The sequence below is a fragment of the Poromitra crassiceps genome (assembly GCF_964638095.1).
Source record: "Poromitra crassiceps genome assembly, chromosome: 13".
In the NCBI taxonomy this organism is placed as follows: Eukaryota; Metazoa; Chordata; class Actinopteri; order Beryciformes; family Melamphaidae; genus Poromitra; species Poromitra crassiceps.
Window position 1 is genome coordinate 17,076,445 of NC_139644.1, and position 288,358 is coordinate 17,364,802.

General features: G+C 44.8%; 17 protein-coding genes and 2 pseudogenes across 38 annotated transcripts in view; 11 read left to right on the forward strand and 8 right to left on the reverse strand.

Moving 5' to 3' along the window:
* Positions 1–15,959, reverse strand: part of slc16a5b (solute carrier family 16 member 5b) — a 20,675-nt gene extending 4,716 nt beyond the window's left edge. For 3 of the 4 annotated variants that reach the window (XR_014553284.1, XM_083649567.1, XM_083649569.1), the window contains exons 1-5: positions 15,829–15,959; positions 6,167–6,658; positions 2,796–2,936; positions 1,615–1,916; positions 48–600 (exon numbers count right to left, since the gene is read on the reverse strand). Coding sequence is in view for 3 of the 4 variants with exons in the window: in XM_083649567.1 (XP_083505693.1) it covers positions 48–600; positions 1,615–1,916; positions 2,796–2,936; positions 6,167–6,626 (1,456 nt within the window). In the remaining variant the exon portion in view is untranslated. The remainder of the gene's footprint in view (positions 1–47; positions 601–1,614; positions 1,917–2,795; positions 2,937–6,166; positions 6,659–15,828) is intronic. The other variant, XM_083649568.1, reaches the window with a different exon arrangement.
* atp5pd (ATP synthase peripheral stalk subunit d) lies at positions 13,406–28,908 on the forward strand. Of its 5 annotated transcripts, XM_083649571.1 has the most exons (7): positions 13,406–13,469; positions 13,552–13,622; positions 17,725–17,861; positions 17,975–18,071; positions 19,548–19,619; positions 21,971–22,033; positions 28,620–28,908. In XM_083649571.1, the coding sequence occupies exons 3-7, from the start codon at positions 17,740–17,742 to the stop codon at positions 28,749–28,751; spliced, it is 486 nt and encodes a 161-aa protein (XP_083505697.1). In that variant the 5' UTR covers positions 13,406–13,469; positions 13,552–13,622; positions 17,725–17,739; the 3' UTR covers positions 28,752–28,908. The 5 variants fall into 5 exon arrangements, with proteins under 5 accessions (XP_083505697.1, XP_083505699.1, XP_083505698.1 ...); XM_083649573.1 differs by lacking the exons at positions 13,406–13,469; positions 13,552–13,622 and adding an exon at positions 14,307–14,325; XM_083649572.1 differs by lacking the exons at positions 13,406–13,469; positions 13,552–13,622 and adding an exon at positions 15,859–16,001.
* A 12,773-nt stretch (positions 28,909–41,681) lies between these two features.
* On the reverse strand, positions 41,682–51,433 carry metrnla (meteorin like, glial cell differentiation regulator a). Its single transcript, XM_083649211.1, has 4 exons — positions 51,105–51,433; positions 48,638–49,026; positions 44,763–44,822; positions 41,682–42,517 (listed from the first exon to the last, which is right to left on the reverse strand). The coding sequence occupies exons 1-4, from the start codon at positions 51,200–51,202 to the stop codon at positions 42,204–42,206; spliced, it is 861 nt and encodes a 286-aa protein (XP_083505337.1). The 5' UTR covers positions 51,203–51,433; the 3' UTR covers positions 41,682–42,203.
* A 40,248-nt stretch (positions 51,434–91,681) lies between these two features.
* Positions 91,682–126,307, reverse strand: tbcd (tubulin folding cofactor D). Its single transcript, XM_083648637.1, has 39 exons — positions 125,771–126,307; positions 125,605–125,655; positions 125,412–125,509; positions 125,206–125,307; positions 124,910–125,056; positions 124,114–124,169; positions 122,394–122,526; positions 121,449–121,494; positions 120,080–120,212; positions 119,553–119,695; positions 119,393–119,453; positions 119,183–119,257; positions 118,936–119,030; positions 113,724–113,880; positions 109,745–109,802; positions 109,623–109,652; positions 109,156–109,241; positions 105,403–105,483; positions 105,219–105,292; positions 104,958–105,075; positions 104,108–104,168; positions 103,995–104,017; positions 103,823–103,854; positions 103,603–103,665; positions 103,313–103,389; positions 102,877–102,958; positions 102,659–102,777; positions 102,409–102,500; positions 101,909–102,049; positions 100,836–100,919; positions 98,600–98,758; positions 98,245–98,383; positions 95,643–95,764; positions 94,880–94,957; positions 94,689–94,775; positions 94,507–94,594; positions 93,939–94,048; positions 93,713–93,797; positions 91,682–91,919 (listed from the first exon to the last, which is right to left on the reverse strand). The coding sequence occupies exons 1-39, from the start codon at positions 125,955–125,957 to the stop codon at positions 91,905–91,907; spliced, it is 3,588 nt and encodes a 1,195-aa protein (XP_083504763.1). The 5' UTR covers positions 125,958–126,307; the 3' UTR covers positions 91,682–91,904.
* znf750 (zinc finger protein 750) lies at positions 114,423–118,885 on the forward strand. Its single transcript, XM_083648642.1, has 3 exons — positions 114,423–114,589; positions 116,107–117,411; positions 117,527–118,885. Exons 2-3 carry the CDS (start codon positions 116,129–116,131, stop codon positions 118,128–118,130), a joined length of 1,887 nt encoding a protein of 628 aa, XP_083504768.1. The 5' UTR covers positions 114,423–114,589; positions 116,107–116,128; the 3' UTR covers positions 118,131–118,885.
* A 1,105-nt stretch (positions 126,308–127,412) lies between the features above and the next one.
* fn3krp (fructosamine 3 kinase related protein) lies at positions 127,413–129,584 on the reverse strand (the record flags this gene model as incomplete). The annotated part of the gene is made up of 6 exons (XM_083649464.1): positions 127,413–128,282; positions 128,388–128,510; positions 128,629–128,711; positions 128,833–128,924; positions 129,071–129,222; positions 129,444–129,584. The coding sequence occupies 6 exons, from the start codon at positions 129,582–129,584 to the stop codon at positions 127,944–127,946; spliced, it is 930 nt and encodes a 309-aa protein (XP_083505590.1). The 3' UTR covers positions 127,413–127,943.
* Positions 129,585–129,868: 284 nt separating this feature from the next.
* arl16 (ADP-ribosylation factor-like 16) lies at positions 129,869–132,212 on the forward strand (the record flags this gene model as incomplete). Its single annotated transcript, XM_083648761.1, has 5 exons — positions 129,869–129,949; positions 130,139–130,189; positions 130,267–130,383; positions 130,842–130,957; positions 131,111–132,212. The coding sequence occupies 5 exons, from the start codon at positions 129,869–129,871 to the stop codon at positions 131,274–131,276; spliced, it is 531 nt and encodes a 176-aa protein (XP_083504887.1). The 3' UTR covers positions 131,277–132,212.
* Positions 132,213–134,361: 2,149 nt separating this feature from the next.
* epn3a (epsin 3a) lies at positions 134,362–150,661 on the reverse strand. Of its 4 annotated transcripts, none has more exons than XM_083648967.1 (10): positions 150,410–150,661; positions 144,386–145,160; positions 141,108–141,226; positions 140,290–140,367; positions 139,350–139,430; positions 138,662–138,745; positions 138,346–138,475; positions 137,266–137,361; positions 136,936–137,172; positions 134,362–136,048 (listed from the first exon to the last, which is right to left on the reverse strand). In XM_083648967.1, exons 2-10 carry the CDS (start codon positions 144,981–144,983, stop codon positions 135,747–135,749), a joined length of 1,725 nt encoding a protein of 574 aa, XP_083505093.1. In that variant the 5' UTR covers positions 144,984–145,160; positions 150,410–150,661; the 3' UTR covers positions 134,362–135,746. The 4 variants fall into 4 exon arrangements, with proteins under 4 accessions (XP_083505093.1, XP_083505092.1, XP_083505094.1 ...); XM_083648966.1 differs by having other exon boundaries at positions 139,338–139,430; XM_083648968.1 differs by lacking the exon at positions 140,290–140,367 and having other exon boundaries at positions 139,338–139,430.
* A 5,127-nt stretch (positions 150,662–155,788) lies between these two features.
* rasd2a (RASD family member 2a) lies at positions 155,789–157,161 on the forward strand (the record flags this gene model as incomplete). The annotated part of the gene is made up of 2 exons (XM_083649945.1): positions 155,789–156,308; positions 156,644–157,161. The coding sequence occupies 2 exons, from the start codon at positions 155,789–155,791 to the stop codon at positions 157,159–157,161; spliced, it is 1,038 nt and encodes a 345-aa protein (XP_083506071.1).
* A 1,987-nt stretch (positions 157,162–159,148) lies between these two features.
* Positions 159,149–163,260, reverse strand: rsad1 (radical S-adenosyl methionine domain containing 1; the record flags this gene model as incomplete). The annotated part of the gene is made up of 9 exons (XM_083649946.1): positions 163,147–163,260; positions 162,834–162,967; positions 162,502–162,706; positions 161,642–162,007; positions 160,554–160,617; positions 160,019–160,166; positions 159,660–159,714; positions 159,417–159,520; positions 159,149–159,296 (listed from the first exon to the last, which is right to left on the reverse strand). The coding sequence occupies exons 1-9, from the start codon at positions 163,210–163,212 to the stop codon at positions 159,149–159,151; spliced, it is 1,290 nt and encodes a 429-aa protein (XP_083506072.1). The 5' UTR covers positions 163,213–163,260.
* Positions 163,261–164,144: 884 nt separating this feature from the next.
* LOC310788387 (GTPase IMAP family member 4-like) lies at positions 164,145–165,076 on the forward strand (annotated as a pseudogene). Its single transcript has one exon. The product of its transcript is annotated as a GTPase IMAP family member 4-like (transcript).
* Positions 165,077–169,053: 3,977 nt separating this feature from the next.
* btr02 (bloodthirsty-related gene family, member 2) lies at positions 169,054–172,274 on the forward strand (the record flags this gene model as incomplete). Its single annotated transcript, XM_083649015.1, has 7 exons — positions 169,054–169,102; positions 170,143–170,415; positions 170,529–170,606; positions 170,712–170,948; positions 171,058–171,205; positions 171,606–171,632; positions 171,730–172,274. The coding sequence occupies exons 2-7, from the start codon at positions 170,146–170,148 to the stop codon at positions 172,272–172,274; spliced, it is 1,305 nt and encodes a 434-aa protein (XP_083505141.1). The 5' UTR covers positions 169,054–169,102; positions 170,143–170,145.
* A 435-nt stretch (positions 172,275–172,709) lies between these two features.
* On the forward strand, positions 172,710–175,225 carry cldnk (claudin k). Its single transcript, XM_083648518.1, has 2 exons — positions 172,710–173,133; positions 174,287–175,225. The coding sequence occupies exon 2, from the start codon at positions 174,499–174,501 to the stop codon at positions 175,144–175,146; it is 648 nt and encodes a 215-aa protein (XP_083504644.1). The 5' UTR covers positions 172,710–173,133; positions 174,287–174,498; the 3' UTR covers positions 175,147–175,225.
* Positions 175,226–183,331: 8,106 nt separating this feature from the next.
* Positions 183,332–184,317, forward strand: LOC310788389 (P2Y purinoceptor 1 pseudogene; annotated as a pseudogene). Its single transcript has one exon. The product of its transcript is annotated as a P2Y purinoceptor 1 pseudogene (transcript).
* A 1,094-nt stretch (positions 184,318–185,411) lies between these two features.
* hgs (hepatocyte growth factor-regulated tyrosine kinase substrate) lies at positions 185,412–198,122 on the forward strand. 10 transcript variants are annotated; one of them, XM_083649079.1, is made up of 20 exons: positions 185,412–185,546; positions 187,108–187,192; positions 187,377–187,452; positions 187,676–187,768; positions 188,585–188,705; positions 190,140–190,192; positions 190,290–190,358; positions 190,503–190,627; positions 191,131–191,266; positions 192,077–192,175; positions 192,264–192,362; positions 192,564–192,602; positions 192,708–192,896; positions 192,993–193,206; positions 193,295–193,467; positions 193,570–193,710; positions 195,531–195,750; positions 195,971–196,104; positions 196,241–196,426; positions 196,660–198,122. In XM_083649079.1, the coding sequence occupies exons 1-20, from the start codon at positions 185,510–185,512 to the stop codon at positions 196,765–196,767; spliced, it is 2,397 nt and encodes a 798-aa protein (XP_083505205.1). In that variant the 5' UTR covers positions 185,412–185,509; the 3' UTR covers positions 196,768–198,122. The 10 variants fall into 10 exon arrangements, with proteins under 10 accessions (XP_083505205.1, XP_083505207.1, XP_083505208.1 ...); XM_083649081.1 differs by having other exon boundaries at positions 196,663–198,122; XM_083649082.1 differs by having other exon boundaries at positions 192,996–193,206.
* A 242-nt stretch (positions 198,123–198,364) lies between these two features.
* Positions 198,365–199,945, reverse strand: LOC310787374 (methyltransferase-like 26 B; the record flags this gene model as incomplete). The annotated part of the gene is made up of 6 exons (XM_083648773.1): positions 199,743–199,945; positions 199,319–199,481; positions 198,997–199,056; positions 198,778–198,845; positions 198,500–198,578; positions 198,365–198,412 (listed from the first exon to the last, which is right to left on the reverse strand). The coding sequence occupies exons 1-6, from the start codon at positions 199,940–199,942 to the stop codon at positions 198,365–198,367; spliced, it is 618 nt and encodes a 205-aa protein (XP_083504899.1). The 5' UTR covers positions 199,943–199,945.
* Positions 199,946–200,689: 744 nt separating this feature from the next.
* On the forward strand, positions 200,690–204,378 carry mrpl12 (mitochondrial ribosomal protein L12). Its single transcript, XM_083649906.1, has 5 exons — positions 200,690–200,859; positions 201,878–202,076; positions 202,195–202,266; positions 203,024–203,161; positions 203,383–204,378. The coding sequence occupies exons 1-5, from the start codon at positions 200,801–200,803 to the stop codon at positions 203,497–203,499; spliced, it is 585 nt and encodes a 194-aa protein (XP_083506032.1). The 5' UTR covers positions 200,690–200,800; the 3' UTR covers positions 203,500–204,378.
* Positions 204,379–213,891: 9,513 nt separating this feature from the next.
* Positions 213,892–219,041, forward strand: slc25a10a (solute carrier family 25 member 10a; the record flags this gene model as incomplete). Its single annotated transcript, XM_083649948.1, has 11 exons — positions 213,892–213,981; positions 214,655–214,774; positions 215,274–215,388; positions 215,478–215,526; positions 216,500–216,541; positions 216,664–216,707; positions 216,795–216,865; positions 216,956–217,048; positions 217,150–217,227; positions 218,743–218,799; positions 218,940–219,041. 11 exons carry the CDS (start codon positions 213,892–213,894, stop codon positions 219,039–219,041), a joined length of 861 nt encoding a protein of 286 aa, XP_083506074.1.
* Positions 219,042–274,603: 55,562 nt separating this feature from the next.
* Positions 274,604–287,186, reverse strand: gcgra (glucagon receptor a; the record flags this gene model as incomplete). Its single annotated transcript, XM_083649949.1, has 13 exons — positions 274,604–274,918; positions 275,009–275,050; positions 276,052–276,196; positions 276,659–276,747; positions 279,834–279,903; positions 280,822–280,885; positions 281,590–281,749; positions 282,217–282,415; positions 282,784–282,890; positions 282,983–283,077; positions 284,457–284,564; positions 286,386–286,482; positions 287,133–287,186. The coding sequence occupies 13 exons, from the start codon at positions 287,184–287,186 to the stop codon at positions 274,604–274,606; spliced, it is 1,545 nt and encodes a 514-aa protein (XP_083506075.1).
* Positions 287,187–288,358: the final 1,172 nt, after the last annotated feature.

Consider the following 288,358-nt stretch of genomic DNA (forward strand, 5'->3'; position numbering starts at 1 on the left):
TGTGTGTGTGTGTGTGTGTGCGTGCACGACTGTGCGTGTGCGCGTACCTGCGAGGGGCGGCCCGATAAGCATGGTCCCACTCTCCATCATGCTGATGAGGCCCAGCGCCGAGAGGAAGCGGCTCATCTCCACCGTCTCCATCAGCACGGTGATGAGCAGCGAGCCCAACATGCTCATGGACAGGCCGAACGTCACCACGTACAGCAGCAGCACCTGGAAGGAGGCCGACGTCCCGCAGATGGCGTTACTCAGCCCGTTCACCAGCACGGCGCCGGAAAACATGTACACGAAGCGGCCGCTGTCTCTGAAGCGCGGCATGCCGAAGATCAGGGCCGCCACGGGCCGCACAGCCAGGTTCACCAGGCCCAGGATGGACATGAGCAAGGCGGCGCGGTCCAGCTCCATGTGGTGGGCGGTAGCGTAAGGCACCAGGTAGACCAGCGGCACCATGAACCCCAGCATCATCCAGGTTATCCCCATGGCATAGGCGCGGTAGCGAGCGTTGCTGACCAGCAGGTCGAACGCCATGTGTCTGCGCAGGAAGGCGGCTAAGCCAAAGAGAAACGTCCTGACGCGGGCTTTCAGCCCCTCTCTCTCCTGCTGATAGAGATGAAAATTTGAATCAATTTCCTTAATCGATTAATTGGTCATGTTAACGATCAATCAATCATTATATTAAAAAAACAGCTTTTGACATACAAAGTAGAAAATAGAAAATGCTGATACACCTGTCTTTAGGCCTACGTAACAAGTTAATCAACGAAACATCCTGCACTAGCTGTCATTGTGCTTGTAGATGTGCTGTATTCAACATTGTATCACAATGTTTACAATGAATACTGTTGTCTTTTTGGGTGTAATTCTCCCACACTGGACTTTTTGCATGCTTGCTTGGCTTTCTTCTTCCTCTGTATAGGTGGCATTGTGGTGTTAAATCATTTTCAGAAAAAAAGGGAGATTAGCACATTTTCGATTAATTGGTTAAAGCAGCTACGAGCAAGATTTTCGATTGTTATTAAACAGTCTAAATGTAATATTGATGCATCACATCTTACCTATAATAGTAGCTGAGACCAAAGCCATGTGAATCGGAGATTGCTTTCTTGATGATTTTAGAGTCTGTGTCTGTCTTCCGGCGGGCCGGATAGACCAGGAAGTGAAACGAAACGGTTTACGGCAGCTGCCTGCCTTCAACCGTTTCGCTCTGCCTAGCAGCAGACCATAAACAAGGAGAACGCCATGCTCGCTACATCCAGGGGCTTGCTACTCTCGCGAACATCTCTCGTTATATTCTAACAGTTTGTTTGGAAGTTATTTTGTTATTTTGTGGTTATGGCCGAAGTGGCTGCCGCAAACCGTTTCATTTCACTTCCTGATCTTCCCCGGCCGCAGACAGGCTAATCATCAAGACAACACTGGCCGATTCACTCGGGGTTCAAGCGAGACTACTCAGCGTTGGTCTCGTCTACTATTAGAGGTAAGATGTGAGGCATCGATATTCAATTTTAGACTGTTTAATAACAATCTAAAATCTTTTTCGTAGCTGCTTTAATATATGTTTGATCGATCAAATTCTTATCTAATCGATTGTTGATTAATCTTTAACATCCTTACCTGTTGCTGATGCAGGTTGTTTGGTTTACTGAAGGTCTGCTTGGCGCTGTTTGGTCCCGATGCGGGGCCCAGGGGCCTCATCAGCGCGCCGCACACGCAGCAGTTGAGCAGCAGCCCCCCCATCACCAGGAAGCTGCCGCGCCAGCCGAACTGTCTGAGCAGGAAGTTGGCGATCAGCGGCCACGTGGTCAGGCCCAGAGCCGTGCCGCTGGTCGCCAAGGCGTTAGCGAAGGCACGGCGGCGGACAAAGTAGTGGCCGATCATGGTCACGGATGGCTGGAAAGAAAAGCAGAATCCCAGTCCTGAGGGAGAGAGCACAGAGTTTCTGATGACCAGGGCAGGGATGTAACGATACACTCAACTCATGACGATTCAATACGATTCACGATTCAATACGATTTTATTATTTGTTGGTATGGCAACTTTTGTATCAAAGAGAAGAATTCCCTCGAAAAGATTGCCGGAGTACAATTCAGCAGTTTGGATCCCATCTTAACAAACAGGTATTTAAAAGAAGCTGTGTCCATCCGTTCAGATGGTGCCAATCCTCTTAGCTCAGAGTACAAGCTGCTACGTCTAAGTCTCCCTTTGGCCACGAAAAACAGGTACAAAAACTCCTTTGTCCCCGTCTCCATTCGAGCCTTAAATGCTGTTGGGAGGAGGAAGTAATATGTTGCTGTTGCCGTTTGTCATTGGTCGACCTCGGTGATGAGGTGTCAATTTAATTAGAGGAATGCCAATGTCTGTGACATTTACTAACTTATTAATATTGAGATACAATAGTACTATTGTAGCACTGATTAGTATGAAATGCCGATGTACTGAGCGGTTACGGTGGACACTTAGCCTATTGTACAGTAAACTGTTGTATGTCTATTTGTATTGTTCTTATGTTTTGTCCATGTTTTGCTATGTGGTTTTTATGCTTGTTGCAGTACAAATCATCCTTTAATTATTACTTAGACAAAAACCACAAAATACTGTATTTTTTCCACATCTTTTCTTTATTAAAAAAAACTTTATTTCAGGGGGTTTATAACTGCAAACCGCGAATTTTGCAATGAATCCTTTTCTTTGTAAAGAAAAGGAAATGAATCTTCACACATCTGTTCTGAATGCATGAAGGACAGGACGTGTGTGTGTTTGTGCGGACGTGTGTGTGTGTTTGTGCAGCCGCTGACCTGTGATGACGCTGGTGATGTACAGGTCAGTGATGGTCCGGGCCAAGGCGGCGGCTGACATGCCCAGTCCGCTCAGGACGCCGCCCACCATCACCGTTGCCCGGCAACCAAAGCGCTCCACTAACACACTGCATAACGGACCTAGGGAGAGAAACGGAATCAAACGTTTCAATCCAGCCTACTATTCACAAATACCAATCCTCAAACCAGTAACCACATTCACACACAGAAAGCAACGCAGTGCAGACAATGCACTTTAGCACAACAAATCAAGCTGATTTGCATTTGAGCATTGTTTCAAACAGGGCTAAATTAATTTCCGCTTGGCTCTAATGGATTCTACAAAACACTAAACCACTGATAAATATCTGTGGGCTTTCTACTCTTGGCAAGATGAAAAATGAGCTGTGAAAGTGAATTAGAAACACCCATTTCCCAACTCTCCAAACATGACCAACGCCAAATAGATTACTTATCAGTCTTATCAAATAAAATTAACAGAAATCTGCTTAGTGTGCCTCTTAGTTCCTTTGTGCACACAATTAAGTTTGTTATTATGGCTTGTTTTGACATATATTACTAAATGTTTTTTTTAGTGTAAACAGACAGGAATGAAACATTATAATCATGCATAAAGTATGCATGGGATACCATGATACTGAAATCCATAGTTCAACAAATTCAGAGAAAGCAGACACAGAGACACGAGTACAAAGAACAGGAAAAATAAACACACACATGTATAAACAGTAAACACAAAAGGAAAGGGGAGATGAGGGTAATCACAGACAGATCAAGTCCAAGTTACTGCATGCTACAAAAAAGATGTATTGTGCTGTCATGAGTCTTTGCTCCCATTATGTCTGCCAGAGTCATGTGGACCAGAGAGTCCTCTCAGTCTGAACCCGACCTGTTGAACTGCAAGCACCAGCTTCAGAGTCAGTCAACATCTCCTGGATAAACCAGCAGCTTCACAGTCAGTCAATGTCTCCTTGATAAACCAGCAGCTTCACAGTCTGTCAACGTCTCCTGGATAAACCTCATTATTCTCTCTATCTCATGAAAGCCATCCAACAAGAGCCAAGAGCAGCCAATCCTGCCAAAAAACGCCTCTTAATCCAATATCAGTCAAATGTTTGGACACACCTGTTTGAATGGAATATTTTTGCATAGCTCGAGAACCGTTCGTTAGATCAACTTCAAACTCAGGGAGTGCGCTCAGGCGGACCCCGACGGCGTGCAGTGCCGAATTTCGGACACGCACATAATAATAGCGCCACCTACGTACTGGCAACACAAAAAGTGCTTTATCTCGAGAACCGTTCGTCTGATCGATTTCAAACTTAGTGGGTGCACTGCTGGGGACCCGACACAGTGCAATGCCGAATTTCACGTGCAATTCGTACATGCGCGTAGTCACGCACAAGCAGGGGGAGGATGGGGGGGGTGAAGAATGGGAGGGCATGATGTGGGAATGCGGGGAAGGGGAGGGAGGAGCACTGAACTAGTTTTGTTTTTAGAATATAAATAGTGAAGTTGATGCCAATGTATTCATTTCTTTCCAAAGCCTTTGCCTATCATATCATCTATCATCTCTAAATGTTTGTCCAGCTTGACATTATGATAACTGGCCTCCTTAAGCTAATTCTGGTTTTGTCCAAAACAAATATTTGACCTCTTGGGTAGAGTCCTATAGCTATATTTGTATGATATTCACTGCATGATGATAGTGTGTTGCAGATGATCAATCTCCTTGGTTCAATTGTTGCCCTTGGTTTGAGTTTCCTCAATAGAGAGGGAGGCGAACGCATGAAAGACAAACAAACTCTCCTGCACAAGAACAATGGACGGCCCGCTGACTTGGAGCAATGAACTCTAGTCTAGATCACTGAGGGCTGAAGCCTGACTCACTGGTGCCTGTCTCTGTAAAGAGACTATTCTCACAGGACTGAGGGAAGTACAGTATGAGTTCCAGTATGAGACTCGTCTCACGCCCATCATTTCTGTAAATGATCAAAACGGACCAGAAACCCCCTCTTCTGTGTGTGTGTGTGTGTGTGTGTGTGCGCGTGCGTATGTGTGTGTGTGTGTGTGTGTGCAACAAGGAGTAACTAATGAGCAGTGCAGGAAGGACGCAGGGTCATACTGTTCGAGTGAATGAAAATTTGAGAGAAATGTTCTATACCCTTCATCTCCTTCATGCTCTTATGCAGACACACATCTACACACATTCACACAACGCTTACACACACACACACACACACACACACACATCACTCACTGACACACACACCCACACGCGTCACACACTGACACACACACACACACACTGGTTCAGCGTGGGATCTGGCCGCTCACATTCCCTCGACAAGCAGCTTTGACTGTAAGCAGTGAAGTGTAAGGGCGGGCGGGCGGGCGGGTCAGTGAAGTGTGAGGGCGGGCGGGTCAGTGAAGTGTAAGGGTGGGCGGGTCAGTGAAGTGTAAGGGCGAGCGGGCGGGTCAGTGAAGTGTAAGGGTGGGCGGGTCAGTGAAGTGTAAGGGCGAGCGGGCGGGTCAGTGAAGTGTAAGGGCGGGCGGGTCAGTGAAGTGTGAGGGCGGGCGGGTCAGTGAAGTGTAAGGGCGGGCGGGTCAGTGAAGTGTGAGGGCGGGCGGGTCAGTGAAGTGTGAGGGCGAGCGGGTCAGTGAAGTGTAAGGGCGGGCGGGCGGGTCAGTGAAGTGTAAGGGCGAGCGGGCGGGTCAGTGAAGTGTAAGGGCGAGCGGGCGGGTCAGTGAAGTGTAAGGGCGGGCGGGCGGGTCAGTTAGGGTTAGGGTGAGGGGGTCAGTGAAGTGTGAGGGTGGGCGGGCGGGTCAGTGAAGTGTAAGGGCGGACGGGCGGGTCAGTGAAGTGTAAGGGCGGACGGGCGGGTCAGTGAAGTGTGAGGGCGGGCGGGTCAGTGAAGTGTGAGGGCGGACGGGCGGGTCAGTGAAGTGTGAGGGCGGGCGGGTCAGTGAAGTGTAAGGGCGGACGGGCGGGTCAGTGAAGTGTAAGGGCGGACGGGCAGGTCAGTGAAGTGTGAGGGCGGGCGGGTCAGTGAAGTGTAAGGGCGGACGGGCGGGTCAGTGAAGTGTAAGGGCGGACGGGCGGGTCAGTGAAGTGTAAGGGCGGACGGGCGGGTCAGTGAAGTGTAAGGGTGGACGGGCGGGTCAGTGAAGTGTAAGGGCGGACGGGCGGGTCAGTGAAGTGTAAGGGCGGACGGGCGGGTCAGTGAAGTGTAAGGGCGGGCGGGCGGGTCAGTGAAGTGTGAGGGCGGGCGGGCGGGTCAGTGAAGTGTGAGGGCGGGCGGGTCAGTGAAGTGTGAGGGCGGGCGGGCGGGTCAGCGGTATGTGCCTACCCCCAGCGTGCAGCACGGCCGTCATGATGGCCGGCACCCAGGAGGTTTCTGTGTTGCTGGTGTTGAACTCTGTCTGCAGCTCTGTGTAGAAAATGCCAATGCATGCGGGGAAGGCCAGTGTTAGAGCCAGAACCAAGATGGTGGCTACCAGCACCACCCAGGCCCAGCCTCCGTCAGGCGCCGCCTGTTGCCTGCAGCGCCCGGCGAGGGCACCCACCTGCCCATCATCGACGCCCGGGGTGGTGAGGCGGCAGGCTGGCTCCTGCAGCTCCTCTTCCTCGTTTTGCTCCTCGGAGTCGCTGCGGTCGACCCCTGACTCCGGAGCGCACCCCGACCCCGCTTCCCCGGGACCTTGAGTCGCGTCTGGGATGTCCCGCCGGAGAAGAGGGTGATCCCCGTGGCTGTGCCTGTTCCTCGGGGTCACCGGCTGGCCCTGGCCCTCCTCCGCCCCCTCGGTCATTCTGCCCGCTGCTTCCGTCAGTGCTGCTTCCTCTGGATAAGAGAGGGATGTTGTTAAACAAGCACAGAACCTGTACAACAGGGCTTCCCAAACTTTTTGCTGATCTATAAATAAATATAATAATCTAAATAATATAAGGCTACTAGCAGGTTCAAAACAGACACACACGGACACTCACACACACACACACACACACACACACACACACACACACACACACACACACACACACACACACACACACACACACACACACACACACACACACACACACACACACACACACACACACACCTGCCAACATTAGGCTGTGAAAAAGAGGACCCCTTTGAAAATGTTTTTTTCCCTCACCAAAATGTTGCCTAACTTTGGAGTGTTATTTAACTACCTTCCTGACAAGCTAGCATGACATGGTTGGTACAAATCGATTGCTTAGGTCTTCTCGTTTCATATGATACCAGAATCCCAATACACACACACACACACACACACACACACACACACACACACACACACACACACACACACATGCAGAGGTCCACAGGGGCAGATGCTCAAATGGGAAAAGGGGTGTGTACTGTGTCAACAGTCTTTGGTCAGCTGGCTGGATGTTCATATCACAGGCTTTAACTTTAGTGCTGGCGTGTTTTCACCATAAACCAGTGGTGTAGTGGAGGGTAGACGCAGGTAGACGGAGTCTACCCACTTATTTTTCAGATAGTTTTCAGTCTACCCACTTCCAATCTGGGAACTCATCAGTAAAAAAAAAAGTATAAATCTGTCTTGAGAGATTAACCCACTTCTAGCGGCAGATTGAGATTCCACCACGAAACGTTGCCTTATGACCGCGAGGTGGGACACCGGAGCTGGTCGCAGCCTGTCTAGTGCCTGTGTCCACCATGACGCGTCCCTGAAGCGGCTCTACGCTCTGCTCCACTAAACAAATCGGCCTGTGTATTTTCACTTCTCTCTTTGAGTTGCGTCAAGCAGCACAGAGCAGATCGAGCTGGGCAGGAATTCACGAGAATAATAAAATAAAACATCCTGTCGATTTTCAAAATAAAACATGTTATTGTATGTCAAGAGAGAAATTTAAGCAATTTAGCCTGCTTTCTATCATGCATCCCTCAATTACTTGAATGCTTCCATTATTTTTGACAGCTACTTGGGTTCAAATTAACTTAGTGAGTTGGTTTGAAATGTTTGTATCAATGAACTAAATTCAGTAATGTTCAGGTTATGGTAGCCTAATAATTGTTTTCATTGTTACATTGTAGCCTATAATTCAATCACAATGATGACTGCCCAGCAAAAGTAGTTTAAACTAGTAAGTATAGTTAAGTGTGTATATATATATACAATCAGGGACCACTACACCTCTGCCATAAACCATTATTTATGTAGCCTAAACATTAACAAACAAAGGTTATTATATTCAGCCGTTTTCACATGTCAGGTTTGAGCTATGTTTTGTTTCAATTCCATCAAAATAATTAATATAGGTAAGTTGCAATGTCTGAATATAGTCTATATATATTTACTCAATCTGCTAAAGTAACAGCTAATGACAATTTGAAAATGTAGCCAACATTACAATAACCAATGCTGAAGATCTGTTTTGACTAAAAGATTAATTTCACTACTATGCAGTATAAGGATGTTCCTTCCTTTCCTCCCTGAGGTCTGTGTCATTTCCTTCCTCCTGCCTGCTTTTCTGTGGCAGCTCAGAGTTACCCTGCTCTCTTTCACAACAGCAGCAGTGGAGAAGCAAAGATGTGTTCACAACAACGAAACGTAGGCTTGCACAGACAGACAGTGCTACTCCTTGATGAAACGTAGGCTTGCACAGACAGACAGTGCTACTCCTTGATGAAACGTAGGCTTGCACAGACAGACAGTGCTACTCCTTGATGAAACGTAGGCTTGCACAGACAGACAGTGCTACTCCTTGATGAAACGTAGGCTTGCACAGACAGACAGTGCTACTCCTTGATGAAACGTAGGCTTGCACAGACAGACAGTGCTACTCCTTGATGAAACGTAGGCTTGCACAGAGAGACAGTGCTACTCATTGATGAAATGGGTAGGCTGCAATATAAAAGAGAGAAACTGAAACTGGTAGAAGCGAACAACGAGATGTATTGTAGTATAAATTTACCTTGCGTCACCAGGCTCTCTCTCAAAGGAGATATATTGTGAGCGAGCCGTACACCCGTACACAGCAGAGCCGAGGAAAATTATCCAATCCAGTCTGTCCAAATCTGATCTCAATCTGATCTCATGACATGCAGGGAAATATATCCAGATGGGAAAAATACACACATTCTTTACTTAAGTAGAAGTACAGTTACTTGTGTAAAAAAAAAAGATTTGGGTAAAAGTAGAAGTACTGATTCAACTTGTTTTAGTCAAGTCAAGTCAAGTCAACTTTATTTATAGAGCACATTTACAACGACAAGTAGTCAACCAAAGTGCTTCACAGATAAAAACAAGTATAGAGACAACAAGTACAAAATACACTGCTACCAAGCAAAGTGCAATACAAAGTGCAACAAATACAAGTGATAAAATAAACCAAAATAACAGCAATTAGGTTGCCAGGAGGCAGGCTCAACTCAGGTCGAAGGCCAGGGAGAAAAGGTGCGTCTGGAGCAGGGATTTAAAAGCCATGAGGCTCTGGGCTGATCTGATGTGGAAGGGGGAGGCTATTCCAGAGCCTGGGGGCTGCTATCGCAAAGGCTCTGTCCCCTCTGGTCTTGAGCCTGGTCCTGGGCACCTCCAGCAGCAGCTGGTCAGCTGACCTCAAGGCTCTGGATGGGGTGGTGGCGCAGGAGCTCGGCAAGGTACGGTGGTGCCAAGTCCAACCCGTTTAGTGCTTTAAAAACAGTCAGCAGTCATTTAAAATCAATGCGGAAACGGACGGGGAGCCAGTGAAGTGAGGCCAGGGTTGGTGTGATGTGGTCGCGCTTTTTGGTGCTGGTGAGGAGATGAGCAGCCGCATTTTGAACAAGCTGTAAGCGGCGGAGCAACGACTGATTGATGCCAACATACAAGTTGCAATAGTCAAGCCGTCCAATAGTCTTAGGCTGAGCGTTGCTTCTGCGTATTTTGTGAATGGCCACTAAGAACTAGGCTACATAGGTAACAGAATACACTCAAAAATACATAGGTAACAGAATACACTCAAAAATACAAAGAAGCCAGAACATATTGCAAGTGTCCACATGTCTGGTTGGGTTTCAACCATTGTTTGAGTTTACTTCTAAAAGTGGCACGGGTGGGGCTTTCCCGTAGAGAAACTGGGAGACTGGGATATTAGTTGTCAAAAGGAGATCACATAGAATAGGCTAAATGTGTGTGATTTGGTTAAAGATATAGTTCAGAGATACAGTTTTCCCACTTTCCCAGAGTTGGAAACTAATAAATGCCTTCATGCCTTTTTTTACTGCCTTTTTTATGTATTACGCATCTCCCGCGCTACGCGCGCTTGAGTGTAACCAAAAACCACAGGTCAAGTGACACGTCACCAGTGCCTATGACATCATCAGTCATGTCATAAGATGATTTTGGTCAATAATGATGTCACTGATGACATCACTGATGATGCCATAGACATTGTGACATTATCAGTGGGACAAAAATTGAAACAAACAGTGCCCACTTGAGCAAGCTCGAACGCTGTGCAGGCTCATGCGCTCTTATGACTCACTGATGATGTCACAACTTCAGATCACTGATGACATCACAATTGCTCTTATGACATCATCAACTTCACATCACTGATGACATCACAACTAATCTTATGACATCACTGATGACATCATCAGTCTCATGACATCACTGATGACATCATCAGTGATGTCACAATGCAGTGGGACAAACATTTAAACAGAGATCAGACAGAGAACAAACATTGCCCACTCGCTCCCTTTTAATATAAAAGAAGATTTGGTGTAATCTGAAGTCAGTCAAACAGCAATATCAGGCTATCTTGACTCATTGTTTACTGTCTACTGGATCAAATAACATACCTGTAAGCATGATCCCATAGGCCTTTATCCAAGCTCAGGAGGAGGCCCACAGTCTCAAACTTTGAAAAGACCTGGTCTAAGCTCTCCTGCGCTGCAATTCAATGATATTGACTGTCTGAGTATGTGACTGAGTCGGCTATGTTGTCCGCATAACTTGTGAACCGTTCGTCGGATCAACAACTTCAAACCTGTTCAAAGTAAACATGTTTTTTTCCCTTTCTTCACTGAACGAGCTTGTTTTTATCACTGACGGGATCCGATTATTTCATCATGACATTATTATAAAGAGATAGAATGTACCTTCTGCTAGATCCAAGTCTCATGAGAGTCTCGCCCCATCTTTCTTGTTTTGGAGTAACAGTGATTTCGTAAGTTGTGGCGGAATATTTATCTGATTTCGAGAATATGGACGAGGCATTTGAATTCGACGGTCACCCATATTGAGCCGGACTAACGTTATACGGATACAAACTGAAGATCGGGGGCATGATACCAATGTGACACAGAGAGGAGGCAGAGAGAGGGTGAACACGCTGCTGCAAGGGCGCTACTACAAGCGCTCATTTTCTCTCTCTCTTTTACAATAACAATCTGAGCCTGTGTCTGTTGCAAAAACAAGCTTGTTTAGGCCAGTAGGGGCATGTGGGCAAAATGGCTGCCAACTGAAGCGATCTTGGTCAACTACCCCCTTCCTTACATGTCACTGTTGACATTGTTACATCATATTGAAGGTTATAAGAATCAGCTCTGCCAGCGTCATGCTGTCAGCAAGTCAGTCCATGTCTAGCCTCTTCCTCTTTGTACGTTTGTCCGGTTTATCCTCTTTGTCCTGTTTATCCTGATCCCGACCCTGAATCTCTGTTGGCTTGTTTCGGCCTCCAGCCTGCTGGTGTCTGCACGTGAGTCCACTAGTTTGCGCATCTAAGTAACACTGATAGTGCATGATAGGACTCAATGGCAAACATGAACAATTTCTTTTTGAAAAAAATCTAATCCATCGATTAAAACTGTATAGGTGGAATTGGGTGCATGCTTTTGACAACACATTGGTATTTAAAAAAAGGAAATAACACTAATTACAACAGAAACAGAAAACAATGATATGAAGTCATTAGGAACAAATTGATGGACAAAAGTCATAAACAATTTGAATGATAGATTAAAGCACCTATGATATACGACAATATCAGCCAGCCAGTCACTGTATGACTTTACACAAAATATGGAGAAACATAACTTAGCTGTTGTATTATGCATAATAAATCACCACAATTATGGGGAGGGGGGGGGTCATTATTTTAATTTGTTTGGCTGCGGGGCCAGTGAAAATAATAATCTCTCTGGCCGTTTCACACCGGTGCGGATTTTCGCGCGAATATTCGGCACGGAGATTCGCAACAAAATGTTTTAATGAGTTGCAATTGAACCTTGCACACCGAGGCGGAACATTCGTGCGGGGGTTTATTTTTCCGCACGGACTTTGACTTCCGCGGATTTTCGGATGCGGCAAGATACGTTTGACCAATGAAATCCTTTATTTACAACTGACGTCACATTGTAGTATGGAGCTGCGCTGCTGTTTGGCATGGTGATGATTCAATTTGTGTTCATACTGTAACGTTACAGGATATCTATAGCCTTCCTAGCGTGAACGTCCCCCCCAGTTTCGCCGTTTGTTTACAAACACTGATCCCTCGTATATCGTGATTTTTTTTTAAAGCAAAAGACGGTAAACAAAATAAATTACATGAAAATGCTCACCTCAAACACACTGCCAGTCGTTGTTCAGGGTCGATAGGTTTGCGGTAGTTTGTGTGTTTCCTCATTATGTGAGGGGCTATCATCCCCAACAGAGCCTCAAATTGCTCAACTCTCATTCTGAAATAGACTGCCTGAAGCGACTGTGATACAGGCGCTCCTCGACCAGCTGATGAAACTCGCCATGTTCTGTGCGCCTCTCTCAAATTGGGTGAACCCAGAACCTTCTTTTCCTCTTTCTCATTTGTTTTCTCAGCAAAATGAGGAGCAGGTCGTCATCACTGCTACTACTACTGCTTGACTGCATTGTGGTCTCTGCTCACTGTTTTTCCGCAGACGGAAAATGAACGTGGGAATGCGAATAATTCGCACCCGGACCTGTGTGTATAGTTTGCAATGCGGAAAATCTGCACGAAATTTCGCATCGCATATCGCAACGCATTCCGCACCGCACCAGTGAGAAACGGCCTCTCTCTCTCTCTCTCTCTCTCTCTCTCTCTCTCTCTCTCACACACACACACACACACACACACACACACACACACACACACACACACACACACACACACACACACACACACACACACACACACACACACATTTAAATGATTGATTTATGTCCACATAGATAAGGAGTACAAAGGACATAAACACTACTAATGCAATCAGATGTTGGGAGTTGGTCAGATACAAAAGTGCCTAATTGGCGACCACAATAATGCATATGTAGTGGGAACACTTGTGTTCATATTGGGAGACATTCCCTCAGTCTTGAACGCACCCCTGCAGGACTCAGGTTGACTCCTCCCTAGCCCAACCCCCCTAATTAGTGAGGGTATTTAAGAAACCTGTGGCATCATGGCCGTCTCTCTGCCTGGTTGCCATGCTGTGTGGGTTTCACTGCTCTTACTCTGAGGTAGGTGATGAAATCCCAAGGTTTTCAATGCTTTGTTGTTTATCCAGTGACTGACTCTATTTGTGTCACAGTCCCCTGTGTTCATCTACCTGGCCGTACTGGTGTCTGCTAGGCCTGACTTGATGTATCTTCCTTGAGGTATGTTTGCCAACTGTGGTATGTTCACCATACATGTGAAGTGTATTGGCACTGCAACTGACACTTGTATTTTGTCTTTTAGTTCCTGTCTACCCGTTTGTGTTGTGGATCGTAATCGTAACCTGAGTCCAAGACAATACACTTTGTGTCCAGGTAATGGTCACTGCGGTATAATATATATACCTGAGGTAATGGTGACGTGGTAGACCTGGCTAATGTGTGGTTTTGTATTTTAGGTCTTAAGGTCTCATTATGCTTTCCGCATCAGCGAGGAACGCGAGTGTCCGTGCGGAAAAGTGACGTCAAATCAGCAGACACGCCCCTCTGCAAGGCTCCGTGCGGACGGTTTTCGAGCGGCCGTGCGCACGCCGAAATTTGTAACTACGCGGACGGGCGGCCAAAGTGGAGTTTTCAAGACTCGCGCTCAATTCCGCCTGCAGAAACCCACACAGAGTATACAAGCTCCACACGTTTCCTCGTCGGATTCCGTGTCTCATTTCCGTGCGGCCGGCCAAAGCGTCAAGCATAATCCAGGCTTTAATCAGCTGCAGTTTTGCCTTAGTGTTTTGCTTATATTGTGTTGATTAATTACTGTTTTAGCCTTGTTCACTTTTACTATCACGAGTCCCACTTGTATTGGGTAACTGGTTTTAGATTGAACCAACTGGCTTTAACTTTTGTACTTTGTCTTTTATTGCTGCTTCTTTTAATTGATTACCCCCCCCCCCCCCTCCTTAGTGGAGCATTGGCTGGTGGAGGCTAGGCACTCTAGTGTGGTCCCCTTCACCAGATTGTAGTGTTAAGCGCACTGGGACACACCATATATTTCACCTGTTTGCAGTGATTGCCGTTTGCTGTGAGTACACGAGTGGTGGATAAGTTGTGGCACTCCTGGAACACACCCTTATGTAGGCTGCCTCCCCACTGCTGGTCTTTGCCCACATTCCCCCTCCCTCCTTTTGTAGTTTGGTTTTTAAGTATTGGAAGTGTTATTAAAGAGTTAATCTACTGTTATCTAAACTATTGTAATAAACCTATTGCTAAACATTGAGATTTTCTCTACTTCTCTACTAACCTCTATTTCCTCCACAGACACTTCCAGTCATCATTCATTCAATACATTTACTTTTGGAACCACGTCTCTGTCTTGCTTAAAGGTGTTGAACTTGTGTAGCCTATGAGACTTGTATTTCATTTAGCCTAGGTTTCCATCTTATAGTTCCTGCCTGGGGTGAAATTCCCCAGGTGGCGTTGTCGGGTCATTTATATCTTCTGGTTTAATTACACCACCACCTTGCCACACATACAAAGAAGATATAATACCGCACAGGGTGATGACAAAGGCAGATTGACATACAGTTATACTGTAATACAAGATAAGGGACAGTATCCAATTTCATGGGTACAAAAAGCAGCGCCTTCTCCATATTGAGCGACTGCCAATAATAGCAGATACTGAACAATACCTTGCTAACTGTTTGGCCCTTCTCTTAGGTAGACCAGCCATCTGAAGGCCTCTCACAACCAGCTTATGGACATGACCCAGGCTACCAAATATGAAAACTATAAGTTTACACCTGTAGCCCAGCTGTGAAATGGTCTGCTCCAGCTGTTGATATTTTAGCATCTTGGTTATAAAGGCCTCCTCTAGGCTGTGGTCAAAGGTACAGCCAACCTCAAGAACAAACACCTCTTTTTTTTCTTTTTCATTCACGACAACATCAGGAGTGTTAGCTGGAATATTAGAACACATCAGAGTCGTCACTACACAGACTGAACATGCTCGGCTTCACGGTGGAATGCTTATAGAGTGAAATAGAAGATCTAAAAATAGAGGAGATATCTTTTGATATCAAATCCACTATTCTATCGTGCCTACATATGTAAAGCCCTTTGTATGCAAAGGGAATACACACACACACACACACACTTCCCATCTTATTGTAACGTTAAATAGGCTATTGATATTCAGTTAGGCCTATTTACATTAAGCACTCCTCTTGGACAAAAACCTCACCATCCACATTCCACACATGGATGAGCCCCGCCCCCATCCCCACCCCCCCACACACACGTGACTCATGCAAAGCCATGTCAGCTCTGAACAGATATTTACAAGCAGCTGAAGTTTTTTATATTACTTTTTGTTTGTTTTTGTTTTTGTTTTGGGAGGGAGGGGGGTGTAGTTTAGGAGGAAAAAAGGCTGCTTCCCCAATCTTTTGTTTTGAGTGTACTTTTCTAAGCAACTAGAATACCTACATTCCATCCCATCCCTCGAACATAAAATAGTCAACTTGATGAGGCAGTAGAATGCTGCCTCATCATCAAGTTGTTCGTTCTCTCTCTCAGGTGACCTTACCTTTTTTGGCTCCTCTGTTCTCAGCCTTTTCTTCTAATCTTCGTGTTGAGCCACATCTCTGCGTGCTGGGTAAACAGCTTTCTTTGACACTGACAGCTAGCCTGTGGTCTGCACTCTCCCCGCGCTGACCTCTCGATCGACTGGACCGACCGACGGCTGGCTGGAGCGGAGCGGTCAGTCAGTTTCATCAGGCTAGCCATATATAGGCAGAGTCATACCGGGTGTTTGGCGATTTTACCTTCAAAATAAAAGCCCCCTGCTTACTCCAACCATTGACTGTTGCAACACAGAGATGTCCGCCAGTCAGAGTTTTATTTTTGGAAAATGCTTACCGGGAGTTACATTTGTTTATTCCCACAACTTTGACATTTGGGTGATGCTTACTGCATATCGGATTGCATCTCACACGACACGAGTGTTGAAGGAGTTTTGTGTGCAATTGATCTCGTGACCACAAGGGGCTCGTGGTAGGTCAGTCACCGCTGTGATTCACATGATGAAACTACCGATGGTACTGATTCAATCAGTAGTCTACCATCGGTGGCAATCAGCTCTGCATTTTGCCAATGCAATCGAACTAAAGTTAACTAAATAAATAAATAGCCTAAATAAATAGCCTAAATAAATAATATAAATGAAGAATCAGGTTTGAAATGTATTCCAAGGGTAATATCTATGTACAACTTTCGAGTGAGATTCTTTTATTTTATTTGGAATCAGAAATGTATTAGGCTCTGACCATATTATTTCTGTTAAGATTTCTGGGTTAGTTTCCATAAAATAATCGTTTTGGAAACGCAACTTAGTTTGACCCCACCCCCAGTTCTAAAGTCATTTTAAGCTTCTTCTTTTTTCATTTGTTTATTAATTAATTAATTAATTAGCTTTTCATAACTTTTGAGGTCCAGACCCTTCTTCTCTAAGTTACTTCTTCTCCCCCAGCCAGGCTGTCCAATGACAAACACCCAGCAGGCAGGGGGCAGCAGCGTGTCACACGCGCCGTTAATGTTGCCCATTTCCGTCTCCGGTCAGACGTCAACACACCAGAGTCCGCGGCTGCCAGACGGTATGGCATGTTGCACAAATTATCAACGCTAGCAAAACCTAAAGACTTATTAATCTTAGTAATCGTTTTTATAGTTCGGTTCAAACGCAGTGTATTCACGATCACATGTTTACAAATGACAGTAAAATGTTACTTTATTTTATTTTATTCCTGCCTCTAGTCGTGTCCTGACCTTGCTAGCTATGTTTGCTATGCGAGCTGACATTAGCCAGCAGTTAGCTGTGTGGCTCGAGCTCTGTGTTAGTAGCTGCCTGTTGAGGTGGGAGCGTACCTATGTTCCCCGGGTCCTATATTCCCCGTTTTTGCAGCGTGTCGGTGGACCGCTGCCTGGAGCTAACCTCTCCCAGCCCCCACGCCAAACCTAACCTCCCCCAGACCCTAACCCAAAACCTAACCTCTCCCACCCCTCACGCCTAAACCTAAGGTCGGCATTGCGGATCACAAAAACGGGGAACATAGGACCCGGGGAACATAGGGATGACCCCGTTGAGGTAACTGCAAGAAAGAAAGATGGAACAGTTTGTAGTGAGAGAGCAGGTTGGCCTAGTACCGTATTTCTCGCTCTCTCATTCTCTCTCTCACACACACCCTCCTACAATTCATGCATTCAGCTGCTACAGGTTTTATTAATAGGATAGTTATGGTTTGTTGTGAAATACAGACACTGCTTAACTCCTAATCTGAAGGGCAGGCACTAAAATATGAAGCATGGCCGCTATGTAGCAGGTGCATGAGATCTCTTTTCCCCCCCTTAGAACAAATGGAGTGATTAGAGGAGAGAGGACATGCACCAGCAAAGTGTCAATCTGAGGTGTTTCTGTCATCCTTAGCAAACAAACTGAAACATGGCTGGGCGACGTGCTGCTTTGAAGGCCATTGACTGGGTGGCCTTTGCAGAGAGGGTGCCACCCAATCAGAGGACCATGTTCAACAACTTGAAGACACGCAGTGATGCTGTCGCTGCCAAGTTAGTACTTTGTGCTCGCACAGCATCTTTATCACATATCTGGGCCTTGTATCTAACTTGGCATTATTAAGACTATATTTGTTTATCGTAACCCGCTGAATCTGTGTACACAGGCTGGCATCTTTGCCGGAGAAGCCCGTCACCATTGACTGGAGCTACTACAGGTCTGCTGTGGCCAAAGCAGGCATGGTCGATGAGTTTGAAAAGAAGGTAAGTGCATTGACAATTAAAGGGCAACTTTGGTGATTTTTTTCAACCAGCATTGTCTCATCACAATGAGGGTAGTATAAATGCAAATGAACAATGTTTAACTTCCCTCCATGTTGCCTGCACCCAGAGCCCCCGGCTCATTTGTGTGCAAAAGCGGACTTTGGAGATCGGCCCTACAAACTAAGTTTTCGCATTTTCTGTAGTGGTGTGTTCAAGGACGGTAAAATGTGGGTCTCCCAAAACACTCGCGTCCCATGCTAAGCTTGCGACAGAGAAAAGCAGACATTAAAATATCATACTACAAAATACTTTAAAATATCAGTATATTTGGAAGAAAACTAGTTTCATGCTGAGGCCGATTATCGCGCTGTTGAATCAGACACAACAGTCTGGAAGAGGAAGAGACTGCCGGACCGGAGCAACGTTTCAGCTGGGACCTGTAACAGGGTCAGCTGAGAGAGACACACGTCTGCAGCCTGCTGCTGCTGACAGAATGTTATATCAGACTTTGCCAACTCTGCATACAGAACAACAGCGAACAGCAACTGTACCTGTAACTTGCGGCTACATCCAGCCAGCCTTTCAGCACGGTAAGTTGGTCCACATAATGTAACTGACTCCAGCGTGCTGGTTTGTTTTATGATCCACTGAAAATGGGTGTGATGAGGAAAAAACATTTTGTAAATTAAAATAAGCCTCAGTAAAGAGATATAATGCTGCTTTGTCATTGCTACTTTGTCTGTGGTGCTGCATGGTCCATGAACACACCGCCAGTCTCAGTGATGTGCGCAATGCATTCTGGTTGTTGTAGGATTCCCCCTTAGGAGCGATATGGGGAATGCACAGCCGTTTTCTCAGTTTTCTACACTCATAGGGCTCCAATTTCAAAAATAATTGCACATTTCTACTACATAAGTGACTTAGTTAATATACATCATATTCACAATCACAGCAGTAAAATAGGTCTTAAAGTCAGGCTCTTGTGATAATGTGATTTGAATCTTGTGACAGACGTTTGATTATGGAAAATTAAACGATATTGTGAATCATCTGCCTTGTTTATTGGAACAACCTATAAGCCTATTCTATGTGTGAGCTGTATGTTAACATAGACACACAAGTGACCCAGATAACTTGGAGTAAATCCAAAACACAGGCAATACAAAAATGTGCATGAATGACAATAGAGTGCCACAGTCACGCCCTCTTCCGGGTTAGGCATACGAACCAAGGGATTTAACCCACCGTTCATTTTTCCATCTACATTTCGGAAAATGCTTATAAAAATAGTTGTTTTATTTTTGGTCAGAGTGAAATGTTATATGGTTTCTCCTTTTGTCACAAATTATTTCTCTCATAACCATTAGCTTCAATACCAAGCTATGCCAGAGAGACTACAATCACCATAGAGATCAAATCAGAGCATCTTGAGTATTTTATCATCTTAACGATTTTTTTTTCTTTGTTTCCCCTCAGTTCAGCGCCCTGAGTATTCCTGAGCCTGCAGACACTCAGACGTCCCTCATTAACGCCCAGGAAGCTGAAGCGGTGAGTGCCAGCTGTGCCCGCACACTAATCATGCTGTGCCTGTGGAGCCTCACTGTGCCCGCACACTAATCATGCTGTGCCTGTGGAGCCTCACTGTGCCCGCACTAATCATGCTGTGCCTGTGGAGCCTCACTGTGCCCACACTAATCATGCTGTGCCTGTGGAGCCTCACTGTGCCCGCACTAATCATGCTGTGCCTGTGGAGCCTCACTGTGCCCACACTAATCATGCTGTGCCTGTGGAGCCTCACTGTGCCCGCACTAATCATGCTGTGCCTGTGGAGCCTCACTGTGCCCGCACTAATCATGCTGTGCCTGTGGAGCCTCACTGTGCCCGCACACTAATCATGCTGTGCCTGTGGAGCCTCACTGTGCCCACACTAATCATGCTGTGCCTGTGGAGCCTCACTGTGCCCGCACACTAATCATGCTGTGCCTGTGGAGCCTCACTGTGCCCACACTAATCATGCTGTGCCTGTGGAGCCTCACTGTGCCCGCACACTAATCATGCTGTGCCTGTGGAGCCTCACTGTGCCCACACACTAATCATGCTGTGCCTGTGGAGCCTCACTGTGCCCACACTAATCATGCTGTGCCTGTGGAGCCTCACTGTGCCCGCACACTAATCATGCTGTGCCTGTGGAGCCTCACTGTGCCCGCACACTAATCATGCTGTGCCTGTGGAGCCTCACTGTGCCCGCACTAATCATGCTGTGCCTGTGGAGCCTCACTGTGCCCACACTAATGATGCTGTGCCTGTGGAGCCTCACTGTGCCCACACTAATCATGCTGTGCCTGTGGAGCCTCACTGTGCCCACACTAATCATTAGGGGTGGGGGAAAAAATCGATACACCACAGTATCGCGATATTTTGCCTGACGATATTGTATCGATATTTGGACGCCAAGTATCGATATTGAATTTTTTTTTTTTCTTTTTTTCTTTTTTTGCAGGCCATGCCAGGCCACCGGGCTACTATAAACTTTAGTTCCAAGGCCAGCAGTAAACAAACGGTAGCATATTTTCATTTTGTTTTAACAGTAACAGTTTTGTCATAACAGTAATTTACAAATTCCCCAGTTACTGAATGGGCTGCACAAGATGTTTTGTGTAAGTGAAGTGAAGTTGCAAAAACTACATAAGTACAGTAGTCCACACACACATCCAGTTAAGGTGGACTGTAAGTAGACTGTAACAAACAGTTCAGTTTGTCAGGTGCATGCAACTATGACATGACTTTATGAAAGTTGTTGGTCTGTCTACTTGACAATGTTGCTGCAATAAAATGGTTGAAGTTGGATGTACAGACTGAAAAATTGTTCTTATATGAACCAGATGTTGACAACGTTTTCCTTTGGGGACATCATTTGCAGTTGAAAAAGTAAGAAATCGCAATATATCGAAATATCGCAATATTCAATATATCGCAATATCGAGATATCGCAATATCGAAAATATCGCAGTATCGCAATACTATCGTATCGTGACTCAAGTATCGTTTCAGTATCGTATCGTGGGCATCTGGTGATTCCCACCCCTACTAATCATGCTGTGCCTGTGGAGCCTCACTGTTTTGGGATTGCACTCACATGCCCGTGTAGAGCTCCCATCACAAACCATAGGACACAAGCATGTGAGAGAAGAACGCTCTTGGAAATCAGGTTGCACCAAATTCATTTTGACACCATTTTACTCACAACATACACAGCTGTCATACTTTGAGTGATTTAGTATAGGCAGAACAAAGCCTGGAGAACCATCGAATTAAAATAAAAAACATACTGATACGGATTATCTACTTCTATCCGCAAGATTTGGCATTAACGATGAATTGGTTATTTCATAATCACAGCAAGTGGCTGTTATCTAACAGCAGGAATTGAGATATTGTTTGTAGGTCATGCTAGCTCTTTATGCCTCCCATCAGCATTTACATTTAAAGATCAGTGTTGTTCAGTGTTGGTCAGTGTTGTTCAGTGTTGGCAAGCTTAAACGTTGTGAATATGTGGCTTCACTCGCAATCACAGCAAACGATGCCCCCATGCCTTAGTGCTTTCGTTTTGGAGGTTTTTCTTTCAAAGGATCTTGAATTTTCTCTCCACTGTGCTGGAAATTACATTTAACTTCTTGGTCTGTGAATTCTCGGTTGATGTTAAGCTGCAGACAAGAGAAATACACTCATTGGAAAGTATGGTATGAATTGAGAGGGAACTGGGAAAGCATATGGGACTAACTATAGTGGCAATTTTGTGTGTGTAATGTGCACAAGTTACAATGCAGCATTTGAAACTCCTACAAATTAGACCCTTTTTTCATGCAGAAATGTTGCTTTTGTCCTTTTTGTTTTTCCAGAACACATCAGCAGCCGCCTACATCGAGGGATCCAAAGCTCGTATTGCCCAGTATGAAAAAAAGGTGGGAACTGTTTCATACTTTTTATGGGCTAGTGGGCTTAAATAAGGGAAAAAGAGAGGATGTTGATTAAGTAGCACTCTTCCAATGATGTATCTTGAATACACACTACAGAAACATCAGGTTGTCTCACACATTGACTGTGTATGTGGACGTAGCCTACTACCATTGTTTTTTGGACTTCTGTGTTGAAGCACATCCATGGTTGAAGTGGCCTGTGTCCATCTTGGGGTTTTTGCGCAGCTCACGCCATACTGCACGAGACGAGGGGTTTCCCAGAGCTGCAGCTCCGCCTACTATTGGTCTGTGATCGGCAAGCTGCACGATCACTGGACAGGCGACCTGTCAATCACCCACAAAACTAGTAGGCCAAAACCGTGTTTCGGTCCATTCTGTAAACATGCTTAATCACTGTTAAAGTGGGGCATTTTAACGTGGGGGAAAAGGGGAACGACTCCCTTCCGGGTCCAGCCTCATGTGGCCATTCGAGGAACTACAGATTTCAGGATCACTTCCGCAGCTTCCTCTGTAAATCCTCGAGCTAGCCCAATGGTCTCACAGGAAATGTCTGATTTAAATTAAGGCCTCAATGTGTAACTTTGTGCTGAGCAACAGCAACACCGGCCTCTGCTGCCATAACTGGTAAATACAGATACTAATAAATGCTACACTTCCCTGTTTGTATGTTAAGAGACATTGCTAACCTCTCTACAGTATAACTGATTTGCTGGGGGGGGGATTGCTTAAAATATCCCCAAATGGTGTTGTCAATTCAATTGTTTCAATAAATTGTGCCATAATCAAGCTAGCAAGCAATAAAGACATCTCACTTCCCTCCTATACATACACTTTACAATAAATCACAGCAGGGGTTGTAGCCATTTCAGTGGTCTGTACAGACCATTGGTCTGTACCACTAGGGGGCGCTAAAGCGAATGGTCCGGACCAGTTGGTGTGGTCCGTCACTGTACCACGGACCACTGGTGTGTGGTCGGTCAGTTGGTCAGTGTGGTCTGTCACGTGGTCCGTCAGTGTTCCTTCTCATTTTAATGCATGGTCAGTCAGCACAGACACTCTGACCATGGTCCGGACCACTTAGTGTGTGGTCGGTCAGCTGGTCAGTGTGGTCTGTCACGTAGGCTACGTGGTCTGTCAGTGTTCCTTCTTGTCACAATGCATTAGTCAGCGTACAGACGCTCTGACCATGGTCCGGACCACTTAGTGTGTGGTCGATCAGGTGGTCAGTGTGGTCTGTCACGTGGTCCGTCAGTGTTCCTTCTCGTCAAAATGCATCAGTCAGCGTACAGACGCTCAGACCATGGTCCGGACCACTTAGTGTGTGGTCCGTCAGTGTTCCTTCTCGTCACAATGCATCAGTCAGCGTACAGGTGCTCTGACCATGGTCCGGACCACTTAGTGTGTGGTCGGTCACCTGGTCAGTGTGGTCTGTCACGTAGGCTACGTGGTCTGTCAGTGTTCCTTCTTGTCACAATGCATCAGTCAGCGTACAGACGCTCTGACCATGGTCCGGACCACTTAGTGTGTGGTCGATCAGGTGGTCAGTGTGGACTGTCACGTGGTCCGTCAGTGTTCCTTCTCATCAAAATGCATCAGTCAGCATACAGACGCTCTGACCATGGTCCGGTCGATTTAGTGTGTGGTCGGTCAGCTGGTCAGTGTGGTCTGTCACGTAGGCTACGTGGTCCGTCGGTGTTCCTTGTCATCTTAAGGCATCGTCAGTCAGTGTACAGTGGTCGTGACCATGGTCACGACCACTTGCCTTGATGTGTGGTCGGTCATGTGTGCCTGTGGTCTGTCACGTAGCCTACGTGGTCCGTGTTCCTTCTCGTCTTAATGCATGTCAATGACCATCATTGTTGGGCAGTTACTAAAGAGCACTGCAGGAAGATAAGCTATAGAGGGAACACTGACCACACAAGGCGGAGGACCACGTAACGTACGTGACAGACCACACTGACCTGACCACCTGACCGACCACACACGGGGTCCGGACCATGGTCGGTGCGTCTGTACACTGATCATAAGACGAGGAGGAACACTGACGGACCACGTATGTGACAGACCACCTGACCGACCACACACTGAAGTGGTCGTGACCATGGTCAGTGCGTCTGTACGCTGACTGCGATGCAAGGTTTCTACAAAGCTGTCATGGCATTATTTTCCAACTGAGCTGAGCGGCCTGGCAGAATGAGTTTGTCTTCATGGCTGAGCTGACTGAGGAAATGTGTTAAATCAATTTAAAAAACTCTATTCAAAATTATTTATCTCCCATGCATATCTAAAAAATAATGTGTCTAAGTTCTAGCTCTTTCCTCCTGTCGTTCGTTCAGGGTGCCCTAGATTAACTTACATGGTATTTTGTTGGCTTTGTTGTGGCACAGGGGAATTCTTGCATCCATGTAATCACACAGACTTATTCCTGTTAATTCTTTTATTCTCTTCACTGGAATTTTCCCATGTCTCCTTTATGTGCATCATTTTCCCACGGTGCAGCCGAGGGCAACACGAGCCAAATTCATGTGAGTCAGTCAGTCAGTGAGGTGATGCACATCGTCAGAATGCCCTCTGGGTGAAGCACACAGAGCGTGGGCCTGTAACTTACGGGATCTGTGCTTGTTTTCTCCTACAATCGGTTTCCTCTGGTGAAATAGAGCCACAGGGAGCAATAATTCCCTCTTGCCAATAAGTTATTGCTAAGGGCATCATTTCATCTTCCGCTCAATAACAAGCACAATATTGTTCTTTATTATTGTCTTTTATTTGCTACACATTATCTCAATAGATGTCTGCAAGATCCGATTCCTCACTCAATTTGGTTGCACCTTTGGTGCTCAGCTGTGATGATTTTGCTCTGCATCTTTTCCATGTTTTTTTTCTGTCGATGACGTTTCATTTTCTTTTGTTAATATTTCCTTTGTCTGTTCTTCCATGGTGGCTATCGCTGCTCATGCCAACTAGGTTACTCAGTTCTAGGCTACGCAATTCTTCTTCTCCAAAGAAACTGCTGTGAAACAGCTGGGAACAAAACACATCACTTTCTAGGTGTGCAAGAGGAGTTAGCATCTCAGAGCTACTTGACACCGACTGTTTAGAGGTGTGTTGTATCTTGTGAAGAACAGTCTGTCTACAACATCCTATACTTTGGAACACTTTAATGAACCATTTGGTGTGGCATACCCTCCCTCACCTGTGAGGGTGCGAGGCCCTAATTGTTCCTGGGAGCTGATTCGACAAGCAAGGCTCCAGCGATGAAAAGGCATGATCGCAGTAATTATTGATGACAGCAATAAATATAAATGATCGGGTATTATGTTAAAACTAGGTGTAGGCCAGTATTGTCTAGTTGTGATTTAGTGTTCAGGGGGAATGGGGGCTGTTCTGAGCTGCCGTGGGTCCTGACCACCTGACCGACCACACACGGGGTCCGGACCATGGTCAGTGCATCTGTACACTGATCATAAGACGAGGAGGAACACTGATGGACCACGTATGTGACAGACCACATGACCGACCACACAGTGAAGTGGTCGTGACCATGGTCAGTGCGTCTCTTAAAAACTCTCTCGTAAAAAAAAAAAATACTCTCTCTCGTAACGGGACAAGCCCCGTCTTTTATTGTCACACGAACACCACAACACATGCATGCGGCCACAACACACTCATGCTGACGGTGGCCGGTGAAAAGTGTCCTCTGCATTTAACCCATCCAGGCATGTCCTTTCCTCCGGGAGGCAGGCCAGGAGCAGTGGTCGCTTTCTCGTACAGCGCCCGGGGACCAACTTTGGATGTTGTCGTCACTGGTCGGATGACGATGACGATCTGATCTTCTGCATGTTTTTAGTGGGGGGGTTATATACGGAGGAGCCCCCTGGGGGAGCACGGGGAGAACATGCAAACTCCACACAGAGAGAAAGGCCCTTACGACGAGATACCCCACCTGGGCAGTAGGCACTGAAGATATGGGGGGGAACACAACCACAGCGCCCACAGTGTCCCAGGCGAGAATCGAACTCAGGACCTTCTGACTGTGAGGCGACAGCTCTACCACTGAGCCACCGTGCCCCCTGAGCCACCGTGCCCCCGTCTGTACGCGTCTGTACGCTGACTGCGATGCGAGGTTTCTACAAAGCTGTCATGGCATTATTTTCCAACTGAGCTGAGCGGCCTGGCAGAATGAGTTTGTCTTCATGGCTGAGCTGACTGAGGAAATGTGTTAAATCAATTTAAAAAACTCTATTCAAAATTATTTATCTCCCATGCATATCTAAAAATTAATGTGTCTAAGTTCTAGCTCTTTCCTCCTGTCGTTCGTTCAGGGTGCCCTAGATTAACTTACATGGTATTTTGTTGGCTTTGTTGTGGCACGGGAATTCTTGCATCCATGTAATCACACAGACTTATTCCTGTTAATTCTTTTATTCTCTAGTCTTCACTGGAATTTTCCCATGTCTCCTTTATGTGCATCATTTTCCCATGGTGCAGCCGAGGGCAACACAAGCACTGATCATAAGACGAGGAGGAACACTGACGGACCACGTATGTGACAGACCACATGACCGACCACACACTGAAGTGGTCGTGACCATGGTCAGTGCGTCTGTACGCTGACTGCGATGCATTAAGAGGAGAAGAAACACTGACGGACCACGTAGCCTACGTGACTGACCACTAGGCATGGGTCGATTTCCGGTTTTACCGGTTCGGTTCGGTGTACGAGCCCAAACCGGTTTGATCACGTGCGAACCGAAAAAACCTAATTTTTTTTTTTTTTTTTTTTTTTGCCAGTCCATTCTGATTGCACTATTGTTCGTATTAGCCTCTTCTCAAGTTGCACTAGTATGCAAAAGTCTTATTTTGTTTATTATGTTGATGTTTGAAGAAAAGTTAAGCTGAATAGTTATGAGAAATAAATACAGGGTGTGCCTGCTTCTTTTTATTCAGTATCATTGCTGGTTGACAATACCAGCTTAGAGGTGTATTATCGCTATCAGGTGGACTGAAGTTGCACTACAGACAGTTATGGGCCACACTCGGGAGCCCTGCTTAAAAAAAAAAAAAAAAATTAATTACAAAAAAGAATCGGTATACCGGTTCGATCCGGTTTAGACGGCAATATCGAACCGGTTTTAAAATTTTCAAACCGACCCAGCCCTACTGACCACCTGACCGACCACACACTAAATGGTCCGGACCATGGTCAGAGCGTCTGTACGCTGACTGACGATGCGAGGAGAATGAACACTGATGGACCACACTGACCACCTGACCGACCACACACTAAGTGGTCCGGACCATGGTCAGAGCGTCTGTACACTGACTGATGCATTTTGACGAGAAGGAACACTGACGGACCACGTGACAGACCACACTGACCAGCTGACCGACCACACACTAAGTGGTCCGGACCATGGTCAGAGCGTCTGTACGCTGACTGATGCATTAAGAGGAGAAGGAACACTGACGGACCACGTGACAGACCACACTGACCACCTGACCGACCACACACTAAGTGGTCCGGACCATGGTCAGAGCGTCTGTGCTGACTGACCATGCATTAAAATGAGAAGGAACACTGACGGACCACGTGACAGCCCACACTGACCACCTGACCGACCACACACCAGTGGTCCGTGGTACAGTGACGGACCACACCAACTGGTCCGGACCATTCGCATTAGCGCCCCCTAGTGGTCTGAAATGGCTACAACCCCCTCTCATAAATCATCCTGTTTGTCAGTAGAAAACTTTTAATTTGAAGGGGCTGCAGCAGGAAATGTAGTTACAATAAGGCAATTTGACATGCTCCGGGATGGAGCCTCAAAGTTACATGGTGCAGGAAACGGACATTCAGGGCGCAGAGTGGGAATGATAGAGGTGCCATTCTCCCAATAGACCCTTCTCACGGGGGCCATTTTGTGTCGAAAAGGCAGAATAAACACAGGTGCAAGCAAAACACTAATGAGGGTTTCCAACTTCCATGATTGGAATGTGGAAACCCTCATTAGTGTTTTGCTCACACCTGTGTTTATTCTGCCTTTTCGACACAAAATGGCCCCCGTGAAAAGGGTCGATTAGAAGTCGGTATGCCATCAAAATGATTTAAAAGCTGTTATACTAAGGTCAAAAAGTTACATATTGGGGCTTTAAATAGCGCAGAAAATTAATGATATTGCCTACTGACTTAGACCACTGATTGTAGATACTGTTACTTAGAGGCTATTAGTTAAAATGGGATAGGTTTGTATAAAATGTTAGCACATGGCTTATACCTTCTTATTATAGCTATTGTTGCAGTTTTATTGTTTGCAACAAATCAGTCATCCCTTTAGCTGTGGTGGGCCTTCACATCTGTGAAACTGCCCCACAGCTTGAAAAAATGTATCATCTGGCCTCATCGTTATTCAAGAACCATTCAACTAGAACACTTAGTTGAGGAGAACTGGTCCCAGGAACGAACCTGGGTCTCGCCACCAAATTCCTCCTCGCCCCGCACATTTACACAATTCTGCTCTCAACCTACTCTTTACATTTTTTCGTCCTGATCCACTTGTTCTTCCATCCCCAGCTGGGCCTATTAAACAACATGGTGCCCTTCGAACAGATGACCGTCGACGACCTGAACGAAACCTTTCCAGAGACGAAGCTGGACAAGGAGAAATACCCATACTGGCCACACAAACCCATTGCTGATTTATAAAAGCCCTATTATAGCACTCTGATCAAAAGATGTCCAATATAATTATGTATTTCCCCTAATGAAAAGCTTTACAGTGTGTTTGTGTATAGAAGTCCTGTTTCATCCACTCAAGAGTTTATGAAATGGCTGAGAATCGTGGTTTTGTAAGGTCTATGAATGGAGGAAAAAATGGAAATCAAACAATGAAACTTGTTGAGTTGTGCATTTCATTTTCTTATAAGATCATGCCTAAAAATCACATATAACTTGCATTGCTTTTAGGGGGGTTTCAGCATTCAAAGGCCCTTTTCATAGATCCCTCAGAGGCAAACAACTGCTATTCAATTACTGGATTCTTTCCCAGGCGTCATGAAGGGAACTTGATCTGTTGGACAGTGTTTTCCTTCTAAATTTGGTATGGAATATCCTCCAATATGGAATATCCTGCAATGCTCACTGAAAGTCTAACCCTTGTGGCTACACTGATGAGTTTTTAAGTACACACTCCGCCAAAATTTAATCTCTCTCACCAGCGAGCAGCGTACTGATTCCTTCCCTCGTGGCTCTTAAGTGTTTGTCTTGGGGAATTGTAAATGTCTTGTCATTGTCAGTTCTCTGGGTTACCAGTGGAGAAGCTCTCTGCTCTTCCACATTGTTTATTTTCTCATGTCTGCAGGTAGCCGCGGCTTCGTGCGGCGCTTTAATCGATGCCTCATTGTATTGCTTGGATAGATCCACTGTCACATTACACCTCTTCAAGTCATCCATCAACGAGCGGTACAACCGGCCCTTTTATTATGCTGTGTCAGTCTGTTGTCCGTGCTTTGTTATGACTACAGCCTAAATCTCCGTTTCAACATGGTTGGAAATATGAGTGGTCTCGTGGGGGGCTAGGGGGAGAGCTTTAACATAAAGCCTATGTTCTGTGCTCTTTTCCCTCTACTGTTATTATGGCTTTGGCTTGTGGGCTAATGTAGAACTAGGTCCATCAGAGCAGACATGATGGAGATATAAGTAGAGGAATTTACGCCCGCCGGTCTGATGATGAATCTAAACTATTGCCACTCTCCCAAGGATTCAGCATGTTGGAACCTAAATATCATTCACGTTGTTGTAGAGACTTTCTACCTGTGGGGGGCAGCATCTCTCTTCTTAAGGAAGTGTGTCCCTTGCTTGCAGGGGAATAGTGTGGACTCTCAGAGGAATAAGAACTTGACTTATACAGTCATTTAAAGTAGTAAACGCCCATAGGTAATTTACACATTGCACTATGCAATCAAATCATTTCAAAATCCATTTAGGTGGGCCTTTTTTGCTTGAGATATGCTATATGCATAGTACTGTGATGTTGCAAAGTTGAAACTATCAAACTTTATGGTGCAAGATATAGAGACTAACTTATTTTCTAAGCATACACTTTTTTCCATTTAGGTTCAAATGTCTTGAGAAGCCCAATTTTGCTTGTTGCTCAATATAATTTACTGCTATAATGTAGGTATGAGTTACACAAATTGTGTCTTGAGAACTTTTCTTTCTCACTAGCAAAACTGATAACCGGTTCATTCCACACACAGAATATGTGCGTTCTACAGAGTTTGCCTTAATAGGCTACTTAAAAATCACAAAATATTGAAGGAAAAATGATTGCCTGAAAATGCTGCAATAGCCTACTAAAGATGAAGTCTGAGCAGAATAGGATGATACGGGCAATTCAAACTCTTCAAAACAAAGAGGATAACCGAATTCCTCTAATTTCATTTATTTAGGTTTTAGACTAATAATTGCAATCATTGTATTTTTTTTAATGATTCAGTCCTACTTAAACGTCTAGCTATTTACAGACTTGGCTAGGACCATTCCAGCAGAACTTCATTTACACATTTTTGGCACGCACACATCTAAGAGAGAATAATGTTGAACTTCAAGTAACAAGAGTTGAGAACGTTTGTTGTATTTGTCGTTCAAGAGTCGCTGCAAATAGCCCTACCGAAGCAGGAGTGGAGGCAGAAGAAAGATCGAAGAGTTGCGACCCTGTTCCAGCAGCCTCACATTTTTGACATAGCATGGTGAAAGGGAATGTCACTGTCAGCACAATGTGTTGCTCTCATGCCCCTACAGTCGTTCTCTCTATCGTCCCCCCACTCAGACATGCTATGCATTCCACAGTAGAGCAGCGATAATCCTCCCAAAATCTATACATTATGTCATACCACCACCGGGCGCTCACTCAACCCGTCAGCCTGTAAGTGGGTAAGCTTGACGTGACTGTGGGTGCAATATGAGTACCACAACGGCTTTCTGAAGATGCCCCTGGAGACCCAGATAGGAAATGCTGCAAGTGGATCGAAGAGTTGGACCCGGCTGTGAGTCGAAGGGGATGAAATAACTATTCAGAGGACTGTCGGTGTATAGTCTTGTCAGCTACCAGTGTGTTTATTCTCACAGACCTATTAACAAGGTTGTAATTTATTTTTGCTGGACCCAGCAAGGCCGGCCTAGAAGAGCCTAGGGCTCATTTCCACCACATTTTACAGCCCTGCACAGCCCGTCACCACTCGGCTCTACTTGTTTCAACCCGATGGAAGTTTTGCTTCCACCGCTGGTCATCTGCCCCCGCCCACACCTGGTCGTCATAGCGACCGCATATCTGCCCTCCGCCCATATTCCGAAGTAGGCTATAACATAACGTTACAATTAAATCCATACACATAACTTTTAAACTGTTTATGAAATACTGGTGCCTCTAAATGACCTACAGTGTACATGGGCAAATGTGACAATCGGCCAGGAGAATGGATATCACTTTGTTGTTAGTCAAAACTCACATGCGCTCCGCGAGGGACGGGCGCGAGGGACGGGGGTTGCGCTAGAGTGAAGCCTGTACCCCGGCGGCCTCTCACCAGGGAAGACCGCGGCTTCACCAGAGCCCCGCCTGCGGCCTAGCGGAGCCGACGCAGCACTCAACTACAAGCGCTTCCTGAGCAGCGGACTTTTGGACAATTGAAACCACCGCCACGATTTTATTTCACCAGAGGCGAAGGCAGCAACACAATAGACTGATGGAAAAGCATAACAGAAGAGAAGGTAAACCCCACTAAACTGGTATGCAGCATTGCATTGACAGTCAGTAGGATAGACAGAGTAAACACGATTCTGCCTGGCCAATCAGTCGTCTACAATGTTTTCACATCACCGTATGAACCCGGGTTCACAGAATAGAACCTTGACGAGGCAGGTACAAAAAGTAGCACGACTCGACCCCAATACAACCCGGGCTGTCCCCGTTTTTGAACGGTGGAATGAGACAAAAAAGCGAGATGAGCTGGGCGGGGCCACGTTGATACCAGCGGTGGAAATGGGCCATAAGGGGCTTACAGACTGACTCACTCATGCACTCACTCACTCACTCACTCACTGACTGATTCACTCACTCACTCACTGACTCCCCATTGTAGAAGCTGTAGCTGTTGAGCAGCAGCAGGCAAATGAACGTGAACTAGTTCATTTTTTGCGACTGAACTTTTTTTTTAAACCTTTATACAGGGGGAGTCTCACTGACACTGAGAGCAATGCTCTCTTTTTCAGGAGCGCCCTGTTCACATTCACAACTGGAAGCTGACCAGTACAACCACAGTCTGATCTGCTGGCCACTGAGCAGCTCCATTGGAGCAGTTGGGGTTAAGGGCCTTGTTCAAGGGCACCTCAGTGGTGGTAATGAGGGAGGGGCAAGCACTGCTTTTTCACATTACCCCATCCAGATTTATCCTGCTGTTAAGTTAACAATTCAAAATTGCGAACTATGAACGTGAACTAGTTCATTTTAAGCTGTGTGAAGTGAACTTTGACCTATAGCTCTTAAATGTGAACTTGCACAACACTGACTGGCAGCAGTCTGTGTCCGGCTTAACTCGGCTTGCCTGGTCTTGTTTTTAGCCATTTGCATTGGTTGATTACATCCTCTATCTTAATCATCAGGTCAAAGGTCATGACCGCTTTTGACCTCTCAGCGCAGCATCCTGAGCTCTCATCAAGGGGCTGTCAACTGTGCCAAGCTACTACAGTAGTAAAATGTGGAGTGCGCGTGTTTGTGTGTGTGTGTGTGTGTGTGTGTGTGTGAGAGTGACTGACCCCCTGCAGCTCCACTTTCCCTGGGCTCAGCCATTCTTTCCCCAGCTGACCATTCAGCTGTTACCAACACTTGTCCGCTTGAAAACTGTTGTCATAGCACAGATACTTTGCACACTAGTCTACAGCCTGTAACGATTTTAAGGATCCGCTCGTGCCCCGGTGTGAGATGTTAACCAGGATCTCTAAATCGATACATCACATACAGAGAGAAATTAAACAAACGCTTTGGAATCGGCCCATGCCTGGGGCACGAGTAAGAACGTCTGTGTTTGTTTGTACTGTATTGCATGACATAGGGGTGTGTGCTGCGCTATGCATGAGAAGGTGTGTGAGAGAGGCCCTGAATTCCTCCAATGCTATCCTGAATTAGCCAGCCCTGTTGGTGGGTTGGGTTTCCATTTAACATATGCTGACAATGTTGAAGAAGCATGCTCAAGTGCCGCTACTACAGCCTCTACTGGGAGTGACTGGGACTCTAGCAAAGGTCACTACACAAAAAATAAAATAAAATCATTGCTGCTTTTAAATGGCACTTGCAAACAATCCCGCATTATTCTTGAATTCTGTATTTTAGCCTAGACCTATTTTTTTATTTAATTTATTTATGGGACAATGCACATTAATGAACATTACTGAGCCAGTGTTAGCCAGATGGCTAATTTTCACCCGCTGTCCCTTGGAATTGCCAGTGCCTCACACACACTGACAGGAGTATTAACCCTAACATACATGTCTTTTGATGGTGGGACTGGGAGGAAACCCACACGAACACGGGGAGAACATGCAAAACACCACACAGAAAGGACAAGGGACGGACCGGGTTTCGAACCCAGAACCTTCTTGCTGTGACACAACAGCCAGCGCTAACAACTGAGCCAAATTTTTAATTTCAAATCTTCATCTAAAAAAATGGTCAGATCACATATTAAATCATATCACATATTAGGTTAGGTTTTACATGCTTGTGAGTGTGCGTGTGTCCTTTAAAGTTTAGATGACACATTCTAACTGCTATGTTAGTCAGATTGATACATATTACAATGAGTACCATATGTTGTCCTCCACGAGCTAAAATGGATGCATTGTCTGTTTCTTGAATTTAATGATGCAGCATTTTAGACGGTCTATTTGGATCAAGATGGTTGCTGGCATATAATGTTGAATGAGGATAGACAGACAACCTGATTTGATAAGATTTTGTCCCAGGGTCGCCCATCTGATACGATTTTTGCTTTTACATGTTTTATTACAGAAAGTGTATAAAAAAACCATGACCAAAAATAGTCATACATTTTGTCATTGTATTACTCATGGATGGAATTATAAGAAAATAAATGATTTCCCTTTTTTGCCTGGGACCCCCTGTGGAACCCCGTCAAGGATCCCTGGGGGTCCACGGACCCCACTTTGAGAAGCAGTGCTCTAGAATGTGTTGACAGTAGAAACACAAATGTTATCTGAAAAGCAAACAGCAGTAAAGACGTACATCTTTTCCCACTTTTGCCTCCATCACCCCCCCCCCCACGAATCGATCAATCATGTTTTGTGCCAAGAGCAAACAGCTCACTTCCGCTCCTGTGTGAAAATCTAAGTGTTGGCTTCCTACCTCTCCATCACACCATCCATTATGCTTCTCATTTAGACATCCATCAGACGTCGCACATTCAATTACGCTATCCATCACGCTCTGCACTTGTCGCTCCGCGGCTCATGATCTTTGTGGTCCTACAATGCCCAGAGATGTGTGTTTCCCTTCGAGGCTAGAGGGCACGAACCCGTCTCCCCCTGATTCTAATGACTGAATTTAGATAGGAACCATTTTTCCTCTACTCTCTTCCTAAGGCCTCGACCCAGGTCAGGGGTCAGGGTGGGTGGGGGGTTGGCCTAGTTGCCAAGGAGGGTTCCCCCCAATGAGGCAAAGGCACTGGTGCTCATTGGACTGTGCAAACGGCAGATCTCCAGGCATGACCGTGGGTCTGACAGGCCTGAGAGCAGAGGAGCCTGGAGGAGACCGGACTATCACACTCTGATACCAATCATGTGTTGATGGATGACAGGTTGTATAGAGCAGGCAACAATACGTTCTTTCAAAGCCAAGATTAAGTTGAGAGAGTTGACAGCCAGGCCCATCTTTTGTTATTGTGATCACTTCTATTATGGTCGTTCATCCACAATGTGTTCTGTCGGTCACTGTGAAAAGAAGAGGTTAGAGATGAGAGGGAAAGTGAGGGAATTTCCAAACAAGACTGCGACATTACGACATACAAAAAACTATCCTTCCAAACACACTTAAGGAATAGCTGGTTCACCCAAAAACAAAATGTTGTCATTATCTTCTCACCCTCATGTCAGTTGGATAATTACTCCAAAACAGCTTGAATGAGGACTGTTACTTTCAAGCTCCAAAAATGGCAACACAACAACCAATTGCTATAAAATGACTGCAAACAGCATAATCCAAGTGTTCTGAAGCCAAACAACACTGTGGGTCCAACAGTCCAATACTTAACTCATTATCTTGTAGATTTCACCACTCAAGGAGTTTTGGTCGCCTTATACAGAGATATCACATCGAGGGGTTTTGCGGCCTTCATGTACTTCTGGTCAGTTTACACTTCAGAGTTTTATAGTCATAAATCCAACCTTTTGGACACAGTGCAATCGTTTGGCTTCAGATCATAATTATTCTGTTTGGAATCATTTCATGGTCATTTTTCCCTTTTTTGGGAGCCCTCTGGTTGTTTTGGAGAAGGCTGAAATGAAGCTGTGCCAACTAGCCTGTGTACATCTTATTATAGTAACAGATGAACTTCTTCGGCGTGAGATGATGCGATTTTCATTTTTAGGTGAGCTATTCGTTTTAAAGCCCACACACCACCTTGACTTCACTATCCCAAGGGCATCTCAAGGCCAGGCGCCATGCCGAAAGTGTGCGTTCACATGCGTTGTTGTTGGTAACAGAATATCTCGGAGCAGGTCCACCGGGACCCAGACACATCTCAGAAAGAGCTTCATCTCCTCGCAATAGAGACCACCAATCACCACGGCATGATGACATCATGAGAAAGTTGTCCCCCTGTTGACAGGGCCTACTGTTGACAGGGCCTACTGTTGCCATGGGGCCGCTGAAAATGGCCCTGCCGATCCCAGTAAATGAAGGTTGTCGGGGGGAGGGGATGCGAGGGCAAGTAAATAAAAGTGCCATTTGCTGTGTGTTTGCTTGACGTCCTTCACTAGTCAGAGCCAGATTCTGCTCTATTATTGGGCAGCTGAGCTTTGGGAGCCCCCCCGGTAGCTCGGCTGCAGTGGGACCCCCCACCCACTATGGAGGACATGGCCGTGTTGGCATGTTTGCTGGGGTCCCCTCGCGTGGCCTTTGGGAGACATGTGAGCTGACAGCAGTCGCAGTCATTCTCTGAAAGTTAATTGAGAAAAGGGGAATGATGTGTCAAACTCATTTTGGTCTCAAGTGGGTCAGACAAGGAAAATCAATAATAACCTAAAAAAATGATCAAATCTACAAAATTAATGCAAATAATTACATTTTAAGAAGACATTTTCACATAGGGTTATCTCAGCTACCATCAAACAAATGATCCAATCTACTGTAATTGTGCATTATAATTGATGGCAACTGTGCAATTCTCTATAGTCAAGGGTAATGAAAATGGTTGACCATTTAGTGATGAATACAGAAACCATGAATAGGCTACTTAATATTGAACTTGCTCCTGAAATGTCGTGGTCTTCACAAATGCATCACATTGGTTTGAAGGACTTCTCAGTCAGTGCCATTTTTACACTTTGCAAAGTCATCCTGTGGGCCGGATTGGACCCTTTGGTGGGCCGGGTCTGGTCCCCGGGCCGTATGTTTGACACCCCTGGTGTAGAACAAAAGAGAGAAATTGGGCAATCTTGTATGATCAGCCTGCAGGACGCGATAAGACCAAATCACAATTCACAAACAGAGGTGAATAGTCATAATGTAGACGTCAGCCAAGACATTGAAATCTACATGGAAAAATACCCTAGCGCAGCAGTGATGTGAACCTTTCTATCAAGGCATATGTGTATATCAGCTGTTCAAGCTTATTTTCAACAGACCTTGGCTATCAAACAGGAAAACAGAGTAGATAGTGTTACATCTGGGTCAAGATCAAGCTCGATAATGTGAAGATCTTCCGTAGAAGGTGCTCTTTGGTGTGGGCCGTAGCTGCATCAAAGAAGAAAAACAAAACCCAAGGCACTCTTCATAGAAAACGATTTAAGCAAAGCCTTTATTCCATTGGCTTGTTCAAAGAACAGGTTAAAAACCAGGTTAACTCCAGCATGTTTTGGTATTGGCCTTTCTCAGGGAGCACAACGCTTCAAACAGACTGTTGGCTTTTTACTACTACTAGATGTGATCCCAATGGTCCCTATCAGCATTACGCGAGAGCTGTCCTGAGAGACTCCCCTCAGCCAAAACGGAGGAACCCTGATCTTCAAACCATCTGATATTGAGAGATGAAGAAAGTGCCTGGTCTACCTCAGACACTCAGTCCAAGCGCATAATTCCCCCCCATCCCTTTGATACCCGATATTCAGACATGCAGGCCCGTGCCGTGACCCCACCATCACTTTTTCGCTGGAGACACCCAACACCCCTCGCCCTTAATCCTGCCATATACCCCCACGGAGGGAGGGAGGGCGAGGTGGGGCGAAGGAGGCGCTCCACGACTGGAAAACTCACGACCCACTGGGGGATTGGAGGGCATGCATGCTGGGAGGCGCCTAATTGGCTCGTCGACTCTCTCTGTCCCGCCTCATCCCGCTGATGTGTTCATCCTTATCTGAGGCCTGCTGCCTCCAAACAAATCACATACTTGGAATTTGTAACGTTACATCTGCATTCAATGTACAGTAGTTAAAGCAAAACATCTATATCGCTACTACGATGATTCAGAACGGCTTAAACACACAAATGTTAATTATAGGCACAGTAGACTAAAATGGATTTTTGGTTGGGCTGGTTATTTGATGGATAAGGTATGTCTTTGTTTCTTATGCATGCAACTGCAATGATTTAACCAGTGAAAATAATTTGGAGTGGAATTTACAGCCGTGGGCCTCTCGGTCGGCCTGGAATAACAAATGTAAAACTGAAATATAGATGGAACCCTATAATCTTAAAATCAAGTGGTCATTTTTAACGCCTGAATAAACAGTTATCTCACTTTGATCTTTGTAGTTTCACATTATGTTGCCATTAAGGATGGATTCTGACCAGATAGGCTACGTCCAATTACGCTCCATTACATTGTAATAGATTTCAAGCATTGCAATAAAAGGAACACATATTATTCCCACAGGTCACGGGGGGGAAACATTTAACTTTCTTGGACTAATCTTTGATCGCTTAATTTATCATACAGGTCATGGGGGGAAAACGTCTTAACTTTCTTGGACTCATCTTTGATTGTATATCAATGTAAAATGTGGGGGGGAAACTGAGTGTGAAGCCTGCACCACAGAAGTGTCAGAGCAGAGTTGTGGCTTCAGTGTGGGTGGCAGCTATCTCACTGCTGGGGCGGTGTGTTTATGTGTGCTGGGGGAAGGGCCATGTGCACACACACACACACACACACACATGCACACACACACACACACACACACACACACACACACACACACACACACACCACACAAACCACAGAGGCCCTATTGATTGCAGCTAATCAAGGCGGTGGGGTTGGGGGAAGCGGTGCACGCGTGTGTGTGAAGTCAACACATTCCCCACATTCCAGCACTTCCCAAAGAGGCATAAAATATTAGCCGGCGCGCGGCGCACACTCAGAGCTCACTGGCGGCTCTGTTCTGGCCTCTGCTCTCTCCGGGGGTCCGGGGGTCCGCTCTTCATCTTGCTCTTTCACTCCGTTGCTCTTCTTTCTGCCAAGTTGACTGTGCAGTTTGCTGCCACTGCACTTTTCAACACTGCTGGTCTTTTTTCTCTTCTCTCTCTTTTTAAATTCCACCCACGAGATGACCACGCCGTGACTCCTGACTCAATCACACTGACAGCATAGAGACAACACACTCATTCATGTCCCAGTGTGGGGCAAGTTACTTTCAAAATGTAATACACCACATATTACTAGTTACTTTCATTTGAAATTATTAAGTTACTTTACAATATTACTGTCTGTGTTACTCGTTACTTATTACACTACTTTTGCATTTACTTTCACCAAAATAACAGCAGTAGCAGAATGACATCACTGCCCACTCGAAACCATCCCAAAAAATGTCAACCGCCTTGAAGTCAGTGTAAAGTTTACACTGTAAACTGTCCAAAATTCAAAAGGTTATCCTTGGCCATTATAATTGTCATCTATTAGTGGTTATTTGCATACAAACACACAATTTTATTAGGAAAAAATTATTGTATCTTTATTTAAATAATTATGTGTTTTGATTTTTTTTTAATTAACTCAATTTGTAACTTGTGTTACTTGACAAAGTAACTGGTTTAATATTACTGAAATCCTATTGGTAATCATTTATATTACTGAGTTACTGCCAAATTGGAATCGGTTACCCCAACACTGTTCAAGTCTGCTTAAAGGCCAGTCCTGCTCAACTGGTATAGCCTATATAACTAGATCCAAATTCAACTTAGGGACATGAAGACCCATTGTATTCACAATCAGATGTTATGAGAGTTCTATCCGATGAGAGAAGGGGGAAATGTCCCAGTCAAATCATCAGTCAATCAGTTTTTTGTGTCTGTGACATACTTATATCATGCAATTTGTTGGAATAAAAGAGAATAGGTGAGAATAGCCAGTATGCAAAATATTGCTAGATCATGGTGACAGTTACTTCCAAGCGTCAATTCATCAGACTCAAATCAAAGTGTTACAGATGAACGATATTGAATAAAATAATTCATAATTGATTCATAGTCCTGCCTTAATGATCTTGTGGCTAACTTATTAACTAACTAATTAACTGGACTCTTTATTTAGATCTACATAATCAACAGTTTGCAGAGTGATTAGGACGATGCTGAGAAGTGCAGCCACCTGAAGACTGGGGGCATGTGTTATACCGGCAGCTGCTGTTGGCCCCCACAGTGCGAGCGGAGCAAGGTGGGCTGTCCAGGACGGAGGGAGGACTGACAACCAGGACAGCTGGACCGATGAAGACTCTGTCAACGGCCAGGCAAGTGCCCACGACCCTCCTCCTCCTCCCCCAGGGCTCCTGCTCGGAGAGCCAGAGTGAGAAGGTTCGCAGCAAGGCGCCGTTACCATAGAAACTCTGTTTGCATTTCCCAGTGAGCAATTCCGGGGACCGCTAGCTTTCAGCTGGAATTCAGACATTCAATTTGACGCACAGGCCTGTCTGGAAAAGCAATTGTCTATTCGGGCCGAACTTATTGAAAGACATTCTAGGTGCGTTTCCGTTTTAAGTGAAAAGGCAGACATAAAGAGCCTCGGCCGTGCGCTGGACGTCATCTGAACGGGCCCGGGTCGGGTCGCACGCTGCATCATGCTCCAATACCCTGACAGTGTGTGTTTTATTTGAGGTGAAGAAAATGAAACGCCTTCCTTTTTGTTTAAAGGGAGCTGCAGCAGAATTCTACGTGCCAATCAAGGCACGTAGGACTGTGGTGGTAGAGTAGCGCTTTACTGCGTGCCCAATCACACGGCTGTATTCAGGTCTGTCTTCAGTCTCTCTCTCATACCAGGCTGCCGCCCAATCACACGGCTGTATCCATGTCTGTCTTCAGTCTCTCTCTCATACCAGGCTGCCGCCCAATCACACGGCTGTATCCATGTCTGTCTTCAGTCTCTCTCTCATACCAGGCTGCCGCCCAATCACATGGCTGTATCCATGTCTGTCTTCAGTCTCTCTCTCATACCAGGCTGCCCAATCACACACGGCTGTATCCATGTCTGTCTTCAGTCTCTCTCTCTCATACCAGGCTGCCCAATCACATGGCTGTATCCATGTCTGTCTTCAGTCTCTCTCTCATACCAGGCTGCCGCCCAATCACACGGCTGTATCCATGTCTGTCTTCAGTCTCTCTCTCATACCAGGCTGCCGCCCAATCACATGGCTGTATCCATGTCTGTCTTCAGTCTCTCTCTCATACCAGGCTGCCCAATCACAGGGCTGTATCCATGTCTGTCTTCAGTCTCTCTCTCATACCAGGCTGCCCAATCACACGGCTGTATTCAGGTCTGTCTTCAGTCTCTCTCTCATACCAGGCTGCCGCCCAATCACACGGCTGTATTCAGGTCTGTCTTCAGTCTCTCTCTCATACCAGGCTGCCGCCCAATCACACGGCTGTATTCAGGTCTGTCTTCAGTCTCTCTCTCATACCAGGCTGCCGCACTGGAACAAAGAGGCCTTTCACATTGACCTTGACACACGGCCACCCCATCACCACAGGAACCAACGCAGAGGAATCCACCCCAACTCTGTGATATCAATCTCTCTGGCCCTGGCAGACGGTCCCAGCTCAAGGCTGAGGTGAACCTTGGAGAGAAGGATAATACACTTCATATGAGAGGGTTTCCATTCCAGCAGAGAATATTCACCACTGTGAATTTGGTATCTGATCTGAAATCGCCCGTCTGAGGTATTTCGGAAAAATATTATGTGATAGTGTGAATTTTTTTTAAATTTGTTAGTAACAGTCAATGTATTATTCACAATGCAGCTGGCAAAGCTAAGCCAATGATCTGCTACAGCTAGAATCTGCCCATTAGTGATTTAGTCAATTATTTATTCACATGTAAACACCACATGATCACCTTGAAAACCTTTATTTTCAGGATTTTTTTTTAACAATTACACCTGAACAGCACATGAATTCAGGCATTACCTTGCATATCTTTCTTTTTTTAACAAAATAAAATAACAGACTTTCACTTTATACATTTCCGTCATAAGAAATAGCTTCAAAACTGTACATCAAGCTTTTTACAAAGCACTTGGAGCTTCCAAATATACAATGTTCATTCACATTTTATACACATCAAAAACCAAACAGGGTCTGCTACATTTAAAACCTGGGAGTTCCTCCTCTGCGCGAACGGCACAGTTCGGGTACGATCCACGTCGGGGTTGGTCTTTGAGAACATAGAGTCCAACCAGCGTGCTGCTTGGCAACATTCAGGATCTCCACTTTGCGTCTCAAACGAGTCCTGAGACAGCGGGGGGAGAGCGTCTGGGCCCGGGCCAGTCTGTCAGTCTGGCTGATTGCAGCCATTTCTCTCGTCCGTAATCAACACTTTGTCCAGCTCTCCACCCATTCCAGCCAGGGCTTGTCCCACTTCCAGACAGGGTCACGTCAAGTCAGTCAGTGTCCACGTGACACGGGTTGGTCCCCTGTTGCTGCGCCTCGCGGTACAGCCGCAGGAAGTCTTTGTAGCGGGGGGCGCAGCCCATCCAGGCCTCGCCGAACCTCACGGCCCCGGTGAAGAGGAAGTCGCCGCCGCCGGGCTTCACGCCGCACTGGAGGGGCATCTTGACGCGGCCGGTCCAGCTCCGCGCCCTCACCCCTCCAGACACAAACACCTGGGTCTTCTGTCTGTACAGCCGGCTGATCTCCACAGTGACCGACGACTGCTCCTCCTCCCTCTCCACCTTCTTAATGCTGCCCCGCGCCACTGGAAACACCATGCAGGAAGACAGAATTAACATATTGGTACACCATGCAGGAAGACACAATTAACATATTGGTACTATCTTTCAAGCTATAATGAGTGGTGAGAAAATAAGTAGGCAGCAGGCCCTACTACAAAAATCCCTGATCAGGGTATCCCCTAATGAAGGCAATAATTGTAGGGCCATATGAAATCAGTTTTATTTTTCTCCAAATTAATTACTTTTTTCCCCTTTATTTAATTTGAATTTTAATTTAGGGATTAGGTTTGATTTTTGTGTGTGGCTTGGCTCCAGTGGGAATTTCAGGGAGCCCATGGCCACCATTGCCCCTCCCACTGGCCGTGATGCTCTCAGATCCCTAGGGCCACCTTGGCAGCTGTGCCCTGCTACCAGCCTGCTACTGTCAGTTGCTTTAAAAGCGTCAGTGGTCTCAGTTTAATGTAGCCTATGTAAAGAATGTGTGATTGGCTCATTTTAACATACATTTCAGAAAAATCGCTCTTCACGATGTCAATAGAGCAATGGCCTTTGTGCCCTGGCATGTGGCCTTGTGCCCTAAAATTTTTTGATGCCAAAGGCCAAATGGCCTTGCCCCTAAAATGAAGAAATTCACACCCTGCTTGTCTCTCTCAGACTGCCCCTTCAACATGTTCCTCAAAGTGAAAACCAAGTTGTGAGGTGACGTAAGGGTCCCACGCAAGACCAACCCCCCTCTCAAAACACCCCAATCGAAAAACGGAATTATTTCTCTAGGCCTTTTATTACAATTACAAAATCAGTTAGGTTACTACAATAATTAGGTCTACTTTTGCTTTTGATAATTTGGCCTAATTTGATCAAATTCAGCCAAATTATGGAAAATTCTGCAATATTCCATGTTTTACATTTGATTCCAATTTTATTACTAAATTCCATGATTCCGTCAGTTTTTTCTGCATTGTGGAAATCATATGGCTTGTGTTTAGCCAATATTGAATAAGTAAGGGTTAATGCCCGACAAGGTGTACATTATCACTTTTTAAGGGACGACGCTGAAGCGAGAACCGGGCTGAGGCATAGCCGAGGACCGGTTGCTTCAGCGAAGCAAAACAAAACAAAACCAGTCATTTATATTTCCATGTGTAATAAATAAAGCAATCTAAATGGCTGTTATTCATAAGTCAAAGTCTTCTGCGAAATAAAATAGTCCCCCCCACCTTCCTGGCAACAGGGAACCAGGCAGCGCCTCCATTTTAAAGCAGACTTTAACTTTATCACAGGAATGCGGGTGTTTTGCGATCTACATTAAATGAAGACATTACCGTTTGGGCGCTTGCTTTATTTTGTATGTTACATACGTATTGGCCAAGTATATTAACATTTACGGGCGAAGAGATTTCAGGAAGTGAAAGCAGTCAGGGCGACCAGAGCGATTTAGTCAGAGAGTTGCGTCAGCGGAGGTCGAAAATGATTAACCATGTAGCCAAATGACTAGCCAGGAAGGGGGCTTGCGCTACGTTTGGATGCATAAATAAAGCTGATAATATACAATTAGAATTTTTTAAACGTCTGACCCTTTCAAAGTACATCACAAAGGGCCCATTTTGCTGTAACTTGATAGCCCTGCTTAATCCAGGACCTTACTTCTTGTAACTTTTGTGAGGTAAAAACTGGTCCATTGGAGTGAATGGAAATGTCGGAACTCTCCATTATATGGCTCTGATCGCTCTGCTCGCAATGAAGATTCTGTCAGGAGGGAAATCTCCGAGCACACAGGGGTGATTTAAATACTTACTTTGACGGACTCATTTTTTTTCTCAACTTATAAAAGTGCCATATTAACCCTTAACGGTGGTATAGAGCTCAAACAGCTCTCTTAATACCACTGTTGAAACTATGGTGCATTGATATGAATGGTGAACAGACCATTTGACTGAACTACTTTACTAGGTGTACATTATCACTTTTTAATGTACACCCTGCAGCCAATCAGAATCAAGTATTCACCCAGACCATGGTATAAAGGCTTTTAACTGCTATGGAGACTGTGGCTTTTTGCAGTAGGGCCTGTTGCCTACTTCTTTTCTCATATGGACATGAACCCCACCTCCATGGAGCACCTCTCATATATTCCTCAAGCCTAAGTACAGTAGTGTTCTTTTCTTCCTTCTACAGTTCTATAACGAGCGGTGTTTTCCTTGGACGTTTCGTCAGACCGTACAGCAGAAGGAAGCCTATGATTCTCCCAAAACGGAGGTAGTAACTTACCAAAGTCGCTGGTGCAGACTGCTAGCAGCATCTCGGCGTCTGTGCAGGGCTGGCAGGGGGCTGAGTAAAAATAAAAGAGAGAGAGAAGGCGGATGAGCTTGGGGCTAAATTACAGCACTACACCGCCACACACAGCAACAAGGAAAAAAGCCCTGATTTCTTTAGCACTCCCTGTGTTGCACTGTGACAAGAGTCTCACTGTTGGGGCCACAACTTTCCAGTTAAGTACCGCATAACACAAACAACACAGCTGTGGTTGGGCCAGCCATGTAGGTCATGTGCTCCTAACACACACACACACACACACACACACACACGACCCGGGTCAGGGTGATTCATTTTCGTCCCCACAGCGGATTATTTATTTACGAAGACGGCAGAACGGGAGTCGGCTGTCACGAGCTGTGGGCTTTACACCAAGCAGAGCCGGGCCGGGCCCCGGCCGGCGCTGGAGGTAAAACAGTCAGTCACCGCTCGTTAAAAATGGCGACGAGCGCGCGTGCGTGCCTGCGTGTGTGCAATGCCCTGAGGGGGGTGTCCGGGCAGCCGCCGCCACCAGAACAGGAACCCTCTTGACACTTCACAACAAACAAGAACCAGATGAGGAGGATAAGGAGCGCAACGGAGACGGGCGAGGCCGAGTCGCTGCCTCTCTGACCCGAGCTGAGGGCCGGCCCTCTGGGACTCGCCGCACACAAAAAAACACACAGAGAGAACACAATCTACAACATCACAAGTTGTTTTTACTACATTAAAAGTGAGAAAAACATCAGGGGAAAAAAGCACCAATAAAGGCACACATTACTACTGTACATCTCTTCAACTAATTGGGGCACTTGAACAACCGAAAACACATGCTGTCATAACTACAGGGCAAATAATCGAGTTAAAGACGGGAATTAACTGAAATGGCCTCTACCCTGCCGAGACCTTTGAGAGTTTGCCCCCGGGCTAGCTTTAACCTGTGATTGGTGGCAGTAGGGCCCTGGCCCATCCTCCAGAGTGTTTTACGACAGGAGAAAGGGCCCTAAATGAGAGCAGTCAACTCCATGATTAGTTGACTCAGGTGGTCCTGCGGGCCGGAGCGCCTTTATGAGTCCTGGAGCTGCTGTGGCTTTCTCTAGCGTCAGCGCGGCCCGCAGCCTGGGCAGGTGGGGACTGGGGAGCAGCAGGGGAGGGGAGGGGAAGGCTGCCCAGTCAGCAGTGGGTTGAGGGTGGGGCAGCACTGGATGCTAATCCAGAGCATGTGAGGGAGAGTGATTTAGTGTTCGCCCGGGTGGATTTAGTACTTTGGTTACACTTGGTTAACGCTGTCCGGTTGCAAAACGTGTGCAGAATGATACTTCTAATTCAGAAATGCTCATGTCTGGAGAAACACATGCAGACTTGTTGCCTTGATAGAAAATTAAAAACACTTTTTTCGTGTGAGAGAAGAGAATGTGACATGTCATCATCATCGGGGGCTTATTTTTAGCTGGCCTGGCTGGAGTTGGGTGTATGGGGGTGAGGGGTGAGCGTGCCTTGGGTCAACTTGTGTTGCAACACAAGGCGCTGGCGGCATCACCCGGTGAGGTCAGAGGTCGGAGGTCGCACAGCCACAAGCTCAGGAAGGCTTCAGAACAGCTGGAGAGAGAGCGACTTCAGAGTGAGCTCGCTCGCTCGCCCCGGAGCAGAGTGCAGAGAGGGGCCCTTTGATGTGAGCCTGCCTGCCGCCGGAGCAGCGAACCGAGGCCCCAAAAAACCCAAAGAGCCAAACCCGGGTGTTTTTCCCCTCAGAGCCGAGCGGGGCTCACATGTCAGACATGAAACGGAACCGCAGGAATGGGCTAAGAGCCGAGTCAGCATCTCTGCCGGGCCCGGGCGCATGCTGCAGCACTCTGATCCGAACCACTTCACAGGAGCAAGAGAGGGATGAAGGATGGGAGGAGTGGTTGAGGAGGGGCGGGCGGGTGTGTGTGTGTGTGTGTTTGTGTGTGTTTGTGTGAGGGGTGGGGGGGCGGGACCACGATAGTGTCCCTGCAACATCTGGGCCCAGATGCATTCCACTCTAATGGAGCACAACTCGCTAATACGGCTCTCGGCACAGACGAAGACCACTTCAAACGGCCCGGGGACCAGAGGAGGAAAGACGGATGAAGGGCAGAGAGGGGAATGAAAAAGGAAAATAGTAGAATGACAAATAGAAGAGAGAAATGGAGAGAGGTAGGAAAGAGTGAGAGCGAGGGGGAAGAAGAAAAGGGAGGCTGATTGAAGAGAGCAGAGAGGCCAGGCCAGGCCGAGGGAGCGATAGAGTAAGAAGAGAAGGAGAAATATAGGCCCTATTATGCCCGAGAAGAAGAAGGTCCTCCAAACATCTGGTCGCAGTAGATACATTCCAACTTGATGGTGAGCAACTCAATCCCAGCACAGCGGGTCGGAGAGAAGTGGACGGGGAAAGGAAAGAAAGAGAAAATGAGAAGAAAGAAAGGAGGGAGGGAGAGAGAGAGCAATGGATCCACCAGTCTCCAGATGACACGAGACCAATGTCTTTATGAATCATCCCAGTACTATCTCAGGCCTGGCCAGCCATCACATCACAACACCAGCTCATACTACAGAGACACTGAGCAGAGCGAACTAATGTGGTCAAAACAACTCCTCTCTCTCTCTCTCTCTCTGTCTCTCTCTCTGTGTCTCTCTCTCTCTGTCTCTCTGTCTCTCTCTCTGTCTCTCTCTGTCTCTCTCTCTGTGTGTCTCTCTCTCTCTCTCTGTCTCTCTCTCTCTGTCTCTCTCTCTCTCTGTCTCTCTCTCTCTGTGTCTCTCTCTCTGTGTCTCTCTCTCTCTGTCTCTCTGTCTCTCTCTCTCTCTCTCTCTCTCTGTCTCTGTTGTGCCAGATAATGATGCAGGATGTGGACATGTGAATCCAGAGAGCCATAAAAACAGATGTGGGCCTGATAGTACTCATGTTTTTCTTCTTGTGAGTGGGGGAAAAACACAGTTACTGCACATTTTGCTCAGCTTGAAACGGCGCAGGTTTGGCAGGTACGCAGCGTGAAAATACAAGGCTGTTTTGAAAGGGAGGCCCCTCTGTTTGGTCGTACCCCTCCGCACAGAAACCTCACCGCTCGCAGCCGGACCATTCCCCAGTGGACTCAGGCATAGTTGTGTAACTATCTGCGAGAGATGAGTGCGAAATTAACCGAAATATCAATAGTTGATCGTAAGGACCCAACGTTTCATAAAGGCTGCGATCTGGGGGGGAAGATGATGTTTTGATACCCACAGTGAGACCTCATTATCGGGAAGGCACACGTTCTTCCAAAACCAATATGTATAGAGAAACAATACTGGGAGAGAAATATGCTTTGGCTTTTGGTATTAGCAGTGAGTTGGAGCGAGCCAAGACTTTCCTACTATTAGAGTCCAATTTAATAAAAGTTTCCACCAGTAGATGGCTGCATTTAGTGTATGGCAGAGGACACAGAGACAATGGACAAAGGAAGTCAGTTCTGACTACAGGGAATCAATCAAAACAAAGTCTGCAGACCTCTGCAATGGTTAATTAAATAAAATACAGAGGGAGAAAAAATCTATAGGCCAGTGATTTTCAATCCTTTTTCATATCAAGGACCCCTAATTTAGACCACATTAGAGCCTCAGATATCTTTATTGTTATACATTACTTTATATGATTCTGTCCAGAAGTCCATGACTATCTGTATTGTATTGTAGGTAGAGAGAGAACAGAAAAGCTATGATCAAAGCAGTCATTCTTCTACATTCTCTAATTGTGTTAACTTCTTCCTGGAGACCCCTGGTGGTCCCCGGACCCCATGTTGGGAACCACTGCTCTAGGTCCACCACCACCATAGTCACAACATCCGTGATCTTCTTACCTGCCAGTGAGTGCATGTCCGCCCCCAGCCTGTCGCTGACCAGCTCGTACTGGAAGGCCGTGATCCTGCGGCTGATATCCATGTGCGGTATGGCCTCGATGAAGAGCGCCCCCTCCTGGATGCTGAAGCAGTGCACCTTGCCCTCAGTCTGGTCGTGCTCGCGCAGCAGCAGCCGCAGCTTGCCGGTGCGGTCCAGGTAGATGTTGGCGCCGCTCGAGTCCCTGGAGGGCTTGATGCAGACGGAGAGGCGCGCGGCGGCGGGCGAGGCCGTGTTGGGCCGCAGGTTGACGATGATGGCGCCCGTCGGGTAGAGCCACTCCAGGGAGCCCTGGGAGCAGCGGAGGTACACCTGCTCCACGTCTCTGGCATGGCCCTCGTGCGTCAGACCGCTGCAGCATAGGGGAGGGAGGGAGAGAAGTCAATTGCGATCAATCATGGATCGAGGTGCCGAAGTTTGAGGCACGACCCGAAAAGTTACTCCGGAAATGTGCACACAAACCCCATAACGTTTTGTGGAAAGAATTGAGGAAATGGATTATGTTAGTCGGTTTTTGAGGCGACGTGGAGAGTCAAGCTCCTGCCGAACCTAATTTTCTCTAACGCAGCACTAAGGGAGGGTTCAGCGATCTAAAAATGATTGTTCTGGTCAGTTTTTAGCCTCAGCTAACTGACCGAGATGAAGCCCTCTGGCTGACTGCAAGGACATTAGACCACATTCCTCCTGAAGCGTTAAGGCCCGGCTCCGGCGGACGGCGCACAAGACTGGCTGCATGAGCAGTCACGAGCCGGCGCAGCCAACATGAGCTCAGCTCCAGCACACACACTCCCCCCTATAGCACATTGTTCCCCCCTCGGAGCTTTGGCAAAACGCAGGACTGGCAGGCTGCCTTTGGGAAGCGTTTGGAAGCAGAACATGGATGAATGGAGGGACACAGGGGCTTCTGGGCAGACAACAGCAGCAACAGTAGCCCGGCCTGCTGCATGCAAGTGCAAATGCAGGTCACGCACCGAACCTCCCCTTGCTTTCAAGCCACCAAAGAGACTGGAAGAGACTTGTCCGGGCAGCACTCCGGACTCTGGCGCCAGCCTGGCCAAATGACTCCCTCCACAACTTAATGCCTGGTCAGGGTTCGAAAAACTCCAAGTCTGTCAGTCATTCTGTGGCAAAGCCCAGAGTCAGGAAACCATCAGCATTCTACCCAGCGTGCGGATGCCAAGCCAGTGGTTTGACTCCAGGGGGAGAAACGCCCAGTTTCCTGAAAATGAGATGCTGAAATTCAAATGTGCCATAGATGTAACGCAAGCCCAGCGCACATGCTGAGCAGATGCAGCTTGAACGCCCCCGTAACATCGTAACATGCTGCCCGTAACCAGCCTCTCCTCAGCGTGCCTCTAATTAAGTCTTTTTTAACTCCATCATCTCTGCATGCAATTAAAGGAGATTAGTCAAGAGGCTAACTAATGAACAACAGATTATTGGTTATGAGCTCAAAGTGCTGCGTGTTGCCTGTCCCTGCTGACTGGAGGATGAAGAGCAAAACCGCAGGATTGGAGGCACATCCACTCAAAGTGCACAACAGATCTCAGCAGATGTTTGGTGGGAGGTGAAACTTTCCAGTGTGTGTTCTGACTATAAGGATTGTCTCAAGATTTTAACATTTAAAAACAGAAAGGAAATCACATGAAAGCTCTGGAGCATAATGTCTGCACTTCTGAGTAGGCTACTTCTGTTTTTTTCTAGTGATTTGGAATTTCGTTAAATCCCATATGAAGCAAACATGAATTAAGCAATTAATATGAGGAATAAGAATAAGGAAGTTGACTACTTTTCCTCAACATTTGATCATAATCTGTGATTTACTAATTCATTCCAATATCTAATTCACATTTGTGGAACTATTTTGGTGAACATAGAAAAAACAGATTGTTTTCTAAAGTGCCAAACAACCCATTTAGCAGGGCTCTTTACAAAGGAAAGTAGATGGAAAAAGTGGTGAAAATGAGTAAGAGGGTAGGAAGTGGAGCTCACAAGAGCTTTTGCCATGGATTTTGGCAAAGTGTAATGGAGTTTATCCATTCAAATCATTGTCAATAAGTCATTCATAAATCCAGTATGGCCTACAGCACAATCATGGCAAGCAAACACTATAGTAGGACTTGAGGTTGGCTGGTTGTGACAGTAGCCTACAGTACTCACTCAGTGAGTTTATGATGACCTACACACACTTTTTTGACATATCACAACAATATTTGGCATAATAATACCCGATGTTTTAAATGGCCTACTATTTGTATAGTAGGCTAGTATGATTGTTATGGCTCTGATTCATGGCTTTACATCAATCACCCATGTCTCTGAGTTTCAGTTTCAATCAGTCATGTCATGCAGCAGCCCGCTTAAATTTCACAATTTATTATGTTTATTTCCATTCTCATTATTTCCATTTGATCAGAAAATATATCTCACCTGCCCTTCCAACTGCACTGGTCGCTTGAGTATTGGCAGAATGCAATCCGACTCAGGAGAAGAGAGAGCAAGGCAGCCAGTATGGGGCTGAGCAGCATGTTTATCTCGCAGCTCACTTTTCCCTCTTCTCAAGTAAAACAACGACAAAGTCCACCGCCGTAAGTCCAGCTACATAGCGCCTCCATGTGCGCCCCGATGCTTATCTCCTCTTGTCCTCCGCGGTGCACATCAGAAAGTCGGACAGTGACACCGTGTTGACAGACAGCCCTGGTTCCGTGTAATAATAATGTGTTGTGAGCTCCTTCCTTCCCTTGCTGCTCGCTCGGGAGTGATTCTGCAGCACTGATTGCTTTCTCCACGTCACACCCCATCCACTGAAGTGCATCACGTGTGATGCCTTCACGTTCTCCTCAAAAACTCAGGATAGAGGTCCTGAGTACAACTTTAGTAGTTTCAGATGATGCTGATGCTGATGATTATTAGTATTATGCTTTACTGCTTTCATGCTCTCAACCTCTGTAAAACGTTACAGTTGGGAAACTCCCCCTTTCCCAATGTTATGGTCCATTCCTAAACACATAGTAGACGTAATTCCTACAGTATTTAAAGGCAGCATAATACTCAATACATTTGTTTTGAAAAGGAGAATTGGCAGCCCTGCCATCAGGGCCGTTTCTGAACATTTTGGGGCCCCAAGCGACATCTTACATTGGGGCCCCCCAAACACCTGGGGCGAAATGTATAAACCACGCGGCATGCGTACACACACACAAAGTGTCCACTTTCCACACAGGTTTCAGAATTTATACAAATCCACGGGTCATGAGAATTTGCGCACCGGTACACATCACCATGCATCTCTCACACCATGCGTACTGGACACAGTCTTCTGAGTCTGACTAGTGTGATGTTGCGAGTTGGCAGAAAAGGATAATGTACGTGTGAATCTGGGCATTTTATTTTTTCATTCACTACATTGTGCTATGATGTAATCTATAGTTTAAAAAACTTCACTGTGTGAATAAACATAAACTTCCTCTTAGTGGCTGGTAGGCAGAAATCGTGAAAATAAATATTTTTGCAGCAGATCCAAACATTGTTGGTGACTCTTGCTAGCTGCTGTCAAGGAGGAAGTCTTCTATCTCACTTGTAACTTTTGATTGGTCACTTCCTGTACGCTGAGATTTCCTACCAGTAACCATACTTGACATTAAAAAAGAGCAATCTAATGTTAGGCTACTGGAGCTGGGACGTTCTCCAATTTCTTCTCAGTTGTAGCCCCAATTTGTGATTTAGACTGATAAGAGGGGTGGACATTTACATACAAATCTGTAGGCCTATGTAATTACATACAGATTTTTAGTCTCGAGTCAATAAAATATGTTTTAACTGAAATTATGACAGTTATGGTCAAACAGCCATTCTTACGGCTCCTGAAAGTAGTTTCAGTCCACTTACTTTGACAATGTACCTACTGTAATGTTATGACATTAGATCCTTATAGCTCACAATGCAGTTCTGTCTAGTTAGAGCTGCAGGGGTGTGCAGAGCAATGGGTCCGTTACTAATGGGTGCATCTGTAAACATCCAGTAAACTAGTCATTGGTTACATAGTGGCTCTTGAGCAACGTTTTCTTCAGAAACACAATGTTTTGCGTGTGGATTGTGCTTGGCATGATATGGGAAGGAAACCCGTTTGACAAGGAAAACCAGAGCTGTTTGTAACTGCTATATACTCTTTCCTCTCTGGCGTCTTCGGACATGGAATCAGTTGAATTTGGTCTGTGTGAGACACAAATGTCCCAGAGAGCCATGCCAACTAAGGCCCCCAAATTCCCTGGTTTTACGTCCAGATAAATGTGGAATATGATTCTAAATTGGCCCTCACGTACAAATTTTCATACAATCTCATCATTCTGGTACATTGAGCAATTTCTTTAAAGAATTGTTTGCCTAATCTATCGAGAGGATTAAAGGCTTGACTTGTTTGACGTGTGCTTGAGTGTGCGCGCTGGTTTCTGTTGTGTCCTCGCCATCCTGCACGCATGCTGTCTGAGACTTGCGTCTTGATGTGGTAAGAGAGTCGCCAGGCGTGTCTGGACACGGTGTCTGAGGATTCATCACAGTGACACCTGCACTCTTACACCGAGGAGGCTACACCTGTAAGTGTTCCTCAACCACGTCTGCCAGCACGACAGAGACAATGAAACGTTGTCTCTTTTCCCAAAGAAAAACAAACATTTAGGTGTTTGAAAAGCAGGGATATGTACTGTAGAATATCAACGTTAATTTGAAACTTCCGCAAAATACGTTTCTAAAACCTGGCATTTTACGTCTACAATCTCAGCGTAAGTTTGAAACAAAATAGCAGTTAATTTGGAAACCTGGCCTTTCCAACGTTAAACACACATAAAACAACTTTGGTTATGTTTAGGCAAGTAAAACAACGTTGGTTATGTTTAGGCAAGTAAACAACTTGGTTAAAGTTATCTCAAAGATTTTAATGTAAAAAAATGTCTGTTAAGTCACTGTCTATCACAGGCTGACTGAGTTAACGCAATGGTAATTGAGCCTATGGCCCATTGATGGAAGCCTTTGCATTTTGAGTATTGCAGCATTTATGAGCTTCGTGTCTGTGGAAACACCACAGAGAGGCTAGGCGGTGCTAACGCAATACACTCACTCTTCACGTTACTGTAGGTTCCCGACAACTCTTGTGTGAAGTAGGATAGAAGCTACTTTCCCGCCGTCTCTAGCATTACGGGTGGGTACTATGGCCAAACAAACTGACTAACCTCACATAGGCAACACTGTTTTGATCCCACCTGCAATTACCGCACATCGCCATAGGTGTCACCAAAGAGAACGAAACGGAAATCTTCGAGATGATCACTTTAAGGTTAGGGTTATGGTTTGGGTTAGGCTTAACAAAAAACAAAAGAAAACACGTTAAATGTGAGTTGAAATGTACTGTAGACTCTGGAAACGCTGTGACCACGACTGGGAATTGAACACGGCCCTCCGGTTTGAAAGGCAAACGCGCTCTTTCAATAGCAGACTCTATGACGTCAAACATTATGTAGATGTGATATGCAATGTTTTGGTTCAGATATGTTTATTATTCTACATATCCGTGGATTGCAGAAAGGTACAATGCCGACATTTTATTCTGGCGACCAGGCAAAGCGAGAGATGCCTCCCTCCCTTCTCTTTTCCAGCATTTACCCCGCTCTTGTTATTCCAGTTGCTTGATCACTGGCTGCCAGTGTTTGTTATTTTCCCCTCTAGCAGGTTTCCCTCTCACCCTCCACCTGTCATACATTTCAGGAGCAGAGCGAGCACGGGCCGGCTGGAGGTGGGGGAGAACAAATCGATGACAGATTGCAGGAAACTGGAACAGGACAGTTAATCATACCGTGTGTACCTGTTGGGTTTTAGACTGAAACTTGGCAAAGCAGCCCTGACCTAGTGGAGGCGGAGCGGGTTAAAATCGGAGGATTAGATATGTATTTCGTAAACATGCGGATGATGCGGCATATATACGTAGCCCGGGACAGTGACGCAGGAACAACAATGGGAGTAAAGTGGAGGCTCGTAGTAGGGAGTGTGTGTGTGTGTGTGTGTGTGTGTGTGTGTGTGTGTGTGTGTGCGCGTGTGCGTGTGTGTGTGTGTGTGTGTGTGTGTGTGTGCCGGGGGGGGGGAGGTTGGGGGGGGAGGGGCAGGTGGGTAGAGAGCTGGGTGTTGTTTTCATCAGGCCTGTTGTCCTGATCTCTTGCTGAGTGTGACTCACTATGCTCACAACCAGCCCCCAGGTGGAAAAGCAGTCATAAAATAGATTGCACTGCCAGCAGGATGTGACTTTTACTCTCTCTCTCGTGTGTGTGTGTGTGTGTGTGTGTGTGTGTGTGTGTGTGTGTGTGTGTGTGTGTGTGTGTGTGTGTGTGTGTGTGTGCGTTCATCTTGCCCTTGCCTGTCCTCACTTCATCCCTTCAGCATATAGCTCTTCTATGATGAAGGGATGTGAGGTGGAACAACACAGTGGAACAATTAGGACACGTGTCCCAATTGTTCCACTCTGGTAAAACAAGAAACAGTATTCATAATCAAAACAGAAGTAACCCATTGTTCTCTGTGCCATCGTCTCTTCCGGGTGCAAAAAGATTCCAGGCTGTATCGATCCATAAGGCTGAGATCCGTATTGTTTGCGAACGAGGGAGTTCATTTTCAACACCCACTGCCCTCCCTTAAATGTCAAACCTCCTACTCTGAGAACCAGTTTCATGGATACCTAAACTGCTGCTCTCCCCCCCCGGAGCTAGTCTCAACCTGCTTCATTAAGCCTACTATCTGGGACAGATAGACTGTAACCTGCAGTCACACAAGCATGTCCCATATCAGCCGGTATGCGCTGCTGGCAGATGATTGCAGGGTGCTGATACCATCGAGAGGCCGTCCGCCTGTCATCATCCCTCTCTGGCTCCTGTCCAGACTCTCAGACATGCAGCTGAGCTCAAAACGGCATCCATCACTGTCCACATTCCTCCCGGTAAACAGGAATCTTGTCGTTTTCAAGTGGCAGCCATATCTGAAGATAGGCACGCCGGTTGTATCCATTCCAACACCTTGTTTGGCTTAGTTGAGTTGATAAAACAGCCTTGGCCTTCAGATTTTTTTCTCTTCTATCTCTTAATGGTAACAAACACGGTGTACATTCCAGCGGTGCTGACGCCTCAATCATCAGCCCCTGGTGGTTGGTCGTTATCGCTGGCAGTAAAGAGTCCATACATTCAGTCAGTGTGAAAATATGTGGGAGGAAAGTGACATATTTGAAGAATGCAGCAACTGTTGCGTCTCCCTCAAAATTCTCTGAAGTTTTTGCAAGTCAGCGAAGACAAAGCTTGTCTTTTGTTTTGACTGTGATGATGTGTTTGCACTTGCAGGAGAGAGAGAGAGAGAAAGAGAGAGAATCAGAAAATGGTGTGATGGAGGCAGGAGAGGTTAGAGGTTGCCAAGGCCTCAGCACAGTGACTTGCACAAGTCCGTGCTGCATTAGGTCTTGATGCCTTCAAGCTGTCCACCACCATGTCAGCGGCCCGCATGAACCCATGGATCTACAACTTTGAGGGCCCACGAGAGGAATTTGGGTCAGAGCTCAATCTGACGGGCCGCTCACCCGAGCAGGTGGGCGACTCTTTGCCCAAAGCAGCACAATAAAAGTGAATTCAGCAGCGCTCTGCCTTCAGATTTCACAGGGATCAGAAATGGCTTAGACCTGCAGATCCAGGTGGTGCAGAGGCTGGCAGATTAGCCGACCAGCCGCCCCTCATGAACACCGGGACTCGGGTACGGCTGCGCCCTGCAGGAGGAACTGAGACAAGTACGGAGGCAGGATATAAAGCAACACGGGAGGTAAAACCGGTCCAATTAGGTGACTGTAACTCCCCCGAGGGAAGCAGCACTGTACGTTTAAAGCGCAAGCAACCTCCTGCCTAGCGGTGCAGGCAGGACGACTTCCGCTCCCCAGATTAGCCTCGGTGATCTGATTCTCATGGCTTCCTGTGGAGACAGTGCTCTGGCCCCCGCGTCCCTCCCTCGTCACGGCCCTGTGGGTGGAGAGCTTCCTCGAAGGGTACACTCGTTCTCCGATGCGCTCGATCAGTCCAGGATGCCGGACACAAAAAGCCTCAGCCATTAGGCCTGCTGATGCCGGGTGACAGCCATGATAGACTCAGAGACTGAGGGGGGCGGGCGGGAGGAGGCAAGAGCGCCCTCCCTTTGTTAAAGACCCAAGTCCTCTGGCTCGCATCAGCTCCCTCTATCTGCCCACAGGCCCTGGCATCCTCCCTGCACAACTCTGAGGCTCAAAACTCTCTTGGACCCTCTTGCATGTGCATTCAACTGTAGGAGCCAGGAGAACATTTAAATGTTTGACTATCCAAAAACGAAAACTCAATTCCACACAGGCCATGCCAGTCCCTGCTCATTTTCTCTCTCTCACGAGTTTCATGAATTCCTGGAAAGAAGTTTTTATGGAGTTTTAGCTTCGCAGGGGACGTCGTCTGCCTTCAATCAGAGGTGCAGTTATCTGCCAGTCCAGAGGAGTTAGTCAGACTTGGGCATGTTATGAAGAGAGCCTTCCCCACTGGGCATCGAGGGTATGTTTTTGATTTTGGCTTTGAGGGGGGAGATCTTCGAGGAGATACCTGCCTGCTCTTTGTCTCCACATGCTTTTTAAGACTGTTGAAAATGAACGAAGAAGCAAACACTTACCTACACACACACACGCACCCGCACACACACACACACACACACACACACACACACACACACACACACACACACACACACACACACACACACACACCTACTGCCTTTCGGGGACACGCATAGACAAAAGAAAGACTGACAAAGACATTCTGACTGGACGCACACAAGTGAAACTTGCAGCCAAATGGGCAAAGCTCTTTCGGTGCAACTGACATTAACAAGCTCATGTGTTTACACAGGGAGAGGGACGAGGGAGAGAGAGAAAGCGAATGGCAGGAGAGGAGAACAGTCGGTCTATTGTGTCCATCCACATTGTGAGTTGAAGTTTTATATAAGCACATGGTTTGCCTGGAGAAACAACCAACAATGTATTTAGAACACAACAACCAGCCAGGGGCTTGGTGTGTAAGCCTTAACATGGGTGACTCTTTATGGAAATTCTGCCATGAGTGGTGTGGCTCTCGGAGCGCAGATACAGAGGGGTCTTTAAGATCCTCTGGCACCTCTCTGAATGGATCTCATTCTGCCCGTAACGCGAGCTGGATTTCGGAAACCCAGAGTTCCGTCGGTGGCGCGGTCGCGCTCTGAAGGCGATACTCTTCCGATTCACACGAGCCGGTGACAGTCACGGTCACGGCGGTGACAGGTTCATGGGGGGAAAGGTAGGGGTCAGTGGAGAAGAGACGGAGTCTATGTGGTTACACATAAACACAAACACACTGACACCTGACTTTCTGACTCTCTGACTCACACATACACAGCCAGTTAGTCATAAGTCAGCCAGTCAAAAGTTTGGACACGCACATTTTTCTTTATTTTCCACACTTTAGAACAATAGTAAAGGACATCAAAACTGTGAAATATTAACACAAATGGAATTATGCAGTGACAAAAAAAGTGTTAAACAAATCAAAACTATCTTTATATTTTTAAGTAGCTGCCCTTTGCCTTGATGGAAAGGCAAAAGCTTTGGAGGTAAATTCATATAAGCATCAACTTCACTACAATAATCTATGAAACAATCTCCATTTAAGCATAAGTCTTTAGATCAAAAATGGCTTTAAGATGATGAAAAACAACATTGAACCCGGTGTGTCCAAACGTTTGACTGGAAGTGTAGGCTATGTTGAAATCACAGCAGTGAGGTCATCATGGTTCACTGAGCTTGATGCTTCTCATCTTCTGTTTGACATGTTCTGCTCCACTGCTCTGCTGTTGCCAGCTCTTTTATGGGCCTATCAAGGTGCTACAGGTGGCTGGCCACCTGTTTCATTCACTCAACTCACAGTCAGGCCTCGATGACAGGGAAATATGATAGAATTAACGATATAAAATCACTTTTTAAAGTAATTTGATAACTGAAAGATATTAGTGTGTGTGATATGAACTGGAAATGAGAAGCGACTGTTGCACAATCTTGGTTTCATTATATTTCTAGATTTACTTCATCTCACATGATGAATTTATAGATGTCCCTTATAATATGCCGGGGTGTTAAAACTGTTTCCTCTTTTCATATCCTCATATACGGTATTTCCTCCAAGTTACCTTCAAATACTCATTAATGTGTTTCCTGTTCATTCTGCACAGAATATCAAATTATGATCCAGTACTTGATTTAATTTGTTGTCCTTGAATACTGGATTCCTGCTCCAGATGTTTCAACACTACTTCACCACGGCTGTGAAACTGAAACCGTCGGCCACGTTTTTTAAGGAAATGCCACTTACTAAAATAAACGGAGTGGAGTGGAAATTTTGTAGGACATATGCAGTCGTACTGAGAAACATTCCTCCCAGCTTTAGAGGCGCAGCTCTACCAGGGAGCAAGGCTGGTTGTCCTGGTGTGTAAAATGGCCACATTTCATCATCAGTTTGTTCCTTGGCATGCTGTAAAGAGATCGTCTTTCTGATGAGGAAGGTGGGGGGGGGGGGGGGGAAAGAAAACGCACTGCAGAGCTGAGCTGCGCTCGGTGCCAAGGCCTTGCTAAATACTCGATTCTCCCTTTTGTGGTCCCCCATCCGACGAAAAACAACAGGGACGTGCCAAGACCTGAAGCAAGCGCATAGAGTGACAAACAAATAACCTGTTGGTTCTGTGTCTTCCTGGATTCGTCCTGAGGTCATGACGGGCAGCCTGCCAACAGGGCCCGTGGGGAAACGGAGAGCCATTTTGAGTTCAACAGGTATCCAGGGAGCACGGGGGAAAATGGCCTCCCTGTAGACTACTCAACTGATTCAGCGCGCACATAAAGGCCTGACATCCAATCGCGGGTTAGTTTCAATCAGCCTCTTCTAAGCAGACACACCTAGTGCATGAAGCCCATTTACTGTAGTCCCAGGGAGTAAGTCAAGACTGAAAACGAGCCTCTGGAGGAAATGAGAGGGTCACGCGGTTAAGATACTCAGATACGCCTCAGATGAAATCACCTACTGGGGCACTAAGCAATACTACACTCATCCTGAAAAGGCCTAGACTACGCTGGAAATCCATATCCACCCTTGATAGATTCTTCTAGCATTTCAGCGTCTGGCGCTGCTGAATTGACAGAGACGGTATTACTATGTTAGCAGTCTGGATGGAGTTGAAAGTCTGATGTGATGTGCTGACTGAGTGGAACAGGGAAGGCTGTTGCTGGCAGAGCAGCTGCGGGATCAGCTGAGGGATCATGGGAGCTAGCTGAGCACAGAGGCAGTGCTCTGTGATCTTATTATTGTGCTCTGTGCGAGCCGGCGCTGCACTATAGCACAGCACTGCACTCCTCGCCCGCGCAGCTTAGCCCTGCTACATAAGTCTCTGACACAGACACACACAGACACACACACACCTTCAGCACACCTTCAGCACCGCAGGGTTGAATCAGCAAGTTGTCTGGCCGGTTTGTGTATGCCACGTGCATGTGTGCGCACGCAAACACACAAACACACACACACACACACACACACACACACACACACACACACACACACACACACACACACACACACACACACACACACACACACACACACACACACACACACACACACACACACACACATCCAGGCAGTGAGATCCTAGTACCTGCTCCAGCCCAAGGCTGGCACACGCAATACACACTCCCATACACTATGGTTTACTTTGCACACACACACACACACGCTTCAGTCATATGGAGCCTTAAGTGAAAACATGACATAACAGATAGCCAAACACAGAAAGCTCATGTCGAGTCAAATGTACACTAATGGAATTTCACTGGTAAATATATCCTAGATGTCTTTGTGTCTGTATAAGCCTAATATCCGATCTAGTCAAAGAGATGCTGTTTTCAATGTCCCAATGCAGGGTTTAGGGAACTCATACTGTATGTAGAAGTTACACCCAGCCTATTCAGAATGCTGAAACTGTAAGAAGAGTTGCAGCATCATCATTTTTAAGATGCAATGAAAATACATCTACACAGCTGGGTCACTAGACACACACTATATCATACTGTACACCACACACTATATCATACTGTACACCACACACTATATCATACTGTACGTACGCATATAGCTTTCCTGAATATGCCCTCATGTGAAGCAGTTCATGTTGTTATGACTTTATGCTGGCTGACACCTGTTGAATTAATCAAAAGAGACTTTGTCATGATGAGACTTGTGTCTGTGCAGGTGAATCATGAGGGGCAGAAGGAGCGGTGGCAGGTGGCTCCTACACACGCACAACACAGTACACTACACACGCACAACACAGTACACACACCCTCAGGATGAAGGCACGAGCAGAGCAGCACAGTGCATTTCTCAGTATTCATACTAATTAGTGCACAGTGTATTTCTCAGTATTCATATAGTGCAGAGTGTATTTCTCAGTATACTAACTAGTGCACAGTGTATTTCTCAGTATTCATACTAACTAGTGCACAGTGTATCTCTCAGTATACTAACTAGTGCAGAGTGTATTTCTCAGTATTCATACTAACTAGTGCACAGTGTATTTCTCAGTATTCATACTAACTAGTGCACACAGTGTATTTCTCAGTATTCATACTAACTAGTGCACAGTGTATTTCTCAGTATTCATACTAACTAGTGGACAGTGTATTTCTCAGTATTCATACTAACTAGTGCAGAGTGTATTTCTCAGTATACTAACTAGTGCACAGTGTATTTCTCAGTATTCATACTAACTAGTGCACAGTGTATTTCTCAGTATACTAACTAGTGCAGAGTGTATTTCTCAGTATTCATACTAACTAGTGCACAGTGTATTTCTCAGTATTCATACTAACTAGTGCACACAGTGTATTTCTCAGTATTCATACTAACTAGTGCACAGTGTATTTCTCAGTATGTATACTAACTAGTGCACAGTGTATTTCTCAGTATTCATACTAACTAGTGCACACAGTGTATTTCTCAGTATTCATACTAACTAGTCCACAGTGTATTTCTATTCATACTAACTAGTGCACAGTGTATTTCTCAGTATTCATACTAACTAGTGCACAGTGTATTTCTCAGTAGCCTATTCATACTAACTAGTGCACAGTGTATTTCTCAGTATTCATACTAACTAGTGCACAGTGCATTTCTCAGTAGCCTATTCATACTAACTAGTGCACAGTGTATTTCTCAGTATTCATACTAACTAGTGCACAGTGCATTTCTCAGTAGCCTATTCATACTAACTAGTGCACAGTGTATTTCTCAGTATTCATACTAACTAGTGCACAGTGCATTTCTCAGTATTCATACTAACTGGTGCACAGTGCATTTCTCAGTATTCATACCAACTAGTGCACAGTGTAATTCTCAGTATTCATACTAACTAGTGCACAGTGTATTTCTCAGTATTCATACTAACTGGTGCACAGTGCATTTCTCAGTATTCACACCAACTAGTGCACAGTGCATTTCTCAGTATTCATACTAACTAGTGCACAGTGTATTTCTCAGTATTCATACTAACTAGTGCACAGTGTATTTCTCAGTATTCATACTAACTAGTGCACACAGTGTATTTCTCAGTATTCATACTAACTAGTGCACAGTGCATCTCTCAGTATTCATACTAACTAGTGCACAGTGCATCTCTCAGTATTCATACTAACAAGTGCACAGTGCATTTCTCAGTATTCATACTAACTAGTGCACAGTGTATTTCTCAGTATTCATACTAACTAGTGCACAGTGTATTTCTCAGTATTCATACTAACTAGTGCACAGTGCATTTCTCAGTATTCATACTAACTAGTGCACAGTGTATTTCTCAGTATTCATACTAACTAGTACACAGTGTATTTCTCAGTATTCATACTAACTAGTACTAACACAATAGCCTACATCCAAAAATAAAGGCACAAAGTGTCAAACAAGGATAAAAAAAAAAACACTGTCATGCGGTCATGGGGCTGAGAATGAGCTCCTTGGTTTTATTTATTTTCTTCTCATGTGTTTCTTATCGTGGGGCTTTGTGTTTAACGATAGGGGATGTCAGCCCCCTCCTCCTGCGCGTGCTGCTGACACATCCTGGGGAGAAATCACAAATATGAGCCTGCATGAAATATTACTAAGATAAGTCACATTTGTACAGTAAACAATGATTGACAAGCTGAAAAGTGTGAATAAAAGACATCTGTGTGAACACAACAGTAGGCTATAAAACAAGTAGCCTATAGAATTAAAATCGGACTTTAATCGTGTCTTCAAAGAAGAAGAAAAAAGATTGCGTAGCTGCTAAAATAGTGAAACTGCTCGATATTACAACCGTTGATCTGAGCAGATTAGTTCTCGGTCTGACTAAATAGAAAAAGAGCTGCGGAAACTACAAAGATGTCCACAATATTCATAGAAAGATTAAACCTGCTTTCACATGTGTCTGAGATTGTGTGTGCAGCCCGGGCTACAAGCAAAGCTAAGCAGCTTTGAGCCGTAGCCATTTCAACCGTATGATCAAAATCCCAGGATATGTCTGCAGACAAAGCCAGCAATTCAGCAGTGGGCTCGCTCTCCACCTCAGCCCTGGTGCGCTCTCTTCGCGCCAAGCCTCAGATCCACCACCGGCCCGGGGAGATGCATGCCACACAATGGGACCATTGTACATGCTGAGGTAATGCCATAATTGTTACAATCTTCTCTTTCAGGTGAAAAACACTCCCACTTTTGACTCTCAATGACACTTTGAGAGTTTTGCGGCTGAGTGATGTCGGATTAATCTGCTATAATGAAGGAAAACAGGAGTGGCTAGCGCACCTGAGGCTGCGGCTACAAGCTAAACAAGCAGCTGTGTGTGTGTGTGTGTGTGTGTGTGAGAGAGAGAGAGAGAGAGAGAGAGCCTAGGTCCAGAGACCACAAGTCCCATAGAACTGGAGTGGCATATTTAATAACATCCCAATATTTCCTCGAGGTGAATCAGTGATCTGTGACGAAAGAGCGGTCCCTTGTTGAGGTCGAATAATTCCTCGCTGCCAATTTGAACCAGCCAACTTTTCTATTTGGATACTGGTGCTGTAGAAAAGTCGGCCAATATCTACCAATACATAAGTGTTTTGAGAAGAGGAAGACATCCATACGGTCTGAGGCTGAGCTTCTCTTTTTTAAGCTCAGTTCTCAGTCTCTATCCACGTCGCTCAACTAGAGACTGAGAACTTTCTCCCAGCTTTCGTTGCTAAACCTAGGTGGAAACAATTTGAGAGTTTGAAGAAAGAAAGAAAAAACACTGCATCGCCGAACCAATAGTCTTTAGCGTGGCCCTCTGTGGGGTGCAGAAGAAGGGGCGGGGACATGCAGAAGCCGTGCAAACGGATCAAATGGAATTAAATAAGGTAACGTTGCTCGGGACATCCATTGTCAATGTTTCTAAAGTGATTCACTGTATCTCCAGTTTGTTTCACTATGGAGTGGTGGTGGTGGTGGTGGTGGTGGTGGGGGGGTGTCATTTCCAGTAACTTGACAAAGGGCCGTAGGTTTGTTAGCGGCCATTCTCACCGCCGATAAAGCAACTATTTTTGACGACAAGTTCCCAGATGATTGGTAGGCAGAGCTCTCCAATTGTCTGCGAGCCGAGACTACTCTTTCTTGGTTTTCTTTCTCTTCTCTCCCTCGTCCGTCTCTTATCGTGGGGCTCTGTGTTTAACGATAGGGGATGTCAGCCCCCTCGTCCTCCCCGTGCTGCTGACACATCCTGGGGGAGATAAATCACAAAATATGAGCCTGTGGCCTGGGAGGGAGCAGGGAGGAGGAAACGCTATGGAGGCCTGGATGGTTCCTGGTCGGCTTCCAGCTCCTATAGTCGGGTCTAATGCAGATCTGCGAGGAGCTTCCCCGCCTTTCATCCGTTTAGGAAACATCTGGAATCATCTGCACGGTTGAGTGAACGTGTGCGCGTGTGTATGTGTCTTCCAGGAGGTTTGCCAGGAATGTTATCATTGTGTGTGGATGAACCTCGCTCTCCAGAAAATAAATTAGGGAAGCTCACTGGTTGATTGCCAATAAATGTTTGGGCTTTGACATCATCTCCAGTGAGCAAATTCCTGCTGAAACGTCAACAAGTGGTTTACGATCAGTCTCCTCCTTATTACTCAGAGATGGGTGGTGTGCTGCATAACATATCTGCTGTGTCCGCTTTGAGAAGGACCACTAGATCCCACTGAAGAAAACAAAATAGCTCTTTCAGAGAATAAGACACTCCGTGTACAATCAGCCCATTTGTACGCCATTTAACTTGACACAGAACAGGCTGCAAAAACGCTCACGGAATCCGAATAGTCAAGAATGGTTACGTGTATTATTCTTTCTTTGAAGGAAGAAAGAGTGCTTTTGCTTTTGCTGTTCAAGAGACTGGATATTGTATCCATGCGAGCAGGTGAGCAGACAAAGCGGGTGGTGGGGTGGCGTGTCTCTCCATGCCCGGGCCCAGGCATCAGGCCTGGTGTGTTGACAGAGGCGGGGTCAGGGGTCACACCTGTCGCTGAAACACCTCTTTCTCTGAGCACGAGGCACCGTCACCTCAAACACAAACACACACGCACACACGCACACACACACACACACACACACACACACACACACACACACACACACACACACACACACACACACACACACACACACACACACACACACACACACACACACACACACACACAGCGGCCTCTACCTGACAGCCTGGCAGTACCTGCAGGCTGTATAGGAGGCCTCCGAACGTTCTTGTCAACACTTAGGCTACAGAATAACAACTGCAGAGTATCTGCACTGTGGCCTGCATACGGCTACAAGAAACAACAACGCCAACTATTTGCATCCTGTTTAAAACAGGTTTATGAGCAGCTGAGAGTATTTTGGTGAGTCACAGTTTGTCTAAAATATAATACCATGCAAAATAAAAATAAAAATCTAGTTGCATTTGTAAATACACAAATATATAAATTATAAAATCTGTCCATTAATATATTTGTCCATTGACCTTTATCATTTAGAATGGTCATCTTGCGGCCACGCTCCACCAAGAACTTCACCCTAACCCGCATTAACTAACCCTAAATAATGTCTACATTAATACCTTAGTTAACATGAACTCAATTCTATTAGTAAATGATTACTAGACACATTAATTAACTGTTGATTAAGGGTTAGTTCATGTTTATTAATCATTTATGTGCCCTCATTGTAAAGCATTACCGATTTACTTTCTATGGTAATAACTTCCCTCCCTTTCATTATACTGTATCTATTTTCACATTGTTATTATGACTCAAAGGTTTTCACTGCGGTGTTGATCGCAGCAGTATGGCAGCAGGGTGTGTTAGGGAAGAGGACTGCTGTGTTTGGAGTGCAGGGAGGATGTTCAGGTCTGGCTCCACGGCACTAGGGGATGTGATTTTTGGGAGTGGTGGGGGGGGGGCGGATGTTTTGCCTCCTGTGTGGTGACTCCTGACCCCCACCATCCTCTCCCCAACCTGCCTTACCTCTGTCCCATTGTATCGCTTATCAAATAGTGACATATTGCACGCGCATTTCGGACCACTAGTCTGGGAGGAGATAACACATTGGCTCCCCTCTCGCTTCAGAGCAATCGGCCTCCGTTCTCATTTGACTCCCAAATCTGACCCATCGACATGATCTACAGTATGCCATGTATTTCCCTCACTGCTTCCTCATCCCTGCCCCTTTTCCACTACTCGTCTATCGCTTTCTCCCTTAACGTTGTCACCTGTACCTTGCTTATCTTATTCTCGTCCTGTACACATCCTTTGGCAGGCTCTCGATGCCTCTCACCTCCTGTGTGCAGTGTTGTTGTCGAGTCATTATATCGAGATATTAGTCCAAGTCAAGTCTCGAGTCCCCAGTGTAGTCGAGTCCGAGTCCAAATCCGAGTCACCAAAGAAGAGTCCTAGTCGAGTCCCCATTACCTGAGTCCGGAGTTACTGAACATGAGTGTAAATCCACAGGTAGGTGGAACACACATGCCTGCCCTTGCACGAAATTGAATGTCATGGTATTCATTATTATATTAATTAATTGTAAATTATTAGGGCCTATTACAAAACGACAACAACAACAAAAACAGTCTCTATCAATTAACAGGTCTGAGTCCGAATGCATAAATGCATAAAGTCTTGAGTCCCCAGTATAGTCGAGTCCAAGTCCAAGTCATCAGTGCTCAAGTCCAAGTCGAGTCACGAGTCCTGTCATGTGTCCAGGTCTCGGATTCGACTACAACACTGCCTGTGTGTGTGTGTGTGTGTGTGTGTGTGTTGTCGTCTCAGTGCTGCGTGACTGCCTCGCCTGCTAAGACAACACGGTGCCGTCCTGAGGGCGCAGCATGGCCCCTGCCCATCACACTCCGCTGAGTCGCACTCGCGCCGCCTCTCATCTCGCCTAACGCACGCTGACATGGCCCTTTGAAGTCATGAGGACCTGGGACCGGCCCAACAAAAGCAATCTGATCCTCGGCTGACGCATGCAAGGCAAGCTTATGGGCCCCTGACAATGGGCTGGGACAGCGGGGGGCCCCCCTTTGCTACCTCTGTGTGTACCTAGGGGAAAGGAGCCGCACACTGTTTGTGGAGATTTGGGACATGTGAAAGATCTGGAGAGAGAAGAGATGACTATGGAGAATGACAGAGGTTCAGCAGGTTCTGTCTGCTTCGGCTAATATCTAGACCCCGTTATGCTCAGGATATGATCAAAAATGAATCCATCCGTTTTGACTTTGCTATGGATCTATGGTACGTTGAGGGACCTCTTCTGGGCCTCTCCCCCCCGTCCCTCACCTCACAGTGACTGCTTTGACCACAGGCCTCTTGCAATCTGCGGCTTCTCAATTTCCTCTTGTAACACTAAAACAACTCTGGTTCTAATCAGCAGAGCCCAGGGTGAGCAAGGGTGCGGTTGGCACAGGGGTGGAAGGGGGAGGTAAAAAAGAAAGAAAGTTGACATCTGTCACCTGAGTCAGAGAGAGAGAGAGAGAGAAAGAGAGAGAGAGAGAGTGAGTGAGTGAGAGAGAGGGGGGGGGGGGGGACAGGGGGCAGGGAAAAGATGATGACCGTCTGAAGCGTGGATGTGTGCATGAATGACTGGAGATGTGGTGACTGGAACCAAGAGGGGCTTTCAATGCTTGCTTCATTCTAAGATGGCCGCTGAAGTTTGACCGAGTCTTCAACCGACTCATCAAGGGCTTCTGCACAACACCGGCACTTGGCCAGGTGCTGAGCAAATCACACACACACACACACGGACACACACACACACACACACACACACACACACACGGACAGTCGTTTCACCGACATTCAAGTTATGGTATAGAGACCACGGCCTCTGGTTTTCATTCTTACCTAATGTTTTTTTTTTTGCAGATTAACCTCAACAACGGAATCTGACCACTGGTGATTATTTGGGGGTATTGGCTGTTAAATCACAAATTATTTCTGTCCAAAATTCTAAATGTTATCCCTTTCCTTTGTTATTGTCGTCTATAGTGGTTATTTGCATAAAAACACACAATTTGATTGAGAAATGATTGTATCTTTAAATATGATGTGCTTTGATTAAAATAAATATGATCAATTTGTAACTTGTGTTACTTGACAAAGTAACTGGTATAATATTCCTGAAATTGGTAATAAGTTATATTACTGAGTTACTGCTAAAAGTAATATATTACCTGTAATATGCTACCCCCAACCACCACCTTGCCATCTCTGATCTGCAGCCTATAATCTCTGCACTCACACTTGGAAGCATTAGAATATGCAAATCTTAGGCCCTCTTCTATTTGCATATGGGGGGGGGGGGGGGGGGGGGATTGAAGGCAGATGTATCCTTTGTGTCTTTGGCATGTGTGTGTGCCATGCGTGTGCTGATATGTATGCATGAGGCAAGTTCCGACAGCTCAAACCTGCTGGATGTCTCTTGGCTTGATGGCTGATCTTGTTCTGAACTCTGGTGGAAGTCACACACTGTTATTACAAGGCAAAGTCTTGTCTGTCTCTCCTCTCTCCTTGGGGGAGTGAGGGGGAGCCAGGTTCGGGCTTCTAGGCACCCGTGTTTAGGGCCCTTGGGGCAAAGGGAACCAACAAGACCCGATCTGCTGCTGCTGATCTGGCCCCCCAAGAAAAGCTCCAAGTCTGTTGGGAAAACTCAACAACATTAGACGTTTGATTGCTGTGTTTTGCCGAATGGTGAAAAGGCCACTGGATAGGAAAGGGGAAATTATATAAGGGCAAGGAAGTGGAAGAAAGAAAGAAAATAAATTGAGCTTAAGCTCTCAACACTAATAGCATCACTCATGCCCTTGTGCCAAAGGATATCAACACTCTACAGGCCAAAACATGATATCAGTAAGCAATCCATCATCCATTACCCGATTACTATTGTTCGCGTGAGTGGCAATCTAAACATGTAATTTGCAAATAAGCTATTTATACCCGCTTCAGATTTAGCAGTAAAGCAGTGCTGTGCGTAGGACTGGCCGCAGCACTGTACTCTCCATTATAGCTTATGAATGATTCTGCAGGATATGGAACACTAACCTGCTCTTTAGATTTCCTCCTCAAATGTGCCATTGACATTGCCAAGAGACTGCGTATAGAGGAACTCTTCCCATGTCAAATTTTTGCATGTGTGTGTGACATGTGTGTGTTTCCACCTCACCCACCCAACATAACATTTCGTTTCACCTCACCGCTGTTCCTCTCCTGTGGGACCCCTCGCCACATTACCAGAGGGGGGGGGGGACTTATTTCACGCCCCCACAATATACTCCCATGCTTGTCTTGAAGGTCGACACACCGATGTGAGTGTGTGGAGTTAGTATATATGCTGCTGCAAAGAAGAAAAAAACACAGCCCAAGAATGACCTCAGCGCAGAGTAACGCAGCATGTCCCATCCACTACATCTGGTTCACTTTAGCTTCAGAATCACAGGCTGCCTCCACCTCCAGAGTGCTGCTGCAGCGTCTCTCGCTTACACACACACACTCACACACACACACACACACACACACACACACTCACTCACTCACACACGCGCGCGCGTGTGCGCACGCACGCACGCACGCACACACACACACACACACACACACACACACACACTCACTCACTCACTCACTCACACACACACACACACACACACACACACACACACACAAGATATGAATCACAGAGGCCGGTATGTCGCAAGCAGGGGTGGACAGTAACTAAGTAAATTTACTTGTGTGTGTGTGTGTGTGTGTGTGTGTGTGTGTGTGTGTGTGTGTGTGTGTGTGTGTATGTATATGTATGTAGGCTATATATAGGCATATTTATATATATATATATATATATATATATATATATATATATATATATATATATATATATATATATATATATATATATATATATATATATATATATGTATATATATGTATATATATATATGTATATATATATATATATATTAATATATATATATATATATATATATCCCCTGAAACGTATGACTTTTACTTCACTACATTTGAAAGGCAAATATTGTACTTTTCACTCCACTACATTTTTATGAAGGTCCCCGTTACTCATTACTTTGAAACGTAGCTTTGAAGTCAGCAGATGCATTTTTTCTTTTCTAAAATGCAATAGGCCAAAAACTGTGCTCCTACAGTTCTGCGTGTGGTTTGTCCAAGTGGTGTTGCCGTACCTCGTGCATGCGCTACTCTGATCGGGCAGCTCCTCCATGTAGGATGTATGAGCTAACGTTACAGATCGGGCAGCGAGCAGCACTTTTTTGAACAGTTTAATTTGGCGATTGTAATGATGGTGGCTACGGCAGAAGATGATGTTTCCGAGTCATTAGGTTCTGTATGCATTATGGGAATAGTACAACAATGCGTTGACATTAAACAGAAAATGTACTTTGAATAGGCTACTTAAGTATTTTTAAAAGCAAGTAGGCCTATGCCTATGTTGATTTGAGTACAAATTTGACTGAGCAACTTAGGAGAGGACTGTACTTTGACTCAAGTAATGGAGTTCTGTACTTTGTCCACCACTGGCTGCAAGTCTGCAGATTATTCCAAAAGCATAGCAGCTAATGTATATTTCATGAGGCATTAGACTGTATTATTTATGCATGCTTCTCTACTCTACTGTTTTTGTTTGGAAACGGGGAGCTGGACAATACATTCACAGCAGCGATGCTGAATTACAATACCCAGAGCCCACAAAGCCCACAAGCACTCTATTCACCGCAGGGGTCTATCTATAATTGTATTAGGTGATTCGCTATGGAGGAATGCATGTTAATCATTCTGAGAAATGCCTTTCCATAAAAAAATGACTCATGTGTTTTGGAGGGAGAGGAGCTGGAAAGAGAGTGGGTGAGTTGTGCACTCTGGAAGATACTTAGTGTGATAAACTTTTGTGTGTGGCAGTGCACCATGAATCGGGGGCGGGAAAGAAAATTAAAACCGGATTAAGGGTATGTGTCCTGGTCGCAGCACTGGCACCTCCTCTGGTCGGGGCGCCTGTTTGAGTGGGGAGTGGAACTGGGGGGGAATAACATGATCCGCCCACGCACTACGTCTTCCCGGTGAAACTCTTCGCTGTCCGGTGAAAGGAAGTGGCTGGCGACTGCACATGTATTGGAGGAAGCATGTGCTAGTCTACAACTCTCCCCAAATGGTAAATGGACTGCATTTATATATCGCTTTTATCCAAAGCGCTTTACCATGTGCCTACAGTCACCCATTCACACACCGAAGGCGGCAAGCTGCCACGCAGGGTGCTGGCACAGCCATCGGGAGCAATTTGGGGTTCAGTGTCTTGCCCAAGGACACTTCGGCATGCGGACTGGAGGAGCCGGGGATTGAACCACCGACCCTCTGATTAGTGGACAACCCGCTCTGCCTCCTGAGCCACAGCCGCACCAGATTGGCAGAGGGGGTGGAGCAATGACTGAGACACCCTAGCATGGAATGGGCCAAGTACACCGGGGTGGGTGGTGGGGAGGGTGGGTGGTGGGGAGGGTGGGGCTTAAGGGGGGGGGGGGGAATTCTAACTTCCTCCAGAGGCTGAGTGATGTGTTTGGGCTGGATAAGCATCATTCAACATCAAAAATGGGTCTGGAACCCACTAGCGACTAACCTAACCCAGGCGTTGTGTATGTACATAAAACACACACACACACACATTCAGTGAATCACCTTTACAGTGACCTAACCCCACCTATAAAGCTAGTTCTACTACCGTCTCCTGGTCTGGAACAGAGCGCTCTTTGTTCCGCGGGTGCACAGTGGAAAAATAGGCGAGTGCGGCCGCCGTGCTGTAAATCATTTGAAACAGACGGGGGTCACAGTTTTTGGCTTGTAGTTTATAACTGCTAAGCTTACCGGACTATCGGCCCCCTGAGCCACAGAGCGTAGCGCAGGTAGCTTGGCAGGCGGCGGGGCAGTCGCTCCTGTGCGACTCGTCAGAGGTAAAATATTTATGTGAGCACACGAATAAAATCGCTCTCCGTGGAGGATTTACTGCAAAATGTCTCTCGCTGTTCATCTCTCACTACGGGAGGCGAGCGCTCGATGACAAGTTGTGCTTAGGGCAGATTCTTTACACTCGGAGTGTTTACACAATCGCGCGCCAATAGTTTCTTCATTGCTTTCACACATGCGTTACTTAAATGTCTTTTGTGTACTTACTTCCAACTAATTTACTGCTTTATTATTAAGTGCATGTGATTTAAAACTTTCTCAAACATGGCAGGTGTTTATGGCCACTTTGGGAAGGTATAAACGTCGGAGGTGACCGTGTAGAGGAGAAAAGAGGAGACATTCACAGTAGGACGGAGTGGAAAAAGCAACATTCAGGAGAGCAAGAGAGAGAGAGAAAGAGAGAGAGAGAGAAAGAGAGAGAGAGCCAGAGAAATAATAAAAGGGAGTGGGGAGGAGACCAGCAAATCCAATTTAGCCATATGTGATCCTATCTCCACAGCAACTCCAGCGAGCAGTTTGTGAGCTTTGGCACCGGCTGACTCCTCTCCCCGTGCTAGCCCCTTCCTAGCTGCCATCCTCGAGACAGATCGAGGCGAGAGAAACCAAGGTTGCTGGAGCGATGCGGGGCGAGAAGGAGAACGAGGAGAAAGTAAATGGGGGGAGAAGAAAGGGGGAACTGGGAGGGGTGGGGGGGTGGATAAAGAAGGAGTGCGGGATAGGGAGGTGATGAAGTGAGCGGAGACTTGAGAGGGGAGTAGCAGGACATTCCTGGGCCAGCTGTGGGTTGGAGGGGGAATTCTCACTGCAATGTCTGACAAATAAAACAAGACACAGGCTATTTCAGTATAATTCCAGGCAAAAAACCCACTGGCACATCGCAACGGAATGAAGGGGGGGAAAGGAGAGATTTTTGGGCTGGCTAATGAGCGAAGCAGGCAGGCTGCACCGTCCGGTAAGGCAGGCCCAAAACCGCAGCAGTCCAGCGGTTTAACCTTTCGCTGCCTCTCCCTCGCCTGTCTCCTCGCTCTCCGCCGTGGAGTCCAGAGGCTTAAGCAGTAGCAGCAGTCCGGCGCACACATTCCTCCTCTTCACGCGGACAGACAGGTGGTGTAGTCTGGGGCTGTTTAATAAATACAGGATTTGATGCAGGGAGTCAGAGAGGGAGGGGGGGGAGTCAGAAAGGAAGGAGGGAGTCAGAGAGGGAAGGGGGGTGGGGGGGGGGGGGGGTCAAAGGTCATCGCTGATTGTAAACAGCAGACAGGCTAGCAGCCATAACATGGCTACTGCTCTTCAGGGGATAGAAAAGGCCTGACTCGGCTCATAACTCCTCGTTAATGACTCAGCCAATCAGCCCAGCCGCTGCCGAATATCCCTGACTGTCGTTCCTGCTAGAGTGACAGACTGCAGATGGCTCACTGTATGAAGTGGTGCTTAGCTATTGCAGCTATACACGTCAAGAGACTCAGCAGGTCAGTGGGTAAAGAAAGGCCAGTGTGTGCGGGTGATTCTACTGAAACCGTTCAAATTGCGGGGTTGGATAGAAGTTTAAATTTGATTTGCTCCAAACTTGAACCTTACATAATGTTACACGAAAGGTATCTACTAAAAGTATATCTTTCTTCTTAATTTCTTCTTATTATATAATATTAAAACATTTATAATTTAGCTTACTTTCCTCTCCCAGGATGTGTCACTATAACAAAACAAGGATTTTACAAACATGCACAATAAAGGAAGAATACTGTAGATTTACCCTTTTATATTGTTGAAAAATCTTTTTTTTTACGGATTTCATTATCTGGTAAATTGGTAAATAATATTGATCAAAATCTGTTTCCTACTGTAGTTGCTGATTCATGAAAATACATGTACAGATAATCAGTTAATATGATCAAATCATTATAGTAGTAATAATGTTTTGGTTGCAAGATGGTGTCCTATTCGCTGTACTTTTTGCTGAGCCCAATTGATAACATGATAATAACAAGAATCAACAGCTCTGAAAAATGTTATAGCTTTTAAAACATTTGTTGTTTCCAACCTCTGATACTTTTTTCTATTTTCTTCTTCATGTGTCAGATTTAGATATCAGCATTATTTATAATTTCATCTCATTCATAAACATATTGGAGATCATGTAATTATTATGTTCTTGAAATAAATTAAAGAATGCTCCATTTTGTGTTTACAAAGTATCATGTCACTGCCACTAAATGTTACCATTTGTTTTGATAGTAACTGTTTCAGTATGACAATCTTAGAGCTTACTTGTGAACATAAATCATAAACAGCTTGCATGCACATGGCTAGCAAACAGTTGTACACTCATAAAAAATAATACCTTGCTTTAAAAAAACAAAATTTGTAGGAGCACATACTTAAAAAATGTTGGGACATAACTAGTCACCATATGGCAACTGGACAGGGACAGTTGAGAAAAGAATCATGTAATAATAACCCCATCTTAGCTTTTCACTGGGTGGAGTTACTCTTGAGACAATCTCGTGTAATGGAGTCCAGAATGGCAATAAAATGTTTCCTCCTTTATTACATACTAGGCGCTTTGCACGCTCATGTCTAGGAGATGATGCGCCATGGACACACTTGTTTTTGGGTGTGACCAAACTCCTTCCAACTCATGCACTTAGCGCGCCTGTGTTCCTTCTGCGGTCTTCCGCATACCCGGCATGTGTTTGGCATGACCAAACGATGACCTGGTCCAGGTCTTCCGTCCTCTTGTGGTGTGGAAGTGCCTCAAGCTTGTCCGTGTTGTTATCACAGGTTCAGGCTTGATTGGCTTGGGTTGCGACCAAGAGTCGTCCAAGAGATGATGATCAGTCACCACTGGCCACCACTCGACGATGATGACAATGACGTCATCGCTCTGGCCACCAATCAACGATTGTGGGGCCTCACATCATCAATGGGTATGACATCATCAGTGGCTGTCATAAAATTGTAATATCATCAGTGATGTCATAAATCCTTCCCTGCAGAGGTTGGACCGGTGCAACTCGAGATCTCGACATCATCAGTCACCACTGGCCACCAATCGACGATTTTGGGACCTCACATCATCAATGCGTATGACATCATCATCAGTGATGTCATAAGTGTAGAACTGTATGACCTCATCAGTGATGTCACAGCAGCGTGAGCTGTGATTGGTCTATGTAAGATTATTACATAGCAGCGTGAGCTGTGTGATTGGTGTGCTTTGCAAAAGAATATTGCTTCATCGAACTGAAACTAATATGAGAATGTTTACACAAGGGTCCTCCAATTATGAACTTATGCTTATCCATGCATATTGCACAACATACTGTTGGTATGATATTACAGGGAAAGCTTATGGAACAACAACTCTCGTTGTTTGATATTGTGGTATAACGTTACATCCCTATTTATTTATAATACTGTTGGGCCATTGTGTGTTTGCCTTCATGGTTTCTGCCTGCCAGGCTGCCACAACACACAAACACACACACTATTGTCCCCCCCCCCCCCCCCCACACACACACACACACACACACACACACTAATGCCTTTTCACCACAGCAGCAACAGGGAGTGTGCCACTGAGACTTGGATGAATTCCAGAACAGCATGTGATTGCCTGTTGCATCATGTAGGTATAATGGCAGTGATGACTTATTGACTTTCAGTAAATGAAGAATGGAACCAGATCTGTCTTCATGGCGCAACCTACTACACTTGTGATGATGTACGTCACAAAGCTGGGGCATGCTCATGCTGGTCTCGCTAAAGGACAATATTAATAACAAGCCGATTTAGGCCAATCAGTGCACTTTTCATCCCCTGAACATGCTGCGTCATCGCTGGCTCATAGCGCATTCATGTCGGAGGCCCTGCGGGGCAGCGGCGCGGCTCTGAGGGGGGCGAGTAGGCAGATCCACGACCGCAGCCTTCAAAGTCCTCTTTGTGGCCTGTGGCAGAAGGCAGACCGACCGGGGCTTTCCGGCGAGCAGCAGCAGCAGCACTCCACTGTTGCCACCCAGGGACAGAAGATGGTGGCCATGTGTGTGTCGGCTAGCGGGGCCGCCACATCACAGCCAAACCTCCGGCTTCCGCCAGAGAGAGAGAGAGATGTGCTCGCGGCAACAAGCCTGCAAGCTCACCAGGGACCCCTGTGCACCCCTGTTCCTTCCTCGACCCCTCCTCTCCCCCAAACCACACAGACAAGAGAGGGGGGGAGAGATGATGATCATTTGACAAGGGGAATCCCACATCCTGCAATTGTATGTACTTATCTGTGATACCTCAGTAAAATACAGTGACATTACTGAGGGGCGGCTAACAGCAGAGAACAGTGACAGTTATTGTTGCTGCTGTGACACCGGGGTCACTCTTGTAAAATGTAAAACAAAAGGGAACAAGCTGATGAACAGTTAACCAGCTTAGCGGCACCGTGTGCTTTATAGGCTGCATGTCAAAAGCCACTTCCCAGAGAGGAGTCGCTCATCTAGGATGACAGCTGCTGGTAGACCGCCGCGACCGCATCCACTGTCCTCTCTCATCCCCAGTAGACTCATCCCTGCCTGCTCCCTCCTCTCTCTCTCTCCCGCTCTGCACTAGAATTACTCTGCACACACACACACACACACACACACACACACACACACACACACACACACACACACACACACACACACACACACACACACACACACACACACACACACACACACACACACATTGCCCCCCCGATGTTGCCGGGGTCAAAGCACGAGTGACGCAAATCATTTTCAGTTTCAAAGGGGCTTTCTTCAGATGGTCGTTGTGCGGTGGTCTCCGGCTAAACCGTTTTTCGGGAACATTATGTGGATGTTCAGCGTGCCTCATGGAAACGAGCCTCCGCAGCGGCAAAAGAGTTCAAGTCCCCCTTCTCCACATCCCACATCACTGATGGAAATGATTAAGTATATTGGTGTGTAATTCCACCCCCCTCGGTCTGACTCTTAAAATAGAGGAACGGGGAGAGAGGAGGCCGGCTGGCCCGCGCCGGGGCGGATGTCTGAATTCCTCTGATTGGAACAGAACAGCAACTTGTTATTAGGCCTGCGACCGCACCAGCACCAGCAGGCCTGCCATGTGGGGGAGAGGAGTATGGCATCACTCACACAGAGGCCCCCTCTCCCTCTCTCTGCAGAGCACTGCCAGGCCGTGGTGGGCTTAGCTTAGCATAATATTGATTTCAAAGGCATTCCTTTACATTTGAATGTAAACACAAACACACACACATGCCTTTTGCATACCCAACATTTACGCAGTCTTCCAAGATCACGAGTGAGATTCCTACAACAGAAGAGGCACTGCTGGCTTTTTAGAGTTGTGTTTTTGTTTGACTTCAGTATCATGCAACATCAATTTAATAGCTCCGGGTTTATATGAAAAACATGTGTGCAGCGCTCTCCATCCACCACTGCGAGTGACTGGCAGCGATGTAGCTAGTGTGATATTTATCATGTTAATAACCCACACACGTCTGGCACAGGACAAATGCTCTGGTCATTGTGCTCACTGGAGACTGGTAGCAAATGAGCCATGTACAGCTGTAAGATTTCAAAGGAAGCAGAGGTTAAGCTGAGTATGTATAATTCAACCACCTGAAAGTCATAGCTCCCAGGCCCTGTAATTTGGACCTCTGCAAGACAAGGCAATCGCCACAATAACAGCAGGAAAAAAAAAAAAAAAAAAAAAAAAAATCAAACCAGGAACTGGTTTCTGGCTCTGGGTTTTTGGAAAGCCGAGCCAGACAGACTAGCAGCGTTCGAACACAAGACACGGATCTGTCTCACTGAGGTTAACCAGACAAGACTAAACACTGGCCACAACCACAATTCAGACGTTAAAATCCTTGTTACACAGACAAACAAATGGGATTATTGAACTGAGTTAAAGTGTTGAAAACCTCCCCAAAATCCCACGTACTGTAGGGCCGAACAGGAGAAGACTCAAGCATTTCACTGAGAAGAAGTCAGCTGTTGAGTCAAATCAGAGTTTTGATGCCACCTCAAATACTATAGTACAGCAGATGTGCCCTAACCATGAAAAGCACTAAAAAGCACTTGGTTTTTGAAGTGGCTTGGAGCCTTAGATGTCCTTGAGGTCCATAAAGATGAGGAACACCAACCCTCTGTAGCGCTGTCCTGACAAACAATATATCACTGATTCTGAAAGACTCTTGACTTGACCTCTGATGAACGGCCGGGGCGAGTCTGAAGCCCTGAGAACAAACAAACACAGCATACCGTGACTTCTCTTGGTGCAGCTGAGGATAAAAAATAAAACACACAGAAAATATGGATGTATTGAGTAGGGCTGGGCAATATATCGATATTATATCGATATCGTGATATGAGACTAGATATCGCCTTAGATTTTGGATATCGTGATGTGATTTTATGAACTTACCACACTCTTCTAGCTGTTCTATTATTTGCCGTTACCCACTTAGTCATATCCACATAACTGATGATTATTTATCAAAAAATATTGTCTACATATTTTGTGGAAGCACCAAGTTACAACTGAACCTTTAGCCCACTTCGTAGAAAATAGAGATATAGTGTATTGCCATTCAGCCTAAAAATACAGACATGATTTCCATATCGCCCAGCCCTATCTATCATATGACAGAACATAGCCGTGGAGAACACAGCACAAGACAACACAAGTCTTTAACAGCCACTATCATCTGATTTGAGAGTCCTGTGATATGTGAGGCCCTGAGGCTGGGTAGTGTCCCTTTCATGGCACGTCAGGAGCTCCAGGCTAGCTGTGGCTAATATACAGTACACTGTCTGCCCGCCGGAGAGGCCAACTTTGGCTACACACGATCTAACAGAGATGCGCTCAGTGCTGCGGCCTGATCACATGCTCAAACCGCACACTAGTGATTATTTTTGACCCACTTCAAACGGCAAATTGGTATCTTTTACGCTTGCACGGGGACTATTCTTACCAAGTCTGCCATCACCTCACACCATGAAAAAGCACAGAGGCCAGCCACATAGCTGACTCTAGCAGATGTGCATATAGAGAATGTAGATGGAAAAATGACTCACCTGAAACTAGGGATTGGTTAACATTCTGCAGTTCTAATGAACTTATCAGATTGATGCTATCTGATGTGAGTCATCACTTTTTCCAGCTAATAAAATATCAGCACCTCCGTTTTTAGCACTGCCTGGCAGTACATAATGTATGTCTGAGGTTAGCACACACTGATTCCACTCCAGCAGAACCTTTCCATTTGGACTTCATTTGTCATTTTTTATTAATACATTTAACTGAATAAATGTATTTGGACAGAGGTTTCATCCTAATTCTGGCTGCTATTAAAACTGTTGATTTTTATTCTCGTGTAACAGGGATGATGGTGGAATACCGACCGGGTAATGAAAATGTTAACCCAACAACTGGGGAAAGAGAAATGGAACGCAAATACCCATTTTAGCCAAGAACTAATAATAAAAAAAGTCAACACTGTCAAAAGTAATTGCAGAAGACGTGGAGTGAACTTGATCTGACCAAGTGCACTTCTGGTGGAATGTTTTGATGATATTGTAACTGTGATCTCCAATCACAGTGCGCATCTGACCTCCGTGTTAAGCAGCCCAGTCCCCCCTGCCAAACTCTGTGAGCAGATCCAAGTGGGTCCAGAGTTGACCCACGGGCCCAGAATAGGCCTTACAGTATGTGGCAGCTGCTTTCGATAGCTTTCCCAAACCACAGCGCTGGCCCGCTCCTAGGCCGTAACCCCAGGAGACTAACCCTCCCCCAGCCCCTTAAAGACCCTGCCCAAATCCCAACTCCAAACAGCTACGGAACATCTACCTCAGCACCACATGCCTAACTCCAGGCCCAAAACCCTGGCTCCTCTGATCCCGGCCGTGCAAACCTCCAGGAACACCCACCTCCTCCCCGGGGAGTTTGGCTTCTCCCGCTGCCTGATCCCAGGGAACAGCCGTTAATCTGAGGGGGAACATTGGAGAACGTCTCCTTTTAATTATCGGAGAACTCAGACTGACGGGTTGCATAATGGATTCCAAATGGTGGGCTGGGGTGGGGAGCGGGTGCAGGGGGGGGGGGGGGGGGGTGGGAGGAGGTGGCTGCCGAGGGAGCAAAGTATCAGAGCGAGGGAGGGGGGAGTCAGGAGATATGGCTCCTTCCTTCTCAGGTTCTGACCCTTGGCTGCCCCCCACACACGTGTGCCTGCCACAGATTGAGACCAGATTGACTGTGTTAGCCGAGGAGATGACTGAGTGACAGAATCATCTGACTAACAGAATGACACAACGTCCAGTGTGAGCGATCTTCTCCCCAGGGTCTGTCTCTCTCTGCTGATACCTTATATGTTCCAGTCCACAGAGCTTCTACTCATGCTGATATTGTTGATAGTGCGGCACCTCTTCACTCAGATGTAGCATGGAGCTATAGCGAGATTCTCAACACAAACACACACACACATCGCCCTCCGACCTCCCTCAGCACCAGAACCCTCTCAGCATTCATCTCCATAGAAATAGTTAGTGTGAGTTAGAATCGTAATCTTTTATGTGCTGTCCCGCTCTCTTTTCCCAGGGCGCACAGGGGGGCTCGGCAGAGACAAAGATCTTACAGCAGAAGGCTTAGTACGAAAGCAAAAATAATAGAATCACACAAAAACCAAACACCACCTAATCATGATGGCTCCAAACAGATCTCTCTCACACACACGCACACACACGGAGTCCAGGACCACCCCAGAGAGCTGACCTGGCCCTGCCCCCTACCGCTCACTACTGGCGTGTGTCCAGAACAAACTGGGCCTCTCCATAGGGAGCGACGGAGGCCCGAGGCCGCGCTGCCTCGCAGGCGCCGAGGGGGCGGCGGGCTGCCAGTGGTCAGCCTCCCTGGTGGGGCTCCTGAGGAGGGTGTCACACTGACCCTGAACCCGTCCCCCCTCCCCGGCCTCACAGCAGCCAGCTCCCGGGTTCAGGGGCCGCGGCCAGAGGTCGGGGTGAACAGCACTCCCTACGAGCCAGCAGCTGGCTGCGCTGTCATGGATGAGCTCATTTTGGCCACCGTCCAAACAAGAAGCGAGCCAGGACCCTGAAGACTGAGCTGTCCCAATGAAGTCACTCCCCAAGCACCGAGCCAGCCGGCTGCAGCAGCAGCAGCAACACAGACACTCCACAGACAGCCCTCTCTAAAGGGCAGCCCAGACAAAAGAGGGATCAGACTTTCTGAGGTCCATCCAAGGCCAGAGTGATGATATGAGGAGCAAAGACAAAAACACACCAAGTAACTATATTACAACGAAGTGGCTGCACCGCTTCAAAACAAAGCCTGCCAGGGGGCGCTGTGCTGCCCAGTAGGACTATGTTAGCCTACATGACTTGTTAGATTTAATCTGTTAAACCAATATTTATGTTCCAAAATGAATTAAATCATAATCAAAATACTACAGAGACGTTAGCTAATCACCACAGAGCTGCACAGATCAGAACATTGGATAATTCCCCCCATATGACGATGTTACATTGCCCAGCTGAGCAGCTTGGAGTCTGGCTGCTAGCAGCTGAGATGACTGAGTGGTTCTTCAATTTCCGACAACGAAAATCAGATTTCCATACAGGCGTCATTTTGATAAACTGACCTCATAGTGGGAATCTACATGGTTTCTTTTGCCCTGTAATGAATTGCATTGAGGTATACAAGTCTAACATGCAGGTTTGATGCTTCCATATCTCATTAATTAACAAAACTTTCACTAACAGAGACCTAATTTACCTGTTGGGCCACAGAATAAAAACAATTACAGCGTCAGTTTACACAAAACTATCAGCTGGTCCGTCACGGCGGTGAGATATCACGTTGGGAAGATTTGGTTTATCAACATAAAATAAGCACAACCAAATGTCAGATAGGTCAGACCACTGTGTTTAATTAGGGTTTATATCTTTAACCTTCCACTTACGGATGAAAATGACAACAGAAATAAACAATAAACAAGTTTGTGATATCTATACAATTCAAATCAATCGGCAGGTGTCGACCCGGAAGTGACTTTGGTTGGTAATGCAATGTCACGGTGATTCGGTCTGTACGCCCCCACATTTTGACATCATTGGTGATATGACATCACTATAGTAGTGACCTGGCCACCAGGCCGAGCTGTCTAGAATGGCGCCTGGCCACTCTGCCCCTAGTGGCCACATATGACATCATCGGTGACCTGGCCACTTGGCCCCTAGTGGTCACGTATGACATCATCGGCAACCTGGCGACTTTCTTTCTTTCTGTCTTTCGCGGGGACAGAGGACACACCGTACATGCAATAGGGACAGACAGACCCTCTTAAAGACGCCTCGGCCTCTGTGTGGCCATGCCGTAAAAAGTAAATCAAACTGAACTGGCACTGGGTGAGACTGGCTGCCCGCTCCAAGAATTCCTGTTACGGACACAGATGCTCCAGACACCCGCAAGTCCAAGGAAGTACCAGGAAGGCACCATTGGCAAATTGGCAAAACAGGACTAAAACTGGGCAAAAAGATATTTGATTAAAATAAATGACAGGGGAATACAGGGAGGTGAGACGTACAAGAAAAATGTCTTCAAGGCTAATTGTCTTATCATATTCCTAACTAGGCTACTGTGCAACAAAAAAATCTTATCTTACAGCAAGACCTTGACAAGCCCAAGTGATGCTAAGTAGCGTGTCATTCTAAGCAGCCCTCTATTTTCATCAGACAGATAAAGTACAAGGAAGACATTTCCCAGAAGGCCACAGCTCTCAGCAGGCCTCGAGATATCGTTTTAACCCAAACAGACCAGCTGGCCGACAACATCCCTCTCCTGCTGCCTCACGCAAAGATAACACACACACACACACACACACACACACACACACACACCTCTGTCCTTCACAGGTTAGACAGATACACACATCCAGTATACCAGTGCATTGTGAGCGTACACACACACACACACACACACACACACACACACACACACACAACGGCTACACAACGCCACGGTGCAAGTGAGACCCTCCATGTGATGTGAGAGGAATCTGGGAGGTGCTGCTGGAGCTGATACTGGTGGCCAGACTCCGCCAGGACAGCAGCGATAAGGAAGGGAAGCTAATTGGAGGCTGTCTCCTCTAACAAGGCCAGTTAGTCTTCAGACAGCACGAGCCGAGCGAGGAAACCGTTTAATAGATCCCAACCCATTCAGAAACCACAAATTATTTTCCCCAGGTAAAAAAAAAAATCACATTTCCTAGACAGACACGACTTGACTATATAGAGTTAAGATTCTCAGACCCAAAACAAAAACAAAACAGAAACAAACACCAAGGCGTAGGACTATACGGAGGATATGACCTCTTCATTCAATTAACCAAATAATCTATAAGCGTCTGCATGTGCTCCTGATATAAAAACACACTGCCCATTAACCTGTGGTCTGTAAAAAGCATACAGCTTAGCAATTAACCCACATTCCCAAAGTGAGCCAGCTGCCTCCATTTCCAAATGACTATAATTCCAAACAACAACGTGGTAATTTCCTCGGCAGAGAGCGCATGCCTGGTATACTGCTGATTATGGCCTGTTGGAAACTTATAAAGGCCGCGGTTTCCTGGAGGGAGACCGCATCAGCTGTCATATTCATAATTATAGCATTTCTGCTATTTCTATCAATCATGTAATTATCGTATCTCTGCTATTTCTATCAGTCATGTAATTATCATATTCAGTCATTTCTACCTAAAAACCTTTGCTCTTGCAATTTTCGTAGTCTTATTCAGGATCCATAATGTGTTCAAGCCATACAGGATATGCCATTTTTCCCTTGCACTTTATTTTCAGCACAAGGCTGGCTTTGAGTGCCTGATTTGATGTTCCTATGAAGTCACTAGGCCAATGGTCCTTTGATTGTGTAGCACGGCATGTCTGAGCACATTACAGTGAGCAGCTGCTGTCTTCAACATTATGATACAGGGACAGCAGAGCCTCAACTACACACACACACACACACACACACACACACACACACACACACACACACACACACACACACACACACACACACACACACACACACTCAAAGATGAGTGAAGTCAAATTAGCCAGTACAAGGCAGCAATCAACGCGCGTTCAGGCGCTGACTTTTTGACTGAACATCTGTCAACAGTTCCTTCCTTTTTTTCATCTTTAACCTACAAGCGTAGAAACCAAACCGCTGGCAGCTTTTCTGTTTACAGGTGTGTGTCATGTTGTGTGGATAACTCCTATTTAATTCACAGGCTAGGAGTGAGGAAGTGGGGGGGGGGGGGGGTGCTATCACACAAAATGACAAGTCAAGTCAACCTTGAAAGGGGGCACTATGGTGAGATGTTTAGGCTCTATTTGGAGGGCACAGAGGAGTGTTGAACTCGAGGCCAATGGACTCTTAATTGCTACCCCACAGGCCCTCCACTCCATAAATTCAGGGCAATTAGAGCCCAAGCTCCACTAATGAGCCGGGGGAGGTTGTTTCTCCTGCACCAGGTGTTGGAGGCTATACACAGGAAGGCCCAGCAGGAAGCACACCTGGGAATAATAAACCCGCTCCAGTTTAGGGCCGACCCACACTGAAAACACAGTAGAAGCATCGGCACTTACACATAGTCAAGCTCAACGGCGGGACTAGTTTAGATTGACAAGGATCAGGATAGGATCTGTGCCCAATGACACTGATAGTACAGTTTAACCACAGACTGTATGAAAAAAAAATATGGACGTAGACACTGACGTCACCCATTGTTTTGTGGACTCCCGTTTTGAAGCCTCGTGATTGGCTTTTGGCCGCTGCCATCTTGGTGCTCGCGTGAGACCAGATGGTTTCCCACAGAGCCGCTGCTATTGGTCCGTGATCGGCAAGCTGCGCGATCACTGGAGAGGTAGTCTCGCTGGCCAGCCTCCTCTCTCCCTTCCGTCCGAGGACCTGTCAATCATGCCTCATCTATTTTACTCTAAACGTGCGAGTTATATAATAATTCACCCCCGTACAGTTGGCATGAAAGGTGAAATTAGCTATACAGTAGAGCCCAAAAACGTTTATTTTTTATTTAATTTTTAACCAGGCTGAAAAATGTTTGTTTATGCTGTAAAGTTGGGCATTTTAACATGGGGCTGAATGGGAATCGACTCCCTTTTTGGAGCCAGCCTCAAGTGGCCATTCGAGGAACTGCACTGTTTTTGGCACTTCCTTGCCCGAGGTTGCCACTTGCTTTCTGAGCCAATGAATCTGATTGGTCAAATACACGCCGCAAACTCCATTGATAACTCCCATAATTATTGGCAATAATTCCCAGATTTGTTGGTTGCTATCCCAGCTCTTGTAGTACCCAGGGAAGTTCTGTGATAACGTAGTAAAGCCTAGGTAGAGAAAATTAATGAATAACAAAGGTTATCTTGAGGGCAAAACACGGGTAACATTTGCCTGTGTGTCCACCACAGTTGATCCATTGATCGTGAGGGGGAATGATTTTGATTATGTACGCTTCTGTGATGCTGATAACCATCAGTGGATCGAGGGGAATTAGAAACACAAGCTTCCTCTGAATAATTATAGCAACAAGTCTGACCCCGTTTACGTTAGAGCCACACAAGCACTCATATTGTCCTCCTACACGAGGAAATACAAATAACTATAATCAAAGTCATAAGCTCTGGAGGTTCCCTAATGTACTGTGAGGGCATTCTGCAATGTGTTTGTGGTTATATTGTATTATTTTCTAACCTTTATTTAACCAGATAAAAAGCATTGAGATATATAAATCTATTTTACAATGCTGACCTGGCCAAGGCCGCAGAAATCACACATCAGGGCATGACAATGACAGTAGCCTACATACAACATGGAAAACAAAACAGATAAAAAAAAGCACATATCAGAAGACATAGCGTTCTAAATTACACATTTCGACAGGATCAGCTATAGTGGCGAGGAGGACCTCTGTGATCTTTTATTTGAAACTAGTCAAAGAAATAAGAGAATCCAGTTAAGTTGAACTTGCAGTTGGTTCCAGGACCAAACGCCAAAACTAGAACGACCGCAACGCGGACTTATGCCTCCGCCATTAGTTCATTCTGGAGTCCAAATCGCCATTTGAGGCAAATTGGAAGAGATTCCGTCAAGGCGCTCCTGTGATGTTGCGTTACAGAGCTTGGAAATTGGGTGTGTGAGAGGTCACAGTGACCTTGAACTTTGACCACCAAAATGTAATCAGTTCATCCTTGAGTCCAAGTCGATGTTTGAGACAAGTTTGATTAAATTCCGTCAAGGCATTCCTGAGATATCGCGTTAACAAGCTTGAAAATGGCGTTGGAGAGCTCACCTTGACCTTTGACCACCAAAATCTAATCAGTTCATCCTTGACTCCAAGTCGATGTTTGAGACAAGTTTGATTAAATTCCGTCAAGGCATTCCTGAGATATCGCGTTAACAAGCTTGAAAATGGTGTTCGAGAGGTCACAGTGACCTTGACCTTTGACCTTTGACCACCAAAATCTAATCAGATCATCCTTGAGTCTAAGTCGATGTTTGAGGCAAATTTTATGAAATTCCGTCCAGGCGTTCCTCAGATATCGCGTTAACAAGCTTGAAAATGGCGTTCGAGAGGTCACAGTGACCTTGACCTTTGACCTTTGACCACCAAAATCTAATCAGATCATCCTTGAGTCTAAGTCGATGTTTGAGGCAAATTTGATGAAATTCCGTCCAGGCGTTCCTCAGATATCGCGTTAACAAGCTTGAAAATGGCGTTCGAGAGGTCAAAGTGACCTTGACCTTTGACCTTTGACCACCCACCAAAATCTAATCAGATCATCCTTGAGTCTAAGTCGATGTTTGAGGCAAATTTGATGAAATTCCGTCCAGGCGTTCCTCAGATATCACGTTAACAAGCTTGAAAATGGCGTTCGAGAGGTCACAGTGACCTTGACCTTTGACCTTTGACCACCAAAATCTAATCAGATCATCCTTGAGTCTAAGTCGATGTTTGAGGCAAATTTGATGAAATTCCGTCCAGGCGTTCCTCAGATATCGCGTTAACAAGCTTGAAAATGGCGTTCGAGAGGTCACAGTAACCTTGACCTTTGACCTTTGACCACCAAAATCTAATCAGATCATCCTTGAGTCTAAGTCGATGTTTGAGGCAAATTTGATGAAATTCCGTCCAGGCGTTCCTCAGATATCGCGTTAACAAACATCGTACGGACGGACGGACAGCCGTACGGACGGACGTACGTACGTACGGACGTACAACCCGGATCCATAATGCCTCCGGCCTGGCTAACGCCGGCGGAGGCATAATAACAGAGACTCCTTTTTCCAGCCTCAGTCTTCACACTTGGCACCTCAAAACGAAGCCAAGTGCTGGATCTGAAGTTGTAGTTCCGTACCACTGTAAACTTGGAACAAATGTAGCGGGGTAACTTGCCTAAAAGGTCTTTATACATTAAGATGTGCCAATGCTGCATCCTGCGCAAAGCAAGTGAGGGCCAGCCAATCAGAGAGTATAAATAAAATGCAATGGTGAGTCCTATAAGCCGAGTTAGATATACAGTATACATGTATCTCAGAGCAGCTGCAGCAGCATGATAAAGTCTTATAAGCTGAGTTAGATATACATCTCAGAGCAGCATGATAAAGTGGGTCCAGTTTGGCCAGGGCAGTGGGACAAGCAAATCTATAAATGGGATCACCGTAATCGAGGAGCTGAGACCAGAAAAGACTTGATACCAGCCATTTATGAGAAGATGGAGCAAAACATGATTTGAGTCTATAAACGGAACCATATTTGGGGATCAAATGGATTCTGATTTGCATATTCTCAATCCAATTTTGAAACAAGCAAACATGTCGTCACCGACCAGGGATGTAGTTCCTTGGGTCAGTCAGTAAAGAAAAAGCAAGGGGGGACAAAATTAAACATGGCGGGAAAATGTGTGGGCGGAAATGGGAGTGGCCTATATGGATAGATTTGACTTGGCCCAAGGAATCCAGCAATCAAGGAATTTTGTTCCTATGATCTCTAGAGTCACTGAGTTATGGTCTTTTAAAATGAATAAAAATAAAATAACATTTGAAATGCTGCTATAGCGCCCCCTATAGGCGAAATTACTTTTTAAATAGTAGTTCAGAGTACATACCAGTACACTGGTACAAACTTAGGTTACCATAGGACAATGAGTTAAGGTGATTTTTGTGAAATATAGACCCGACCTACTACGACAGTTGACCAAACTCTGGAAGTCAATTATTGTATAATGAAAACGGTATGTTGTGGACTATCAAAAAACTGCTATGTGAGATTTCTGAAGGACAGTCCACACATGCTGTGTGTCATGGTTTGGTGAAGAGGTTTAGAAGGTATAACATAAAGTTGCTATAGCGCCACCATCTGGTCGACACATGGGGGTCTCCGGTCTGGCCTTGCCTGAGTAGTGGGGGGGCCATCGGAACCCACCTGCCAAATGTGGCTGCTCTGGGACTTTACATTGGGATATTACAGTGTGACGGACGGACGGACAGACTGAGAGTCACCGATGCCTAGTCCCCCCCCCCCCCCCCCCCTCCCCTCCCCTCGGTCTCTGACCGGTGAGAGACAAATATGATATGGAGACATAAAACGCTATTCATGCAGCAAACACATGACCAGACTACCTGAGTTCGAGGGAACTATCGAAATGCCCACAACCATTCAGTTTTCTATTCATGTTCCGTGATGAACAGGTTTGACTTCATCAAAACACTATTACCCTGTCCACTCCATAATGGTTAAGTCAGGCAAATTGCTATGGGTACCACTTAATCCCATAATAAGCAGAACAGTGGAAAGTGCAAGGTCTTTCCTAAATATCACACCAAACTGAGTCAACGTGGGTGCAGCCCCCTCCCCTCCCCTCCCCGCTCCACTCCGCTAAAAGGCCACCATTGTATGTGAGGCGTTGCCATGGCTACTGCCGGCCAACTGTAAGCCTTTTAGAATTATTAGCATTCCTCTCTTCCCTGAGCACTGTAGCAAAGCTGCTCGCTTTACCATCAATCCGCCTCGAGGGGAAACACACCATTTCTTTCATTAACAACAACAGGAATTCCATCTAGCTGGGAATTAATTAAAGTCGAATTATGGGCTGCAGCAGTATTGAAACAACCCCGACAAACTGAACAGCAGCCATGGAGGATGAAGTGAATGAGTGGCCTGGTGAATGAGGAGGCAATGCTAGGAGGCAAGTGAACCCACTTCACTATCCCCCGAAGGATGCACAGAGGTACCAACGCCACAGTTACCGGGCAAGATAGGAGCATGGCCAGCGAATTGACGAGGACCAATGATCATCGACATATCTCATCCCGGTTACAATGAATCGTTAAATTCAAGAGCTTCACCGAACATTGTAACCTCTATTTGGCCACACGAACTTCAACGCCTCAGCATCAGTCGGCTTAATACCAAAGCTAACTTATATTTGCTGAGACAAGAACATGTGGAACAGGGTGTCTGTCCGGGTAGTGCAGTGGTAGATTCCCTGCCTACCAACACAAGGGTCCCAGGTCCAAGCCCCCGCGTTACCTCCAGTTTGGCCGGGCGTCCATACAGGGACAATTGGCCGTGTCTGCGGGTGGGAAGTCGGATTAAGGGTCTGTGTCCTGGTCACTGCACTAGTGCCTCGTCTGGGCGGGCGGGCGGCGGAACTGGGGGGGGATTGCGTGATCCTCCAATGTGCTATGTCCTGCCCATCCTGCTGGTGAGACTCATCTCTGTCAGAGATGCACATGTATTGGGATGAAGCATTGTGCTAGTCTACAACTCAGATCGACAGAGGGGGTGGAGCAGCGACCGGGAGAGCTGTGGAAGACGGCCAAGTACAATATACTGTATGAACAGCTGATCCAGAGGGGAGCGGCCTGCTGTGGTGGTTATCATATTGAAGGTCCCATGGGCGTGTTCCCCTCCCTGACCCTGCTCTACTGTACATTGTCACGTTAACGGTTAAGGTCAGATTCAAATCATTGATCCCCATGGGGAAATTAGGCAGTCAAGATTAGGATCCCTATAAGATTGTGCGGCCGACAACATGGTGTGGAGGTGCCACTGATACTTAGAGTGACGAAGTTTAGAATGGCTGATTAACCATTTGAAACTGTAATCTGTAATGGCTTCATGATAAAAAGGACTTTAAATAATCTTAACTGGGAAAAAGAAGAAGAAACTGTAACGATAATGGCCAGATGCTATCAATGTCTGGCAGGACATACAGTTACAAGAGCTGATAAAATACACAAAAGACAAACCCGCATGATAAAAACATTGTTTTCTACGTGTGCTTTTAATTCCTACTGGAAAGTCCCCCAAATATACTTCCGTTTCCATGGGAAAAGCAAAATGTCATGGAATTAATCACATTATAGAAAAATGTAGTGTAATGCAATATATCAACGATGACTTAGCCTGAGGGGTGTATGGTAACAACCCGACCCCACCTAGGTCTAAAATCAGGCAACAATTGCATCTTTGTTAGCGTCAGACGGGGAGCTGGCTGAGACAATGTGGGCCCTATCAGGCTCTAATGAGAAAGCCTGGACCCACGGTGACACAACAGCGCCTGTTCTGCAGGCTAGCAGGGAGGCTCCGCTATCAGCCCTGGGACTCCTCCAGCCTCTGGCACCTCCACTGATGCAGAAAAAGTAGGTCTGCATGGGACCCAAGGGGAAGCAGGGCCCCGGTGACATTCCATAGGTGTGCCAAAACGGCTAAATGGCAACGGTTTCCCTGGAGTGTATGCAGACTATAGTTTCAGTTTCACCTATCTGTGTTATTGCAGGTGCTGGTTACATCCAGCTACAGGGGTAAACAGCTCTACCGATACCACTTCCACTGTTTCATAGACTGTGACCCGAATGGGACACTTGAGAAAAGTGTCGCACACAGGACGATGCAATGAAATACGTTTTTACAACTGTCGTCTAAAACAGTGGTTCTCAAACTTTTTCATGTCAAGGAGGACCCCTAAACCGTCACAAATAAGATGCGGACCCCCATTTGATACGTTTTAGTCCCAGGGTCCCCCATCTGATGTGATTTTTGCTTTTAGATGCTTTATTACAGAAAGTGTATGAAACTCATGACCCAAACAGTCATACATTCTGTCACTGTGTAAATTATCCCCCTTTTTGCTGAGGAACCCCCTCAAGGACCCCTGGGGGGTCCCCGGACTCCACATTGAGAACCACTGGTCTAAAAGATGAAGTGTTCAGAAGTTGCAATAATAAAACTGGAAATAACGTGCATTTGTCTATTTATTGTCAGACCATGATTTAATTGTGTTTAGATTCAACATTTCATGTTGTGTTCCATGTATTGTAGTCAGACAGGTGGACAGAGCGACTGATAAAGGACAGCTTGAGAAGAGGTGTGCACTGCTCACAGTCCATCCTCGTGTCTCTCAGGATGTCGTCCTGCTGGATCATCTGCTGTTGGCCTTTACAGCCCCAGCTGATCAGGAAGCGCATGCTTACAGGACAGGGCTCTATTGAGTAAAGAGAATGATCGAGGTTAACTGAACGTGACAAGGAGATTAAAGTAGCATACAACATTTGCTATTTACATTTTAGGGCTGGGAGATAATTCAATATTATCGTGCGTCATCTTTCAGTGGAATAAATATCATCGTCATACATCATATCAAATCATATATACTTAGACTGTACATAGATCAAACATACATCACACTTATTGTATACTGTACATTGTAATACCAGTTACTTGTTTTATGTACCTCTGTCAACTCACTGTCCTTGTTTGTTTTAGCTTGTATGCATACTCCCCACCTTCCCTGTGTTAAGTACATTGAGAGCAATGTATACTGGAGTGAAATAGCTTGTATGTCTACATACTTGGCAAATCCATTACATTACGACACTTTTATCCAAAGCGACTTACAATATCACATTTTGTCAACAGTAGTGAAATCAGCTGTGCAACACAGTCTATGTCAGCTAAGACTTTTTTAAGGACATAGATGTCAGCTAAGACTTTTTTAAGATCATAGAGTTGCATTTGTAGATAATAGGAGGAGGAGGAGGAGAATAATAATAATTCAGGTGTATCCTGAAGAGGTACTTTGAGTTTCTGTTCAATGTATGTAAGCCTGTGTATCCATCCGTGAATATACAAGAGTGCATCTCTTGGCCAAGATCTATGTTCAATACATCATATCAGACGACTTCTTCTGACTCCTGGCTCCATCATTTCATTACAACTGGTTTTCCTTCAAGTGGTTCACTGTTTACCTTTTGGCTCTGGAATTTCATTCTCCATCAGTATGTTTTTAGCTTCCGCCAAAATACGGGCAGTGATTCGGTCTTCCTAACAGAAGGGGAAAGTTGTTCCACCATTGTGGGGCCAGGGATGAGAAGACTTTTGAGCCCACGTAGCTATGGATGGGCGAGGTGATGGGCTAGGGTGGAGGAGCGGAGGGAGCGATGTGAGGTTTGGAACCTGAGTCCAACCTGGTTCCTATCTGGAGGAAACCCCAGGGGAGCACGGGGAGAACATGCAAACTCCACACAGAAAGGCCCTTTTGACGAGTCCACCTGGGCAGTAGGCACTGACGACATGGAAATGGGAACACACCCTCAGAGCCTACAGCATCCCAGGCAGGAATCGAACCCAGGACCTTCTTGCTGTGAGGTGACAGCGCTACCACTGCGCCACCGTGCCCCCACTAACATTACTGTTAGCAGGTACTGGTGACTTTGTGATGTTGTTGTCCTGATGAAATGCATTGTGCTGCACAACGCATTTCTTTCTTTTGCATTTCTTGTTGTGCTGCAAACCAATTTAGCCCACAAATAAAGCATCCATCCATCCATCTATCGGCCATTGTGCCGATGTGTGTTTGTCACTGCCTGTTTGTCACTGTGAAGCCACCATACGTATGTAGCTGTGCAAGATGGCAGACCCGCTCATGCATGCGCTGTGGCCAGTTGAGCAGATCAGGTAGTGTGACACCCAGCCCTGTTATATGTGTATACATAAATCCAATCAAGCTCTTCCTCTTGAAATATCTGATCTTAACCGATCAAAGAAACCTGTGATCTGCAAAGCCCTCATTAAGCAGTCATTCTCTGGAAAAGTGAATCAGGACTCAGGATTTGGCAAAGGGAGGCAACTGCCTGCATCCAATAAGAAATAAGAGACATCAGAAACCTTTGTACTTGAATGCATCACGACTAGCTTAGGGCCTCAAATAACCTCAATACACTCGCGTCATTTATAGCTCACGAGTCACGATGACTCACGAATAGGTTAAACAGTTACCTTGGCAACCACCTGAGGCCTGGGGACTCCCAACCAATCACAAAGCTGGTTCCTGTGGGTCCGTACCGTGGCAATGTCACTCTCCCTGGAGCAAACACCCAGCATGACAATGTGAGAGGGACATATTACATACATATACATACAATTAATAGCAACAACAACATACTAATAATACTACTACTAATAATAATAATAAGACCAAACAAAAACCAATATGACCACTGACCAATTAGCATCACTTAGATGGGTCAAGACATCATCCAAAACCTCGGGGTCGATGACGTCATCATAGGTCATCAGCATCTCATACATCAGGCTGGCTGTAGTCTTCCTGATCTGCAGATGATGGGAAAGATGAGTAGAATTTTATTTATGTTTTCCCAGATTTTTCTCCCATTTTTTCCCAATAGAGCTCGACAGTCACGTCACTTTCTGTGCCGTTTCCTGCCCCGGAAGTGAGTTCCCCATTCATTTTCACCATACACATTTAGAAAAATCCTGATATAACGAGTTTTAAGGCTGGAACAAAGCCAACCCGTGACCTACTGAATCGTGAGTGACCATAAAACATTTCACTGGGAGCAAAAAAATAATAACAAGCGGGGGAGAGGAGAAATGTAATTTTCGATCCCCCCCCCCCCCCCGTTTTTTTTTTTGCTCCAAGTGAAATTTTACCAGCGTTTTCCTCAACAATGTCAATGTGACAGTGGGATTGTAGAATTGTTAAGGGAGAGATGAGGGGCGAGTGTTTATATATACAGTCTATGGTTTCTGTCTTATGATGTCAGACTTACCACGGGGAAGGAGTGGCAGAGCAGCAGCAGCAGCTGGGTCAGGACTTTCTTCCTCACATCGCCTTGAAACTGGATCAGCCCACAGAACCTGCGGCACAGCAAACAGCAAGGTCAACATGTGGCCCGTTCTGTCTCAATCCACTATGTTAATGTGTACGTGTGTCGATGGCAGCGAGACTCACACGGCTATACAGGAAGTCAGCTTCGTAATAGCCTTGGACTTCCTGATCTCTTTGCAAAGAGTCAACAGGTCCACGCAGAACGGATGACTTAAGCGCACAAGGATGGGAAGAAAATTAAGATCTATGAGATATTTTCCAGTTTAGGGTAGAAACAAAGCCAGCGCAGCATAGCCATATTCTGTTGCACTCACTTCTCTTGTGTGGTAAAGATCTCAAAGCAGCTGTGGGCGAGCAACTGATCCAGCATCTTGAGGAAAGGAACAGACACCCTAACGAGAAGAGGAGGAAAAACATTACAATTCCACTTATAGAGAGGATGTCTTCTGTTATGAATACAGTATGCACAGCCTGTTTCTGCTGGCTCGTCAAGTGTGTTTGGAAAGTCAGCGCAAGCACATTTGACTCTCCCCACCAATTACTGACACAGCAAAAGAGAAAGAATAAATCATATAATAATAAAAAACATTTGTTTGTATAGCACTTTTCAAACACTGTTCCACAGCGTTTCACAAAACAGTCAATAAAACAAAAAGGCTGCATGGACTGTCAAACTAATGAGTATGTAGCTAAAGAGTAGAGTGAGATGTAAGAAAGGCAAGAAACAAAAGCTAAGCAAAACATTAAGACTAATACGTAAAAAAGGGAGGTAAAATACATAATTCAATCAAAACAGATCATAACACAAAAGTCTATAAATGAGTTTTAAGAAGTTAATTTAAAAGATGATAGTGACGCTCTAGCCTAGGATCCTCAAACAGGTCATTCCAAAATCTAGGAGCCCCGATGGAAAAGGAGATGATGATATGTCTGACAAGACGAGGTTTTTCAAAGCTACTGTTGACAATCATAAATTAAAAATTCTCAACACTTTGCTGTGGGCGTTCTGTTGTTCAAGTGTGCTTCTGTAAACAGGCCAACATAAATTACAAAATGCACCTGTGTGTGTGGGTGTACCTGTCATTGCGGAGGTGGTCTTTGAAGATGCTCAGCAGTGTGTCTCCAAACTGTCCCAGGGCTGCAGGGTCCTGCTGGATCCCTTCCAGGTGGCTGAACAGTGACTGGGAAGAGAAGTGCACCTGAAGAGGAGGAGCAGAGAGCAGCAGCAGCCCGGAGGTTAGAGAAGTGGGCACAGAAACACACACACACAGTCTCAGTGTCGGGTATCTGCTGCTATCAATGACAGGCTGCACTATTTACACAGTATAGTACAGTATTTACAGATTACTATTTTTATATCAAATATACTGATAACTAGCAATGATAATGCACAATTTCAATGTATTTTGTTGGCAAAAAACAAGAACAAAACGGCAAAAAAAACAATTCTGATGTGCTCACATGCTGACTGAATTGATAAAAAAGCACAGGCCATAGAAATGTCACATCTTGACAGCCTGTTTAACAGTGTTTGACTGTAGTAAGAAAGTTAGATATCTGGGCTTATTATGTAGTATTGAATGAGTCTGAACAGAAGGTGCCTTGGAAAGAAAAACAGTGAAATCTATGAGCTCAGCAGACTGTATTGAAGGAAGCATGCAACGCTCACACTTTGGTATATTGCAACACAAATCAACCTCTGTGCCTGGCTGATTTTCTCATTGACACTGCTCTACAAAGGCAGACAGGAGTAACTACATTTGTGTGTTTTAAGTGTCAAGGGTTGGGTTTAGATTAATTATATCACCAAATGCCCCCCATAAATACTATTAAACAACATACTAAAACACTGGAGTACAGGAAATACATATATATTTTTGTTCAATCTCAGGACTCACAGTTACTGCTGTTTGGCTTTGAGGGGGCAGTGCAGCCTCTACATTAAAGTTGGCCTCTAAGAATTGCAGTGGAAGGCAGGACAGTATACCGCCCCCATCTGGCCGAGTCAGGTTAGGACAGAGGACTCAACAACATGCTTTTTTCTGGCTGGCCTGTGTGATATGTGCATGTGGTGTGAGAATGGTCAATCTGGCTCATGGATGGATACAGGCTTGGCTCACATAACCCTGTACAAACATATCAGTCTTTCCAGGCTCTGAGAGTCTATCTGTGGCAGAGAGAGGCTGGGGGAGAGAGAGAGAGAGAGAGAGAGAGAGAGCAGGACGTAAAAGCATAAAGAGAGCCAGATCAGATCGCCCACTAGGGGAATATGTTTACAGCCTCCATTGGCAGATGAGTTCAGCTTTAATGAATGCACCGCTCCTATTAAAGGATTCAGCTGTATATTTTCTTTATTATATATCCATAAAAAAATGACGGTTAAAAATAACCTAATTATCACAAATCATTGTGTTATGGTCAGGATCCCTTTAGGAGGGTAGGCTTTCACTGGTTGAGTCACACTGGAGGAGAGCAGGCCGGGTCAAGCCCAGTTCGGGGGCCCGGGCTGAGCCTTGTGGAGTGATGTGGAGCGGGAATCAGTCCCTCAGCACCGCAATGCAGAGATGCTGCTGATCGCCTGCTGACACCACGAGGGAACTGTCGTATCCATTTGTTCTGGCCGAGTCCGGATCATTGTTTGAAGCTGAGGCTGTTGCCAGCACAATGCCAGCAAGGCCATAGTGGAGATGAGCCAATAGTAACACAACCTGATAGTTGTGTGATGTTAAGAATTCTGAGAAAGTCAGGACTCTGAGAGAGTAAAGGTATTGTGCAGAGGTTTGAGTAGACTACATTAGAAGCTACAGCTCCCCCTGTTGGCCTAAAGTTCCTCCTACATAATAATAAGAACCAAGTGTTGTCTTTGCTAAGTCAGTACTGACAGCAGAATTTGCCGCTGGGGCACCATAAAACATAAACAACACATGGTCCCCCTACAAATAACCAGGCCTTATTGCATGAGGCAGAGAAGTGGATTCTTGTGTGCACCAATAAATAAGTCAAATATGATATGTACCCCCCCTCTATTTTGAATGTGCTGCACTTTCTTTCTTTCTCTTTTTTTAATAGAAAATATCTGGGCTGAACACTTGCACTAGTTATGGTATCACATGCTTTGTCCATTGGCAATCAATAACTGATTTGCCAGGAAACCAACATTGTTTTGGGTGTTTTTACTATCTTTATAGTTGTTAGTGGGAACACAGAAATTGTATCTACTTAGAATGATTTAAATATTTTTTTATAGCTACAATTATCTTTATAGTTATCAAGATGTGAATGGGCCTTCAGTGTGTCTATTCTGCACTGCAATACAATGCCATTTAGTCTTCTGTTTTTCATCAATTTAATTGCTGTAAAAAGCTGAAATAATATCCTTAAGGGCCATAAAATGCACTTCAGACTGTACTTCAGACCAGAAGACACAAGTCAATTACTGCAGCATATGAAATTTAGGGCCTGGTATCCTTTGAGGCGTTCATTCAAGTGCACATTTTATTTTATTTTCAAAATTACGATAACCTTTGTTTATGGCCTTGGAATGCGAGTAAAACTGCTGACACTTGGCATCCACAAATGCATTGCCTCAATATTGCTGTTGAAAGTAAAACACCACATAATACATAATACTTGGATGATTGGAAACTGTCACAGCCCAGATTCTATGGTGTTGACCTACTGTGGACTCGGTGATCCCTCCCACAGACACAGTGAGGCCCAGCAGGGTGTGGTACTGGTACTGAGGCAGGCTCAGCAGCTGGGTGATATAGGGGAAGGCTTGGGACGGAGCGTTCCAGTTCAGACGGGTCGTCGTCTCTCTGAAAGACACAGCGAGCAGAACGGCAAAGTCAGCCGCCAACAAACATTACAGGTTACTGCTCCAGCTGAAGCTTTCTCATTCATGTCAACTGACTTAGAAGACCATAAATGGATGATGCTTCACGACTGTCCGTGTAAAGATTGAATTCGTTACAACCGTTTCAGCGTGTCATGCTTTTCAAAGGAGCTGCAGGTTAAGGGCAGGGGTGACTCACTCAGGGAAAATGCTCAGCAGCTCCTCTCGGTGGGGGATGTGAGGCACTGCGGGCTCGGTGCTGTGGAGGAGGCGCAGGAAGACGTTGCCGGCGTGGGCTCTGTAGCGGTCGATCTTCTCTGCTGCCTGCTGGGCCACGCAGCACATCATACGCTTCACCCTGCATGCACAGAGACAGTTACAGAAGATGTGAGGAGGAACCATCAAGACACTAAGTGCTATTATTATCCTATTTCACATGATCAGAATCTCCTACAGGGGGCGTAACTTCGCTAAACCTTGAAGTATGGCAAAGTCCCTGCATCTTATACCATTTTCCTAGCCTGGGAACCTGATGAAGCTCATGTTTTATTTGCTCTGGCAGATTCGTCTGGCCACCCTCCCGTTCAGTCAGATTTCCACCCGACTTGAAAACGGTCACGACAATCACAACCCCTATTCATAGCTTTCAAGGGGTGTTACGTGCTGCCGGGAACGCCCACCTGGCGGTCAAAAAAAAAACTTGTTCATTCCACTGCCGCCGAGTCACTAGTTTCTCACGCTGTGTTTGTTCAGCCAAACTGCAACAGGTTGTGCTATCGGTTGCACTAACCGACGAGGAGACACGCCTGGCTTGTGCTTTTACAGAATGCCGTCGGAGAAAGAAAACTCAGACAGGAGGAGGTTGTGGATTTGTGCGATTAGACGTGGTTCAGTCGCTGGGGAGGGCAAATGGCTACCATCAAAGTACACACGTCTTTGCGGCCAACATTTCATCAAAGGTAAGCTCAAGTAACGTTAACGGGGTATTTTAATCATTATTGTAACGTTACTTGAGCTTACAGTACATTAATAGAGTCCAGCGCGCTTCAGCCAGGTTTGGAATAAAAGGGTCCTGGTGCTCAACAGTGGAGGACAATATGCATAAAATAATGTTTTACCTGGGCACTTCACACAGACTACCCAAAGTAAAGACACCGGAGCACTCTTTTCCGTCTGCACGTTTTAATAGAAGGGGCTGACTGACGTTTCGACAGACAAGTCTGTCTTCCTCAGAGTCAAAGTTACTTGAGCTTACCTTTGAGGAAATGTTGGCCGCAAAGACGTGTGTACAAACGGCTGAACAAACACTGCGTGAGAAACTAGTCGACTTGGCTGGCAGCGAATGAACAAGTTTGTTTTTTGACCGCCAGGTGGGCGTTCCCGGCAGCACGTAACGCCCCTTGAAAGCTATGAATATTGCATGGCTGTGTTTAATACTTGATTCTGATTGGTCAAGCACGGTATTCTAAGTCTGTTATTTTTGTTGGTTTTGTATAGCAGACCTCTGCTTTGAACTGTTGCTATGAACGCCGTTCTGATCTGGAGGACCACGTCCAGTCATATCAATCTGCAGAAAGAAGTCCTGCATCACTGTCTGGGTTTATTTTTGCGATAACGCCCGGCTCCCTGTACATTATCCCTTACTTCTAATATGGAGCGGGTTTGATACGATGACTGACACGAGGAGCGCCAGAGATGGTTCGGAGCGTCGTTTAATGTGAGCTACGTCACCCGTTTCATGATTGGTTGTAGGTCTATCCAATAGTATCCAGAGGCATTTTGTTCTGCGTCCATTGATAACTCACCCTGCAAATCAAAATTGAACCAAGAGTTTTTTAAACTGCAGACTTGGTCTGGCGATGTCAGGCTACCATTTACCACCAAAACCTACCAACTTAGCTGCTTATACTTCAAGAAATTCTGGTGAAAAAGTGGAGAAATAACGACTAACAAGATATTATTATTTGGTCAATGATGAATTACGAGATGCAGGACACCAAATTATCAGCTCAGAGATACAGCTGTCCATGAATTCTCCTCTGATGGTATTTGCTTGCTTTTACGATATCGCTTCCAAATATACAGTAATCCTGGCTGCTTTTCCTCAATCCTGGTCCTCCATTATGAAAACCACGTGATCAAATGTGATTGAGGTTAAGGTGCCCACACCTTCACATATCCAATTGAGGAAAAAGATTCCTTAATGGATTGAACAAAGTAGTAGTAGTAGTTTTATGGCCACCCACTTATGCAGTGATACTCACAGCTGAGAGTTTCTGTTGCTGTATGACATGGTTTATGAAGAGATAGGAAGTTTTTAGATTTAGCGATTTAGTGTCAGAGTGATTTAGATTCCGATTTTAGATTTAGTGTCAAGAGTGATTTAGATTCAGATTTTAGATTTAGTGTCAAGAGTGATTTAGATTCTTACTCACAGGTCTGGGGAAAGGAGCTCTGGAGCGCTGCTGACCACCACCAGAGTCACCTCCAACAGACTGGTCATCGCCGCCTCTCTCACCCTGGGCGTGCAGACAAGAGAGATTATTGAGCAAATAATGTGCGGGTGTGACTTTGAATCTACCGCACACCGTTTGATCCAGGAGGTTCATCTGAAATTCCTTAGAAATAATATTTCACAATATACATGATGAACGACGCGTGTACGCACGCACGCACGCGCGCGCGCGCACACACACACACACACACACACACACACACACACACACACACACACACACACACACACACACACACACACACACACACACACACACACACACACACACACACAGAGAGAGAGAGAGAGACAGGTGTGTGCATGCATGCTCCCATATTTTCTTTTAATGTCATTGGAACTGAGAGTTGAATAGTCAAATGAGCTTCATAGCTGCGGGGCACAGTTTGTTTGTGTGATATGTTAATCAATGCACTCGTTCCAGCAGTTACACCCTGGAATAGGTTGTAACAGTTGAGCAACACTCAGGTGGAAACAGGTGCACAGAGCACTGGATTATCCACTTATTGGCAAACACGTTGAGCGAACACAGGTAGAGGGCACCTTAGGGGAAATAAGTCAAATGTGTCCCTATGTGGGTTCAGGAGGCAAAGAGAGGCACGAGAAGAAGAAGAAAGAGAAAAGAGAACAGGCTGAACAGAGAGAGAGAGAGAGAGAGGGAGAGACCTGGAGGGAGGCAGAGAGAGAGGGAGGCAGAGAGAGAGAGATTACGACAGACAGAGTGAGAGAAGCAGCCCATCCCACACCGTGGGGACAGGTGACAAGCCCGGTGGCATTCCTGGGAGCAGGTAAGCAAGCATGGCCCGAGGCTACACAGTGAGACATGTCTTCATGACCCCCGGTGGAGGGACAGAGAATCACCAGAGGCAGGGGAACATTCCTGTCCCCGAGGCAGGTTAACAGAGAATGGAGAGAGTGTGTACTTTGTGAGCTGTGTGTCTGTGTCTGTGTGTGTTTTTTGGTGTTTGTGTTGTTGTGGGGGAGTTAACTCACCAGGACCCTACATCCCCTCTGCTGTCTGTGGTGTAGTCGTTCATGCTGTCCAGCAGGGCGCCGTACACCTCGGCTGTGTTGTCCGAGCACAGGACTGAGTCCGGGGAGCCGTGGGCACACACACCGGCCTTCACACACACTCTGACGAGGAGGGGAGAGAGAGAGAGATATGTTCACATGGCCGAAGACAGATTGAGAGGAGATGTCAGATGGACTCAGAGGTGAAATGAAAAAAAAAAGGAAAGATGGAGAAACAGTGCAGGTAAAGCAACGGACAGACATGTCATTCAGGTCCTGCAGGTATAGGCAGCCAGGTGTTTATTTTAGCCTTACAGCCTGACGTGTTAACTACACGCTTAAGCTAGAAGGTAGGCGGGCCAACTGGGCAGAAGCATGGTGACTGAAGAGGGAGGGGCTACATATGAACTGAGAGGGGGGGGGGGGGGGGACTAGAGACGGAAGAAAAGAAAATGAAAAGTCTGTGAAGATGTGAAACTCACTGAGCCACGGCCCTGACTGCATCTCTCCGGGCTTCTGCAAAGCTCACGTCCTTCTGCCTGACAATGCGTGCCAGCTGGAGGCCCTGTAGGATCTAACACACACAAACACACAAACACACAAACACACACACACACACACACACACACACACACACACACACACACACCACCTTATAACGATACTGAGGCATGTGTGAGACGCGTGCGCTCAAATGGATGGGATGGAGGATACATATAACTGTAAACACACCTGCTGCAGTTTCCTATGGATCATAAATCTTGGCAGACAGCCCAGGGCAAGGGCAGATCCACAACGAGTCAACATCTCTGGACTCTTCAGCCCTGCAATGTACTGGGACACCAGGACATCTGCACACAAACACACACACACACAGTGCACAGGTTGTCTTCAAACTCAATGAACAGGGTAAATAGTGTGGTCAGTGAGGACATGAGATTGCAGCTCACCCTGGATTTGAGAGTCGGCGTGGCCTGGCTGTGGCTGGTAGTACTCCTCACACAACGCAGCCAAGGCTGAAACTGCTGCGTCCTACAGGGACAGCAGGACCATGGTCAAAAACACAAACAAGAGTGATCTGGATCACCAAGCAGTCAAAGACAAAAGCTATAGCTAGTCTGAACCAAGAGCAGCGTTTTATGACCAAACTGTTGCAGTATTCAGTTGTGATCGACTAAGTCACACTTGAAGCTGTTGTAAAATACCCAATAGACCACTCAAGAACTGTATTTCTTGGCGGAAGAATAATACTTCAAGTCCCAATGAAATGATCTCGTATTACTGTTACTTCCTGGAAAACATTAAATCTTTAATGGTGGTTAACCTCTTGCTGCACCAGCAGGCGTCAACTCAAATCCCACCAATAAAACCGGTTTAAATTGTTACCTTGATGCCATCCCTCACTCCACTAGACATGAGATGAAGAGTCTTTAGAGAGTCATCAATTATCCACTGCCAGCCAGCTGAAACACAGTCAGTCACAATGTTACCATTCAGCCAGCTGAAACACAGTCAGTCACAATGTTACCATTCAGCCAGCTGAAACACAGTCAGTCACAATGTTACCATTCCCTTCTGCAGGGCGGAAGACATTGCACTTGCAACACCTAATAAAAAAAAAACTCTAAATTAATTAATTATTAAATGATACCAAGTGTTTAAAAGAATACACTTACTGATAATGGGGTCGTCTTTGAAAGGCATTTTGGACATGGACATCTTTTCGATGAGAGTACACACTGTGGGAAAGATCTAATTAAATCTGATCTGCTATGTGGTGACATGGTTGGACAGAAATTCACTCTTAATGGCTTCAATCGTGTTTTTGGCCAACAAATAACTAAAACTGATGGATTGCTTTATGGAAGTATTTGTCTCGTTTGATTTTGGACTTACTTGCTGGCCTCATCAGCTCACCACCAAAACCTCTGTACAAAAAACACAAACACAGCAGAACTACAGTATTATACGAAGCCCAAACAGTACAGATTATTTTCCATCAGGAGATATAACCACAATATTATTGGGTATTTTAGGGGGGGGGGGTGAATTGATTTCTTCTGCCTACCTGTACTGCTTTCTGTCAAGGAGCTGGAAGTATGTCAATAAACAAAGTTAGAGACAGAGGACAGATTTACAGCATTTTACAGTTATAACTTGAACTTTTGTTAGCTCACTAACCCTCTGGTGAATATGTTTTAATACGTCCACACATTCTGAGGAGATGAAGTCCAACACGGGCCTACAGGCAGCACACAGAGGAAGACAACACATGAGACTACAGTGCTAATTCACAGATTGGAAGGTGTCATCATGAAAAGTCTCAGATTCTTCTTCTTTTAAAATGTACATTATTATAATTATTTTCATTATTTAGCAGGTTTCTTCTGTTATTCTTCTGTCTGCTTTGGTAGCAAATATATGGTGGGAAGTAACAAGAGTGCGTTACCACTCTTCAGATGAGGAAATGTTTGAAAAATACAGAAAGGGGCTTTTACACGGGGGACGAAAATTGCCTGGTCTTGGTTCATTTTCAATGAGAGGTGTGTGGGGACACGTGGAGGGGCGGGCGCCGGGCGGTTTGGCAGGCGGAGCCGGACGCGCGCTCGCTCCGGTGAAAAAGTTGTATTCGTGCTGGTACGCGCGCGCCGCACACCTATCCGTCCGCGCTGTAGCTCAGCTCAGAGTTGAAATTATTTTAACTTTTGCGCGGGATCCTGCCACACAATTCACCAATCAACAGACAACATGTTCCCTGACCAAGCAAATTACAGCTTTCTTTGTGGTCTCTGATTTTTAGAAACGGATGAAACGCTGATTCTTGCGTCTGTGATCTCCCAGAGCATCAGCAGTGACCGAGACATAAATAAGAGAGTGCATGGAAGGTAGACATTTTTTTCTCTTCACAGATTTTTTTACCCTCTCCACACGAGGGGCAGATGGACGGTGGGGCAGAGAGGCGAGTAGGCATGTGATTTCCGTCTACCATGTAAAAGACTTGGCTTCCCTTGCCTGCGTACTGAAACGCTACCTGTCGGTCTGAGTGCCCAGTTTGTACAGAGCGTGTGTGACCTCTGCGCATGCCAGGATGGCGCCATGGCGACTGTGGAGGTCAAGACCCATCGCCAAAGGCAACAGCTGGGGCAAAACTGAAACAGAACAAGGGACAGAGTGCCTGAAATACCTATCGATGTCCAATAATCACAGGCGAGGCTATGTATTCCTCACATGCAAGTGACTTTCTTTAGATGCTCTCCATTGCTTTGGAAACAGGTGCGGTGACATTGCTTACCTGTCGTTGCCATATAATCAGGCGCTTGAGGCGTCAGGTTGTGGAGCGCTTTGGTGGCAAGCTCTCGGATCACCCTTCAAACAACAAAAAGACAAGGTCGCCGAGTTCAATTAAGTACTTCTGCTACACCTACTCCTTCATATTTGGCGTAAAATATATGGAATAGGGCGATATCAGTTCTTACCCATCCCAGTGGTTGATCTTCATGGCGACCAAATGGTCTATCATGGCATTGGTGTACTCTGGGAAACTGGCTACGTAGACACTGTGAGAACGGAACACAGGAATATTTAAATACACGGCTGCTGAGTTTCACAGAGGACGGGCAGCAACAAAAAGACCTGTTGAATACTGGAGCCACAAAATGAATGGAATTTCGGGCAAACCCTCATCAGTTAAGATCCCTCATCTCGACTGTGTTTTCCCTGTTCTGTGTACTTCTCCAGTCAGTCATACCCTGGGGATACATGTAGCATCTTTCTCCATTTTTACAAGTGGAATATTTACTCTGGTGGCGGTGACACATTTCCGCCAACGGTGACAATTATTGAAAGGGTGGAGCATCGTTATGTTGATTTCCTGACATTTCAAAGTACACAGTTCTTCTGTTAGATATGTGTCATGCTCAGAGAAAGGTATCGCAGTCCTTGAGTATAACGCCTACATTCCACTAGGTCCGTGTTCGGTCCGTCTGCGCTGCGGTACGGCATCGGAGCCGATACGTTTCCACTCTAATCATTGTGTCAACTCCCACCTACTCCGCTGCGTTGCGTGTCTACTCCGTCCCAGCTCCGACGATCCGGAGCTCTCCGAAAAAGATACGCAAGGGTTCTATTTTTCACGGATGACGGAGCAAAGCCGCAGCAAGTTGGGCGGAACCAGGCATGAAATCAACAGGGCAGAGGTGTTTACAGCATTCAATATCAAGCCAGAGGACAAATATGTATGAGGAAAAGTTCATAATTGAAGTGGAAAACCACAAAATAATATATGACACAACACATCCTTTTTACAAGGACAACACCAAGCAAGTCCACCCCTCCTCTGCTCCTCCAGTTGGGAACAATGACCTTCTGCCTGTTTGTCGTTGTATTTATCCCACATACAAATTGTCTCGCTCGATTTTACAGTGATAACCTGTCGGTCTCGTCACTCCAGCTGTCTGGCGCAGCTGAGCCGTGACGTGCTCTACACGCAGCCAGTGAGTGTTGCCGCAGCACAGAGCACGGAGCAAAACCGGAGCTCAGCCGCAAAGCAACGCAATGCAACCAGTGGAATGCCGGCGTAAAGAACGACTCCATATACATACTACATAAACCGCACAAAAATATCAACCACATTAAAATGTGATCATTTTTGCTCATTTAGTTTTTGGGAAAGCACTACGTGACATGTGCTTCTGACAATGTTGCTGTCTCGGGTAAGGCATTTAATTTCTTAAATCGTAACAATTTGCATCTTTTAGTTGCAAATGCCTAAGAGGGGCACTAGGCGGTTGCCACTCCCTGCTATTTATCACTGTTCAATTTGACGACTTCAAAACACAGAAGTCATCGACATTAGTAAACTGTGCACTACTGGGACCTTGATTGTGATGAGAAAATATTTTGGCAGTAGGTTGGTTCAGGCTTTGTTGGCAAGTCCAGCTTTCTCTTGACACAGTGCTCCCTCACTGCTGTTTCTCTTGACACAGTGCTCACTCACTACTGTTTCTCTTGACACAGTGCTCCCTCACTGCTGTTTCTCTTGACGCAGTGCTCACTCACTACTGTTTCTCTTGACGCAGTGCTCACTCACTTCTGTTTCTCTTGACACAGTGCTCACTCACTACTGTTTCTCTTGACACAGTGCTCGCTCACGACTGTTTCTCTTGACGCAGTGCTCCCTCACTACTGTTTCTCTTGACGCAGTGCTCACTCACTACTGTTTCTCTTGACACAGTGCTCCCTCACTACTGTTTCTCTTGATGCAGTGCTCCCTCACTGCTGTTTCTCTTGACTCAGTGCTCCCTCACTGCTGTTTCTCTTGACACAGTGCTCCCTCACTGCTGTTTCTCTTGACTCAGTGCTCACTCACTACTGTTTCTCTTGACGCAGTGCTCGCTCACTACTGTTTCTCTTGACGCAGTGCTCACTCACTACTGTTTCTCTTGACGCAGTGCTCCCTCACTACTGTTTCTCTTGATGCAGTGCTCCCTCACTACTGTTTCTCTTGATGCAGTGCTCCCTCACTACTGTTTCTCTTGACACAGTGCTCCCTCACTACTGTTTCTCTTGACACAGTGCTCCCTCACTGCTGTTTCTCTTGACTCAGTGCTCACTCACTACTGTTTCTCTTGACACAGTGCTCCCTCACTGCTGTTTCTCTTGACACAGTGCTCCCTCACTACTGTTTCTCTTGATGCAGTGCTCCCTCACTACTGCTTCTCTTGATGCAGTGCTCGCTCACTACTGTTTCTCTTGACGCAGTGCTCCCTCACTACTGTTTCTCTTGACACAGTGCTCGCTCACTACTGTTTCTCTTGATGCAGTGCTCCCTCACTGCTGTTTCTCTTGACAGTGCTCCCTCACTACTGTTTCTCTTGACGCAGTGCTCCCTCACTACTGTTTCTCTTGATGCAGTGCTCCCTCACTACTGTTTCTCTTGACACAGTGCTCGCTCACTACTGTTTCTCTTGATGCAGTGCTCCCTCACTGCTGTTTCTCTTGACACAGTGCTCCCTCACTACTGTTTCTCTTGACGCAGTGCTCCCTCACTACTGTTTCTCTTGATGCAGTGCTCCCTCACTACTGTTTCTCTTGACAGTGCTCGCTCACTACTGTTTCTCTTGATGCAGTGCTCCCTCACTGCTGTTTCTCTTGACACAGTGCTCCCTCACTACTGTTTCTCTTGACGCAGTGCTCCCTCACTACTGTTTCTCTTGATGCAGTGCTCCCTCACTGCTGTTTCTCTTGACGCAGTGCTCCCTCACTGCTGTTTCTCTTGACGCAGTGCTCCCTCACTGCTGTTTCTCTTGACGCAGTGCTCGCTCACTACTGTTTTTCTTGACACAGTGCTCGCTCACTACTGTTTCTCTTGACGCAGTGCTCCCTCACTACTGTTTCTCTTGATGCAGTGCTCACTCACTACTGTTTCTCTTGACACAGTGCTCGCTCACTACTGTTTCTCTTGACACAGTGCTCCCTCACTACTGTTTCTCTTGACACAGTGCTCCCTCACTACTGTTTCTCTTGACACAGTGCTCGCTCACTGCTGTTGCTCTTGGCGCAGTGCTCGCTCACTACTGTTTCTCTTGGCGCAGTGCTCGCTCACTACTGTTTCTCTTGACGCAGTGCTCCCTCACTACTGTTTCTCTTGACACAGTGCTCGCTCACTACTGTTTATCTTGGCGCAGTGCTCGCTCACTACTGTTTCTCTTGACGCAGTGCTCGCTCACTACTGTTTCTCTTGATGCAGTGCTCGCTCACTGCTGTTTCTCTTGATGCAGTGCTCGCTCACTACTGTTTCTCTTGACGCAGTGCTCCCTCACTGCTGTTTCTCTTGATGCAGTGCTCCCTCACTACTGTTTCTCTTGACGCAGTGCTCCCTCACTGCTGTTTCTCTTGATGCAGTGCTCGCTCACTACTGTTTCTCTTGACGCAGTGCTCCCTCACTACTGTTTCTCTTGACACAGTGCTCCCTCACTCTAAAGTTCGATTTGTCACTTTCCTGTGCACAGAGATGATTTACCACCAGCGACCATATCGGACAGCAAAACTGAATTTAGGCAAACCGAGCAAATCTACCAGGTCTCCCAGGATGGGACGCTGCATGATTTAGGCTGACAGGTGTATTTTTACATTATTATTTCCCCCCCAATGCAGTGTGGTTTGAGTATTAGTGTGACCAAAAAAAGAGGGCTGTGAAGGCGAAGCCAATGTGTACGATTGTCTCTTACCTAATGGTCAGATAGCAGTTGCTGAGATTGCCAACAGCAAAGTAGTCTGCTGCAGTTACAATGTCGATCCCATGAGGAAAAGTGCCCTAGGAGACACAAGGTAAACCAAACAGACAATAAGAAGCTGACAAGTGAGTGGCTTATATTGCTCGACTTCAAACAGATGATGGTGATGGTGGCAAGTGATTGATTTGATGCCAGGATTAAGTAATGATCTTCAGGTATTAAGAGTGAAAGCATTATCGCTCTGAAAACTGTTGGCAAATGAAGCTCGTTTGCCAGTGCCCTGTAGTCAAGCGCAGGTATCGGTTGATTGTCCTTATTTGGAGGCCATTAACTTAATTCAAAAGCTGTCACATAACAAGACAAGTTTGAGCAAGACCTGGATATTTGGCAGGAAATAAACGTCAAATCACAGTAATTCTGTTCGTCATAAAGGAATAGTAGTCAGTACTGCGGTCGCAAACCTGTCTGCCGACATTCTCCTGGAAAGCAGCCTGGAACAAAATGAGAGATAAAATGAACTTCTGTCATGTAACTGTAAATCTTAAACATTTGGCAAATTTAGTACGTAGACCTGATTGCCTACCGAGGCAGCTCTTCTGCAGTTGACACTTCGATCAAACACGGCGGTGATCAGCAAAGCACTGCAGAGAGAAACAGACACAGACAGGAATGGTTTGGAAAATATGAACGATCTAGAACACTGCTGTCGAGAAAAGACTCTAAGAAATGCATTCATACAATGAAGAGGGCAGTCAAGCTTTTTTTACCCAGTCATAGTACATTAGCAACTTTCAATTATTACACTATACCCTTGTACATTTGTCAATATTACTGTTGATAGATACACTGCACGACTGCAATATGTGAATTAAATGTGATGAAGTCTATTTTTTCTTTTTTGCTTGAGCATGTGTCTTCAATAGATCACTCTGTAGCTTTGACAAAATGACATAGGTTTTCATACATTTTCCTTCATGGCGGTGCTAACCCTGTCTTTGTTTCTGTACCACTGCAGTACACCAACAGCTTCCATGTGAGATTTCAGATTTCATGTCCTGGTCCAGGTTAAATCATCCCGGGAAACTGACTGTGCTTGTGGTTTGCAGGTTCCCAGAACAGTTCTGGTGCTAATCATAACTTGAGTTGACTCTACTGTATGATTAAGTATGACTCGCCTCCAGTACTGAAAGTTGTCTCTGATGCTTTGGCCTTAACATCCCTCAACCCTCCATTACCTCTTAATGTCTTGGGAGGGGTGTGTGTGTGTGTGTGTGTGTGTGTGTGTGTGTGTGTGTGTGTGCGTGTGTGTGTGTGTGTGTGTGTGCACACACACACACAATGTGTGAACGTTAGTTGTTCCAGGGTCATCTGAAGCCCATTCATTCATCATAGTGACACAAACTGTTGTTGGCTTTGTTTGCTCTCCTCCCAGTTCCCTTTTTCCTAAAGCCTCAGACACACCAAGCCCACAGTCGGCTGTCGGCCATGTCTGGGCGTCTGTCTAGTAGTATTCACAGTGTGTCCCCGCACCGTTGGCTCTAGCCTACTTTGACGTCGGCTTGTTGGCGGCTTTTCCGGCCGATTCAACATGTTGAACTGACGTCGGGCAGTCGGTGAGAGAAATCACTTTGATTGGCTGGTCAGGGGTTACAAAACAGGAGAAGAAGACAGGGCACACACAAAACGCTCTGCTCATTTTCCAACTTCATCTCATCTGATAATTCCAAAACAGATATTTTCACGACGATGTGCCTTCGGGAAAGACCATTGCGCCTCTTGCTGCATGATATCACCCATTTAGTGTGGTTTTTCACCTCCACCTCTTCCCTTCTTCTTCCACAAGCAATAGATAGGGCTGACATACGCCTGTACCATTTGCAACTTTTTATCAGACATATTCTCGATTACAAGTAGCTATATTACGAAACCGTTTAAGTGAGCGAAGTGGTAGAAACGCTGCTTTGTTTCATGCAGTTGCAGAATGTACATTACGTGCTAGTTGCCCGTCGGCTGTCGTGTTTGCGGTGTGGTGTGTTCAAATGCAACTTTTCGGCCCCCGACGCAGGAGATGTGAGGTGACGCAGGAGACGTGAGGTGATGCATTGGTCCCGACGCAGGAGACGTGAGGTGATGCACTGGTCCCGACGCAGGAGACGTGAGGTGATGCACTGGTCGGGCTCTAGTTGCCACTAGTCCTTTCTAGTTGTCCCCGTGTGTCTGGGGCTTAACACTGTCTATGACCTGGACACATTAGCTTTACTAACGGCCTTTGCCCTGCAGGCTTGGAAACAAAGACAGCCCTGATTGTACTCTGGTGAAGCACGGGAGGATATTCTGAATCCTGCTGCAGGTGCAACAATAGGCACCTGTGTGCCTGTCGCACCATCATACTGTCCGTATTTACCTTAGCATAGGTATGATTGTCTGTCTCTGTGTGTGTGTACATGCAAGCAAGTGTCCTCCATCGCTCTGTGTGAAATGATGCCACGGTTACAAAAGCCAGTGAAAATGTCGTCGAGCCACGATGAGTAAGGAGCAGCAGGACCCAGCTTGCCCTGGCCTCGCTGCCAAACGGCGAGCGAAACCGACAGCAACAGGCGAAACCTGGCAGCGCTGGAGGCTAGGGAAAGGACGAGTGTTGTTGCGACTGTCGATGGCAGTCGCAGGGCTTCAAACTGACTCTGCAAGAACTGGTCTGCACAGTCAGAGGCCGCAGGTCCGTACATGCAGGCAGGCAGAGAGCAAGCAGGAGGTGAACCGTTACTATTAACAAAGACTGAACGTATGACAGGATCAGATTACCCCCATATTAGCTTCTCGACACTGATTGACGAGTAACACTTCAAAGAGATTTTAAGATTTTTTTTTACTGATTATGTTCACAGGTAGTTCTGGCTTTTAGTGACAGGTCAGACCTCCCCTAGACATCTTCAAGCAAGGCCTTCATGGCCATTTTCAAGACCAGACCAACAGGGACTAGATGTCTGTTGCCTAGGTCTGTAGGCTAAGTTTGGTACAAAAGACTGCCATCTTTTAAATGTGCAATAAGTAAAACTTTTACTGACCCATTGGACATAAATGAGCATATCTGCTGAGATTTGACAAGGCTGTTGCTTGATACCAGTGACTGAATGATGACAGAGCTTAATAAAAGTCATAGATGAAGTAATAAAGCGTTTTTCATACCTGCCATTTTTATTGTTTATCTCATTGAATGTATTGACTCGCATGTAAATCACTTTTTAACAGTTTCCTGTGCTAATAGCTTCCTGCTGCTACTGCAACGACTGCTACAGTCACACAAGTGAGGAGTCAAGCCCGGCCTGCTGGTGCAACAGGTGCACAGGAAAAGAGACCCCCCTAAAAGCTCTTTATCGGCCTGTTCTGGCTTTTTAGACCTGCGTATCTTTAGCTCTGGGTCCGACTACAAAATGGACTGTATGAAAATGTAAACATTATTACTGAGTTTATTCAGTGTAAATGAACATGGGAACATGAGACATTTTCTCCATTTCATCTTTGAGCCCCAAAAAAATGTTTGAAGACCCTGTTTACAGAAAATGAAATGCATTCACTGCATTCAACATTTCCACTAACTCACTGTCCCTGTGTGGCCGACACATGCACTTGAACATATATGAGAGGGTACGCAGGAACAACCATTTATCTGAACAAGACGAGAACTGGCAGTGAAAAAAATATCCATCAAGGGTGAGAACAAGTTTGATGTGAATCACTTGCAGCGGGTTCTAGAAAGACAACACAGAACAGGGAGGGACCTGCAGCTAAGCGATCCAGTAAGATTTATGACTTAATTTATGACTAAATTAATATGTGGTCAGAAAACATGTGATCGATCACCAGCTGTTGATACTGTCATCACTTAGATTGTTTTTGTGTGCTTCAGCTGCAGACTGCACTGTGGCCTGCTTCATTGTCGGTACCTGTGCACAGGTAGTGCATGTCTGCAGGGGAATGCACTGACACACAGGCATGATGTGCCATAGAAAAACTGGTTTGAGGCAGTAAATAACTGGTTACAGGCGAGCCATACGGCGTATATGCAAATCAGAACGAGCACACAATTCCTGATAAGCTGTGAATTATTTGTGAGCCTAATACAGCATATTGGTAGAAAAGCAGCACAAATTTTGTTCAAATTTCAATCAGGGCATTAAATGACATCACTAATCGACAGATTAATGATTAGACAGAAACTCTCCTGTATCAATGCAACTTCAGGATCAATTGATACACATACAATTGGAAAAACAACCAATCAGAAAGGGGCTAATATATTCCCTATGGAGATCACATAATTATTCTTCTTACTTAGAGGGCAGGTGGTGATCAGCCTACTCTGATGTGTACTTCTGTTAAGCACGATGTGAGCTGTTAGAAAGCACTATGTTTTCACTTCACTAGCTGAAAATCACAAAGGGAATTTATCAACACATCTTATTCAGATGATAAGAATGTGTTTGGGGGGTGAGGTTTTGCATGCATGTATGCATGCGTGTGTGTGATGGTTTTATGGTAAAGCAAGGAAGAGGAAGGGTTACCTGGCAATCTGAGTGACAAAAGGCAGGAGCTCTGTAGGCTCGTAGGCCCTGGCGAAGGACCAGCACACGTAGCAGGCGGCGTCGCGCACGTTGGAGCCCACGCTGCACGCACCCCTCTTCTCCTCGTAGATCAGGGACTTCAGAATGAGCGGGACAACTGCAAGCACGGACAACCGAGAAGGGATGAGTTTGTCTCTCGCCCCGAGATATAGGACATGGAATTTGGGCAATTCTGGTCGAATTGTGGTCCCTTTTCCTCTTTGAGAACATCATCAATTATATCGGTGTTCTCATACGGAATAATTTCCTCATTATTACAATGTGGAAATGTGGATTAAGAAGCAAAAGGTAAATCTGTACATTTCCCAGCAGAGCGGGAAACTTGATGCTTTGATTTCAATCGACAAGTTATTTACAGTAAAGCAAAAGTATGCTTGCTCTACCCAACCTGATGATGCCTCTGTGTGGTCATTTCTACAAAAGAGAAGAGAATAGAGAGAGATATAGCAGGAAAGAGGAAGGGGGAGGGACAGCCCCCTCCATCATGTAAATCATCGCTGGAGGCTTGACTAATATCAGGTACATCAGTGTTGCCTGAGGGCCCTGCTGTTTGGGCTGAGGCCACGCCTCTCAGTGAGACAACAGCTCAGAGAGAGGAACTCACCACACAACTAAACATCTCTAAGTGGAGCGCACGTATACACCATCACACACACACACACACACACACACACACACTCCGGACTTAAACACATTATTGTAGAGAACATCCCGTCCAGACATCAACACTGGCTGTGCATCGCGGTGGAGAGGCTCTCTGTCGCAGACCGAATACTCCGGAGACGTCGCTGCGACAACCACAACAGGTAAGACATGTTTTGCCCTCTTCAACCCTTCATTAATAAAGAAGCAGCAGCATTAGGTGAACTTTTTAGAGAGACCAGTTATTTACTTATGGTACTCCATCAAAGGGCCCGTGCGCTGTTGGCAATGACTGTTACTGCTTGGAGAGGGTACAGGTGTATTTGGGGTAGTAATAAGCTATGCACCTGTTACCTGTGGCTTTTAAGTATCTGCTGCCTGCGCTGCCTGGAAGAACACACAGACAGTGCTGAATGCACCTGTAACGAGCTCCACACACACACACACACACACAAGCAAAAAAACGTTCAAGAAATACTCAGAACTAGAATATTGCCTTTTGATCATTTTGAAAAAACAAAAACAAAAAAATCATCAGCAAACTGTTCTGTATGCGTTGCCTAATACAAGTAAGGCATCATATGAGCTCATATAAAAAACTAATTATTTTGTTTAGTTTTGACCGGATTACATTCATCGTGAGGGCACATTATTAACAAAAGGATTACCAAATCATTTTAAGTTCTTAAGAAGGGAGTGGCTTTGCGTGCTACTACTCCACCTGGACAGAAACTTGAGTGACAACTTCTTGCGACAGTGCACGCATGACAAGCAGGTTCCCAGCAGCAACGCCTAAACTCGCAGCTTGGGCTGTGCCTGTCCGGGGCTGGTTTCATCGGAACGGCTGGTTTCAACTGCTGCTGCTACCCGTGCTGGGCCTGTTGCATCACGGGGCCTTCCTTGAAGCAGCTCCCACTCATACTCTCACTCTCTCTCCAGACTCTGCTGAGCTCACTGCGGTGATGAATGGGAGCCGGCGAGCAGCATCCCGCAGGTGTAGTCATGGGAAGCAGGTGGCTGCTGGTTCCCACGCCGACAGCATAGAGTTTAGTAAGGTAGAGAGAGAACGCAAGCCTCGACATGCCCTCCAGGTCTGCCTTAGTGAGGGCCTCCTCCTCTGCCAAACTCCTGCCTACCTAGCATCTTAGCTTAGCATCTCTCCACACTTACTTTTGAGGAGCAGATGAGAGAAACGATTAAGAGAACAGATAGTGTAGAAAAATAGACGGATGCACGCCAAGTAGAGGGGCGTCTGTAGGTTTGCCGCCAATCAACCAAAACCACACTGGAACGCGGGTGCACCTATGCAAACATGTGTGGGTATTTTGCATACAGTATATACAGTACGTTTTCATATTTGACAGTTTGCCAGTGTTTGGTGTCCAACGTGAAGTAACAGTCGCACGAATAGATTAGCCTGAGGGGGCAGTGTTTTGTGCAGCTAGGGATTTTTTTCGGCCCGAAAGAAGAACCTTCCACTGTGAGCCGCTCTGCACCTGAACCAGTCAAGCAACTCCATGAGCCTAATACTCCTGAGTCCATTCACTGAGAATGTCCCTACAATGATTCACAATGAGTTTCTCCTTTATGCTTAAACCTGATTTTCTCCAAGAGCTATATCTGAATAGAGGAGCTGGTAGAAATGTCAACACAACTAATTCTTCTTCAACTGCCTTTTCAGTGAAAGGTGCACAAGAGTCAGGATGGACACGGTTCAGGAACGCAAGCCAAAGAGGCCCCACTACATTCCCCGACCACCGGGCAAGCCCTTCAAGTACCAGTGTTTCCAGTGCCCCTTCACCTGCAACGAGAAGTCCCACCTCTTCAACCACATGAAATACAACCTGTGTAAGAACTCCATCTCCCTGATGTCGCAGAAAGGTGGGCAAACAGCCAGACAGGTCAAGCCCGTAGCAAAGGGAATCCCATCTCCTGTCAGAGTCAAGGAGAGACCGGCTCCCCCTCCTGCAATTCAGACCATTACTCCCGAGAAACAGGGAGGTGTGGTGGAGAACAAATCTGAAGATGGCAGGAGCGGGGATGAGACGGAAGAGGTGGATGTCGTCTGTGACAGTCCAGTCAGGGAGGACAGTCAGAGTGTGGCAAAACCAAATCCAGCTACAGAGAGTGAGAACGTGGAGGACAAAGAAGCCACATCTGTGCCACGCCCATCTGCCTTCTCTGCTGTCACACCCAACCGTGACGGAGCAGAGGTCTTCAAGTCACCCGTGCAGAAGTCAGAAGATCCGCCGCAACCCCCTGTCCCACCTTTCAGCCATCCTGCCTTCCCATGGGGCATGCTTCCATCGTCCATTCCCTTAAAACCTTTCCCCCCACCCATGGTTCCTGAATACCCTCCTTATCTGCCTGACCGCCCCCTGTACCCACCCTACTACCTCCCAGGAAGCCACCATGTGAACGACTCAAACCCTTCTTCCTTCCGACCAGAGTTTCTGGACCCCCAGAGGCCAGTGGTACCACAACCCATCGGCCCAGCTCACCCCTCCCTCCTCCCCCCGTACCCATACAGATACTGCCACTCCCTTCACCCGGGGCCCCCTCTGCATTACAGCCTATACAGACCCCATGAGTTCGCCATGCCCATCCCAGGATCCAGGTACATTCTGGACCAACAGTTCTATTTAGGGCCTAAGGATTACAACTTATACATGCACCCGCGTCCCAGTCAAGAACTCCACAACAGACCCGCAGAGGAGGAGAGCAACCAGGGGCAACGTGGAGACAAGGAAACCAGGCTGAGTCCTAAGGTGGGCTGTTCGGCCTCGGGGTCCCCTGACAGACCCAGCCATTCACACATCATCCAGAGGGACACAGAGGCCCCGCGCTACACCGTCCTGGGAGAGCCCCAGTCCACCGCCCAACTAAAGCACACAGATCCAGCCTCACAACCCATTCAAACAGATGTAAGACAAGAGGACTCTGCACAAACCCTACTGCAGCTAAGAACTCTGCATGTGAATGGAGGGTAAGTCAAATCACCATATTCATTATCTATCAAGAAACAAATAGCTAATTAATGAAAATGAATCTTAGCTTAATTGAGCTGTTATAATTGTATTCTCTCTCTCTCTCTTTCTCAGGTCAGCTGAGAACAGCAGGTATATCTCCGTGTCTGTTTCTGAGGAATGTCCTTACTCTTCGTCGGAACAAGCTGATGAAGACAACACAGAGGAAGATCTAGCTCCCCTCAATCTCTCAACGAGGGACCAGGACAAAGAAAGCGGCCCACAGAACCACAGAGCGACCCGCCCTGCTACAGAGAAACTGCAAGGCGAGGAACTGCCTCTGAACCTCAGCCTCAGAGCCCCACATGGCAGCCCAGACCGCTGCTCCACCATCAGCCCTTCAGGGGGTCTTCAGCAGAGGCCGGATAACCAGCTGGATGAGGAACCTTGTGACCAGAGGCAAACTGCGGCCCTGGCACTCTGCCAGCTAGCCAGCGCAAGCTCTGCCGCCTCTTCCTGCGGCATTAGCGCTACAGACAGCGCCTCAGAGGAGGCCACAGAGGTTGGCCCAGACTCCGTCTCACCTCCGGCTATGGCCAAGGCTGGGCAGAACAATAAGCCACAGGGGCTGAAAAGAGCGAGCAGTGGCCAGGCTGTGCACAACTGCCAGAAAGCAAGCAAGAAAGCAAAGAGGAAAGGGTCAGGGCAGGCTCTGAGGAGGAGACCTCGTTGCTGCTAACAACTATAGACTATATCAACTCTATTTGGACAGACTATCTCTAAATGTTCCAAATGTTTACCAAGCACTGAAACATTGGAGAATTACAACAGGAACAGCAATGTGACATTTCTGTGGTACGTCCACATGGTCAACTGAGCTGACCCGTCAAGTACAAAATAATTGACATTGGTCTTGTCCGGGTAAAGCTTACTTGCTGCACGAGTGTGGATTGGGGGGAGGGGGGGGTATCGTTGGGGAGTATGATTCCCATCTGTGGATGGTGAGGTTTTTGTTCAAGAGGAGAATATTCGTCTGCCTTAGGCAGTGAGATCAAGAGTACAATCAAGAAGGACAGGGGAAAAGAAAATGAGAGAAAAACATATGGGTTCACTCACAATGTGCATCTAAATGTGGGAGTATTTGTTGTGTTCTTTTGTCTTTCTATTTTACATGATTTGATTATTTTAATGCATTCATCTTGCCTTCTATTGATTATTATTATTAATTTATTATTATTAATAATAATAATTGCAAAACAAATCTGCTTTTATGCAGAGACGTGATGTTACGGGTGGCTAAATGTGTACATTATGTCTCACACTTGATTGGAAAAGGTGAAAGACAGTGTTTATAAGGGGTCTTAATATTTAAATCTGAACAAATGTTTTTGTTTGTATAATGTATATAAAGTTGACTACAGGGTTTGTGGTGATGTAAATATTGCTGATGTGTTGAATAGAAAAACAAACATAAAAACTGACTTGAGACACTAATCCGTGTGTGTTATCATGACTATTATAATGCGGATTTTGTCGACACCTACCGTCTGGCAGTCTGGAAGGCAGCAGCAGGCCTCGCCTGCCTAGCTCTGCCAGCGCCAGACAACCTCCATGCCATGCGTTGTCCGTTTCCTGGAAGCTAACAAACAAACACACAGCACAGATCAACACACTGGGCCACACAGGGAGAAAACACACACTAAAAGACATCAATGATGAATGACAAACTGAGATTAAAGTTGCATAGCGTGACAGATGGAGCGAGCCAATATGCCTCCAGTGTGATCTTACCTGAAGCAGTCCAGCACTGATCCAACCACCTCATCTGCCAGCTCCTTGGGAAGCCTCCCAGTCACCCTCCCAATGCTGACGGATAGAAAAAAGGCAATTGATGTAACGCATCAACCAGTTTTTCAAAGAGGTACCTTTGATGTAAAGAAGACTAACACACAGAATAATTAGCAATAATGATGTTTTCACATTCACATGCGCAGATTTTACCCCTTAGCTGCAGACCAGCGCACAATTGTTTCCTTGTCTTTCAGTCCCACCAGCAGTTGCTCTGTCAAATAACACACACACAAACATGTCATTGTGTGATGCAATAACAAACACAGTGCCGACAAGGTTTCTTAACAACTGAGCGGAGGCAGAGACAGACCAATGACGTTCTCCACGTCTTCGGGAATGTCGTAGTCCTCCTCCTGGTCCTGCATCTCAACATCAGGAGTCACAGCTGCAACGGTTGAGGTAGCCTGGGACAGGGAGAGGTTGGCTGCTAGGGAGCGGTTTCCTCTCTGGTACCTGAAAACACAAACACACACTCAGATATCAGAGGTTAGGTTTTGATCAGGTCTGTTTCTCGTTAGGTCGAGGCCAGTCTCCATAAGTACAGTAAAATTAAAATTAGTTTGTTGTGATAAATCACATCACTGATCATGAAAGTATAGCTGGCAAGAAACCTGATATTAAGCAGCGCCCAATTTGCATATGGGAAGGTGGGAATCACTGCTGGTTTTATAATCAACAAGATTCTTTACCATTGATGATACCAGTGTCTTTTGGAATGACTAAGGTTTAAGTTTGATGCAAAAGCACAGTAGATTTGCTATACAAGTAACGTTTAACTTGTCAATTTGGCAGTGGACCTAGTTTCCACACCGTTAAATATAAAGTGTTGTGTCTGACCTCCACTTGGCCAGACGCGGCTTCAGGAAGGTGAGGCCGAGCCTCTGGATCAGTTTGACGCCCAGCTTCCTCAGCATGGCCTGGCTGCTCTCTAAGATGGCTTTCTTCTCCAGACACTGCAGAACTGTAGGAGCTGTGGAACACAGAGACCAGCAGATACATGTTATCTGTTAATACTGTCAATGAAATTTACATCATCTTAATATGGGGCTCTGCCAAGGACACAGTGATGATGTAGTGTTCCTGTTCTCATCACTCAATGAGTAGGTTGACAAATGGGTAAATCTTGTAAAAACTCTGTGCATTCCTCTAAGATCGTTTATTTATCTCTGAGAGGCAGGGTTGGGTATCGGTTGGATTTTAACGATTCTGCTTCTCATTCCATTCTTTGAGGGGCGGGGTAAAAACAGGTCACATGCTTATTTCACAATTGTTTTTTTAACGATTCATCATATTCATATTATCATAACCTTGTGTGTCGTTTATTATGAACTTTTGTAAACATTGTTTCATAATGTCCTTGTCTGTCACTTAATATGTTCGGATTTCAAGTAAGTTCTACATGCAAAATTTGTTTCTGAATCAATCAGCAGAATCAAAATTTAAATGTTGGTTCCTTTGGAGTTTGGATTCCTCTGGAATAAGAATTTAATTGGAACCGGTTCTTGATGCCCAACCCTAGAGGACATTTATTCAAGTCATTGCAGCAGCAAACAAGCACAGAGATGAAAGTACAACAAATATTTTTTTTGGATTGAAGACACAATTTTTTTCATCATGCGGTTACAGGGTTCCTTTTGGCTAGAAAGAATCCTCGCTATGTTCACTGTTGACAGGTTTAAAAATGCACATATGTTTGGAGTTTACTGTTACTCCAACAACAAACCATTGAAAAGGCCTTATATAATAGGCTGCAAATAGATTCTTTCTACACAAAGTGACACAAGTAGCCAGAAAGTTGCACTGGATCAGATGTCCAACAAAATCACAGACCATCACACACCATATTTATGTATGGAGGTGCTCTCTGTTATCACAATTCTGTCGTTATATTTTTTTTTTTAAGAGAAACATCTCCTGATCCAGGTATTCAAATACTACCCCTCTGGCTGAAAAAATACTAGTTGATGAATTTACCTTTTATAAGATCAAGCATTTCCATAAATTGTATTAACCATTTTGCTATTGAATTGGTAACTTTGTTTTGTTTATTCGAATGGGATTGAAATGTCTTTCAGGCTATGGCCAGCTCAACTACTCTAGTCCTGTTGAGAAGCTTATCAGACCAATTATTTTGGAATCAAAGCAGATTAGTTGTTTAACGGATTATTTCACTGCAGGTAGGCATTACCACTGTATGGACACTTACCATACTGGAGTAAGTCATCTCGTTTTCCATGTTTGAAAAGCTGTGCCTAGGGGACACAAGCAAAATGACCAAATCAATTCAACAATTCTATTTAGGCTAAACGAACAGCATTTACAATGCATCACACATTAACAATACATTTCACGGACAAATTATTCAACAATAATAACTCATCTCTCTCAGCACCACATTTCATATAAGCAAGTTTCTTCCCCCTGGACATTTAGATTCTTACGTCTTTGCAGCATCTTTCTCCTGAATGTCCACAGAAAAATAACAAAGTAAGTATAGGACCTGCAGGCTTTCTCTCTGAACACACAGAGCCAGTTTTAAACGCCCCGAGCAGCACATAGGCTGTAGCTCATTTCATCACAGACATGAAGCAAAAAAATGGACGGTTTCTAAACATGTGAGTGCAAGTTTGAATGTTATGAATGTCATGTTCTTGCTTGAGGGCTGCATTAAATTAGCATAGATGATAAGAAGTGATTTGAAAAGACACTCCATTAATGATTTGCAAATGAGAGCAGGTTTAATGTTCAAAGCGTCAGGAGAGATGGTGGGTTCGAAAACTTTGAAATGAGGATTATATCAGAACTAAGGTCCTACGGCCCCTTTCTCTCATTGGCTGGAGAACCGTTTAGCTTAGAGCGGTAGATGAGTTTCACACAAGTGTCTTGACGCAGCAGATCCAGCACACGCAGCAGGTGCATTTACACACCTGCCAAAAACCACACTAGCAATTGTGTGAAACATACCAGTCATGTCGGCTCTTGCAAACTACGCTCTGTAAGTTATCGAAGGCACGCAGCAGTGCGCATGCACAGACTAAACAGGCTACAAACAAACACACACACACACACACACACACACACACACACACACAGCCACATGCACACGCACACACACTGGACATGAATGTGCTTGGTGAGCTTGTGTGTTTACCAGAGACTGCAGAGCACCATCCAGCACGACTATCTCCCCCAATAACTGGTCATTGGCCTGGGATATCGTGGTGAGGCTCCAGTCCAAGAAGTCTCCCAGGCGCTTCAGCTTCACATCAGGGCGTGTCATGAACCTGCACACAGTCAAGTGTAATGAGACAAGAGAGCCACTAGACTAGAGGGCACTCCATAGAGTGCATAGCTCCACCAAACTTTCTACAAGGTTTTGCTGTGTTATGTGAATCAAGTTAAGTGCCTTTTTGTGAGTGGCCACGCCCATTGCCACACCTCCTTTTGAACTAGGTTTCTACAAAATTTCGTGCAAATGGGTTCATAACTTTTTGAGATATCCTGCTGACAAACAGACAAAACAAACGGGGGCGAAAACATGACCTGAAGGCCAACTCCGCTGACGGAGGGAATAACAGGTTACATGATGTGGCCAAATGATGTGTTCACATCAATAATGCCATCTCAAATACAAGTTTGCCCTCTGTTGGTTTGAAGATGAATTACACCCAATAATTGTAACTTGTCTAGGTTATAGTTTGTGGGGGTTTTGTACCATAAGCTGTCCTTGATTACATAGAGCTTGATTTTTGAGTCCATGATTGAGGTTGGCTTCAGATGAAACACAAAGTGGACAATCAACCACTTGATTTCAAGTTAGAGGTACGCAACCACCATTGACTTTGTAACCAGGCTAACCCAGTACACTGTGTTCATGTTAATGGGTGTGGTTTATCTTTAAGGATAAGAAAATGACATATTGATTATGCACACTCTATTCATGATCCAAATGTACTTTTTGTTTATTTCTGTGTTGGACTCTACAGTTTATTCACAAAACAATAATTGGTCAGCTGAATGCTGAAAACTTGCATTTTAATGGATTTAGATTTTAGAATAATTGCCAACCTGTTCACTTGAGTATATTCCATCTCAGTCTCACTCTTCTGGATTGTTGCTTGTTTTTCTTATTCCAATCACTAACAACATAACTTGTAGAGTACATTGTACATGAAGTTACCATATGTCTTGTAAAGCTATCTTCCAGGTGCTGTCCACTATGTGGCCGGACTTTGGACCATCTTACAGGTGATGTCTGCATCCACAATCTAATAACCCAGTGTAAGCGTGATCCTCCCAAGCGCTATGTCCTGCCGGTGAAATTACTCGCTGTCAGGTGAAAAGAAGCAGCTGGCTGACTGCACATGTGTCGGAGGAAGCATGTGCTACATTGTGCTAGTCTGCAGCTCTCCCCAGAATGGCAGAGGGGATGGGGCAATGACTGGGACAGCAGGAGGAATTGGCCAAGTACAATTGGTGAGAAAATGGGACAAAATATAATAATGCAGTATAAAAAGGAAAGGCAATGTCATTCTGTAAAAAAAAATATATAACAATATATACACCCCTATATTTCTAAAGTTATGTTCTAAGTGGCCATCTGTGTGAAATTAATTTCCATGGAGATTTGATGGCACTCACTTGATCAATAGAAGAAAAACGTTAAATAGGTGGAGAGGGAGAGACATTCACACCTGAAACCTGTTGTTCAGGTCACTCGAGCAATTGTGGTTTTTGGTTACACTCAAGCAATTGTGACATCACTGATGATGTCATAGGCATTGTGACATGGGGTAGTGTGGGGATATCTCCTCAACATGTGATATTTTTGGACACAATAATCAAATGAATCATAGTGGCCGCACACTTACTTTGACACCAACACAGATGCAGCATTCCTGGAGCTATCAGGGACGATTAAGTAAGACTGCAAAGAACAAAAAGCATGTTATTAATAATGACTGTAGAAAAAGAATTACAGGGCCACTATAACATACTGTCATTTGCAAGACGTGATATCTGGCAAGCTGGGCTAAATGGATTTGACCAATTTTGCTGTCACCTTCAAATGTAAACCAAAGCGGGTGGGGAGACAGAGCGGCTCTTGTATTCTCATAATGAGCAGGAGTGGGCGCCATCACAACAGCTTAGGAGGATGTGATTGTTATATCAGTTAATCAATGGTATGAACACAAACGCTTAATCAGCATTATGCATCATTACAAATAATAAAAACATGATTTGAACCCTGGAACTACAAACATAGCTACACATAATACAAAGGCTTAACAAATTAAGTTAAATCCATTTAGACCTGCTTATGGACTCTCTGGTGAAACCAAGTTATTTAGGAAGAGATATCCATGGTTTGTTCCTTAGTTTGTGTTTGAATTATTGCTGTAATCTTGGGATGTCACTTACTTTCTAACTACAGACAGTTAACAGGTTATTAGACATCAATTGTCTCCCAAGTGTGATTTTGTAGGAAGAGGTTATCTGTATCTTCTTAACTGATAGTTTCTTTTAGATTATTTTATGGGGAGCATCAAGTCTTGATAACACAGTCCTCCCATGATTATGCAGAGCTAGGCGGGCCTATAATTATAAAGTCCACAATGAAAGTAAAATAGCTATCAGGCTATAAAATAACCATAACAATTACCTTACCTTAGCAATAGCTAGGATACGGTCCATGATGGGCTCTCTGGCCTGGGCACTATCAGAATCCAGATGGCCATCCAGACGTGACAGGTCAAAGGGTATGAGGCAGGTCATAGACAGCCACAACAGCAGCATGTAGCGAGTTTCCCAAATCTGGGATGAGTAGATGGAAAGACACATTATCAGTAAATGATTGGTAATGTTGAGGAAAAAGCAGAATACAGGAGCAAACCCACACAGGTGGAATTGCTCTGTAGGATGGATTTTTCTCATGGAATAAGGAGTATGAATGCCAGTCTCACCTCAGTGTCTTTGGGATCCTGCCTGGACAGCAGGTCCAGAACTGGCTGGACATTGGCCACCTCATGAGGCAAGCGCTGCATGAAGAATTTATAGCCTCTCACCTGGTCAGACAAAAGCACACAGCTTGGTCTGGTGGGTGTCATTGTAACAATGATTCCGCAGAGCACAAGCTTGTCCACTAACAAGAGTTCAGTTTTTGACTGACCTTAGAGATGGTGTAGAGAAACTTGAAGCCCAGATGAACCAGCAAGGGGGGAGACTTTTCACTGCTCACTAAGTCCAATAGCATCTCCAACATCCATTCTACGAGAAAATAAACAAATGGGTGGGGTCATGCTCACATGTCCATTCTCCAAAAATCAACCAGCACTACTACTAACAGTTAAGTCGTGTTTCACCTAGATGTGGGTCCAGCAGATGAGGCTGCTCCTGATATCTGTTCATTATTACTGTGGAAATAAGGACATTGATCAAGATCCAAAACACTGAATGCGTTTTCATTTGAGGTTTCATGTGATTATTTGGTTACAGTAACAATATATGCATCCAATGTGTCTGTCTCACCCAGGAATCTCTGAATAGCAGACTCCCTTGTCACGATGTCTGCATGGACCTCTGGCAGGCTGGCGATCAAAGTTCGGGTCTCGGCACTCTCACTGAAGCCCCCCAAGACACTAGTTTGTGCGATCACGTCGGGTTCGCCTCCTCCATCACCACCGTTAGACCCATTCTCTGTTTCCGCCAAAGCCATTTTGCTGGACTTTCAACTATTGTACAAAGATGCCTCTGCTCTGATGACTTTGGTGTTCAGGTGGCTTGCGCGTAGCATACAGCAGCCAACAGTAACTTAGTAATGTTAGTTCGACTAATTAAGCTAGCTAACATTAACGCTAGCGCTACGACTGGTTAACGTTATGAGCAAACGGAATGTGTGTGGGTGTGACACGACAATAAAGACTTCATAAAACATATAACAGTACAACGCGGCTGTGGTTAACCGGATTCAATGACATATTCGTCAAAATGAATGTAAGTGCAGTATTATAAAAATAACAGCAAAACAGGAGCAACAATTACACTGTCATCATTGTTGTCGCAGAGGCGACGGTCTCCCAGCTGCGCAGGAAGTTTTGTTTTTTTAACATCCGGTTGCGTCTTCATTTTTAGCATTCGACCTATAACAAGTCCTCAAATCATTCGTTCCGCACGGGGCAATTATGTGATGTGAGTCCACATCTGGATGAAATATTATTGTAAATTGTGTGTACCTTGTTGTAAAGTGTCACCGAGTTTAACTTCCTATCACATGCTCTACCTCAGCAGGAAACAATTAATTTCGTGTGAGGTCATTCTCACTCTGTCATCGAATTTTAAAGCAATAGGCTACATATTTCTCCTCCATACTCCTGTATGTGTTGCTCTTCAGTTTAGTTCAATGTAATTGATGTGGTTAATGTCTCCATCTGTGGACACCCAGTAGAACTACATCACTTGATCTGTGATGGATCTGCTTCGCAGACCTGTTTCTGGCCTCAGGATAGTTTGAGACGTTGACCCTGAAGTTATGAAGAAGTGACCGCACCTTAATTAAGAACAGATGAACACAGACATCCAGAACAAGTGAGCAAGGAGAATAAGCAACCTGTCAGAGTGTGCTTTACAGATGAAGGCAGGACATCTCTATGACTTGGATGCTGTGAATTCACAAGGCAAACATCTTCCAAGGTAACACTGACTCTGTTTCCACTGATCTGTCTCCATTTACTGAGAATCTCTTTGTTTAACTACTGAGAATGAACTTCTGCCTTTTTATTATACTGTGTTCTCTCTTGAAAAAAGATATTGATCTAATGTGACAGGCTGATGAATAGAGCAGGGGTAATCTACTGTGTAAGTGCAAAGTTTTTAATGAGTGATCTGTCTTCGTTTATGCCTCTTGATTGATTACCCCCAGTGATATCGAGTATCGATATTTTCCTGGGTATTGGTATCAAAGTTAGAAATGATCATATTAAATGTTTAACGCAAATGAAAATCATTTGAACAACTTCGCTTTAAAACAAAGACATTTATACGTGAGTAAAACAGTAATATTCAGACTCACTCAGTTTCAACTCCTTTTCATCAGTCACCTGAGCTTTAATGAGACATTAACACTGTTTGTTTGTTGACTTGAATTCTGACAGTTTGATTGAAAAAGTTGACCTTACGCATGATATCATTGTCAGGCAAGCAAAGGCGCAGATAAATTATAGGCGACCTATAACCTACTAAAACTTTTAGAAAATATATATTTATTAAGGTACCGCTAGTAGACATGCCAATGTTCAACCATACAATTCAAGCTAAAAGAAACATGTCAATTTTGTTTTTCTTGTTTTCAAGAGGGGAAGGGGTTGGAATGGCTTCTGTCTGTCCATATTCCTGTTGACCCTGGAATTTCTTCATAATATAATAGACATTAAAATAACTTTAGTCTCTTCAACAATTAGCAGCAATTACATGTAAGACATATATCTACCACATAAAAGAGCAAACCTACGTCTCCATGTGCACTAGTTCTGATACCCGTTGGAGCGTGCAATCACTGTCGATCTGTCTGTGTCACCTGCCGGCTGCTGTGGGTAGTGCTATGTAGAACACAGAACTAGTAGGTTAATAGTGTCTGTCAACATTTTCATAAGACTTTGCTTGAGTTTAAGACTGTGAAGATTTCTACAAGCGGGTGAGTGTGCAGTCATTTCACTAGGTCCTTCATAATTCTGAGTGAAGAGCCTCTGTAGCCACCGCCAAAGTGGTTCCAGTGATTCAGATAGTGGAAGAGTTGGTAAAGCTGGTTTCTCTTTGCGAAGCCCGGTGCCTTGGGGATCTTGTCATGGTAAGCAGAGTAAAAAGAGCTGCTGAAGCCGCCAAACATGCCTGCAATGCCCAGCTCATACTCTGAGTGGCCATAGAAGGAAGCGGGGTCGAAGATGACTGGGCCTTCTGTGCACTCCGCCACGTTGCCTCCCCATAAGTCTCCGTGGAGCAGAGCAGGGACAACCTCCACATCTGCAAACATCTGAGGGATCTTCAGCTGTAAAATGCAAGTGATGGAGAAGATAATGTAAGTGTCAAGCTATCGATCCTTTCATAAAGAGACGCATGTGTTGTTTATACTGAGAGGTGAGGGCGGATGCACCTGTAGCTGGGCCCAGAGCTCCCTGGCCTCCCTGTCTCCGTGAGACTTCTCCACCATGTTAAGCTGGTGCTGCAGTCTCTGCTGAGAGTAAAATGTCACCCAGTCATCCTGCCACTCATTTTCCTGGGGAAGTAAGGGAAAACAATTACAGGATACAGTAATATTACTAGACTACACGTATATTTTAGAGGCCACATGACAGCCAAGTTTGGTTCTTGTTCTCTGTGATACCATGTTTTACCTGTGGGAGGTATCCACAGCATGTAGGCACACTGAAGCCAAATGTGTGAACAACAGGCACCTCAGACTGCCCAGCTCCTTTTCCTGTGCACATTCACAGAGGTTATAGATCCTAATTAGTCTCACAAGAACATTACATATTTGTGTGCATTTCCCCAACGTCTGCCGGTGCTTAATTTGCATATTATTATTATGTATTAATTACCCACTGTCTGCTGCTCCTTATTTTGTTTATCCAACTCTCTCTTGTTGTGAAGATGCAGATCTGCCAATTGCTCTCCAAGGCGCTTTGAGTACCTACACATGAGAACGGGTTTGAGGATGGGGAAAGAATTTTAGAGAGAAAAAAAGACAATAATGCATTACATTTTCCTCTACTTGCCTATTCCATTTCAATTGATAGATTGACCATACTGTAGGCCTATATGAGATTGCTCTCTTACTTGCTAAGACCTCTCATGTCCACATGTTCCATCACAAATACAGATCCTTCTGTGTCCAGATCAATCACCTTCATGGGCTTGGGGACTTTGACAGTTTCTGTCTTTGAGATGGCATCCAAACTGGCCATTTCCCCATCAAACATGCGTTTGGCCTGAATAAAACAAAGCAAGTGGCTGCTGGTAAGCACTACAATGTGAGGACAAAGTCCACTGGTACAAGTTAAAACGTGCCTTTTGGAGGGTGCACTCTCCCTGTCGTTGTGTAATATATAATTCAGTGATGATTAGTATAATCATTAGCATAGATGGATGGAAGTTAACCTGAAGGCTAAACGCTGGCAGTACATTAACAGAGAGAACATGATTAAATGACCTGACTCTTGTGATTTATCTTCACAAACACTCTCCCGGTGTCAGTATCATAACTCTGGCCCTCGCTGATGCATCCACCTCCGGAGTGACCAGTTGACTTGAGCATGGAGGTCCCCAACTCCTTCTTTAACTTCGCTTCCATGGTTGATTTGCAAATCCAAATCCAGAGGAACTGACAGGTTCTCTCTGACCATTTGGAGCTGTCTGTAAACAGGGTTATCGAAGAAGTTGTTTTGCTTCCGCTTCATTTGACGAATGCAGCATTGACCAATTAGAAACAATGAATGAATGATTGATTTATATGTCGACCAATCACAACAGCTTAACACTGTCACGTGGGCGTCGCCATGGTACCAAACGAGGCTAGCTCGTTGGCTAATGTCTGCGCACGCACCTCAAAATAAGAGTTTATAATAGCATTTCTGAATGAGCAGCAATGAAATGTGTTTGCTGCTCGGGGCTACCGGTGTTGGAAAAACGATGTTGTTAAAACGCCTAGAAAATATCCTTTGTGCGGTCTGCTGAATGTTGAAAACTATAGTATTTGTGTAGTTAGCGTTAGTTGGAAAAATGGATGTTGTCTAGGGCTAGGCTAGCTGCTTGAAACGATGGCTAACTGTAGCTAAGTAACTTAGCGTTATAACGTTATACTCTGTGCTGCTATGTGACATTTTTTTCTTAAAACAGTGTGAACAGCTCACTTATGGATCGTGTGAACTGGGAGAACCTCCTGCTACTCTGCCTACAGTGAGTCATTTGAGGTGTCTGAGTCAGGCTGACTGAGTGTTTTTGCTGTGACAGTGTGTATGTCTACTCTGCCACAGGTGGGAACCAACCTGACAGACCTGACAGTGAGGAGGAAGAAAGTGACAGTGAGAGAGCTGGGAGGCTGCATGGGCCCCATTTGGCCAAGTTACTTCACTGACTGCTCCTCTGTCATCGTATGTTCTTCATTCTTCATATTCACATCTTTCTGGGCAATTGACAGTCAAACCAGTTTGGAAGCCTGTTGGAGGGACTGATTGTGTTCCACTGTGGAGTGGCTGAATTATGGAATGATTATAGGGCTGCCCTTGACCAACAATTTTCTAAGTCAACAATCGTCCTAGTTCAAGTGATTAATTGATTAGTCGTCATGTCACACGTCCTTGGTTCCACATAGACACACACACACACACACACACAGATTTCTTGATTTGTAGTTTGCTGGCATCAATATCTCACTGCAGCCAGGTACCAAAGTTGGCAAACCTGGTATAACTCTTTTAACGACAACGCACAGCTCCCAAATCTGTTTTTTTCCTTCCTGTGACTAAACCAACTAATGCAAATTAAAACTAAAACTTCTCATCGACTAAATGCCCTAAATGGTTATTGCTTTGTGTTTTTTTTTCTGTAGTTCGTGGTGGACTCATCCAACATCACCCAGATATCCTCCTCCTGTATCCAGCTGCTGTCAGTACTCTCTGCTGAGCCTCTGCACACTGCCTCAGTGCTCGTTCTGTTCAACAAGAGGTGAAACATACACATTGTTCCTCATCTTTACTTACTATAAATACAAAATGTCAGAGTAAAGAGGTTTCACACAAGGCATATTCAATGTCAATTTCTGTCTCTTGGAGAAAGCTGTGATCCACCACCATTTTGCTATTTTCCACCCTTTTCCAGGGATGTCCCTTGTACCATGAGTCTGGTAGAGATGAAGTCACTGTTCAGAATGGATGACATCATTGCATCTGCTACTCAGCCAATTGCAACACTGGAACTCAGCGCACGCTCTGGGCAGGGACTTAAGCAGGTGCTGAGCTGGCTGGACTCCGTCACAACCAAGTGACCCAGCATCCTCTCTTGCTCTTCATAAAGTGACACTATCACAGGACTTGATGATGTCATCGAGCCTGTTGCCAAGATATGTCATCATCCTCGGCACACCATTATCAGAAAGGAGATTTTTTATGTCTTTTAAGTGGGTCAGCTCCTCATTCAAATCTCATGCTGTTGACAGTGGAAGTGCAGTAATAACAGATGACTTGACAAGATATACAGTAATGTTTGTTACCATGAATTGGTAACTGTACATAAGGGCGAATGGAGAAGTAGATGATTTGTACTAATCAAATGAGGATGAAATTATTGTATGGATGGACTTTGAAAAATGTTTAATAGACACTACTTACCACTAATTACCAACAGCAACTTTTGATTTATTCTTGTCACTTGTTTTTACTCTTATTAATAATTTGTCTCAATGAAACCTACAGGGTTTGTTCATTCATATTCCTTCAATCATTCATTTTCTGTACCTCAAATCCCTTTCAGAGGGCAGAAGACAGGGAAACACCGTGGACAGGTCGTCATCATATAACATACAGTCACACTCATTCATATCTATGGGCATTGTAGAATCACATGACTTTCATGTTTTTTGGAATGTGGGTGAAAATTCAGAGCACTTGTCTCTATTTGGAATGAAGATTTAGCTTTTTACTAGTCAGTAGTTAAGTCAATATATTCGTTTGAACTCTCCAAATTGATTTGTATAGTTCAATTTAAGATGTCACAATTCAAAAAGATGTAATTGTCATTTCAAATTGAGACTAAAATGTTATTACTAAGTTATATTTGTTCATTTTATTTTATTATCATTATTCAAGTAATTTGTAATTCACCAGTTTCTAGTCACTTTTTTTTATGAGCGACTGGAATAGTTACTAGTTAAAATTCAAATGCAAACCAGTAATTTGTGTATAACTCAAATGCAGTGTCAACGGCTAAAATTAAAATGTTTCATTTTGCATAAAAGTGACAAATTGAAAAAACGGTGGAGCTACTAGGAGTATTTTTATATAGCAATATTTAATGCGAAGTAATATATCTGTGTACAGGCAGTTACAAATCAGAATATATCTTCAAAGTTATACGGGCAGACAAAAACGCAACGCGTTTCAACCACGTAGGTCTTCCTCAGGCAATGTTAGCTGGGCGTCGGCCGCCGCACCTGCGTATATAAAGCAAAATACGTGGCAACAGTCAGTTGGGATGACGTATGGTGGGCAGTGCTATGACATCACAGTATAGGATGGGCCTTGTTAAAGCGACGGAGAATAGCAACAACATACACAAGTAATAATAATAAATACACAATAATGGTTACAGCAGAAGACAACAATCTATAGGATATAGGCTATGAGTTATAGGCTAGGGAGGGAAAATGGGGAAAAAAAGGGGGGGGGGGGGAGGGAAGAGAGGGAGGGGGAGGAGGGGGAGGGGGGACAGCTGAACACCACATACATGGCCCGGATAGCAATATCATGATTGAATGCAACACAGTTAAATAAAGCACGCCAGGTCAAGGTCCTCGTTTAGTCCATGCGGGCTGACAGTGTTGAGTGTGTGGATCCAGCGTGCTTCACGCTGTAATAGATTCCTATCCAGGTCCCCGCCCCTTGGGTGCGGTTTCACCAAGTCAAGTGCCCAGAACCGGAGATCAGAATCAGCGTGATTATGCTGTACAAAATGTTCAACCAACGGGGCTTTCATGTCTCTGCGACGAATGGCACTCTTATGTTCCGTTACGCGTATGCGTAACGGACGAATAGTCTTGCCAATGTACCACCGTGGGCAGGGACAGGAGATAGCATACACTACCCCCTGCGATGCGCAGGTGGTGAGGTGCTTGAGGTCGATGGTAACTCCATTTGGGAACGAGAGGGATTTTGTTTTGTTAGTTTGGGGGCAACAAGAGCAGTGTCCACACGGAAAATGGCCTATAGGGGGAGGACGGGAATCGATGGTGGGTTGTGTGGAGATGGGGGTGTGAAACGTTTTGACCAGGGACAGCCTGGTCAAAACGTTTCACACCCCCATCTCCACACAACCCACCATCGATTCCCGTCCTCCCCCTATAGGCCATTTTCCGTGTGGACACTGCTCTTGTTGCCCCCAAACTAACAAAACAAAATCCCTCTCGTTCCCAAATGGAGTTACCATCGACCTCAAGCACCTCACCACCTGCGCATCGCAGGGGGTAGTGTATGCTATCTCCTGTCCCTGCCCACGGTGGTACATTGGCAAGACTATTCGTCCGTTACGCATACGCGTAACGGAACATAAGAGTGCCATTCGTCGCAGAGACATGAAAGCCCCGTTGGTTGAACATTTTGTACAGCATAATCACGCTGATTCTGATCTCCGGTTCTGGGCACTTGACTTGGTGAAACCGCACCCAAGGGGCGGGGACCTGGATAGGAATCTATTACAGCGTGAAGCACGCTGGATCCACACACTCAACACTGTCAGCCCGCATGGACTAAACGAGGACCTTGACCTGGCGTGCTTTATTTAACTGTGTTGCATTCAATCATGATATTGCTATCCGGGCCATGTATGTGGTGTTCAGCTGTCCCCCCTCCCCCTCCTCCCCCTCCCTCTCTTCCCTCCCCCCCCCCCCCTTTTTTTCCCCATTTTCCCTCCCTAGCCTATAACTCATAGCCTATATCCTATAGATTGTTGTCTTCTGCTGTAACCATTATTGTGTATTTATTATTATTACTTGTGTATGTTGTTGCTATTCTCCGTCGCTTTAACAAGGCCCATCCTATACTGTGATGTCATAGCACTGCCCACCATACGTCATCCCAACTGACTGTTGCCACGTATTTTGCTTTATATACGCAGGTGCGGCGGCCGACGCCCAGCTAACATTGCCTGAGGAAGACCTACGTGGTTGAAACGCGTTGCGTTTTTGTCTGCCCGTATAACTTTGAAGATATATTCTGATTTGTAACTGCCTGTACACAGATATATTACTTCGCATTAAATATTGCTATATAAAAATACTCCTAGTAGCTCCACCGTTTTTTCAATTTGAATACTTTTGCCTTTTGAGCTGCTTGGGTCCACACTTTCACTGATTGCATAAAAGTGACAAGAATAAATTGAAATGCATGCTAGTAACTATTTAATGAGTTATTAGTGTCCAAGTACTTACTAGTAAATGTTTAAAATTGACTAGCGAGACAAATAACCATTGGATAATTGCTAGTAGCCTGTCTTACTGGAAAGCTACAAAAATAGTCTGTATTAAAATAGAAATCTCATTCATCAATTGTAACTAGAAAACATACGTCTACTTATGCCCCGTTTTAACTTCTTGTACAGCATGAGGAATAGATGTTCAAACAACCTGCATTATGATATAATGGTGCAGGGTGCAGCATAGAAGTACTGAATTATGGCCAGCAGGGGGCATAAGGTGCAAAATGAAAACATTTTTGTGTGTGTTTTTTGGTCATATGGAAACTATGAATGTCTCATGGTTGATGGATGTAAGACATAGTAACATGAATGGACTTGAGAAAACAATAAAATCAACTGAGCGATTAAAAAAAGTGTTCTAATTTGACCCTTATATTTGATGAGGCTCGGTGATGGTTCACAAGCAATGAACAACAAAAATCATGATTCATACATTTTCACTTGCTCATAGTGAATTCTGAAGCAATCATGTTCCTTTTAAAATCCTTAAGTCATTCAGTTAACCCTAGCAATTCATTCCACTATAATAAAATTAATATATACCCCTTTTTCCTCTTCAGTTCTGGTCCAACAGTGGCTCAGGTCCAGTGAACCTTACTGATGCAGTAACCTGTTTTTCCATAACTGGGTAGGTTGGCTGGTAGCTTCTTCCTCTGCCTGTCCGAGACCCACCGTATGTGTCAGGACCAGTGCAAGCAGCAGTGGGCAGTCTACCCCAGGGCATTGTGGGCTATCCGAGAGACAGGCAGGAGGCATATCTGATGGACAGCGCTAGATCAAGAGCAATACTGCTAAGCCAGTCATACAAACAATTGAGTGAGCGTGTGATTTGGAAGTTGAGAAGAGAACACATACTGGCCCTGGAATCAAAATATCATCCAACTGTGCTTTTGTGTACAGTAGGTTTGTATCTGAAGTCAATTAGCATTATACTGTAGGTTATACCAGATGTTTTACATGACACTAATTTTGTCTGATACAAAAGCATCATCTCTTTTTGGATCCCGTTTCTGCCTTCATCACAGAGGAGGAAGCAGACAGGTTGTTACAGTGAAGATCAGAACAGAACCAGCTTGCATCACTCTAAGGGTTACAGTATTATAACCACGATAAAAAAAAAAAAAAAACTAAGAAGAATAGGGTTTTCATTTGAGTTCCAGGGGGGCTCCAGTTCAGTCTGAAGTTAGAGTGACATTTCAAGAGCATTAACCTCATGGCATCCCTCTTTTTCCCTTTTCTTTTCTTTCCCCTCCAGTGAAATGGGTCCTCATAAGAAAGGGTTCTGACTGTGCTGATCAGCCTGTGATCCCAGAGTGCTGGCTGAAGAGAGGGGCAGCAGGGGCTGCGGGAGGGTCCCCAGCAGGTCCACACTGGCCTGGCTGGGCTGAGTCAGGGAGGAGGGGAGGCTGGCGGGCTGGTGGCTCATGGGCAGGGGCAAGGAGGCACTGTATGGGAGCGAGGTGGCAGGGGGAACCGGAGAGCTGGAGTTGGAGGACATCTGATTCAGAGTTAGTCTGGGCTGATCGCTTTGGAAAGGATTGCTGGCCGAAGGAGCACTCAGACCTAGACCTAGACGTAGAGAGAGAGAGAGAGAGAGAAAGATGAGAGATCACGAGGTGTGCTTCAAAGAGTTGCTTGAGATTGATCACATCTCAGACATTTTGAGAACGTTTCTAAATTGACTTTATGATGTTGTGATGATGATCACTTCTAAAACACAAATGTCCCTGCCCTGAAGGAACATATCTTTGGCTACTTAAACCCTCATGAGCCTGTGCAGGGGTCTTGTGGTCATTCCTAAATCTCCAGAGCCATGGCCTTCCTTGTCAGCGCTCAGGATGGCAGAATGAGATTAGCCTTTTAAATCACTTCTTAAGACCTATTTCTACAGAAATCCTTTTATCCCCAGATTCCCCTCTGGGCAAACGAAGCGTTTGGGGGTGTGGCTTGGAGGAGACTGCAGAGGGACGCTGGATAGGGACAAATCCAACTGTGGCAGTTCTGAGCGTGTGACCACTCATTACAGGGAGGGCTGACAGCAGTATATATGCATTTACAAGTAAAAACAGCAATTTTGTCTCATTTGTCAAATTAAATTGTTGTATTTTATCAGATGCAAGTGAGACTGAATAATAACATCACACAACAGTCTAAACCGAATGTTAATTTAAAATTAGATATTCCTCTAAATCTGGCTTCAAACGGCCACAATTTGAGGAAAAAACGGCCCAATTTTTTTTAGATTTAGGGGGACCCCATAGCTATCTGACTATAACTCGAACCCTGCTTTTATCCATTCGTCATGTTTCTCTTTCTACTATTGTGTCTTTCTTTTTACTGCCAGTCTCTTCTTCCCTTGTGTAGCTTTGTATCTACAGTATATTTGGCGTCAATGTGAAGCACTTTATAAACGTTGACAAGTGCTATACAAATAAAACCCAATGCATACTACATACCTGACATAAAGGGGTTCTTGTTCTTCGCTGGGGGGTTTGCCGGGATCAAGCTGTCCAGGTTAACCAAAGAGGCTCCTGTGGGGCCCAGAAAGGCCTCAGGGGTCTGACACCGACGAGGGCTGGCGGCGGCCAGGCTCTCCCCCAGACGGGACAGGTCAAAGAGCTCCGGGCTGCCGTCCCCACGGCCATTCACACTCATCTGACCTCCATCCATGGCCTCATCAAACAGATCTCCATCTACCAGGGGGACGGAGACAGAAAACAAGGTCAAGGGATCTGGGAAACATGGGACCGCACTGAGAAGAGTAAAGGAAAGTAATTATGTTTCACCTGAGGGGCTCCCGGCTCGCGGAGAAGGTGCCTTGCCAGCACCCAAAGGTGCTATTCTTTCTGCTGGGGCAGAGAATGGATCGACCCCTGGGGGAGCTGCAACAGCATACAAAGATACAATCCAGTTTGATTATTGCGAAACATTTCGAATGTGTTATGTGGCTTCTACTATCTACACAAACCACTAATCTGTCTGGTCAGTGAAGCTGTAGGAGGGCATGCATGCAGACACCTGCATGAGCGGGGGAGCCCCATGCTTGGCCTGTGGAGCTGAGGTTGGGGACATTGTTCTGCGGGGCGTCCCAGGGGTCGGCCGGGGACTTTCTTCTCTCCCACGATGGGGCGGGGCTGCTGGAGGTGGGCGGTGCCATCCAGGAAGACTCTACTCTCGGAATGTTGGGGCCTTCTTCAATAACAGAGAGCTGAATTAGACTGACAGACTTCTATTCTACTGCTGTGAGTTTTCCATATCACGCATTGAGTGCCATGTAAATAGTGTATACATGAGTCACTGTGCACATTTACAGCTACAGGGTTTCCCCCAGTGTAATGCAGGCCGGATGGCCACTGGGCCAAAGTTGACCAAACCACCAGGGCTAAACCTTTTTTTTGTATGTATTTTTAAGATAATTTTTGTTTTTGCCTAATTTTGCCTATGGAAGCTGTGCCCTAGCTTTTTTAAATTCTCAATGCCATGATTCCGTCCGTGATTCTGTCATCACAGCAACTATAGGGCCCGTAATGCTGTCATCAGTCTGTCACTGGCCCGCACCGGGCCCCTGTCACAAAAGACACTGGCCATGCTGCCGCCGGCCCCTGTCAGAAGAGACTTGCCACCTGGCGTAACAACCTATGGAGGAAACGCTTACATGGGTATGGATGTCTGTCTGTCTGTTTGCTTGTCTGTTAATGAATAACCAACACAGGAAAACTGCGCCCTGTGCAATTAATTTACAGTCTACTGGCAAATGGGTTGTGACACATCTGTACAGAAGACTGTAATTTACATTGATTTATGACTCAGTGCTTTCAGAGGGAAGTCACAGTTTTGCAGACATGCTTCGCTAACTCATGGCTCACCCAGTGAGTCCCAGGGGTCGGTGCCAGCCAGGCGAGCAGCAGCCTGGGGCTGGACGCCTCTCCAGTGGCTGTCACTAGGGGGCAGCTCCGAAGGGACAGCGAAAACATCTACCAGGTCCATGAAGGCACTCTGACCACAGAAACAAAAGACATTTTCAGTCGATGAACACAATACAATATAGCTTGTGCTCTGTATTATTGTTGGTTTGCTACTCAGTTATGCCTCCAAATTAGACTATGATTAAGTATGGATTTGATAAGAAACAGGTTTCTAATCGTCCCATCATGATAAATGAATAGTGTCAATATTTCATACCCCGCCCTTAGAATCCATCTCTCGTTTGCTCTCCTCGAGAGCTTTCTGGAACAATGAATCGTCTCCCTGGCGACTGCGTTGCTCCTGTCAACGGAAACAGACACATGGACGCCAGTGGGCATGTCAGCGCTTTGGGCAAAAACTCACATATGGTGACACACATACTATATTTATGACTCAGCGACAGTAACAAAAGCCGGATTGCATGGTCACACACAACATATGACCAAGAGATGACTGTGTGCAAAGGGGCATGGACCAGAGATTTCTCTGACCAAAGAGGGGGCAGAGCAGTCAAGCACTAAGCTCTATTGTGGTACTGTATATTGGCAGAGTGAGAGAGACATGGAGGGAGCGGAGGGGAGAGAGACAGAGTCAGACAGAGGCAGGAGAGATGGAGTAAAATGGTTTCCAGAGATAATAATGAAACAGAGTAAGACCTTAAGGCCATGAAGATAAGTGCAACAAAAAAAGCAGAGGGTCGTAGAGGTGAGTTGGAAAAATGAAAATGTGGAGACAGTCAGCCAGAGACGGTGATTACAAAGAAATGGAGGAAAGTGTTGAGGAGGATTGCCTACTAGAATAAAGGACCAAAGAGGGTTAGACTGCAGCAGGATCCAAAAAGGAGAGCGATTGCTCTCCCTTTGCCCTGCCCGTGACCCCCAGGGGGCGCTACCTGCTGGTGCACCTCCTTGCTCAGGTTCATCGCCATCTGAAGCTGGCTTTCCTCATCCAAATCCGGCACGGGAGGCAGGCGCTGGACGACCGGCTGTGAGGGTGTCAATGAGTGAAGGGAATTGCAATTAGTCAACAGGTTGACAAACAAAGTCAAGAATGTGCTTTGGTGTTCTCTAGGGATGCACGATGATTATATATATTATTATTATTATCGGGATCGGAAATATTGGCATCGCCCCGAAACGAACATTTCTGCCGATATGACAGGCCGATAAAATTACACTTTAATTCTGCCCAAATGCTCGATGCTTGAACTAGTTTTCTTATTTTGCCCAGTGAATGCGTACATTTTGAAAAGCATTGTATTTATGTCTGCATCTGCCAATGGGCTATCAAGAGTAGGCAAAAGAATGTGTTAATTCCACTACTATATCTGTATTGGCATCGGCAAAAAGAGTTGGAAAATATCGGCATATCGCATATCGGTTTAAAGAAAAACCAATATCGTGCATTCCTAGTGTTCTCACAATACATTGCATGCAAGTCAGTCTACAGGTTTCCCAATTAAATAGTAAAGTAAAGGGGACCATCCCTTTGCCCTTCCCTGACAGAGTTTGGCCAACACACCAGGAGAGGTCAGAGGTCAAAGGTTATTACTGCTCTAAGAGAGAGACAGAGAGCTACTGGTTAGTGGAACAGAGGGATGCAGCCCCATCCAATTAGTGTCTCATGGTTAGAGAATGTGACATGCCACTTTGCTGTTCAGGGGCGAGCGAGGCCATAGACCAAATCTGGAGAGGAGAGAAAGTGAGTAGTGCATGCAGTGGTTCTTCTGACCGACACCACGACTGAGGTTGGTTTTAGAGTAGAGCGACAGGAGATGTACTGTACTATAACGGTAGTAGAGGATGCAAGGCAAGGGTTATCCCTGGCTCCAGCAATCTGTGTACCTTGTGGGCCTCCTCCTTGCTGAGGCTCATAGCGATCTGGAGCTGGGTCTGTTCGTCAATATCCACCGGGGGAGGCGGCTAGGGTCAAGTGGGAGGAGTTAGGAGGAGGACTAACCAATAGAAATTGAAGCTTTCAAAAGGTAAAAGAATCCAGACTTAAATGTCTGACTGTGACACATTTAGGAAACACACTGATTTGAAGTCATTCAAAAGAGAGGAGTATCACAGAGATCAAAGCTATGGTTCTCAATTTCACAGTCAAAATCACAACTGGTTTGCTTCGATTACAGAACTGGAAAGTACTATGCATAATATACCCATAGTAGTGCCCGAGCAGAAACAACAGAGGGCGATGGGTGCCCTTGCCAGCCATGGAGGATAGCAAGGACTGGATCAATGCACACATCCTGTCTGGCTTCTCACTCATTCAGCTGCCAGCTCACTCTTCTGCATCGCTCTCACCGATTGGCTCAAAAGGCCGTTATTGACCGCATCACGGACAGAGTTGATGATATGGCTTTCTGTTAAGGGTTCTGGGAAATGGAGGCCTCTTAGAGGAGAGGGGTGAGAGCGATGCCTCACCTCCATAGGGGATAGTGTCTGAGCATGTGAATGCTCACAGTGTTAGCTCTGGATGTTGTCAGCAGCAGGAGCCTGCTTCTGTCAGGCTCGTGTGCTATAAGGACAAGGCTTGTGCTCAGTGCAAGGTCAGTGTGTGTGTGTGTGTGTGTGTGTGTGTGTGTGTGTGTGTGCGTGCGCGTGCGTGTGTGCGCGTGCATGTGTGTGTGTGTGTGTTTGTGTGTGTCTGTGTGAGGTACCTTTTCACTTTCCTCTCGGCTCATAGCCAGGGCCAGCTGCAGCTGCAGCTCCTCTTCTCCGCTGGTCTGGGGCCGAGCCTGCTCCAGGTCTGCAGCAAGGCGAGGAGAGGAAGAGGAGGCTGGGGGGCAGAGGAAGAGGCATAGGGAGTGGGCAGAGGAGGAGACATGGGGAGTGGGCAGAGGAGGAGGCATAGGGGGCAGGCAGAGGAGGAGGCATGGGGAGCGGGCAGAGGAGGAGGCATAGGGAGCGGGCAGAGGAGGAGGCATAGGGAGTGGGCAGAGGAGGAGACATGGGGAGTGGGCAGAGGAGGAGACATGGGGAGTGGGCAGAGGAGGAGGCATGGGGAGTGGGCAGAGAAGGAGGCATGGGGAGCAGGCAGAGGAGGAGGCATAGGGAGCGGGCAGAGGAGGAGGCATAGGGAGCGGGCAGAGGAGGAGGCATGGGGAGTGGGCAGAGGAGGAGACATGGGGAGTGGGCAGAGGAGGAGGCATAGGGAGCGGGCAGAGGAGGAGACATGGGGAGCGGGCAGAGGAGGAGGCATAGGGAGCGAGCAGAGGAGGAGACATGGGGAGCGGGCAGAGGAGGAGACATGGGGAGCGGGCAGAGGAGGAGACATGGGGAGCAGGCAGAGGACGAGGCATGGGGAGCGAGCAGAGGAGAAGACATGGGGAGCGGGCAGAGGAGGAGACATGGGGAGCGGGCAGAGGAGGAGACATGGGGAGCGGGCAGAGGAGGAGACATGGGGAGCAGGCAGAGGAGGAGGTAGAGAGCAGAAGGGTGTTGACAGAAACATTGACAGATGGAAATACAGGGGGAGGAGATAGAAAACAAAGAAAAAACACTTTAGTCTGGTTTTTAAGATCAGGAAAGAGCTGGCACTGGTTTTGCATGTTAATTCTTTGCTCAGTTGGCCGTTGTTTCGGGGCCTTCGCTGGCATCGCTTGCCACGGTCCGTCTAACTCTGCCCGCACTGGGAACAATGGTGTGCCTGTGTGCAGAGCTGGAGTGCTGGAAGGGGAGAGGCGCAGGGGGGGGGGGGCCCACCTTATTCCCCCAAATCCTCTGGGTGTGCTCCAGGACTCAGGTCCAGCTTGGGGGTGAGGGGGTGAGGGGACAGGGAGGGTGACTGACGGGTAATATACCAGCCTGGATGCCAGGCGGTGGGTCAGGGCTAATGGGGCTAAGAGGGTAACAGGCCACATGATGACACAGTCAGGTCTTTTGCACCCAATCACTTCCAGTGCACTGCCCCTCAATGCCCCCCGCCCCGGCTGGAATGCTGGCTGGCAATTAGCTGCTGCCAACCTCCTGACCCCCACCCACACCCTCCACCAGCATCACACCCAGCCCTCCTGACCCCCACCCACACCCTCCATCAGCATCACATCCAACCATCAAGTTACCATGGGCTGGCATCCTGGAATCTCCAAGAGAGACCACCATGGCACTATCCCCACGCCTGTCTTTCAAATCACCCAAATGTACTGTGCGAATGTGCAGTGTTGCAAAAAAAAATGAAATTATTGCATTTCATTGCAATTATTGCATGTGTACATGTAGACACATAGACACACTCTCACACGCAAAGTTTCAAGTATAAACACCTACAATACACTTCTGAAGAACTCAATGTTAAATACTGAGGTACAGATATGTCGCCTTTTTTCTTGTAAACCTGCAAATCTGGATTAGGACAGAAATCCTTATAATTCCAAGCTATAAAACACAATCGTTTTCCAGCATAAAAGGTTTGCTGTGTCTGATCAAATACGGCTTTCAAAGTTAACATTTTTTGGTAGCGCTTTCAGGTGTATTTATTTTTCCGGTGTATTTATTGGAGACTGGCTTCACACAGCCAGAGCTCGGAGGGGGTAACCGGCCACATGTTGGAATTGGCACACGTGGCCCATAAAAAGTATGTCAGGAACTCGTATCAAATGGAAAATGTAGTGGAGAAAAAACAGCTACTGAGTGCCGGAATGTGAAAGGATCGGGTCGTGAAAGACAGAGTCGGATATCATCTCTGTTACATGAAAACTGTGGGAAACTCAAGCAGCCCGCAGCAGACACTAAAGTATAGCATGAGTAGCAGCGCACACGGATGCCTTCCTAAAACCACAGCTGTGCTACTGACTACCAGCATTTAGTAAACACGACACATAGCACGTGGCCCACGGCGACCACACAAACAGCAAAGTATATGCTGCTACGCACCGGTTACACCACATTTACAAATGACGCTTACAGCTACTGCCAGCTGCTCTTTTCCACACAGTGTGCTTTCAAGTCTGTTATCAGATCGTACTAGTTCATAGCCTAAATGACATTTGAAACCCTAACCCCCCCCCAGACACTCCAGCAGCACAGAGGGGGAGCTGGAGGTCTCATATGATCTGGCCTCCTAACCAACACAGCTGCAGCAGCATAATGAAGAGCTCCACCAACAAATAAACATGGTAACCAGTGGTGGTTTCACGTGAGCTTTGACACACAGAAACGGGGCCTCCCTCCCTTTGTCCTTCCAGTTTAGCTGACGTGACTGCGAGCAGGGGAATGAGAGGAATGCAGATGTCCCACTGTCATGGAGAGAGCACAACTGACACCAACAAACACCTTGTGTGGAAAACCTGGAGGACAATAAGAAGAAGGAGCAATTCACTGGGACTTTATCAAGGTCCTAATGGCCAGCTGCTGGCATGACAATAGCACCTGCCTCCTCAATGGGCTGATAAATGTGTTTTTTTTGTTGCTGGCTGTATCTGAAAACACAGAATACAGGGCAGGGAGTAGACTCCTGTAGCACTGACAACAAGTTCTAGCCTTTTCCCTCCTTTCCTGATGTCAAATGAAATTTCTACGATAATAAAATTGAGCTGTTAAGGCGCACATGTCTGTCATCTGCAGATGTGCCACAGTCACAAGATTAGGAGGACATTCCTACTTGTACAATCTCTTCAGAAATCCACAGTCAAGGCCCTGTAAGGAAGCTGAGCTAAATCAAATCTGTTGCACAGTGTAGATAGATGGATACAACTTTAAAGGATGTAGTAAAAAAAATCCTATGGCATCAAAGAAATCCTCAAATACATAAAAGCACATTGGAATGCATCTGATAAAGTCAGTCATCATGGCATTCCTCACAAATGACAGACCTCATGCCAAATGAAATATCCTGGTTTCACTCAGCTAGGTCTGTACTACTCTGAAACACTGAAGTAATGTTACACTTGGTGCAGCAGTCTGTGTTGACTGTTCCCAGTTAGGTGTTTCTACTCACAGTGGAAGGAGGATGGAGACCCTCTGGACCTGCTGAACTCGTCCCCATAGAGAGCTGCCATGCTGGGCTGGCTGGTGCGGCGGCCTGGGTACGGGGGCGGCATGGAGCCAGAGCCTAAGCCAGCGGCAGCCCCCGCCATGCGCTCCTTGGTCTTCAGTGCCTGGGTCCTCTCCTGCTTTAGCTTCTCCTCGTCCCTTACCAGAGCGACCAGCTGCTTGGCCTTCTCCCGCACGTTGACGCCTTGGTCGCGGCCGTCCCGGTCCATGTACTGGAAGTCCCTCAGGGTCTGGATGGTGTAGATGTTCTCCCGGCACTGCTGGGCCACACGCTCGGAGCCCGTTTTAATCAGGTAGTCCAGCAGGGTCAGCGCCTTATAAACGTGGCGCCAGTTCTTACCGTGGTCATTGAGCCGCTTCCAGATCATACCCATAACCTCGGTGAAGGCCACTACGTTGAAGGTCAGGTCAGCGATCTCGGACATGAGCGAGCTGGGCGGACCCCAGGGGTCATTGGAGGTGGCCTCCCGTACCTTGATCTCGGCCTCCGAGTAGTTGTTGACCATGTTCTTCATCTGGCGGCGGAGTGATGAGGTCTGCATGGTGACAGTAGCGTTTCACACACAGGAGGAGAAGAGATGTTCTCACAGCAGGCCAGCCCACTGTATTGTCTTAGGTAGGGGAAGCAAGTGGCTTGGTGCAGATCACCTCGGCAGAGGAATTTTAATGAAGCCGTTCTCCTCTTGACAACTTCAGCGACGTCCACAAGTATGTTCCTGCTGGAAAGGAACGCAGCAGTTAGACGTATAGAGAGATCACTTTGCAGCTTGTTATAGACCAGTAACTAAGAGAACTAAGTTTCCCTGACGTTGCAACAGTCTCACAGAAAATTGTAACATAGCAACGTTTTGGACCAACGTTGCTGTTACAATTTCGGCTCGAAAATTGTAAAATGGTAACGTTCTGAGATCTTAGGGTTAGGGTTAGGGTAGGGGGAGGGGTTAGAAACAGAAAATCTACGTAAACCACGCCCACCCCTGTAGAAACGTACGTTACCATTTTACAATTTCGGAGCCGAAATTGTAACATAGCAACGTTGGTCCACAAACGTTGCTATTTTACATTTTTTTAGAGATCGGGTTGGACAAACAAACACTCCAGGGCTTCTAACTAACTACCTACTAGTCCTTAAGTATGCGATAGTAAAACATGTCTGGTGGCTGAACTCTCACTCTTCTTTACATTCAGGAGTTGCGTGTGGAGGGAGGGAGGACCGTCCAACTCCCAGTGATGTGAAACACAACACCTGGGCTCAGTTTTCCCTGAGACAACTTGGCGGTGACACTAGGAGATGTGTAGGAGCTGTGTATCTTGCCTAAGCAAACAATCCCCAGCCAGCTTGTCAGCCATTTCCAACATCCAATTTCAGCAGTTTTCATTCAAGCAATGTTAGTTTTTCAGAATGGACATGACTGCAGGGACAACAACCCGACTTGCCAGAAATCTGTCTGTTTTTTTCTCCTTTGAGTGTTATCACAAAAGGGGAGGGGCTCCCGTCCACCTCCCCTGTTTTTCTGACCTGATTGCATCACCACAGCAGAAGTAAAGGCCTCAAAGCATTTGGAGACTAACAAAACTCCAGCTGACAAAGCAGTTGAACTCTTACCCAGATGAAAATACAGCAATGCGTTATGATACTGGCAACTTTTATTGAAATAATTCAAGACTATTTCTCCAAGTTCTTACTATTTATTTTAAAGTAGAGAGTACACATATTTAGAATAGTTTTCCCTGCCTGGACATTGAACTGCTTTGTGTTACCTAGCCGGGGCATCGAGTCAGTGGCAGAGGAAGAGGGTAACTTTCCACTCCAAACCCTGTCTTCCCTATTTAACGAATGGTTAGATGCATGAACATGCACGATCAAGCCCCTCGCTCTGGAGTAAGTGCTGTGTCGTGAGTTAGCATTTCCAAAAGGGTCCAAAAGCAGCATGAGATGGGAGTCTGGTTGCTTTTAAATGCTTTGCCTATTGATCTCTTGAGTCACCAGAATGTAGAATTATTAACATATAGAATCGATTCTTTTTTCATGTTTATTTTTTGTATTACTTCAACTTATTTTTCTTGAAGTCACTGAGAAATACTAAGAGGTTTGGTAGGACTTTACATTACAGCTCGGTAACAACAACATGGTAATAGGGGTAGTGTGATAATAATTAGGTAATATTATGTAATTACCAAAGTAATAACCAGGTAATAGATAAATGTTGCCTGCGTTGTGTTGACAGTTACTGGCAGCAACCCATGTTAAGGGCTTGCCCAAGGTTGGAGGCGGGATTCGATCCACCGATCTCCCACTAACCGCAACCCCTACAGGCCTATTACTATCTACTATCTACTAGTCTGGGCACCTTTTACTCCGCTTTGTGTCATGGGGGCGTAAACCAAGGAAACAGGAAACAACACCGGAAATAAGTGCGCCAAAAAACGTCTTTGTTGCCGTTAGCTTGACGCGGCGAGGATACGTTAGCTGGAGCCTGAAAAGAACAACACAAGTTGTATAGTAGCGTTAGCACATTTCGAGTCACTGCCGAGGAAGGTTTCTGGAGAGCCAAAGACAATGGAGTACTCGCCATGTGAAATCTTATGCGTCCATGTCTTTCCCAGCATAGGCAGCAGAGATGCTTCAACTGTTGTACTTGATCCTCCATTATCGATAACAGCGGACAGACAACTAGTGTTATAACTATTCCATCAACTGGCCATTTGTTTGAAAAGTAAAGCTTCTGTATTGGCTTAAAATATGTGATATTGTGCATCCGCGATGTTTCTACAAGAACTTCTTCAAAAACTTTGTTCGGTACGTCCATCTTTTGTTTTGTTGTTTGCCGTTTTATTTTCTGATTCGTTGTGTCTAATTGTCAAGTTAACAAGCTATTTCCGCTGTTAAGTTAAGTTAAGTTATCCTTTATTTATCCCCTTGGGGAAATTCATCCTCTGCATTTGACCCATCCTCTACTAGGAACCTTCCTAGAACTAGGAGCAGTGGGCAGCCACTGTGCAGCGCCCGGGGACCAACTCCAGTTCTTTTTGCCAGTACCTTGGTCAGGGGCACTGACAGGAGTATTAACCCTAACATACATGTCTTTCTTGATGGTGGGAGGAAACCGGAGGACCCGGAGAAAACCCACACAGACACGGGGAGAACATGCAAACTCCACACAGAAAGGACCTGGACGGACCGGGGTTCGAACCCGGGACCTTCTTGCTGTGAGGCAACAGTGTTAACCACTGAGCCACCGTGCCGTCCACCGTGTTGTTTCCTGTCTAGGGCGGGCTCTAGGCCGGAACCAGGCAGGGTGACAAAATCACTTGTAAAGGGAGGCCAGGCTCTTTCTCGCTGAGAAGAGCCTGGTGACTCGAGGTTAAGTATCTACTAACCTACTATTAACATGAAATTAAGTGGAAACAAGGAGTTTAGCATGTTGCAGCCCTCATTGATGGTTATTACACAGAAATTACCACAGCTATTACCTGTTATTACTTTGGTAAATACATATTACCTAATTATTATCACACTATTACCCCCTATTACCATGTTGCTAAGTGCTACCAGAAGTTTTTATTTGTGCAAGTTTAGCATGAATAAAATTGAAATGTTACCTTTTGTCTTGGGTTTGCCTTTGTGTGTGTGTGTGTGTGTGTGTGTGTGTGTGTGTTTACATTATTGCAATCAGTTGATAAAACTTTTTTCAAATAAAAAACTACATAATCTCATACACTTCATTCTGCTTTGTTCTCATGCCATAATTTGCTACACCGCCTTTCTTAGCACACAGCGGACTGTAGTAGATCCTGAAATCGCCCTATGTATGTACTGAATCAAGAATCAATTTCGGATCGGGAATCATTTTGAATCCAACATCTATTTTGAATCGAATCGTGACCCCAGGAATCGGAATCGAATCATGAGATACCCAAAGACTCACACCCCTAACTGTGCTGCACACGGACACTTCATGCCACAAACGGACACACACACGTCACGTATAGAAGCAGCTGCACCGCTTACAAAAGGATGATGCTATCATTTAATACAGCAGCACTGATATCATACACTGATAGTGTAATAAAGCACTAATAGTGTAATAAAGTAAGCAATGTGCCTCGCTTTTGAACGTTTAAAAACTCAACACAAATGGGCATGGCATGTTATAAATACAGAGTGACCACACCGAGTTGGCTTTCTGTATCTCTTACGGAATACTATGATGTAAGAGGCGATGCAAATAGCCTGTTAAGTGGCAGTAACAGTCAAAGTGTTTTGTGGCTCAGCTGACCACAGTGGTGACCGATAGAGCCACTCAGTGTTCTGTTCACTCCCTCGCTCTCCTGCTGGTACTCCTACCACACGGGCAGATTCCTGGAATTCTCCGACTGAAGGCTATGCAGGAAACCAAGGTTGTTATATATCGATATTAAGTACCAATGCAAAAAAATTGAAACAGATACAATAGTCATTTCAATACTCAACAACAGTATCGATATCAGTAGTGCTTTCGCTTAATGAAAAATCAAACATACTACTGATTCTTCCCTCCCTATCATTGGTGGGAATCTGTTGCTCCAACAAGCTAAAGGTGTTCTGATAGGCTGATGACTAGAGCAGGGGTAATCTGCTGTGTAAGGGCAACGTTTTTTATGAGTTTTATCGGGCCTAGATTATGGATAAACGTGCGTCTGTCTGTCCGTCCATCTGTCTTTGTTTGTTTGTATGCCTCTTGATGTCTACCCCCCGGGTATCGCATCAAAGTTAGTATCCTGACGACCACAACCCCACCACTAACATGTATGAACGGGAGCTGGCAGAGAAAAGGGATATGGGAGTTTAATGTTGCTAATGACAGAGAGAGGGGTGCCATAACAGGAAGGAGGGAGAGTCTCTGCCTCGGGACAGATTTCTAATCCAATTTGGATGCTCTCATTACTGTTGCACTCACACTCATACATAATGAAGTGTGTGAGGATAGAGCGACACTTTTGTGACATATCTGGCACCTGGACTTGGGACTATCAAGTCAGTATCGCATCAGTCAGAGTGACAGTGGAGAGGTGATACACACACACACACACACACACACACACACACACACACACACACACACACACACACACACACACACACACTCTCTCTCTCTCTCTCTCTCTCCTAAGGAAAAAAAACTCATTAAGTTTGAATGGGAGCCATAACCTTGACATGATGATACATTACTCCCGAAGGCGGCTTGCTATCTACTTTAGAGGATTAAAGTAATTTGTCAAACACATCCTCTTGTTCAGATATCCAGATGTGTAACGTGGTGGAGGTACTGTCTTCAAAGTGAGTAGAACATTTACTAACACTGTGTGCGTGTGTGCGCGTGTGTGTGTGTGTTTTACACGGTAAGCAAATTAAACTGGTGTCCCAGAGTGGGCCTCAGGATTGCCGGTACAGTTTTTATCTCACTCTCACTTCCCTTCTCACTCACAGACAGACAGACAGACAGACAGACAGACAGACAGATAGACACACACACACACACACACACACACACACACACACACACACACACACACACACACACACACACACACACACACACACACACACACACACACACACAGATATTAAGGGCGTGGGCTAAATACTGAATCACAAGTACTTTGATACCTTGATCCAACTTCTCTGATGTGTAATTTTTGACATATCAGAGACATAATTCCGTTCCCTTTCATGTAGCCTACAACACGTTCTGGGATGGAATGACAATAAAAAACCTCCTTACCCTTGTCCCAAACTAGGACGAAGCGCGGGTCATTATCATACACATTGCGTCAAATGGAACGATCGGGTATAGGTAGGGTGAACTATGTGACCATGACTCAGCTCTGACGATATCAAAGATTTAAAGTTGAGACCTCGCCGCGATCTAACGTTAATAATAACGAGCGAACGCCCAGATTTTGATTTCACTTTCTGTCCGCTTACCTTCATGTCATCGCGCGTCAATAGGGTCCCAACTTGGGGAGTCTTTGGGCAGAAGAGACGCCTCCCCCTCTCGACATATCCCGTGGCTTTCGGATGGAAAAACTAGTGTCGAAAAAGATATTCAGGAATGCGTCCGCCGAAAACTGCAGGCTATTGATTTCAAGTGTTGCCAAAATGATATTTTTTTCCTTTTCTTATCAAACTTAGTTGTGTGTGTATATCTGAAAACATAGGCCAGACGCCCGGCTTGCAGATCGCACAGCCCCCTAAAAACACACACTGAAAAAAATGGATGGAAAGGGAGAGGGAGGGAGGGAGGGAGGGCTGCTCGGTGCATGCAGAGTCAGACTTAACCCCTTCACTGCCGCTGGGAAAGCGTCATTCTGTGCTGAGTGAAGTGATGAGGGGGGCCACACACACACACACACACACACACACACACACACACACACACACACACACACACACACACACACACACACACACACACACACACACACACACACACACACACACACACACACACACACACACACACACACACACACATCACTTCTCCACAAAGTATACTGAATAAAAATGCAACGTGCAACAATTGTACTTGGATTTTATTTGGTTCCAGCTCATAAGAAATTCATTATTAGCAAAGGAGAAATGCTCACAAACAGCCTATATTATGGGATATTACATTTTAGCTCAGTTCAGCATAAACTGTTATTTGGTGTTGGGGGAGCCACACTGTTAATGCTACATTTCATGGAAACAATTTGGGATAAGTCTATATTATCCAACAGGTAGTTCCGGCCGGGCAATTTGATTGGACAAGAGGGATCCTACCAGTGCCAATATTTCATGATAATGCACTGGCGCTTCACTGTGTGTAGATCACTCTGCTTCACAGCTGCCCTAATCAACAAAATGCTTCACAGCTGTAGAGTAGACAGTAGTAAAGTAGACAGCCTGCAGTTAATTAGGCTGATTAGGCTACATTTTCGGCAAAGCAGAAAGCTGAGGGAACTATTTTTGTTGGCGGTGGAATAAATAGAGAAATCATATATTTTCTCAGCTTTTTGTCATTTTTTAATCAGTTTTGTTTAATATAACTGTTGTATAAAAGCAATATCACACTCAAGGTCGTGCTGTTGTTGTCTAATATCGGCACTGCGACCGAATCACAGCAGTGCCAATATTAGCCAACAACAGCACTCCCTCTCGTGTGATATTGCTTAATTATCAACCTTGTTCACAGCCAAAAAGAACAGTAATCATGTATTAAATTTGGGCACATATGCAACTATCACTTTAAACAACCAAAAGATACCTACAAAAACTATCCTATAGGACAGGGGTCTTCAACCTTTTTCTGCCCAAGGACCCCTTGACAGAGCAGGGAGGGACCTCCTACGATTTAAAATAAAATAAACTAGTGTTGGATTTTAAGTTTGGCCTATAATAACATTTATAATCCAGCGCACACCAGGATATCAGGATGACACTTATTTTAATTACAGTAATATATTGCATTAATTAAAAAAAGCAAGGAGTGAACAATGTGTTTTGAATATTGCTTCATCAGATTCACTTTGTAAATCATTTTTGTCAAAAGTAGCTTATTATTGCCTATTAATGCCTGAAGCTTACTCAATATTATTATTTTTGTCTAAAATACATTTTTAACATTTTCACTATTCTGACAAAAATTGGCAGACCCCCTGTTGAAGACCACTGCTATAGGAGTATAGTTTACTCATGGGATATAAAATAAAAAAAAATCACAATAAACTCACTCAGTAGCTTACCACCGACATTATAATTCCCTCTAGGGATGTTCTTGGAATATTAGAATGGTTCTGAATAGGCTGATAATAACTAATAGCGACTAATAGGCCGAGACAAGATAGTGATGTAGCCCATGGCAGAGCTTGTCATCCCAGAGGACATACACAAATAGTGTAGCACCACATTTCCTCCACTATGCCTTGCTCTTTACTTATTCATTCCCACTAATGGGATGTTGTCTGATGTCACATCCTTCTGCATTATGCACCAGCTAAATCTTTTTAGGTCTTACCTGGGGTTGGATTCAATCAAGTGCATTTTGCTTATAGTAGCCTAATCTCAAGCAAACCTATACAGGTGTGGGGAGAGTAGGCAGGTGAGTGATCAATTTGATCTTTTTGACAATATTGAAGTAAGAGTCCTAACGAGGAGTGAAAAAGCATGCATTCCCCCAGCTCAGAGACTCAGCCGGAGAGAGAGAGGTGGATCTCGTGGCTGGTTGAGTGAGCAGGATAATCAGGAAATACCAGCTCCGCCTTGAAGCAACAAAGGCACGTCTCCTCCTAACAATAGAGCAAGTAAAGGGTACAGAAACCACACAAAAAATCATCAGGTGAAGTGAAACGGTGCAAGTCTTAAAAACTACTTCTCCAAAAACTCATGCCTAGTTCAAACAAGTGTGTAATGTGTTTTTCCTGTCTGCAACTCCCTGGTTCTGCTATCACTCGCACGCTATCTCATAGGTTTGTTCCAGGCCTCCTCTCTGTCTTGCCACCCTATGTCTTTATTTCTCCTGAAAACAGACTCCTGAACGTTCTTTGTTTCCCAACAAAGGCCCGCTGAGGTCATTGCAGGGGGACATGCTGGCAAGGTCTGGGAAAACAGAGGGGGAGGAGAGAGAGAGGGCTGATAAATAACACCAGCCTATTACTGCATGGCAGTGACATCACAGGCTGTGGAAATCAGATTCCTTGGGAGAGAGGGAGAGGGAGAGCGAGAGGGGGGGGGGGGGGGGGGTGAAGACAGAGACTGACAGAGAGAGAAATTGATTTATTTTCACCAACTTTATAGTGTAGCATGCAACATCTAGAGAAGTAAAATCGTTTGGTCACTTTCTGTCCCCTCTTTACTTCACTGTTTACAATCTGTATCTGTGTTGCCCTCTAGTGGTTTTGTTTGGTAGGTGTGTTTGTGTGTGTTTATCCTCTGCTCATCCTGTTACTCCTGTGATGCTGCTGAGCACTGCAGTGGCTTGAGATCACCAGCCCCCCCCCCCCCCCCCCCACTGACAATGATACCATCCAAATTCATATTAAAAAATGGATTTGAACATCCTGGCAAAAGCTATCCTCTGAAATCAGTTTACACACTCTTTCTCAAGATTTTCTATTTCATTATGGATTTTATACACATTTTGTTCTAAAAATGGTACACATCAATATAAGGCATAACAATACAGTTGTGTTAGGCTCCAATATTTACAAAGCAGGAAAAACAACTTTGAACAGTTTTATGCCAAATACTGTCATTGCCACATCAACAGCTCTTCGTAAATTGTAGGGGAAGACATCCTTCGCAGTAGCCTGGGTAAACCCACCCTCCACGTGACCTCTATCTACAGTATGTGCTATCAGTCACAAGTCACTGTGAGGTCACGTGGAGGCTGGGTTTACCCAGGCTACCTTTGCAGCCCACCAATTATTCTGACTAAACTAAAATATTTTCCATCACAAAATGTGAGGAGAGGTTTTAGCGGTAACTTGGGCAGCACTGAGATATTGATGCTGAAATAAGAATTCTGTCTCCATGGCAATAAGCTTTCCCTTTCGATATGAGGCCAGTCTGTGCTTCAGGTTATGGGCTTTTTACAGAAAGGATCTATTATGCGAGCCGTTTCTCAGTATCCTTGAATTGTGAAAAGGAACGGAGATGGTTCAATAGAAATTAGGATATCATCTTCCTTCTCTAGGTGTCTATACTTGTTCTTGGCTGGGAGAGTCACTATTCTGTTTTCATGTTTTGTATTCATGTCCTTATATGTCCTTCTCTTTCACATGTGACACAGTCTGGTGAAAGGGCGAACATGTAGGCAACGATGAAATCACACAAATCACGATAAAAGTTATATATAGATTTTTTTTCATATTACGCAAGTTTAGATGTTGACATAACATGTCGATATAACAAACGGGTTTAGGATCACTAAATTTGTATAATTTGATAGCAAATCAAGCTTGTTCACCAACTTTCAGGGGGATTTTCTCTGAAAGTTGCTTTTAGGGGTACAACATTCCAATAAGCATATCTTCTTCAACTATTTTCAGATTTCAATGTATAACACATCATTTGAAATCTTACAATCTTGGCCTACTACCACCAACACACCAGTCCCTGTCAAAATGAAATATCTGCATATGATGCATATTGGTATGGTACTCCAATGCCCAGCTCAAGCAATGCCAATATTGTTCTTCGCCTATTATGAGTTATTCCCTGAACAGCTGATGTTCCCAGTAAATCTTACAAGAGCATAATCACACATATTTTGAATATGTCTTGGAGCAGTGGTTGTGCTGTGGAGACAGACATAAATCAAAGCAGAATTTGTAGCTGGTGTGGTGCAATAGAGTGGAGGACTTGTCGTGCCTTGTGATTCATGATAGAGAGGGTGAGCTGTTTCAATATTTACACTGCTACCCGTAATAGCACACCGGTCGTGATCACTGTGGAGCACAAGGGCGTTTGTAAGTGCTGATTCACACATAAATAATGCAGCAAGAGCTACTCACGACGGCTTTATGAATCACAACAACGCAAACGCACAGACGTCTCAGGTGTGTCCAGTGTTTACAGTGACGGTTGAAAAGCCCCCTGCAACGTGAGGCAAATAAGAAAACAGAAATGACGTTCAAATAGAATTGGCGACATAATCAAATCAATTTCTGTCTAAGTGAAAGCGTCTCTACGAAAGCGCCACAATAGAACAGAATGAGCCCATTTAGATGAGCGCAGACACATTGACATTTTACAACCCAGTGTCCATGACGACAGAGATGTGGGCAATTATCTGCACACTCAACCATCTATCCCTCCATCAGTAATTAGACAGGGAACCGGGATGCCCTGTCACAGAAATAACAAGGGCTCTAAAAATAGGTTATTATAGATAGCCTATAGTGGTGAGTGATGAGGTTTTGTCCAAATCAGTGAGGACAAATTTATTCTACTTTGTGTGGGGGGGGGGGGGGGGTACAGAATATAATAATTTATGTCTGATTGGTGTGATTTTGGCTATTACTGAATAATACAGACAGTGGAAACATACTGTTCCCAGCTTTGAGACGTCTGTAGCGCTCTCCTTTTTAGATTGCCATAGCAGTGGAAAAGCAGAGTAACAAACGTGTTGTTGGTGGTGGGGGGGAAGGGGGGGGGGGCTCTCAAGATTCCTATAAAAGGAGTGTGTTGTCCAGATCAGGCTTGGTGACGCAGCTCGATGTGGGTGTATAAAAAGCAGCCACACGGCTGAGTTTCGGTGCACACACGGGGAAGCAGTCGGGTTGCTGAGATAGCCTCTTGGTGCCTGGAGACACTTTAGAGAAGATGGAGATGAACGCACCCGAGAAGTTTTACCTTTCCGTTGTTCCGTTCAGCTGCTGCACCGGGCATCACCAATTACGCATTACGCACCCACTTTTGCCAAACACAGCCCATGCCACAACGCCCCAGCACCCGTCCAACTCGAGCATTAACCTCATGGAAATCATCAAAATGGTCAGAGGCCGTTGGAGACAACAGGATAAGAGGGGTCGATCCTCAAGCACCGGCAGTCGGCACGCATCACCTGAGCGAATACTCAAGGGCTCCGTGGAACTGCAGGAGCTGGGTCTCACCAAGCCAAGGAACTGTCAGAGAATAGTTGTGCTGGGCGCACCGAAAGTGGGCAAAACCAACATCCTCCGGCGGTTCCTGGGTAGAGATTTTGAAGAGCGCTATGAACCCACAGCCGAGGACTTCTACAGAAAGCTGTACCACATAGGAGGGGAGGCATACCAGGTGGATCTCCTCGACGCAGCGACGGAGAGGAACTTCCCTGCTAAACGGAGGTTATCCATACTGACAGGTGAGGACTCACGATTACTGTATACTAGGCCTATAATACAATTTAAAAGGATATATATACAGTAGGCTACAAATATAATAGCAGAACTATGTTCATAGAAATGTCCATTTAGCCTAGAAATATTAGGAGACAAAAAAATTAGGATAAGGCCACTGTAAACTCACTATTGAATATCAGACACACTGTAAATCCCTGTATTAATGTCATAGGAATATTAGTGATTCCATAACAGTTACTATATACACTCACAATCGATCACAGATAAATAGGACAACTGATAAGACTTTAACATTTAACTGGCAATAATCCAAGTGTCCACTCCTTGTTTCTCCCAGGTGACATCTTCCTGCTTGTGTTCAGTGTGGACGACAGAGAGTCCTTCAAGGAGGTCTGCGAGCTGCGAGACGAGATCAAAGCTGCCAAGACAAAGTTGCTGAAACTAAAAGACGCGGCCAGAGTGCCCATTGTGCTGTGCGCCAACAAAGTGGACTTGGACGCGCAGAGAGTCGTCAGCCGCTTAGAGACGAGGGAAATCCTCGGTGAGGACGCTGCCATCTTCGAAACCTCGGCCAAGGAGGGCACCGGACTGGAGGGTATGTTCAGAGCCCTCGTCGCACTGGGCGGGCTGCCCGACCAGACCAGCCCGTCACAGCACCAGAACATATCCATCCTCACCTACCAGTCGCTGTGCCGCGAGCAGCGAGACCGGAGTGGGAGCCGCGCGCCGGAGCTCGCCGCGCCCTGTGCCGCGGTGGATCCTCAGGCGCGCCGCCCGAGCGTCACCAGCGACCTGCGGCTGGTGCTCGGGTCAAGCACCAAACACAACAGAACCGAGAAGTGTCAGATTCAATGAATTGCGGGACTTCTCAATAAACACATTGCAGTAGTATGCTGCAATATCTTAACATGTAAGGAGTTATACTCTGTAGCATCTGGCTGGACCAGTGTATTCATATATATAGAGCATATATAGACATTAGACAACCATACTGTATTGTCTTGAGAAATAAACATGTCTTAATATTACCTGTGCATTTTGTGTCTTCTATTTTTAAACATAAACAACTGATTCCCTCTTCAAGGACCCATTTATGGGCAGACTAGGAGGATGTGGGTGGGTGAGCTGTGTGTACCGTAGTTAGTAGCGCCGACTCAAACAGTGACCTTAACAAATGTTGTCCAATATTGGACTATGATCAGATTGTTCACAATTACAGTACAAGCGCCCACGCTATTGTGAATGGCAATGGACTTAGCTGCCATGTCAAATTATGAGTACTACTAGTCCCCACAATCATGTATTGTTGCAGACAGTATTTAATGAGATCAGCTCATTGTCCAATTATAAGAGGGATGTGGGTGGAAGGAATGAAAAATAAACCGCCTCTGAATGAAATCAGCACCATGGAGACTGCTCATTAAATTCAACTCATCAATATCCCTCGGACCAGCCAATGAAAGGAAGCTTATATAATAAGGTCGATTAGCTCGAAGCAACTCTTCCCACTAGAAATACTATAATTTGACCATTTGAATTTTTGATGCCATGATAATTACATGGTTCCTCTCCAGCTAGATTTACTGTTTCAATATAAGGAGAGAGTTAAATGGTGTGTGTAATTATACTGAATGAGTCTAATACTATTAAGTCAGTATCAGTTGTGCCTCATTTTATACCATTTGCTCCATTCTTATATCCTGCAGCTATCTAATCTTCCCACAGGAGAAATGATAAAAGTTCAGTCTCATCTCATGTGAAGTTATACTCACTTGCCGGGGGGTAATAGACAGTGCTCAGTTTTGAATTAGCTCTAGTGTGAAGTCTGTCATGCTGGTAGCACTCATGTGGTCCAGGCTAGAAAGGACTCAACTCCAGAGGGCGGTGTATTTGTTAGCATGAATAGCACCTGTGGCACTAATAACACCCCTTCACCATCTAACCTGGATTTTTATTTTTGTTTTATTAGTTTACCTAGTCATATTGATTTATAAACAAATTAATGTTTGACTGTAGCTGTTTTGTCCGGGTGTGCACCACTTTTTCTCAACAAAGTACATAGAAAGGATTCAGTCCTTACTTGGCAAAGACGAGCACAATACACTGCTTTGTAGAAAATATGAATATAATTATTCGGGTAAAGTGTGAGATTTCAATGAAGGCTTTCTCTGTAAGCAACAAAATCAACATGCTTAATACAGAAATGTTTGGAAGACAACAGATACTCAATCCAATTCGCAAAATTTCTTGTAAACTATGAGCGTAATAATTACCTTTTTAAGGCCCAAATATGCTCAACGTTAAATATGGATACGCATGCAACTCTGGATCTCTGTGGTTTGAGGTTTAGTTTCTCCCCTGTGTTTCGGCTTGTACTTTCAGATATCTGCTTTATTTGACCCTTTCCTCATCGCTCGGAGCCGTGTCACGTTACTGCCAAACTAACGGAAGGCATTTATTTTGAAGGACTTCAACTTTTATCTAATATCCACCATATTGTTTTGCGAGTCAGGACCGTCAGGACAACCGTGTCAGTAAAGATACACCTTCAAGCGAGAAGCCGTGCGAGGCCAGCTTTTTGTGTGGAGGTTTGGGGTTAGCATGCCTCCACTGTTTGGACTTTGTAGCACGCAACTTGTATAAGACGAGTTAGACAAGTGCTCAGACCAACAATCCATGCTGACAAAGAGCTGTGTTTTTGGGACGGAGGGAGGAGATCCAACCCATGCAAACAACATCCTGATGAAATGAAAATATCCTTTGTTTCTAAAAAAAAAAAAAAATCCCGCCCAACCTGTAAATCAGAGATATCTGTAAAGGCAGCTGCTCCATGACGGTTCTGTCATCCAGGTGTGGAGGTCTTCTCTCTTTGTCCATCGGCCACCTGGTCCCTTTGTGGTCCCCGAGGGATCTGGCTTTCCAGCTCCAATAGCAGAGTTGGCAACATGCTGTCCAGTAAGGCCAGTCCGTCCCGGGAGCAGCGCAGGCCTCTGAAGAGGAAAGGAAAAATCTGATCACACCATTCACACTAAAGTCAGCAATCTTCTGGCTCTCCAGAGAAGATCTAAAACTTTGAGACCAACCGTTATAACATGATGGTCATAAGTTACCTGTCATCGAGAATCAGCTGTCCACTCTGTAGCAACTCCTGGACATCCATGGAAGTACCAAAGACTTCATGGAGGCCCACTTGAGAGCTGAACAACTGCCAATGCTACATGTAATATAAAATACCAATATGAAATGCATGTGTTGTACCCATAATACGATCATGGATACATTTGACAACTGTATTTCTATGATTATTAAGGCCGAAGATGTATAAAGGATTGGTTGTGTGTGTTGAGCTTCACCTTGTGAGTAATTCCCTCAGTCAGTCGCATTCCCATCACCAGCACTTCTTCCAATCTGCCAAACAAACTTCTTTCATAAGAGAGCCTCATCATGACCACCTGATCATGACTGAAAGGATCGGACACTAAATCGACAAACACGACAATATAGTTTGTGAAGGACAGAGCATTTGAATGAACAAGTACAAGTACAAGTACAGCAGCCGTTACAACACTATGCGGTTCATAATGTGTTAAATAACACTTCAGGGCCACCCCCTCATGTAATTATATAATGTGCTAATTACAAAGCACGACATTGGCTGAAGACTACATGTACAGAACATTGAAGGCACAAGCCTGCCAGCGCAACAGCTCACAGTCCAAGATGGCCCAGCTGAATCCTCCTCCGTGTCCCGTGCCCCCTCTGCCGGACCTCCTGGATCCAGACGTCGGGCTCCAGCGTCTGGGTCCGCGCCTCCCGAAACACACCTCCCTCCCCCAGGGGGACAAAGCGCCCATGTGCTCCTGTCACAGACAGCATAATGTTGTTTTATGGTATAACTAGTATGTTCATAAATATACACTACCAGTCAAATGTTTTTTCATTTACTATTTTTCACATTTAAAAATAATAGTAACAACATCAGAACTATAAAATAACACAAACGGATGCAGTGACCAAAAAAAGTGTTAAACAAATCAAAACTGTAAACTAAAGCTAAGGTAGCCACCCTTTGCTTTGATGGAAAGACAAAGGCTTTGGAAAGAAATTCATAGATAGGCATCAATCAACATCATTATTATTTGCCTAAAACAAATTTCAAGCCTTAATCAAAAAGGCTTTAAGATCATGGAAAACAGTAATCAGGTGTGTAAGAGCCATTCATAAATGCATTAAAGCTACATAATTACCTGGACCCACACCGATGTACTGTCTCCCCTTCCAGTAGTTCATATTGTGATGGCTGACTGCATTCTGTATACAACAGAGAGTAAAGCGTTATTGTGTTGTCGTGTTTGTTGCTCTCAGACATATTGATGATGATACAATATTGTTGCACTGCAGACATCTTCCTTACTGAAAAGGCACTTCAAAATAAAGCAGCAAACTTGAATTACAGATTATTTTACACGTGTCCCCGAACTGCCATGTTGTGAACAACTTTAATTGATTTAAAATGTGTTTTCCTCCTTGTTCCTTCAGTTGGGCGTTTGAGCGTCACTGTGCAGAATGGTGTCTGTGCAGAGTTTGACACTAGAAGGCTGTATCCACAATCGTCTGCTGTAAGTGGAAAGTTTATCTGCGCTCACTGAAAAGGTGATTTCCTACAAGCATGATTTGTGACATCACAAATATTTGGAGCCAATCCCTGTCCAGTATTCAGCAGTTAAACTTTAAAAATCAACAATATTTGCATATTTACAGATTCTGGAATTTTTGATGAGGGAGAAGGAGGGGAAAGTCAGACTGTTTTTAAGGATTTTAACAAGATAATTAAAAAGAATTGTGTGGGGAAAAACCATATCAGACACAAATTATTAGTCAAAGTAGAGTATTTTATATACCGGTACTATACATCTTAAAACATGATTTTAGGGGGCCTTTTAGGGGGCGTGTGATCGATGTTATCTGGATGCTAACTTGACTACACTGATGTGTTGTTAATGCTTCATGAAGATGTAGATGAAATACAAGCTTTCCTAAAAATGTCACCAAATGATGCTGTTTTCGCAAAATTTATTTATTTAGTAATTTATTAAAGGAGCAATAAGTAAGATTTTTACTGTCCCATAGCACAAAATGACTATAATATGTGCAGGTTTGATAGGGTTCCAATCAAAACCAATGCCTCAACAATCAGGTGATGAGATTTTTGTCTTGCAAAACTCACCTTCTGGCCTACGCTGTCTGTTCTGAAGCAAGCACCTACTCGCATAATGCTTTGTTTGAGTGAATATTGAATAATAAAGCATGATGTGAATTAGTACTGAGAACTTACACGTCTGGCAAAGTTTGACACCTCATACTGTAGGAAACCTCGCTCGTGGAGAATCCTCCTGGCGGACCGGTACATCTCTGCGGTCACATCGTCAGCAGGCACAGTCAGTTCCCCCTGTCCGACCCATTTAAACAGCTGGGTGCCTCTCTCCAGGGTCAGCTGATACAGTGACACGTGGTCGTCACACACCCCCAGTAGCTCCGCCAACTCGCTCTCCCAGGATGGCACGCTCTGCTGGGGCCGTCCAAACATCACGTCCACCGACACCCTCCCAGGGCGCAGCCTCCGAGCCTCCGCAATGGTCCGCAAAGCGTGCTGGGAGTTGTGGTCTCTTCCCAGAACTTTCAAGTCTTCGTCCTGCAAAGACTGTGGGATTGAAAATAAGTATGTATCATTCAAGAGTTGGAAGTGTTTTTTGGGGGGTGGGGGGGATCATGCAACCATGAGCATTTGATTCTTCTTTGATATCAGCAATGTTGATCACCAATGATTGTTCAATAGAACAGATTCAGATTCTCAACCTTTTTTATATCAAGGACCCCTAATTTAGTCCACATTAGGTGACCCCCATTTGATGGGATTTGTTCTCTTGGGAATCAGAGACCATTTTTATTGTTATTATTAGGTAATGATTTTGTCCAGAATGTCAAGACTATCTGTATTTTAGGTAGAGGATAACAGTGAAACTATGATCAAAATAGTCATGATTCTAATCTACATTATCTAATAGTGTTAACTTCCTGTAAATTAAATAATGGTGAAGTTCAACAATTCATCAATTTGCCAGAGACCCCCTCACCCCCCCCCCCAAATTGGTCTCAGGTCCCACATTGAGAACTACTGCAATAGACTATATTCACCTGAACGCCAATAGAGAACCGGTTCACCCCGGCACGGCAATAGTCTTGTAACTTAGACATTCCCACAGGAGTGGGGTTGACCTCGAGCGTGACCTCAGCCATATCTGAGAGATGAGCCTGCCTGGAAACAGTCTCCAGGACTGCAGCGATGGTTGAGGGGCGAGCCAGGCTGGGGGTTCCACCGCCAAAAAACACAGAAGTGATGCTGCAAAGACAGAGTCAATAATGAGTCCAAAACCACCCGAGAATGGGAGAAGGCAGGTGCTGAAAGCTGAAGGGGGGGATGCTGGGTGATTTCAGGAGGAAGGTGTAGCTGTAGCAAGTCACCATACCAGGACACCTGACTCAGCCGCAGCAGTGTCTCTGTCTCCCGCTGAAGGCACTCAGTCATGATGTGGTTATTGTCAGATCTAGGTATGTACTTGTTGAAGTTGCAGTAGGAGCATCTTCTGAGGCAGTAGGGCCACTGCAGGAGGGAGGAGGAGATGACATCCTCAGTGTCTAGACACAGTGCCATTTGCATCCCTGCACATTAATATTTAATCAGGAAATTTGTGATTACCGTGGTATCATAACAGCCCCATATGAATCGCACTCATTGGGGCTGCTGGATACCAGGCGAGTGAGAGGCAAGTGCAAACTCACGTGGACATAGAGTGACGCCTCCTGGGAGAGATGTGGGGAGCCTGATTCAGTCTGTACTCCCATCATGACTTCTCCTCCACTCACAACCTCAGAGTGCCGGTTGACGCTGAGAAAGGCGGCACGTCTTGCCGCAAGCAATGTGCGTTTGGCCATCCTGGTCATACAGTAGTAGCCTAAAACAGTCTCTGCCACTCCGAGGTTGTCCTTCACGTCAGAAGTTGACAGCTCCCAGTGTAGCAGCAGCTAGCGTTACGACTACGAGTCTTTCCCCCCATTGGACCGGGTCAAACGGTATTCTATCTGATGAAAATGATAATATTTTACGTTCTACATTAATGTAGTGCCTCTATTGTTATTGTTGTCGTTGTCTCTCTGTAGCTAGCTATGTAGCTATGTTTGCTACAAACAGGAAGTCAACAATGTGATTTCCTTTTCTCCTTGTGTGTTTCCGACTTTGACCACACGATGGTGCTGAGTTTTCACCTCCTGCTGTCTCATGTGTGATGTTGATGTGAATGAGCACTAGCAGTGGGTGCACAGTTAACAAGTCTATAGGTGATTTACTCTGCTGATCCATAAGAGAGGAAATCTCTATTCACCTTCTCATATGATTGCAGGGTCAGCCAGCTGGTGTGATGCCCTGGAGCAGGTAGGGGTGTGTTTTTCTTAGGTAGCCTATATGACTACATTAAACTATTGCTAGCCGGTTGGAGTTGACCTCAGTGTCATCCTGTCCCTCCTGATCATCTGTGTCCATGGACCCCACACATGTATAGGCTGAATCAAGTATGTGACATATGCAGTACTATGTATAGGCTGAATCAAGTATATGTGACATATGCAGTACTCTTACTTGCCAGACTATCTCCACATCTCGTTTCACGCTGCAGTGGCATCACATGAAGAGACAAGTCTATATTTGGAATGTAACCAAATGCACTAGTTTCTGCATTGAAGTGGTGTTTTTCAGAGGGTTCGTTGGGTTAGCGTTAGCCACCATGGAACTGAGGTTTATGATGGTCGGCAGCAGTGGACCATCTCAGTTCCTTCTGACCAGTGCCATACTTGGGTGAGAGGAGTTTTCCCCAGATATCGGCAGCATTTCTGTCAGCAGGAAGAGCAACGGCGAGCTGGCTGGTAGACCAGTGGCTGTGATCAACAGACCCAACATCTATGAAAAGGACATATCTCATTCTAAGATGAAGATGGAGCTGAGAAGGTCCAAGTGCTTGTGCATCCCCGGTCCCCATGCCCTCCTCATCGCGTTTGACATGGAGAACATCTCCCCAAATTACATCAGGACCCCCAAGCTGGCGATTACATGCTTTGGAGGCAACTGTCAATGCATGGTTCTCCTGGCCTATGGAGGAAGTCTGGAGGGGGCTGCCTTGGATGACAGGGTGCTGCGGACAGACTGGCACCTGTGAGAACTTATCGAGAAGTTCGGAGGATTCTTCCATGTCTTCAGCCATCTTCAGCAAGAACTGGAGAGACCGCAGCTGGGACAGAGAGATGCTGCAGAAGATAGAGTGGATGGTGCCCTCCTTGAGGGGGGACCTACTTCTCCAGCAGAACTTTCCAGAGTGCAAGAGGACAGCAGAAGAGGATCATGAAGCTGAGGGAGATGAACAGGGAGAGGAGAAGGCGTGCAGTGGAGAAACAGTATAGATGGGAGGAGCTGCCCCGCCAGAGGGACGCCTACAACTCCAGTGTCGGGGCAGAGATCAGAGCTAAGGCGGAGATGGACAATGGCTGGCCCAGAACACGCTGCGGGGGCCTTCATGGGCGCCCTGGGGGGGTCAGGGGGCATGTCCCCTAAGGGATATTGGGCGGGGCAGTAGGGGAGCCGCAGGAGAGGCGGCCCAGGTCGCCATAGAGCATTTGGAGAGTCGCTCCTCCTGCCAGACTCAACTTCAATTCAATCTTCTGATGAAGTTTTTTCTGATTTTTCTCTTCAATTTGGCCAATTCCCCCTGCTGCTCCAGTTGTTGCTCCAGTTGTTGCTCCATCCCCTCTCTCATCTGATACATGTGCAGTCGCCAGCCCCTTTTCACCTGACAGCGAGGAGTTTCACCGGCAGGACGTAGCGAGTTGGAGGATGATGCTATCCCCCCAGTTCCCCTTCCCCCCGAACAGGCGGACCGACCAGAGGAGGTGCTAGTGCAGTGACCAGGACTCATAGCACACCGGCTTCCCACCTGTAGACACGGGCAATTGTGTGTCTAGAGAAATGTCTGACCAAGCTTGAAATAGAAGAGGTACTGCTACCGGGAATTGAACCCGAGTCTCTGTGGTGGTAGGCGAGTCAGTGCTTTTACCTCGACACTACCCAGACGCCCCTTCAACTCCTCAATATTCATCAATCACTTTTTCACAACTCCTCATCCCTGAAAATGAGACGCATTCAACTTTGCTTTGCTTTTTGAACCTTTTATAGCCCAAGTTACTCATTAACATGCTACTTTGAATTGGGCTCTGCCCTCTGCATGACTGCTCACCCTGGCTTATGGCACAACAAGGGACAATAACATCATATCCTGTGTATTGTTAATGCACAAACAAATATGTATTTATATCATGTGCTACACACACACACACACACACACACACACACACACCCACGCGCGCGCACGCACGCACACAAACACACACACACACACACACACACACACACACACAAACACACAATACTCATACAACTCTTCTGTACTTTTTTATTTTATTTAAATTTTTTATAGAACATACAAACAAGACAAACAGGCTCAGACACAGGAAAAGAAAGAAAGAAAAAAATACATCATCGACATTCATCATTACAACTTGGTGCTATCAGCCGCACAAGGTGCTTATTATGTGCTTGCAAGAGGCAATGCGCATGAGATCCCACGCAAGGGGTAAACAAGACACCACCCCGGCCCTAACCTCAGGTGAAATGAGAATGCTTTGAGAAAGGTTTATTTGGACAAGAAAATCTATACTGCAATGTAAATAGAAGAAACAAATGTGCATCGTCAAAAAAAAAGTAACGTTATTCCTTTAGTTGTTTGTACTTTGTCATATTTTAGGGCAGTGATGGATATTGTTATGTCTGGGCTGACTGACATGCACCGCTGCTTTCTACAGCAGATGTGACATTGGCATTGTTCGATTGACATGGTGTTGCGGATGTGGATGACTGTACTTGTGCGGTCAACATTGTTGTGTGTTTTACGCTGATTATTTTCATATTATTGACTCCGTAGTAGCCTAGCCTATATAGGCTATTCCCTTTTGATGCGCCGTTATGCAAATTATTTATTACAATGCCTAAAATCGCATATGAAGGGGGATGTTCTAGTCTCCCATTAGAAATAAATGTAGCCTGTCGATTGTCGCTGCACAGGCAGAGGTGTGAGTTTCATGTCACAGTCACACTGTGCAGACGTGTTAAACGTTGCAGGTGCTAATCTGTGGAAAATGTATCTTGTCTCACAGCGCTGACTCATTCTAGGTGACCTCAACTCAAACATTGTGATCTTGATATGGTGAAGACTGTTCAAATGTTTTTTTCATCGGAGCCCTTAATATGTCCCCACCACTTTTCAACAACAAAGGCCAATGTTCAGTTGCAACATGAAGAACTGTAAAATAAAGCATTAAAAATACTCCCAAAAAGTACAAGTACACTGTTGTGGATTGGAAAAGTTGTTGTAGAATGGAATTTCACCATCTCTCATCCGCTATATAATAACAATATTTCAGCCAATATAAACAAATATTGAAATGAAGCCATGGCGAAGGAAAGATGTATTATAAAAGTGTATTAAGTCAAGAGTTAAACTCACTCCCCCAGTATAAAGGCCCATTAATCAGCTCCGCCAAGGCAGCTAGCTCACTGGTGTAGTGGTTAGCGTGTGCGCCTTGCAAGCTGGAGGTCGACAGTTCGAATCCACCCCTGGGCAAGCCCTTAACATGTGTTGCTGCAACTACCATCAACACAACGCTGTTACACATTGGCGTACACGCAGTCGTCCTCAGTTGGTTCGGTGGGCTGCCTGCGGTCCCCCGACACCTTGACCTCGCCGTACTCCACCTCCATGTGGGCCTTTTCCTCCCGTGACTTCGCCTGGCGCTGCATGATGCGGACGTCAGCGTAGGTCACGTCCTGTCCGCTCTCTTCACAGATTGATATGGTCTTGCTTGCAGTGGCATTACTGATGTTATTCTTGACCAAGCAGACAAGCAGTCCCATCAGGCCTGGTTTCAGAGTGATGATGTTTGTCGGTTTATCACCAGAGACGAGCTCGGTGTCCCTCAGTGTGCGTCCGTTCAGAGTCCAGCTGTACTGAGGACTGTCCCCCGTCTCAGAGGAGCAGGACACCATCACCTCTCCCTGGGACAGACACTCATCGGCCAGCTGGGCAGTCACTTATCATTCTTAACCTCTTGCATTGCCCGTAACACGGGCGTTACGTTTCTGATTTTTTGCTGTTCATCTGTCATTAATGTGATGAATTAGGTGATTGATTCTGAACAATGCTGTTCATGCTACATGAAAAGACTCACTCCACTTTACAGGTCCGGTACCATGTAACTACATATGAACTACAGTTGAACAGACTCACTCCACTTTACAGGTCCGGTACCATGTAACTACATATGAACTACAGTTGAACAGACTCACTCCACTTTACAGGTCCAGTACCATGTAACTACATATGAACTACAGTTGAACAGACTCACTCCACTTTACAGGTCCGGTACCATGTAACTACATATGAACTACAGTTGAACAGTCTCACTCCACTTTACAGGTCCGGTACCATGTAACTACATATGAACTACAGTTGAACGGTCTCACTCCACTTTACAGGTCTGTTACAATGTAACTACATATGAACTACAGTTGAACAGACTCACTTCATTTTACTAGCCTGGGTAAACCCATCCCCCACGTGACCTGCTCTCAGTCACTGGGAACTGAGAGAGCAGGTCACGTGGGGGCTGGGTTTACCTAGGCTATCATTTTACAGGTCTGTTACAATGTAACTACAAATGAACTACAGTTGAACAGACTCACTCCATTTTACAGGCCTGTTACAATGTAACTACATATGAACTACAGTTGAACAGACTCACTCCATTTTACAGGTCTGTTACAATGTAACTACATATGAACGTAATTTATAACTATTGGTAATTACTGTGTAATTACATTTGGTGTTCATGTGTAATTACAAATAGTTCATATGTAACTAGGGTACCTGTAAAATAAAGGGTTACCCAATTTTCTTCAGAAATAGGTGGCTTCGTCAAAGTATGCCCAAAACGGGTCCCAGACAGTTGAGAACCTTTTGAACCAGTTGGTTCTCAGGGACCTGAGTCTCTCCATTTGTATTACAGAAATCATGTCAATCAGCCACACCTGAAAAGAAGGTGAAGAGGAGGACTTCCATTCCTTCAGAATAAGTATTTTGGCAACAGTTGTCCCCAGTGTCAGATATTAACTCTTCTGTACTTAATGCAAGGGCAATATTACCTAAATGCAATTGTACTACTGAAGGGAAATATTAGCCTATACTGTAAAAACTACATGTGTACATTACAATTCAAGGGAAATATTACCATTAGTAGTCTGAAACAATAAATCTCATGGCATGCTTATTTGAATTGTAAATTCATTCTAAATAACTTTTTTTTTAAGATAGGTCTGTCTGAGAATCTATTTCTGGTTTGTTTGCACTGGTTTGTCATCCACATTCCTCAACCTCCAGCATTTCCTGGAGTCTTGCTCTTGTTCACCTGTAGGTCTGATAACACACAGGGCGGAGTCTCTTAAGGGCCATTGTCTAAAGCCCCGCCTCCGTCCCGGACCATATACACCTAAGTACACCTGCTTTTAAGCCACTGCACTGCCTACGGAATATCCTGAAACAGACTGACCGGATTAGTCTGTGGCCAAGAACAATTGGGATAGGTAAGGCCAAACCTTTCTACCATAGCTAATGATTTTTGGACAAAGCTAACTCATTTTGTAGCTCTGAAATGAGACTGTGAATGAACTCTGGATGATTCCTTCATTTAAAATGTTCTCCATAACCCTGGAATACGTTCTTCCACACAATGCCAGAGTTCAATGGAGTTGAGAAGAATCGGATGAAGGCCGTTGGACCGAAACGTTATTCTTTTCTTTAATAAACCTTTAATTTGCCAGTGGAGACAGTGGGTTGGAATTCTCATTAAAGAGTTGAATGGAGTAAAACTCTGTTGATGAAAGCAAACATTTGATGAAAGAAAAGTGTAATTTCATGAAAAATCAACACAAGATTTCAGTAGTTGTTGCTTTGTTTTTTTAGTTTTAGCTCGCTGACTATGCAACAAACAATTTGTGACTACCTGTTCTACTGCATACTTTCCATCACATCTCAGCTGCCGCGTTATCTGTCCTTTAATTAAGACAAAGAAATGAATTCTCTTTCACTCAAACGTCAACAAGAATAAGAATCAGAGGGCAAAGTTTTACGGCAGGCCTCTGCCACTGCAGTATGTAAGGTATACATCCTGCCTTTTGAGTAATACTATTACATAATGTAGGGTGGAATGCTGTTCTGACCGCCTAAGCCGGGAACATCGTGTCACGTTTGTGCTGAGAGTGTGAATCAGATTTATGTGTAATAAAAAAATAAAAGCTTAAAAGGCATTGATTGGCCAAGATTGAAGAATATGTACTCAATATTAAATATTCATTATAGCATGCAAATAATGTCAGAATATGTTTCTTCCAACATAAAATATCTGAACTTTGAAAGAAAGAAGTTTCTTCTTTAAAACTCATGAAATATCCTCAAATAGGAGAGAATAGGATATCTGAGAATAGGATTTCTTCAGTTAACTAACACTCAGTTTGTGTTTACTCTGTGTAATCTAGCTCTTGGTGCTAGAGGCCTTAGGCATTTAAAAAAAAATGTTTCTCAGCTTTCAATCCTATTTCCTGACACTGGTTTCTTGTCTTTGCAGAGGATGGCCTCCACCATCAGCCTCCTCCCCGAGAAGCACTTCCTGTGCTCTCTGTGTCGGGACATCTTCACCAGCCCAGTGACCATACCATGTGGACACAGCTTCTGCCACGCCTGTCTCTGTCATTACTGGACCCGACATCAGTCCAACTACTGCCCCCGATGTAAGAGAGTATTTGCTACGAAGCCGGACCTCAGCATTAACCGCATTCTGGCAGATGTCTCAGACAACTACAGGAAGACTCGACCTCCGAAACCACCTGTCGAGGAAATGGTACCGTGTCCCTTTTGTCATTCTTGCTCCGCCACAGATATGATAGGATCGGATCATTTTGAATTCATCTGGTTTACTATTTTGTCAGCGCTAATGTATTTCTTACTTCACAGGTTGTAGATATTGAGCAAATGATTCAGGAACGGTGGCAGAAGATAGAAAGGTTAAAATATTCCCTCGAGCTCCTAAAGGTGCGTCTCTAAAATGATTGAAAAATGAAAATGAGGATTCTTTGTTCATTCTTAAAAGTGATGTGGATGGATGAATGCATGTTGATCATGATGATGTCCAATCAGAACTCGTGTCATCGAGAGGTGCGAGAGAGCCAGAAAGTTTTCTCGGCCCTGGTGAACTACATGGAGAAGAGTCACAAAGCGGTTGTTATAGCCATCGAGGAGAGACAGGAAGATGAAGAGAAGAGAGTGGAAACACTGGTGAAAGAGCTTGAGCGGGAGATCCAGGACCTGAGGAAGGCGAACGCTGAATCCGACCTTCAGATTCTTCTAGACGATGAACAAAGTGACGATAAATTGGTAAGCACCTGCACCCTCTGCAGACACATAATGAGGACCGTAGAGAAGCCTTAACACTGTCGCCCCATCACGTTTGAAATTATATGTCCTTCTTGTTTATGTCATGCAGACCACCGCTAAGATCATGTGCCCCTCTGAAATGAAGGACTGGTCCAAGGTGACCATCGAGCCTGACCCTTGTCTCGGGGTCACCAGAAGAGCGCTGTCAGACATGGTGGATAGGATGAATGCAGAGGTCAACAGGCTCTCCAAATCTGGTCAGTAAACAGATTATTTTACATCAGGGGTTTTCAAAGTGGGAGGCGGGCCTCCCAAGGGGGCTCCAAGCTGTTTCAGGGGCGGCTCAGTGAATGGAAGTGAAAAAAATCAGTTATTACATTTGTTAACAAAAGGAGATCACATAGAATAGCCTAAATGTGTGCGATTTGGTTAAAGAGATACAGTAGTTTTGTGGAATTTTACAGTTTTTCCCACTTTCCCAGAGTCAGAAACTAATTAATGCCTTCAGACAGACAGACCTTTTTTATGTATTTGGTTTTTGGTGTAGTCTGCCCTCAGTCTCAGACTTTGAAAACCCCTATTTGTCATAATACAACCTCACCATTGTGTTCTACAGCATAAATCAATGACAGTGACTTACCTCTTTCTCCTTGACAGAACTGAAGAGAATAGAGAAATACACAGGTAAGACTTAATCTACATAAAGATGATGTTGGGTCTTTTACCTTCTCTTGATATATTTTTGGCTGTTTGACCTGTCACCTCTCCCCCCTCTGTTTAGTGGAGGTCAATCTGAGTCCTAAGACGGCCCATCCCTTCCTCTCCGTCTCAGATGACCGAAAACAGGTGAGACACACGGACAAGCTCCAGGAGGTACCGGACAACCCCAAGAGGTTCGACCGCGTGGCAAACGTCCTGGCCAGAGAGAGCTTCAGCAGTGGGAGATACTACTGGGAGGTGGAGGTTGGCGAGAAGATCGAGTGGAGCCTGGGAGTGGTCAGACAGTCCATAAACAGGAAGGGCAAGTTCACCGTCTGCCCAGGCAATGGCTTCTGGACGTTGAGCCTGAAGACCGGAGGCCAGTACGTTGCAAACACCTCTCCCGTCACCCCCATTGCTCTAGAGCCAAAACCCAGGAAGGTGGGCGTGTTTCTGGATTACACAGAAGGCCGTGTGTGCTTCTACTGTGCGGAAACCGGGGTTCACATTCACACCTTCACATATACCTTTACTGACAGGATCCATCCATTCTTCAGTCCTGGTCGCCTGCACGGCGGGAAAAATGCTGCTGCCCTAATCGTCTCCTCTAGCTTTTGTAGTATCTGAACTTCAAGACTACAATCTCCACGAATAAATTATCCTCTTATCTTTTCAGTATCAATCCAGAATAGTAATTATGGTATTTATGAACAAAATAATTTATATGACAATAAAGATTCACTATAATGGACCGCACACGTTTTACATTGTGCTGGTTTTCCTTTTTCCTTTTCAGAACAGTGGGAAAAAGAGGTTGCGTAAGGAAAGGCGAACATGAACACATAAATCACTGACTCCGCTAACCTGAAAACATCAATGGAACCCATGAACAGATTGAGCAGGACAGAGGAGGGTAGATGAAAAGAGAGACCTCACATCAAGGAGCAAGGGAGTAAGAAGTGGCAAAAGAGGGGAGAATGGGTTGTTGGGTTGGTGGATGGTAGGGGTGGCAGGGTGGGACAGAGGTTGACGAGGAGAAGCGGGGAGGGAGGGCACCGCAGAACAGCGGGGCGGCGAGGGAGGGCACAGCAGAACAGCAGGGCATTGTGCTCGCACACCAGGCACTGGGAGACACACTCGGACACATTCATGCATTCACACACTGACACGGCCGCGCACACGAGCGCGTGCTTCTGCCCACTGCCACACAGACTCGCGCTGGCATCTCGGAGGGCAGCCCCTCTCTCCAGTCCAGTCCTGCGTGTCCAAGCTGATCACCCCTCTCCACTTGAGCTCACCTGCCCGCCAAGATAGATCCTCAGCTGCTCTCCAGGCCTCCTGTGGACTCAGCTGAACTCTCAGGGCCGCCGTCCACCAGCTCCGGCCATTCACAGCTCACCTGCAGAAGCAAAGGACTGGTCGACTAACACTAGCCTGTGGACCATCTCCAAGGGGAGCAGTGTGAATCCAGAATACTTCATTTGAGGTAACTATCCTGTTGTCTCTATCTGTATCTTTGGGTCCAACTTGTCAGAACTGACAAACAGCAATTTGACTGAAAAACGAATACCTCACAGTCAAGCATAAAAATGTGTAATGATTAGTTTGATATAATATATTTTTAAAATGTTTCTGCTACTAGTATGTTCAGCTGTACCAATATTTAATGCCCCTGTATGCTGAAAGCAAGTGTGTATGACCAAGGGTTCTAGTGCCAGTGTGATGTTTACAAAAACACAAAAAGTAGCTACTTCTGGTGGGTAGAGCCATCTGCAGCTCCTGGTCTTCCACAGGTAGGAAAGCCAGAGGTCCCACAAAGTGAGGTTTGAGCTAGGAGGACCTCCAGAGGCCTTTGAGGGAGTTCCAGGGAGTCAACAGCGATACGAGGAATCGTTCATAGCTATAATTTCATTCACTAGGAGTTAGGACAATGGGAGCATGAATAGGACTGACTATTCTGGCCAGTGGTCTAATTCTTTCCACTGTACTGTCTTCCCACCTACAGCACAGACTTGCAGTTCTGTACTAAATCAAATCTAGCAACAGTAATCTTCTCAGATGGGAGCCTATGGGATCAGATCTTATCAAATGGGGGTCTGTTGGGTAAAGTTGATCCATCTGCGCGTCCTTGTCATGAAATTGTTTGGCAACCTGTGGGATCCACTATACGATTGATCCGTTGGTGAGATGGTTTGTTGGTTTGATTCACAGTATTGGTAAAGGATGGACACTGAGAGCTGCGATACATAGATGACACAGGTCCTCCTGGCCCACTCTACAAGGCTCCATGAAAGCTGCTTGTGTTCAGAATCTCCTCATGTTTTTCTGAGATAATCCACTCACCAGGCAAGGCGTAGCTCGACACCCACAGCTGTGTCAAAGAAAGCCTTTCTCTCTGCTTCTCACTGGAATCCACTAACCATGAGCCTCCCAGCCTGTTTCCAAATATTTATGATAAACACTGTATACGTTCCATGACTCTTTTGATGCTTTACTATAATGCTATGCTAACTGTTGTACGTAGTTATCAAGTAATGAATTGTTTATACTTTTGCTACTATTGCAGTACTGTTTGTGTGTTGGGGTGAAAAAAAGTATTTTAATGGATTCTGTTAATTTTGTCTTTATTTCTATTTCAGGACACCTGCCCTTGTCTGCCCCCAAGCTGAACTCACCAACCCCCTCATCCAAAGTCAGAGGGTCCCATAGTGGAACAGGACATTTCCAGTGGTGTAGACTGTCTTGACCTCGTCACGTCTCTTTCTGGGACTATAGCTGGGCCGTTGTGCCACAAAGAGAGACTGATATATAACCAAGACGAACCCAACTGATTCAAACAACACCTGTTGCCATGGCGACCACGGGCATGCAGTTGCTCGGCCTAATCATGTCCCTCATTGGCTGGGTGGGCGGGGCAATGGTGTGTGCCATGCCCCTGTGGCGTGTCACCGCCTTCATCGGTAACAACATAGTGGTGGCTCAGATCATCTGGGAGGGGCTTTGGATGACTTGCATTGTGCAGAGCACCGGTCAGATCCAGTGTAAGGTGTACGACAGCATGCTGGCCCTGCCCAGTGACATGCAGGCTGCCCGGGGCCTCACGGTGCTCTCCATCATGATGTGCGGCGTGGCTCTGTCTCTGGGCGTCGTCGGGGTTAAGTGCACCAAGTGCCTTGGTGTGAACAGCCTCAAGGCCCGCATTGCCCGTATCGCCGGTGCCCTGTTTGCCATCGCAGGGTTCCTCTACCTGGTGCCCATCTGCTGGACTGCCCACTCCATCATCAAGGACTTCTACGACCCGCATGTGGCAGCTCCACACAAGCGTGAGCTGGGCCCGGCCCTGTACATCGGCTGGGGGGCGTCCGCCTTGCTCCTGATTGGGGGATCTCTGCTCTATGCTGGGTCAAGTCCGCCTGGCATGCCAGGCTCTCCCACCTTCAGCAGTGGAGAAAGCAGTCCCCGCAGGGCACCTGCCTCACAGGTCAAAGGTTACGTCTAAGCGCCCCGAAACGTCTGAATATCTACAAGTCCAACAAAACCATCCCAACCAATGACAAACCATTTTTTTCCTTTCTTGACACTCCTTTTAATTATTTGATAATGTTATATTTTGCTTTTTTTCTTGGAAAAGCCGCAGGAGGCTATTTTGGGACATTTGAACTCATTTTTGTTATTTCATATACCCTCTGTCCTCCAATAACCCCTTTTCTCTGTATGTCAGTGTAAAATACAATAAAAGTTTTGGTCTTCCAATCCCTCCACTGAAGAACATGGTGTGTGTTCACGCTTTTATAAATAGCAATATGCTTGATCTTAAAAACTTCAGATTATTTTTCCACAGTCTGTGATTGATTAGTATGGCCTAAAGAGCAGAGGCCTTTGTTTGATTTACTCAAGTCAACAATACTACGAGTCCTGCTGATTGGAACAGAACAATAGAACAATGGGGATACGTGTGCCATACTGTTGACGTGTGTGTGTGTGTGTGTGTGTGTGTGTGTGTGTGTGTGTGTGTGTGTGTGTGTGTGTGTGTGTGTGTGTGTGTGTTTGTGTGTGTGTGTGTGTGTGTGTGTGTGTGTGTGTGTATGTGCATGCGTGCGCAGTCCTCCGTCTCCTATCTCCCATCTCCTATCTCTCCTTCCCAGTACTGGAGGCTCGACTCTCAACAACCTATATTTTCCTTGGATTCAAACAGTAAAGTGAAGAATAGGGAGAGAAAGAAATCTTAACAAAATTGTGCTCAATCCAGCTCCTGATTTCAGTATAATAATGGAAGGTAATGGTCTCAAATATCATAACTGCTGATTCAGTATGATGAGAAATTATATTTAGTCTATGTGTGTGTGCGTGTGCGTGTGCGTGTGTGTGTGTGTGTGTGTGTGTGTGTGTGTGTGTGTGTGTGCGCGCGTGCATGCATGCGTGCGTGTGTGCAGCTATCTGTGTGTGTGGGTGGGGGGGATGTTTCAAGCCTCACTATGAAAGCATATCTTTATCATGAGACGTGGTGCAGAGATCCCTCAGATTCTCTGACTCCATTACTTTGGACTTAAATTGCCTTCCATACCATAGAGCCTGCCCTATAAAAACAATTCATGTGTAACGTGAACTATCAAGAGCCTTGGGTATCGGGTGCATGTGGACCTGGTGTTGTGTGTGAAAAGTCTTAAAATCGCACACCTCAGAAACTACTGTATTTACTGCTGACTGCTTTCCATCTGCTGTAAACAGTCATTTGGACCATACTGGTGAGAGCATACTTGGCTTTCTCCCTTTCTTCACGGTCTATGCGTAACAGCTGAGGACAGGGCAACACAATGCCACTTTACAGAGCATTACAGCAGCACAGTAACAATGGACAACAGTGGTGCAAGTGCCAGGTAGTGACTCACAGCCTATATATGACCTAAGTGGGCCTATATCAATGTTGGTAGTACAGTAGAGTAATGCTGTGAATACAGTCAAGCAGTTTGTGATGTTTCATTGTATAATTGTAATGAGGAATAGAATAAGACAAGTACACTGTTTATTTCGTTAGCAGCTAACGATATACCATGAGCTTATAGCAATTCATCAAGCAGATTATTATAGTTATTTCGGTAACCCTTTATTTTACAGGTACCCTAGTTACATACTATTTGTAATTACACATGAACACCAAATGTAATAACACACTAATTACCAATAGTTATAAATTACGTTCATATGTAGTTACATGGTACCGGACCTGTAAAATGGAGTGAGTCTGTTCAACTGTAGTCCATATGTACCGGTAGTTACATGGTACCGGACCTGTAAAGTGTAGTGAGTCTGTTCAACTGTAGTTCATATGTAGTTATATTGTAACGGACCTGTAAAGTGGAGTGAGTCTATTCAACTGTAGTTCATTATGTAGTTACATGGTACCGGACCTGTAAAGTGGAGTGAATCTGTTTAACTGTAGTTCATATGTATTTACATGGTACCGTACCTGTAAAGTGGAGAGAGTCTATTTAACTCTCAGTCCTACAACTGGCGGTTTTATAATGGTGAGGCAGCTGCATCGTGTATGAGGAAGCCCTCTTTGTTTGCACCATTTTGGATGTTCATAAATGCATAAGAGTGCTGAATAAGCATTACTTAACTATGGTTAAGTAATGTAAACAGTATTGAATAAGCATTACTTAACTACTAGCGGTATGTGTTGAGTTCTCTGATGTGTGTTGGAATATTGTTCCACTCTCATGAGGCTCTAACAGAAAAGGCTGACTGGCTAAAGGCACTTTGCACAATGGTGGAATTGGTTTGGTTTTTTGTCGAGTTTTAAGTGTCTGTTTATCCACCTTATTTCTAGATGCCATGATGCCTTATAGTCTATCAGCAAGTCCTCAAAAAAGGCTTTGTGTTTTCAAGATACCCTTCCCCGAGGTAGAACAAAACACAACAATGATTTTTCTTATCTTTAGGGTTTCCCATTAATTAAATTGATTGTTGTCAACATTTATTTTTGGGGAAAAAATGTTTTTTTTGGCTGTTCTTTAGAAGTACCCCAATCCCTGAAAAAGAGCCAAATTAGGCCAGTCTGGATAGGGGAAAGGTGACAAAAAAGCCCATAACTTGAGAATGCTCCCTCTTTTCCTCATCAGATTTGTTGAGGCATGAACCATGGCTGCCATACATCACCAAATAGTCAGAAAATGATTTACCTTAAAAGATAATGAATTATAGTCCTATATACATAGCTTTAGTTTAGGCAGAAATTGTTCTTTGTGGTGATAGGAACATAGGACTCCATCACTTTTCTCTCATTTATCAGAAAAACAGAAATCCCTAAAAAATATACAATTACTGAATTGTCTAGGGAGCTATTGGACACTAACCAGTAGTTGTATGGAGATATCTGGTACAGTTCTATTGTAAATGAGAATTCTTTAGACATAGGCCTACTACCTCTTCTCTGAAACAGTCAAATTAGGTCATTCCGAATGGGGGATAAGTGTCATAATCGCCTATAAGTTAAGAATGCTCACTCTGATGGTCATCATATTTGGAGAGGGAAATACCAGGTGGCTGAACTACATCACCAAATAGTCAGAATGTGGGTAACCCAATATAGTAAAGTTGATCTAAATTACAAGCATCTAAAACATAGAAATACAAGGTGTAAATCAAGTTTTATTGTAACTGGAACATTAATCCAAACTATATAAATCAGTAGTATCTCCTGTCTAATCATGGGTTTCATACACTGTCTGTAATAAAACATCTAAAAGGCAAACATCTTATCAGAAGGGGAACCCTGGGACAAAATATTATCAGATGGGGGTCCGTGGTCTAATTTGAGTCAGTTTGCCTTGTTGGCTGGATTTTAGACTTCTTAACTAACAGATCTCAGCAGGTAAGAGTCAATGGGATACTGTCTAGTATTTTAACATCCTACACTGGCTCGCCTCAGGGTTGTGTTCTATCAGCATTTTAGTACATTTTATATACAAACGACTGTCGTAGCCGCTATGCTGACAGATTCATTGTCAAGTATGCTGACGATTCTGTCATCGTCAGCCTGCTTGACGATGATGATGTTGGCCATGGCCAAATTATTGATGATTTTGTATCTTGGTGTGAGGAAGCTTTCCTACAACTCAACGTTTCCAAAACGAAAGAGATTTGTATTGATTTTAGACGCCCCCCCCCCCCCCCCCCCCGTTCCTCAGAGAAGTATTGTCAACGGTCAGACTGCCGATCTAGTAAACGACTATAAATATCTAGGCACTATCATCGACAGCAAACTGAAATTTGACCTAAATACTGACATGCTGTACAAAAAAGGCAGCGTCTCTTTTGTCTCAGGAAACTGGCCAAATTCCAGATTGACAGGACCTTGTTGAAATTGTTTTATTGTGCTTTCATTGAGTCTGTAATTTCTTTCTCTATCATTTGTTGGTACGGTAACCTTGGCATAAAAGACAAAAACTCCCTCGGGAGAATAGTGAAGGTGGCTTCGAAAATAACCGGAGTCCATTTCAGTAGCCTGGACAATATTTTGAACAGACGGGTGCTGAAAAAAGTTAAGTCCATCCGCTCAGACGATGCCCTCTGAGCTCTGAATACGAACTGCTTCCATCTGGCCTTCGCCTTCGTGCCCCTCTGGCTAAGAAAAACAGATATAAAAACTCCTTTGTGCCTGTCTCCATTAGAGCTAGAAATGCTGCAGAGGTGAAAAAATAACGCACTTTACTGTTGCTGCTGTTCAGTTGACTTGGGACTCGCTGTTCAGTCTGTCTTTCAGTTATTTTGTTACACAACCTACCTTATAGAGGTATGTATCTTAACCTGCAGAAATGTCTCTTGTTTTACTTGTTTTATGGGTTTATTGCATTTTATTATACAATGATACATTGTAGCATCTCTCTTGAAATATGTTGCGCTGAGAGTCTGTCAGGGCAATTTCTTGGCCTCACTGTAGCATCTACTTGCACTTTGCACTGATGCGCACCTTAATCTATTTATGCCTTGTTTAGTTGCACTTTGTCTCTGTTTTAGTTTACTCTTACTTGCACTTTAAATTGTTGTGCATTTTTAATCTGCTGCTTTGTGTTTGCTTTTATGTTTTGTTTTAATCATGTGTGCCTATGTCTCTGTGTTTTTTACGCTAGCTGCAAACCAAATTGTCCTTCTGGGACACTCAATAAACTTGAACTTGAACCTGAACTTGTTTAGGGGTCCTTGTGGTCCACAATATTTATAAGAGCCGAGCTCCCGAGTACCTCAAAGACCACTTCTGAGGAGCGGCGATACTCATGCGCACCACACCCGAGCCAGCATTGCTGACATGTGCCTGCCGAGGTTTAAAACCAACATGGGTAAGTGTTTGTTTTCATTTTCTGGTGCGGTGCATTGGAACAAGCTACCTTTACTTATAAAAAGTACCGGAAACCAGCATCTTAAAAAAACAAAAGGTCAAAACCAACCTGCGGTTGAGTTTGTTCTTCAGAACCTAACCTAAAATAAACACCGACATTTAACACATTTTACACTCACATACACAGAGAGAGGTGTTGACCACAACCAAACAAAAAGCAGTTTATCTTTCTATCTGATGGCTCTCTGCAGCACGCATAGGGGGACTATGAGATGACGTGCCCCTCGGCCAGATACAAAGATCTCCACCACCCCTGTGACCACAACAGGAAATGTTTGCAACAAACACAGGCTCGTATCCATCACCTAAATCTCAAGTCTATTTACACCTCAGAATGTACATATCACAGCATGTTAGAAAGGCTATCTGGCAATAATTTTTGACTACTCTTAAGTCACTTCACTTCTAACAAATGAATGTTCTTATTGCATGTTGCTATGCTTTTTTTCTTTTTTTAATTGCACTTATGGGAGAGAAAATAATTACAAAGTTACAATTACAAGTTGCAAACACATTTCCGGAGTTCTTTCCTCCCAGCGGCTGTCAGACTTTTTAATTCTGTACACTCCTGAGTGAACAATGGTTTAAATTGCTGCTCTCATTTGGCTCAATTGGCTAATAAATGCACTTTTATCCAGCACTTTTTAATGTAATTTTAATGTATTGTTTTACTTTTTAATGCAATTTTTACTTGTGTAATTGTTATATTCTGTTTTTACTGTTGTTGACTATACGTGCTATTATGTTGCTGTCTCTTTTTTAACCCTGTCCACTTGCTGCTGTAGCACTGTAATTTCCCCTTGTGGGACGAATAAAGGAATATCTTATCTTATTATTCTAGGCCTAAAAAAAAATATATATATATATATATATATATATATAACAGTACCCATCTGACCTGAACCACTACCGTCCCATCTCCACCTCCCCTTCATCTCCAAAACTCTTGAGAGGGTGGTTGCCGCCCAACTCTGGTAAAAATCACTAACGACCTCCTCCGTGCAGCTGACTCTGGACTACTCACCATCCTCATCCTCCTTGACCTCTCTGCTGCTTTCGATACCATCTCCCACCAATACTTCTGGAACAGAACACCTGGCAAACATTGGAATCACTGGTGTTGCACTTTCCTGGTTTGCATCCTACCTCACCGACAGACAACAGTTTGTCCAACTAGGGAACCACATGTCCGGGTGTTCTGCCGTTTGACCCAGGGGTCAGTATTGGGTCCACTCCTATTCATCACCTACCTCCTCCCTCCCCCTGGGTAAAATCATCCGTCACCATGGTGTCCAGTTTCAATGCTACGCCGATTATACCCAGGTCTATATCTCCACCAAACCCACCACCACTCTTCCTCCCACCTACCTCACCGCCTGCCTCCAGGACATCAGGAGCTGGATCAGCAGAAACTTCCTGAAGTTAAACACCAGCAAATCCGAGGCCCTCCTCATCGGCTCCAAAAATATCCTCTCCAAAGCTCAAAACACCACTGCCCCACATCATCGACAGCTTCCCTGTTCCCTTCTCCACCCAAGTCAAGAGCCTCCACGTACACTATCTTTGAATGGTAGCATGTGAAACTGGGTGGCTATACCTATTTAGAACACGGCTCTCTTGAATACTCGATTCTGATTGGTCAATCAACAAGATTCACCGGTCATTATTTCTCGACAACCGACCACTGCTCTGCCACACCTGGATTAATCAGTTGATAAGAGCATTTTGTCTGTAGACACTACTAATTAGGCCAACCAGTTGCAGCTGTGGTGTCTTGTGTGCCAATTACGAATGAAACCGCTTTGTCGTTGAAAACGCTATTAAAAAATCTATTTGAATAATTATTTTTGTCAGATTACTGAAATAATTTAGTTGTAGGCCATGTTCTAAGCGGGATAATGTATAGTGAGCCGGTGATTACTGGAAATAATGACCTTCAGGTGAATGATTAAGCCCTCCGCTGCGCGTCGGGCTCAATCATTCACCTGTCGGTCATTATTTCGCCAGTAATCACCGGCTCACAATACATTATCCCTTACATATATATAGACGGTTTTAACTTGACAACAAAAACATTCTAAATTGAACCCCCGCTCACTTCCTGTTGCAGTGTTTGCTATGGACATAAAAGAAAAAAAAACATTCAAGTGCAGGACTGACCATTCCATGCAAACCGTCTATACAGCTGAGCGGCGAAAACAAAAGTAACGATGTTGAGTGAATATTTCTGCAGTTTGCCGAATGCTGAGAAAAAGGAAGTGCTGTGGGGTTGTGCTCTGGTGAAAACCGTCTATAGCAGCAAGCCACATGTGAAAACAGTGACTGTGTGGTCAGAGGATGGCATAGGCAAGCTGAAAGGGTGTTTCCTGTGCACAGACTGGGACTCTTTTAATGACTTATAATAGACATTGATATGTTACAGAGACAACAACAGCGCGCGCTTGATTCCTAGCCTCACCCGCCCTGCAGCTCGCATACGCAGCTCGGCCGCTACGTGCAATGTCTCCCTCTCTCTCTCCCTCAGTCTCCCCCCCCTCTCTCTCTCCCTCAGTCTCTCTCGCTCTCCTGTCTCTCTCCCTCTCCCCTCTCTCTCGCTCTCCTCTCTCTCCCTCTCCTCCTCCCTCTCCCTCAGTCTCTCTCCCCCTCTCTCCCCCTCTCTCTCCCTCAGTCTCTCTCTCTCTGTGTGTGTGTGTGTGTGTGTGTGTGTGTGTGTGTGTGTGTGTGTGTGTGTCACTGATGACATCTTCAGTGATGTCACAAGATGTCACAATGCCTATGTATGACATCACTGATGACATCATCACTGAACTTTATAAAGCCTCAGCCAGGAAGAATGATATCACATCATTAGGTAATTAGGGCAATCACCTAATTCCAAAATCTGGCTCTGTCAGGTCACCTGCACGGGTGCTCTTTACAACCCCTGAAAATTTCAGCCCGATCGCACGTAAAATGGCACAGCTGCGGCCGGACAAAATTCTGCTCACTCACTCACACACGCACACACACACATACGGACATGGACACTTCTCATTTTTAGTATAGATATAGATTATTTTCAGACCATTGTTGAATGTGTTACACATGCAGTCACACTCAATTTCCACTAGTGCCAGGCACAAAAATCTTGACGCAGAGAGCACTAGCAGGAAGTCCTTCTGTGTACAAAGTCACTTGTTTTTCCCCACCGCTCATTTCCTCAGTTTCCATCTTTAGAAAACACCAGATCATCCACTGTAGGGGGCGGATTTAGACCAGGTATTTTTTTTGATTTTTCGAAGACAGAATGAACAACTCTTGTAATCTAGATAGCTTTGACTTTCCACATAAATTCCTGCCTGCTGTTTACATCTTGGTAATCATCATCGGCCTGATAGCTAATGGTTGGGGATTGAAGTACTTGCTCCAGAACTGGGAGAACCTTAAGATCATCAACATGTTTGTTCTCAACCTTGGAATTACAGATTTTCTGTATCTGCTCGTGCTACCGTTTCTAGTCGTGTATCATGTTTTGGGCGATAAATGGATCTTTGGAGATGTGTTCTGCAAGATAACAAGATTCTGCTTCAACCTGAATTTATATGGCAGCATTGGGTTCCTCACTTGTATCAGTGTGTACAGGTACCTGGCCATTGTCCACCCAGTGAGAGTGATGGGAAGAATAACTGTCACCCACTCTGTGGTTATCACGATAATGGTTTGGGTCTTGGTGAGCATTCAAAGTCTTCCAGACATGTTCTTCACCAAGAGAGATGGAAACAAACTGAGATGTTTTCACACCACCTCTAGGGTCCATGTTGAAGATTACCTGACCTATACAGCCTTGGATGGACCATCACTGGATTTTGTATCCCATTCCTCATCACACTGGGCTGCTATGGACATGTGGCTGTAGTCCTGTGTACCAGAAAGAGACTTGACAAGGTACAAAAGCAGAGAAGCTTGAAATTGCTGTTCATTTTGATCATGCTCTTCGCTGTTTGTTACATTCCCTATCATGTATTGATGAACCTCAACCTCAGGGCCAGAATTTTGCAAAACCAGGGAGTGTGCCCTGAATGGAGAAACATAGCCTACATTGCTCAACAGATAAGCCGTGGCCTTGTGTGTCTGAACAGTGCCCTCAACCCCCTGGTTTACCTGCATGGAAATGAAGACCTTCCCGCTCAGCTCAGACAACTGTTCCAGCAAGCTCGTCAGACCGTCATGCGATTGCCCATCGATCACAATCAAGTTCCAATGGTGGAAAGTACCACTGCAACTTGTGAATGAAATGGAACATTTTGACATTCTCTAACATTCTCTTAACTTGCTCATCTTTTTCTCTCTGCATCTTTGTAATATATATTTCTGAGAGGCACTTTTTGCAACAATAATACATTTTACTGTAGTAGATTTAATACATTGACTGCAATTGGATTTTTGTATTTGGCAGATTGTTCTTATCACATGTGGAAAAAGCTCAAATTAAAGACATGAAATGCATTTAAGTCACAATTCTTGTCACTGTGACCTTTCAGGAAGTGTTGTGAGGAGAGTATTTTAAGGTGCGGTGGTGGTTCATGTGCTGCATTGTTTCAGAAGCAAATTATCAGAAATTAAAAAAGTAAAGTAAAAAAAGGTTAAAGTTATAACAAGTTATTAAGTAGCCTAAAACTAATGGAAAATAACTAGACAAACAAAGAGACGGTTTACCATCTAAGGAAACCAGAAAATATCACATTTGAGAGGAATCCTAAAATTAGGAAATTGTTCCTTAAAGAAATGGCTCAAAATGATTAATAGATCATCAAAATAGGCAATTAATGTAATATTTGGCAATGAATCAATGAATTGACTAATTGTTGCAGCTTTTTATCAGCTTTTATTTAATGTATTTTTATGTATTTTCAAAATACAAAATACGTATTTGTATTTCAAATAGCCTACATTTTTCAGACCAGTATTTTGTATTTGTATTGTGATAAAAAATTTTTTACAAGTATTTGTAATTTGTCTCAAAAATACTTTTTGATGTATTTTCGCCCATATCTGCCTACAATACAGATAGCCTAGTCATGGAATTCTGGACAAAATCATCTAACAGTAAAAAGTAATGTTATCAGATTTGAGTCTGAGAGAAAACATGTCAACAAATGACTAATGTGGACTAAATTAGAGGTCCATTATATGCAAATGGCTGAGAATCACTGGGCACTGGGCAGCCATGATTTGGTGCCTAAAGTTTACACTTTGATGGTCACTGCTGCCAAGACAAGTCATTTCTCAGTCAGGTTGTACCTCATCATTCGCTAGAGGGTGCCAAACCGCTATGGCTGTTTCCACAGCGGAAGTGTGAAGCAGGAAGAGCTGTACAGCTGAGGCTAGGTGGCTAACGGAGAGCGCTAACTAACCTCAGCGGTGAAAATAACAGGCTTGGCCAAATAACACGCCTCGTCAGCTAGTTGGACACTTTGAATCTAATATGGGGAAAGGTGGAGGCACATTTGAGAGGCTTCTGGGTAAGATGCAAATATATTTGACGGCTTAATATTTATTGGTTATCGGTCAAAGTGCGATGTTTTTCAACGTCTTGTTTTGACAGACGCTTGGGCTGTGGCTCTCAGGCCAGCTAATTTTAGCATGATAGCTTTTTTGCTACCTTTGTTTGGAGGCCCAAGTTCATAGTTAGCTAACTAACTAAATTTAACAAACTGATAGAGGAATCTGGGCGAATATATAGGATTGTTTTCCCTTATTTAAGTGTCTTTGTCCTTATGTTATCGTTGTGGTACTGTATTAGGTATGCCCAAAATAAACTTGTCTTAAAACTCTGTTGTTGGACAGACTAGTCACTAGACAGTGAGTTCACACCAACAGTATAGTTGCGTTATCAGCGTACACGTCACTGGACAGTAAATCTGACAACGTTTTATTTAGCGTTAACAAAGCTAACCCTATAAGCTAACCAAGCTAAAGCTAGCTAACCCTAGTCAATAATAAACAACATCCCAGGGGCGTCTCTTTTCTTAACCAGAAAATAAGAATCGAGTAGTAATTGAAACCGTATCCAGCACTGGGCCATGGTAAACGTTTGCTTCTTAAATGACTCAACTACTTAAAATTATTTTAGTTACAACTGTCGGGTATATTTACGTTACAAATAACCTGGATCTACTTAAATAATTCAGGGATGCAAACTATCACCTGATTTCCGGGTGGTTTTGTGTCTGACACCTTTTTCACTTTCCATGAGTTTGCATCCTTGAGTAATTGCTGTCATAGCGAGAGAACAAATGTTATGACTTAGTAAAAATACAATTATTAGTGTGAGGGGAAAGTGATTGGCTTAGTTTTTTTTGATGAGAAACCAAATAACCCTGGCCTAGAGACACTAGACAAAGACAGACCTAACCTAAATATATATCACATTAGGCCCAGGCCAACATTCTTTTCATAAAGCTAGTCACACAAGTCTGGGCTTATAATCAATAAACCAGGAGGTAGGATATCTATTAAGGGTGGGACAAAATATTGATAATATATCGTGATACTTCCTCTTGCAATAGTTATGGACACACTGGCACCAAATATATATATATATTTTATTAAAACATGCATCTTTAACGGATTCCCCCACACTAAGCCTGTTACCATTTTGACTTACCAGAGTCATGACTCCTCGTGGTGGCGCTTATCAAATGAATGAGAGTGAAGTGATCAGGAGTTAACTAACTTGCTGTGAAGAACACAAATAACTCATATCAAAATAACTGTGAAACTGACACCACAATGCAATGAGTGAATAAATACAATTTCTTTTTGCCTTTTTAGGGCGTAACTTTTCTTCTTCAGTTACACAGATATGATGTATCATAGATAAATTGTCTTGCAATGTATCGAGTATCGCAGAATCGCTGTATCATGATACCATTGTTATCGTGGGCAGCATATCCTGGTGATACAGTAGTATCTTATTGTGGGATACTCTGAATCCCCTAATATCTATTGTGCTGGCGTCACTTTCAATATATGTTGTATAGACTTAAGCATTGAGGTGCTGTTTTCCCTCTACTATTGCAGATAAAGCCACCAGTCAGCTGCTGCTGGAAACAGACTGGGAATCCATCCTGCAGATCTGTGATCTCATTCGACAAGGAGACACACAGTGAGTGATCCCGCCCACTCCTCTACATCCATGTCCCTCGCTGTTCAGCTTGAAAATAACCCTATAAAATAATGTGCAAAAATGGTAATGGATAGAAGTGTTTGAGTAAGAACATCTGGGCCTACATCCCGCTGAATGTGTCACCCGGACTCTCTCAGATTAATGTTTGTTTTTGTCCTTGCAGAGCTAAATATGCAATCGGTGCCATTAAGAAGAAGTTGAATGACAAAAATCCACATGTGGCCCTCTATGCGCTTGAGGTAGGATATGCATTTGCAAATGAGCGTATAAATCGTCAAATCACCGAACCATAGTAAATGGATACTTGCATGCATTTGATGATCCTGGTTTGTTTTTGCTCCAAAAATGTGTTGTTTTGTCACAATACCATTGACCTCTTATTGGGAGCAGGCTACTATCAGCCTGTACGATGTATGTATAGCATGATAGGTGTAATGGAAACTAAATGTGCTCACCCTCCAGGTCCTGGAGTCAGTAGTGAAGAACTGTGGCCAGACAATCCATGATGAGGTGGCCAGTAAACAAACCATGGAGGAACTGAAGGATCTACTTAAGGTGACCGTTTTGTTTTTCTCTGTACCATCCACTCCCTGCTCCCTTCAACATCAGATGATGATAATAATAAATAATAACTATTTATATGACGTTTTTTTTTTAGCACTTATCAACGCAGTAAATGTAATAATAGTAAGAGGAATGATACAAGACAAAGAAATACAAATGCATAATACAGATGCATTCCCACAAAGACATATCTTTAAAAAGTACAAGTATATAAGCTGTAATGTCCTCATCCCATTTAGTTCCCAAATTTAGTTGCTAATCTGGTTCTTACAAGTCCCAACCACAAATTTGCATAGGTTTTGACCGGTGGTAAGTCACCAGTGTCCTTTCATCATTACTGCATACAATTTGCAACCTCTGACATGCAGACATAAGCTTCCCTGAGAATACTGTGTTCTATTACTGTCATCTCTGTCGTATGCATTTTGATTTGCATGACTGTATTCTGGCTGCAAACATCTCTGTGTTTCTCTCTCTCTCTCTCTCTCCCTCGACTCAATAATGACTTACTGCTGCTGTCAGGCAGCTGACTGCATTACACTATGACCTAGCAATATTTGATTGGCTGTTGCTGGTTCTGACTTCCTGGTGATGTCATGCCTTGTCACATGCTGTTTTTTTCATTTTTGGTCAGACCAGACCAAGGGACTTCCCACATCAGTTCTTCTTACCAAAACAAATGCTGTGTGATTCTGCCATTTCAGCCTAGTTTTGGGTCAGAAATGTACATGTAACAGAGAAGGACTTGAGCATTTAGGTGTAAAGATACACAGTGTGTTCATTGTGGTAATCGATTACCCCCAGAAGCAGACGGAGCCAAATGTCAGAAGTAAGATCTTGTACCTGATCCAAGCCTGGGCCCACGCCTTCCGCAATGAGCCTAAGTACAAGGTGGTCCAAGACACATACCAGATCATGAAGGTGGAAGGTAAGAGCATTTGGGAAAAAAGATAACGAATGATGTACATTTGTTTGTTTCCATTTCCATTTGTTTCTCTCTCTCTCTCTCCCTCTCCCTCTCTCTCTCTCTCTCTCTCTCTCTCTCTCTCTCTCTCTCTCTCTCTCTCTCTCTCTCTCTCTCTCTCTCTCTCTCAACTGTTTTTATTTTTTATGTGCCCTAAACTGAAGATTACTTACCCTTAGATAAAAATGTTTTTGCAGTGAGATCAATTCTAGGGTGTATGAAATGTGCTATACAATAGGGCTGTCAATCTTCCTCAATAATCCAATTTGATTTTCAGTGCTTTTATTATTTTAATATTCGATTTTTATGAAATTTAAATTTTACCTATAGACTTATATAAAGCCTAATCAGCATGTTGTTGTCATGTACCGTTCTGTCCACTAGATGGCATTCCAACCACTCAAATGTCCCATTGTAACCTGTAACATTGACCATTGAATGAGATAGATTAGGAGAAGATTAAACTACGAGAATGATAGATTACATGAGAAGATTAAACTCGTGTCACATCCATCTGTGGTCAAGGCGATATTTTCTTCACTGATAATTTTTCATACTGAGCCCAACCGTCCAACTCAACTTAAACGGAAGCTAGACGATTTTATTTTCAAAATAAAAGCGTTGATGTATTACTATATGACTCACTCCGGGTTAAAATTGACTTTTTGAAGGCACACCATTATGTTAATTTAACACCGATTTCTATGCAAATGTTTTCTTTATTTCCTCTTTGGTACTTGTGGTATTTCGGATCACACCAAAAAAGAAAAGTTGCAATACTTTTATTTTGAAAGTTGTAACGGGAGTTGTCCGTTCTATCCTGGCTGACTTGTCAACTGCCATCAAACGGCCTTTAGCGTGTTGTTGTCTTTGATGAAAATTGTCCCTGTATTATTCACGTGTGCCTTGGTATCAGAAATATCTATTGTATGAAAAATGACGAGCTATTTGACTGCTTTTGCCTCTGCCTGATAGTTTTTCATTGGATATATTGACGGGATCCACCACGCACAACATAAATCGCAGCACTTAACTCAGATTAGCAACTTGTTATCATGTTTGTTGAATACCAATGCGATTCACTTGTGCCATAAGTCTGTATTGGGCTACTTGAATGCTCCCGGTGCAGGGAGATAGTCTGGCAAACGTTAATGCAAAGCACTGCGTGAGTGCATGCTCACAAAATGATATTGTGATTCCAGACTCAGAAAGCGCATCACAGAAAGTTCATCGTGACAACATGATTCACACGCTGGTTAGCCAAGGCGAGACGGACGAGATTCGCCGTATAATTTTTTTTTTTTTTTTTGACTAAAGTCGTCATTGGCACTCAATGAGTTAATTGTTTCGCTACTAGCATATTTTCAGTGTCTGCTTTTTCCTTTTCTTCCCTCGCAGGCCATGTGTTTCCAGAGTTTAAGGAGAGCGATGCAATGTTTGCAGCTGAGAGAGTGAGTTTTTGTCTTTCTTGCATCACTGAAGTTGGCTTAGTTGGATGAATTGGGTCATGTCTATAATGAGAGATGTAATTTCTCTGTGCTTATCCAGGCTCCAGACTGGGTTGATGCTGAGGAGTGCCACCGGTGCAGAGTTCAATTTGGTGTTATGACAAGAAAGGTAGTAGGCGGGGCTTCCCTGGAACTGGGTGGCTAGGAGACAATTTATGGTTTTTCTTTATTGAGTAACACAGTTTATGGAGCGTCGGTCTGTTCTGAGTGCATGTTGTAGTTGACCTCGCTTTCTTGTCTCTGCGTTTTCCAGCACCATTGCCGAGCCTGTGGCCAGATCTTCTGTGGCAAGTGCTCGTCTAAGTACTCCACCATCCCCAAGTTTGGCATTGAGAAGGAAGTGCGTGTCTGCGAGCCCTGCTTTGAACTCCTAAACAAGTGAGTGCCCGGGCCTGAAAATGGAACGGCCAGAACTAGCTTGAATTCCAGTCTGTAAGTGTAAAAACTACCGGTATGTGAGTTTTGGATAGTACATATACACAGTAGTCCCCTGCAACGTGAGCTAGACGTCTACTCTCATATGCCTTACAGTAGTATCATATTTCTGGGAACGTAATTATATACTCTCGCTTGTCACTTGTCAAAGCTGTTCTGTCGAGCTTTGGCTTCAGGCTGTTAGCTTCTATGCTTGGCGACTGTAATCATCCATCACTGTTTGCGTTACAGCTAATGATTTCATGCGTTGCCTTGTCAAAATGGATGTCACTCTGTGCCTGATGATGTTTGCGTTGCTCACTCTTTGTCACGCCGTGTAGCTGACTTTGTATGGATGCATTGCTTGTTGTTATTTTTTTGTAGCGTTGTTGATGTTTCAAACAGCTTTTGCAGCTCTGCTGATTCACCAGGTTGTTTGTCCCTCCCCGATCCCTTCTCCTCACCAGCCACCCCTCCCTCTCTCCTCCACCTAGGAAAGCAGAGGGGAAAGCCGTGGCCGCAGGCCCCGCCCCCGCCGAGCTGCCGCCAGAGTACCTGACCAGCCCTCTGTCCCAGCAGTCTCAGGTAGTGGTCCACGAATCAGTAAGCAGAACTATGGCTACTCACTTTTCACATACTTAGGTACATTATGATGACATGTTGTGATATTTGTGGTTGTAAACAATCTTCAGTTATAGCCAAGTGTGGTATATGGATTACATGACATATCAGAATTATTAATTTTGTCATTTTGAAAAGTAGTAATTTTGAAACTGAAAATGTGTATGCCAAGGGGTTTTCAAAGTGTCAAAAGGAGATCACATAGAATAGGATAAATGTGTGTGATTTGGTTAAAGAGATAGTTCAGAGATACAGTAGTTTTGTGGAATTTTACTGTTTTTCCCATTTTCTCAGAGTCAGAAACTAATAACTGCCTTTATGCCTTTTTTAATGTATTTGGGTTAATCTGAAGTAAGTCAGACAGCAATATCAGGCTATCTTGACTCAATTGTTTCATGTCAATGGGATCAAATAACATACCTGTAATCATGACCCCAATGGCCTTTATCCAAGCTTTGTGTGGGGGGAGGCCCACAGTCTCAAACTTTGAAAAGCCCTGGTGTATGCTATTGGTAACATTCTTAATGCAGATTGATTGTAAATTGTTAAGGCTAATAGTTGAAAGAAATGTGTTGAGGAATGCAGACTGCCCTTAATATTCCTTGTTAGGAAAACACACTTGATTGTGTGTGTGTGTTTTCATGATCCTGTTGGCTTCGCCCTGTTCTATATTGGAAGATAAATTGTACCCTTCACCATTGCCCTGCTAAACAGTAAACACATCTGTGCGGGTTTTCCCACTGGGGCCCCTTTCCCTCGCTGGATCTCACCATTGCGCTCCTGTCCCACCAGATGCCCCCGAAAAGAGATGAGGCTGCGCTGCAGGAGGAGGAGGAGCTACAGCTGGCCATTGCCCTGTCCCAAAGCGAGGCTGAGGAGAAGGATAGGATGGTGGGTTGCACAGCTGAAAATGATCTTTGTGTTCTTACAATTGATGGATATGGAGAAACTGATGCATGGGTGTGTGTGTGTATTACAGAGGCAGAAAAACTCCTACTCTGTGTATCCCAAAGCTGAGCCGACCCCAGTGACCTCCTCAGCACCACCAGTCAGCACCCTCTACTCTTCCCCCGTGGTGGTAAGACACCTCATGATCCCATTCCCCCTGGAGAACTAAATTAATTACACTGTCATACCTGTGTTTTCTGTCATTCACATGTGATGTCATTTTTTAGCAATTTATTGAAAGATGTTTTATTATTATTATTATTATTATTATTATTATTATTATTATTATTATTATTATTATTGAGCAATTTCTACTGTATACTCTCCCCAGAACTCTTCTGCTCCCTCAGCTGAAGATGTGGATCCAGAGGTACATGTCAGACCATGCACTTCTTAAATGTCTGCATTATTGTTGTGTAATGGAAATGCTACAGCATACATTACTAATATGAATGTGTTCCCTCGCTCATTCCAGCTGGCCCGTTACCTGAACAGAACATACTGGGAGAAGAAACAGGAAGAGGCTCGCAAGAGTCCCACCCCTTCTGCCCCTGCCCCTGTGCCATTGGCTGAGGCCCTGCCGCCAATCAGTCAGCCACAGCCACAGCCACAGCCACAGCCGGTGGAAACTCATGTCCCTGTCCAGCCAGTCAACATAGTGGAGGTATGTCAAATCAAAGGTGGTATTTTGTCTAACTAGCTGAACTGGAGTGGGCAAACGACAAATGACACTGCACACTTTGCTTCTCTCTCCTTCCAGCAGCAGTACCAGAACGGGGAGTCGGAGGAGAACCATGAGCAGTTCCTGAAGTCTCTGCAGAACTCCGTCACCACCTTCCTCAACCGCATGAAGAGCAACCACATGCGTGGACGCAGCATCACCAACGACAGCGCCGTGCTCTCCCTCTTCCAGTCCATCAACAACATGCATCCACAGCTGCTGGACATCCTCAACCAGCTGGACGAGAAGAGATGTGAGTGCTAGCTGTGCGTGTTTGTTTACTCACACGTCTCCCCCTGTGTCCAGTCTCTGAACTGACGTGGCCTATGTGTTGTTGGCAGTGTACTATGAGGGGCTGCAGGACAAGCTGGCCCAGGTGCGTGATGCTCGGGCGGCCCTCAACGCCCTTCGGGACGAGCACAGAGAGAAGCTGCGGCGTGCTGCAGAAGAAGCGGAGAGACAGAGGCAGATCCAGCTCGCACAAAAGCTGGAGATCATGAGGCAGAAGAAACAGGTAGTGACTCCGAAGCCCTCCAATGAGAATGCAGATGTTGATACATTGTCTGTTACCAGAGTGACTGACGGGAGGGTTTGTTCTGTGCTTTTTGTATTTCAGGAGTACCTGGAGATGCAAAGGCAGCTGGCCATTCAGCGCCTCCAGGAGCAGGAGAAGGAGAGGCAGATACGCCTGGAGCAGCAGAAACACACAATCCAGATGAGGGCCCAAATGCCTGCTTTCCCTATGCCCTACGCCCAGGTACACACAGAATACTTTCCATATGCCCTATGCCCAGGTACACACGGAATACTTTCCATATGCCCTACACCCAGGTACACACTGAATACTTTCCATATGCCCTATGCCCAGGTACACACTGAATACTTTCCATATGCCCTATGCCCAGGTACACACTGAATACTTTCCATATGCCCTATGCCCAGGTACACACAGAATACTTTCCATATGCCCTATGCCCAGGTACACACGGAATACTTTCCATATGCCCTATGCCCAGGTACACACTGAATACTTTCCATATGCCCTATGCCCAGGTACACACTGAATACTTTCCATATGCCCTATGCCCAGGTACACACAGAATACTTTCCATATGCCCTATGCCCAGGTACACACGGAATACTTTCCATATGCCCTATGCCCAGGTACACACTGAATACTTTCCATATGCCCTATGCCCAGGTACACACAGAATACTTTCCATATGCCCTATGCCCAGGTACACACGGAATACTTTCCATATGCCCTATGCCCAGGTACACACTGAATACTTTCCATATGCCCTATGCCCAGGTACACACTGAATACTTTCCATATGCCCTATGCCCAGGTACACACAGAATACTTTCCATATGCCCTATGCCCAGGTACACACGGAATACTTTCCATATGCCCTACGCCCAGGTACACACAGAATACTTTCCATATGCCCTATGCCCAGGTACACACGGAATACTTTCCCTATGCCCTACGCCCAGGTACACACAGAATACTTTCCCTATGCCCTACGCCCAGGTACACACGGAATACTTTCCCTATGCCCTACGCCCAGGTACACACGGAATACTTTCCCTATGCCCTACGCCCAGGTACACACTGAATACTTTCCATATGCCCTACGCCCAGGTACACACAGAATACTTTCCATATGCCCTATGCCCAGGTACACACGGAATACTTTCCCTATGCCCTACGCCCAGGTACACACAGAATACTTTCCATATGCCCTACGCCCAGGTACACACAGAATACTTTCCCTATGCTCTACGTCCAGGTACACACTGAATACTTTCCCTATGCCCTACGCCCAGGTACACACGGAATACTTTCCCTATGCCCTACACCCAGGTACACACTGAATACTTTCCCTATGCCCTACGCCCAGGTACACACAGAATACTTTACCTATGCCCTACACCCACGTACACACTGAATACTTTCCCTATGCCCTACGCCCAGGTACACATGGAATACTTACTCCTGCCACTCTCATTATTCTGCTAATCGGACCAGCTGCAGTTCTACTGCATGTTCCACCATCAGCTGTTAGTCTAGCTCAGTGATTCCCAAACTGTGGTCCTAATGTGTATGTATTTTTATTTATTATTATTATTATTTTTACAGACAACAGTTTTTATATGTACACATGAGGAGTAAGCTTGGGACAATTTTTGATAATATCGTATGTCGCGATATTTCCCGAATGTCGCGATTTCAAATGAGAGAGAGAAAATGGTATCCGCAGTGGGAAGTGGTAGCTGGGAAAGTTGATTTGGTACATACTGTAATGGTACTTGGTCTAAAAAGTTTTGGAAAACCCTGGTCTAGTTGATTTCATTGAATTGCACACCTTTACTCAGAGAGAGGAACATCTCACTTAAATCACCTGGTGGTGTGAATGGTTGGAGTGAAAACCTGCAGGCTCTTGGGTCTCAGTGGCACATGGAGATGAGAACCATTGATCTACAGCATTTATTGAGAACTTTGTGATTCCAATCAGCAATTTAGAATAGAGTATTTTCTAATCAACGCTTGATTATGTATTTGCTGTGGTGCAGATGCAGTCCTTGCCTCCCAACGTGTCAGGAGGGGTGGTGTACCAGCCTGGTGCTCCACCCAGCGTGTCAGGAGGGGTGGTGTACCAGCCTGGTGCTCCACCCAGCTACCCAGGCACCTTCAGCCCCGCTGGCTCCGTGGAGGGCTCGCCAATGCACAACGTTTATATGAACCCGCCGGGGCAGACTGCACCTGGGCAGTACCAGGCCATGCCCCCCACAGGTGAGGAGGCCAGCAAGGGAGTAGATGGGAAGATAAACTGGAAAGTTGGACAGAAAGGTTGAAATACGCGTTGCCTCGGAGCTTGAAAACATAGTTATTTGTATATGTATATTATATTCAGTCATGAAACCACACATTTGACCTGATAATAGGATATTTTCATTAATGTGCCTTCCCATGTGTGACTGTTTGTCCTCCTGTTGGTCCTTCCTTCCTCTAGATCCCAATATGGTGAATGCGTACATGTACCAGGCTGCAGGCACTAATGGGCAGCCTCCCCCTCCCGGCCAGGCCCCTCCCACCACGAGTCCAGCCTACTCCAACTACCAGCCCACACCCACCCAGGGCTACCAGGTGCGATCAGCTGGCCGTACAGCCTACTGTCACTTTCTGGTCACTACACTTATGTCTGTAGGTAGAACTGCTACTAGTATTAAAATGATAAAGGAAAGCAATATCCCAATTCCCTTTGTGTTTATATTGTGTGCAGAATGTGGTCTCCCAGGCCCCTCAGAGTATGCCCCCCATGTCCCAGGCGGCCCCCACCAACGGTATGGCCTACATGGGCTACCAGCCGTACAGCATGCAGAACATGATGTCAGCATTGCCAGGACAGGACCCCAATATGCCCCCTCAACAGCCCTACATGTCAGGCCAGCAGCCCATGTACCAGCAGGTCAGTCACTTACTCTCTTTTTCTCCCCTGCTCAAGTAATAAGCAGTACGAAAGCCTTTTTAAAGTCTAATGAAGACCTTCTTTTACTTTAAGCCACATTCACTGATCAAAGAAGTTCCACTTATTTTCATCATTTTGCTATCCTTATCTTTGCCTTCCATAGGATGCAGGTTATTCTTCTCATCTCGAACCTTACTAATCTTCCTGTTTTTTGCCCATGTCTTCCTCCCTAGCAGATGGCTCCCCCTGGTGGCCCGCAGCAGCAGCAGCAGCAGGCTCAGCAGCAGCCCCCGCAGGCCATCCCGGGCAGCGCAGAGGCCCAGCTCATCTCCTTCGACTGACCTCTCGCACGCTGCAGGGTCTTCTTAACACACTACACCTTCTCTCTGTCTCTTCCTCTGGTCTCTCCCCCTCTCTGGACTTTTGAGGACCCCCTCTGGAAACACACATGGTTCCCACCCTCCTCCTCGCTGTGATGTTGTGGCAATGTGAAAATATTGTGATGATGTTGCAGAACTGTTTGCCCTCCTTGCCAGCCCCTTTGTTTCCCACTGAAGGAGAGCATGGGGACGGACGGGGGAAATAGGCGTGCTTTGGAGGGCACTAGAACCCAAACCCTCTCTCAACTCTCCTCCCTCTTTCCATCTTGGTCCTCTGATATGTATGTAAACAATTTACTGAAGCTCAAAAACATAGTCTGTGGTATTAGAGTTAATCGTGAGTAAGAAAATCTACAAATTGAGGAGGGAGAAAAAAAGACAAGATGTAACCATCCTTTGTCTCATATTTTTCTACAGCTAAAAATTGCATGTGTTTAAATTGTAATTATTTTCCGGAGTGGAAGCGAGTACTGTATTGCGAGTCATCCCGAGACTTTTGGCGGTGATTGAGGGACATCTGTACGTGCTTTGTGTAAGAGCCTGTGGGTGTGTGGATACGATGTCTGAGGAGAGGAGACAGCCGGACATACAAGCACTAACCCACATGTCCACCAGGTTCACAATTTGACATTCCAATTGTAGTTTCCGCCCCCTCACACACATACACAACATAGGGTCATCTGCTTTTGGTGTTTCGTTGTTGTGCACTGCTTGGAATATGGGGTGTCGATGTAGGTTTTGAGCTGATAAAACAGATGGCAGGGATTGTGCATTTTGGGAGAGGTGTTACAAAAGTAGCTGGACGGTCCTTTAATCCTCACTAAATATACTAAATATAGATTATTTAAATAAAACAAGTAGGGACAGTATACAGATACTAAAGCCACAATCCACTACACCCAGCAACTCAAATGGCATCCTGCATCTCTTCATTGAAATGACTTGCATGGCCTAAAATCAAGTGCTTTTTCACGACAAGACATACATCAACTGATGGCAAGTGTGGGGCCTTTGAATCAAACTAGCTGACTGGCTGCAGGTGCATTTTGCTGTTACCGTGTCAGATGAGGTTCTCTACAGAGTAAGTACAGATGAATGATCTTTGCAAAAGTGTGCCGGACTCTTTAGAAAGGTGAAAAACGCTTGGCAGAATGAACACGACGTGCCGCATGTTATGCAACATACACCCAATCAGTGACTTCTGTAACCCTTAAATTGCCATCCGTGAACTTCTTTATTCCATCATACTGATCTGTCTGACTTTAAAAGTAATTTTAAGATTATATTTAATTAATAAATATCTGGTTCTTATTGTCTACTTGCTTAATCCTGTTTTGTCCCACGTCATACCCTTCCTTGTAAATAAAGAGGTGTATGGTATAATTACAAGCTTTATTCATGTGACTTGTTTTTTACATGAAAAGAAAATCACCACATATAACCGCAATATGTATTAATATCCAAACTCCCTGCCAAGACACGACACTCAGTTTGCCCTTGCACTTTGTACAGTAGAATATGAAGTGCTTTGTTAACTCCAATTGACTCGTTGGCTTCTTTAAAGTTTTCTGAAGACGAGGCATTTGTTGTATTCTTCCATCTCAATCTGGAAATGAAACATTGTTGAATTAAACTAAGGTATATTGTAACTATTACGCTACAATAACCCACCAAACTGAGCTGACTGACTCACCATCCTCTCCATACGCATCCCTTTCCCATAGGCAAGCTGCCTCAGCACATCTATGTCTGGAAGACCCCACTCCGGGTTCCTGTGTGATAGAAATATAGAGTTCCAGAGGTTTGGTGACTATGGAGACCAGACGCATATTGTTCTGTCATGCTGAGTTCCAGAGGTGATTATGGAGACCAGACGCATATTGTTCTGTCATGCTGAGTTCCAGAGGTGACTATGGAGACCAGATGCATATTCTTCTGTCATGTATTAGTGACTGTGACTGTCACACTCACATTTTCCGTATCTCTGCGTCCAGGTCTTCAATACAGATTGGTGTCATGATGCCATTGATAGCATACGCCTAGAAGGTATTTTGGCATGTTATTAGAGGAAAAGAATATCAGTTTGTAGCCTGCAGTCTCATAGTATCACACTTTCCCCTTGTTATATGATAACTGCTGTGTGAGTCTGTGTGTGCGCGCGCATTAAGAAACTTGAAACTAGGTACATACCCCATATGCTAGCAAAAGGCCATTTTGCCTCAGGATCTGACCTGCTCCTCTGAAAACACCCTTGGAATATGATCAAAAAGTTCAATATTAAACACATGATATGATCAAAAAGTTAAACACATGACACAACTTAACACACCACATAACTGAACTTATATATAACGTATAACAAATATTTATTTCAGAGACAAATTCATTGTTTAACGCTCACACGTTTGCAAAAACAAACCCACGCAGTACTTCATCATCATGAATTACTCAAGCAATTTAGCTGCAGCATCCATAGTTGTATTTTGAAGATGAGCAGGTGTGTGTAGGCTACCTCTGCTGTTTTGAAGGAGCTGTACTGCAATAAGTTGATGGCAATAACAACGTCACAGGAGTTGCGAGGAAGTCCTGCCCACTTCTCCCAGGGCTCGCTGGCATCCAGGTGAACCGGCTGCAGCACAGTCTTTGCTTTAGTTGCAACAATGTAGGCCTTGATACTGTAAGACAATCATGTAGTGTTAACATGACTCCCCCCCCAGCTCCGTTATGTTTAAACTTGCTGGGATTACATATACTACTGTAGAAACAACTAACCTACTGTATATAAACTGGTAACATCCTTCTGTTCTTCTGACTATAATATTATTACTGTGTGGCCAATCTTATTCAAAACACTTATTAAAACACTACTGAATGTGTCTAACTAATGTGTCTAATGAGTCTACATATTGAAAACCTTGACCAGAGAGAGGACCCACCTGTCACGACACTCCTGCGTGATGTCTGACGGCTGCCAGGTGATGAAGGGAATCTTCCGGGCAAAGTGTATGACATGCTGCCCGGTGCCAGAGCCCAGCTCCAAGCCAAACAGCTCCCTGTGCGACTGGTCCTCCAGCACGTCCTCCAGCACCGAACACAGACCGGCCCAGTTCCTCTCTGCCAGAGGAGACACCAGCATGGTCTGGAGGAAAGAGGGGAGAGAAACATGATGTGATGCAAGCTACTCATAAACACAACACAAAGAAGTTTGTCTGGCCAGTTTGAGATGATTTTCTTTCCCACATAAGCCCTCATACCTTCTTGTGTGCTGGTTGACAGAAGCAAGGGAAATGACATATTAGTGGAGGGTAGTTGGTGGTGGATGACTGTAACAGCAGATGGGTCCAGAGATTACCTGCTTAAGAGGATTCCCACTGGACTCCTCCCCCAAAGTTCTAGGGAATCACTGGTACAGGTAGGGGAGACACACATGTGCACACACACACACACACACACACACACACACACACACACACACACAGAGAAAGACCAGAGAGTGAGAGATCAAATTGCAGTTTTATGCCATTTTACGTGTCAGATTTTTTAAATTAGGTATAATTAGGGCCCATAATTGCCCTAATTACCCAAAGATTGCCCTAATTACCTAATGATTTGATGTCACTCGAGCAATTATGACATCACTTGTGACATCACTCACTGATGACATCATTGAGTGCTTGAGTGCCATCACTGGTGACATCATAATATAATATTATTATAATAATTGTTCGCTCAGTCAAAAACAAGGAACTAAATACAAGATAGGGAATTATACAGACAATGGAATCGATCTACTGTCTGTATTGTTCTTTGTCAATAAAGTTACACCGATGCCTTTTCAGTTGAGTTCACATATTGCATTATGGGTAGGTCAGGAACCTAGTGGAGGACGCCATGTGCTTTTGAGGCAAGCAGAGACTGAAGCTTGACTGAAGTGAAGGCTTGCCCGGCAGTGTGCGTGTGTTTCAGACGGGCTCCAGGACAGACGGTACCGGTCATGTACTGCACCAGACGCTGCCTCCGCACCGCGCTGCGGGCCGCAGCCAGCACACACCGGTACGAAGCCTCAGTTGAGCGGGGAGCGGTCACCCAAACGCCGGGGGTCCGGTTGTGTGCAGGTCTATGCTAACGTTAGGCTATCTGCGGCTTCAAGGGCAGAGAACCGGCGACTGGTAGCCTTTTGCATAGAAAAACGCGCTTTTGATTCTCGTGCTCAGGTGCAAGAGAAGTTGTGTTGGGTGCAGTTATTTATATGCAGGATGCTGTTCTTCAGATATCTGTCAATTCGGTAGCTAATGCTAGCTGGTTAGCGCCAACAACTTACCTTGACGGGCAGTAAAGCTCTACCAATAGGTGTTGCTTTAGGTGAGACTCTACTCAGGTATAATCTCACAATTTGTCATGTTAGTGTTTGCCTGAAAGAAGTGAAGCTGGAAACTACAACTCCCAGGTCCTTCCATATTAGCATCAAGGTCATGCTCATATTATGACTGGAGATGCAGTGTGCTCATATTGAGGAAATAATTGTGGTTCTCTCGTGCACAAACAATACGTTTAGCATAAATCTATTGTAAATGGTTTATGCATTATAAGTCGACCATACTGGTCAAATGTCGCCAGGAAGTAGCGTTGGCTATCTTGCATTGTTCGTTGGCTATGATGCATGTTGAGCTATGTAACAAAATGTACAGTAATAGCTTGCTTAGTTATACAGTGCTCCTTGTTACCCAGTGTACTGCTGGTTTTATATGATTCCAGGTAGTATTCATTCTTGCTAATGTAGTCAGGGACCAATTACACCTGGGATGACAGATTGATGCAATTACCTACTTGTAAAAATGTAAACCAAGCTGTATTTTAGGCCTAAAGGACCAGAGTTCAGGACTAGGCATAGTCAGTGTTGTGGATTGTAACGCATTAAGAGTACTCAGATTACTTTTTAAGGTAACAAGCAACGTTAGTTTTGCAATTCAAGTAATCCCTTATTAGTTACTTTTTCAAGTAAGTAATCTGTTACCTTTGTCAACTAAAACTGTCATTTCACTGTGACTGACAATACATCCTTATTTCCCAGGCAAGAGCTTCAGCGGCAGACGCCGGCCCTGTGCGCTGTCAGACTTCTGAAAACCAGTCCAGTCAGCCACTCGGATGCCATCGCCACCCCTCCACTAGACGGAGCACCCAAACAGTATTCCTCCAAAATCCAACAGCTCGTCAATGACATAGCCAGCCTCACCTTATTAGAGGTATCAGACCTCAATGAGCTCCTTAAGGTATGTGGGAACATTGTTAATACAGAACACAGAACAGAATCGCATTAAGCATCGTCCAATAGAGTTTATAATGCATCTGTGGCGTCTTGTTCAGTGATATCCTCTGTCTTGGTCACAGAAAACACTCAACATTCAAGATGTTGGAATGATGTCTATGGGAGCCATGGCAACAGCTATACCTGCAGCTCAGGTGAGAATTATTTTACTGGTTGGCTTTTGACATTTGAAGTGCATACTGCACAGTAAATGTTTCATTTGATTGCTGAAGTTTCAGTGAAATCATGTTTTGTAACTGAGTGAGGCTATAAAACATCTAGAAGTTGCAAACATTAAGCCACTGTCTAAATATTGAGCTGTATCAATTTTTTTGCATAATAGACCCTTTTCACGGGGGCCATTTTGTGTCGAAAAGGCAGGGTAAACACAGGTGCAAGCAAAACACGAATGAGGGTTTCAAACTTCCATGATTGGAATTTGGAAACCCTCATTAGTGTTTTGCTTGCACCTGTGTTTACCCTGCCTTTTCGACACAAAATGCCCCCCTGTGAAAATGGTCTATTCGGCCTAAAGCTGATGTCCCATTTGTGGTATGTTTTAAGTAGGGATGCACCATTGTATCGATGGACTTGTGTCGGCTGATATCAGCTTTTAAAAACAATATTGGTATTGCCATTTTTGTGAGCCTTTTTTCCCTAGCAATGCGTAGAATGAACAACTGTCAAATTAACAACACAATAAAACTTGGCCTTTTGTTGAAGCCATTTACCACTTGATTATCTTAAGATTGGCATGTATGGTTGTATCGGCCAATACACACAGAGCATCCCTAGTTTTAAACATCTGTGACTTCACGAATAGAAGCTAATGCTTATGGTTGTAGCAAATAGGAATTCAGTACACAAAGGGGGGAAAATCCATTTGCTGACTCTTATCCCACGTATAACTAGGCCACAGAAGAGGAGGAGGCGCCAGTCAAGAAAGAGAAGACTCATTTCATAGTCAAACTCACAGAACTGAAGGCAGCGGAGAAAATCAAGCTTATAAAAGAAGTGAAGAATTGCATCCAAGGCTTGAATCTGGTGCAGGTAAGTCATCACTGATGCTGTATCTAGGCGCAGGATGAATTGATTTATTCGGGTCTATAGATAGTAGACTCTCCTCTGTTAAATCTTAGAATGGTCCCCATGAATGAGATCTATCAAAATGAGTTTTTGTTTAAAGGACCAGGACGCCAAATCCTATTCCTCCGAGTTAGGTCCGCTCACTTCCTCTTGTTCTCTCTCTCTCTCTGTCCCTCCTCACCCAGGCTAAAAAGCTGGTAGAGTCCCTGCCCCAGGAGATCCGGGCCAACGTGTCCAAAGAAGAGGCAGAGAAACTGAAAGCGGCGCTGGAGGCAGCAGGCGGCACCGTGGTACTAGAGTAGATCTGTGTGCCCGCCTGCTCACTCGTCCCTCCACCATATGGCTGCTCTTGCACTTATTCTTTTTTTTTTTTCTTCCTTTTTTACACAACAAAGAAGAAAGGAACCCAGGGGGAAAAGAGAAACAAAGAAATGCCTTCTGACATTACTACTTGCTCTAACGGTGTCGGGCGGGGCGGTGCCACTTGCAGACTGAACTTTCCAGGCATCTGGCCTGAACAAGACGCCGCCCCGCTGTCTGCTTGTCCATTTGTCCGCTCATCTGTCTGTGTTACTTTGTGTAGCCAATAAGATACAACAATGCTGGCCCTGGGTGCCAAGTAAGTCCATTCTGTCTCTGTATAGACGGTTTTCACAGAATTGTGTTGCTAGGGAACAGTTGGAAACCTAGCTTATTTCCTGTCAGCTATTGCATTAGCAAACACTGCAACAGGAAGTAAGCTAGGATGCAATTTAGAATGTTGATGTCAAGTTAAGACCGTTTATATCTTAAACTTCCCACAGGACATAAGATCTGGCTGTAGAGACATGACCATTGCCTGTGTTGAAATAAACCAGATATCTGATACAGGGAATAAAATTGTCAATAATGTGTTTAAACTTGGGATATCCATGTTCAGGTTATTTTCACCTTTCTCACATTTGGCTGATGTGCAAACAAAATACTGTATATGCAAACAAGGAATTTAAATTGAATGAAAAACAAAATTTCAATTGAGAGATCCACTTTTGTCTGTGTTCCCTTAAAAATGTCATCAGCTACCAGACTGAAAATCAATGCATTGCAACTAGGAAAAAGTGATCATTTAAGCTTAGGAAGTATCCTGTTAAACTGCTTCTGACCACTGAAGGCCGGAAGATGTCTTGCTGACCACCACTGACCGTACCCAGTGGCGTGCCGTCCATTAGGCGAACTAGGCAAATGCTAGGGGCGCTTGAGCCGTTAGGGGCGCCAGAGAGGGTAAAAACTTTTTTTTTTTTTTTTTTTTTTTTTTACAAATACTTTTTCATGATAATAGGCCTACTATTATTTTACAATAGTAGACAAAAAATAAGCAGAACAACGTCTTAAGTCTTTAAATAATAGTGAAATCATTTTTCTAATTCTGGCTGCCTGGGCTGCAGCACTTTCACCATGGTCCCTAATCCATACCACCCCACCCCCTGCGCGGCCGCGCCCCCTTCTACCTGCTCTGAGCTTTTTCCCAGAGTGGGGGAAGGGAGCTGGAAGGTGGGTGCTGAGGGTGCTGCAGCACCCCCTGGTGGCAAGAAATGGGATTTTTGAAATTGTTGGATTTGGCTGTCTTGTGTTTATACCACCAACAAGATGCATTAAAAAACAGTTTGTGCTTCCCAGCTCTAATCTTATTTCAGACGCTATCTCTTCAAAAGTGTTTGATTTTCATCATAATCTGGTTTTCCATAATAATAATAAATTCAGTGTTTATGCCTGTGTTGCTGTCTGTTGTAGTGTAAAACGACTAAAGGGAGAGCAGGTGCTTACATGAAAGTGAGTGAGAAAAGGAGAAGATACTTAATAATGACATCACAACAGTATAATCCTAATGTTAATTTAAAATTAAATATTCTTCTAAATATGGATGAAAGTCCAAAAAACGTAAAATTTTCTTCGGCGCTGCCCCCGCTGCCCTCGCTGCCCACTCCACTAGCACACAAACTAGATTTAGTATGTAGCCTGAACATTTATTGTGTTAAAACTTGATTTCTTGCTATTTTGGAATCCTTACAGAAAGTTTAAATTTCCACACAAGTTGATATTGACAAAAGGAAGGAAAGAAAAGTTTTACACCAAGAAATATTTATTGTGTATATTAATTTGATATGTGCATATGTGTCATTGCAAACAACAGACAGTTACCAGACTTTCAGTTTTGTTAATTGCCCTATGCTTAGGAGGAGGTAATTGTATTTTATTAAGTTGTGCTGTAGAACTTCCTGGAAGATAAATTACTTTAAAAGAGAAAGATGATCGTTTCCTTGGCCCTTTCAGATGCAAAAGCTTCTTTGTGGTGTTGAGACTGTAATGAGGACCACTAGCCGACGAAATGCAACTCCGTGGAGTGGGCTGATCCGAAGGTCTGGACCTAGGCAAGAGGACCACTGGAGGAAGTCGGGACATTAAACCATATAAAGTCAGATCAATTTCAGTTACAAGTCTGTTTAGATTAGATCCTTTAATGACCACACAGCCAGCCTGGTGGAATTTGTTTTCATTACATTACATAAGTCAGGTTCCAACACAGAACATCACATGATGTAAAAAAGTCAATACAATACACCAGGGGTTTTCAAAGTGGGAGGCGGGCCTCCCCAGGGGGGCTCCAAACAGTTTCAGGGGAGGCTCAGTGAATCTAAGTGAAAATAATAAGATAGGTATTAAGTTATCAAAAGGACATCACATATAATTTAATAATAATCCAATATGATTTGGTTAAAAAGATAATTCAGAGATACAGTAGTTTTAGGGAATTTTACAGTTTTTCATTCAGACCTTTTCTATGTGTATTTGGTGTAATCTGAAGTCAATATCAGGCTGTCTTGGGTCAATTGAGTTCCAATGGACTCCAATAATAATATGATATGGTGGGGGGGGGGGGGGGGGGGGGCGTTGGAGGCTTTGTCCAAGCTTTGTCTGAGGGTAGGCCCATAGTCTCAGACTTTGAAAACCCCTGCAATACGCAATACATCCCACATCACAGTAAACACAAACAGACTTGTATTGCACATGTCATGGTCTCAGTGATAAATTATATAAGGTATATTATATAGCCTATGGCAGAGATAGAGGGATTGTCAGTGAGTGTCAGTTTTGATATGGCACTGGGGAAGAGACTGTTTTTAAAAGGAGTTGTTTTGGTGAGCAGTATACATACCTGCCAGTAAGTAGATTTATATGATATATATAATAGAAATCCTAGTATATATATATATCATGTCTATGTGCATGTCTATGCTTCTTTCTGTGAGTGTCAGTGTGTCTATACACAATGTATCCAGCATTTGCATTTGGAGGGGGAAAGGGAAACATTGCTGCCAATTTGTCATTATGTTGCTGCAGTGCTCTGGCCAACATAAGGAATGTCTTAATAGTTTTTAATCAGGAAGGTACCATGACTTTATGCAAATGACATAAAGGTGTTGCAGGAAATGTGGTTGAATATTTTCTCGGAGGTTGTTCTTTTGTTTGAAACTGATGGACTTGTGTTGGCTTGTTGACATGATGGATTTGACCTTGTGTGTGTGTGTGTGTGTGTGTGTGTGTGTGTGTGTGTGTGTGTGTGTGTGTGTGTGTGTGTGTGTGTGTGTGTGTGTGTGTGTGTGTGTGTGTGTGTGTGTGTGTGTGGATAATATGTGAATGGGGGCATTTTGGGTGGACAAAATACTTTTTGTTGACATAGATATAATTTTCGCTATGTCGATTTAGCAATCCAGTAGGTGGCGGTAATGCAACATTTAATGATGCAACCACTATAAAATCCGAAGAAGAACGTTCTTGAAAGTAAACGAGAGTAACGTTAGCACTTAGCAGTAGCGTATTATTTCTAACAGAAGTTTAATTTACAAACTAATATGTGCGGATATCACGAATATATGAAGTGGAACCGGCCCGGGGCTCTGTTAACTCAGAGGAAGAAGACTCAATGCCATTGAGTCAATGGACTCAGATTAATGGTTTAGCTGTTAAGCTAACGTTAGCTGTGAAGCTATTGGAGCTTTGAAGGATAACGTTTGTCACAGTTCAGGTCACTGTGTGAAAATGTCAGTTGCTGCTGAGCAGCAGGAGTGGAGCCCCAGTCTGCACCAGGAGGATCCAGAACCCCCACACATGAAAGAGGAACTCTGGATCAGTCAGGAGGGAGAGCAGCTTCGGGACAACCCTGACCCCCCACACATGAAAGAGGAACAGGAGGAACTCTGGATCAGTCAGGGGGGAGAGCAGCTTCGGGACAACCCAGACCCCCCACGCATGAAAGAGGAGCAGGAGGACCCAGACCCCCCACACATTAAAGAGGAACAGTTGGAACTCTGCACCACTCGGGAGGGAGAGCAGTTTCAAGGGCCGGAGGAGGCTGATTTCACCACGTTCCCATTCTCTGCTGTCCCTGTGAAGAGTGAAGATGAGGAACAGAAACCTCAGTCCTCACAGCTTCATCAAAGCCAAACTGAGGAGAACAGAGAGGCAGAGCCTCTAGCCAGCAGCTCAACTGAACACATGAAAACAGAAGCTGATGGAGAGGATTGTGGAATATCAGAACCAGCCAGTGCTGGCAAGAATTCAGATTCTTCTGAGACTGAAGACAGTGATGATTGGACGGAAAATAGTGAACCTCAGTCATACTTATATCCAGCTAGTAATTCACAACCAACTAGGGATGACAAGACTTCAGACTCTTCTGAGAATGAAGACAATGATGATGAATGGATGGAAACTAGTGAACCTCAGTCAGGGTTAGACTCACAGAAAAACACTGAAGTTCTTGGGAAGAAGCACTTCAGCTGCTCAGTTTGTGGTAAAACATTTGGTAATGAAGCACACTTCAAGACACACATGATAGTCCACATAGGAGATAAACCATTTAATTGCTCAGTCTGTGGTAACGGTTTTGGTCATAAAGGAAACTTGAAGACACACATGATAGTCCACACAGGAGATACACAATTTAAGTGCTCAGTCTGTGGTAAAGGTTTTGGTCATGAAGCACACTTGAAGAGACACATGGTAGTCCACACAGGAGATAAACCATTTAATTGCTCAGTCTGTGGTAACGGTTTTGGTCATGAAAGAAACTTGAAGACACACATGGTAGTCCACACAGGAGATACACAATTGAAGTGCTCAGTCTGTGGTAAAGGTTTTGGTCACGAAGCACACTTGAAAAGACACATGATAGTTCACACAGGAGATAAACAATTTAATTGTTCAGTCTGTGGTAAAGGTTTTGGTAGAAAAGGAGACTTGAAGGCACACCTGATAGTCCACACAGGAGATAAACAATTTAAGTGCTCAGTCTGTGGTAAAGGTTTTGGTCGAAAAGATCACTTGAAGGCACACATGATAGTCCACACAGGAGATAAACAATTTAATTGTTCAGTCTGTGGTAAAGGTTTTGGTCGCGAAGCACACTTGAAGACACACATGATAGTTCACACAGGAGATAAACAATTTAATTGTTCAGTCTGTGGTAAAGGTTTTGGTCGCGAAGAACACTTGAAGGCACACATGATAGTCCACACAGGAGATAAACAATTTAAGTGCTCAGTCTGTGGTAAAGGTTTTGGTCATAAACGAAACTTGAAGAGACACATGGAAATCCACACAAGACAGTAAACATTTGAATAATGAGAGGCTAGAAGGAAAGTACAATAAACTTTAATGATGTAACAAACAACACTTAGATTTGGCGTATGACTCCATGGTATGATGACGCTCCTCCTGAGACGTGAGGAGGCCGTCAGTGATTTATAGGATAAAGAGTTTTAGTCAAAATGGAAACAATGGCCCTGTTTGAAACCGTTCCCTATTGCAGAAATAGTGGACTATATACAGGGTTCCTACGCAAGTATGGAAAATTATGGAATTAGATTTTTTTGTATTTTCCAGGTCAGGAAAAGTATGGCAAATAGAAAAGAGTATGGGAAACTATTTGTTTCCAGACTATTGTCTATTGTAACTATCTGACTATTTGTTTTTCTAAATAATAAAGTTCTGAATTTATACAAAATAAATTGATAATACAAGCAAGTGTTTTATCATCGTATCAGAATGTAACATACATGTTAACAGTTGGATTTTAAAACCATTTTAAATTAGTTACATAATAAACATTTAGCTTATTCCCAACGGAGTCAAAATACACCGATTTGTCACGCTCCCTCGGCGTCCTTATTGCCAAGGCCCCCAGTGGTCTCTTGACATAACAGTCTGAGGTTTAGTGGGTCAAAGTTGCACTAGGGAGGAGGGGTGGGAGTGGCGGACCTGTTCGAGACCTGGTTCAAATCCCGACCCATAACCCTAATGACAACCAAGTTTATTTGTTGTTAAACCCAGGGGCGTATCTACGGGTGGGCCTGGGTAGGCACAGGCCCACCCACTTCTTGCCCTGGCCCACCCAAAGAATTTTTTTTTTTTTTTTTTTAATTGGTTGTTTTCTAGAGGCAAACTTGCTGCTGCATTGCTAGCCAATGGTTTTGTTACTTTTGTAAAAACGCAGGGCACATCATCTCCAGAGTCTAATGCATGACAACTTCATGACATCTAGGAATTTTGTTCTCTCTGTGGATAAATAAACCAGAGGGCGTCTTGTTCAAACTTGAAGCAGCCTCAGTGTTGTTATTTTTTAAACTCACAGCAGTATATGGATCAGTGGTTCTAATTTCTGTATAAAGTAACAGTATACACACAAGTATAAGCATTCATGTATGCAACATTTGGCACCTATATGTAACCTTTTAAGGTTGAGATAATTGTATTATCATTATATGGTCCAAATATTTCAGTAAAGCACTTGAAACACTTGAAATATTCTTGCTTGGGTGGTATCATTCTACTTGAAATGATGGTCAAATGCATTATTTTTAGTAAAATAACACGTCAAATTTTTTGGGCGGCCGGCCTTCGCCCGGCCACCCGAGTGGGCCCGGCCTTCGGCCGGGCATCTGCACCCCTTCCTATCCAGGCCCACCCAATTTGATCCAGGCCCACCTATAATTCAATTTCTGCATACGCCCCTGGTTAAACCTAACCATTGTTTTACTTACCATACCTAAACCTAGGGCTAGGCAATAATTCAATATTATCATTTATCATCTTTAAGTGGAATAATATTGTGATGATATGAAGATATTTTAATATCATGACACAACTGAACATTTTACCCACTTGTAGAAAATACAGACATATATACAGTATCCATCCATAATATTGCCATCCATAAGTGGGCTGTAGCTCACCCAGATAAACATATGGATGTGGTGCAGAAGGTTGTTGGTTCAGTCCCTGCATCAGGCTCTGGCTTCAGAAATCCTCACATGATAAGCTGCTGCCTGTAAGATGGCAGCAGTGATGCTTCTTTATCATCAGTAGTTTGAACACTGATAGAAATAAGCTGATAAAGGAGCCTTGACAGTCCCTGGCTCTAGCTCAGCCAGCTAAACAGCTGGTGTGTACTTGTTCACTGGTTCAAATCCCACCTTCAAATCACTCTTTACGCTTTCAAATCAGATGCCAAAGCCGACAGTCTAAATGTGTCTTATGTCGTTTTACGTCTGGTGGCAGAGTGAGTCCGCCCCACGCCCCCTAAACTGCATTTTACTCTTTCAATGTCGGTAAAAGTTCAGCACTCTGAGGTTACCTCTCTCATAATCCCCTGCTCATATCTCTAGCTCCAGGTAGTGGTGGTGGAGCGGGATTCAAACCTGCCATCCGCTGGCTGCCGTGTTGCTATGTGGTCAACAACTGCGTCTGCATTTCACCACCAGCTCCCCTTCGCCCTCAGATCTATTCTCTGAGCGCTTTTCTCTCTTTCCTCTGAAAACAAGTTTGACCATGATCTTTAACTCTGTTTGGAAACTGGTGCCAGCCAGCAGGGGGCCTCTACATCAGTGGGTCTCAAACCTTTTTGGCTTCAGTACCCCTTTCCCTGATTTCTGAATCCAAGTACCCCCTTTACCCGACTACAACATTTTGCTTAGAAAACGGCAAGAGAAAACTATAGCATATGACGCAATGAATGAATGCCACCTTTTGAAGAATCTACCATTACAAAATGAGAAATGGAGTGAAAGAGTTGCAATTAGTGCCTCCTGAGCAGGATGTCCACATATCTTTGGGTAGCAAAAAGATTTGTATTTAAATAAAAGTGGCAATAGGCATACAGTAACAACATTTTTTTTGTTTTTATTACACTTCTAATTAATTGAAGATATTAAAGTTTTAAAATAAATGTTCTTCAATAAACTATACTGCAATGGACAGCAGGTCCAGCAGGCACAGCAGGTTTTGACCCCTGGTCTACCAGAACACAGATGACTGTACTGACAGTACAGGCAAACCCACAGACCTGCCTATCTGTTGTTGGAGGATTGTTTCTGATTGGCTGTTTGCGATTTTGGACATGTTTTTGGTGCCGCATTGTGAGATTTGTGATGATTTTGGTCAGTAATGATGTCATAAGGTCCATGACATCATCAGTGATGTCACTCGAGCAATTGTGATGTCATCAGTGATGCGAAGTTGAGCAATTGTGTGCTGCACATGCCAATAGAGCAGGCGAGGCCACGCAGACACAGCAGCCGAGCTGCGGGTGAGGCCGCGCTCGGGCCTGGAACCCTAGTCTAAAACAATCTCAATAAGACTGCATGATTCTCAGTTTCTAAATTCAAAGCTACTGCAATCATTTGGACCTTGATTTATCTTAGATTGTTTCATGTAGGCTAATGGTAACAGAATCCATGGGCATTTTTCCATGTGTTTGCATACCATCAAGGTCCAATTTGTAAGATTCCTCCACAACAATACACAAACACAAAGTCACAAAGTTTTGGTACAACTGTTGCTCAAAGATCGTTTAAATAATCAGACTGCATCCATCTTTAAGTCAGTGGGCCACACCTTACAGAACAACACTATAGAAAAACACTTTTTGTGTACCCTATTGTAAAGTGGTGCATCATACTTAGTAGTTTATGAGTACTGAATCATCACTTAATTATTACCTGTCCATTTGTTAGTGAAAGTGAAAGATCATATCTTCAACAAATAAACACTCACTCCAGGTGAAATCTGAACCCTCAGCCCCAAGATTGTTAAATTGTAAGTCTGGTTCTCTACCATCTGAGTTAACCAGCCTATTAGTTGGTAGAGGCATACTATGCATCTGTAGAGCCGGAGACTAAGTATTATGTTCTATCCACATACTACATACAAGTTCTATCCAACTCAGTACTTTTCCATGACGCCAGTAGCTCAATCTGATGTTCACAAGACACAATAACCTTGGTCTACTCACACAAGACAAAATACATGTTATCTCCCTATACAGGAATGCTCTTGGTTGATGGAGAGCATAGTCCACAAAATACATCTTAGAAGAGCCATGAATCATTTATGGAACAGAGTCGATAATGATCAACAATCAAGTAATAAGCGATCAATCAATAATTTACTATCACAATGCCTTGCGGCACATTACTGCCCACAGAATATTACACAAATTCCCCTCCTCAATGTTCCTCCCTCCGGCCGCCTCGCTCTCCTATTCGACCTCCATGTTCCCGGACCTCTCGGCCCTCGTGCCAGCATGCCGACCTCCATCACTGCTCGACGGCCGGAGTCCCCACCTCTGGTCTCTTGTCATCAGTGATGTCACTCTGGCAATTGTGATGCCATCAGTGATGTCACTTGAGCAATTGTGATGTCACTCAGACAAGCGGAACCACCTTATTAATAGTAGTAGTGTCATTCCCTGTGTTAATATAGGTCCTTCACTGCTGGCTCCAACAGAGCCTCAGCTGCGTGTCACCGCTGCTCAGACTTGGAGCTATCAAGTTACTCTTTCTATCATCTGTCACCAGCCCCCTCCCTCCTGGACCACCTCTGAGTCAGCACACACACTACATGGGCCAAGCTCTTCATTCATACCAGTAGCCTACTGCACTACTCATTTAAAATCAAGTCACGCTGAAGAACCATAACTGTCCTCAGGCATTAGCGACCTCAACAAAAAGGTAGGTGACTTCTTAACACTAGAACAGATTCACTTTGACCTTGTTTTCTGTGACCCCCCCTTGTCTGACCCCTTAGCCTGAATGGTATGAAGGCTATTCTCGAGTCTCGACTAACATTCTTCTGAACCGGATGACCTCATCTGACCTGTTAGTTGAATCCTGGGATGCCAGGAGAGCCATACCCTGAGCTGCTGCTTGGGCCTCGTCCTTGACAACTGGTCTGCTACTACTGCATTCACAAAACTAACTACAGCAGCACTCAAGCTGACTTTACGCCTACTATTTTTATATAGTCACGTACACTTCCACCCAGAAACCACCTGCACTGCACCCCTTTCTTGGCACAGTGAGATGGAGTAACGAGGCTGCTTACTCACACCAGTGGAGTCGTCTGGCCATGTGGCAACTCCAAACACCCAGCTCCTGCCTGAGAATGTTAAATGCGGTTTTATATTTTTAAAGATAATTGCATTGTGCTTATCCATTGTGCATTATTAACAGCGCCCCCTGTCTGTCTCCAGCACCACTGAGGGAAATGGATGAAGAAAGTAGCCATGGCCAAGGTTGTGTCAAGAGTTCCAGCAACCTTTGAGACGCCGACACCTAGCCTGAATTTCCTGGGGTGTTTGCTTGGTTAATGGATTCAAAATGCAAGAGAAACACATCTCCCGTTGGTATTTTGGTGGGATCGCATCTGCAGCAGCAGCCTGTTTAACACACCCGCTCGATCTGATCAAGGTAAAAGATAAAGCTGACTGGATTTTTGATCTATTTACCCAAGCAAACTTTTAGAATGTACACCTTATCCAGTAACGCTATAATAACCCTAATTAACAAATGGTAAATTGATAGTTAATTAAACTTGAGTTAATAGTTATTTTACTGTTAACAAGCAATGAAATTATATTAATGTTTACACAATATTTATTAATCATTTACAAAGTATTATAAACTTCAGCAACTTTATAATAGCCATCAAAATAAAGTTTAGATCTGTCCCCCTGTGTCCTCTGTCCCCCACTGCCTCAGAGGGTGACAGGGAGGACAGATCTAGAAACATTATTTGGATGGTTATTATAAAGTTGCAACTGATGTTTATGATACTTTGTAAAATGTTAATAAATACTGTGCCGCTGATGATGATCTATGATATCCAGTTTCCAGCCATAATTTAAGACTCACTTTTTGACTATTTTCATTTATGCACACTGGCATCTGCTCTGCTTATGTTGCACACTCTTAAGACAGCTACAGACATTTTATTTTGCGAAATAGTTTACCATATCCCTAACACTTGGTTGACTACTCTCGTCCTTCACATGCACATGGTAATTGTCGTTGCTTTAGCTAAGCTTCTTGTAAACTGAAGTGCGAATGAGGCTCTCTGCTGCTCCTGTGTGGACATTTCTAGGTGCACCTACAGACGCAGCAGGAGGTGAGGGTGAAGATGATGGGGATGACCGTTAACGTGGTGAGGAGGGAGGGTTATCTGGCACTCTACAGTGGCCTCAGTGCCTCCCTCTGTCGGCAGGTGGATACACGCACGCGCGCATGCACACACACACACACACACACACACACACACACAAAAGCAACCAGTTAGCTCACTCATGACAATTATTTTTTATTATCGATTAATCTGTCGATTATTCAATTAGTCATTTGGTCTATAAAATCATTTTGAGCAAATATATTATAAAATAACTACATTTACTTGAGTACAGTTTTTGTTTACTCTACCCACCATTGATAAATGTCACAAAGTGGTGACAAATGCCGATCACTTTTTCCCCAACGCCCAAGATGATATCCTCAGATGTCTTCTTTTGTCTTGACCAACAGTCCACAACCCAAAGATAATAATTTGACATGTCATAGAAGACTAAATAAACCAGAAAATATCCACATTTAAAAATGTGTCTAATCATTTATAAAAAATGGTTGGCAATACATTTTCTGTCGATCACTAATCAATTAATCAACTAATCGTTGCAACTCTATTCATGACCGCTTTTCCCCCTTTTCCCTAGATGACATATTCCCTGTCAAGGTTTGCCATCTATGAGACAGTCAGGGACAAAATGAGCAGCAGGAACAAGGGTCTCCTTCCTTTCTACCAGAAGGTCCTGCTGGGGGCCTTTGGGGGTATGTGTTGACACACAGTGTGACAGTGGATGGCTCTGTAGTCTTCTTCTTTTTTGGAGGATAACCAAATGATGCATCTCCTCCCATAGGCTTTACAGGTGGCTTCATTGGGACCCCAGCTGACCTGCTTAATGTCCGGTGAGTTGGATTACGAGAGGCAATCGTTTGGAACACGGTCTACTTATCTTTTTTGTTTGTTTGTTTTACAATGCTGTTTATATGATGCCCGCTGTATTAGGGATTCAACGATTACCGGTTTAATGATAAATCGTGATAAAATTCCTGATGGTTAGTATTACTTACCATTTCAAATTGAAATTATCATGAACACACCATTGATTACAGCATTTTGAAAACACACAGTAAATACTCAACCAAAGTTAGCAACAGTCTCTTTGGGTCTGAGTTTTAAATATAAAACTTGTGAAATTATTTCATTGGGTGTATCAGTATTTTTTGAACATTTTCAGCACATTTTAACAATACCACGGTAATACTGATAACCGGGATAATTTTGGTCACTATAATCGTGATATGAAATGTACAGTTTAATCTCTACACACGCCAACATTTTGGGAGATTCACCTATTTGCCATATTCCATAGGCTATAGCCTAGTAAAACGACAATGGTACAGCATAAATAAACAAACAGACAGACAGATAGATAGATAGACTTACATGTATTTACTATAGACTCAAAAGTGTCTTTTGGTTGTCCATCAGATAGAAGTGATTGCCTGCTGGTTCATTATGTGAGGTGGACAAAACAGTCGGTGCTCTAGTTTCCTACTGAGAGCTCAATTCTGCCCTCAGAATGAAAAGAAACAAACAAACAAACAAACAAACTACTTTTTGAAGCAATAAATAAAACAACAAGAGTGTTGAAAAAGTATTTTTATCTCAGTAAAAAATGTATGTAGACCAAATTTTGTACTACCATGTGGAACTCAAGGTTCTCTGTGCTTGATTCAATTGTTGTCATGCATGTTTCATGTTAATTGCTATATCAATAGGAATATACTGATTGAGAACGTTATGAAATGATTACCCTATTACCCATGCCGACAACAATTAAATGGCTTTGAAATATTAAAATTTCACCTCTGTCAGGATGCAGAATGATGTCAAGTTGCCAGCAGAGCTCCGAAGAAAGTAAGTATATCTCAGAATGAATTAGCTATACATTCTGCACAATATACATGCAGTCAAAAAAGCTCATGATTTTCCATAGTTTTATGCAAATCGACACATTGTGAAATTTGTTTTCCTTCCAGTTACGCTCATGCACTAGATGGACTGTTTCGTGTTTGGAAGGAAGGTAAGCTTCATAAATGCTTAGGGCTTCTTTAGGTTAAATCAGGAGTTGATTTCCTTACGATCTTCTTCTTCTTCTGTTTTGTCCTAGAGGGAATGAAGAAGCTGTTCTCTGGGGCCACAATGGCTTCTACTAGAGGGGCGCTGGTCACTGTTGGGCAGGTGAAGACCTCTTTGTTACACGACTGTTGTATCACAAACTGTTACTGCACTATGAGATGTTTGCTGTAATTCTAACGTTGGTCCCTGCAGCTGGCTTGTTACGACCAGTCAAAGCAGTTAGTTCTGTCTACTGGTTACCTGACTGACAACATCCTCACACACTTCCTGGCCAGCGTCTTCGCAGTGAGTGACTCTTCTGTCCTTGTATTTGTGTACTTCAAATCGCCATGTCAGCTGGGGGAAAAAGCAAAGAATAATGCCTCCTCTTCTTCTCCTCTGCACAGGGCGGCTGTGCCACGATCCTATGCCAACCACTTGATGTTGTTAAAACCAGACTAATGAACTCAAAAGGGGAATATGGAGTGAGTTTATGCTTTGTAAAATTGCTCTACACCCTCTGCCTCGTGCTGAGGAGCGGCTCTGGGTTTCTTGGAGGATCTCGGTTGTCTCTCAGTCTACCTGTCATCACTCTGACAGAACTTTTTAGTGCTCAGGGTTGAAAGTGCTTGGATTTATAAAGAGTTCCTTAAAAGTGTTTTGATTTAGCCTACCGGAATCTCTGATTTTGAGCCTTGTGCACGCCGTCAACTCAAAATTCACCTATGAATAGGAATGCTGGGCCAAGCTTGATACACTTTCTTCCTTGCTCTTTGCACCAAGCATACAGTGATAAGCTGATTGCTGTGCTGTGTCATTGGCTGCTGTGCTCTCTTGTAGGCATTAGCTCAAATATGCGGCTGAAGTAACTCGCAATGTTTAGATTGTTTAAAGTCTTGACACCTTGATGATGCTCAATAGTGAGGCTTTTGTGCTTTCATCTAACGCTGTTGCCATGGTAACGCATTATTCGCTATGAAACAGGAAGCTGTTTTGGGGTTCTAGGGATGCTTGAAAACTCGAGAAACTTGGCACACGCATCAGAAGGGGTGACGATTTTTTTAAATCTGATATGGGTCTTGGGCTTGGGTGTGGCAAGCTGACTTGATAGCTCTCCACCTTTATTTATTCAGGGGAGTTTCACTAAGAGCAATGCTCTCTTTTTCAACAGCGCATTGTTCACATTCACACCTGGAAGCTGACCAGTACAACCAAAGTCTGATCTGTTGGCCACTGAGCAGCTCTACTGGAAGGGAGGGGCAAGCACTGCTTTTTCACTTTCCCCACCCAGATTTATCCTGCCAGTCCCGGGATTGAACATGCACCAAAGTGCATAATAATTTGTCCTTGAAAATGCTTGAAAAGTCCTTGAAATGTATCATTACAAAAGAGTGGCAACCCTGTGTGCTCTGGAGAATTACGCAGCTTGACACATATTGAGCACAGCGGTAGTTCAGGCAGGCCACGGATGTCAAGCCCAGCTTAAACCCAGCCCACAGCTGATTAGGAGCTGATCTCAAACCCAGCCCACATCAGCTGACTGCTTAGCTGATGCATTCAATTGGCTCAACTCAAACAGGGTACCCTCTTTAATTCTGCTCCAGTCTGCTGCCTAAGATGGCTGCCTCATCTGCAAGCTGTTTGCAACCCACCTCCTCCCCAGCTCCTCCTTTCATGCTGTGTCTGACTTAAAACAATGTCATTTCTGTTGTCATTGTAGCTTGCTCCGTTCTGTACCTGGGGGACTTGTGTTGCTCTCCTTGCCTTAAGGCTATTCCATGTTGCTCATGGAGGGGCAAGGAGCTCCCAGAATCTGCTGCTGCCGCTCTCCCTGCCTTAGGCTTTCAATGTATGCGCATGGAAGGGCAGGGAGCCTCCAGAACAGAGCCATACCGCCAAATATAACTCATGCAAATAAAAGCTTTAAATTGATCTAAGTGATCTTGTGTTTTTGACTAAAGTGGTCCTGACTGAACTATGCTTTTGTCTTCTTGTTGCAGGGCGTGTTTCACTGCCTGACAGAAACAGCAACGCTGGGCCCTAAGGCATTCTACAAGGTAGACTTCATCTTCGCTCACTGTTTCATACAATTCCCTCCAGTCAAGAAAATGAGCTCTGTTTTGTATTTGGGTTGTACATGTTGCTGTAGACGTCTTTAGACTTCATCTCCCTCTCTGATGGTGTGATTTGTGTTCAGGGTCTTGTTCCCGCCGCTCTCCGCCTCATCCCACACACAGTGTTCCTCTTCGTTTTCCTGGAGCAGCTGAGGGAGCACTTTGGCACGGTGGTCGTCGCCTGAGAGTGGTCCGCAATACCTCCACTTGTAGACACGGCAGGGCTCCATGACCTCAGCGATCCTCCGCAGCTTGGTGCAGTGGCAGTCGAGGGGACACCAGTGCCATCGCAATACTACTTCCACACACCCAAGCCTAGCTAGAAGTCCACTGGACATCACTGCCTGGACAAAGAACTAGGACCAAGAGGAAGTCATGTTCAAGTGTCAGGTGAACTGTGTGTGTTGTGATTTGGGACCCCCCCCTAGGCCTTACCTCGTAATGTGGAATCAGCATGTTGTCTACTATGGGCCCCATTGCATGTAATAAATTGTACAGCTATCGATGTGGCAGTCTGCGCTGTAGGTGAAAGAAGGATTAAAAATACTTGTCGTAATTAGAGGAAGAAGAAAGTGCATCTAAAAATGAACATCAACCTATTATGCAGTAACTCTTGTTGAGTCTCGATTCACTTCGGCCCTTCCTCTAACTTGCCTCTTCTGCCCTGCGGGGGGCAGTGTATCACTGGACAATTACAAGTGTGTGTCTACGTTTATGTCTACAGTATGTCAATCTGTGGTAATGATGCAGAAATTCAACAGAGCGACTTGTACCAGACAGTTTTTGATAACCGTTGCCAAACTATGATTGTATATTTTTTATATTGTAGACATTGTTTTCAAGTGTGTGTAGGACTTTTTACATTCTTAATAGCCTTGCTTGAAACATGCACTGATGAATGCCAAAAACAGCAATGATTTAAGATAATGGAAATAAGACTTGATTAATAAAATAACATACCAATGAGTGTGTGCTGTTGAACCTGCTGGGCGCGCTGTCTTGTCGACAGTTTGTCTATTCACTGAGTTGAGCTTCTCTCAAACTGAGCTGCTTGGTATTCATCTATCTCCGCTCCACTCACACCTGCACATGTTCATTCACCTGTCAGGTCTATTATTCCCTGAAACAGACTGGAGACTTCTTCAGCATGTGCTAACCGCTCCCATTTAGGAGCACTTTCAAGACCATCTGTGCTTTCAAAGCAACATTCATCAGCATTTGAAAGCAGGCTGGACTTGTTAGTGTTCACATGAATATATTTTTCTTTTGACTGAGATTCTGAGAAAAGAGCTCGGACTCTTGGCCCGGCAACACCGATGCACAATCCATCATACTCTGCCTTCAAAGAGGCCTGATAAGATTCCATACCACAGAGTTGACCCGCCGCGCTGCAGAGTTGACCTGCAGCGCTGCCCGTGTCTAAATCCAAATGTTTTATTGCGTGATGGTAACTGTCTTCAGACGTAACCTCTTGTCCGCTCGGCTCTTCTCGCTGCTTCCACATTGCTGAGATAAACCTAGAGAGACAGATTAACTTTGTCAACGCTGTCCGACCTGTTGAATCATTGGTATCGGTGCATCAACAAGAGATTGATGTGTACTGTGTTATTATGGGCAGGAATAGATTCATCCAAATCTCTGCATGCAGGGTGGCAGAGGCAGGGTAGGGTGGGCAGCCCATACATACCATCCTGCATTTTGGAAATTCGCATAATTGGTCGCAGCTATTGCAAATTCGCGCTTGTTATCATCTGCGGTTTGTCATGGAGAAAACTGAAAGAGCTGCCATGATGACTTCTAGTTGTAGGTAATTACAGGTAATACGAATTGCACCTGGGCCTTTCACTGAGCCAGTCTCCCTCTCTTGACTATCTCAGCCTATTACTTTGTAGTGAAGCCACAGATGCAGGTTTGTGTTTGTGGTTTCTGCTTTATCAGGCACTCTATCACTGATAGAATACAGAATGTCTACTGTGGTGGAAAATATCCATCAGGGTTGTGGTTAATGCAAAATAGGATACCACAGACCTAGGAGGCAATTGCGCACGCACACACACAGCACGCACTCACACACACACACACACACACACACACACACACACACACACACACACACACACACACACACACCTAGACAGTAGACACACACGCACGCACGCACGCACCCATGCACGCACGCACTCACACACACACACACACACACACACACACACACACACACACACACACACAGATATGCAGGCATAAACACATACACTCCCCCCTCCCTCTTTTGTTTCTCTCTCTCCCTCTCTCCCTCCCTCTCCTTTTCCCTACAAACGCAAAAGAATATTAGTTCAGGGCATCACAATTTTGGTTTGAAATTGAAAACTGGACAACATGTCCGGCCGGCCGGGACATGTTGTGTGGTTTCTGACAGAGAAATTTGTTGAACTTGAGACTTTTACTTGAGGGTGACGATTATACCAGATGCTGCTGGTCCATATCTCAAAACTGGGAAAATGGGCATCTAGCGTTGATATTTCCCTGTTAGGTTGCCTGCACTGTCTCCATAATTGAACATGTTTTGTCACAGTTATGTTTCATACCAGACACTCCCTCAAATTGGTCTTGAAAACATTACAATCTCTGCGAAGACCTTATCACACGGAACATTTCTCTCTCACAGAGAAAACACAGCCAGCCCAAATAACTGACTGAAGAGAGTGATGACAACTGTTTGATGAGAAACATTGAAAAGGATAGGCATGCATTCAATTTCATGAGGTTAAGATGGGAGCATTACTGTGATGGATTGGAAATACTGGAAGAAAAACACAGTTTTCATCTGCTCTACAGTGTTGGGGGTAACTCATTACAAAAGTAACATATTACATGTAATATATTACTGGTATAATATTACTGAAATCCTATTGGTAATAAGTTATATTACTGAGTTACTGCTAAACGTTATATATTACTTGTAATATGTTACTGTAATGAGTTACCCCCAACACTGATGAATTGCCTGAAAACAAAAGCTGCATTATTGCTTTTAATGGGTACAAGAGGTGATCTCTCACCATCTTTTTGTTGTACGTTGGCCTTTTCTCACACTGATTGGAGTGGGTCACACTATCGTATGGTTTTGTTCCTGTCAATGCCTGGTGCTCTCAGCGCCAGTCTGCCTCCATACAAGTGGAGCTGAGGACCATCATGAGCGGCAGCTCTCTCTCTGACCCGCAGCCTCTCCCTCACCGTGTTTGTATGAGCAGCTTGTTGAGTTGAGAGCCATGAACCCATGGTAGAAAGTTGTAAAAGACCACTCAAAAAGTACGGTGTATATATTTGTAACTAAAATGGTGGATGGGCAACTGAGCAAATGATTCCTCTTCCTCAGGAAGAAAATCATGTCCTGACAGTGTTTATGTAATAAAATAGACATCCTCTCCTCAACACTCTCCATTCCTCTAAACAAAATGTCTGATAATTGTTATTCTGCATCATATATATCCCTAGCCTGGATAAACCCAGCCCCCATGTGACCTGCTCTCAGACAGACCCTGCTCACTAGTCACAAGGTGTGACTGAGAACAGGTCTGAGAGCAGGTCACGTGGCGGCTGGGTTTACCCAGGCTAATATATCCCTGCCACAGAATTATGTAACACCAATAATTCTGGGCCACAGAATTCGTTGGAAATATAAAATCGATAAGGATGGTAAAGCAACGTGGGATTATTTCCTGACGCTCCCCGCCTTGGCTGTAGTTTAATGTCCACTTCCCATCCTTATCAGCATACAGCTGCTAGCAATTTCATCCAATACATTGTAATTTTATTGTGCTGCTTTTCCAAATTCTCATGTGCATAGCAGAGCCAACAAAATGACAAACATCCCCCTGAATATATATGCTGCTTTAATTCAATTGATTGTAAGGGACATTTGTTTGGAATAATGTATTTGGCAACACTTTTTAGTTACACAAAACTAGTTACAATATACTGTACATTAACATGTATGTTAGGGGTTATAAAGAAGGTTTGGGGTTCAGTGTATATACATATAAAGGGGTTTGGGATTCAATGTACTGTACATTGCAAACATAAGCCAGGTAAAAGTTGGCTGCTACTCCTGCAGCGCGGGGTGTGTGTGTGTGTGTGGGGGTGGGGGGGGGGGGGGGGGGGCTGATCTGATTCTTCAGTTTTGTCAATAGGTGACACCAGTTCCTCCAAACACTATGGAAACCATGATTCTCTCTCTATCTGATGATGTTTCTCCTCTGCTCCAAGAACAGGACGATGGACCAAATGTATAGCGATACATCCAGTTATAATTGCCTGTTTCTCACTGGGTGGTAACGGTGCTGATCTCCTTGGTTTGGCAGAACAACAGAGGCCAGAGAGCGAGTGCCGGCCTCACATCATGGAAAAGTTTGTGGGATGGAGAGTGGGAGCCAGGACGCTCTCAGGAGGTCTCACTGTGCATCTTCCCAAGCCGACATGCTTCCCCCTCTCTGCAGCCAGTGAGCTTCATGCAAACAGGAACCAAAGTCAAGGGGGAGGACATGACAAAGCCCTTATGTAAGAAGCCTTTCACTTCATTAAAGACCAGAGGACCAGACCAGCCATCGATCTGATTTCAGTATCTGCTCCAGACCAGAACCAAGACCTCATCAAAAACTTCAAAACGTGCTGTTGATTAGTGTCTTGTAAATCTGCATACAACTTGTGTTTTGTAATCATTATTTAGTAATTACAATCCTGTTGTTGTTGTTGTTATTCTTGTTTTACTGGAATATGTATGAAGTACAGATCTCAAAGGGCTCGGCCCAGTTAATCTCTTAGCAATTATTTCTGTCTTCTGTGCTTCTCTGGATCTCTGTGTCTCTAAATGATAAGCCAAGCTAACGAGCTGTGGAATAAGGAGAAAATAAGGAGCTACTGGCTGCTGTTAATGATGATGAAAAACACAGGACCCAGCAGGTAGTGTTGGTGGACCTCAGCATTAACAGATTATGGTTTAGGCGGGGCTCGTGGCTCATCAGTCCGGGGAGATTGGAAATGTTTCTGCAATTTCTCGTTGTTTGTTTTCAAATGACTTCACATGACTTCTAGATCTAAAATAACAACAGCATGGAGACATGTTGTGTTATACTGTCCAAATGTTCACGGCCCATTTTCCCTGTTGGAATAATTTAGAGGTTTACTTTAATTTCAGTCCATTTTGGCTCTTCTAAAGCAACGTTAATTCCTCTTAGTTACATGTAATTACAGGGTAAATACAGGGGCACAGGCTCAGGCTGTATTCTAAAGCAATGTTAATTCCCTCCTACTTACATGCAATTACAGGGTAACTACAGGGTACATACACAATAAAACATGTGCACGCATTGCGTTATTGCTATTGCTATATTGCCATTGCCAATTATGGAGATGCTTTTGATATTACACATTCAACTTTGGGGTAGGCTTCACTCTGTGGAATGCTGTGAAAGCACTAAGTATTCATCAGGCACATTTTGGGGAAATTGGCATTGAGGTCACGCGTGTGAGTGAACATTAACATAAATCAACACTCAAGCCACTGCATCGCCAAATAAAACAGCCTATTTCAATTAATGAACTGACTAATGACCCTGAGAGAGTAACAGTCTCAATGACACTGACATGCAGCTACTTCTGTAATCAGCCAAAGGATTTAATTTTTATTACCATAATAATCATTTGGAGATAGGCTACGCTTCATGTTGGACATTACTTAACTCTTGACTGATGATTTGCAGAGATGGGAAGTAAATAAGTACAAATACTTTGTGACTGTACTTAAGTAAGATTTTCAGGTATCTGTACTTTACTTATTTATTTTTCTGACTTTTTACTTTTACTCCCTACATTTTAACATAAATATCTGTACTTTCTACTCCTTACACCTCATTTAAAATTAAAACTTGAATGTTATGTTGGGATTTTAAAAATGAGATTTAAATAATCATCATCATCATGAACATCTTCATCATCATCATAATTAAAATTGTCTAAGTGGGTGGGCTGTGTCTGTTTGTGACATCATCAATGAGGTCATAAATCGGGATTGTGATGTCATCAATGATGTCACTTGAGCAATTGTGATGTCATCAGTGATGTCACTCGAGCAATTGTGATGTCATCAGTGATGTCACTCGAGCAATTGTGATGTCATCAGTGATGTCATCAATCCCTGGCTGAGGCTATATAAGTGGTGGAAGATGCACCTGCCGGAAAGCCATAAGAAGAAGAACCCGTACAAGTCACTGTGGACAGATCTGAAGGAATGATTTTTCAAGCAGGGCATGGTGACTGGCGGCTCCATGATGCCATCTGTACAGGAGACCTGGACAAACTGAGGAGGCTGCTGCAGGAAGACCGCTTCAGAAGGCAGATCAATGAGCGGTGTTTTTATGGGTGCTGGTGGACCCCCCTGGGGCACGCAGCCTGGGGGGGTCATGCTGCGTGTGTGGACTACTTGATCACCCAGGGAGCGCAGGTCGACCTAGCTGACATGTATAACCGGACGCCTCTCTGCTATGCCGTGTGGCACGGTCACCTGGACTGTGTCCGGATACTCCTGGAAGCCGGGGCCAACCCTAACAGAAGCATATGCAGCTCATACACCCCTCTCTACATCAGTGCTGAAGGCCACCGCCTGGACTGCTTCCGCCTGCTGCTCCAGGCCAATGGCGTTCTGACCCGTGACGTGGCTTCTCTCCTGCTGGCGGTGGTGCTGCATAACAGGTGCATCACGGCCTTTGTCCAGCTCCTGCTGGACCACGGCGCCGACCCGGCCCTGGTGGCCACAGAGCAGGCACAACTGGAGAAATGAGAGGGTCCTGAGGCCCTCAGGGTCTTTCTGGAGGCGAAAAGATGTCCTCGCAGTCTGGCCCACGTGTGTCGGATACGGATCCATCAAGTGCTGGGCACACATCGCCTGATCCAAGTCCACTCCCTACCACTTCCACAAGTGATGAAGGACTTCGTGCTCCACCAAAACTGATTTGAAGCTTGAAGGGAGTCAGTTCATTTATTTTCATTTCCTAGATTTAGTTATTCAGTGACTGTTTTTCAAACTAATCCAGGACCAGAGATTATATACCATCACCTTACACCACCTGTAGCCAATCCTACTACTTGGAGAGTGTTAATTGGAGTGTGTCTGTGTGTGCTCAGTTCATCGTCTCTAGAGTCCCCACCCCAGAAATTCTGTTTATCTTGATATGAAGTGAGGTTCAGTTAGCTTTGCACAGAAACAGCCGGGAGAAATACTTTTTTACTTTTATACTTGATTACATTTCAGAGCCTGTAATTTTTTACTTTTACTTCATTAAACAATTGAATCATTACTTCTACTTTTACCAGAGTCTTTATTTAGACAAGTAACTGTACTTCTACTTACGTAAAGAATGTGTGTACTTTTCCCATCTCTGATGATTTGTAATACTAGGCATCTCGTGCGCTCGATTCCTAGGCTCGACCGCTGTGCGGGCTCGCGGCCTATCATCAGTGACGTCATCACTGACATCACTGATGACATCATTGATGACATCATTGATGACATCATCAGTGATGTCATCAGTGACATCATCAGTGACATCACTGATGACATCATTGATGACATCATCAGTGATGTCATCAGTGACATCATCACTGAACTATAGCCTGTGTGTGTGTGTGTGTGTGTGTGTGTGTGTGTGTGTGTGTGTGTGTGTGTGTGTGTGTTCACAGCTGGGCTACAGGTGTAAACTTCTAGTTTTCATATTTAGTAGCCTAGGTCATGTCCATAAGCTGGTTGTGAGAGGCCTTCAGATGGCTGGTCTCCCAAAGAGAAGGGCCAAGCAGTTAGCGAGATACTGTTCAATATCTACTGTGATCGGAAGCCGCTCAATATGGAGGAGGCGCTGCTTTTTGTACCCATGAAGTGGATACTGACCACTACCAGTATAACTGTATATATCAACCTGCCATGTTATCATCCTGTGTGTTTCTTATGTGTATGCATTATTGTGTTTGCCGTCTGGGCACTCATGTAACTGACTGACTCCCAGCAATTGACTGCACTATTACTGTTTATGTCCTTTGCATACTTGTATTTATGTGGACATAAATAAATATTTCAAATGTGTGTGTGTGTGTGTGTGTGTGTGTGTGTGTGTGAGAGAGTGAATTTATGACATCACTGATGATGTCATAGTAGGACATGGGACAGACACACAGCTCTAACTCCCATTTATATACTGATGATGATGATTAGTCATCTTGTGTTAAAAGGTAATTTGGAGTTGAACTGGGATCCATTTTGATCATTGTTGAAGACATAAATCTCATCACTCGAAGGCTGCTGTCGCTCAGTGGCTCGGTACTTTGCACCGTGCGAGGCTCCTGCTCAAAGTGCTGTATCAGAGACATCATTTTTCGAGACACTCCAGTCCAGGCTCCACCGATATAGAAATGGTACTCTGCCGGTCTCCTAAATGGGCGTGGTCACCTCTCCCCTTGAAGTGTTGTGCTGATCTGACCTAGCAAGCTAACTTGAGCTAGAGATTGTGAGTTTCCAAACTCCACACACCACACATAAGCACAAAGCTGCCCCTACAGTAGCTCTAGTTGTAACTAAGATAAAAAAAATAGTTTTTCCAACCACAGATTTAGCTGCTACAGCAACGAGCACTAGCTAATCGCTCCCTGCTAACATGAGCTCCTGTTGCCTAATCTCGCGAGAGTGTGTTGCTGAGACAGAAACAAAGTAAATTTTCTCCTGATCTGTCTGCCATTTTAGTGTCAGAATGTTCAAAATGTGGCTTGCGGAAAATGGGCCCAATATTTACTTTGATAATTATGGGGCGAAACAATATAGTAATCATCATTAATGATCACGTGCCATGAGGTACATAAGAGAGGGCCCTGCTGTGGTTGGTTAATCTGGCCCTGGTCCTCTAGCCCAGCGGCTCCCAACCTTTTCCAACTCAGGGCCCACTTGAAAATCTCAAAACTTTTTTGCGTCCCACCCCCGACCCCATAAAAAATACAGAGGCAAAATAACGTGTTATCAGAGCACTTTTCATTTTCCACAGTCACTAACACAGCATCTGAAACATGTTGCATTTTCATGTTACAGTTTCCAATGAGCTGTCCATCAGCATTTTTTTTATTTGATTGATAAAAAAAAAAAAAAAAAAAAAAATCTACAGTGTAATTTGGTGGCCCACTTGCAATAGAGGGCCACGACCCACAGGTTGGAAATCGCTGCTCTAAACGAGTGATTTAGCTTCAAAGTGCGCACATCATCAGATCACAAATCAATTTGACAGCATTTCATAGATTGTGTGCACACACAGGTATTACATAAGACTGCACCTGTAAAATTCATGAACGCTATCTTGATATGATCCTGAAGAGGAGTTAGTGAGTTTTGACAACAGTGACACACAGATCCTAATTTATGGTGAGCAGCATGCAACTAATAAACTGAAGATACCCACTCACTGCATTCCTTTAAGACAGATACTGTAGATCAGAGATGGACTTTGCAGAGTGAGTCAAGAATGAGTAGACTGACCACTGGATGACCTGTTGAGGAGTTTCAATTACTGATTTAATGCTTCTATGCAGACCTGAGAGCCAAATTTGACGAGATGTACAATTGGACAATCTGTCTCTGAGTTTATATAGACCATATATATTAAAAGAATATAATTCCTGGAAAGTTGCAGCCATCATTCCTGGAAAGTTGCAGCGAAAGATAAGAACGTGAACTTTAATTGTAAACATGTTATTGAGATATGTATACCAAAATCAAATCAAACATCTTTCTTGCAGTCACTCAGCAGTTGAAAAAGATGCTATGTAGCGATCAAATGTAAAAATACTTTTATATCTAATGTTCGCCAACATTTCTGCACAATTTATGTTGTTTATTTTATCAGTCAGCTTTGTTAGAAATAGATCTGTTGATAAGGAGCGCTGAGGCTTCATCTGAAATGGCTGACAGATCGCTGTCTCGGCACACAATAGTATGAATGTTTAGTCATTGTTCTTCTATGTTATTAGCCAAGAATGTCAAAATACATCAGATATTTCAAGGAATCAAAAATGAATAACATCGTTCCAATGTTTTTCATTTTTATGTGATCAGATGTGCAGCCTCATTAAAGTTTGACATACACAGTATGGGGTGCATAAGGTGTCCCTAATGCAGATGTGGAAAATACTCAAGTATTTTTGAGGAGTTGTTCCCCCTTCCCCCCAGGTTCTGCAATAAGGGTGCCAAAAGTGGTGGCTCGTTAGTACAGCAGTCAATTAAATTAAAACACTGTCACTCAAGACTGGCCAATTGAAATAGACCGATGTAGATGATCCATAAAATTATGACCCCAATTGTCACATTACTTCAGAAAGCTCTGTTTCATTTGACACTGCTGATACCCATGGCGAAATGGATGTATCTGATTTTGATATGGCTGTTGCTAGCAGCAGATTATGTCATCAGTGGGACAGACAGACAAACAAACAGAGCCCTAGCTCCTATTGGCGCGCACAATATGTCTCCCTCTCTCTCTTCCTCAGTGTCTTTCCCCCCCCTTTCTCTCCCTCAGTCTCTCCCACTCACTCTCCCTCGGTCTCTCTCCCTCTCCTCTCTCTCCCTCTCCCTCAGTCTCTCTCCCCTTCTCTCCCTCTCCTCTCTCTCCCGTGAGCCCCCGTGAGCTGGCTCTGCAGCTCGCATTTCATTAGTGGGATTTATGACATCACTGATGATATCACAGTGGGATGTATGACATCACTGGGACATTGACAAACAGACAGACAGACAGACAGAATATAAGCAATAAGCAATATCACACGAGAGGGAGTGCTGTTGTTGGCTAATATCGTCACGGCTGTGATTCGGTCGTAGGCACAAGGCCGCAGGCCGAGTGCCGAAGTTATCACAGCCGTGACGATATTAGACAACAACAGCACTCCCTCTCGTGTGATATTGCTTATATATATATATATACACATGTACTCAAGTGTGATATTGCTTTCATACAACAGTTCTATTAAACAAAGCTGATTAAAAAAATGACAAAAAGAAAATATATGATTTCTCTATTTATTCCTCTGCCAACAAAAATAGTCCCCTCAGCTTTCCGCTACCAGTTGCCGAAAATGTAGCCTAATTAACTGCAGGCTGCCTACTTTTTATCATACACATTGATTTGCACGTTTTCATTTATTGTACAGCCAGTGAAATAAGAGTCTGGTGATGGCATGTTAGTTATGTTAGGAAATAAATCCATCTTTGCGCTGTCGGTAGCTGTGTTAAGCTGAATGACGTTCAATGTAACGTGGCTGGTGTTTGTTTTGTTGATTAGAGCAGCTGTGAAACATTTTAGACAACAGCACTCCCTCTCGTGTGATATTGCTTGAAGCGTTGTGTTGATTAGAGCAGCTGTGAAGCGTTTTGTTGATTAGAGCAGCTGTGAAGCGGCGTGATCTACACACAATGAAGCGCCAGTGCGTTATCGGGAAATATCAGCACTGGTAGGATCCAGTCCAATCAAATTGCTCGGCCGGAACTAACTGTTGTATAAAGATAGATATAGATATATGGATGGATGGATGGATGGATGAAGGGGCTAATATATTCTTGTGAAACATGCAGTGAGTTAAATTAAAATGAATTAAACTAAATATAGCACACTGTTTCCACTTCAATTATGCCTTGTTTGTTGTCAACTGGGCTGACATACAGTAGTCCAAATAAATCTCTCAGATTATTTATAATGAAGTCACCACTTTTCCCAGCATCCTCTGTTTTAGTTTTTGCATATATGTGCCTGTGGACAGTTCTTTATCCATTAACACATAAGCACAGTAAATGTTGCATGGTGGCCACATTAGCCTACTGTAAAAAAAAACAATCACTTTTATTTCCGTTCCTTGCATGTTTTGCCGCCCTCGCCAAATTGATGTGATTTAAAATAAACAGTACATTCAAATAAATAAATAGCACGTGCATTTATAGCGAAAAAAGTTATTTTGTGCACACACGGGAGCGTCTTGTTCCTGATGTCTTTAACCTCGTCATTACAAATCCAATATGCCTCGCATATTAGACAGCGGAAGGGCCCAGTTAGCAGGATATTGTTTTGCTCACACCTTGGCCTTTGATATGGAGGCAAACCCGACGGAGACGGATGTCCATCATTAGTATTCTGCAATAAATGTGACAGGTCAATAGGTGCAGGCTCAATGTATTCTCAATGACACGCTGTTCTGCAAAAGGCTGCTGAGTTTATTACTGCATTACTTGCGGCTCTACAGGGTTTGACTTATTGTGTTCATGCAGCAGGCAATTAATTTGATCCCTTTTTTTTCATCTGATGTATTCAACCAAGATTTTTTTATTTTTTTCATCAGTGGAATTACCACCACACTTATGTGTATACAGTAAATTCAAGTAATATAAACAAATGTTTTGAAAGTATCTTGGGCCTGTCTGTTTTTATGTGGCCTTTGACGTGATGTATCACTGTGTTTGGTTTAAATCAGCTCCCCAGCATAATTTAATTCGGTTACATGTAACGAATGAGGTGCACTTTCGCCCGTGTTGTACTTGGTTGTGGACAAAAAAGGTGATGGAATGCGTCATCATACTCTCTGTGTGCGGCCTGCTTCCCCCTTTGGGCTCCTGATGACGGTCATTCAGATACAGGAGTGGCGGGAATGAAGGGTATGATTGCCTCTATACAGCTGAACATCAGCCATTCTCATCGCCGTGTGCTTATTTGCATGTTATGTACAGTGATTATTGGGCAGAAAAATCCCAGGGGAGAGAACGGAGCGGGTAAATGAGCCAGAGAAATGACACTAGAGAGATATGAATGGGAACACTGCCGGTGCTTAGCCAATGGAACATGATTACTACCGATTCACAGACTGGCAGTGTAGGGAAGCTACTTTGAAAGCATAGCTTAGGAAGCTACTACTGCTTCACCATGGAAGTAGTTGAAATTACGGCAAAGCTACCCTGGGAGAAATGTAGTTTAGGAAACTACAAGCTACGCAGAAAAATTAGTTCAAACTACTTTGTAAAAAAACAAACATTCAATTGACAATGTACATGTGTGATATATGAAATAAAATATAATAGCCTACAAAAAAGCATAATGCCAGCAAAAATATGCCTTTCAATTGAGTTTATTGACACCCAATACATTTCAATAATGAGAGACTAGAGACAGGTAGAAGGTAGGCTACAGATAAACTTTTAATGATAGTAATTAGATTTGGCGAATGACTCCATGATATGATGACGGTTCCTCCTGAGATGAGCGGAGGACGTCATTGATTTATAGGATAGAGAATTCCCCCATAGGGAATTCATCAGGAGCCATGACAATGGTGGTGATCAGGGGAGAAGGTGGGGCAAAACACTGCTTCGACGAGGTTCAGCAACTGAGAGGTGACAGCACATAGGTGAGTTACAACACAGTGAGATACATGGGAACTTTTATACAACTCATTCAATTGATTGGCCAGCAGAAAAACGAGGGAAATGAGCTGATTGGGTATAGGCCAGCGAGAGGGAAACCGTGGGAGACAGTGATTGGACAAGGAATGAGGAGGGCGTGTATATTAATGACTGAATGAGTTAACTGCTAAGGGTGAGGCTGCAGGAGGGAGAGAGATAATAAAGGGGGCATGCAATTCAATGAATGGATGATACAATATGGGATGATAACCTGGATCGCCAATGTAGTCTTCATTATTGAAAATAGTCCAAGACATCATTCAATGTTATATTTTTGTAAACAAATCTGGGTTCTTCTGGGGTTTGTTTTATCAGACAAATAAACAGTAAAGACTTGACTACGATTGGTTAAGGTTAGGGTAAGAATATCAGGGCAAGCCAATCAGTGTTGGCTTTGTGTCAAGAAGTACAGTAACGTTAGTGGGATCCTCGCTGCCTTCACGCTCTATGCTGCCCTCAAAGCAATCAAGGTGAAAGAAAAAGAAGCAGTCCTGTCAAAGGGGGTTCTGGTTCAACAGCTATGATAAAATAAAATAAATGTGTATATTCCTTTCATTTTATGAAGAAAAATGACCAAAAAGTAGTTTAACTACTTGGCTCACTACGCAAATATGAATGTCGTTGAACTACCAGCAAGCTACTGCAAAATGTAGTTCAACTACGTAGTTCAACTACATGTAGTTCACTACTCTCCAACACTGCAGACTGGCAGGGTGGAGTTTCAAATGTTGGAACCTGGATGCGATCTCACCACCCTTCTGTTTGCAAGCAGCATCTAGGGGGAATAGTGTGATCCTGTTACGTCCTGCCGGTGAAACTCCTCGCAGTCAGGTGGAAAGAAGTGCCTACATCAAGCATAGTCTACGTGTGTGTGTGTGTGTGTGTGTGTGTGTGTGTGTGTGTGTGTGTGTGTGTGTGTGTGTGTGTGTGTGTGTGTGTGTGTGTGTGTGTGTGTGTGTACACACGCGTGTACGCGCGTGTGTGGTTATTACCAGCCGCGACAGCATTGGCTGGTGTTTTCACCTTGTGAACTTGTGTGTGCATCATCATGGCAAAATGCAGTCCTGGAGACACCTATTGTAGCGAGAACGACCACAGAAGCCGTAGCCTACTTTGTCAGGTGTTTACAGAGATGGGAAAAGTACACACATTCTTTACTTAAGTAGAAGTACAGTTACTTGTCTAAATAAAGACTCTGGTAAAAGTAGAAGTAATGATTCAACTTGTTTAATCAAGTAAAAGTAAAAAATTACAGACCCTGAAATGTAATCAAGTATAAAAGTAAAAAAGTATTTCTCCCGGCTGTTTCTGTGCAAAGCTAACTGAACCTCACGTCATATTAAGATAAACAGAATTTCTAGGTTTGGGACTCTGGAGACGATGAACCGAGCGCACACAGACACACTCCAATTATCGCTCTCCAATTATAGTAGTAGGATTGGCTGCAGGTGGTGTATGATGATGGTATATCATCTCTGGACCTGGATTTGATTGAAACACAGTCACTGAAGAGCTAAATCTAGGAAATGAAAATAAATAAACTGACTCCCATTCAAGCTTCAAGTCAGTTTTGGTGGAGCATGGAGCCCTTCATCACTTGTGTTAGTGGTGGGAGTGGACATAATTCAGGCGATGTGTGCCCAGCGCTTGGTGGATCCGGAACCAACACATGGCCAGATTGCGAGGACATCTCTTGACCTCCAGAAAGACCATGAGAGTGTCAGGATCCGCCCCTTCCTCCAGCTGTGCCTGTTCTGTGGTCACCAGGGCCGGGTCAGCGCCGTGGTCCAGCAACAGCTGGAGAAATGCCATGTTGCACCTGTTATGCAGCACCACTTCCAGCAGGAGAGAAGCCACATCACGGGTCAGAACACCAGCGGCCTGGAGCAGCAGGTGGAAGCAGTCCAGGTGGTTGTGTTTAGCACTGATGTAGAGAGGAGACCTCTTGCGGGTGTGGTCAGTGTCTATGTCAACAACAGCAGCACAGCACCTGATGAGTTCCTGCAGTATCTCCAGCCTTCCATCCCGGGCAGCACACCAGACCGGGGTGATGTATGAGCCGTGTATGCTTCTGTTTGGGTCGGCCCCGGCTTCCAGGAGGATCCGGACACAGTCCAGGTGACCGTGCCACACGGCACAGTAGAGAGGCGTCCAGTTATCCTCATCAGCTAAGTCTACCTGTGCTCCCTGTGTGATCAGGTAGTCCACACAGGCAGCATGACCCCGGTAGGCTGCGCACCCCAGAGGGGTCCAACTACACCCATAAAGACACTGTTCATTGATCTGCCTTCTGAAGCCGTCTTCCTGCAGCAGGCTCCTCAGTTTGTCCAGGTCTCCTGCGTCTGCGGCATGGTGGAGCCGCCTGGCATGCCCTGCTCGACCAGTCATTCCTTCAGAACTGTCTCTGTACCACACTGACTTGTATGCTGTATGCTGTGTCTCAAACAGAAGGCATTATCGGGGTCAAAATTACTGTTTTTGGAGGAAAATTATCATACCTGAGCAGCGGCTTCTTCTTCTTATTGCATCTTCCACCACTTATATAGCCTCAGCCAGGAAGGATTTATGACATCACTGATGACATCACAATTGCTCGAGTGACATCACTGATGACATCACATTGCTAGAGTGATGTCACTGATGACATCACAATTGCTCAAGTGACATCACTGATGACATCACAATCCGATTTATGACATCACTGATGATGTCACAAACCTGCAAAATCGTGACTAACCACCGCCTGCACACAGGCAATTTTAATTACTAGGCTTGCCCGCTGCGCGTCCTTGCAGTCCTGCAGCTCGCTGAGCTGGCCCTGCAGCTCGCATTCGCAGCTTGGCCGCGGTGCAGCCTTGCGCGCAGCTCAGCTGCTGTGTGGCCAATGAGATCAGCATCACTGATGATGTCAGATTTATGACATCACTGATGCTGTCATCAGTGGGATTTATGACATCACTGATGATGTCACAGTGGGATTTATGACATCACTGATTATGTCACAGTGGGATTTATGACATCACTGATGATGTCACAGTGGGACTTATGACATGACAGTGGGACAGACAGAGCTAATGCTAATGATTACACCTGTGTTATTTCCTGCTTTACCACTTCAAAAGGTTGCTGTGGCTAATTTGTCTCCAGGAGAAATTTGTCTTGGAACAGAAAAGCCAAGATCAAAGTCTTGTAGACTTGGTTTGTGACATTATTATTATTTCAATCAGGCCACCTATAGTCCCGGGCTCCTGGCCTAGAGGAGGAGCCTACTGTGAGTCATTTCCTTGCATGTTCCAGGTGCCTGAATCATCCTCATGACCGTGGGTTGGATGTTAAAATCAGAATTCGATGCACAGTCCAAAGAGACACCAGCGTAACTACACTGCAACCTCTTTGTGGGGATGAACTCATATATTTGATGTAAATCAGCTTGGATAAGCACATTTCAGCAACTCTTTTCCTATGCTTCATCTAATCTAAGGCTAGAGTATATTTTATTCAATTACAGTTACAATTACACAGTCTGCATAGAGTTCTGCCAAGGAAAACACTACTTTTTATGCCTCCGCCGGTGATAGCCAGGCCGGAGGCATTATGGTTTCGGGTTGTCCGTCCATCCGTACATCCGTACGTACGCCCGTCCGTCAGTCTGTCCGTCCATCCGTCCGTCCGTCCGATGTTCGTTAATGCGATATCTGAGGAACGGCACACCTTGACAGAAGGTCAAAGGTCAAGGTCACTGTGACCTCTTGAACGCCATTCCCAAGTTTGTTAACATGATAGAATGCCCTGGTGGGAAAAAAAATCGAATTTGCCTCAAATGTCCACTTGGACTCAAGGCTGAACTGATTAGATTTTGGTAGTCAAAGGTCAAAGTTCAAGGTCACTGTGACCTCACAACCGCTCGTTAACACGATATCTCTGGAAGGCCTTGAAGGAATTTCTTCCAATTTGGCTCAAATGTCGAATGTCAAAGTTCAAGGTCACTGTAACCTCACAAACCCCATTTCACATCTCTTTAATGCGATATCTCAGGAATGCCTTCCAATTTGGCTCAAATGTCGACTTTGACTCAAGGATGAACTAATTAGATTTTGGTGGTCAAAGGACAAAGGTTAAGGTCACTGTGACCTGGCAAACGTCATTCTCAAGCTTGTTAACGCGATATCTCAAGAAGGCCTCGATGGCATTTCTTCCAATTTGCCTCAAACGTCGACTTGGACTCAAGGATGAACTGACTGATTAGATTTTGGTGGTCAAAGTTCAAGGTTACTGTGACATCTTTATCTTTATCTTTATCTTTATTGTTTATTTGAGCAGGGACAGTACACAATAAATATATTGCACCAGAAATAGCTAAGAGCTCATTTGCATCTGTAGTCCCTGGGCGCACAGAGTCCTGTGCGCACACAGTACATATCAAATACAGAAATAAAAGAAAATCCTAGTGTCTAAACAATCAAGATACATGGTACAAAAAATGGTGATACTTACTATTAGCAAGGTAATACACATGGAATGCACACAACAGTAAAAATAGAACACAGAGGTAGATAGCAATCCCCTAAGATCACTTAGTGGTAAATGAGGATACATCACGATCGCTTGTTTCATGCTCGAACGCCATATCTCAGTAACACCTTGACAAAATTCCTTCACATTTGGCTCAAACGTCAAAGTCTGGACAGACATGCATGTCGACTGCTCACTTGTTGGCGGAGGCATATATCCCGGTGCGGTCATTCTACTTTATATTATAAGCTCCCCAATGCTGTTAAGATTACGTTCTCCTATAAGAATCCAATGATAAGAATGAGATATAAGATATAATAAATAAACAACAAATAAGAATCAAATAAAGCATATTCATTCAACAGTGCGGTGAAAGGGTTGGTTTGGTGAAAGTCACTTTGAAATGCAGTGCTTTCATGCATGCGGGAGAACAGAAGAGCCCATCAAATCTACTTATCATTCCACTGCCCTCGTTGGTCCTGTTGGTGTTTTCATCAGTTGATCAGCTCTGTTGGTTTTCACAGCCACCCCCGGGCAGAACAGAACGCACCAAAGACAAATACTAATTACATCTCAGCAGTGCCTTTGGCTTTCCCCAGATTCCCACAGAAGCCGTTAACATGCATAGTGTGTGGAATGAAAACAAAGCGAAATGTGCCTGATCAAACGGGGCAATCATCTCGTCTACTGCTGGTGTCATGGCATGACCGACATGCACTGTGAATGCTGGAGCAAGGATGGGGAAACTACAGAAACCTCCCCTATGTAAAGAACAAAAACCCTCCAACACTAGGAAGTGGCTTGAAGTAGTGTTCGGATAAGGATTGCATAAACAAGTTGACCTTTAGATAATGAAATGCAGAGTGCAGAAGCGCGAGTTATTCTAGAGAGGATGGTGAAAAAGGTCACTTGAATTTTTGTTTGTTTGTTTGTTTCAGTAGAACACTCAGTGGTCTAATCAACACTATACTTGATGGTCTATAGATGTTATTCATTTCGCTTTGCCGCCTTACCGCTGGGTTTCCAAGGTACTGCCACAGTGCTAGAAGTGGGGGCTTTTGCTCATTCTAAATGTTTATTCTTTAAACTAAAGATCCCCCTCACTGCGCGTTATCCACCTTATTTTTGAATGCCCCGCTGTAAAATAATTATGGGTGCAAGGTCCGGTCTAGAACGTGACTGATTGTTGCAGCTGGCGCATTTCCTCGTTAAAACTCCGACGCTGGAAAAAAGTTGCTTGTCACAATATATAACACTCGTTTGACGACTTATTTGAGGGAATGTAATAATTGTATCTATCACATCTGCTATTTCTGTTGCTCTTTGAACAACTCGGGATATTTATTGACAAGATTTTTGCCAAGCTGGATGTGATTTGCTCCGTTCGCCGTTCGTCGTTTACAGACAGGGCTATGTTGTGTCTGTGTCAGCATCGTAACGGGGAGAGGGGGCTGGGACGATTACACCGGATGAAGCAACCATATTTCACGTAAAGCATCATGGCAGCTAGAAATCAGGTGGATATAGGCCCTTTTCACAGTGGCCATTTTGTGTCAAAAAGGCAGGGTAAACACAGGTGGAAGCCAAAGAGTAATGAGGGTTTCCAACTTCAAATCATGGAAGTTGGAAACCCTCGTTACACAAAATGGTGCACTGTGAAAATGGCCCGTTGTTGTTGTTGTTTGTTAAAGGATTCCCATTAGCTGCCGCCTAGACGACCACTAGTCTTCCTGGGGTCCAAGAACAATACATATTACACAACAAGCAATAATGAAAATACAAGAACACAAAGGAAAAGAACAGAGAGAAAGAATAAAAAGCAAATCTAAGCCAATAAGACAGACAATAACATGGTCAGCTTGCCCTCTAGCTGGCCTATTATTATGCGTGTTCTGTAACGGCCCTCCCACTCTCCTGGCCTTGCTTTGCAGGGGGCCTGGCTGAGGTCGTTAAGGCTGATTGAGTGCACCTGAGCTTGGTGTACTTACTGGGCGTCGACCTTCAGACCATTCAGTCTCTCTCCTTCCTCACCTGTGTGAAACCTTTTGTACTTTTGACATGGATGGGAAAAGTGCACACATTCTTTACGTAAGTAGAAGTACAGTTACTTGTCTAAATAAATAAAGACTCTGGTAAAAGTAGAAGTAATTCTTCAATTGTTTAATCAAGTAAAAGTAAAAAATTACAGGCTCTGAAATGTAATCAAGTATAAAAGTAAAAAGTATTTCTACCGGCCGTTTCTGTGCAAAGCTAACTGAACCTCACGTCATATTAAGATAAACAGAATTTCTGGGGTGGGGACGATGAACCGAGCACACACAGACACACTCCAATAACGCTCTCCAAGTAGTATGATTGGCTACAGGTGGTGTTTACTTTTGCGTATGATGGCATTGGTTCCCTTCTTTTTTACTTCCTTGATCCGTGGGTTATAACAGTGTAGAACTTTGTATCTCTGGGTCCATGGGTTTGTTGGTGTATCTTTCTTATTCCTGTGGTCAAATGTTTTGTGTCAGTCCCTCAGAATCAAAGAGCAAGGCCATCTGTCTAGACTTGAAAAATAAAGTAATGTCCGCCCACTGGATATGCTCCCGGTCAGTTTCGATCAACAAAGGATCTTCATCAGAAAGTCTGTCTAGACTCACCATTTTGTTCCAGGCATTGCCAACAACAACCGAACAGTTCCTATTAGAGAGGCAGTAACATATAATAGATCAACAAAAGAGCCACTAAAGCCCAATTTATGCTTCGTCTGCCGACACTTTTGAAACGGTCGCCGACAGAAATGAGGACTTGAGTCGACACTTTCAAGTGTTGGCGAGAGGTGTCTGCTACCTGGTGAAATGTCTAGTGTCGCTGACTACGTCACATAATGTCGCGCAAGTGTGATTGGCTATATAGAGACGGGCACGCGCGCGACTTCCTTGTTTTAGTTTTCGCTGAAATGAAATGAATGAACGTGTCCCCGCTATTTGTATCAGCATGTCCTTGATGTATGACTTCGTGAAAATCACAAAGAACACCGTGACCAACTTCGCAGAGAGAGAGGAGGTGAGTTGTGTGGTTGTGTGTCGTTATATGCGGCTGCAGTTACATCTTGCCTCCGACGTGGGTTCACTGACAGCATTCCCTCTCTTGGCTGTCTGCACTAGTTCTCTGCCTCTCTCTGTCTATAGCGTCATGTGACCGTTGAGCCGAGGAGAGAAGCATAAATGCAGCAACATGAGCGACACTTTATTTTTCGTCTGCGACCATGTGTTGAGCGTCACATTCTAATAAGTATAAATTAAGCTTAACTCATGTTTCAACTTTCAAGGCGATGTTATTCAATGGTGCGGTCAAAACAGAGCAGTCGACCTTAAGGGCATTGTGGCAATGTGGACATCTCTAAAAAAACAACACCTCAAGGCATCAAATCTTAAATCCACCGGCCTACCGACTAATTAGCTGTGTCACCGGACACTGACCAGTGCTGTAACCTCTTTATCTAAACACTTTAAATACAAAACCACAGCAAAAGGCTTGATACAACACATTCAAAAACACCCGCCCCCCTTTAAAATGGCAGACTAATTGGTTGCTACATCCTAGGTTTTCCTTCCTGCTTCACACTGACAGCCCCGCCCCCGGCCTGTGGCATCAGGGATGTAAACACTGACAGCCCCGCCCCCGGCCTGTGGCAGGTGATGTAACCGTAGGAAGAGCTCTATTACAACTGGCAGTCATTTCTACTTACTCAGCGCTAAGGTTGTAACATTAGACCGCAACATGAAAGTCAGACATCCTCCGCTGTGGTTTTGCATGGCAGGTGTTAGTTTTTATTTCTCTGCCTTGCTGACATTTTAAGCGGCTGTGTGTATTTTATACCCAAATCCATCACATCCCACGTTTAAAGGGACCAAACGAAAAATGGAGTATAATGGCAGTGTTGCAGGTTATAGCACATGGCAGTTGTGGACACAATTGTCTCCACTAGAAATTAATGTCGGGGTACGGTGGCGCAGTCGGTAGCGCTGTCGCCTCACAGTCAGAAGGTCCTGAGTTCGATTCTTGCCTGGGACACTGTGGGCGCTGTGGTTGTGTTCCCCCCCATATCTTCAGTGCCTACTGCCCAGGTGGGTTATCTCGTCGTAAGGGCCTTTCTCTCTGTGTGGAGTTTGCATGTTCTCCCCATGCGCCCCCAGGGGGTTCCTCCGTATATAACCCCCCCACTAAAAACATGCAGAAGATCAGATCGTCATCGTCATCCGACCAGTGACGACAACATCCGAAGTTGGTCCCCGGGCGCTGTACGAGAAAGCGACCACTGCTCCTGGCCTGCCCCCCGGAGGAAAGGACATGCCTGGATGGGTTAAATGCAGAGGACACTTTTCACCGGCCACCGTCAGCATGAGTGTGTTGTGGCCGCATGCATGTATTGTGGTGTTCGTGTGACAATAAAAGACGGGCTTAGTTTTTTTTTTTTTTATGTTGTTCAGAAATCGATAATTCATTAACAACAAAAAGGCTTGAATTGCGGCTTTGAATGAAATTAAAATTTAATTGAATGAAAATTGAATGATTCTTGAGTGTCATGTCATCCCACTGATTACCATTCTGATTTGTGAGGAGGATGATGATGATGATGATGATGATGATGATGGTCACAGCAACACTTTCAAACCAGTATATCTTTCATCACATTAAGAGCAAAGAGGCAAGAGAAATCCAACATCAAAGCTGGGCGTGCGATTGTCAGGAACAGCAAATGAGTGGCACACAAATGGAAAAAGAGTCGTAATTGAGTTTCTGTCATTAGATTTTCAGTTCATGTTTGATCTGAAAATTGCTTGAAAATTAACCTCATCATGGATGTATGTGATGCTAGAATGCACCCATTCACTATTTATTCACACACACACACACACACACTGTGGTGTCTCGGCAGCCTAACCCCCGGCAGGTGAGAGTGGGAGGACGGCCAGCCACGACAGTGACATCAGAGCCGGGGTTCCAGACAGAGACGCTGTCTGGGCCACGTCATCAGTAAGAGGTGTTTCCCCAATTAGCTGCTCAATCAGTGGGACCGCTAGCAGCTGCGCGCTGTTAGGAGCGGCTCACATGGCTGTGACAAACTGAGCAATCAGCGAGCCTAGAAAGGGGAAGCAGCTCTGAAGGTCCACTGTCTGGCTGGCTCTCCTCGAGAGAGGGGGTCCTCTCCGTGCTGTCGGGCGGTAAGGTATAATTTACACTCCTCTCTTTAAGCTCATGATAATGACTGTATATGATCTCTGACCGCTCCTGTCTCTTATCGCACGCAGGCAAGATGCTGGAGCATGTAACTAAGGCAAGCTACTGGTGGCAAGCTACTGGAGAATGTATCAGAGGACTGGAGCATGTATCAGAGGAAGTGAGCCCGGCCACAGGCTGGAGCCCTCACCAGAGGAAGCGAGCCAGGCAATGTACTGGAGCGCTTGAGGCAACGTTTTGGAGAAAGCTCATCTGCTGTGACTCACCTGTTAGGTGAACCCCACCTGCCTGGATTGAGACTTGGAATGAACAGCCCCGAGAAGGGAAGAATTTAAGTTGGATTTTGAATGGACTAATGAATAAAACAACGCGAGAGCGTTTAAACCTGCTTTTTGAGTCTTGGCTTGCATCAGAGTTACCACAAATGGTGGAGAATGCAGGCACTCTGATTCAACGCCAACCTCACGCACTAGGGAGCAAAAGCTGGCTCTAGTGGCGCTGAAAAAAAAGCCAAAGTGAACTACAGCAGGTCGTAAAAGAATTGGGAAAAAAAAGTAGAGAAAGACGAAATTACTTTACGGGCCCCCGGAGACGTGCTCACCAAGCAGAGCCCGATGAGGACGTCGAGGCCGACTGGGAGCTCTTCGGGGAGACCCCTGTAGAGAGAAACTCGTCATAGACCGATGCCTACGCTCCTTGCCGCCCAACGCCAGAAAACGCCAGCCACTCAGGACCGGCCGGGACAGCCGCCGCCGTCAGCCGCCGCCACCGGGCCCCACGCCGAGCGAGCCGCGCCCTGATCCCCCCCACGAGGGGAAACGAGGGGAAAACGGATTCCCCCGTCAGCGCCTCGCCTGCCCAGCCTTCCGGACGGATTCCGAAGGACCGGGGTCCGAAAGCTCGGCCGGAGACGAAGGTCCGCCCGACGCCAGACAGGATGCAGCCCAGGGGAGCCCCTCCTCGCTGAACGCCTTGGGTGAGTTATGGAAGAACCACCAAGTCAGCGGGGACGGGATGCGCTCCACCCAGAGCGATCTCCTCCGCACGCCCGACACCAGAAAAGAAAGCAGAAAATGATGATGGAAAAAAAAAAAAAATGTTTCAGCAGGGACATGACGTGCGCTACCCAGAGCGTTTAAAAACTGGGAAAAAGGAGAAAAAAATTTTAGGGGGAGGATGGGTGGCTGTGTGGCTTGGTGACGTTATTGAAGAACCACCAAGTCAGCGGGGACATGATGCGCTCTACCCCGAGCGATCCCCTCCGCAAGCCAGCCACTCCAGCTAAAGCTGCGCCAGCTGTCAAGGACGGCAAAGCAGCCCAGAAAGCAGAAAGCGATGATGATGACGAGGAAGAAAAGGACGACTCTGAAGAAGAGACTCCACCAGTGAAAGTGGCGAAGAAGGCCACTCCAGATGAAGCTACTCCAGCTGCCAAGGCTGCGACCAAGCCTGCAGTGAAGGCCCAGCCTGCTAAAGAAAAGTCAGAGAATGATGAAGACGAGGAGGATGATGACTCTGAGGAAGAGGTGCCACTCGCCGATGCCATGTCCCGCCGTGAGGAAGCAGGAGACATGGAAAAGAGATATGGAAGCTCGCCGCACGGGCAGCGAGCTTAGGGGGAGGATATGTGGTGTCTCGGCAGCCTAACCCCCGGCAGGTGAGAGTGGGAGGACGGCCAGCCACGACAGTGACATCAGAGCCGGGGTTCCAGACAGAGACGCTGTCTGGGCCACGTCATCAGTAAGAGGTGTTTCCCCAATTAGCTGCTCAATCAGTGGGACCGCTAGCAGCTGCGCGCTGTTAGGAGCGGCTCACATGGCTGTGACAAACTGAGCAATCAGCGAGCCTAGAAAGGGGAAGCAGCTCTGAAGGTCCACTGTCTGGCTGGCTCTCCTCGAGAGAGGGGGTCCTCTCCGTGCTGTCGGGCGGTAAGGTATAATTTACACTCCTCTCTTTAAGCTCATGATAATGACTGTATATGATCTCTGACCGCTCCTGTCTCTTATCGCACGCAGGCAAGATGCTGGAGCATGTAACTAAGGCAAGCTACTGGTGGCAAGCTACTGGAGAATGTATCAGAGGACTGGAGCATGTATCAGAGGAAGTGAGCCCGGCCACAGGCTGGAGCCCTCACCAGAGGAAGCGAGCCAGGCAATGTACTGGAGCGCTTGAGGCAACGTTTTGGAGAAAGCTCATCTGCTGTGACTCACCTGTTAGGTGAACCCCACCTGCCTGGATTGAGACTTGGAATGAACAGCCCCGAGAAGGGAAGAATTTAAGTTGGATTTTGAATGGACTAATGAATAAAACAACGCGAGAGCGTTTAAACCTGCTTTTTGAGTCTTGGCTTGCATCAGAGTTACCACAACACACACACACACACACACACACACACACACACACAGACACACACACTTGTTGTTTGTGGTCGGGAGGGCACCGAGGGCAGGCACTCATCCTCCTCTCCTCTGCCCAGACCTGTTTGATCAGCTGTTGGAAATAATTCCCGCTCTGCCTTTCCACTCCAGGCTTCTTGGATGACTCAATTATTTCCACTCCATCTGCACTGAGGTGTGAACCACGTGGTTTCCATAGGTGCTGAATTATTCCAAGCTGCTATCCAAAGATAACTGCTCTTTTAATCTCTCCCATTCCCATCACATCCACGTTCCATATGCTCTCCAAGCTGGAGAGTGAAATTGTCTGCGTTGTGACGCCAATTTCATGTTCAGCCAGCTTTATGTGGAACATAGAAACTGCACTGGCCGAAGAAGCAGCTATTAGATCAAGATTGGGATTCCTGGGAGCAGAACACTGTCAAGCAGGTCAGGACCAATGGCGAGGATAAGGCTAAAGAGAGAGACTGTCTGTGTACAATCAGAGATGGGGACTTGTCTTGGATCATCTCAAAAGCTAGCTATTCAGTTGTCTTTCTTCAAAGCTATCTTTGAGAGTCTTTTTGAAAGATTTGATCTGTAGAATCTTTGAGTCTCTGATCTACATGCCGACTTTTCTCCTTTTATAGTTGCCGATCAAACACATAGCTTTAGTTTTAAGAAACATATTTATAAAACTAACCTTTAAGCAGAGACCTTTTCACAAGCATGGCTGACGTTCTTACGCTTTGTCTTCACTAAGGGTACTGTATATAAATCGTTTCTCACCATTGCCAGCAATGTCAACAAAGTCAACTTCTGGCATCTGAGCTTTGTTGGAGACTTTTTGTCAACATTTGTGTTTCAACATGTTGTCAGTGACACATCTGTCTGTGTCAGACAACATGTTGTCAGTGACACATCTGTATGTGTCAGACAACATGTTGTCAGTGACACATCTGTCTGTGTCAGACAACATGTTGTCAGTGACACATCTGTATGTGTCAGACAACAGCACAACTATACAAAAGTGATTTGATCGAGGGTCACAAAAGGCTAATGGGAATTTCTGGGCTGTTACTCAAGCAGTCATCTGACAACAAAAACAGAAATATACGGTATATCAGTGACAACACCTGTATTGTTTTAGACGCCACACTGAAACATAAAATACGTGGTCACAGACAGAGTCGGAGCCGGAGGTGATAGAAAGTTGGCCGCTTAACACTGCTGATGGTGAGAACCGCAGAAGTGTGTCTGCCTTGTTTGTGGAGAAGGTCTATATTAAGGTTAGTTGATGAGATCACACCAGCCGCGACACCCGTGACTTAAAGCAAATATGGACCAGGGACTTGAAGTGGTGGGCAGCTACTCCCTGCCTCCTTGCTCCGACCACACCCATCTTGGAACTCGGCCTTCACTGTGTGTGTGTGTGTGTGTGTGTGTGTGTGTGTGTGTGTGTGTGGGGGGGGGGGTTGAACGACACAACACACCCGTCAAGTTTCAGTGTGTGATCAGACACAACACACCTGTCAAGTTTCAGTGTGTGGTGAACGACACAACACACCTGTCATAAACACCTGGCAGAGTACTCAAAACCGCTGAACTGTGGTAGTTCCAGCTGCAAGTCACACGCGCACACGCGCACAGGCACACACACACACACACACACACACACACACACACACACACACACACACACACACACACACACTTTACACTTTTTAAGTGTTCGTTTGCTTGATTAAATCTAACACAAGGTGAAAACAATAGCAGTCATGCTGTCAGGGCTGGTAATAAGGTCAGGATTAATGTTGGAACAACACAGCGGCAGAAGAGTAGAACAGTGTAATTTGGGGTGCTACTGCAAATCTCTCCTGTCTCTATTGCAGAAAGTATTATTCTCCTCAGATATAACGCCCCTGGGGTTACTCTGAAATGTATGCATCCTCAGAAGCAATTTCAGGACTGAATCAATTGAACAGATATCTAGCTGCACCACTCCTAATTGCAATAAGAATAATTTACCAGCTGTCTGAGTTTGCCGGATGCATTTTGGAATTGTTGATTACCTACTAAAATGCGAAGGCCCCACAAGCAACACAAGTAGACTGTTAAGTATTGAGAGGCAATTCAAGGGAACAGATTTTCGCTTCAACTGCAGCCCTCAACTATAAGCTGTGTCCCTAATTAGAATAAGTCACACCGTGCAGAATTTATTCAACCATTGGATAAGAAAATGAGATGACACAGGGAAAATGTTCATTTGACAAATTAACTTTTTTTAAGTGTTAATTTGCTTGATTAAATATGACATTTTCCTGTATTGCAATTAAGGTTCCTATTGCCTTTTCATAGAGCTTTAGTAATTTCTGCCAAATGCAATAGTGATTGTTAAATGAGAATTGGAATGGTTGGTCATTAATATTAGAGAGCTCTGATGATGGAATCTGCTATCTTGAGAAGCCATAATTCTATACTGCAGCTGGTTAATGGTACATTTGGGATCATTGAGCATAATCAATATGAATTCCCAAAGTCATTTTGAAGCACAATTAGCAGCACTCTTAAATAGTCTGCATACACTTTATATGAAGGTCGTGTCTATAAATCATTATGAGACATTATATCCATGCATTATAAGGCTTTATACAACTCTTTAAATGTTTATATTTATGCATTTATGCATGGCATTACAACAAGGTTTGTAAAGTATTATGCTTTATACCTCCATGCCAAAGTGACAACAGTGTTTGAAGGAATAATCTTTTCTCTTTCACACTTTACTTACAGCCAGCAAACACTGCTCATAAGTCCTCATAACTGCGTTATAGTATCTCATACAATTGCTAATAACCTTATAGTGCTGTCAATTGACTTAAAGTTCACAAAGTCATACCATTGAATATTATTGATATACAATGTCCACCGTTTATAATACTTTATGAACCTTGTTATAAGTTGCCATGCATGATTATAAACATTTATAAAGAGTTTTATAAAGTCTTTATGAATGTGCTCATAATGCTTAATAGACATGACCTTCATAGGAAGTCTTACCGTCCTCATCCATCATGCTGACCAAGCCCAGGCAATGTTGGGATTTCTCTTGTCCAAAGTTCTCAGCTGCACAATCTGCTATGTTGCTTTAACGCTCCACGCATATTACAGGATTACTGAGCGTGAACAGAAACAGACGCATACATCATTATTGAGCTATTTCGCCCTCCAGGCACATTACTTTCTCTCCATAAAAGGCATATAACCATCACATAGTCCTTGTATTTGTATTTATATTTACTTGTGTTGTATTTTTAGATATGCAGCTGGCGAGCATTTTATTTCGGGATGCATGATGCTGATCATTTTTTCAATCTTTCTGTTTTCTATAGCCTATACATTATTGTTTCTATGCTGCATTTTTTCTGTATCAGTGATAAGGAAGTCGATACAAAGCTCCTTCAATTCGGTTTAAATTAATCTCGAAGGCAAACTGATGCGAATAGTGATGTGCCTGCGTGCATGTGTGCGTGCTTGCATGTGTGTGTGTGTGTGTGTGTGTGTGTGTGGGCGTGTGCGTGCGTGTGTGCGCGCATCTGTGTGTGTGTGTGTGTGTGTGTGTGTGTGTGTGTGTGTGTGTGTGCGTGTGTGCGCGCATGTGTGTGTGTGTGTGTGTGTGTGTATTCGAGTACTGTCTGTGAGACTCTTGGGATGGTCCATCACCACTAAACAGTGCAGATTGGAAACACTTGACCCCGGGGCAGAGCATTACGGGCATACACCCATAGAGGGTTGGAGGCACCTTGTACTGAAAGATAACTGAGTGGATAAGACATGAACATCATGGTCTGATTGTGTCTGCAATCAACTGGTCTGATTGCATCACGTCCAGGCTTTTCCAATACGGAGGCCCTGCTCCCAAGGCCCTCAGACTGATGGTGTCTTTGTAACAAAACGTAGTTTTAACAATACTATACCGACAACGCCACTCCCTATTGTCTAAGCGGGAGACACTTAATATGAATAGCACAGGTTCTAGACCAGTGAGGTGGTGAATGTTCTTTCCAAATAACACAAATTGTTGTCAGCAAAAGACGGGGATTTATTGACATACAAGCAATAAAACACACAATTATTATCCCCTGGACTGACGGTAAAATGGTTAACAACAAAAGGCAACAATAAACATTTGTCCCATACAAAAGATAAAACACAAACTTATTTTCACAGTATAGGGAGATGCATCTCAGAATAAAAGAGGTTTGGCACAGCACGAGGTCGGCTACAGCCTCACTCCCAGAGCAGCCTGGGAGGAATAAAATCACCAGTAGCTAAAACACAATTTGAAAAATAGCTTACCCTTAAAGTGCAAAGAGGGTTAAAACTGATGATAAAAGTAGCCGATACAAAAGGAATAAAATGGTGCACTAAAAAGACCTCGCCCGTGCCGTGTCAAACCTCGAACAGAACAGCTTCTCCTCTCCAGTGAGGGTTTTTATACATGGACCAGAGGCAGCACACCTGTAACAGAGAGAGCAAATCAGGACTCTGGGAGGACAAGGGCAGGTAACGAGGTAACTCTAAGCAGCCTATGTCCATTTTACAAATCACTGCAAATAATCAAAATTATTAAAAGTCAAAAGTCAAACAACTGAAATCAAACAAACACACCATAATAAAGTAAACCCAAAATAATAAGACTACTGAGCTACCTCATTACATTACACCTTGAGGTGTTACATCTACTTCCCCGTTTAACTTTTGTCGAGTCCCTTCGACAATGCTGGGTCGGAAATAACGAAATGCTCAAATTTCTTTGGAAGTACTCCCCTGTTACTTCGGTGTGGACGCAGAGGGGCCTCCCCTTGACGATGGGCTGGTCCAGTGGCCTCTGGTCGATGGGCCGGTCCGGCCTCCTCTGGTTGCTGGGCAGGTCCGGCCTCCTCTGGTTGCTGGGCAGGTCCGGCCTCCTCTGGTTGCTGGGCCGGTCTGGCCTCGGATGGATGGACTGCAGAACCTCCACCTGTTGGAAGATACCCCAACCAAGACAACCCAGGGAGCCCAACATCCATCTCCACATTTTCTAAGTTATGGGGCTCCTCAATAAATGTCTTTGGGGGTAAGGGGCATGGACGGAGCATGTTACGGTGCAGAACACGCTCTCTACCATTCCCATGTTCCTGTATTACAATATACACAGGGTTCTCAGCTCTAGGCTGGCTGACCACCACATAAGGGGCTGCTTCCCATTTGTCTTGAAGCTTACCTCGGCTCCGCGCTCTCTGATCCTTCACCAAGACCCTTTCCCCAGGCAGCAATGGGGCTTCTTTAGCGGAGCGGTCATAATTACTCTTCTGGTGAGCAATAGCTTCTGCTCCATGTTCCCATGCCTTTTGGTAGGCCGCTTGCAGGCGCTGGTGATGACCCTGAACCCAGTCGCTAGTGGTCACTGGTTCCTCTGCCGGTGACAAGCCCAGCATGACATCTTTGGGAAGGCGACCATGTCTGCCAAACATGAGATAAAAAGGGGTGAAAGCAGTGGAACTGTGAACAGCATTGTTATACATGAATACCAGTTCTCCTACATGATCAGGCCAGCTCTCCTTCTTGTCCTTTTCCAGGGTGCCAAGGAGGTCAATTAAGGTCCGATTGAACCTCTCACAGACACCATTTCCCGCTGGGTGGTATGGGGTAGTTTGGCTCTTAACTGTTCCATACAGACTGCACAGTTCTTTAATCACCTGGGCATTGAAGCAGGCTCCCTGGTCCGAGTGAAGACGCTGGGGGGCGCCAAAGGGTTGGAACAGATTTTGCCAGAGTACCTTTGCTGTGGTCATTGCTGTCTGATTGGGTGTTGGGATGGCCCAGGCAAACTTGGTAAAATGATCTGTGATTACCAGTATGTTCTGGACGCCACCAATTGAGCAGTCCATTTTTAAATAGTCTATAGCCACAAGCTCAAGGGGCATTGATGTCTGCACGGATACCAGGGGGGCTCTCTTTTGCGGGGCTGCCTTGTTAAGGATGCAACGAGGACAAGCCTTGTTCCAAGTCTCGACATCGTGGGTCATTTTGTTCCAAAAGACCCGTCTCCGCAGGATTGACAATGTCTTTTCTTTGCCAAAATGGCCTGCTTCTTCATGATAGCACTCCCACACATGACGCTGCAAATGTGCCGGCACCACCAACTGACAGACCAACTCCTCTTCATCAGGTAACAGCACTTGTCGCCAGAGTACCCCCTCCTTCATGGTGAAGCGATCCCAATGTTTAAGAAGCTCCATCACTGGTCTGGGTTCAGTCTTTCTCGCAGCAGCGTCAGGGGGCGCACCTTCTTGCAGGAATTGGACCACACGCCGCACAGTTGTGTCGTCCTGTTGCGCTTGCTGCCACCGGGTCAGGCTCCATCCAGGTAGGGCGGTGCCGAGGGCCTCGTGTGTGGTCTGCTGGCAGTTTACAAGGGCTGATTGGGGCAACTCTACTGCAGTTGGTGGGTGAGCAGAGGCAGCGGGCGGTTTGAAGTTGGGAACCTCCAGCTCCTCTGGATCTCCTGGGGGTTCACTTGGCTGATTGGGCTTCCTTGACAACGCATCAGCATTAGCGTTGTGACGACCTGGTCTGTACTGGATGCTGTAGTCGTAGTTTGCCAGCCGTGCCGCCCATCTCTGCTCAATACCCCCTAGTGTCGCCGTCTGCAAATGGGACAGAGGGTTATTATCTGTGAACACAGTCACTTTGGCACCCATTAGGTACTCTTTAAATTTTTCCGTCATTGCCCATTTTACTGCCAAGAATTCCAGCTTGAAAGAGCTGTAATTGGACTCGTTCCTTTCACTTGGATGTAGACTACGACTAGCATATGCAATGACTCTCTCCTTACCGTCTTGATGTTGGCAAAGCACAGCTCCAAGGCCTTGGTTACTGGCATCCGTATATAAGGAAAACGGCAGGGAGAAGTCTGCAAAAGCTAGGATTGGGGCACTGGTGAGTTCTACTTTTAGTCTCTGGAAGGCCTGTTCACAGTATTCTGTCCATTCTCCCATCTTTGCCTTTTTGGAGCCAGTACCACCCAGCAGTTGATTTAGAGGGAAAGCCTTCCGTGAAAAGTTCCTGATGAACCTCCTGTAGTACCCGATGAAGCCTAGGAAAGAGCGTAGTTCCGTTACAGTGGTTGGTCTTTCCCACTCGCTTACAGCCTTGCACTTCTCCGGGTCGGGGGTCACTCCCTCCGCGCTGATCACATGTCCCAGGTACTGGACTTGTTTCCGCAACAGGGAACACTTTTGTGGCTGCAGCTTTAGGCCAAATTTCTGGAGCCTGGAGAAAACAAACTCAAGGTGTTTGAGATGAGAGTCAAAGTCTTTGGAATACACTATCACATCATCCAGGTAAATGAGCAATGCCTCAGAATTCAGATCTCCCAGACAGCTTTCCATGAGCCTTTGGAAGGTCGCTGGGGCATTTGTTAAGCCAAATGGCATGCGATCAAACTCATAAAGTCCCATAGGGGTTGTGAAAGCAGTCTTTTCTCTATCCTTTGGCTCCATCTCTACTTGCCAGTAACCAGCGGCCAGATCCATGGTGGAGAACCACTTGGCGTTGGAAATGGAGGTGAGGGATTCTTCTACCCGGGGCAGAGGGTAGGCATCCTTCCTGGTTACTGCGTTCAGTTTCCTGTAATCCACACAAAAACGTAGAGAGCCATCCTTTTTACGCACAAGCACAATTGGTGAGGCCCAGGGACTGTTACTCTTATGTACAATTCCAGAATCCAGCATGCCCTTCAGTACTGACCTCATTTCCTGGAAGAGTTTAGGAGGGATTTGTCTGTACCTTTCACGGATGGGTGGGTTCTCCCCAGTGTGTATGGTATGCTTTACTGCATCTGTGCGCCCATAATCTTCAGGGTGGGTTGCGAAGATCCCAGAGAAATGTTGGAGCAGGTCACGGAGCTGGCGATGCTGGTTCTCCTCCAGTCCTTCCGCCACTAGGTTGACTGGGATGGATGTAGCAGCCGCTTCTGTTTGGGCATTGGAAACACATGCAGAGTATGCACCAACCTCGACAACATTATGTTCGGTGAGATTCATACTCACATCCGCTGTGGTCATTACATCAGGGCCATCCACTTTGTAGACCTCTCCCAGTTTCTGGTAGCGGTGTAGGTAGACTGGTACCTGGCCACAGTTTCGCACCCGAATGGGAATGCTACCTCTCTTCACTGTTGCCACTGTGCGGGCTACCATCAGCTCCTTGTGAAACCCAAGTGGCTCCAGTACTGCCTGGTAGTCTTTTCCATCCAGCCCAACTCTAGTGCGGCCATAGATGATCTGCTCACTCCTTGCTGGGATACGGATTCGGTTTTTGGTCATAAGGCGGACAAACCCCACTCTTCCATCTGCAGCAGCGAACAGTCTTTCCCTTTTACACTGGTGTAGGGCTCTGCACCAGGCCTGCTGACCTGTGGTGGAAGCAGGGAAATCACAGCGCAGCACAGGTTGTCCATTGGAGAACAGCACATCCCAACATTGATGGATCACATTCATCCCCAGTAAACCTGGCTGGTCTTGGAGGCAATGATCTTGTACAACAATGACCCCACAACCTTTTACTTCAGTGCTGCCAATCTTCATATCCAGCAGTGCGTAGCCAAGGTGGGGAATGGAGAGTCCATTGGCTGCACGAATGGTCATAAAAGAGGAGGCATCTCTTAAGTGGATGCCTTGATCTCCAAAGTGATTGAAAAAGAAACTTTGAGTCACCATTGTCACTTGGGAGCCAGTGTCTAATAGACAGGGGACGGTAATGCCCTCCATTTCTACTTCAATAGTCGGGCTTTCTCCAGCTAAGCGAGCCTGATCAATGTGGGTGGTAGTTTGTCCACTCTGTCCAGCTGTGCGGCTCTCTACAACTGGATATTGTAGTTTAAAGGCTGCTGTGGGTGGTTGTCATTTTCTCTTGCCCTGCATTGATGCTGTGTATGTCCCCTCTTGTTACAATAATTACACACTGGATTAGATGATCGCTGCCATCTTCCATTTTGCCTTGCACCATTGTACTCACCCCTCCTTGGCTGTGGGTGATTATGTGGGGTTTCAGAACCTTGCTGGGGGTAGTGAGGTGGATCCTCAGTGGGTCGAGACCTTCCCCATGATCTTTGCTGCCCCTGCTCACCATATTCCTGTCTCCTGGGTGCAGTATACTGCTCATGTGCAGTTCCCCGTTGGTCATCTAGCTCTCTGTGGCTAGGTTGGTGGTGTTCTCTCACCTCCTGGATCAGTTCCCGGGATAAAGAAGTGAATTGCTCCCGAAACTCAGACATCAATTCTTTCCGCAAGTCATTCTTCATCTGCTGCAACTCTGTGGTCCCAGGGTTTTCCTGTTGGGAAACATAAGACTGACCAGAAGGCCCTGTAGCAGCACCAGGCTTAACCAGGGGGTTAGTTTGTTGGACAACATATGACTGTGTGGGAATTTCTTCTTCTCCATAGACTTCTACACGTGCCAGTACCTCTTGTTTCACCTGGGCAAAAGTCAGGTCTTCGTGTAACAACAGTTTTGTGCGCAACTCACGTCTGAGAGTGGTATCCCGAAGGCCATCCACAAACTGGTCTCTTAGGAGCACATCCTCGTTACTGATCCCTCTGGGGTCTTTCTTCTGGAGTCTCCTGAAGGTTTCCTGTAGCCGCAGGGCAAAGGTCCTGGTCGTCTCCCTGGTTTCCTGTGTGCAGCTAAAATACAGAGAGCGCAGAACCGAGGCAGGCATTCTATCCCCATATAACTCCTCAAGTTTGTCAAAAATCAGTTTGGCTGTATTACGTTGTTCCATGGGAAGAATCAGTATTTCTCTTTTCGCCTCCCCCTCTAGGCCACTTAACACCAAATCCACCCGGTGAGTATCAGGGATGTACTGAACAGTAAACATCATTTCTAAAGTGGCTTTCCATTCAGAGAGACCAATGGCAGAGGATTTACCATTAAATTTACTCATGCCTGGAGCTCCAGAAAAACAGGGATACATAAACACAGGTGTAACAGGTGGCATTGTAGGGGGGGCAGATGGCCCACCATTTTGATCATCGTCCGCCATTATTTGGAAACACACTCACTCACCAGAGTAAATTACTCCTGGTCCTGCCGACTTACGCCAAATTAGATGTAACAAAACGTAGTTTTAACAATACTATACCGACAACGCCACTCCCTATTGTCTAAGCGGGAGACACTTAATATGAATAGCACAGGTTCTAGACCAGTGAGGTGGTGAATGTTCTTTCCAAATAACACAAATTGTTGTCAGCAAAAGACGGGGATTTATTGACATACAAGCAATAAAACACACAATTATTATCCCCTGGACTGACGGTAAAATGGTTAACAACAAAAGGCAACAATAAACATTTGTCCCATACAAAAGATAAAACACAAACTTATTTTCACAGTATAGGGAGATGCATCTCAGAATAAAAGAGGTTTGGCACAGCACGAGGTCGGCTACAGCCTCACTCCCAGAGCAGCCTGGGAGGAATAAAATCACCAGTAGCTAAAACACAATTTGAAAAATAGCTTACCCTTAAAGTGCAAAGAGGGTTAAAACTGATGATAAAAGTAGCCGATACAAAAGGAATAAAATGGTGCACTAAAAAGACCTCGCCCGTGCCGTGTCAAACCTCGAACAGAACAGCTTCTCCTCTCCAGTGAGGGTTTTTATACATGGACCAGAGGCAGCACACCTGTAACAGAGAGAGCAAATCAGGACTCTGGGAGGACAAGGGCAGGTAACGAGGTAACTCTAAGCAGCCTATGTCCATTTTACAAATCACTGCAAATAATCAAAATTATGAAAAGTCAAAAGTCAAACAACTGAAATCAAACAAACACACCATAATAAAGTAAACCCAAAATAATAAGACTACTGAGCTACCTCATTACATTACACCTTGAGGTGTTACATCTTCATCACAGCAGCTTTAGAGCTGATAGAAACTATTGATCATTTCATCAAATCCCTAAAGTAAGCCATTATGCATAAACTGTTTTGATTCACTTCTGAGATCACACGCATATTATTTGGGCTATTTGGCAGATACTGTTGTATGCAACATAATTGTATTCAAACATTTTTATGGGTAGGCTAATTTCTACAAAAGCAGTTGTGATTGCTCATATTTTTCTGAATCCCATTATCTCAAGATCATGTTTTTTTTCTTATATCTTCTTATTTATTTTTCAATATGACATGTAAACACAATGCATACCCACCCATATTCTCAAATATGTGATATGGAGTTTTAACGTAGGTTCAGACAGGACGATCTTGATCCTCACCGGTTCCCCAGTCACTGCACTACTCCTGCTTGCTCACCTGTTAACCTATCAGCTTCCTGGTGATAATTGAATAATCAGTGGTTGCCTCCTAGTTTCCCATAAGCCAATAGCATAGCAGCACATCACCTCATACACCTCAGAGCCGTATAATAGAAGAGTTCCGACATCTCCATTCACTCCAATGGACCAGTTTTTTTCCAGGAAGTAGAAAGTGGAACTCTTGAGTAAAAAAAGCAGCACTGTTGAGTTGCAGCAAAATAGACAGTGTTGTACTTTGAAAGGGTTTTTCATCCCTTGAAATGAATAAAATTGTACATTATCGGCTTTATTTTAGCATGCAAAAGTAGCGCGAGACCCATTCCTGGCTGTTCATTGGCTAATGAATCTCGCATTTTGGTCCTCCGCTGACGCCACTCTCTCTCTAGAGGACACTAATACACCTTTGCTCACCTGCACTGCTAGCCTATCACATCGTGGCACTCCCCTTAGGCAGCCTATCACATGGTTGCTGTGTGCATAAATATGCTTTTTTGTGTCTCATTCAGTCTCTCTAAACCCTGCTGGTTGACGCACACCCACCACCTCCCCGTCTCCGCCAAGTTTCCTTGATCCATCAGTCATCAAGAGAGGTTACACCATCACCAGTATCCTGACTCCACAGGGGGGTATAAATGGCTGTGCGGTTTCGAGCTGACCCAGCTCGATATCGATATCTCGCTGTGGTGTCAAGCTCCAAAGACTAACTGACTTTTCTCATCATAATATTCTGTAAAGATCATTCATCATCATTATAATAAAATCATTGTTTATTCATCAAGTCTCCTGATTGAAATGTGCAACTTGCCCTTCCTCACCTACAGTCTCTCTTCTCTCTCTCTCTCTCTCTCTCTCTCTCTCTCTCTCTCTCTCTCTCTCTCTCTCACACACACACACACACACCCACACACACACACACACACACACACACACACACACACACACACATAGGCCTACACACGCACACACACGCACATTCACCCATAGATACCCCTCCAACAAATGAATAAACAAATAACAATTGTAAAAATTTTAAATCATGACAATAATGCTTATTATTACTAATTATTACGCAAACATGTCATATAATTTTCCTTTAAAGTAATCAACATGACCATCAGGTGGCCCTTATAGCTGTCTAAAGTCAGCAAGCATAGCTCAACAGAAACAGTCACAACAGGAATCCAGTCACTTACCAGACATCCATACATGTAGATGCCTGCCAGCACTGCTACTGTACATGTTAAATGGACTCTCCTCTTAATGGGTTCAAAGTGAGTAGCCGATATTTCATGTTATATTTGCCCTCAGTCAAGATATAGCACTGTCCAATACAAAGAAACACATCATACATTCTTGGAATAAGGAGACATGTTTATGCTGGAAAGATGAATCGATCTTTCATTGTTGTAGAGCCCGGCTCCTACTGTGGATAAATGTTTATCGTGGGAGTTGAGCTCTGCTATTGTGCTGCGTAATGTTCCTGTAAATATATGTTTGCTGATGTATGGTGGTCTAATGTATGCTGTGAAGTAAAAAAACAAAAAACAAGAAGCTGTCACTGTCAGTGTGTATATATTGCACGCTCTGCTCTTTCGCTGCCAAGGTGCTGAACCGTTGCCTGCAGATTGATGAAAGCCATCACAATAACAACTCAGAAAGTCAGGTTCAAGTTCAAGTCAATGTTATTGTCATCCCCACAACTCTACACAGCAAGGTGTATCCAGTAAGGTGAAATTGCATTTCTCTGGAGCAACAGCTCCAGCACAGTCGTGCTGAACACCGGCGCGCCCCAGGGCAGTGTGCTCAGCCCCCGGCTGTTTACGCTACTGACCCATGACTGCACCTCCAGATCCAGTGAACACAATTTTGCGGATGCCACCACAGTAGTGGGCTTCATCAGCAGCAACAATGAAACATCCTACAGAGAGCAGCCTTACGTGGGTTGACTCTGGAAAGAGTCTCATGCTTGTCATCTGGCGGACGGGTGGTTTCTTCTTTGTTTTTACATTTCTGCCTGTGCTTTTCCTCACTTGTGAAACATTAGTAATACTCCAGGTCCAGGATCCATTATCCCACTTCTGCTATGAGAGCAACATATGCTGGGTTATTAGTTTACGAGTAGTTCAGAGTCATTCAGAGCACGTACAGTAGAGATACACAGAGCAGATATTCACTACATACAAAAGACCTAATGTGACCTGATCCTTTACCGCTTGACAGTCTGTCTGGAAATGACCACACCACAGACAATTGGAAAATCACTAGACCACACAACTCTGATCACCCTCTTAACCTATTTCACTCTCCTTCGATCCGGTCACAGATATTGGATCTGTAAAAAACAACAACAAACAAACAAACAAACAAACAAACAAACAAACAAACAGGAGCTTTGTGCCCTCTGCCATCACAGCACTCAACAAACTACCCTGTCTATACTGACTACTGAGACAAACGAGGGATTTATGGAGACAAGCAGAGGGGAGGTGAAAGATTAAATGGGGAGAAAGTTATTAAGCTGACTTATCTCTGAACTGGTCCTGGTCCTCCTATCCCTTTCAAATGTAAATAAACGAATAAATAGATAAATAAATAGATAAATAAATAGATAAATAAATAAATAAATAAATAAATAAATAAATAAATAAATAAATAAATAAATAAATAAATATTATAAATGTATTTATTATATAATAATAATAAATAAGATTTGTTTTTTTCAACTGGGAAGTTCAGTTCATTTATGTTTATAACCCCTTATCACACAAGCATGTCTCAAAGTGCTCATAGCATCATCACAGTATAGTACATCACACATCGAAACACATCACAGGTTATACATACTACACATTTTGTTAGATTACATTACGATACTACACAAACACTGCATATATTTGGAGTGTGGGAGGAAACCCACGCAAGCAAGGGGAGAACATGCAAACTGCACAGGGGTGGAGATTCGAACCCACAACCTTCTTGCTGTGAGGCAACAGTGCTAACCACTGAGCCACCCACCCACCCAGCCCAGATACACAGAGAAGCTATTTCCCACATTGATTACTGTTGAGTGACTCTCCATATATCACAGGAGTGCCTTGCCTGTCTTGTAGGATTAGAGAGCAGAGCAGGCAGGCTTTATCAGAGAGATGCTTGAAGCCTGTAAAACTCAGACTAATCCTCCTCCTTCCTCAGAGGCCTCCAGGCGGGCTGCAGCTGCCAACCACAGAGAGTGGAATCTGTGGTCTGTTGTCAGCGGATGTGGCTTTGTCTGTGGGGGTGATTGCGGTTTTGTAATCAGGGATATATACGAGATTGATACAGTAAGAGAGGAACTGATCTTTCCTGTTTTCAAAAGAAGGTGAACAAAATTCTAATCAAATGCTGAAAACTGACACGCAAACCCTCATACTCTTGATCATCTAATAACACATTTATTATATACATGTATTTGAACTGGTCTGATTATGAGTATGACTATGGGATCAGGAAAGGACCATTAACATTTTGAGCTTGTGAAATGCTGTGTGTGTGTGAAGAAGCTTTGTACACGAAGAGAGAATTTGCACATCTGTAAAAGATTTTTGTACCTGTCGTGTTCCTGTGTTCGTACCATCGACATGCTTCGTTTATTTAAATTTTAAATTTTTTATTTATTTGTGTAGGGACAGAGACGTACATAACATTTACTAAAACATCTGATGTCCTGTATCATAGCATTTCTAGCCGAGGGCTAATTTGCAATGCCCATCCCTAGATGTTATTAAAAGCACCTGTTAAAAGCAAAGTACAGTAAAATAAATACAATAAACTTTTTTTTAAGCTGCAGTTGGCAATATTATGTCATTACAGGTCTGATAAAAAAACAACCAATCAACTGGTTAGCTACAACATAACTAGCCAATCACAGCACAGAAATATCTGGTGTTGCTATGGTTAACATTCCATTGAAGTTGTTTAAAAATGCCTAGTGCAGCTTTAACTACAGTATAAACAAAACAAGTGGTACCGGCCAGATTAGACAGTAGGTATCTTGAGTAAATAATGCCACTTTGACCTCCGGATCCCTATTTTTGAATTAGCCTACCTCATCTGGACAACATGTGTAAATCCTGTCTGGCCAGACAGAAAGGGTCTGATTGAAATAGAATGTCTCCAAATGGCCTCTCCTTACAACGTTTTAGACAGGCTATCTCCGTCTGCAGCTGTGAACACGCCTCTGCCCCGGTGGAACCACAGGCGCTGGGGAATTAACGCACTCCTGAGTCGCTGCACATGTGGTGAGGATGTAATGAGCATGCCTGAATTCAAGGCAGACAGGTTGCTGACTTTGACCAGAAACCATCTCCCTTATAGATGAGCAGACAGTTCAAACCCAACAAGTAATCAGTGTAGTTTAGCCATTCCCCCCGTTTGCATTAATTGCATTTCCTATCTGAAGGGTCTCTGAGTGAATGAATGTGCATTGAGCCTGGGAGAGGACTCTTCATCTCTTGGCTGCCTCTGTTCACTGGACCTGTTTCTTCACTCCGAGAAAGTTGAGCAGCATGCTGCAGGGTCACTACACACATTCTGCAAATTAAAGGAAAAACCAACATAAGTGTCTTACTACATGCCGCTAGAACAGCTTTAATGCCTTGGCATTGATTGTACAAAGTCTCTGGAGGGATGCAACATCATTCTTCCAAAAGATGATGGCGGTGGACAGCGCCGTGTAACATGCCGGTGGTGACTGTGAAGGTCATAGCATAATTATGATTCACATCATTTTCATATTCCTCTACCATTCTACCTTTGTCACTCCCTCCCCCCCGGTGCCCCCTGTGCATGGGCATTATCCTACGCCGGACTTTTACTTGACATCTTACATGGACATTTACATCAACGTTTTACATGGACATTACCCCCCCCCCCCTAATTTCTCACCCATATGTATTATCCTCCTCCATACCCCCCCTCTATCTCTCTCTCTCTCTCTCTCTGCCCCCCACTCTTATCAGTAAGACCATCAAGGTGAAGCCTTAAGCAGGAAGGTACAGTGGTACAGTTGATCCTTCAGGCAAGGGGTGGATCCACACATGTGACACTAATAAAAAGGTCACAGTCTGGTCAGAGAGTCCCATTAACCCGGTCACACAGATGTCACAATGTCCACTACTGGTCACATGGCTTATTGATTGGAGTATAAGAAAATCCATTTGAGTTGGGGTGACTCTGGGGTGGCTCTTTGGGTTTTTCTGCAATGATCCACAATGTACTTCCACATCCAATCCGGGGCTCCTATAATGATGTAATCCAGTTAATAGGGAGCCGAGCTCCGGGTAGCGTAACGATAGATTTCCTGCCTTCCAACACGGGGGTCATAGGTTCGCACCCCCATGTTACCTCCGGCTTGGTCATCAATACAGGCACGATTGGCTGGTGCTGCGGCTGGGAAGCCGGATTGGGGATATGTGTCCTGGTCGCTGCACTAGCGCCTCCCCTGGTCAGTCGGGGCGCCCGGTCGGGGTGGAAGGGAACTGGTGGGAATAGTGTGATCCTCCCATGTGCTACATCCTGCTGGTGAAGCAAGCTCTGTCAGGTGAAAAGAAGCAGCTGGCAACTGCGCATGTGTCGGAGGAAGCATGGTGCTAGTCTCGGCTCTCCCCAGATCGGCAGAAAGGGTGGAGCAGCGACCGAGGCAGCAGGAGGAAAAATTGGCCAAGTACAGTTGGGGACAAAATGGGGACAAAATCAGAAGAAATAATAAAAAAGGGAGCCGAGCTGTTTAATTTGGCTATAATATAATATAATATAATATAATATAATATAATATAATATAATATAATATAATATAATATAATATAGTATAATATAATATAATATAATATAATATAATATAATATATATTTGACTTATGAGACTGCTGAAACTCAATATCCCAACACTCACAATGCATTTCAATTTCATTTCACCTTATTAACAGTTCAAATTGGGTGCGAGGAACAATAGGACGAATCAGTGTGATGTCACTGCCACCCAAAAATGCGTAGTTACCCCGCGGCAGTTGGTATGAGTTGTATGAGTTGTGCCAAACAAACGTTAATATTTCAAAAAGTATACATCACATGGCTTATATTTTGACATTCTGAGTGAGAGCAGAATTAGCTCAAGAGTTTGATGTATAATATATGTATGTCGTGTTAAAGTTGTGTGAACTGTCACAGTTTTTAAATTGTAAACACGGTCAGCAGGCTAGAGTCAGATGCTCAAACTCAGGCTCCATAGGGTTCCATTGCCGTTGCCACCCAGTGATGCGGTTTGTTTACCAAAATGTTGCTCGGCTGATCCCTCGTATTCACTGATGCCAAGTGGATACATACAGACAGTGACGACATGTCACATCAGCACTTATGGATTTGTGATTTCAGCTGTTGCATTAGAAACGGTCACTTGAGCAAGGTTCTTCCTGAGAGACAGAGAGAGGGAGAGAGAGATGGGGGGGGGGGGGGGGAGAGTTCTCAAGTTGTTGAAAAAAAAAACTCAATGGGAAGAAGCTGCAGAGCAAGTGCAAGTGAATTTTCATGAAAATCTAAAAGACATTGAGTGCTTTTAAACACCACTCATCGTGACATTTCTTCCATTCGCACAATTATGGACTCATTGAGGCTTTCTGCACTGTCATGACATTTTTGATGAGCATAAAACCTCCTAGTTGTTAATGAAGAGCAGTGTTGGGAAAGTTACTGAAAATTGGTAATTAGTTACAGTTACTAGTTACTTCTCTCAAAAGGTAATTTAATTACTTTAAAGTTACCAGTTACTTCAAAGTAATTAGTTACTAGGGAAAGTAACTTTTGCGTTACTTTTAAAAGTCTGCTTCGATTGTTATTAATGCACACATTATGTTAGTGTTGCTGTGCCACAGTGTGGCATTGAACATTTGCTTATTGGGGAGGCTTATAGCCTATCAAGGTCATGAGCCTCTGGGGCTCTGGCTGCAGCTCTCTCCCCGGACTAGGTCTGAGGATCAGAAACTGGGTAATCCTCTGAAGTTGTCTGTTATTTTCATGTCCTAAAGTAACTAGTAACTAGCCCAGTTACTATTTTAGTAACTGTAACTGAGTTACTGAATTTGAAAAAGTAATTAGTTAGATTACTAGTTACTGAAAAAAGTAGTTAAGTTACCTCCCAACACTGATGAAGAGATATGTTTTAGGGGCTTTTCTGAGAAGCCAGATCGTGGCCCATATGTAGCGTAACTAATTGATCTGCAGCAGGAACTTTCAGCTATGAAAAAGTAGCATGCGGTCGTTGTGGGTCTGTTTTCATGACTCAAAAGCATGATTTTTATAACCACATGATAGAGGGGGATTGAGTAATGATCTGTATATGTCCTTGTCACTCTCTCGCTTTCAATGTCTCTTTACACCTGACAGCAGAGCCCACATTCAAACAAACTGCTGCTTTAGTCTATAGGCACATTTATGTAAAAATAGACATTTTCTCCCCGTCATCCCCATCACCAAATTCAAATTTGGTCATCTGGCTTTATGATCCTATTGAGTATAATTTATTCATACAACCGCTGATTCACATCTTTGCTGGTGTACAGAAGAGCTTTGTTAACCTGCTTGCCTCAAGCTGATAGAGTCCAGCTGGTGTTCTTGTGGGCAGATTTTTCAGTTTGTCCTGACAGAAATCAACATACATTTGGGAAAACATTTTTGCTTTCTTGCCAGAGAAACTTGAGGACGTCTCATGGTGATGTGCTTGCTTGAGGGGATTCTTCCGAAAACACATGTTTTGGTCAGTGTCTCTGTGGTGCCACTAGTTAGTCAAGGTCAGAACAGGCAGAGGGTAACGAAGCAGATGTAAGACTTAATACACAGCTTCTGAAAAGGCGATGGCCACACACTGACACCGCCTGAAGTGACGATTCTCTCCAGGAAGCTGGTTCAACAAAGATATCTCATAACCGTGAGGACATGCTATCTGCGAGCCAATGTCTTGGGACTATCTTCTATGAATATTTTTTCTATGAATTTATAAGCATACACAGACTCTGAATGGATGTTGAATGAATTGCAATGGCAAGTACGTCATCATCTCTGCTCTGGACACGACTTCAGCCAACAGTCCGGAAAGTTGCGGACTGTTGTTACATTATGATACCTTAGCGAATTAGAAAATTCCTTATAGCATGCTTATCTCAATTATGCTCCTAAATTAGATCAGTGGGGTTCCATTTGAAGGATATTAACGGGTGTTTAATTACCTCCCATGATTCACAAACAAGAGAAGAAGAAAATAGAAATAGAAATAGAAAGTGAATTGCAAAGACAGAAAAGGACCTCTGATAGATCATATGCTGACAAACACTCGGTCACGGTCATTTTCCTTTCTGTGACTGGAGCAGCCTGAGGCGGTGCATGACATTACAGATACAGTAACGGTTTTGGTTCTCCGCTCACAAACTCTGAGAGACTTATTCACATTGACGGCCTCGGCCATGTGCAGAATGTATTGGAATTCCTATATATCTAACATTATTCTCTGTTAACTTCTTATCAGAAATCCTCTGAATAAAGATGTCTTGTCTGAATTTATAGTCACATGGGATAGAAGCAACTTTTAAAGTAATCTATTTTCAAATTGGGGAGGGGTCGTGAGTATTATACAATGTCATTACAATCTGAAAGAAAACTCTTTGGGAAGATTTCTTTCTTGTGAATATGATGAAATCCTCGGGCGGGGTTTGCCCTCTAAATTGTTGGAAAAAACCATGAATTCTGAAGATTAGAAAGAAATTGGGGTTGCGATAACTTAAATGTTAGAGAAGCAGGCTTCCGACTACTGTAGAAGGCAGCCATCTCCTATCATGCAACCAGATAGGAACATCTGGGAGGCGAAAGTGATGAGTAGCTGCTCTCTGTTCCCTACCATCAAGCAACAGCTACCATCAAGATACACTCGAGCAGGGATTTAACCCTTCATTGCTCTATTGTAGCTGCTATCCACAGAGGAAGACTGTTTGTACTGGGTACTTCCCAGATGTATGTGTGCAGCTGTATATGAATATGCTGCCTGGGCAATGGGCATTGTTGAAAAAGCAGCATTTTGGCAAAATGGGAAACAAATTCCTGTTTCCCATCAAACTGAAAAGGTCCCTCCTGACCCAACCCTAAAGAGTCTCTGCTGAGCCTCATCTGGACAAAGCTTTCTCCTATGAACTCCTCATATGAAGTTCACATGAAACGCAGTGGTGCATGAACATGTCCACTGACAGAGAAACTGCAATTTCAAGCAGGGACAAAGTTCATTTATGGGTCGCAATATCTAGAAATAGATGTAGCCCGCAGTCAGAGCCACAGTTACAAAGAATTTTTACTGTCACTTTGAGTTTGGACACGCAGTTGAGCAGCAATCCCAAAGGACACGTACTTGTCCTTTGGCAGTTGAGGATTTCCCCCACCTGTCTCCAAACATCCTCACCTGTCTCCAAACATCCTCTCTGTTGTCTTTTCATTGGTCGAGTGCCTGGAGTCTTCGCTGAATGTCACATTTCCATCAGCAGAGCAGATTTTACATTAGATCAGTCATCAGTGATAGGGAGCAGACTGAGAGATCCTCTCAGTATTTGACATGGATTCGCCATCATTATATATTTCAATATCTGTTACGAAATGTCCATGTCTAATGATCACTGCAATTATATTTTCCCCTGATCATCAATGATAGGTCGACAAAAGAAAAGAAAAACATTAATGTGTCAACAGCTGTTAATTGCACTTCAATTGGAAAAATAATTAGGCTACATCAGGGCTATTCAACTAAATTGTTCAGGGGGCCGCATTGTCAGAAACCTAAGGGACCGGGGGCCGGACCGTTCCCCGAGCCATTATATGTACACTTGACACAATGCGCCACCACACTCATTCGCGGGCCGGTCGGACTTGATTGGCGGGCCGGATTCGGCCCGCGGGCCGCCAGTTGAATAGCCCTGGGCTACATGTTGTTATCCATGCTTGATCAATTATATATTAATGAATTGGTCAGACCAATAGGCCTGAGTAGTCTGAAAATTGAAGTGAATTAGTGTCTTTCATAATGAGTGGGAATATTAAAATGTCATTCTTCCTGTAATATGTTGATGAATATACACTCAGTAAATACATGAATACAAAAAAGTAACAAGGATGAAAGCAATTGGAAGATTTATTTATTTTTGGCATGTAGCCTTTTCTATCATTAGGCTATCATCTTTTTAGGCAATTATTCCAGCAGTCCAACATTTCTGTTCCTGTAAATTACTGTGTATTTTTTCCACCGCGATCTCCACAGGAAATTATAATCAAGCAGAGTGGTAGAAAAAGCTTCTTGTAGCATTGAGCCTTTTTGAGCCCCGCTAAGCACAGCAGCCATTAGAACAGAATGACACGGAAAGCTTTCACCTCCTCAATCTCCCCCTGAGTGAGAGCAGCCTTTGCTTATCAGACAACCTTCCAGGCCAGGCAGCTTCAGTGCTTCCGCTATTTCTAACTACAGTTACCACCTCACTGTCTGAGATATTGGATTTATTCAACATATTCTGTGTTTGATGGCTGTAATCTGATTACACACTCGGTTGATTTAATTTGCCGTGTTTGTGACCAGTCCATGCAGGGGTGTTGACAGACATTAGGCTGTGGTGAGGGGATCTCTCTGAGGAGGCTGTGACCCAGACAGAGAGATGAGCCTGTGTGTGTGTGTGCGTGTGTGTGTGTGTGTGTGTGTGTGTGTGTGTGTGTGTGTGTGTCTAAACTGAGAGGGTAACATGGGGATGCAGCAGAGTAGATTGGGTACTTAGTTTGAACTAAAGTGTGTGTGTGTGTGTGTGTGTGTGTGTGTGTGTGTGTGTGTGTGTGTGTGTGTGTGTGCGTGCGCGCGCGTGCGTGCGTGTGTGTGTGTGTACTGAGAAGACTCCGCTTGGGAGAGACGATAACAAGGCCTCTCAATCACAGCTAATGAGCTCTAAGAAGCTGACTGATGATGCCCGTGTGTTAAGCAAACAATGGAGGACCAATGAATCCCCTCATCTCCCCTCTGTCTGGAGAGAGAGAGAGAGAATTTATCATCAAGAAACATATAGCTTAACTTAATGGCTCTTAATGCAGGTTATCTCTCTAAACCAGTGGTTCTGGTTTTCAAAACTTTCAAGGACCCAAATTAGACCACGGACCCCATTTGATAAGATTTTGTCCCATTTTGTCTTGGAACTTAAAGGAGATGGTTTTGCAGCACTCCGATTTTTTTTGAAGATGTAGCAACTCAGAGTCATTTGAGTACATCCTTTAGCCAGGATTTAAAAAAAAACAGACAGATTGAGACAAGATCCTCTATATTCTGCCTCATGCCACGCTCTGCCATAACTCTGAGATGGGACGGTGCAGGTGCAAATATTTAAATTGCCTGTCTCTCGCACCTGCCCTTTGGGTTGTATTTGTGGTTCTCACCCTGTAGTACGGGTACCACTGGTGGTATGCGGGAGCCCTCCCTCTCATACTTTCATATGGTGGTAATTTCTAAGGTGGTGCTCTTATTGGTGTAAAAAGGTTGAGAAGTTCTGGAGGTCTCTTTTGCGACTTGCCGCTCTCATTGGGCCACTCACATTCCGAGAAGTACTTGTCAATGGGAGGAATGTAGGCAACTTGACAGTGGCATTAGATATAAAATAATAATAATAATAATCATCATCATCATCATCATCAATAAATTGGAAAGATTTTAAATTATATAGGACTAAGACAAACTTAGCGTATCAAATAGGCCTAAAAGCTGTGCCATACTCCCAATTATATGATAACCTTTTATTAAATAGCCTTCTGTATGTGAACGTCAGAGCTCCTCCATTATGTCTATAATAGGTTAATCTGTGTTTTTTATTTAATTTGATTTCAATATTAAGTGCCATACTTTGGAAACGGCTTGAGGCCTATATTGAATGCAAAATCACTTAAGCTAAATACAATTAAGCTGTCATCCTAACTGTGTATCGCAGTGGCCAGACGCTGTAGTTACATCACTTTTCTCCACAGCAGACATTGCTATGGTAATAGTGGAGAGCTGGGTGAGAGGCACCTAAAGAGCTTCGGTGCAGAGACGAGGCTGACGTCTGAATGCCAAACCAATTGTACTGATGATCCCTACTCTATATGTGCACTTAAAGTAGCTCAACTCTGAATACAAGCCATATTCCAAGGATCTTATACAGGGGCTTTTAGTTGACACATAAAAGGAGCAAGAATAATTGCTGTTCCGACTGTTTTGATCTGAACTTGAAATGGGTCAAAAGTTGCAGAATATACTGTATAAACTGTCTGAACTTTATAGTTGCACTGTCTGTGTGCTGAACGATGCAACAAATGCTGAATCTGAACTATTATTATTTTGTTGGCAACAGCCTAGACTGGCACTGCCCACACCCAGCCAGTGTGGGTGGGTGGTGTGTGGACTTGGGTGATGAATGTGGGTTGCATAAGGGGACCTGGTGGTAATAGATGACTATAGTCTGGAGTTTACAGTGATCAATAGCTAAACCAAGCTGGGGAGCTCTCTTCTTCATTCCCTTTCTTCCTTTTACTTCTTTCTCTAGAGAGGAAAAAGACAATTGGCAATAGCAATACTTTACGCGATGGCACTTTCATTTCAATTTAAAACATGTGACTTTTTTTCCTGGCTTTGTGCTCTGGGCAATGCCATTACTTTAGTAGCAAGGCATATTTTGGAATGCTTGCCTCTTACAATTCATTATTGTGACTCAAGGTGTGCAGCCCTTTCAGACTTCAAGAAGAAATTAAATATGGCAATGCTGACATTTCATGCAGCTTTATATATTGAGTTCCATTGTAGTAGCCATGCACTTCATCAGATTCAGGCAATGCAAGCTGAAGTCTATCCGAACACCGAACACACTAAACTCTTGCACTGTGGAATGTCATATGGCCCAAAGCACTTTCACAATTCATTCATCTCAAGTCATTTATTAATGTGGTTGCATGATGCATTCAGATGCATTGTTTTACGGTAGCTTAGTGCCTGCTGGGATATAGGTGTATGTTAAATATTAATGCAACAGCGGATTAGATGCACACCCTCTGTGCACCCTCCAGCTGGGCTAAAATGCCCCCACCGCCCAGGTGGAGAGAAACTCACTGGCTGTATGTGGCCCGATCACACAGAAGGTGTTTGTCCACATCACGACACAAGGCAAGCTCAGAGGCCTTACTGAGCAGATGCTGCTTCGCCCTGGGCGGCGTGAATAATGAGATACTCATTTGATATTTGCCTGCCTCTGCCTCTGCGGCATACATCTAATACTGTACTGACAGTTTTTCTTGAATCCATGGCTATAATTGGACAAAATGGATCAGGTTTGGTATAACACACATGAGCTGTAGTAGCATGTTCCTCCACACAGCCAACAGACCAAAACTGGTGAAGGAGAAACACACCAGTAGGACCGAAGGGCAAATGGCCACATAACACACCACGGTAGGAATAACAATAGTCTCTGCACCTGCACAACTTTGTAAAATGAGATTCACATCATGCCACTGGGCTCAGGGGAAGTCAAGTGTTCAATACAGCAAGGCATGGTGGGAAACTGCTTATCTAAACTGCACACTCTGTTGCTTACGGCTTCTCCACACGTCTTGTAGCCAAATTGCAGGCTATAGGTATTTTAAGTGTTTATGTCTATTAATCCTCCTAAGGCTCATCTTTCTTTAAATTTATATGACCTATTTTACTTATTACAGCATGTGAAAGTCTTCCAACAGAAACCACTATAAAGTTTGTTTTCTTAAGCAGTATCCAGTGGCCATTGGCCAGGCACAATAAGGAACAGAGTGTGCTGCTGAACAGCAACTGACCCCAGGGTACGATCAATACTCACCTCTGTCACAAGCCAACCAGCCAGTCAGCTTTGCCACTGGAGCTGACATCACCAAACAGCAAAGACAGTACATAACATATAATGTCTTAGACTGTTTTCAATAATGAAGACTACTTCACTAGTCAATGATTGTTTATCCATCCCATTCACTAATCCATGGTTCCTTTCCATTCATCTCTCTCTCCCCTGCAGCAACGCCCTCAGGTTACATCAGCCATTCATAAATATGCACGCCCTCTTTATCCCTGTCCAATCAATGTCTCCCACGCTTTCCCTCTCTTCGGCTGTTGCCAATCACCTAAATGAAGTTCTATTTAAGACTCTTGCAAGTTGTAACTCACCCTGTTTGTTCACCCATATAGCTGCTGTTCCTGCGTTGCTGCTGCTTCGCCCCTCCTCCTCCCCTGAACACCACCAATGTCATGACTCCAGTAGAACTCCCTATGGGGGTTCTCTATCCTATAAATCACTGACGTCCTCCTCTTGTCTCAGAGGAGCGTCATCATTCCATGGAGTCATTCGCCAAATCTAAGTGTTGTTTTATCATTAAAGTTTATCGTACTTTCCTTCTAGTCTCTCATGATTGAAATACCGTATGTCCTGTTTTCTCTTTTTTATTTTGTACATTATAGATGTTCACCAACATGAAAAGACATCAAATTAGAATCCTCTTTCACATACATAGTCATTTATTCTTTCACCATTTGGACACAGTCTGGTAAGAGTACAAAGTGCGACAGACCCTGGAGTCCACAAAACTGTGTCCAGCTCCTGTCTGGAGCTCGGTTTCGGTTCATCCCATGACACGATTACCTTTAAGAGAAGATGAACTGGAACATATTATTTGGGCCTTGGAAAGACTATTCAGACAGAGCCACTTTGGTCCAAAAAGGGGGGTGACCCAAGTTGCTGGCTTCAAAAAATACACAGACATGGTCACGGCTTGGCTAGGGTGTAAATGTACTTTGCATGATACAGATGAATGTATCGACTGTAGCCTATACTTACATTTTTTACTCGTACATCATTGCTTTTGTTATTGTGTGTCAGTATTGCAACGTTCCTCCTGCTCTGCAAAACAAGAAAACCACTGTGAATTCACCTCTGAACATCAGTGCCGGTATGAGCATCACGCTCAATTCGGCGCGTTCGTTATCTCCGGTTCTATTACAGTGCAGTCCTCCGCTGGCGTTCATGAGAAATATAGCCTCACCCAGCATTAACCCAGCTCAGGAGAGCGCAGGAAAAATGTGGTGCCATTATCTGAATGATGCTGCTGTTCTGCTGCGCTGCTTCGACTCTACTAAACAAGTAGAGGAATCACACTGAGACTGGCTTTCCTTATGCGTTATATGGGCATTTTGGAATTTTGTATTTTGGATGAGTTCTTGGAATGTGCTGTGATGAATGTGGTACAACTGCTAGAATGGGACTAACTCGGCCCTCTGACCTCAGTGTGAAGCCACTTCCCCTGGTTCATATCAACCCGTAGCCTGTAACTGTATAGCTCCTCGGGCTGCAGCAGATGGAGAGCAGTGTTGGCTTGTTACTGAAAAAAATGTCATTCATTACTCATTACTCTTTTTCAAAAGTTATTACTTATTACGCCCTGCCAACAGTGATTTGTTACGCTACTCGTTGCATTACTTTTCCCGTTATACCCCACAAAATTGGCAATTGCGTATTTTCTCCTCAAAATTCAGACTCCGTATGTGTGAATGTCAGGGAAATTGCCAGTAAGTGCGCAGCTAAGGTTTCAAAATAGCAGTTCTCTTTTGTGTCAAGAGCTCCTGATTAAGGTAATTCCCATACCTACATTGAAAATGTAGTACCGGGGTCGGGAACATTTTTGATATGAAGTGCCATTTTCAAATTTCCTTGTCAATAAGTGTGCCCTTGGACCTGCTCTCTGCTACTTTGGAATGTATGGAATGCAAGGAGGCTAACCAATCAAAGGCAGAGTAGCGTGGGTCATTAGTAATTTGTTAGCTCATTACTGGGGAAAGTAATATTAATACTGTAATGCGTTACTAGTAACTAGTCACTGCCCAACACTAATGGAGATGCTCCAGCACAACAAGAGTGATTCATTCTACCTTTCTAGATGCATACAATACTGTACACACGTGCAAGTACACACACACACACACACACACACACACACAGGCATGCATGCATAAAACGCACTGACAGCAATCAAGAAAATCACTTGTACAAACATAATTTATATAATACAGTATTTACCATTTATAAATTAACATTGTGCAAATAGTCATACATACAGAGTAAGGTCGTCAAAAGTATCGAGAGTATCGATAAGTCTCTATACTAAAATTTTTAAACGGATACAATACTCAGTTGCAACAGTATTGATACCAGCAGTGCTTTCTCTTAATGAAAAATCAAACATGATTTTCCCCTTATCATTGGTGGGTATCTGTTGCTTCAACAAGCTAAAAGTGTTCTGATAGGCCAACACGTTCTCACTCCGAACTCGGACCAGAGTTTGGCCCCGCTTTGTCACGCGCCTTGTGCATTTGAGGTAACGCGCCCCGGTAACTTGTGCGTTGGAGGTATGTGCCCCAGTACCATTGTGCCTATTATGGAACGCACCATGGTCAGACCGTTAAACTCATACTGTGGGGTCACACAGAGGTCGAATTATACCCTGGGACTCCACAGGTTGGGTTTAGGCATTGGGTAGGTGGTTTTAGGGTTAGGGTTAGGCATTGGATTTGGGGGTCCTCGACCCCGGGTCTTCCAAGCCCCAAGCCAAAGCCCCTAACCCAAAACCAGGGAGAGAGAGGGTCCCGTCTTCCCAACTCGTTCTGGTGTACTTGACGTTTACCTGGACCCACAGGTGCAGAATGCTTTTTAATGGTCCACCCATGGTGCGTTCCATAAAACGCACAAGGTACCAGGGCGCGTTACCTCAAACGCATAAGGCACGTGTCAAAGCGGGGTTCTAGGACAGGTGCAGATTGAGAACAGGCTGGATATGCTGATGACTAGAACAGGGGTAATCTGCTGTGTAAGTGCAAAGTTTTGAATGGGTTTTATTGGGCCTAGATTCTGGAGAAGTGTCTGTCCATCCAGCTCTCTTCTTTTATTTTTCTGCCTCTTGATGTGGTGTCATTCCCCCCCGTGGTATCGAAAATGGTGTTGAGGATCGATCTCTTCCTGGGTATCTGTATCAAAGTTAGAAATTCTAGTATCGTGACAACCTAATACAGAGTCAAGTTGAGTTAGTCCCAGCAATTGTTTCCCCATGAGCTTTCCTTTGAAAATGTGCTATGTATTCAGTAGCAAAAGTACCACCATCGTTTTATGTTTGCAGCTTGTCAATACTGGCGATGTACGATTTCTCTGAAATGCTTCCTGAAGAGACTCTATTTTGTTCTACTTTTAGATTGCAGAGTTTTGTTCTAGACGTCCGCAGCCCGTGCGGACAGTATAAGACAGAACATGAAATACCGAGTCTGGGGAGTGAGAGTGAAGCTAGTCTTATAACCTCCCAGATGAAGTCTAAGTTTACATGAAAAGTGAATTATAGCAGAGTCTCTGTCTCGGTTTTATGCGCAGCGGACAGATGTGACAACATCTGCATGGCACATGATTCACACTACTTACGCTCACTACATTTGCGCATTCTGCATGCATGACAGAAAATCTATATTCATTGTAGCTAAAACACATTTCTTTGAACAGAGAGCTACCCTCGTGCGAGAGGTGACATGTTGGTTTGAGTCACAGTGTTGATTCATACTTGATACTCGTATGCCTGTAGAGTCTATCTGCTAAGTACTGGTATCCTCGTTTCGAGTGCGCAGGTCCCCGTATCAGCTAGGCCTATCACCTCACGGGTTGAGTGGGCTACTGTGTACAAGTTCATGACATGTGAATCACATTCACACACCACCTGGAAAACACATTTGATGGCACAGACATCAACTACTCCCCCTGAAAACACACAGCAGCATTCCACATTTAGAGCTATTTAAAAAAAGATGTTCTGATTATTGTCAAATGCCTAAGTGAGTCAAGTGGTGATCATTTTAGCAATAGCTTATGGATAATGTTTCCATTAGCTATTATGTCTACAGGTAAGCCAGGAATGACTCGTGAGAGCAGCTGCCAATTTCTCATGCGTCCTAGAGGGGGCGCCACTGAACAACACGGTGCTCACCTTACAACAGAATGGTTCTTCTTTCTCTGTACATTTTTATCAAAGCGTGTCAGACAGGGCAACATTTATAAATGTTGCCAAAGCATTAAAGAATTTTATTTGTTACATGTAGGAACTGCCACCTTATTCTGTGTGTATTCAACATCAGTTCAATGTCCAGTTTATATTTTAGCTCCAGTACCACAAAACACACATTTGATATACAGCACAACTCAAAGACCCTGTGTTTTTTTCTTCTTCTTCTTCTTTTTGATATTTGAGGTTTCAGTCTTTTTTCTGGTTATCTTATTATTTTACATGGCATGTGTGGCCTTGTTGTTGACACAGTGTTCAACATGCAGCGGGTTTCCTGCACTGTCTGAAATTCATCGGCAGAAACCCGTTCAGGCGGTTAGACATCTCAACATGGGTGTCTGTCGTATTGTTCTCCGTTCTCTGGCTGTGGAGAGGGCTGAGTAGCGCTCTCTCTCCCTATCTCAATAACACTGATCTTGGGCCAAGACTGTTCTGACAGATGGCTCCATCAGCCCAGGTCATACTGCCAGCTCCTCATCACAGCCGCCCAGGGCCATGTGCCGGAGCCAGAGGAGAGCTGATGGCCCTCCAACTTTCTTCAAGGGCTTCCCGTTCCCGTTTGCCCTTCACAGGTGGCTCTCCACATTCTCCCTGGGAGCCTCGTGGCGCTGCGACGTGTCCGTGAGGCGGACGGTTCCCTCGAGCGGCGGGGAGGTGCACTGGCCCGCGCCGTTGTGGCAGCCGAACACGAGCATGTGCTTCTCCTCGGGGCTGCACACCCTGGAGGTGGAGGTGGTGGCGATGTCCGGGAGTCGATGGATGTGGTTCAGGAGGCTGGTGCTCTTGATGTTGGGGGGGTGGCTGTAGGTGTGGCGGTACTCCTCCTCAATGTTCCTCCCCAGCTTCCAGCGCTTCCACTTCTTCAAAACCTCTGACTGCACCTGAAGACAGACAGTGAAGAGACAAAGATGGACGTCACCAATGTACGAGAGACAGGAGACAGGAGGTGAAATGTAATTGAGGAGACTCACCTCTTTGTTGAAGAAACAGTACAAGATGGCCACCAGCAGACCCTGCGGAGGCAAGCAACTCTGAGTCAGTCCCCTAAATCAACTGATGTCATGTTCCCTCACAGGACAGCTCACCATTTACAAGATCACACTGCAACAATTGATACTGCAATGCCCATTCACCCCACTGCTGCACAGAGCGCTGTTCGCTTGTTTATTCAACGTTTATTAATATTGAACATGTCCAAATTGCACCAAATCCCACACTGCACATCCTGTGCACTGGCTCCGGTTCCCAGCAACACACTCGCAAGTGTGAAGTAGTCTGGACGAACAGGTCTCGAGATATGCACTAAACACATACAGACACACAGAGATTCCTTGAATTAGTAGAGGGATGAAAACATGGCTCAGAGGAAATTAATTATTTTGTCATCTGCCTAATGGCATGAAGAAATACTTTTTTGGCTGCATGGGGCAGTTGCACATTTGTCACTTTATAACTCAACCAGTCTGTCAGTGTGTCACTCTCTTAAGCTGAAAGTCCCTTGGCAGTGTTCTATCTTTGAGCTTCTCTTCTATCTTACTCTCTCTCTCTCTCTCTCTCTCTCTCTCTCTCTCCTCATCAAGGCAATTCGCCCACGATGGTTGGTTGTGAACTTGATGCGCGTCATCTCACCCATCTGTGTCCCGTCAGCAAAAAGGTCACTATCTATCTGCCATGTGAGTCGGCCAGTTAGCAGTTTGGACAGCGCCGCGCTATGTTAATGTAATGTCGCCTGACATCATATCATCATCATCATCGTCGTCTAAGAGGGGAAAGACACTCAATATCCACACTACTTAGAGCCTCACTGAACGAGCTCATATACTGCAGCCATACCTCTGGAATGACACTTAGACTGGCTGTTGAAAGTGTGACAGTACGACTTGCAGTTGATACATTTTAACATGATGTGATTGTTGCCGTATTTGTTTTGACTTGGAGATAATAACAATTCTTAGCTCTGTCTCTTTCCCTTCATCCTATAACCAGAAGATGCCTTTGTTCAACTGACTCCAACCTGGAAAGAGGTGAAGAAGAGGTCGATGAAGAGCTTGGTGAGACGCAAAGTCATGGTTGTCTGGGTGGACTCGTCCGTCACAAAAATAAAGACCACCTGATGGATACCCAGCAGAGGGATCAGGGTTAGGGTTGACTTTGCCAACCTGCAATGGAGAAAGGGAGAGAGAGAGAGAGAGAGTTACGGTGTACGAAAAATGCAGTCCAGGTCCAGGTCCAGGTCGTTGCTCCACCCCACCCCCTCTGCCGATCTGGGGAGAGTTGTAGGACTAGCACATGCTTCCTCCGATACATGTGCAGTCACCAGCTGCTTCTGTTCACCAGCAGAACGTAGCAGGTGGGAGGATGACACACTATTCCCCCCACTTCTCCTCCCACCCGAACAGGCGCTCCGATCGACCAGAGGAGGCACTAAGTGCAGTGACCAGGACACATACCCTTAATCCGGCTTCCCACCCGCAGACACGGCCTATTGTGCCTGTATGAATACCCGACCGAGCCTGAGTTAACACGGGGGCTCGAACCTGCAACCCTCATGTTGGTAGGCAGGGAATCTACCGCTGCACTACCCGGGCACCCTGGAAAAGCTTTTGAATACTTGCACTCACCTGAACTTGTAGTCTGTGTATCTCATTTGGTGCGCTCGCAGTTTGGACACAAGGATTTTGATGATATGGATAAAGATGAGGAAGTTGATCTGTGAAGAGACGCAGATGTTGACGGTAAAGTTATTCAGACAGCAACCTCAACATGAGGACACACAGCAGGCCATCCACAACCAGTTCGTTAACAGAGAGCCCTTCACAGCCGGTATTTTAACAAAACCTGCATGTTCCTTTCTGTAATAAAAACCATGTGGAATGTGACCTTTTGATTTACATACTGTACTGAATTGTTAGCCTGCAGGTGCTTGGAGGCACTAAGTCCTCTTTGAAGTTGGACCCAAGTGTTAAATACCCATACAGAATTGTTTATGTGGTGGTGTTTGTCAAAAGAATTGGAATAGTTCAATTGTAGGAATAGGCAAAAAAAAGTGGTGATAATAGTAATAAAGACATACTTTTATTTTATTTGAACTACAACACCTCCTTTTAAGAAAGAGTTGAATTCATTAATCACCTTCTGTGATAATAAGCATACTGCTTATCATAACATATCACACTACTGCTTATTTTCTGGAAACAACAACAACAACATGGGCCACATTTTCCTTACCATGCTTGGATTCCAGTCTTAAATATTCATTCAGCTCAGTATTGAGTAAGCACTGCACAAATCTTTCAGGATTATAAAACTGTATGTGCTCTCAATAACAGTATGTAAACCAAAGGCGATGACAAATGAGATATTTACAACTATAAAACAACATGCAGTCAACTTCTTACATGTTCTTACGTTGAATATAACTCAAATATAACCTCTGTATCACCTCAATCCCTTCCCTCTTTAAAGCTCCACTGTGTATGAGAAAACCTCTGTATAACCTCAATTCCTTCTCTCTTAAAAGCTCCACTGTGTATGAGAAGACCAAGGCGGACTTATGATTTGTTTGGATCATTTTATGCAAAAATGTGCAATTATTGGCCTAAGTATAAGCCCTCTGTGAATTTGGCCATTTCATACAGGAAAAAAATGACAGTAATTTTATATAATTGCAAGTTCTCTGGTGGAAGCTGCATTAATTATTGTCATCACAAAATCACATATTCCTGGAGGGACTGCAATTATTATTACACACGTAGAGTAAAAGTGTTTACGCGAGTGTATTTTCTACTCCGAAAGAGCAGCGTGGACGTGGGGGTGCCATGGTAAAGAGCAGCGTGGACGTGGGGGTGCCATGGTAAAGAGCAGCGTGGACGTGGGGGTGCCATGGTAAAGAGAAGCAGTGGGTTCTGGGAACTTTGTGAATAACTAGCAGGAACCAGCCCTCCTATCCTGGCAGAAACTCAAACACAGGACTTCCTGTGCGATACAGGCCACTTAAGAGTACGATTAATGCATGGAAAACACCTACAATAAAGGAGGCACGTCACATTAAATCAAAATTCACTTAATCCGAAAAACTCTGAATCTCAACATCCTTCCCAGCTGGGGGGGGGGGGGGGGGGGTGGGCTAATGCATGGTTAGCGGGCTTACATTTGAGGTTAAAATAAATAATTTCAGTCAAATTGTAAAGAACTGACATGGCACCTTAGTTCAATAATAGAGTACCTAAGTCCCGCCCTCTTCCGGGGTCTGCATGGGACTTCAGGAAGTGAATTCCCCATTCATTTCTCCATTGACGTTTCGTAAAAACCTTATATAAATCCTTATACAGTATGAAGAGTTTTAAGCCGGGAACCAAGCCCACCAGCTACGAGATGAATCACGAATGACCATAAAACATTTGACTGGGACACACACACACACACAAAAACCTCATGATTCATCTTGTAGCTGGTCGGCTTGTTCCAGGCCTAAAACTCTATTTAAGGATTTATATTCACCTTATTGACCACGCCCACTTTTCCCCTCTTCCGCGATAGACGCAATTGTATTTGTTCTTCCGGTTCAGCGCTAGTTGGCGGCCAATTTCAAAACAAAACGTCACTATGAATGAAGTTTGGCAACATTCAGAAACTACACTGCGGCCAACTTCAGTTACATGTTCATAGCGTTACTGCTGCGAGGAGCCGATGGCTGTACCCAGTCGGCATTTAACGTTAGTTACAAAAGCACGTCGACAGTGTTTTCTCACTGCCAGTAGTAGGGCTTGGTTGACAGATAGTAGTCCAACTAGTCCGACTGGTCACACAGCCAGTGTTCTCAGTCCTCGCTGCTCGTTAAATATTTCCAAATAGGGGTTATTCTGATAAACTGGTCACATATTTGGAATGTTACTGTTCTCACCCGCAAAAATATTAAAACTTTAAAACCATTTGTTTTTTATGCTTGAAAACAGCTTTTTGGCCAGTCTAACAATGATTATGGTAGGCGTAATCTACTTCCGGGTCTAAAACGGAAAGACGATTACAAAATGACATCATGCAGAAGCGCCCTTATATGGGCAAATAATAAAGTCAATAAGGATTTTACAGAGGCACCATGTGGACCCCGGAAGGGGACGGGACTTACAGAAGGCACTCTATGTTCAGGAAACAATCATTATTAAATGATGTCTTGGACTATTTTCAATAATGTACACTACTTAACAGCCAACGCCCAGTTCTCGTCATATCACAGTGCACGCCCCCTTTCTTTGAGGTTGTATAACCCATTCATTGTTAGGCTCGCCCCCTTTCTCTGATGCCGTCTTCTCACCCATTCACAGTTACCACACATGTGGCAATAACCACTCAGCCCAAGGTATTCCTCTCCAGCTGATCCCAATCACCTAATCAGCGTAGTATATCAGGGCCCATGTTTTACTCTGTTTGCTATGTGCTGTGTATGTGCCATGTGTCATTCTCAGTTGCTGATCATCATCGCTGAAGCAGTTGTTTTCGCCCCACCTCCTCCCCTGACCACCACCATCGTCATGACTCCTGATTGAAGAATTCCCTATGGGGGATTTCCTATCCTATTCTTCACTGACGACATCCTCTCATCATCTCAGGAGAGCGTCATCATATCATGGAGTCATATGCCAAAATTAATTTGTTGTATCATTAAAGCTTGTTATACTTTCTACTGGTCTCTCATTATTGAATTACCGATACATAGCATGGCGGGACGCGAGGGGGGGGGGGGGGGGGTCAAAGGTGACAAAAGGGAGGCAGAAACAAGAGAGAAGGAGGAATTACCACAACTGCCAGCAGGATGGGGGAACGGATGATCCACCAGTAATTCATGTTTATATTTTGCTCCCAGCACCTACAGTATGAGGAAAGAGGGGGAAAAATCAACTTCCGTCCTCACATGTAACATAATCAATGTGTTTCTGGAGATCGCTATTACTCCGTCTAACGTGTCCTGTCACATTGTTTTTCAACTCTTGCTGCAAACTAATGCCAGGTCTGAACGGGGCCTAAAACAGTGTTCTTCAAACCACTGGCAGCCAACAAGACATTTCCTCTGCACTGTTGAAGAAAGGGGGGAGAGCCAGAGTAGCCATGCTGCTGCTCCGGAGAGGGAAACACTTACACACCACCAAGTCTCTTAAGGGCTTTACATAACAGCACACGCTATCTATCAGTGGTTCAAACGTGTGGCGTCACCGTCTTTTTCCACTCCACTCAGCTGCTGAAGTGTGTGCATTAGACTTTAAGAGACTGCATATAAAAACTGTGGGGGGTTTGAATGTTAGAATTAAATATTGAAAAGAACTTGCAAGCTAAATTTCCAGGCCAACATTTAGTTTTCTTACTTGTCTTCCTGCGGAAAGACAACAGATGTCTGCTTGTGTGGTGTTTGATCGCAGCCAACTTCCCATGCTATAATGATGTGTTTAATTGACCATGGAGTAAGAAGGACCATGGCAATAATTGATAAGCTTTGGAGTTAGAGCCTCTTCCAAGCTCTTTTTGGTGTGGCTATAATGAAATGGAATCCACAATGATCAGCTCAAATTTAAAATGCATGGCAGGTTCTGATGCCAATTACATCTTCCCACTGGGGGTTAATTCAGAAGAAAGTGTGTGTGAGAGAGATAGGGAAAGCCTGGAAGTTGTGTACCCAACCTACTGGGAAAGCCTACTTAAAAAGACTACTTTCTACTAGTGATGTGACTCTAATTTCAATTCATATTAGGATCCGCATTTGGAGAAAAATAATTGACCTTTGGAAACTTACACGACTTGATTTTCATATAGGTATTTCACTATCACCCAGGGCACGAGGAATATTAGCGGAGTGCCTGTAAAGAAATAAGAGCAGTTAGTCGAAATGCAAAACAGCCATTTTGCATTTTTTTTTAATCTGGCGTCAGTCAATTTTCATAAAAGGTTATTGTAAGGTTATCGCTTATAATTAACTAGTATTCCATCATTTACGCACGCACGCACGCACACACACACACACACACACACACGCGCGCGCGCACACACACACACACACACACACACACACACGCACACACACACACTTTAGTTCAAAGTAACCCAATCTACTCTGCTGCATCCCCATAGAGACACTGCATGAAATAGGCCACGCCCATCGCGGGGGAAAAGCTCTGTTCATTTCCACACACCAGCATCATTTTCCTTGAATTAAACATAGCTAAAAGCTGTTGTGTGGTGGGCTGCGCAGACAACAAATGTAAAAAATCGCCAGTTAAAGTTTTTTTGTACTCCTGAGCAAAACAAGGAAGTCATTGAGAATTGGCGAGAAGAAAAATGTGGATCTAGCTGTCAAGGAAGTAAGTTGGAGTGTTCATCTTCCGTATATACGATCTTTTTGTGCAACACGCAACCATGCACATGACATAGGAGAACGTCAGGATTGGAGGGGGGGGGGTTCTGTTTTCCCAAATCTTGGGCGTGGCTTCTGAATGATGACGCGTTACGCAGTGTCTCTACTGTATGTTAGCCCTCTCAGTTTACACACACCAGACCAGCTCACCCCAGCCAATGCACAGGTAGATGTTGAAGTAGTTCCTCTCGGTAAAGACGGCGATGAACAGGAGGTTATGGAGGTAGATGCCTTCCACCAGCAGCCAATAGCTGTTGGCCATAATACTATACTGCATCATCACCACGGCGAGGCGACAGCCAACCGTTGTCTACAACAAACATCATATTAAGTAATTATTAAACATTGTTAAGTTGTAAATTATTTGACTATCATACTAATTATTATAAAATAATCACATTATCTCCCTACTATAGTATTAAAGGGAGGGAGGGGAGGGTGCAGAGGGGATCCGCACGCGGCACACATTTGCTCAACTGCACAGAGTAGTGTGAGCAGCTAGAAATGAGCACACGAAGCGCGCAATATTTCTATTATTATAAAACACACCCGGGCCTCAGTTCTGATCGAAAATCCCCATGTTGTTTACAACCAAAATTGCTTGGTGGAATAAGATTTATTGAACATCCGAGTTCTTTTTTTTTATTACACGGTGCCATTTTATAAAAGCCGTTTGCACACTTTGCAGTGATTTTGTTCGGCCAAATACTTCACCATCACTGCGAAGCATGGCCCTTCGCTGCTTACTGCCTAACCATTAAGATCATGGTTAATGACCTCATTGTTGACCAGCAGCTCCACTGGAGATATGGATGGCCTGGGGAAGCCCTGCTCCTGGTCGCTGCCCATGTCGTGTGACGTGATGTTGAGAGCCGGAGTCACCTGCAGGGCATCTTTGATGAGGATAGACAGCGCTCGCAGGATGAAGGAGGCAAACAGGTTCATGTGGATGTTGTTCCTCATGCAGTGTAACTTCCTGGTTAACGACAGACAATAATGGAGACATGAGGCCATCGGTCTCGAAGATACAACCGTCGACAGTATTTTCCCTGCATGCATCATTCTCAAATGAATTGCAATAGCAGCCCCTGTACTGCTTTCTCATTATTTTTACCTCCCTGCCGCGTGTGAAGCAGAACCTACTGTCGCAGTCAGCTGTAATGATTCTCTTAGATTTCACAGGGAATCGAGCGGAAAAGCAATGGCTACCGGTACTTTGTTTCTTTTTTAACTCTCCTTATTAGGCTACAGTATGTGTGAAGGACAGTTAATTTCACAGCAATGCACACAGTTTTAATGAAAACATGGTAAATGTGTTTCATTTCAAGCAACAATCACTATTACCTGAAACATATGAGGATGCCGAGCGCCAGCACCAACGCCACCAGCGACAAGGAATAGCCCAAGGTGTACATAATCCAAAACTTACTGAGCATCTGGCCATAATACTGCTGCAAATAAAATAAAAAGAATACATGTATTAATACACACAAGTACAAGTTCACCAAATGTTCTTGTTTTTCTCTCTTAGCCACCTACGTACCTGACTCAGATCATTAGGGTCACACTCGCTGGTATTCTTCACCATCGCCCACTGGCCGGATGCGTTACATTCCAGATACACCATGCCATGCTGGACTAGAACACACACACACACACACACACACACACACACACACACACACACACACACACACACACACACACACACATGACAGCCTCTGTGATTTACTGGAAAGTCCATTCAGCATGGGCAGCTAGCTGTTTCTCTCTGCAGTATATCACAGTCCCCTGGGAAGATCGATTTGAGGAGGCTTATGAGCGCAAGAAAGCTAGGTATGCTGAAATGGCAGCAGAGGCAGAGCAGCGAGGTTGGAGGGCTCGAGTGCGGCCTGTAGAGGTGGGCTGCCGTGGTTTTGTGGCAAAGTCCGTTATTGCCTTACTAACTGAGTTGGGCATTCGGGGACGGAGCCTGAAGCTTGCGGTTAGCAACGTGTCTCAAGCAGCAGAACGAGCAAGTGAATGGCTGTGGCTAAGGAGGAAACATGCTAGCTGGGGAGCTCGCTATGGTAAGATTGATTGATTGCTTTTGTTGTTGGTCATGATTGACGGTCCCGCATCAACAGGGCTGAATCATTGACAGTGGTAGTGGTGGTGTAGTTAAGAATGTCACACCGAACCAACCTGGATAGCTAGGCTTAGATGGTGAGGTAATATGCAGTTGTGCGGTGGTAGCGTGGAGGGGGGTGTTTCCAGGATGCTGGATTACACCGTTAAGCCTTCTTGAGGTGTCGTGGGCCTAACTTAACGAAACATCGGTGAAGGAAGGTGCCCACTTGAAAACCCCAATGACATGCTTCATACTGGGTAGGTAACTGGTGATTTGTGTCTTGTTTATTAGTTTGTTAGCCTGTTAGCTTGTTTTATTCTGGATTGGGCTTCTAAATGTGTTTTTCCTCGGATTTTGGCACAAGGGATAGTAACATCTTGTCCTGTGTATTAATTAATATTATGGGCAATTATTTGGCATCAACTTATACAGTGTGTGTCTCCCCTAACCCACGTCGCACCGATATGTGTATGGTGCCATGGCAGATACCATGGACATGACACACTGACAGTTACCTTTATGATGCCATGGCAGATACCATGGACATGACACACTGACAGTTACCTTTATGGTGCCATGGCAGATACCATGGACATGACACACTGACAGTTACCTTTATGATGCCATGGCAGATACCATGGACATGACACACTGACAGTTACCTTTATGGTGCCATGGCAGATACCATGGACATGACACACTGACAGTTACCTTTATGATGCCATGGCAGATACCATGAACATGACACACCGACAGTTACCTTTATGATGCCATGGCAGATACCATGAACATGACACACCGACAGTTACCTTTATGATGCCATGGCAGATACCATGAACATGACACACCGACAGTTACCTTTATGGTGCCATGGCAGATACCATGGACATGACACACTGACAGTTACCTTTATGGTGCCATGGCAGATACCATGGACATGACACACTGACAGTGGTGTTGGGGAGTCCATCGGGCCAGCAGGCATAATTGTCAAAGGTCCTGTTGCACACTAGGCCTGGGGAACAAAGCATGAAGAAAATGGGTGAAATGTGCCTTTTACCATCACACTATCCTCAGCTGTCTCTAGCCTGGAGTGGAGTACAGTAGGTAACATCTCCGCTTTGAAGAGATGGCCGCTGGGCATTATGGCATCTGCAGCCATCTTTCATCTTGACTTCAGAACAGAGGAAACTCATTCTAATTCCAGCCATCGATGACCTTGAGCTGATGCCACTTCTTTCATCTCCTCAACATTGGATGTAATGTAAACAGTGCTAGATGTTAGTGTATGGAGGGCTATGTGGACACGTGTATCTTCTTCCTCTACTCATTCTATCATCATGCTATCACTCTTGAGCCAACAAGATCGATCCCCCATGTGGCCTGGCCTGCTGAAGTATCCTTGAGCAAACCCTTACCTGCTCAGTGCTCCAGGGTAGCTGGCTGATGGCTGACCCAACACCCCAACCAAAGGGCAAACATTTATTTTCTCCCTTGTGTATTTGCAACATATATAATATATTGGAAAAACTCCCTGCTACATCCATTTGTCTTCAGCTCTTACTTTCTTACTTGTTTTCCTAGCATTTTTCTCTTACATGATCGTTTTTGAGTAACAGGAAAATGATCAGGGCAGTGATGACAATGTACTGAATTGAAGCTCATTCTTATGTTGCACTTTTTGTAAGTTTCTTTGGATAAGAACATCAACTAAATTCGAAAAATGTAGATGTAAAATGTAGGAGCTTGGATGTATGTTAGTTTATGAAGGACTTGATGGTGAGATGTTTGTTTATGGTGGACTGGATGGTTAGTTTATGAAGGACTGGATGGTTAGATGTTAGTTTATGGTGGACTGGATGGTTAGTTTATGAAGGACTGGATGGTTAGATGTTAGTTTATGGTGGACTGGATGGTTAGTTTATGAAGGACTGGATGGTTAGATGTTAGTTTATGGTGGACTGGATGGTTAGTTTATGAAGGACTGGATGGTTAGATGTTAGTTTATGGTGGTCTGGATAGTTAGTTTATGAAGGACTTGATGGTTAGATGTTAGTTTATGAAGGACTGTGTGGTTAGATGTTTATGGTTTGTGAAGGGCTGGATGGTTAGATGTTATTTTATGAAGGACTGTGTGGTTAGATGTTAATTTATGGAGGACTGGATGGTTAGATGTTAATTTATGGAGGACTGGATGGTTAGATGTTAATTTATGGAGGACTGGATGGTTAGATGTTAGTTTATGGATGACTAGATGGTTAGATGTTATTTTATGCAGGGCTGGATGTTAGTAGATGTTAGTTTATGAAGGACTTGATGGTTAGATGTTAGTTTATGAAGGACTCGATGGTTAGATGTTAGTTTAGGAAGGACTTGATGGTTAGATGTTAGTTTATGGATGACTAGATGGTTAGATGTTATTTTATGCAGGGCTGGATGTTAGTAGATGTTAGTTTATGAAGGACTTGATGGTTAGATGTTAGTTTATGCAGGACTGAATGGTTAGATTTTAGTTTATGAAGGACTTGATGGTTAGATGTTAGTTTATGCAGGACTGGATGTTAGTAGATGTTAGTTTATGAAGGACTTCATGGTTATATGTTAGTTTATGAAGGACTGGATGGTTAGATTTTAGTTTATGAAGGACTTGATGGTTAGATGTTAGTTTATGGAGGATTGGATGGTTGGTTAGATGTTAGTTTATGAAGAACCTGATGGTTAGATGTTAGTTTATGGAGGATTGGATGGTTAGATTTTAGTTTATGAAGGACTTGCTGGTTAGATGTTAGTTTATGGAGGATTGGATGGTTAGATGTGGAGGTGTCGTTGTGCTCACCAGTGCTCGGGGGGTCTCGGCTGTTGTTGCGGCTACACTCCTCCATGTACAATATCCAACTCTCCGCCAGCTTATCCAGCATAACGCCAGGAGACACCTAAGGGAGCGGTGGAGCACGTATGAGGATACACTCTGCATGCATACACACAATACAATGCAACACAAAGCAGGTCCTTTTACACTGAGAAGGTGTTCTAGAAGAAGACAGGGAAAAATAAGAGTCCCCAGAAAACCATGGTAGGTGCATTCGCTGAATTGGACTTCATCTGTTTTACTTCACATATACAGTACAGTAATGGTAAACAGCCCGTCCTCATGGTGGAGTTGCAATCCATCCGGATGACAGTGTGTGCTGCTCTAATGTGTTGTCAGGATGGGGGGTTTGTGGTATGGTCTGTGTTGGAAGCATGACAGCTTACACACTGGACACCCAACCCTCATGAACACATTAGCACACCCAAACAGAGAGTTAGTTTAGACTTTTATACTATGACTCTGCTTCTTCTCACAGTGCAGCAGGACCACAGAAACAAGGCCCCTCCTGAACTAGTAAAAACCAGAGATTGATGGGAACTAACAGACCTACTGGAGGCATTTTCCTAAGGGGAGGGATGTGTGTATATGTGTCCACCCACACTATGTGCGTGTGTGTGTGTGTGTGTGTGTGTGTGTGTGTGTGTGTGTGTGTGTGTGTGTGTGTGCGTGTGTGTGTGTGTGTGTGTGTGTGTGTGTGTGTGTTTGACCCACCTGGATGCTGGAGGAGACGATGAGGATTGCCAATAGGAGGAACGCCCGTGACATCCCTTATTCCTGCTGTTGATGCTGGGAGGGGCTACTGAGGGGGCTCACCTCATAAGGGGGGCTTATCTACGCTCGCCACGCTGCCTGGATGACACACAGACACACAATCCATCAAACACACAGCGATGATTACCTCGGCTTAACTTTGCCACGCATCGCAAAAGGATCAAAACAGGAAAAGGCAGGGTCATATCTCTCACACTACAGAGAGCTCAGCAGCATTTGTATCTGGCTTGAACCCAATATAGCGAGCGCAGTACTGTAGGTCTGAGTTGAAACACAAGTCAAATGCCGAGAATAGCTTCATGTCAGTGGATCAGCCCGACACCTTGTTCCATAGTAAACTGTGGAGGTGAAGGTAAAGGATATCCACTGTGACCGGTCCCATCTGATCCACTCAGGCTACTCACTCACACCTCGCGGCCCACTGGCAGGCTTCACTAGCCACAATGAGTGGGGGGCACAGCTGAACGGAGGTGAAGGATGGTCCACACACCAAAGCAGTCTAGACTGCCCAGAATATCAAGCCAAAAACCTCAGGCCGTATGTCCCATCACTGAGACAGCCATGGCTCAGTAGCACTGCACTCCATCATTGCCTCACAGTGGTTGGCTGCTGTCCACCTTAACCTTAAAAGTGTGTGTGTGTGTGTGTGTGTGTGTGTGTGTGTGTGTGTGTGTGTGAGAGAGAGAGAGAGAGAGAGAGAGACACTGACTGACTCACTGACTGACTGTGTGTGTGTTACTGTTTGTTATGCCTTGCTCTAAACCAGGGGTCACTCACCTCTGCATATTGATCCATGGCAAAAAAAACTCCCAGAGAGCTTTGGTCGAAGCCGGAGAACGGAACGAAATCTGAAACGTTTCTGCAAAAAACACCTTGACCATGGAAACATTTTTGGCTAAAACGTTTCAAATTCCACTCTGTTCCAGTGTCTTGGCAGGGAGCAGGACAGCTTGGTGTTGATGTATGTGGAATGTCTTTAGTTTTCTGGTGGTAAGTTGTTGGAGAGATAAGAGCACAATGCTTCATGACAGATGGATGTATGTCATTAAAAAAGTCTCAAACAAACAACACCAACACAGCAGCTTTGTCTGACTGAGCATTGTCAACAATTCTAGGTTGATGTCCGCTCCACATTGCCAAGCTTCTTCTGGAAGTCAGACATCAGA

Coding starts and splice junctions, on each gene's coding strand:
- mrpl12 (XM_083649906.1), top strand. CDS start 200,801: ATGTACTGCACCAGACGCTGCCTCCGCACCGCGCTGCGGGCCGCAGCC. Junction 202,077..202,194: donor ACCTCAATGAGCTCCTTAAG/GTATGTGGGAAC, acceptor TCTTGGTCACAG/AAAACACTCAACATTCAAGA. Junction 203,162..203,382: donor AAGGCTTGAATCTGGTGCAG/GTAAGTCATCAC, acceptor CTCCTCACCCAG/GCTAAAAAGCTGGTAGAGTC.
- metrnla (XM_083649211.1), bottom strand. CDS start 51,202: ATGCTGCTCAGCCCCATACTGGCTGCCTTGCTCTCTCTTCTCCTGAGT. Junction 49,027..51,104: donor CAGTGCAGTTGGAAGGGCAG/GTGAGATATATT, acceptor CCTATGCTGCAG/CGGTCTGACGCACGAGGGCC. Junction 42,518..44,762: donor AGTCTGCACCAGCGACTTTG/GTAAGTTACTAC, acceptor TGGTGTTTCCAG/TGGCGCGGGGCAGCATTAAG.
- atp5pd (XM_083649571.1), top strand. CDS start 17,740: ATGGCTGGGCGACGTGCTGCTTTGAAGGCCATTGACTGGGTGGCCTTT. Junction 18,072..19,547: donor TCGATGAGTTTGAAAAGAAG/GTAAGTGCATTG, acceptor GTTTCCCCTCAG/TTCAGCGCCCTGAGTATTCC. Junction 22,034..28,619: donor TTGCCCAGTATGAAAAAAAG/GTGGGAACTGTT, acceptor TTCCATCCCCAG/CTGGGCCTATTAAACAACAT.
- znf750 (XM_083648642.1), top strand. CDS start 116,129: ATGGACACGGTTCAGGAACGCAAGCCAAAGAGGCCCCACTACATTCCC. Junction 117,412..117,526: donor ACTCTGCATGTGAATGGAGG/GTAAGTCAAATC, acceptor TCTCTTTCTCAG/GTCAGCTGAGAACAGCAGGT.
- epn3a (XM_083648966.1), bottom strand. CDS start 144,983: ATGCAGACCTCATCACTCCGCCGCCAGATGAAGAACATGGTCAACAAC. Junction 138,746..139,337: donor GCAAGGAGGTGCACCAGCAG/GTAGCGCCCCCT, acceptor TTCCGTTGACAG/GAGCAACGCAGTCGCCAGGG. Junction 137,173..137,265: donor GCGAGCCGGGAGCCCCTCAG/GTGAAACATAAT, acceptor TCCCCCTGGTAG/ATGGAGATCTGTTTGATGAG.
- tbcd (XM_083648637.1), bottom strand. CDS start 125,957: ATGGCTTTGGCGGAAACAGAGAATGGGTCTAACGGTGGTGATGGAGGA. Junction 125,656..125,770: donor TGCTATTCAGAGATTCCTGG/GTGAGACAGACA, acceptor TTATTTCCACAG/TAATAATGAACAGATATCAG. Junction 102,959..103,312: donor GAGTGAGGGATGGCATCAAG/GTAACAATTTAA, acceptor CTGTCCCTGTAG/GACGCAGCAGTTTCAGCCTT.
- hgs (XM_083649079.1), top strand. CDS start 185,510: ATGGGGAAAGGTGGAGGCACATTTGAGAGGCTTCTGG. Junction 187,453..187,675: donor TGGCCCTCTATGCGCTTGAG/GTAGGATATGCA, acceptor CTCACCCTCCAG/GTCCTGGAGTCAGTAGTGAA. Junction 192,603..192,707: donor CTGAAGATGTGGATCCAGAG/GTACATGTCAGA, acceptor CGCTCATTCCAG/CTGGCCCGTTACCTGAACAG.
- cldnk (XM_083648518.1), top strand. CDS start 174,499: ATGGCGACCACGGGCATGCAGTTGCTCGGCCTAATCATGTCCCTCATT.